This window comes from Bombina bombina, chromosome 1, assembly GCF_027579735.1.
Source record: "Bombina bombina isolate aBomBom1 chromosome 1, aBomBom1.pri, whole genome shotgun sequence".
NCBI classification, from domain to species: domain Eukaryota; kingdom Metazoa; phylum Chordata; class Amphibia; order Anura; family Bombinatoridae; genus Bombina; species Bombina bombina.
In genome coordinates, this window is record NC_069499.1 from 1,019,758,507 (window position 1) to 1,020,046,864 (window position 288,358).

A 288,358-nucleotide genomic window follows, 5' to 3' on the forward strand; every position below is an offset into this window, starting at 1 on the left:
CGATACAGAAACAACATACAATGATAGCCTTATAGTAGTAGTAAGGACACGTATATCATTATTAAATAAACATTGTTAGATATAAAGAAATAAGAAAAGTCAAAAATAAACATGAAGCACAACAATGTATAACAGGAAATAGGCTTCTCAAAGCTCTATTTTCTGAATATAATAGCTTAATTGGCTGACTAGTTGAGTGGCCACTTATTGGCCATTTAGGACAGGAAACTGAAAAAAGCATATAGTAGCCAGATTGGCAACTGCTTTTGGGCTTCAGAGTAATAGATAACAAATAGCGGGTGAGCAACCGCTTAGAATATAAGTTACAAGAAAGTCAACGGGCAAAAGCCGTTCGAAATTAGGTGAGGGGAGGGTGGGTCGGAGCGGAGTCTTCTAAGACGGTAGAGTAATATGGCACAGGGAGTGAGTAGAGGTCACATTATGTGCCTATAGGAGTAAGTTCTAGGAGGGGTAATTTTCTATTTGCATGACGGGGAGGGGGAAAAAACATAATCCAATCCAGATATCAAAGGCAATACAATAGGGCTTGTTCTCTAAAGTTGATGAATATCAAGAGCTGGATATACAATAGTATTACCACAACCATTTGATAGTAGTAAGATACTGAGATTAGTGCTCTTGATAACATGTAATGACTACACTATTGCACTATTGGAGGCATCTAGGAGCAAATTATGTGAGGTAAAAGTTAAGTAAAATATACATATTCTATTATCTCCCATCAAGCAATTGTCTACTACATTGAGATATGTCTTGAGCCTGTTTATGTGAATGTACACCCCAGATTGGAATAACTGGATCTTCATGTACTGATCTGAAGCTTGGTAGTAAAAGTATAAACTTTAATAGACAAGTACCCGCTAATATAGTTGTAAGAGGGAGACAACCCCATATTATGACTCCCTAAGGTCTCTGTCTCAGCAAAAGATGCCCTAGATTAGAACCCTCTAAAGTGACTGCCAATATAGCTGGATTTCAGATAAGAGTAACATGTACTTAAAGAAACAGGTAGAAACTAGTGCAGAATAAAATTAAATAAGTATAAGCAACCATAGTAACTGAAATAAGGACTATTGGGGAGGCATATTGAAGGAAATATGCAGGTAATGTATATTGTATGGGAGATAATGACTAGACCTAATGACTCATGCGAGATAAAGTGATTCTGGGTCTGTAGAGGTATATCAAGTTAGCAAGGGTAGTATGAGTATAGTTACTCTATAGGGGCTGGAACTCTGGTAGTGTTATGAGTGTTATATATAATAGAACATAAGAATGGGCTGTAACATAGTTATATATCAGACTAGAGAGGGACATTCACCCATATCCTCACTTATAGCATGTGTATGTCCAACAGTAAGCTTAGAAAAATAATTATATCTAAGTTATATTCTGCTTGTTGGTAACACATTGGAGGGTAAGGTAAAGGATTATATATAGCAGTGACCAAAATTGATAGGAGGTCCATAAATATCTCTCTGGGAGCTGTGCAGTAAAGTAGAGTAGGGCATGTTTGTATCTGTGTTTTGTTTGTAGTAGGTGTAGCTTATACATAGTCAGGGCTGGATTATATAGATGAGTGTATAATGCCTCATAAAATAAAGAAGAGAGGCAATGCAAACAGCTGGACTACAGATGAGGTACCAACATATTTAAAGAAAAAAAAAAACTGTTGAATGGAGGGACCACATGACCTATCTCAGGTCTCTTAATATGTGAATGGAGGTAAGAACAGGCAAGATATAACATATAGAAACATCTCTGACACTGAGCAGTAATGAATAGATAGGTCTGAAATAAGCTAGGGTGGGATAACCAGCCACATAGTATTGCTACTGTAGGTCGGTAATAGGATGAGTACAAATATGCAGGATTTACTATTATGAAACCATTGTGTTTATCAGTCCATATAAACCTCTATTTTTTCAACCGAGGGGGTGGCTCAGAACTAATTATTAATCTGTTGAGGGTATTTGGGTCCAATATTAGATGCTGTAGGACTGAGAAAACGCGTTCTAACCTATGTAAGATTTTTCTGTTTGCTATGACATGTTAATTATATTATGACAGGTTAATACGCTCCACAACCTAGATAATAAATATAGTGAGAAAATAGCACATATCAATTACAACACTAACCAAAAACAAAACTCAAACAGGCTATGAAAGTATTCAACTTCCATCATAGATATATTATTTATAATGCTTAGTAAACAGGTTAGTAAAAAGGAGTTTTAAGAGCCGCAAAGGGAAAAGTGAGAGTATGTTAACCAATTCCAGATTTATATCTATCTAAACAGTGTACAGTGAATACAGTCACGCAGCTTATATGAGGAGTGAGTTCAGTCTGGCTTCAAACATAAATGTTCTTATAGACGACTGAGATGTAAAGCTTGTAAAAGTAATTTTGAATCTTGTTGCCGAGTTCGGGGACCGTCTAAGGGCCACAGCATAGTGGTTGGATCAGCCCACTCCGGCTCTCCAGAGCGGCCTGAACTTTAAACTAGATTCCTTTTCGGGCTCTCGAAGATCGTTATCCATGGACTGCTGGGATCCAAGCTGCCTCGACACCTCTGTTCTGGTAATAAAAGACCAGCTTTTTAACCCATGACCGGGACAACCTGCTATACCTTCCTTGTCATAAATCAAGCCAAGGTAATGTAACTCTGGAGTGCCATGTTCCGTATGTGCCCCAGTCTATACCGAACAGGCGTCTTATAGAGGTAATCTAACGGCTGTTAGGTTCATGATACAAGGAGAGGATGTGTAAGCCTTGTCTTCTTCTCTGCCTAAACTTTTCTGAGATAGCTGTGCTTCAGGACAAGACATAGACTGCTCCATTGCCATTACATTTCTGGTCGATATCTGGGCATTTCTGGGTCCGGGTAATTTGGGCAGCCCCCTGCAGTCGCAGATCGGACCGTAGAGATAAGGTCAGCAAATTTGTTAGCCATGTCTTGTTCAAATGCATTACGTAGGTCATGTAGGGTCAAGTAGAACTCCTCCATTGTTTTTAGTGGTGTCCGAGCCGTTAAGATAGCACGTGTCTGAAATACAAGATGGCGGCTTTTACTAAGCGTCTCTCATACCCTGTATGTCGGCTGCTGGTCTCGCCTAGTCGATGTCTTTCCACATTTGGCCCCTTTCATGTGTATAAATGAGTACCTCTTCTTATGTCCTCCAGTGTGCCGTGAGCTCTGGGAGATGGAGGAAGGAGGCTATTCCCGGGCTTCGTCGGTAAGAGCTATGGTCGGGAGACCCACTGCTGTCAAGTTGAAACTGGCCTCTTATAAATTTTCAGTACGACCTGATCTATGTCCTAGGTTGTTAAATGCTGGGTGAGATGTTTTTCTTTATTTCTGCATGAGCCTTCTTATGTAGGTTTAGGAATATTAGCCTAGTATGCCACGGAGCTTTTCTCTTATGTGGCCATACTCCTTCCATATGATTTGTTTAAACAGATTTTACCTGACATTTTTCATGCAAACAAAACTATTTTAACACGGGTAATTAATTTGCTTGATTAAAAACATATTACGAAGATATGAAGATGTCCATGTCTCTACAAGGGGTAATAATTTAATAACGCAATTATAATGGGAATTTTATTTTTCTTCCGTTAAAAGGGTCTGCGTCATATATTTTTTTTACATTGAACTGTAGACTCCCAGGCAGTAATGGAGCGTACAGGGAGTTGAATCTTGTAGGTGATGGTCAGTCCATGAACTCTTCTGTGTTTTTAAACATGAGGATAGAATTGAAAATCTTGACAGCTGGTCCAAGTTTAATACATAGTATTTTTACTATATCCGTCTGCGTGAGAAGCAGGAGAGCCTCTCCATCTATCATCTGCAGGAAAAGAGCGAGGTATAGAGAAACCTTGTGTGTGGGTAGTATGATTATAACAAAGATTGATGCAGGCTGGAATGGAGGGGCTGCCTTTTTGGAGTACATCAATAACATGCAAGGTTTGGGGATGTTGTGGTAGATGGGTGTGATGCAGGAATAGTATAAAGGTGTGCATTGCAGGATTAGGACTCGTAGCGGCACAATGTGTGTAGTCAGTATAGGATCAGAATAAAAGGGCGCATTGCAGGATGAAGATGTTGTGGTAGAATTGTGTGTGACTTATTACAGGGACAGAAGGAATATATGTGCATAGCAATACCACATGCAGAGACAGGTGTGCATGGGATCACCATAGATACAGTAATGAGGTATGTAAGCAGAATGGAGATGCAGTAACAGGGTTGGGTGCTTTGCAGCTTGGCTTTCTCTGTTGAATAGACTCCCTCTCACCTCTTCTCTGAACAGCCTGGCCTGGTCCTCACATCCTGTCAATGTCTGTATAAAACTAAAAACCTGTAATAGCAGAAAGGTCAGTAGTTGCTATTTGTGGTCCTTCTGTGCAGTGAAGTGGCAAATAGATGGGAGCTGTAAGACATGGACCCTGCCCCTCCGACTGCAGGTTGACACAGAGACATACATTTAAGGGATACAAAGGATACAAAACATGTCTGTACTTCCCATCACAGGCAAAATTTTACTATTGAACTTTGAGTTTGTCCCATTGCAGGGTGACACAGTGACATAGACAATACAAAAGGAACTATGAGACACAAAGTCACCCCCCACCACCACTGTTGATATTGACATAAGGAAACTATAGGACATAGAGTTGTTCCCTCCCTCCAAAGGATGACAGAAACAGTTGAAATAACACTATGGAACATGGAACTTTCCCTTCCATCACATGATGACAAAGTGACATAGACAGAAGAGTCATGGTGACTGTCCATCCCATGCAGGAACATTGCAAAAGTCACCTCTTCTGTGCTCCACTTGGACACAGTTCTGGCACTGATTCCAGCCACCCCAGGCAGAAGACGGCAGTGTTGCTCCCAGCAGTGAGCTAGTGCACGATCCGGGTGCACAGACAGAGCAGACATAAAGAGGGATTGATGCACCGTGTCTGCAGACAGCGTGTAATAAAATAGTGAGAGGATACACAAGTGGTTATATAGAAGGACTGTCAATATGGAGCAATACAATAAGCGAAACAGAGCATAGTGGAGGGTTACATACCCTTGAAACTGTCTTGTTGGACCCTCCGGTATTTGGGAGGGCGTCCAATCCTAGAAGATGGAAGACACAGATTTGTTATATTGCAATTTATTTAAAGGGACATGAAAGTCAAAGTTAAACGTTCATGATTCAGATTGAGCAAATAATTAAAAACAAACTTTTCTATTTACTTCTATTATCAAATTCCCTTTTTTCTGTCAGTATCATTTGTTTAAACGTCTCATACGAATATACCTAGGTAGGCTCAGTAGCATGCTTGTGGTTTGAGCACAATATGGCAGAAAAATTTGTAACAATGTCATACATACAGTAAGTTGCTCAAGACATGTTAACGCTCCTGAGCCTGCCTAGGTGTTCTGTCATGGAAAGGATCTAAGTTTTAACAAAGGATACCAAGAGAAAGTAAGTAAACGTAAATTTCCGAAAAAAAGTATATTGGAAAGTTTTGTTTTTTTTTTAATTATATGATGTATCATGATAATTTAATTTTGACTTTCATGCCCATTTAACTATAATATGCTAATATCCTTACTTTAAATTTGTAGCCTCACCATTACCTGCCATGGTGTCGGGATTTTCTGCGTGGTGTAAATGGGATGGAATTCCTACTACGGGGTGGTTGTTGGTTCCGTTCAGCCAGAGGACAGCCGGACAAACAGTGGTGGGCAGTAAACCTGCCAGTAACATGCCCTGAGCCATCACATCCTGGAGTAGGGCACTTCCTGTGTGACACAATAAAGAAGCAACAACGTGAACGTGAGAAAGAAATACCATTGGGGTCAGTAAAAACATAGAAGCTCTAACACTAGTGCTTATTATGAGATGTTTGACTTTTTTTAATTCATATTGCCTTTCTCATCTTTCTGTCCAGCTGTAATATCAACTGAATACAAGACATGGCCAAAGACACACACATTTGTGTTTTACTTATAGAGGTACAGCTCTTTTTTGGGGGTTTCTCCACGTAACCAAGCTTCAACAATGAGAGAAGGTTATAATGTGATGTCTTAGATCTAGGCCCGGCTCACTACCTGGGTCTAAGAATGACATGATGCCACCCTCAACTCTATGTCCACTACAGTCTAAACTCAACCATAGTCATTAGTCTCAAATGTCAGCAGATTAAAATTTAACTTGAGATCATGCTAATATCCAGCTGATGAAACCCATTTGAAGATAATTTCCCTGTGTGGGACCCAATTGAAATGCCATCTAGGTCTCATGGTCCCACATAGTCCAGGTTATAGAGCAAGCACTGCTTAGGAATCCTGCTATTCCATTCTATTAAAAGCTCCACTATTTTAATGAGTTAATCTGCCCAAATTATAAATGCAGATAGGATGTTTTTTCCGAATTATGTAAACCAAAGTAAACTATGAGAAGAGAGATTTTTCTCATAGTTTACTTTACGTTTGTTGAGTGTCACGTTTGACTACATGGTAGAAATATGGCTAACCCATAAGAATGGTCCAAAAAGTTAAGAGAAGAGATCGTCGCCCTTCACAAACAAGGAACAGAATACAAAAAGATAGCAAATGCACTGAATGTTCCTAGAGACACTGTTGGAAGCATAGTTTGCAAATTCAAAGTTAAAGGAACAGTGGTTACACTACCTGGATGGGGCAGAAAAAGGAAGCTATAAGCGGCTGCAACCAGATTTCTGAAAAGGCAAGTTGAGGAAAACCCTTGAGTGACTGCAAAAGACCTGCAGCAAGACTTAGTGGCAACAGGCACTGATGTTTCAGTTTGCATAGTAAGGCACAGAAGGTTTTCATGGTAGAACTCCAAGACGTAGGCGACTACTGACCCAAAAGCACATGACAAGTTGGCAATATGCTCAAAATCATATAAATGAGCCACAGATGTTTTGGGATTCTGTTCTGTGGAGTGATGAAACAAAACTGGAACTTTTCAGCATGATGAATCAGCGGTATGTCTGGAGGAAGAAGAATGAAGTATACGCTGAAAAAAACACTCTGCCTAGAGTTAAGCATGGTGGTGGCTCGGTAATGCTCTGGGACTGCTTTGCATCCTCTGGCACTGGCAACCTGCAGTGTGTGGAAGGCAAGATTGATTCTTTGAAGTATAAGGAAATCCTAGGAGAAAACGTCATTCCATCTGTGAGGGAGATGAAGCTTGGGGCGTCATTGGACCTTCCAACAGGACAATGATCTCAAGCACACCTCAAATTCCACCAAGGCTTGGTTGCAGAAGAAGTCCTGGGAGATTCAACAATGGCTATCACAGTCACCTGACTTGAACCCCATAGAAAATCTCTGGTGGGATTTGAAAAATGCGGTTACAGCATGCAAAACCCAAGAATATTACTGAATTACTCATGAGGAATGGGCTAAGATTCCTCAGGGACACCGCCAGAAGCTGGTATCTGGCTATGCATCTTGTTTGCAGCAAGTCATAACAGCAAAAATGGTGCTGTACTAAGTACTACAGATGCTTGTCATGAAGGGGTTGAATAACTTTGAGATTTCAGAATTCATTTAAAGTTGCATTTTCAGTTGAATGTGCGGAAACCACTTAAAGCATTCGTTGACTTGAGTTATTTCAATGGCTTTTGTTTGATTTGTTCAGTGCAAACAGTCTGAAAGTCTGTAAATTATGACAATAAACTGAATTTGCAATAGGGGTTGAATAATATTAATTACAACTGTATAAACACGTGCAATCATAAATCAACTGTTTCTTGGTTTAATTGTGATTTGAGATATATTTGTAACTTTTTATTAGAACAGAAAATGTAAAATGTAAATGGAGCATGAACGGAACGACAAGTAAGCATTTAAAGGGACATTTTACTTTAATTTAGACTCTGCTTTAATGTGTTCCAGTGATATGTTTTACATGCTGGAGTGTGTCAAATTGTTTATATGCAACCTGTTAACTCTGGTGAACTCCATGCCCAAGAGGGTTAAGGCAGTGCTGAAAAATAATGGCGGCCACACAAAATATTGACACTTTGGGCCCAATTTGAACATTTCCACCTAGGGGTGTACTCACTTTTGTTGCCAACGGTTTAGACATTAATGGCTGTGTGTTGAGTTATTTTGAGGGGACAGCAAATTTACATTGTTATACAGGCTGTACACTTACTACTTTACATTGTAGCAAAGTGTCATTTCTTTAGTGTTGTCACATGAAAAGATATAATAAAATATTTACAAAAATGTGAAGGGTGTACTCAGTTTTGTGAGATACTGAATATACTATATATATATTTATGTATAAATGTATTTATGTATTTGGGTTTTACTGTATATTTACTGTACATATTTTACATTCCAATATTCTTCACATACAGAATTTTTTTATATATTGTAAATATATATTTCAATATATATATATATATATATATATATATATATATATATATATATATATATATATATATATATATGTATAAAAAAACAAAAAGGGTACAGGACAAATGGCTACTATAAATGTGTCTTTTTCCAAAAACAATTTTATCAAACTTTAGAAAACATTAATGTTATGCTAGATTATAATTTTAATGTGGTGCAGACCCTATAAAAAAATATTCTTCAACAAACTACAAGAGGAGAACAAGGACCATCAAAAATTTCTTAAGGCCCTGTATAGATAGGGAATCAAGCACTCTTTTTTTTTAATAAAAAATAGCTAAAAAATGTAGCTAAATTAAACAATTGGAATGAATCTCTGACCAGTACAATCACTGAGAACAAAAAATAATTTATTAATAGTACAGAAAGAAGTAAATCCTAACTGTCTAAACATAGCAATAGGCCAGTTGTGCGCTGGCCTCGGGTATATGTTAGCAACACAAAGTAAAGTATGTTGAACAAACAATATAGTGCATGTGGCCAATTAAAACCCTGAAGATGTGCACATCATAATCATAATATTGGCAAAAATACAATCCAAAGACACCTAGTACACTGCTACACAAAAGCTGTACACGGTACCCAAGTCAATACAAGGGATAATTACCGGACAGGTAAATTTTTAGGGATCTAAGTAGTGATAGGTGCTTTGTAAAGATTTCAGGAACAACAATAATGGCAGTATAGCAACAATTACAAAGAATTACATACAAGTATGAAGAATAGCTATTGCAATGGTTATTAGCAATAAGATAGATAGTGAGTTACATGCAAGCATGAAGAATAACTATTGCAATGGTTATTAGCAATAAGATAGATAGTGAGTTACATGCAAGTATGAAGAATAGCTATTGCAATGGTTATTAGCAATAAGATAGATAGTGGAACATAGTAATACATCCTCCATAATGAATTGCCTCAGTACAGCAGTTACATAGAGACACAGCAGTTTACATAGAGATGCCTGCATATATTGAGATACAATTCTCACAAGAGTGTATTGCTGAAGAAAACAACCAAATCACACCAGGATGATTTTCCACATATAGCGGTATTGTCTTCAGCCAGACTTTAGCAAAATGGGATAAGTGCTGCCAAAGCTGCATGCGTGTTAGTAAAGCATAGTACTTCTTATTGCTGAAGATGTTGTGTGAAAGCAGCAAACAAGCCAAATGAGCAGTGGGAGTCAGTCCAGGCTAACCCCCCAACAGGACCTTAATGAATTATATCAGGAATCGACCTCTGATGAAGATTCTTTTCTAGCGTCAGAGATAGATTTACCTTTTAAATTATCTTCTCATTTTAAGAAAAGATCCACTTATATGCCGCAACTTTCTTTCTCTCCTGCAGTTAACTTATTTGTTAAACTGGTTGAAAGGGAGATACAGGAACTGCCACTGAGTGGCATTGTTGATGACAACTTGACCAAGAAAGAACGAAAAGCTCTGAAAGAGTTAAAAACGGCCCCCAACGTTGTGTACAAATCAGCGGATAAGGGGGGCAATGTCGTTCTATGGGATGAAACTATGTATTGCAAGGAGGTAATGAGACAATTGTCAGATAAAGATCAATATCTGAAACTTGACTTCAACCCTCTGCCTACCTTGCAATCAAAACTTTTCACAATTTTGAACGATGCCAGAAATGATGGGACAATTACTAATACAGAATTTGGTTATTTGATGGTAGACAATCCAGTTATGCCTATATTTTACTGTATACCTAAGATTCATAAGAACATTAAGAATCCGCCTGGACGTCCCATCATTTCTGGCATCGGGAGTCTGGTTGAACATGTAGGTCACTTTATTGATCATGCTCTGCGTCCTTTTTTGGTGACTTTACCGTCATTTGTTCTTGACACAACTGACTTTTTTGAAAAAAATCAATGGGATGCCAGTTGACAAAGAATCACTTTTAGTGACAATGGACGTAGAGGGACTTTATTCCAGTATCCCACATGATACTGGTATAAAAGCCTGTGAAAGTTTCCTGTCAAGCAGAGGTACAAAATTTTCCAAACATACTGAGCTCATTGTTGACCTTCTAAGATTCATTCTCAATAACAATGTTTTCATGTTTAATAACAGAATTTACAAACAATTGAGAGGAACAGCCATGGGGGCCACATGTGCCCCCACATACGCCTGTTTACATTTAGGCAAATGGGAGATGGATTCAGTTTATCAACATGATTTGTTCACTAAACATGTCAATTTCTGGCTGAGATTTGTGGACGATGTATTCCTCATTTGGGAGGGTGATCAAGTGGAATTATTGCAGTTTGTCAATAGTTTGAACCAAAATTATCTAAATATACGACTTACTATGCACTTTAGTAAATCTGAGATTGATTTTCTTGACATTAAGGTCAAAAATGTGAACAATATGTTGGTCACTGAAAATTTTAGAAAGGCTACGGCTACTAATAGCCTGTTAATGGCAAGCAGTCACCATCCCCGACACCTTACAGGAGGAATTCCTAAAGGACAATTTCTTCGGCTACGCCGCAATTGCTCGTCGAAAGAGAAATTTGAGGAACATGGAAAGCTCATGCAAGATAGGTTTCTTGAACGTGGCTATTCACGGCATAAGATTAAAAAAGCTATGATTCAAGCAAGAAAAATTGATAGAGATGATCTCCTGTTCAAGAGGACTAAACAAACAAAGTCAGTAATACGATTAACCACGACTTATAATTGTCATTGGCAAACCATTAAGTCAGTTCTTAATAAGCATTGGCCAATCCTTTTAAGTGATGGCAATATTGCTGAAGAAGTTGGGACTTATCCCAGCCTTACAGCAAAAAGAGCAAAAAATCTCAAAGATAACCTGGTCTCGAGCCAATTTAAACCCACAGAAAAAGAAGGAAATTGGCTTAAGAAGCACATCCCTAATGGCAACTTTCCTTGTGGAAAGTGTGTGACGTGTGATTTTATGAAAAGGACCAAGACATTTTCTGGCAATAGTAAAAAATCTTTTCAGATTAATTACTTCTTCAATTGCAATACGGAAGGGGTTGTGTATCTCCTGGAATGTTCTTGCCCGGCGTTTTATGTGGGCAAAACGAAACATATCTTTAAAGATTGTATAAAGGAACATAGGGACGATATAAAAGGTAAAATACAATCTAGCAGCATTGCGAGACATTATCAAGCTGTACATAACAGCAACCCAGGTTGTCTACGCTTTACAGGTATAGACAAAGGTATTGTGCATGGAAGAGGGGGGGACAATGATAAATGTCTGTTCCAAAAAGAGTGTAAGTGGATATTTACTTTGAACACTCTTTCGCCAGTTGGTCTTAATGAAAAGTTGGATATGGCTAGTTTCATCTAAAAAAGCCCCTTTCTATTATAATATTCATGTATATTAGAGTATTTGGATGTTATGAATATGAATAGCTTTCTAACATCATTACTTGCTCCCTGAGTTTCTAATTTTAGTTTCAATTTTAATTAAAGATTACTTATTTCATTCTTTTGCTTATCTTTTGTTTTTCATTTTTTCATTTTTTTTAATTTTTTTATTTTTTTTATTTGCAACTGTGAACGTCATTAACTAATTTGACTTATTATGTCTCATCAACTTTTTTGCTAGTTACTTCCTTCTTCTTTAGAATTAGTTAGGTTTGGTATGTATGTTACACATTGTTTAGCATCAAGATTAAGGTACATAATTGGTTAAAACTGGGAGGAGTCTTTGTGGATATATTCCCTCCCAGCAGGGCTAAGATCCATCCGCCCTGAGGAAGCCCCGCCTATCATTTGGCATTGTGGGTGAAACGATCAGGATCGTAGGCATTGGATCACAGACGCACATGTGACCAACCAGGAAGTAAGCACACAGTCCTACCACGCTGCAGTCTCAGCGTGCAGCATTCAACTGGCTCAGCAAACTGTTTCATGGGACTCAATTACAAGGCAGTATTTCAGGAGGCAACCGGTAACAAACAGCGGACCTCAATTGTGGACACCTCCAGAATCAGATAAGTGCATGCTTATGGTTTAACACAGGAATATAGCTGCTTTCACTTGATGGGGGGTTAGCCTGGACTGACTCCCACTGCTCATTTGGCTTGTTTGCTGCTTTCACACAACATCTTCAGCAATAAGAAGTACTATGCTTTACTAACACGCATGCAGCTTTGGCAGCACTTATCCCATTTTGCTAAAGTCTGGCTGAAGACAATACCGCTATATGTGGAAAATCATCCTGGTGTGATTTGGTTGTTTTCTTCAGCAATACACTCTTGTGAGAATTGTATCTCAATATATGCAGGCATCTCTATGTAAACTGCTGTGTCTCTATGTAACTGCTGTACCGAGGCAATTCATTATGGAGGATGTATTACTATGTTCCACTATCTATCTTATTGCTAATAACCATTGCAATAGCTATTCTTCATACTTGCATATAACTCACTATCTATCTTATTGCTAATAACATTGCAATAGCTATTCTTCATACTTGTATGTAATTCTTTGTAATTGTTGCTATACTGCCATTATTGTTGTTCCTGAAATCTTTACAAAGCACCTATCACTACTTAGATCCCTAAAAATTTACCTGTCCGGTATGTATCCCTTGTATTGACTTGGGTACCGTGTACAGCTTGGGTGTAGCAGTGTACTAGGTGTCTTTGGATTGTATTTTTGCCAATATTATGATTATGATGTGCACATCTTCAGGGTTTTAATTGGCCACATGTACTATATTGTTTGTTCAACATACTTTACTTTGTGTTGCTAACATATACCCGAGGCCAGCGCACAACTGGCCTATTGCTATGTTTAGACAGTTAGGATTTACTTCTTTCTGTACTATTAATAAATTATTTTTTGTTCTCAGTGATTGTACTGGTCAGAGATTCATTCCAATTGTTTAATTTAGCTACATTTTTTAGCTATTTTTTATAAAAAAAGAGTGCTTGATTCCCTATCTATACAGGGCCTTAAGAAATTTTTGATGGTCCTTGTTCTCCTCTTGTAGTTTGTTGAAGAATATATATATATGTATATCCTGTATATTCATTCCTATGGGTCTATTTATGAAGCAGCAGATGCTGCCTCTGACCCACTCCACTTCAGTTCCGGCTGCAGCAGAAGTTAAGAAGCAGCGGTCCTAAGACCGCTGCTCCTTAACTCGTCCGCCACCTCTGAGGTGGCGGACAGCAATCCGCCCAATCTAATACAATCGGGCTGAATCTGCAGGGGGTGGTATTGCACCAGCAGTTCACAAGAACTGCTGGTGCAATAATAAATGCAGACATCGTATGCTGTCGGCATTTATCGATGTGCGGCAGATATGATCCGCTATAGCGGATCATGTCTGTCCGCACATTAATAAATGTACCCCCTAGTCTGAGGAAGGGGAGATTATACTTGAAACGTCACCAGAATAAAGAAATACTGAAGTTTGTCTGAAACCCAGCGAGTGCGGTCTGTATACTTTCTATTCGATATATAGGTATAGATATCTATTTTACATTAACATTATCATATATATATATAGAAATATATATTTAATTTTAAAAAAAAAATTCAATGTGAAGAACATAGGAATATAAAATATGCGTAATGTGCTTCGGTTTTGCGCTTTATGTCTAACACGATGTTGCTTTAGTGCACATGAAGAATTAGTCATCCGAAAGCGTGTTCTTGAAATATTAAATATAAAATGTAAAAAAATATCAATAATAATTATACATATTATTATACATACTGTTATATACTGTATATATATATATATATATATATATATATATATATATATATATATATATATATATATATATACATACATATACATACATATACATATACTGTACATATATATATATATATATATATATATATATATATATATATATATATATATATATATATATATATAAATCCTATGGATTATTTAGAAAAAATTTTACGGTATGTATAATAATTTTTAATATTTTATATTTAATATTTCAATAAATTGCTTTAAGATTGCTAATTCCTTATGTGCGCTAACCCGACACCGCATTAGACCTAAAGCGCGAATCCTAAAGCACGTTACGCATATTTTACGTTCCTATGCACTTCACATAGTCATTTTTTTTAATTTTTATTATTAAATATATATACAGGGAGTGCAGAATTATTAGGCAAATTAGTATTTTGACCACATCATCCTCTTTATACATGTTGTCTTACTCCAAGCTGTATAGGCTCGAAAGCCTACTACCAATTAAGCATATTAAGTGATGTGCATCTCTGTAATGAGAAGGGGTGTGGTCTAATGACATCAACACCCTATATCAGGTGTGCATAATTATTAGGCAACTTCCTTTCCTTTGGCAAAATGGGTCAAAAGAAGGACTTGACAGGCTCAGAAAAAACAAAAATAGTGAGATAGCTTGCAGAGGGATGCAGCACTCTTAAAATTGCAAAGCTTCTGAAGCGTGATCATCGAACAATCAAGCGTTTCATTCAAAATAGTCAACAGGGTCGCAAGAAGCGTGTGGAAAAACCAAGGCGCAAAATAACTGCCCATGAACTGAGAAAAGTCAAGCGTGCAGCTGCCAAGATGCCACTTGCCACCAGTTTGGCCATATTTCAGAGCTGCAACATCACTGGAGTGTCCAAAAGCACAAGGTGTGCAATACTCAGAGACATGGCCAAGGTAAGAAAGGCTGAAAGACGACCACCACTGAACAAGACACACAAGCTGAAACATCAAGACTGGGCCAAGAAATATCTCAAGACTGATTTTTCTAAGGTTTTATGGACTGATGAAATGAGAGTGAGTCTTGATGGGCCAGATGGATGGGCCCGTGGCTGGATTGGTAAAGGGCAGAGAGCTTTAGTCCGACTCAGACGCCAGCAAGGTGGAGGTGGAGTACTGGTTTGGGCTGGTATAATCAAAGATGAGCTTGTGGGGCCTTTTCGGGTTGAGGATGGAGTCAAGCTCAACTCCCAGTCCTACTGCCAGTTTCTGGAAGACACCTTCTTCAAGCAGTGGTACAGGAAGAAGTCTGCATCCTTCAAGAAAAACATGATTTTCATGCAGGACAATGCTCCATCACACGCGTCCAAGTACTCCACAGCGTGGCTGGCAAGAAAGGGTATAAAAGAAGAAAATCTAATGACATGGCCTCCTTGTTCACCTGATCTGAACCCCATTGAGAACCTGTGGTCCATCATCAAATGTGAGATTTACAAGGAGGGAAAATAGTACACCTCTCTGAACAGTGTCTGGGAGGCTGTGGTTGCTGCTGCACGCAATGTTGATGGTGAACAGATCAAAACACTGACAGAATCCATGGATGGCAGGCTTTTGAGTGTCCTTGCAAAGAAAGGTGGCTATATTGGTCACTGATTTGTTTTTGTTTTGTTTTTGAATGTCAGAAATGTATATTTTTGAATGTTGAGATGTTATATTGGTTTCAATGGTAAAAATAAATAATTGAAATGGGTATATATTTGTTTTTTGTTAAGTTGCCTAATAATTATGCACAGTAATAGTCACCTGCACACACAGATATCCCCCTAAAATAGCTATAACTAAAAACAAACTAAAAACTACTTCCAAAACTATCCAGCTTTGATATTAATGAGTTTTTTGGGTTCATTGAGAACATGGTTGTTGCTAAATAATAAAATTAATCCTCAAAAATACAACTTGCCTAATAATTCTGCACTCCCTGTATATATATATATATATATATATATATATATATATATATATATATATATATATATATATAATAATGTTAATGTAAAATAGATATCTATACCAATATATCTATAGGAATAGATATACAGATATAGGTATATACAGATATATACAGGGAGTGCAGAATTATTAGGCAAATGAGTATTTTGACCACATCATCCTCTTTATGCATGTTGTCTTACTCCAAGCTCTATAGGCTCGAAAGCCTACTACCAATTAAGCATATTAGATGATGTGCATCTCTGTAATGAGAAGGGGTGTGGTCTAATGACATCAACACCCTATATCAGGTGTGCATAATTATTAGGCAACTTCCTTTCCTTTGGCAAAATGGGTCAAAAGAAGGACTTGACAGGCTCAGAAAAAGTCAAAAATAGTGAGATATCTTGCAGAGGGATGCAGTACTCTTAAAATTGCAAAGCTTCTGAAGCGTGATCATCGAACAATCAAGCGTTTCATTCAAAATAGTCAACAGGGTCGCAAGAAGCGTGTGGAAAAACCAAGGCGCAAAATAACTGCCCATGAACTGAGAAAAGTCAAGCGTGCAGCTGCCAAGATGCCACTTGCCACCAGTTTGGCCATATTTCAGAGCTGCAACATCACTGGAGTGCCCAAAAGCACAAGGTGTGCAATACTCAGAGACATGGCCAAGGTAAGAAAGGCTGAAAGACGACCACCACTGAACAAGACACACAAGCTGAAACGTCAAGACTGGGCCAAGAAATATCTCAAGACTGATTTTTCTAAGGTTTTATGGACTGATGAAATGAGAGTGAGTCTTGATGGGCCAGATGGATGGGCCCGTGGCTGGATTGGTAAAGGGCAGAGAGCTCCAGTCCGACTCAGACGCCAGCAAGGTGGAGGTGGAGTACTGGTTTGGGCTGGTATCATCAAAGATGAGCTTGTGGGGCCTTTTCGGGTTGAGGATGGAGTCAAGCTCAACTCCCAGTCCTACTGCCAGTTTCTGGAAGACACCTTTTTCAAGCAGTGGTACAGGAAGAAGTCTGCATCCTTCAAGAAAAACATGATTTTCATGCAGGACAATGCTCCATCACACACGTCCAAGTACTCCACAGCGTGGCTGGCAAGAAAGGGTATAAAAGAAGAAAATCTAATGACATGGCCTCCTTGTTCACCTGATCTGAACCCCATTGAGAACCTGTGGTCCATCATCAAATGTGAGATTTACAAGGAGGGAAAACAGTACACCTCTCTGAACAGTGTCTGGTAGGCTGTGGTTGCTGCTGCACGCAATGTTGATGGTGAACAGATCAAAACACTGACAGAATCCATGGATGGCAGGCTTTTGAGTGTCCTTGCAAAGAAAGGTGGCTATATTGGTCACTGATTTGTTTTTGTTTTGTTTTTGAATGTCAGAAATGTATATTTGTGAATGTTGAGATGTTATATTGGTTTCACTGGTAAAAATAAATAATTGAAATGGGTATATATTTGTTTTTTGTTAAGTTGCCTAATAATTATGCACAGTAATAGTCACCTGCACACACAGATATCCCCCTAAAATAGCTATAACTAAAAACAAACTAAAAACTACTTCCAAAACTATTCAGCTTTGATATTAATGAGTTTTTTGGGTTCATTGAGAACATGGTTGTTGTTCAATAATAAAATTAATCCTCAAAAATACAACTTGCCTAATAATTCTGCACTCCCTGTAGGAATATATATTTACAATAAAAATAAAACATTTCTGTGTGAAGAACATTGGAATGTGAAATATGAATAACTCCTGTCGGGTTAGCACACAATAAGTGTTAGGTTGTTTCTTCTGCGCTCTTCATTGATGTCTATGGGGAGAATAAGTTAACACGGTTAAGTCTTTTGGTTAGTGCGTGTCGGGTTCCGTTCATAGATATGTTATTACTTTCAACTTATAATATGCACACGTGCAAAAAGTTTCCTTCTAGCGAAGTTTACACTGAGTGAAAACGCTAAATAGCACACCACTTGTAATCTAGCCCTTAGTAGGTATCCCACTTAGACTAGTGGTAATGCCTAGAGCTCACATTAATGCAACCTGGGTTCAAATCTGTTTAGGAATGGATATATATGATATGTTATATTTCATTCTCATTCTTTGTAATTTTAAAGTTTTTATGTTGCTGTAAAGTTTATGGCACTGTTGGTATACGTATAATATAATACTCTCCATGTACATAGATAATGTGAAAGCAAGCTTAAAATTGCATCCTAGAAAACAATGAAAAGAATGAAACGTATCATTATTCATTGATTTGTTTCACAACAAGGAATACCCAATATGGCTACAGGCAACAGCATTCACTATTTTGGACGCTGGATTTATTAGTATGAAAGTGTAACACTAGGATTCCTTCTTATTCTTTTTATTCTTTAGTTTAATTACATTGTGTTCACCTACTCTGTTTCTTTTATCTTAGGTAAGCTATTATATTTATCTGCAGTGGGGAGAGGTCACGTATAGGGTTCATGTGAGTGTTTGAGGGTTCAGTTTTATTATTTTTGCTCAGCTAGTGTTAATATCTATAACAGTGGTACCTATGTAATATAGACACAAGTGTTATAGAAACTAATGCAGAAATTCCCTGACGTCTGGTCATGTGACATCAGTGATCACAGGGGAACTCTAAGCATACACAGGAAGCAACTGTGCTTGCATATAGCTTGCAGCCATGTCAGCAGCAGGTTGTATGCTCACTAGAAAGTATCATTTTAGCATTTCTGAAGCATTTTTGCAGTGATTATATTGCATAGAGCCCCTCTGACTGTATTTGAAATGCATTGGTACACATGTCAAATGACAATTTTATGTCTCTTTAAGATCCATCTTATAAAGACAGTAAGAACTAATAACAATAATTGTTGCTGTCATGTGCTGTCAGAAATAACACAAGATTGTTACAGTTGACAGTTCTGTCTTTTTTCTGACTCCACCTCCTGAACTTTGGAAAGATTTTCTAATGCTTTGTGTTTGCTGAGCCAGTTATTGGCATACTTTGTTGACATACTTTCTATTTTTATAAAGACAAAGGAGTTACTTAAGCTCCTTTTGTGGCAATACTGTGATTTTTCTGTGCACATTCAGTCCTTCATTTTAGGCTCACATTGGTGACTTATATATAGTTTCATATATTAAAGGGCCATTATAGTGACCAAAATGACACGCTCTCATTTGTTAGAGCATGTCATTTTATCACTATTTACCCTGCAAATCTATGTGTTTAATCACCAAAAATTGGTTAAACACATTGTTAAAGTACAGTTTGGGAGCCACAAAGAACTTCTGGTTCTGAGTGGAAACTGCTTCTGACCCATTAAGCAGCGCTAGTTGCACAGCTGGGTCATTGGACTAGGGCTGTTGACTGGGTCAGTGGCAGTTTCTAGTCATGACCAGCTATTCTCTGAGGCTCCCAATATGCCTTTGCAGGGGTTAAACACATAGATTTGCAGGGTCTGTAGTGATAAAATGACATGCTATAACAAATAAGAGTGTCATTTTTTCCACTATAATGCAGCAGACACTTTTGGAGCACACATACATCATCTGGTATTTAATTGTCATAATATAGCTAATAAAGGACGTTTACCTTGAAACATTGCCATTGTATGGCACTACTGCAAGCATATGGCAATAAGAAAGCGCCAGTTGGTCTATAGAGAGTGTATGCACCATCATTTATTGATATACAGTGGGGCAAAAAAGTATTTAGTCAGCCACCAATTGTGCAAGTTCTCCCACTTAAGAAGATGAGAGAGGCCTGTAATTTTCATCATAGGTATACAGGGAGTGCAGAATTATTAGGCAAGTTGTATTTTTGAGGATTAATTTTATTATTGAACAACAACCAGGTTCTCAATGAACCCAAAAAACTCATTAATATCAAAGCTGAATAGTTTTGGAAGTAGTTTTTAGTTTGTTTTTAGTTATAGCTATTTTAGGGGGATATCTGTGTGTGCAGGTGACTATTACTGTGCATAATTATTAGGCAACTTAACAAAAAACAAATATATACCCATTTCAATTATTTATTTTTACCAGTGAAACCAATATAACATCTCAACATTCACAAATATACATTTCTGACATTCAAAAACAAAACAAAAACAAATCAGTGACCAATATAGCCACCTTTCTTTGCAAGGACACTCAAAAGCCTGCGATCCATGGATTCTGTCAGTGTTTTGATCTGTTCACCATCAACATTGCGTGCAGCAGCAACCACAGCCTCCCAAACACTGTTCAGAGAGGTGTACTGTTTTCCCTCCTTGTAAATCTCACATTTGATGATGGACCACAGGTTCTCAATGGGGTTCAGATCAGGTGAACAAGGAGATTTTCTTCTTTTATACCCTTTCTTGCCAGCCACGCTGTGGAGTTCTTGAACGCGTGTGATGGAGCATTGTCCTGCATGAAAATCATGTTTTTCTTGAAGGATGCAGACTTCTTCCTGTACCACTGCTTGAAGAAGGTGTCTTCCAGAAACTGGCAGTAGGACTGGGAGTTGAGCTTGACTCCATCCTCAACCCGAAAAGGCCCCACAAGCTCATCTTTGATGATACCAGCCCAAACCAGTACTCCACCTCCACCTTGCTGGCGTCTGAGTCGGACTGGAGCTCTCTGCCCTTTACCAATCCAGCCACGGGCCCATCCATCTGGCCCATCAAGACTTACTCTCATTTCATCAGTCCATAAAACCTTAGAAAAATCAGTCTTGAGATATTTCTTGGCCCAGTCTTGACGTTTCAGCTTGTGTGTCTTGTTCAGTGGTGGTCGTCTTTCAGCCTTTCTTACCTTGGCCATGTCTCTGAGTATTGCACACCTTGTGCTTTTGGGCACTCCAGTGATGCTGCAGCTCTGAAATATGGCCAAACTGGTGGCAAGTGGCATCTTGGCAGCTGCACGCTTGACTTTTCTCAGTTCATGGGCAGTTATTTTGCGCCTTGGTTTTTCCACACGCTTCTTGCGACCCTGTTGACTATTTTGAATGAAACGCTTGATTGTTCGATGATCACGCTTCAGAAGCTTTGCAATTTTAAGAGTACTGCATCCCTCTGCAAGATATCTCACTATTTTTGACTTTTCTGAGCCTGTCAAGTCCTTCTTTTGACCCATTTTGCCAAAGGAAAGGAAGTTGCCTAATAATTATGCACACCTGATATAGGGTGTTGATGTCATTAGACCACACCCCTTCTCATTACAGAGATGCACATCACCTAATATGCTTAATTGGTAGTAGGCTTTTGAGCCTATACAGCTTCGAGTAAGACAACATGCATAAAGAGGATGATGTGGTCAAAATACTCATTTGCCTAATAATTCTGCACTCCCTGTACCTCAACTATGAGAGACAAAATGTGGAAACAAATCCAGACAATCACATTGCCTGATTTGGAAAGAATTTATTTGCAAATTATGGTGGAAAATAAGTATTTGGTCACCTACAAACAAGCAAGATTTCTGGCTCTCACAGACCTATATCTTCTTCTTTAAGAGGCTGCTCTGTCCTCCACTCCTTACCTGTATTAATGGCACCTGTTTGAACTTGTTATCAGTATAAAAGACACCTGTCCACAACTTCAAACAGTCACACTCCAAACTTCACTATGGTGAAGACCAAAGAGCTGTCGAAGGACACCAGAAACTAAATTGTAGACCTGCACCAGACTGGGAAGACTGAATCTGCAATAGACAAGCAGCTTGGTGTGAAGAAATCAACTGTGGTAGCAATAATTAGAAAAATGGAAGACATACAAGACCACTGATAATCTCCCTCAATCTGGGGCTCCACGCAAGATCTCACCCCATGGGGTCAAAATGATCACAAGAACGGTGAGCAAACATCCCAGAACCACACGGGGGGACCTAGTGAATGACCTGCAGAGAGCTGGGACCAACGTAACAAAGGCTACCATCAGAACACACTATGACGCCAGGGACTCAGATCCTGCAGTGTCAGATGTGTCCCCCTGCTTAAGCCAGTACATGTCTGGGCCCGTCTGGATATGCTAGAGAGCATTTGGATGATCCAGAAGCGGATTGGGAGAATGTCATATGGTCAGATGAAACCAAAGTAGAACTGTTTGGTAGAAAAACAACTCGTCGTGTTTGGAGGAGAGAGAATGCTGAGTTGCAACCAAAGAACACCATACTTACTATGAAGCATGGGGGTGGCAACATCATGCTTTGGGGCTGTTTCTCTGCAAAGGGAACAGGACGACTGATCCATGTACATGAAAGAATGAATGGGGCCATGTATCGTGAGATTTTGAGTGCAAACCTCCTTCCATCAGCAAGGGTATTGAAGATGAAATGTGGCTGGGTCTTTCAGCATGACAATGATCCCAAACACACCACCCGGGCAATGAAGGAGTGGCTTCGTAAGAAGCATTTCAAGGTCCTGGAGTGGCCTAGTCAGTCTCCAGATCTCAACCCCATAGAAAACCTTTGGAGGGAGTTGAAAGTCTGTGTTTCCCAGCGACAGCCCCAAAACATCACTGCTCTAGAGGAGATCTGCATGCAGGAATGGGCCAACATACCAGCAACAGTGTGTGACAACCTTCTGAAGACTTACAGAAAATGTTTGACCTCTGTCATTGCCAACAAAGGATATATAACAAAGTATTGAGATGAACTTTTGATATTGACCAAATACTTATTTTCCACCATAATTTGCAAATAAATTATTTCCAAATCAGACAATGTGATTATCTGTATTTGTTTCCACATTTTGTCTCTCATAGTTGAGGTATACCTATGATGAAAATTACAGGCCTCTCTCATCTTTTTAAGTGGGAGAACTTGCACAATTGCTGGCTGACTAAATACTGACTAAATACTTTGCCCCACTGTATGGCTTATTCATGGTACATTTCTATAGTTAGAGAAACCTTCATTCATAGAATTTCCTGTAGATACAACTTCAAAGTTTTGTTTATTGCAGTGCTTGATAAATTTATAACAAACTTAGGAGCCAGCCACAAAATTAAAGTAGAAGTTAATTTTTTTTCAAGAACCAGGCAAGGGTTTTTGTTTATAGATATACATGTAGAATAAGTGAAAACAAAAATACAAGAAAAAAATGCAGGTACCATGTGGTTTATTGGCTTTTGGGATTTTTCAGGATTTGGTTTAGTGTTTTAATTATTATTATTTTTTTTTTTAGATAATGAGTACATAGTGTCCTTGTGTCTACTTTGATATGTATCTGTCTCAACTAAATATTTTATGTAGATCGTACAAAATTTTGAGGGTGTAGCCCTTTTTGTATTCACAAATTTATCAGTCCTCGATTTTGAGATAAGATGACCAGGTCAGAGCAGTAGGGGCACCTGCTGGAGACCACTTGACAGTAAAACATGTGAATTGTAGCTAAAGTCACGCACCAACATAAGCTGAGTTGATAATTTCAAGGACTCACAGTTCTAACCTGTGCTGAAAGCCATATTTGCTGCTCCGTGAGTGAGACATCCCCTTGCAACTGAGGGAAACGCAGGTTTCTGGGGACATGCTGTGTATATCCTGATGCCCTGAGGAGAAGAATTCAGAATCATAAGCATTATAGATGCATTACTTCAATGATATGGCAAGCCCTATTTAGTAATTGTGCCAGTACAGGAATCTGGTTACTTGGCATGGTCACTAATAGCGTAGTGATGAACAATGCTCATATGCCAGGAAATTAGAGTGTTGCAAGTCCATAAAATGTACGGCTTTAAATGTTTAACCCTCTGAACACCTTATAACTTTACAGAGAATATTATATATATGTTTTTGTGTTCTCTATATTCACATCACAGATGTGAAATGAACTGTGCGCAATTATATTAAATTACAAGTGGTTGTAAAAATGATGGGCACTCACGTATAGGAGTCTGCAGGGGATGTCCGGTTCTCTGGCACCAGCCCACAGGATGCAGATCTGAGTGATCAGCATCCATCCAGAAATCATACAGGTGGCTCCAACCATCAAAGTGAACCTAGTAGAATTAAAGACACAACATAAACTCACTTCCCTTATGCTAAACCATGGCTGTCAGATTAGGTATTAAAACCCGCAAGTGAATCTGTTCAACTGAAATGGTTCAGACAGAACATGCAATTTTAAGATGATTTTTACATTTCCTTCAAATATCCAATTTAGGGGTTGATTCGAATCTTTCCGATTTTAATTTTTGGAAAAACGGGAACGAATGTTGATCAACAAGCACAGGAACTGATACACCAAACAATACAATGGAGCAAATGGAAAATGGCAGATTTGTGCTCTTTTTATCTTAAATCACACCCCTATCGCCTCCACAGCCAATCAGAAGCATTGACAACATGATTAACATGCAATTAGTGCTGCAGAATCTGTTGGTGCTCTACAAATAACCGATAATAATAATAATAATATGGCCCCTATCATTCAGTGATTCATTTTATTGGGGTTAATGAAATTGAGTACATGTGTGTGTTGGTTTGTTTTGTAATTTTGATACAGTAACTTTTAATTTTTTGAAAGGTATATGTTGGTTTTGATATTTTGCAACATTGGGATATTTTGTAGATTTGTTTTCTTTATGTTTTTAAATGTAAAAATTGATGATAATGATGATGATGATTGATGACATGTTCTGTATCATTTATTATTTGAAGCAATACTGTCATTATCTATGGTGTTGGCAGGGGCTACCTTGTTTTCTGGTCTGAGCATGTGCATGGCACGTGTTATGAGTGGATCAGTGGGTTTTGAGCATTTATAAAGCGCCTATTGCTTTTCCAACCTGATTTGTCTATTTTATGATCAATATTTATTCAGTAATTTGTGGTCGGATGTTGTCCATGCATGGTATGGGTACATTTTCTAATATATGCTCTTTTTCAAATTTGGAAATTCTGTCATAATTATTATTGTGATCACTCCAATGTCAAAAGAGTGTATCGAGAACTGTAAAAAAGCCAATAAGCATGATTGGAAAGATTGAAATCAACCCTTTACTTTGTTGTCTGGTATTCTTTGTTAAAAAGCATACCTTGGTAGGCTAAGGAGCAGCAATGTACTACTGGGGGCTAGCTGGTGATTTCTGGCTATGCACATATGTATTTTGTCATTGGCTTACCAGATGTGTTGAGATAAGCCCCAGTAGTTCGTTGCTGCCCTGGAGCTGAGTTTAACTATGTGTTTAACCCATATGCACCTTTATCCTGTACTCCTCCACATCCACCACAGACGCAACCCTGATAAGAGAAGGACTTCTCTTATCCACTGCTTCCAGCTTCATGTTGACCTTGAAACCATGTGGAGGGTGCTGTTTTGGTCAGAAGGTATAACAAACCACAGATAAAAGATGTTACAGAGGGAAGATGAGTGAAAAGAGAGAGAGAGAGAAATATGAGGGTCTGGTAAAGGATGAATAGTTAGTTACAAAACCTGTAAGAAGACTTTATTAATACCAAGGGACAAATAATATATTTAGTGAATTGTATGATATATGTTGTGGCATAAGAACTGAGTCAGTTGGCAGATGCCATGGTCACCATCTGAAAAGCTTGTGCTGGCACTGCTGTAGCTCCAGTTTCAGCGAGGTATCTCTCCCATGTGAAATGATCTGGGTCTGGATAATCTAAACAGAGAGGAAGGACCATTGATATATATCAGTGAGTATTCACTAAAGTTAGTATTTCATTAACAGCAATGCATGGGTTAATTGTCCTGCTTATTTTGCAAAAACCCTTATTAACTTGGCAGTATATGGATTCAAGACAGTGAAAAAAACTTTATTACTTAAATACATGCAACAAGAACAACAATAATCATAAACGTTAATTTTGTTTTTTTGAATTCATAACACTGTATGTCACTGTATCAAAGACATAAATTGCAATGGATGATAGTGAAGTGTCAACAAATCTGGTGCATGACAACGTACTATCTTCAAAGTACAAGCCAAATCAGGCTATAAAATTCTAATAATAGAACAGTCATAAAACAACATAATTGCATGTGTACAATGTAATAGAGATATAAAAGATAATATAAAAATAAATTGCAAACTGATATACCTATAAAAGCTAAATTATTTTTTTTTTACAAAATAATGGCTAAAATATTTTTAAATTAAAAAATAATCATTTTCATTAAAACACTTTAAAACCACATTAGAGTCCCTGTATTATAAAGTATTGCTTCAAATGAATGAAACCCAATGGTAGTTTGTGCAGTTGGTGGGTGAATTTCTGCCCCAATGTTCTGTGTATGGTTATATGGTGGAGCACTGTTTAACCCCCTTCTTGCTAGGGAAATAAGAAATTGTTCTACTCCTGGAGGCCAGGCAGAGTTTCCTATTGCTGGTTGTGTATATAGTGTCCCAGATGATCGAAAGTGCCACAAGGTGGCAAGATATTCAAAAGGGATTGGTCGCAATGTCGAGAAAACTGGTGAAATATTCCAAATGGCTGACCGTACTGTTAAAAGGCAGCATCACAAGAGGCATTTTACCATACAGTTCAATGGGTGGTGATGCTTCTCTGATACAGGGGAAATATTCAAAGCAGCATCTCCAGCGTAATGTACATGATGTCTTTAAAACAGTACTGCATGACAATACAATTTACATGTGTCAACAGAAATTCAACCCCGGTTCATACAATACAATAGTGAATTAAACATATGAATACTAGACCTATAGGAGCTGTGGGATTGTGGGTATTTGATATATGTATATACATTATTTAATGTATATGTATTGTATAGTATAATATTCGAAAATGTATGTAAACTGTAAACGTGATTGTACTAATCTTCTATTGTGTCCATAGGCATTTATTTTTACTTATTTTAATATTGCTATTGTGCATTCTCAATATTCATAATTACATTAAATTGAGAAGGCACATTCCTGATTGCAATATTCATATTCAATATTCACAAGATTGCGATTTTGCATTTATAATATTTGTTATTGTGCGATCATGTTTTACTAATAATTTTGCGATCGCACTGTAGCAAACGTGTTCTATATTAATAAATATATAGATCTATATTAATATATATCTATATATATATATATATATATATATATATCTCAATAAAGATCTAGCAAACATATTCTATATTAATATATAACTATAGCTATAGATATATTAATATTATAAAATATAAAAACACGAAATCGCAATCTCAATGTTGTGAAATATGAATATTGAGATTGCAAATGCACGTTCTCAATATAATGTAAATCTGAATATTAAGAATGCACAATCACACTTATAGTTTACATATAATCAGGCATACCTCAGAGATATTGAGGGTTTGGTTCCAGACCACCGCAATAAAGCGAACATAGCAATAAAGTGAGTCACACTATTTTGTTTCCCCAGTGCATATAAAAGTTATATTAACATTATACTATAGTGCATTTAATGTGAAATAACATTATGGGGCCGAATTATCAAGTTCCGAATGGAGCTTGATGGAACAGCAGTTATGAAGCAGCGGTCTAAAAACCGCTGCTCCATAACTGATCCGCTGTCTCTGAGACTGCGATCTGCAATCCGTCCGATCCTATACGATCGGGCTGATTGACACCCCCTGCTAGCGGTCGCGAATCTGCAAGGGTCGGCATTGCACAAGCTGTTCTGGTGAATGTGAAATGCGGACAGCGTATTCAGTGATAGAACAAATGAATATCCAGTCAGGCTCCTTCAGTGAATAAAAGGTAGTTCTTTATTTGAGAAACATTAAAAGACAAAAATGAAACAAACGCACAGCAGTCAAACAAACGCAGAACAGATTGCAGACTGCTAATTAAGACTGGCTGGGACTACGAACAGGGACTGTATGACGTCCCTGACGCATTTCGGGAGTTCCCCGTAATCATAGATAGCCTAGTCACACCTCCCCAGACATATATACCTAGTCCCTGCCCGACACACCTTCTTTTAAAATGCTACCATACAAAAAAGTTACATTTTCAATTTAAACAGTAAATAGTAACTCTATGTCAGATCATGTTATGAATTTCAAATATACCTTATTCTTATAGAAAGGTGAAACAAGTGTATAATACAAAATACTGTGCAAAGCAACAATTATTTTTCTCTTAGCGCATCTATATGGACTGGAGCAGGATGAAACAAAGGGGTTATATTATATGTATATATCACGGGTTTTCCACTTATTTTAGCATTCTGGTACACATATTACTTAATATGTATAGGTCAGTACATACAATGCAATACAATATTTTCCATATACAATACATGTAACGACCTGTTTGTACTCATAGTTAAAATCCAACTATAAAGTTAATTATTCAATATCAACACCACCATATACAGTATATCCATTTAATCCATTTTATCCAAATTCAAGCTCCAACATCCCAAATACTTTGGCAGTTTATAATTTATGAAGGAAAATAATGAGCTAAAACATGTTCAAAGGGATATATACATGGACGGTCTGAAATATTTACATCTCATTGTTAATTTATTTGACTTGACCATATCATTCCCAATGATTACTTAGATCAAAAACAGAGTTAAACCCTTTAGGTAAACATGTTTGCAGTTTGAAAATCCAAAAAGCCTCCCTACGATAGATAGAAGTTTGTTTTTATCTCCACCCCTTTTTGGAGTGAGTATTCTTTCTATTATTTGCCACTTATAGGAGACCACATTTTTCTCATGTACATGGATAAAATGACTGGAGAGTGCTGAGCATTCTTTCTCCTTATCAATATTAGTAAGATGTTCACGGATACGTGCAGAGGCGTAACTAGAAACCACAGGGCCCAGGTGCAGAAATCTAAGAAGGGCCCCCCCCCCCAAAAAAAAGATTACATGTCTGCAAAAGGAGGTACCCTGTGCCCACAGTCTGTGATATGGTCTGACCCCCTATTACTGTATATAGTGAGTCAGTGACACAGTCTGTAATCTGCCAGTGAGATGGCTGGCCTGACCCTACCCGCCCCAGTACTTTATAAAGTGACCACAGTAGTCTGTGACATGGTCCAGCCCCCCCGTACTGTATATAGTGGTACTGTATAGACTGACACTGTTTACCCACCGCCCCCCCATGCTGTAGTAACAAGGTCTGTAATTTGCTGGTTCCACAAACATACACACACACACACATGCATAAATACACACACAGTCACATACATACATACACACACATACATGCATAAATACACACACAGTCACATACATACATACACACATAAACACCAATGGGTAAATCAGAAACACTAACCCCTGTAGTCAGAGACACTAGTGAAGCATCATGTCACACTCAGTGCAGGCAGTGGCAGGTCAACGTTTTTATTGTAAAAAAAAAAAAAGCTGAGGGCCCAGTCGCAATTGCGACCTCTGCACCCCCTGTAGTTTCGTCCCTGGATACGTGATCTCACTGTCCTAGTGGTGAGACCCACGTATTGCATCTTACATTCAACACAAGAGACTAAATATACAATATTATTCATTGACCAATACACACCAATATGAAACACATTTAGCAGATATATGTATATAATCACAAGCCTTGCAACGGGAATTCCCACATCTATAGGTCCCATTATGTCTAAGCCAGGAACTTTGTGCTCCTGCCTTTCTTCCTTTTAATATTCTTTTATTGAGGTTATGCGGAATAGCAAGACATATATAAAACGCCATGAAACATTAAAACCATAATTTTCAATTGATTAACAGAAGATATAATATGAACATAGCAAGTGTAGTCATGTGCAACAATATGGCCTGTTAAAACCTCTGTTTTACATTGTAATATACACAAATTCTCTATTTGCTATAATATGCTCTCCTTAAGAAAGGGGGACTTAGACCCTAAACAAGCTTGAATAGGAAACTAGAGCTATGTTGATATAGAGCAATGAGATAGGTGTATGATTAAGTATATAATTATATAAGGGGATCCCTGCAGGACCCTTTTAAGACATAGGAAATAGCATATTGTAGCTTGAATGTATCAGCGGGTAAGCACCGCTTGTAATAATGTAAGATGGCTAACATATGACATCAATATTCACATTACAAATAATTGTTCTATTCCATAAGGGGGGGAATACTTCTCGTATAGAAATCTTATTTATCGACACCCAGTAGCATAAACTGTGCTAGGATTAATTGATTAACCTTATATATAGTTATAGCCAAGAACTAGATCTATGTATGGAGGACAGGGGAGTGAGGAGAGTGAACGAGGACCACTACCTAAATATCCTCTGGTAATGTTGGTGGCTAGAACATGCTAAAGAGGTAGCTGATGTTCAATTAGAGCCTGATGTACAAAGCTTGTCACATGTTCAACAATAGCTTGTTCCGAAGTATTAGGGTCTAGTCTTCAGTATACTAAATAAATATTGCATAACAATGAAGTGCATCACAAAAACTGACATAGCAATCTGTGGTCTTGACTTAGGAGATAGGTTAACCCAATAATTTGCAGGATACAATAGACCGGCATTAAATTAGAGAAAAACAAGATGAGGAGCAACGCAACACCCATGCTTTCAACAATGAGTACAAAATCCCCAGAACAATGGAAAATACATTGGTGTATGTGTGATGAGTAGGAGTCTAGAGTCCAAGAAAAGGGACAAAAACTTGGGATCCACAACACTATAAACCGCAATAAGAGTCAACCATACCAGCAGGACTAGGTGTATTGCAAGGAGTATGTTACATTTCTCCTTGTGTTAAGGCTTCAAAGTCTCACCCCACTCCCATTGGGTTAGTGGAACTTGGACCGTTCATATAGTTCTCCTTTAAATCGGTCCTGTTTACTGGCATTAAGGCCCTAGGATTCAGAGTGTTCCAATGTCCAGCCAAATGGAAACCTTGCCACCACTCTGAAGCTGGCAAAGACCTCTCAGAGATCGGGCTAAAAGACAGGACTGCCTGGATGATAGTTCCGTTCCGGCATGTAATATTTGTACTCCACAGCTCGTCTGGGGTAGCCGGCTGATCCAATGCGAGATGGCAGGGTAAGTTAAGGTCGTTCCTGATGAGCTCATCCGTGTCCCCCCACAGAGATTCCAAGGCAAAGTCCCCGTCACCTGGCCAAATATAGGAGACTGGTGGAGCTTCGGTTGGCTGATCTATGTATATGGATTATACAGCAGCTCTCCGATTTTGTGGGCTGCTTAGGGACAATGAAATTATATCTGTGCCATCACAATCGCACTCTGATGAGGAAACTTTAAGCGTAGGCACGGGTAACCCCAGGATCTCACTTCTAATAGGTATACCTCCACTGCTCTTGAGACATTCCTCTGTAAGTGGAGTGTGCTGTACTGCTGCTGCTACAGTTCGCTGGATGCCCGGCAACGTAGGAAAATCCAGGTCCGTAACTTTAGCTGAGGAATTCACACGATCTCCATGCTGCATGTGACATCAAATAATCGAAACTATGGTTCATTTGTTGTTCAAGATTACCAAGAAGGGTGCACAGTGCTCCATGGAATTCCTCCCTGCTTAGCTTAGCCATACTGAACTGTTTTACCCCTGTCCATGGGGGGGTTGTTAATGAAAGTAGTAGGCCGACTTCTAGCGTCTCTTCTGCTTAGTTCCGGTCTGGAAAATTAGGAACCCAATAATATCTATATGAATCCACTCATCATTCCTGAAACTCAGGAATGATTAATTTATGTTATATTCTGTAGGATTTGAGTGATATTCGTTAAAATATTATTGTAAATTCCAGAGCTGTCTGAAGATGCGACTGATCATGGCCGTGGCTAGACACGCCCCCCCATTCCTGCCTTTTTTAAAGGTAATTGTGTAGGTGACAAAATATTACCTAGTGATATCCCCCGTTTATAAGAAAATCTACAACCTTGCGCTATTGTTTTCTTTAGCTTATCATCTGCTCAGAGAATTGGAAGATGTTTTTTAATAATCTTGCAGATATCAGAATATTGGTTGCTATAACTTGTAACAAACGTAGTTTGTTGGGGATATCCCTTTTTCTCTCTGGGTTTATCCTTCAAAAGTCTCTCCCTTGAGCAATGTTTGGCTTGCATTCTGGCCCTTTTAATAACCCTATTAGTATATCCTCTTTCTTTCAACTGTAATGTTAATTTTTTTACATTTTTGTTTATATTGGCCCCTATTACTGCAATTTCTCTTCATTCTCCGAAATCGCAAAGGGTACATGACTAGGATGATTACTAGTTGTGTGGAGTAATGAGTTCTTAGATATTGGTTTTCTATATAGTTGGCTCTCTGTCTTGTTAGAAGCCTCTATTAGGCTCACATCCAGATAATTGAACTGTTTTTTGTCAAATTCCATAGTGAATCTTAGACCCACTTCATTACTATTCAAGTATTCAAAAAAGAAAAAAGCTTCAAAAGCTGTTCTGTTCCTGTCCAGATAAATATCAGGTCATCTATAAATCTTTTGTAGATCTTAATAGATGACCTATAGAGATTCTTATCTCCAAAGATGTGTTCGGCCTCCAACCAACCTAAAAATAGGTTGGTGTAGGAGGGGTCAAACTTGGCCCCCATGGCCGTACCACATCTCTGGAGATAAAACCCCCTTTAAAGTTGAAAAAATTATGTTCCAACAAATATCTTACTACATATAGAAAAAAATCCTGTTGTTTAATTTAAAAATTAGTATCAGAGTACAGGAAACTCGCTAAAGCTTTTGGACCAAACTTATGGGGAATTGTAGAATACAGGGAAACCACATCTATGGTTAACCAACCATAGCGTGGTTCCCAAACAATATCTTGTATTATCCTCAACAGATGCTTAGTGTCTCTTAGATAACTCCCTAATCCGTTTACTAGTGGTTGAATAATGGAGTCTACCCATTCTGATAGTTCTAAGAGAGATCCTATACCGGACACAATGGGTCTTCCTCTAATATCATCAAGGGACTTATGAACTTTAGGTAAATGGTGGAAGAGAGGTGTCTTAGGATGTTGAACATATAAAAAATCTGCCGTTTTGTGATCTATATATCCTATTTCCACCCCCTCATCCACCATTGACCTCACTTGTAGTTGATATGTTTTAGTTGGATCTTTATTCAGCCTCATATATGTATTGGTGTCATTTATTTGCTGTAAAGCTTCATTAACATATTCTTCTCTAAGGAGCACAACTGTACTTCCTCCTTTATCTGATCTCTTGATTGCCAAATTTGTTTTTTCTTTCAATGAAAGAGTAGCCTCCTTAAGGGTCCTATTTCTAGTGCCCTTTTTGGTTGTCAAACCAATACTTCATTCTGTTCTTTCTCTACAGTTTTATGAAACAACTCCATTACTGTCCCTCTACTCTGTATTGGATAGAAAGATGATTTACATGAGAAAGTCTCAGTTAGTTTATTTTCACTGTATTCTTTATTTATTACAGAAACTATAGTATCAGCATTATCTTCAGTAAGACCCACAAGATCTCTACGGCAACATAGATCTTCAAAATTAAGGTTAGAAATACTAACGCCTTCCTCTTGTTCAATAGTGCGCCTTAGAGGATCTTTATCAATGTCAAAGGGACCGGCATCATCTTCCAATGGTGCCTCTGCAAAATATAACAAATAGACTAGAAGTCTTCCTGAAATCTTTAGTAGCTTCAATATAATATTTCAAAGCTCTCACCACATCCAAAGAATGTAAGGATCTTTCCAAAGAATTCTTAGGATTAGGGCACAAGGAAGGGACAACAATTTCTCTACTAATGTTGTTAGAATTCACAACCTTAGGAAAAAAATTGAAATGAAGTCCGCAAAACCGCCTTATCCTGATGACAAATCAGAAAAGGAGATTCACAAGAAAGAGCTCAGAAACTCTTCTAGCAGAAGAGATGGTCAAAAGGAACAATACTTTCCAAGAAAAGTAGTTAAGTAGTTAAATGTCCAAGCCCTCCAAACCAAATTAAGACTCCCAAGGAGGAGAGATTGATTTAATGACAGGCTTAAATACGAACTAAAGCCTGTAAAAAACAGTGAATATCAGGAAGTTTAGCAATCTTTCTGTGAATAAAACAGAAAGAGCAGAGATTTGTCCCTTCAAGGAACCTGCAGACAAAACCTTATCCAAACAATCCTGAAGAAACTGTAAAATTCTTGCAACTCTAAAAGAATGCCAAGAGAATTTATGAGAAGAACACCATGAAATGTAAGACTTCCAAACTCGATAATAAATCTTTCAAGAGACAGATTTACGAGCTTGTAACATAGTATTAATCACTGAGTCAGAGAAACCTCTATGACTTAGCACTAAGCAATCAATTTCCATACCTTTAAATTTAATGATTTGAAAATCTGATGGAAAAAACAGACCTTGAGACAGTAGATTCGGCCTTAACAGAAGTGGCCAAGGTTGGCAGCTGGACACCCGCATACCAAAACCTGTGAGGTCATGCTGGAGCCACCAGCAACACAAACGATTGTTCCATGATGATTCTGGAGATCACTCTTGGAAGAAGAACTAGAGGCGGGAAAATATAAGCAGGTTGATAACACCAAGGAAGTGTCAGCGCACCCACTGCTTCCACCTGAAAATCCATGACCCTGGACAGGCATCTGGGAAGTCTCTTGTTTAGATGAGAGGCCATCAGATCTATCTGTAGAAGACCCCATATCTGAACAATCTGAGAAAACACATCTGGATGGAGGAACCACTCCCCAGGATGTAAAGTCTGAAGGCTGAGATAATCCGCCTCCCGATGTCTATACCTGGGATATGCACTGCAGAAATTAGACAGGAGCTGAATTCCGCCCAAGCAAGAATCCGATACTTCTTCATAGCTTGTGGACTGTGAGTCCCACCCTGCTGATTGACAAATGCCACTGTATGTGATATTGTCTTGTTTGAAAATAAATAAACAGTTCTCTCTTCAACAGAAGGCCAAAACTGAAGAGCTCTGAGAATTGGACGGAGATCTAAAATATTGATTGGTAATCTTGCCTCTTGAGATTTCCAAACTTCTTGTGCTGTCAGAGATCCCCAAACAGCTCCCCAACCTGAAAGACTTGCTTCTGTAGAGATCATAGTCCAGGTTAGCCGAACAAAGAAGCCCCTTGAACTAAACGCTGGAGATTTACCACCACGTCAATGAGTGTCAAACATTGGGATTTAAGGATATTAATTATGATATCTTTGTATAATCCCTGCACCATGGCTTCAGCAAACAAAGCTGGAGAGGTCTCATGTGAGAACGAGCAAAGGGAATTACGTCCAATGCTGCAGTCATGAGACCTAAATTTTCCATGCACATAACCACTGAAGGGAATGACTGAGACTGAAGGTGCCGACAGGCTGCAACCACTTTCAAACGTCTCTTATCTGTTAGCGACAGGGTCATGGACACTGAATCTATCTGGAAACCTAAAAAGGTGACCCTTGTCTGAGGAATCAAGAAACGTTTTTGGAAAATTGATCCTCCAACCATGTTTCCGAAGAAACAACACTAGTTGATTAGTGTGAGATTCTGCAGAACGGAAGGACTGAGCTAGTACCAAGGAAACACCGCAATACCCTGCTCTATGGTTTCCATAAAGCAGGACACCAAGAACCTTTAAAAAAGATTCTTTGAGCGGTTGCTAGTCCAAATGGAAAAGCAACAAATTGGTAACGCTTGTCTAGAAAAGAGAATCTCAGGAACTGATAATGATCTGAATGAATCGGAATATGAAGGTATACATCCTGCAATCCATTATGGACCTAAAATGTCTTTTCTGAATAAAAGGCAGAACAGTCCTTAAAGTCACCATTTGAAAATTGGTACTCTTACATAACGATTCAAAATTTTCGGATTGAGAATTGGTCTGAATGAAATTTCCTTCTTTGAGACAATAAATAGATTTGAATAAAACCCCAGACCTTGTCCCTGAAAAGGAACTGGCATGACTATCCCTGAAACTCCAGGTCTGAAGCACACTTCAGGAAAGCCAGAACTTTAACTGGATTTGCTGGGATGTGTGAGAGAAAAAAATCTTCTCACAGGAAGATTTACACAGAATCCTATTCGAAACCCCTGAGAGACAATACTTTGAAACCATTGATTTGTACCGAATTTATTCAAAACATTCTTGAAAAAAACCTTAATCTGCCCCCTACCAGCTGAGCTGGAATGAGAGTCGCACCTTCATGCGGACTTAGGGGCTGGCTTTTTGGTTTCTTAAATGGGTTGGATTTTATTTCATTTAATGAAGGTTTTCAATTGGAAACAGATTCCATAGGGAAGGATTAGGTTTTTGTTCCTTATTTGAAAAAAAGAATGAAAACGATCTAGAAGCTTTATATTTACCCTTAAGTCTCTTATTACCTTGGAAAGAAAGAGATAGCAATCTAGACTTAAAAAGTCATATCAGCATTCCAAGATTTAAGCCTCAAAACTCTTGTAGCTAAAAATAGCTAAAGACATAGATCTAACATCAATCTTGATGATATTAAAAAAATGGCATCAGAACTGATTAGTATGTTGCAGTAAGCGAACAATATTAAATAAATCAGAATCCAATTCTTGTTGCTCTAAATCTCCAACAAAAAAGTTGATGCAGCTGCAATATCAGCCAAAGAAAATGCAGGCCTGAGACGACCTGAATATAAATAAGCTTTTCTTAGATAAGATTCAAGTTTCCTATCTAAAGGAACTTAAGTACTATCTTCCATAGGAAAAGAGGTACATTCAGCAAGAGTAGAAATAGCCCCATCAACTTGAGGATCTTTTCACAAAACTCTATAGAAATTGCTGGTAAAAGGATACAATTTTTTAAACCTTGAAAAAAGGAATAAAATAAGTACCTGGCTAATTCCATTCCTTAGAAATCATAAGAGAAATAGCATCAGGAACGGAAAAAAACCTCTGGAGTAACCACAGGAGGTAAAAAAACAGAATTTACTAGTTCTAATATCAAGAGAACTAGTTTCCATGATATCCAAAATAATTAACAAACAAAGAATGAAAATACTTCATTTTAAATAAATAAGTAGATTTGTTAGTGTCAATATCTGAGGAAGATCTTCTGAATCAGAAAGATCCTCATCAAGGGCCCGATCCGATATGCAGCGTTGCCCGCAAAAGCCGGCGACGCCACATTTTGCGCTGGTTTGGTATCCTATATACGGCGTAACCTAGAAGTTAAGCTCTTATATTTCTGCCTTCGGCCATAGTTTTTTGGCCCATAGACAGGTATACCAAACCAGCGCAATTTGGTATCCAATATACAGCGCAAGGACTTACGTGGCGAAAATGGAGAAATCTTACTCCATTTTCACCTCACCACAAAATGCAGGTGTAGTAAGCCTTACGCTGTGTATTGGAGTCCCGTAACTCCCTAAACTGGCTGCAAAATAAAACCTAACACCTAACGCATGCGCAATGTCTATCTACCTGTCAACCGATATCCCCCGCCGCATCCCTAATAAAGTGTTTAACCCCTAAACCGCCGCTCCCGGACCCTGCCGCCACCTACATTAAATGTCTAACCCCCTAATGTGATCCCCCTACACCGCCGCCATCTATATTAAAATTATTACCCCCTACACCGCCGACACCTATTTTAACTATATTACCCCCTAATCTAATCCCCCTACACTGCCGCCATCTATATTAAAATTATTACCCCCTAATGTGAGCCCCCTTCACCGCCGCCACCTATTTTAACTATATTATCCCCTAATCTAATCCCCCTACACCGCCGCCACCTATAATAATTGTATTACCCCCTAAAATACTAAAATGTCCCTACCCTAAACTAAATTACAAATAGCCCTGAAAAGGGCGTTTTCCGGGGCATTGCCCCAAAGTAATCAGCTCTTTTACCAGCCCTTAAAAGGGCCTTTTGCGGGGCATTGTCACAAAGTAATCAGCTCTTTTACCTGTAATCTAATCCCCCTACACCGCCGCCACCTATATTAAATATATTAACCCCTAATCTGACCCCCCTACACCGCCGCCACCTATTTAAACTATATTACCCCCTAATATGATCCCCCTACACCGCCGCCACCTATTTAAACTATATTACCCCCTAATGTGAGCCCCCTACACCGCCGCCACCTATTTAAACTATATTACCCCCTAATATGATCCCCCTACACCGGCATCACCTATTTAAACTATATTACCCCCTAATGTGAGCACCCTACACTGCCGCCACCTATTTAAACTATATTAACCCCTAATGTGAGCCCCCTACACTGCCGCCACCTATATTATATGTACTACCCTCTAATCTGACCCCCTTACACCGCCGCCACCTATATTAAAATTATGAACCCCTAATCTAATCCCCCTATACCGCCGCCACCTATATTAAATTTATTAACCCCTAAAATACTAAAATTTCCCTACCACTAAACCTAAGTCTAACCCTACAAATAGCCCTGAAAAAGGCCTTTTGCGTGGCATTGCCCCAAAGTAACCAGCTCTATTACCAGCCCTTAAAAGGGCCTTTTGCGGGGCATTGCCCCAAAGTAATCAGCTCTTTTACCAGCCCTTAAAAGGGCCTTTTGCGGGGCATTGTAACAAAGTAATCAGCTCTTTTACCTTTAATCTAATCCCCCTACACCGCCGCCACCTATATTAAATATATTAACCCCTAATCTGACCCCCCTACACCGCCGTCACCTATATTAACTATATTAACCCAAATTATATTAGGGTTAATATAGTTAATATAGTTATTATATTATATATATTATTAATATACGGCTAGATTTAGAGTTCTGCGTTAGCCGTCAAAAGCAGCGTTAAGGGGTCCTAACGCTGGTTTTGGCCGGCCGCTGGTATTTAGAGTCAGGCAGGAAAGGGTCTAACGCTCACTTTCAAGCCACGACTTTTCCATACCGCAGATCCCCTTACGTCAATTGAGTATCCTATCTTTTCAATGGGATCTTCCTAACGCCGGTATTTAGAGTCTTGGCTGAAGTGAGCGGTAGAACTCTAATGACAAGACTCCAGCCGCAGAAAAAAGTCAATAGTTAAGAGCTTTCTGGGCTAACGCCGGTTAATAAAGCTCTTAACTATTGTGCTATAAAGTACACTAACACCCATAAACTACCTATGTACCCCTAAACCGAGGCCCCCCCCCCACATCGCCGCCACTATAGTAAATATTTTTGACCCCTAATCTGCCGACCGCACACCTCCGCCACCTAGATTATCCCTATGAACCCCTAATCTGCTGCCCCTAACATCGCCGACCCCTATATTATATTTATTAACCCCTAATCTGCCCCCCCAACGTCGCCGCTACCTTACCTACACTTATTAACCCCTAATCTGCCGACCGGACCTCGCTGCTACTCTAATAAAGTTATTAACCCCTAAACCGCCGCACCCCCGCCTCGCAAACCCTATAATAAATAGTATTAACCCCTAATCTGCCCTCCGTAACATCGCCGCCACCTAACTTCAAGTATTAAACCCCAAATCTGCCGACCGGACCTCGCTGCTACTATAATAAATGTATTAACCCCTAAAGCTAAGTCTAACCCTAACACCCCCCTAAATTAAATATAATTTTAATCTAACGAAATAAATTAAATATTATTAACTAAAGTATTCCTATTTAAATCTAAATACTTACCTGTAAAATAAACCCTAATATAGCTACAATATAACGAATAATTATATTGTAGCTATTTTAGGATTTATATTTATTTTACAGGCAACTTTGTATTTATTTAAACTAGGTACAATAGCTATTTACTATTTAATAGCTACCTAGTTAAAATAATTACAAAATTACTTGTAAAATAAATCCTAACCTAAGTTACAATTAAACCTAACACTACATTATCAATAAATAAATTAAATCAATTAACTACAAGTACCTACAATTACCTACAATTAAATAAACTAAACTAAATTACAAAAAAAACAAACACTAAATTACAAAAAATAAAAAAGATTACAAGAATTTTAAGCTAATTACACCTACTCTAAGCCCCCTAATAAAATAATAAAGCCCCACAAAATAAAAAATTTCCCTACCCTAATCTAAATTAAAAAAGTTAACAGCTCTATTACCATCCCTTAAAAGGGCTTTTTGTGGGGCATGTCCCAAAGAAAACAGTAAACAAAACACACAATACCACCCCCCAACATTACAACCCACCACCCACATACTCCTACTCTAACCCAAACCCCCCTTAAATAAACCTTACACTACCCCCTGAAGATCTCCCTACCTTGAGTCGTGTTCACCCAGCCGGGCACCGATGGACCAAAAGAGGACATCCAGAGCGGCAGAAGTCTTCATCCTATCTGGGCAGAAGAGGACATCCGGACCGGTAGACATCTTCATCCAAGCGGCATCTTCTATCTTCATCCATCCGAAGCAGAGCCATCTTCTTCCAGCCGACGCGGATCCATCCTTCTTCCACGACGCCTACTCACCGAATGAAGGTTCCTTTAAATGACGTCATCCAAGATGGCGTCCCTCGAATTCCGATTGGCTGATAGGATTCTATCAGCCAATCGGAATTAAGGTAGGAAAAATCTGATTGGCTGATTGAATCAGCCAATCAGATTCAAGTTCAATCGGATTGGCTGATCCAATCAGCCAATCAGATTGAGCTTGCATTCTATTGGCTGATCAGAACAGCCAATAGAATGCAAGCTCAATCTGAATAGCTGATTGAGATCTTCAGGGGGGTAGTGTTAGGTTTATTTAAGGGGGTTTGGGTTAGAGTAGGGGTATGTGGGTGGTGGGTTGTAATGTTGGGGGGTGGTATTGTGTTTTTTTTTTACAGGCAAAAGAGCTGTTTTCTTTGGGGCATGCCCTGCAAAAAGCCCTTTTAAGGGCTGTTAATAGAGCTGTTAACTTTTTTAATTTAGATTAGGGTAGGGAATTTTTTTATTTTGGGGGGCTTTGTTATTTTATTAGGGGGCTTAGAGTAGGTGTAATTAGCTTAAAATTCTTGTAATCTTTTTTTATTTTTTGTAATTTAGTGGTGTTTTTTTTTGTAGTTTAGTTTATTTAATTGTAGGTAATTGTAGGCACTTGTAGTTAATTGATTTAATTTATTTATTGATAGTGTAGTGTTAGGTTTAATTGTAACTTAGGTTAGGATTTATTTTACAGGTAATTTTGTAATTATTTTAACTAGGTAGCTATTAAATAGTAAATAACTATTTAATAACTATTGTACCTAGTTTAAATAAATACAAAGTTGCCTGTAAAATAAATATAAATCCTAAAATAGATACAATATAATTATTTGTTATATTGTAGCTATATTAGGGTTTATTTTACAGGTAAGTATTTAGATTTAAATAGGAATACTTTAGTTAATAATATTTAATTTATTTCGTTAGATTAAAATTATATTTAATTTAGGGGGGTGTTAGGGTTAGACTTAGCTTTAGGGGTTAATACATTTATTATAGTAGCGGCGAGGTCCGGTCGGCAGATTAGGGGTTAATATTTGAAGTTAGGTGGCGGCGATGTCAGGGAAGGCAGATTAGGGGTTAATACTATTTATTATAGGGTTTGCGAGGCGGGAGTGCGGCGGTTTAGGGGTTAATAACTTTATTAGAGTAGTGGCGAGGTCCGGTCGGCAGCTTAGGGGTTAATAAGTGTAGGTAAGGTAGAGGCGATGTTGGGGGGGCAGATTAGAGGTTAATAAATATAATATAGGGGTTGGCGATGTTAGGGGCAGCAGATTAGGGGTACATAGGTATAATGTAGGTTGCGGCGGTGTACGGAGCGGCAGATTAGGGGTTAATAATATAATGCAGGTGTCAGCGATAGCGGGGGCGGCAAATTAGGGGTTAATAAGTGTAAGGTTAGGGGTGTTTAGACTCAGGGTTCATGTTAGGGTGTTAGGTGCAGACTTAGAAAGTGTTTCCCCATAGGAAACAATGGGGCTGCGTTGGGAGCTGAACGCTGCTTTTTTGCAGGTGTTAGTTTTTTTTTCAGCCCAAACTGCCCCATTGTTTCCTATGGGGATATCGTGCACGAGCACGTTTTAGCTGCTTACTGCTACCGTAAGCAACGCTGGTATTGAGGGTTGAAGTGGCGGTACATTAGGCTCAACGCACCCTTTTTGGAGCCTAACGCAGCCCCTCAGACAACTCTAAATACCAGCGTTGTCTTAAGGGTGCATTGGGAAAAAAAGCTGCGTTAGCTACGCGGGTCTTTACCGACAAAACTCTAAATTTAGGCGATAGTTAATAATTAATATAGTTATTATATTATATATTAACTATATTAACCCTATCTAACTCTAACACCCCTAACTTAATTATTAATAAAATAAATCTAAATAATATTAATAATATTAACTAAATTATTCCTATTTAAATCTAAATACTTACCTATAAAATAAACCCTAAGATGGCTACAATATAATTAATAATTACATTGTAGCTATTTTAGGGTTTATATTTATTTTACAGGTAACTTGGTATTTATTTTAACTAGGTACAATAGTTATTAAATAATTAATAACTATTTAATAGCTACCTAGTTAAAATAATTACCAAATTACCTGTAAAATAAATCCTAACCTAAGTTACAAATACACCTACACTATCAATAAATTAATTAAATAAACTACAAATATCTAAACTAAAATACAATTAAATACACTAAACTAAATTACAAAAACAAACAAACACTAAATTACAAAAAATAAAAAAAATTACAAGAATTTTAAGCTAATTACACCTAATCTAAGCCCCCTAATAAAATAACAAAGCCCCCCAAAATAAAAAAAATTCCCTACCCTAATCTAAATTACAAAAAGTAATCCGCTCTATTACCAGCCCTTAAAAAGGCCTTTTGTGGGGCATTGCCCCAAAGTAATCAGCTCTTTTACCTGTAAAAAGAAACAACAACCCCCCCATTACAACCCACATACCCCTACTCTAACCCACCCAATCCCCCCTTTAAAAAACCTCAGTCTAACCCCCAAGTGCTCCTTACCTGTCCTGAAGACCGGCGGAGAAGGTCCTGTTCCAGGCGGAGAAGTCTTTTTCCAGGCGGCGACCTCTTCTTCTTCCAGGATCCAGCCGGCGCGGAGGAGTTGAAGACCGATGACCGCGGAGCTGAAGACCATCCATCTGGAACTGAAGACCGGCGATGCTGGAACTGAAGATCGGCGACGCTGGAACTGAAGACCGGAGCCGGAGCGTGGAGGATCCTCTTCATACGATCGCCGCCGTACACTGAATAGGAATTCAATTTACGTGATTAAAAATGGCATCCCTTGAATTCCTATTGGCTAATTTGAGCCTTCAAATTCAAATCAGCCAATCGGATGCAAGCTACTTTAATTCTATTGGCTGATTTGAATAGCCAATAGAATAAGAGCTACTGTAATTCTATTGGCTGATTAGAATAGCCACCTATTTAAACTATATTACCCCCTAATATGATCCCCCTACACCGCCGCCACCTATTTAAACTATATTAACCCCTAATGTGAGCCCCCTACACCGTCGCCACCTATTTAAACTATATTAACCCCTAATGTGAGCCCCCTACACCGCCGCCACCTATATTATATGTGCTACCCCCTAATCTGACCCCCTTACACCGCCGCCACCTATATTAAAATTATTAACCCCTAATCTAATCCCCCTATACCGTCCCCACCTATATTAAATTTATTAACCCCTAAAATACTAAAATTTCCCTACCACTAAACCTAAGTCTAACCCTACAAATAGCCCTGAAAAGGGCCTTTTGCGTGGCATTGCCCCAAAGTAACCAGCTCTATTACCAGCCCTTAAAAGGGCCTTTTGCGGGGCATTGCCCCAAAGTAATCAGCTCTTTTACCAGCCCTTAAAAGGGCCTTTTGCGGGGCATTGTCACAAAGTAATCAGCTCTTTTACCTGTAATCTAATCCCCCTACACCGCCGCCACCTATAATAAATGTATTAACCCCTAATCTAATCCCCCTACACCGCCGCCACCTATATTAAATATATTAACCCCTAATCTGACCCCCCTACACCGCCGCCACCTATATTAACTATATTAACCCTAATTATATTAGGGTTTATATAGTTAATATAGTTATTATATTATATATATTATTAATATAGTTAATAATTAATATAGTTATTATATTATATATTAACTATATTAACCCTATCTAACTCTAACACCCCTAACTTAATTATTATTAAAATAAATCTAAATAATATTAATAATATTAACTAAATTATTCCTATTTAAATCTAAATACTTACCTATAAAATAAACCCTAAGATGGCTACAATATAATTAATAATTACATTGTAGCTATTTTAGGGTTTATATTTATTTTACAGGTAACTTGGTATTTATTTTAACTAGGTACAATAGCTATTAAATAGTTAATAACTATTTAATAGCTACCTAGTTAAAATAATTACCAAATTACCTGTAAAATAAATCCTAACCTAAGCTACAAATACACCTACACTATCAATAAATTAATTAAATAAACTACAAATATCTAAACTAAAATACAATTAAATACACTAAACTAAATTACAAAACAAAACACACTAAATTACAAAAAATAAAAAAAAGATTACAAGAATTTTAAGCTAATTACACCTAATCTAAGCCCCCTAATAAAATAACAAAGCCCCCCAAAATAAAAAAAAATTCCCTACCCTAATCTAAATTAGAAAAAGTAATCAGCTCTATTACCAGCCCTTAAAAGGGCCTTTTGTGGGGCATTGCCCCAAAGTAATCAGCTCTTTTACCTGTAAAAAAAAATAACAACCCCCCCTCCATTACAACCCACCACCCACATACCCCTACTCTAACACACCCAATCCCCCCTTAAAAAAACCTAAATCTAACCCCCAAGTGCTCCTTACCTGTCCTGAAGACCGGCGGAGAAGGTCCTGTTCCAGGCGGAGAAGTCTTCTTCCAGGCGGCGACCTCTTCTTCTTCCAGGATCTAGCCGGCGCGGAGTGGAGGAGTTGAAGACCGATGACAGCGGAGCTGAAGACAGTCCATCTGGAACTGAAGATCGGCGACGCTGGAACTGAAGACCGGGGCTGGAGCATGGAGGATCCTCTTCATACGATCGCCGCCGTACACTGAATAGGAATTCAAGATACTCGATTAAAAATGGCGTCCCTTGAATTCCTATTGGCTAATTTGATTCTTCCAATTCAAATCAGCCAATCGGATGCAAGCTACTTTAATTCTATTGGCTGATTTGAATAGGCAATAGAATAAGAGCTACTGTAATTCTATTGGCTGATTAGAATAGCTGATTACTTTGGGGCAATGCCTCACAAAAGGCCCTTTCTTTCATGTAATTGGCAAGAGTCCATGAGCTAGTGACATATGGGATATACAATCCTACCAGGAGGGGCAAAGTTTCCCAAACCTCAAAATGCCTATAAATACACCCCTCACCACACCCACAATTCAGTTTTACAAACTTCGCCTCCTATGGAGGTGGTGAAGTAAGTTTGTGCTAAGATTTCTACGTTGATATGCGCTTCTCAGCATTGTTGAAGCCCGATTCCTCTCAGAGTACAGCGAATGTCAGTGGGACGTGAAGGGAGTATCACTTATTTGAATACGATGATTTCCCTAATGGGGGTCTATTTAATAGGTTCTTTGTTATCGGTCGTAGAGATTCATCTCCTACCTCCATTTTCAGATCGACGATATACTCTCAATTTACCATTACCTCTACTAATAACTGTTTTAGTACTGGTTTGGCTATCTGCTATATGTGGATGGGTGTCTTTTGGTAAGTATGTTTTCATTACTTAAGACACTCTCAGCTATGGTTTGGCACTTTATGCATTTATATAAAGTTCTAAATATATTTATTGTACTTATATTTGCCATGAGTCAGGTTCATGTATTTCCTTCTGCAGACTGTCAGTTTCATATTTGGCAATGTAAACATTTTTAAGAAATGTATTTCTTACCTGGGGTTTAGTCTTTTTTCAAATGACTACTTCTTGTAATTGCTGGTATTAGGCCCGCGGGTGCGTCAAATGCTAAACTTTATTGCGCCATCCTTGGCGCGAAAAATTTTTTTGGCGTGAAAAAGTACGTCTTTGACGCAACTTCGTGATTTCCGGCGTCATACGTGACGCCGAGACCTTTCACACGGCGGCGTCATTAGTGACGCAAGTGTGTCATTTCCGGTCATTTTTGGTGCCAAAAAAGACTTTAAGTTACGTTGTGCGTCATACTTGGCGCCAAATTTTTTTCATTATTTCAATACCCCTTGTTTGTTTGCCTCTTGCTTTTTGCTTTCAGAGGCCTATGCTATTGCATTTTTTCCCATTCCTGAAACTGTCATATAAGGAAATAGATCATTTTGCTTTATATGTTGCTTTTTTCTATTACATTGTGCAAGATGTCTGATCCTGCCTCAGAAGTTTCTGCTGGAACATTGCTGCCTGACATCGGTTCTACCAAAGCTAAGTGAATTTGTTGTAAAGTTGTAGAAATTATTCCACCGAATGTCATTTGTAATAGTTGTCATGATAAACTTTTACATGCAGATAGTGTTTCCATCAGTAATAGTACATTGCCAGTTGCAGTTCCTTCAACTTCTAATGTGCATGATATGACATCTAAATCTAGATTACTATCTCTTTCTTTCCAAGGTAATAATTTATTTGGTTCTCAGTTGGATTCTATTATTTCAACTATCACTGGGGGAAAAGGAGTTTTTTTGCCTCAGGATAAAAAACCTAAGGGTAAATCTAAGGCTTCTAACCGTTTTTGTTCCTTTCGTCAGAATAAAGAACAAAAACTCAATCCTTCTCCCAAGGAATCTGCTTCCAATTGGAAGCCTTCCTCAAATTGGAATAAATCCAAGCCATTAGGAAACCTAAATCCGCAAGAAGGTGCAGCCCTCATGCCAGCTCAGCTGGTAGGGGGCAGATTAAGGTTTTTCAAGGATTTTTGGATAAAATCTGTCTAAAATCATTGGATTCAGCGCATTGTCTCTCAAGGGTATCAAATAGGATTCAAAGTAAGACCTCCTGTGAGAAGATTTTTTTCTCTCACGCATCCCTGTAAATCCAGTAAAAGCTCAGGCTTTTCTGAAGTGTGTTTCAGATCTGGAGTCTTCAGGGGTAATCATGCCAGTTCCTCCTCAGGAACAAGGTTTGGGGTTTTATTCAAACCTATTCATTGTACCGAAGAAAGAAAATTTATTCAGACCAGTTCTGGATCTAAAAATTTTGAATCGTTATGTAAGAGTACCAACTTTCAAGATGGTGACTATAAGGACTATTCTGCCTTTTGTTCAGCGAGGACATTGCAGGATGCATACCTACATATTCCGATTCATCCAGAACACTTTCAGTTTCTGAGATTCTGTTTTCTAGACAAGCATTACCAATTTGTTGCTCTTCCATTTGTCCTAGCAACAGCTCCAAGAATCTTTTTAAAGGTTCTGGGTGCCCTACTATCTGTAATCAGAGAACAGGGTATTGCGGTGTTTCCTTATTTGGACGATATCTTGGTACTAGCTCAGTCTTTACATACTGCAGAATCTCACACAAATCAACTAGTGCTGTTTCTTTGGAAACATGGTTGGAGGATCAATTTACCAAAAAGTTTCTTGATTCCTCAGACAAGGGTCACCTTTTTAGGCTTCCAGATAGATTCAGTGTCCATGACTCTGTCTCTAACAGACAAGAGACGTTTAAAATTGGTCACAGCATGTCGGCTCCTTCAGTCTCAGTCATTTCCTTCAGTGGCTATGTGCATGGAAGTTTTAGGTCTCATGACTGCAGCATCGGACGCAATCCCCTTTGCTCGTTTTCACATGAGACCTCTACAGCTTTGTATGCTGAATCAATGGTGCAGGGATTATGCAAAGATATCACAATTAATATCCTTGAATCCCAATGTACGACACTCTCTGACATGGTGGATAGATCACCATCGTTTGGTTCAAGGGGCTTCTTTTGTTCGCCCAACCTGGACTGTGATCACAACAGATGCAAGTCTTTCAGGTTGGGGAGCTGTTTGGGGATCTCTGACAGCACAAGGGGTTTGGAAATCTCAAGAGGCGAGATTACCAATAAATATTTTAGAACTCAGTACAATTCTCAGGGCTCTTCAGTTCTGGCCTCTGCTAAAGAGAGAACCGTTCATTTGTTTTCAGACAGACAATATCACAACTGTGGCTTATGTCAATCATCAGGGTGGGACTCACAGTCCCCAAGCTATGAAAAAAGTATCTCGGATACTTGCCTGGGCCGAATCCAGCTCCTGTCTAATTTCTGCGGTGCATATCCCAGGCGTAGACAATTGGGAGGCGGATTATCTCAGCCACCAGACTTTACATCCAGGGGAGTGGTCTCTCCATCCAGATGTGTTTTCTCAGAATGTTCAGATGTGGGGGCTTCCAGAGATAGATCTCATGGCCTCTCATCAAAACAAGAAACTTCCCAGATACCTGTCCAGGTCCAGGGATGTTCAGGCGGAAGCAGTGGATGCGCTGACACTTCCTTGGTGTTATCAACCTGCTTACATCTTCCCGCCTCTAGTTCTCCTTCCAAGAGTGATCTCCAAAATCATCATGGAACAGTCTTTTGTGTTGCTGGTGGCTCCAGCATGGCCACACAGGTTTTGGTATGCGGATCTGGTTCAGATGTCCAGTTGCCCGCCTTGGCCACTTCCGTTATGGCCAGACCTACTATCTCAAGGTCCGTTTTTCCATCAGGATCTCAAATCATTAAATTTGAAGGTATGAAAATTGAACGCATAGTTCTAAGTCATAGAGGTTTCTCTGACTCAGTGATTAATACTATGTTACAAGCTTGTAAATCTGTCTCTAGAAAGATTTATTATAGAGTTTGGAAGACTTAAATTTCATGGTGTTCTTCTCATAAATTCTCCTGGCATTCTTTTAGAATTCCTAGAATTTTACAGTTCCTTCAGGATGGTTTGGATAAGGGTTTGTCTGCAAGTTCCTTGAAAGGACAAATCTCTGCTCTTTCTGTTTTATTTCACAGAAAGATTGCTATACTTCCTGATATTCACTGTTTTGTACAGGCTTTAGCTCGTATTAAGCCTGTCATTAAATCAATTTCTCCTCCTTGGAGTCTTAATTTGGTTCTGAAGGCTTTACATGCTCCTCCATTTGAGCCTATGCATTCTTTGGACATTAAACTACTTTCCTGGAAAGTGTTGTTCCTTTTGGTTATTTCTTCTGCTAGAAGAGTTTCTAAGCTATCTGCTCTTTCTTGTGAGTCTCCTTTTCTGATTTTTCATCAGGATAAGGCAGTTTTGAGGACTTCTTTTCAATTTTTACCTAAGGTTGTGAATTCTAACAACATTAGTAGAGAAATTGTTGTCCCTTCCTTGTGTCCCAATCCTAAGAATTCTTTGGAGAGATCCTTACATTCTTTGGATGTGGTAAGAGCTTTGAAATATTATGTGGAAGCTACTAAAGATTTTAGGAAGACTTCCAGTCTATTTGTTTTATTTTCTGGTCCTGGGAAAGGTCAGAAGGCTTCTGCTATTTTCTTGGCTTCTTGGTTAACATTTTTGATTCATCAAGCTTATTTGGAGTCGGGTCAGGCCCCGCCTCAGAGAATTACAGCTCATTCTTCTAGATCAGTCTCCACTTCATGGGCTTTTAAGAATTTGCTTCTTTGGAAGCAGTTTTTGGTAGAAAAGTTCTTCAGGCCGCTGTTTCAGTTTGATTCTTCTGCTTTTCGATTTAAGTTTTTTCTTTCAAAAATGAAAATAAACTTATTTTTTTGGGTTGTGGATTAATTTTTTCAGCGAAATATGGCTGTTTTTATTTTTATTCCCTCCCTCTCTTGTGACTCTTGAGTGGAAGACTCCACATCTTGGGTATTGATATCCCATATGTCACTAGCTCAATTACATGAAAGAAAACATAATTTATGTAAGAACTTACCTGATAAATTAATTTCTTTCATATTGGCAAGAGTCCATGAGGCCCACCCTTTTTATGGTGGTTATGATTTTTTGTATAAAACACAATTATTTCCAAATTTCCTTTGTTGATGCTTTCTACTCCTTTCTTTATCACCCCACTGCTTGGCTATTCGTTAAACTGAATTGTGGGTGTGGTGAGGGGTGTATTTATAGGCATTTTGAGGTTTGGGAAACTTTGCCCTTCCTGGTAGGATTGTAAATCCCATATGTCACTAGCTCATGGACTCTTGCCAATATGAAAGAAATGAATTTATCAGGTAAGTTCTTACATAAATTATGTTTTTAAGGGCTGGTAATAGAGCTGATTACTTTTTCTAATTTAGATTAGGGTAGGGAATTTTTTTTATTTTGGGGGGCTTTGTTATTTTATTAGGGGGCTTAGATTAGGTGTAATTAGCTTAAAATTCTTGTAATTTTTTTTTATTTTTTGTAATTTAGTGTTTGTTTGTTTTTGTAATTTAGTTTAGTGTATTTAATTGTATTTTAGTTTAGATATTTGTAGTTTATTTAATTAATTTATTGATAGTGTAGGTGTATTTGTAACTTAGGTTAGGATTTATTTTACAGGTAATTTTGTAATTATTTTAACTAGGTAGCTATTAAATAGTTATTAACTATTTAATAGCTATTGTACCTAGTTAAAATAAATACCAAGTTACCTGTAAAATAAATATAAACCCTAAAATAGCTACAATGTAATTATTAATTATATTGTAGCTATCTTAGGGTTTATTTTATAGGTATTTAGATTTAAATAGGAATAATTTAGTTAATATTATTAATATTATTTAGATTTATTTTAATAACAATTAAGTTAGGGGTGTTAGAGTTAGATAGGGTTAATATAGTTAATATATAATATAATAACTATATTAATTATTAACTATCGGCTAGATTTAGAGTTTTGTCGGTAACGACCCGCGTAGCTAACGCTGGCTTTTTTTTGGCCGCACCTTTTAAATACCGCTGGTATTTAGAGTTCACAGAATGGCTGGGTTTTCAGTGCGTTAGGCTCCAAAAAGGGAGCGTAGAGCATAATTTACCGCCACTGCAACTCTCGTTACCAGCGGTGCTTACGGACGCGGCCAGCTTAAAAAACGTGCTTGTGCACGATATCCCCATAGGAAACAATGGGGCAGTTTGAGCTGAAAAAAAACCTAACACCTGCAAAAAAGCAGCCTTAAGCTCCTAACGCAGCCCCATTGTTTCCTATGGGGAAACACTTCCTAAGTCTGCACCTAACACTCTAACATGTACCCCGAGTTTAAACACCCCTAACCTTACACTTATTAACCCCTAATCTGCCGCCCCCGCTATCGCTGACACCTGCATATTTTTTTAACCCCTAATCTGCCGCTCCGTACACCGCCGCAACCTACATTATACCTATGTACCCCTAATCTGCTGCCCCTAACACAGCCGACCCCTATATTATATTTATTAACCCCTAATGTGACGCCCCCAACGTCGCCTCCACCTACCTACAATTATTAACCCCTAATCTGCCGACCGGACCACACCGCTACTATAATAAATGTATTAACCCCTAAAGCTAAGTCTAACCCTAACACTAACACCCCCCTAACTTAAATATAATTTAAATCTAACGAAATAAATTAACTCTTATTAAATAAATTATTCCTATTTAAAGCTAAATACTTACCTGTAAAATAAACCCTAATATAGCTACAATATCAATTATAATTATATTGTAGCTATTTTAGGATTAATATTTATTTTACAGGCAACTTTGTAATTATTTTAACCAGGTACAATAGCTATTAAATAGTTAATAACTATTTAATAGTTACCTTTTTTATTTTTTGTAATTTAGTGTTTGTTTGTTTTTGTAATTTAGTTTAGTGTATTTAATTGTATTTTAGTTTAGATATTTGTAGTTTATTTAATTAATTTATTGATAGTGTAGGTGTATTTGTAACTTAGGTTAGGATTTATTTTACAGGTAATTTTGTAATTATTTTAACTAGGTAGCTATTAAATAGTTATTAACTATTTAATAGCTATTGTACCTAGTTAAAATAAATACCAAGTTACCTGTAAAATAAATATAAACCCTAAAATAGCTACAATGTAATTATTAATTATATTGTAGCTATCTTAGGGTTTATTTTATAGGTATTTAGATTTAAATAGGAATAATTTAGTTAATATTATTAATATTATTTAGATTTATTTTAATAACAATTAAGTTAGGGGTGTTAGAGTTAGATAGGGTTAATATAGTTAATATATAATATAATAACTATATTAATTATTAACTATCGGCTAGATTTAGAGTTTTGTCGGTAACGACCCGCGTAGCTAACGCTGGCTTTTTTTTGGCCGCACCTTTTAAATACCGCTGGTATTTAGAGTTCACAGAATGGCTGGGTTTTCAGTGCGTTAGGCTCCAAAAAGGGAGCGTAGAGCATAATTTACCGCCACTGCAACTCTCGTTACCAGCGGTGCTTACGGACGCGGCCAGCTTAAAAAACGTGCTTGTGCACGATATCCCCATAGGAAACAATGGGGCAGTTTGAGCTGAAAAAAAACCTAACACCTGCAAAAAAGCAGCCTTAAGCTCCTAACGCAGCCCCATTGTTTCCTATGGGGAAACACTTCCTAAGTCTGCACCTAACACTCTAACATGTACCCCGAGTTTAAACACCCCTAACCTTACACTTATTAACCCCTAATCTGCCGCCCCCGCTATCGCTGACACCTGCATATTTTTTTAACCCCTAATCTGCCGCTCCGTACACCGCCGCAACCTACATTATACCTATGTACCCCTAATCTGCTGCCCCTAACACAGCCGACCCCTATATTATATTTATTAACCCCTAATGTGACGCCCCCAACGTCGCCTCCACCTACCTACAATTATTAACCCCTAATCTGCCGACCGGACCACACCGCTACTATAATAAATGTATTAACCCCTAAAGCTAAGTCTAACCCTAACACTAACACCCCCCTAACTTAAATATAATTTAAATCTAACGAAATAAATTAACTCTTATTAAATAAATTATTCCTATTTAAAGCTAAATACTTACCTGTAAAATAAACCCTAATATAGCTACAATATCAATTATAATTATATTGTAGCTATTTTAGGATTAATATTTATTTTACAGGCAACTTTGTAATTATTTTAACCAGGTACAATAGCTATTAAATAGTTAATAACTATTTAATAGTTACCTAGTTAAAATAATTACAAAATTACCTGTAAAATAAATCCTAACCTAAGTTACAATTAAACCTAACACTACACTATCAATAAATACATTAAATAAACTACCTACAATTATCTACAATTAAACCTAACACTACACTATCAATACATTAATTAAATACAATACCTACAAATAAATACAATGAAATAAACTAACTAAAGTACAAAAAATAAAAAAGAACTTAGTTACAAAAAATAAAAAAATATTTACAAACATTAGAAAAATATTACAACAATTTTAAAATAATTACACCTACTGTAAGCCCCCTAATAAAATAACAAAGACCCCCAAAATAAAAAAATGCCCTACCCTATTTTAAAATTAAAATAGAAAAGCTCTTTTACCTTACCAGCCCTGAAAAGGGCCCTTTGCGGGGCATGCCCCAAAGAATTCAGCTCTTTTGCCTGTAAAAAGAAAACATACAATACCCCCCCCCCAACATTACAACCCACCAACCACATACCCCTAATCTAACCCAAACCCCCCTTAAATAAACCTAACACTAAGCTCCTGAAGATCTCCCTACCTTGCCTTCACCACGCCGGGTTCACCGATCTATCCAGAAGAGCCTCCGATGTCTTGATCCAAGCCCAAGTGGGGGGCTGAAGATGTCCATGATCCGACTGAAGTCTTCATCCAAGTGGGAGCTGAAGAGGTCCATGATCGGGCTGAAGTCTTCTATCAAGCGGCATCTTCAATCTTCTTTCTTCCGGATCCATGGTCATCCCGCCGACGCGGAACATCCATCTTCACCGACGACTTCCCGACGAATGACGGTTCCTTTAAGGGACGTCATCCAAGATGGCGTCCCTCGAATTCCGATTGGCTGATAGGATTCTATCAGCCAATCGGAATTAAGGTAGGAAAATTCTGATTGGCTGAAGGAAGCAGCCAATCAGATTCAAGTTCAATCCGATTGGCTGTTCCGATCAGCCAATAGAATGCAAGCTTAATCTGATTGGCTGATCGGATCAGCCAATCGGATTGAACTTGAATCTGATTGGCCGATTCCATCAGCCAATCAGAATTTTCCTATCTTAATTCCGATTGGCTGATAGAATCCTATCAGCCAATCGGAATTCGAGGGACGCCATCTTGGATGACGTCCCTTAAAGGAACCGTCATTCGTCGGGAAGTCGTCGGTGAAGATGAATGTTCCGCGTCGGCGGGATGACCATGGATCCGGAAGAAAGAAGATTGAAGATGCCGCTTGATAGAAGACTTCAGCCCGATCATGGACCTCTTCAGCTCCCGCTTGGATGAAGACTTCAGTCGGATCATGGACATCTTCAGCCCCCCGCTTGGGCTTGGATCAAGACATCGGAGGCTCTTCTGGATCGATCGGTGAACCCGGTGTGGTGAAGACAAGGTAGGGAGATCTTCAGGGGCTTAGTGTTAGGTTTATTTAAGGGGGGTTTGGGTTAGATTAGGGGTATGTGGGTGGTGGGTTGTAATGTTGGGGGGGGGTATTGTATGTTTTCTTTTTACAGGCAAAAGAGCTGAATTCTTTGGGGCATGCCCCGCAAAGGGCCCTTTTCAGGGCTGGTAAGGTAAAAGAGCTTTTCTATTTTAATTTTAGAATAGGGTAGGGCATTTTTTTATTTTGGGGGTCTTTGTTATTTTATTAGGGGGCTTAGAGTAGGTGTAATTAGTTTAAAATTGTTGTAATATTTTTCTAATGTTTGTAAATATTTTTTTATTTTTTGTAACTAAGTTCTTTTTTATTTTTTGTACTTTAGTTAGTTTATTTCATTGTATTTATTTGTAGGTATTGTATTTAATTAATTTATTGATAGTGTAGTGTTAGGTTTAATTGTAGATAATTGTAGGTAGTTTATTTAATTTATTTATTGATAGTGTAGTGTTAGGTTTAATTGTAACTTAGGTTAGGATTTATTTTACAGGTAATTTTGTAATTATTTTAACTAGGTAACTATTAAATAGTTATTAACTATTTAATAGCTATTGTACCTAGTTAAAATAATTACAAAGTTGCCTGTAAAATAAATATTAATCCTAAAATAGCTACAATATAATTATAATTTATATTGTAGCTATATTAGGGTTTATTTTACAGGTAAGTATTTAGCTTTAAATAGGAATAATTTATTTAATAAGAGTTCATTTATTTTGTTAGATTTAAATTATATTTAAGTTAGGGGGGTGTTAGTGTTAGGGTTAGATTTAGCTTTAGGGGTTAATACATTTATTATAGTAGCGGTGTGGTCCGGTCGGCAGATTAGGGGTTAATAATTGTAGGTAGGTGGAGGCGACGTTGGGGGCGGCAGATTAGGGGTTAATAAATATAATATAGGGGTCGGCTGTGTTAGGGGCAGCAGATTAGGGGTACATAGGTATAATGTAGGTTGCGGCGGTGTACGGAGCGGCAGATTAGGGGTTAAAAAAAATATGCAGGTGTCAGCGATAGCGGGGGCGGCAGATTAGGGGTTAATAAATATTATGTAGGTGTCGGCGATATTAAGGGCAGCAGATTAGGGGTACATAGGGATAACGTAGGTGGCGGCGGTGTGCGGTCGGCAGATTAGGGGTTAAAAAATTTTAATAGAGTGGCGGCGATGTGGGGGGGCCTCGGTTTAGGGGTACATAGGTAGTTTATGAGTGTTAGTGTACTTTAGAGCACAGTAGTTAAGAGCTTTATGAACCGGCGTTAGCCCAGAAAGCTCTTAACTCCTGGGTTTTTTTCTGCGGCTGGAGTTTTGTCGTTAGATTTCTAACGCTCACTTCAGCCACGACTCTAAATACCGGCGTTAGAAAGATCCCATTGAAAAGATAGGGTACGCAATTGACGTAAGGGGATCTGCGGTATGGAAAAGTTGCGGATGCAAAGTGAGCGTTAGACCTTTTCCTGACTGACTCTAAATACCAGCGATAGCCCAAAACTAGCGTTAGGAGCCTCTAACGCTGGTTTTGACGGCTAATGCCAAACTCTAAATCTAGCCGTATATTAATAATATATATAATATAATAACTATGTTAACTATATTAACCCTAATATAATTAGGGTTAATATAGTTAATATAGGTGGCGGCGGTGTAGGGGGGTCAGATTAGGCGTTAATATATTTAATATAGGTGGCGGCGGTGTAGGGGGATTAGATTAGGGGGTAATACATTTATTATAGGTGGCGGCGGTGTAGGGGGATTAGATTACAGGTTAAAGAGCTGATTACTTTGTGACAATGCACCGTAAAAGGCCCTCTTAAGGGCTGGTAAAAGAGCTGATTACTTTGGGGCAATGCCCCGCAAAAGGCCCTTTTAAGGGCTAGTAATAGAGCTGGTTAGTTTGGGGCAATGCCACGCAAAAGGCCCTTTTCAGGGCTATTTGTAGGGTTAGACTTAGGTTTAGTGGTAGGGAAATTTTAGTATTTTAGGGGTTAATAAATTTAATATAGGTGGCGGCGGTATAGGGGGATTAGATTAGGGGTTAATAATTTTAATATAGGTGGCGGCGGTGTAAGGGGGTCAGATTAGGGGGTAGTACATATAATATAGGTGGCGGCGGTGTAGGGGGCTCACATTAGGGGTTAATATAGTTTAAATAGGTGGCGGCGGTGTAGGGGGATCATATTACTGAGTAATATAGTTTAAATAGGTGGCGGCGGTGTAGGGGGATAATATTAGGGGGTAATATAGTTTAAATAGGTGGCGGCGGTGTAGGGGGATCATATTAGGGGGTAATATAGTTTAAATAGGTGTCGCGGTGTAGGGGGATCATATTAGGGGGTAATATAGTTTAAATAGGTGGTGGCGGTGTAGGGGGATCATATTAGGGGGTAATATAGTTAATGCAGCTGGCGGCGGTGTAGGGGGGTCAGATTAGGGGGTAAGACATATGTAGCTGGTGGCGGGGTCCGGGAGCGGCGGTTTAGGGGTTAATATATTTATTATTAGGAGTGAGAGGGGGGATTGCGGATACAGGGGTATACATGTCAGGCTATGTTTGGGAGGCGTGTTAGACAGTAATGGGTGATTTTATAACTTAGTCAGTTTTTTTATGCGGCGGCAGTTTCTAAAGTGCCGTAACTCACTGGCGACTCCAGAAATTTGTACTTACGCAGATTTCTGGACATCGCTAGTTTGTCAGACTTACGGCACTTTAGCATCTGACAGCGCCGTATATGTGATAGTCCAAGTTGCGAGCTGAAACTACGGGTGGCGCAGGTTTCCACGCTTGCGCCGAAACCTGCGCCGTATATCGGATCGCGCCACAGAAGAGGATAATTCATTATATTGTCGGTCATTTGAAATTTCATCAACCTTATGAGAAGTTTTAAAAGACCTTTATATTAATTAGAAGGCAGAATAGCAGACAAAGCCTTCTGAATAGAATCAGTAATAAATTACAGTGAGGCCCCGGTTTACGCACGACTCGGTATACGAAATTTCGGTTTACGAAATCGAAATTTGAAGAAAAATTGACTCGGTTTACGAATTTTTTTCGCAATACGAAACAAAATGCCGGTTTGCCCCCCTCGGTTTACGAATATTTTTCGCAATACGAAACCAGTGGCCCCTGTGCCCCCTGCATACTCAAGTATGATTGAATTAATGAAGTTTGGGTACCAGTGTGGAGGTGTTGGAGAGGTTTTGGAGCCATTTTGCAGCAAGTTGTTGAGCCTTTTGGAGTCATTTGCAGCAAGTTGTTAAGCCTTTTGGAGCCATTTGCAGCAAGTTGTGGAGCCTTTTGGAGACATTGGAGCCATTTGCAGCAAGTTGTTAAGCCTTTTGGAGCCTTTTGGAGCATTTTTTGGACACTTTATTTGAATTTTTTCGGACCTCCGGAACGCATTAATTGATTTTCAATGCATTCCTATGGCAAAACGTGTTTCGGTTTACGAATTTTTCGCAATACGAAACGACCCGGAGAACGAATTAAATTCGTAAACCGAGGCCTCACTGTATTTAAATTTCATAGGTATAACATGTACATTAAAAGTTGAAGGAACAACAGGAAATGTACTATTAACTAATAGACACAATATTTGCATGTAAAAAGTTTATCATGATAACTAATACAATGACATTCGGAAATGTAATGCAGTTAGCACTTAGCTTTAGTAGAACCGACATCAGGCAGCAAAGTTCCAACAGATACTTCTGAGGCAGGATCAGATTGAGACATCTTGCAAAATGTTAAATAAAAAAACAACATATAAAGCAAAATTTGTCAATTTCCTTCTATGACAGTTTCAGGAATGGGAGAAAAAATGCAAATAGCACAGCCCTCTGATATAGAAAAAGGCAAGAGGCAAAAGCAATGGGGCAAATAAATAATGAAAAAAATTTAGCGCCAAGTATGACGCACAACGTAACTGAAAAAATTTATTGGCGCCAACCATGTCCGGAAATGACACACTCGTGTCACTAACGACGCAACCGTGTGTGAACCTCTGCGTCAATTACGACGCCGGAAATGACGAACTTGCGTCAACGGACATGCCTTTCGCGCCAAAAAATTCTCGCGCCAAGAATGACGCAATAAAGTGTAGCATTTGGCGCACCCGCTAGCCTAAGTTTGAAACAAAGTAGTCAATTGAAAAAAAGACTAAACCCCAGGTAAGAAAAATATTTCTTAATATTAACTTTCCCCAAATATGAAACTGACAGTCTGCAAAAAGGAAATACATTAACCTGACTCATGGCAAATATAAGTACAATACATATATTTAGAACTTTATATAAATGCATAAAGTGCCAAACCATAGCTGAGGTGTCTTAAGTAATAAAAACATACTTACCCAAAGACACCCATCCACACATAGCAGATAGCCAAACCAGTACTTAAACAGTTATCAGTATCTGAAAAGGGAGGTAGGAGATGAATCTCTACGACCGATAACAGAGAACCTATGAAAAAGACCCCCGTTAGGAAAATCATTGCTCTCAATAGATGATACTCTCCACGTCCCTCTGACATTCGCTGTACTCTGAGAGGAATCGGGCTTCAAAATGCTGAGAAGCGTATGTCAACATAGAAATCTTAGCACAAACTTACTTCACCACCTCCATAGGAGGCAAAGTTTGTAAAACTGAATTGTAGGTGTGGTGAGGGGTTTATTTATAGGCATTTTGAGGTTTGGGAAACTTTGCCCCTCCTGGTAGGATTGTATATCCCATGCGTCACTAGCTCATGGACTCTTGCCAATTACATGAAAGAAATATATGTTGGAAAAATGGCATCGATAGACTTGCTTGACAGAGTTGCCACAAACCTTCAATTAGTAAAAAGAGCAATACCCGCAAACGCAATAAAACGAGGTATGCCTGAATATTCTAGCATTATACAATACAATCCCTGGTTCTATAGTTTTAATAGAAAGTTGTATATATATTTTTTTTTTACTTTATTAACACAGTCAATCGCAGACATGGCTAATATATAGGCGTTCCGTGGAAGTTTATTTGGGCGTTCCATGGGAGTAACCTGTATTTTAATGGGGAACAATGGCCGTGGGTTTCTAACATTCAAAGCACTGTCCTCCATCTTAGCTATCCCTTTTCAGCCATATCAGTCTTGTCAGCTTTTCAGTGGCCATATTTCCTAGTATGACAAATCTAGCAAGTGTACAGTAAAACTGAATATACATATGCATCATTTGAAGTGGTTTTCTTTCCCTTCCTCTTGCAAGCTGCCTGTCATTCTACTACTACTTTGTTGTACACATTGTGCTCCCTGATTGGTGTTTATTGTTTGCAGTTACACAGCTAGCAGCACAATTTAGCAATACTTTGCTTGTTCATTGGTTTTAATCAGCACTGCTGAATTCTGCTGCTCCTGATTGTGTAACTAGTAAAAATATACAGAGACAGCAAGAGTGCAAGGTAGGGTTGCCACCCTGCCTGTGTGTTTGTTTGTATGTATATCACTGCCTGTGTGTTTATTTCTATGCGTGTATATCCCTGTCTGTGTGTTTGTTTGTATGTGTGTATATCCCTGTCTGTGTGTGTGTTTGTATGTGTGTATATCCTTGCCTGTGCGTTTGTTTGTATGTGTGTATATCCCTGCCTGTGTGTTTGTATGTGTGTATATCCCAGCCTGTGTGTTTGTTTGTGTGTGTGTATATCCCTGCCTGTGTGTTTGTTTGTGTGTGTGTATATCCCTGTCTGTGTGTTTGTTTGTTTGTGTGTGTGTATATCCCTGCCTGTGTGTTTGTGTGTGTGTGTGTGTATATATCCCTGCCTGTGTGTTTGTTTGTATGTGTGTATATCCTTGCCTGTGTGTTTGTTTGTATGTGTATATATCCCAGCCTGTGTGTTTGTTTGTGTGTGTGTATATCCCTGCCTGTGTGTTTGTTTGTGTGTGTGTGTATATCTCTGCCTGTGTGTTTGTGTGTGTGTGTATATCCCTGTGTGTTTGTTTGTATGTGTGTATATCCCTGTCTGTGTGTTTGTGTGTGTATATCCCTGCCTGTGTGATTGTTTGTATGTGTGTATATCCTTACCTGTGTGTTTGTTTGTTTGTTTGTATGTGTATATATCCCTGCCTGTGCCTGCCTGTGTGTTTTTTGTATCTGTGTATATCCCTGCCTGTGTGTTTGTTTGTTTGTATGTGTATATATCCCTGCCTGTGTGTTTGTTTGTATGTGTGTATATCCTTGCCTGTGTGTTTGTTTGTTTGTATGTGTATATATCCCTGCCTGTGTGTTTGTTTGTATGTGTGTATATCCTTGCCTGTGTGTTTGTTTGTTTGTATGTGTATATATCCCTGCCTGTGTGTTTCTTTGTATGTGTGTATATCCTTGCCTGTGTGTTTCTTTGTATGTGTGTATATCCTTGCCTGTGTGTTTGTTTGTTTGTATGTGTGTATATGGGTCTGTGTGTGCGTCTCTGCCCCTGTTTGTGTGTGTGTATCTATTTGCATGTCTGAGACATTTCTTTCTGTCTGTCTGCCAGTGTGTATATGTTTCTCCCTCTGGTTTTGTCTGTGTCTCTGTGGGCCTGATAATAAAAACCTCACCAGCATGGTGAGCAAACACGCCTAATCTTTGGGATTTTTTTAGACCTTGTATTGTAATGTAAGAGTCTCTGTTCACATTAAGAACCCTACATAGCAACATAAACATTTCTCAAGATAAAATTTCTGTTTCTAAAAACAAATTTAAGGGCCCCACCATATCGCAAGACTTCTTAGATCATCTCACCTGTGCGTCAAGCTTTTGAATATCATTCACTGTATGTCTACGGGGCTGATATTCAAAAGCTCACCGTTTAGGAGAGATGATCTAAGACATCTCGTCAGTATGAAGAGGTTCCTAAAAAAATGTTAGAAACACATATTTTAATTTGAAAGATATTTATCTCACTATGCAGGGTTATGTATTGCCTACATTACAATATAAGGTCTAAAAGAAAATCCAAAAGATTTTCTTGCTTTCTGTCAATGCCAGCAAGCTTTTTAATATCAGGTCCTGTATCTCTGCCTTTTTGTGTACGCATCTGCGTCTGTGAGTCTCTGCCTCTGTTTGTGTGTGTGTATTTGTGTCTGTAAGGCATTTCTCTCAGTCTGTCTGAAACTGTGTTTGTGTCTCTGCCTCTGGTTTTATCTGTCTGAGGACATGATTATCTAAAGCTTTTTGCTATGGCCAGATTATCTAAGAAGTTTTGTCAGTAGTGCAATCTCCCTCAAAAAATGTTAGAAATGCAAATTATAGCTTGAGAGCTGTTTATCTTGCATCAGAAGGGTGGGGATTTGCATAAAAGGGACTATGGTACCTGTCTAACCAAGTCTGACAAGATAACCATATTTATCTTATTACTTAGGGGTCTTGATACATAGTACATTACATGATTTTGTTAGGAGAAGTGAAAAAATCAAGTCTTCATAAATACAACTTTTGAATCTCACATAATGATTGCTTCCTGTGTACACATGACTATATTTTTTTGTTCTAACGTAAGTTCATGACAAAGTAAACATACAAAAACATACAAAAAAGCAAAAAGTCACATTTACCAATACATTAATGTGTTCTTCTGTTATTATCTTCAAGTAACTCTTGAACTAAAAGTGCAAGACAAATGTCCTGATATGTATGTTCAGTTATTTCCTTTTTTTTAATAATTCTGATTCTTGATTATTCAAAAATAAATAGCCCAGGGGCTTGTCTGGGTGGCAACCCTAGCAGGTCGCAAATATCTGAGGCTGGTAACGAGATTCTGCTGATCCGCCGATTATCTGTGGAATTTAACAGCATCCCCAGTTTTCAAGTGTATATTCAATTGTATTAGAGATCAATATATATATTTGCTGTGTGCATGACCATCCAGTCCAGATCTGGACTGTTGGTGCTCTAGGCGGCGGCCCAACTGCAGAGTTCCTAACACCCCCCGGTAGCCCTGGTAGTGCACTGCAGTCTAGACATGGCTGTGGATCAGGAGGAAATGTGATCACTTATACAAGCTTCTTTGCAAGAGTTTGAACTTCAGATAACTGCTAGATGCCTTGCATCCCCCTTATGGAGACTACAGCAGCACTTTGCAAAACTTCCAAAGTTGGCAGGAAAATTGATGATGCCATTTTGATGACCCAAAGAGAACACTGAAAATACTATTCTGCCGAACAGCTGTGGAGGACCGCAGTGGCGTCACTAGGGTTGGTGTCACCCGGTGCGGTAAGTCATGGTGTCACCCCCCCCCCCAGAAAGCAGACACACACAAAAACACAGGCAAACACACATACAAACACTCAGACACACTTAAAAACATACTCAGATGCACACACAAACACTCGGAAACACACTCAGACACACACACAAAAACACTGAGACACACAAAAACTCAGACACACACATACAAAATATGTAAACTGCACTGCATTAATTAGGAAGCTCATGCCTAGAGCTGCTCCCTGGCTCAGCAGAACATCAAATGAAAGATAAACAGAGCACTCTAAAATAAATCACTGAAGAAAAGGTTTAGGTGCAAACTATGAAAATTCTGCTCTCTGACTCTGTTCCAAGTCTGTCAGTGCACAGCCCTGGGCCGCATGTCACTGAGCAGTGAGCACAGATAGGCAGGCAGGTTTAGGCTAGCAGCGCACCTTTGCAAGCCCCACGGCACACCCACAACATTCATAGTGAAATTGGGCAGGGGAGGAGCAAAGTACAAACAAGCAAAAGCAGCCGGGAAAACTATTTGTTGAAATTGCAGCACTGGCTCAAGGGGCAAAAAAATTGTTTGTCTACAACTTCCCCAGTCCCACTAATATTCACAAATACCAGCCTCTAATAAAATAATCTATGCATCTCAACATTGTATTTCTTTGAATTTCAATAAAATTTAAAAAAAAAAAATTTTTTTTTTTTTTTTTTTTTTGGTGTCACCCCCTGGAGGGTGTCACCCGGGTGCGGCCCGCCCCCCCCTAGTGACGCCACTGGGAGGACCCTCTCTACTAAGTTCTGTTCCTTACTGTGTGGATGCGGCCGGCCCTGCATTACAGGAACAACAGCTTTTTTTAACTCAGGGTAAAGCCTCAGTTAGAAAGATCATGTGGAATGATAACAGGAGCTGTGACCAGCAGATCAACATTTTATCATGTTCCAGAGATCCCCAGGAGAACGAGAGGATATCTACAGATTTTAAATTCCTCCTGGATGCTGACATCTGCCTGTTTTCCCTGCTGGACTGGAGGGCGAGAGGAATGCATATGGATAGTTCTGGTTTGTGTCTCACAGTGCAGAGGAACATATTTCTTTTAGACGTTTATGTCCTGGGCTGTTTCCTCCCTGAACTCTTTGACAGCTGTTCATGCTCCAGCGACCTCTTTGAGGCCGACACCCGGTGTTCTGTAATATTTCCCTACCTTGTTACGTTGTCCTACCTACGTAACGTGTACGGCTAGATGGAGCACTTTTATATCCGCCATGAGGCTGATGTCAAAATATTGATCGGATGGTTATATTTGGCTGTTTTGATTGCAGATCTTGCTCAAACATAAAACATTAAACATAATCAAAAATATTATGTATATTATTAGCTTGTGATTATATTACTTATATAAATGTAGTTTTTCAGGGTACAGATATGTTTAGATTACTTTTTGTTACATAGCCTGAAAAATACATTTATAAAATGAACGCTATCATCACATGCTAATACCATACATAATATTTTGTGTTTATGTTTTAATTATTTATGTTTTAGCGAGATATGCACTGAAACCAGCCAAATATAATGTGGTCGGAAAATTATACAGCATCTGATCACTATTTTAACATCAGCTTCCTTTTGAAACAAATATGGTGGATATGAAACTTCTCTATCTAGATGTAGGCTCGGCTGTACGCATTACATAGGTAGGACAACGTAACAAGGTAGGGAAATATTACAGAACACCGGACTCGTGTTGGGTAAATAGTATTTGTGCTGTTGAGAGCTTGAGGGTAATTTCTGTAACTCCTTTGTTCATGAAAATGACGATCTTGGGATCTGACATGCAATTCTTACAAATGTGCAGTTTCATGTGGATAGTGGGATGCAGAATTTAATCTTTGTAATATTGTTTGGTTAGCTGTTTAACTGATTAAAGCAGTTGTAAGGAAGCGCTTAGAAAAAGCTAAGGAATCCTGGAGGAAAAATAAAATTTGAAGTCCTAATATAGGTAAAACAAAGTGTGTTTATTTGATGTCTTGATACAGCCCCTACTAGGGCGAAAAGCGTCGACTTGTTGCTGACCACCATTTGAGGATCTCCAGTATTGCTAGCAGAGGATATCAAGAAGAGTAACCCTTAACCTGTAGGATCTTGAGACTAAGAACAGGGAAAGGTGTAATACCACAAACGGCCGTTTGTTTTCTAACGGCTAGATTTAGAGTTCTGTGGCCAAAGGGGTGCGTTAGCTACGCATGCTTTTTTTCCCACGCACCTTTTAAATACCGCTGGTATTTAGAGTTCACAGAATGACTGCGTTTTCAGTGCGTTAGGCTCCAAAAAGGGAGCGTATAGCATAATTTAACGCCACTGTAACTCTAAATTCCAGCGGTGCTTACGGACGCGGCCAGCTTAAAAAACGTGCTCGTGCACGATTCCCCCATAGAAAACAATGGGGCCATTTGAGCTGAAAAAAAACCTAACACCTGCAAAAAAGCAGCGTTCAGCTCCTAACGCAGCCCCATTGTTTTCTATGGGGAAACACTTCCTACGTCTGCACCTAACACTCTAACATGTACCCCGAGTCTAAACACCCCTAACCTTACACTTATTAACCCCTATTCTGCCGCCCCCGCTATCGCTGACACCTGCATATTTTTTTTAACCCCTAATCTGCCGCTCCGTAAACCGCCGCTACCTACATTATCCCTATGTACCCCTAATCTGCTGCCCCTAACACCGCCGACCCCTATATTATATTTATTAACCCCTAATCTGCCCCCCACAACGTCGCCTACACCTACCTACAATAATTAACCCCTAATCTGCCGACCGGAGCTCACCGCTATTCTAATAAATTTTCTAACCCCTAAAGCTAAGTCTAACCCTAACCCTGACACCCCCCTAAGTTAAATATAATTTAAATCTAACTTAATAAATTAACTATTATTAAATAACATTCCTATTTAAAGCTAAATACTTACCTGTAAAATAAACCCTAATATAGCTACAATATAAATTATAATTATATTGTAGCTATTTTAGGATTAATATTTATTTTACAGGCAACTTTGTAATTATATTAACCAGGTACAATAGCTATTAAATAGTTAATAACTATTTAATAGTTACCTAGTTAAAATAATTACAAAATTACCTAGAAAATAAATCCTAACCTAACTTACAATTAAACCTAACACTACACTATCAATAAATTAATTAAATACAATACCTACAAATAACTACAATTAAATAAACTAACTAAAGCACAAAAAATAAAAAAATATTTACAAACATTAGAAAAATATTACAATTTTAAACTAATTACACCTACTCTAAGCCCCCTAATAAAATAACAAAGACCCCCAAAATAAAAAAATGCCCTACCCTATTCTAAATTAAAAAAGCTCAAAGCTCTTTTACCTTACCAGCCCTTAAAAGGACCTTTTGTGGGGCATGCCCCAAATAATTCAGCTCTTTTGCCTGTAAAAAAAAACATACAATACCCCCCCCACATTACAACCCACCACCCACATACCCCTAATCTAACCCAAACCCCCCTTAAATAAACCTAACACTAAGCCCCTGAAGATCTCCCTACCTTGTCTTCACCTCACCGGGTTCAGCGATCGGTCCAGAAGAGGGTCCGAAGTCTTGATCCAAGCGGCGGCTGAAGAACTCCATCATCGGGCTGAAGTCGGAAGTCCATCATCGGGATGAAGTCTTCTATCAAGCGGCATCTTCAATATTCTTTCTTCTGGAGCGGAGCGGAGCCATCTTCTTCCCAACCGACGCAGATCCAACCTCTTCAAGGGACGCCTACAAGCCGAATGACGGTTCCTTTAAATGACGTCATCCAAGATGGGGTCCCTCGAATTCCGATTGGCTGATAGGATTCTATCAGCCAATCGGAATTAAGGTAGGAATATTCTGATTGGCTGATCGAATCAGCCAATCAGATTCAAGTTCAAGTTGGATCATTTAAAGGAACCTTCATTCGGACTTCGAACGTCGTTAGAAGAGGATGGATCCGCGTCGGCTGCTTCAAGATGGTCCCGCTCCACGCCGGATGGAAGAAGATAGAAGATGCCGCTTGGATGAAGATGTTTGCCGGTCCGGATCTCCTCTTCTTGCCAGATAGGATGAAGACTTCGGAGCCTCTTCTGGACCTCTTCTTGCCGGATAGGAGGAAGACTTCGGACCCTCTTCTGGACGGATTGGTGACACCCGGCGCGGTGAAGACAAGGTAGGAAGATCTTCAGGGGCTTAGTGTTAGGTTTTTAAAGGGGGTTTTGTGTTAGATTAGGGGTATGTGTGTGGCGGGTTGTAATGTTGGGGGGGGGTATTGTATGTTTTTTTACAGGCAAAAAAGCAGAATTCTTTGGGGCATGCCCCGCAAAAGGCCCTTTAAGGGCTGGTAAGGTTAAAGAGCTTGAAAAAAATTTTTTAGAATAGGGTAGGGCATTTTTTTATTTTGGGGGGCTTTGTTATATTTTTAGGGGGCTTAGAGTAGGTGTAATTAGTTTAAAATTCTTGTAATCTTTTTTTAATTTTTGTAATTTAGTGTGTTTTTTTTGTAATTTAGTGTTTGTTTGTTTTTGTAATTTAGTGTTTGTTTTTTTTGTAATTTAGTTTAGTTGATTTAATTGTAGGTAGTTTATTTAATTAATTTATTCATAGTGTAGTGTTAGGTTTAATTGTAACTTAGGTTAGGATTTATTTTATAGGTAATTTTGTAATTATTTTAAATAGGTAACTATTAAATAGTTCTTAACTATTTAATAGCTATTGTACCTGGTTAAAATAAATACAAAGTTGCCTGTAAAATAAATATTAATCCTAAAATAGCTACAATATAATTATTATTTATATTGTAGCTATATTAGGGTTTATTTTACAGGTAAGTATTTAGATTTAAATAGGAATAATTTATTTAATAAGATTTATTTTATTTCGTTAGATTAAAATTATATTTAATTTAGGGGGGTGTTAGGGTTAGGGTTAGACTTAGCTTTAGGTGTTAATACATTTATTAGAGTAGCAGCGAGGTCCGGTTGGCAGATTAGGGGTTAATACTTGAAGTTAGGTGTCGGCGATGTTAGGGAGGGCAGATTAGGGGTTAATACTTTTTATTATAGGGTTTGTGAGGCGGGAGTGAGGCGGTTTAGGGGTTAATACATTTATTATAGTGGCGGCGAGGTCCGGTCGGCAGATTAGGGGTTAATAAGTGTAGGTAAGGTAGCGGCGACGTTGGGGGGGGGGCAGATTAGGGGGTAATAAATATTATGTAGGGGTCGGCGATGTTAGGGGCAGCAGATTAGGGGCACATAGGGATAATGTAGGTTGTGGTGGTGTGCGGTCGGCAGATTAGGTGTTAAAAATTTTTATTAGAGTGGCGGCGATGTGCGGGGGGCCTCGGTTTAGGGGTGCATATGTAGTTTATGGGTGTTAGTGTACTTTAGAGCACAGTAGTTAAGAGCTTTATCAACCGGCGTTAGCCCAGAAAGCTCTTAACTCCTGGCTTTTTGCTGTGGCTGGAGTCTTGTCGTTAGATTTCTAATGCTCACTTCAGCCAAGACTCTAAATACCGGCGTTAGAAAGATCCCATTGAAAATATAGGATACGCAATTGGCGTAAGGGGATCTGCGGTATGGAAAAGTCGCGGCTGGAAAGTGAGCGTTAGACCCTTTCCTGACTGACTCTAAATACCAGCGGGCAGCCAAAACCAGCGTTAGGACCCCCTAACGCTGGTTTTGACGGCTAACGCAGAACTCTAAATCTAGGTGTTATTTTTTTCTAAGCACTCCCTTACAACTGCTTTAATCATTGTTCCTATTTTTTGGCTACCTTTTGGGAAGAGTTAGCCTGTAAGGGAGCTTAGGATTCCACACTTGGCGCCATACTTTGTTTTGTAATATAGCTGTTTAACTGAAACATGTCATTGTTATATACTCATTATTTTGTTTTACATTTCTTTTTATTTCTTTGTCTTTTTTGCACTCTCCTAACTGCTTAATGCAACTGTTTTGTGAGTGTACAATTTAGGTTCTGAATAATTTTAACATTTGATATTCTGTAATAATAGTTAAGCATTATAGTTGCACTTACTAGTAAAGTTTAACTATCTGCTGCCTCCTGGGAACCATAACTATCAGATATTAAATTTATTAGGCTGCTATTATGTGGCTAGAATATTTGTGCATATATATGTTAAAGCCCTTTTTTTGTCACCCTATATCATTATATCTTTGAGCACTTATAAGTTTAAAAAAAAAATAAAAAAAAATAATTATCAGATGTTTATATGAGTGCAATTGTACATTTAAGTGTATTTGCGTTGTGTTTAATGCAACTTTTTTTCTACTCCTACACTTTACTCAGGCTTTCAAGTCACGCTAACCCAACGCTTTTACTTGGAACTTGTAATATGTACGCTATTTCCGTTGCGTCCAAAAAGCTGATAAAAGCCAATATCGCTTGTACGCAAACTGTAGCGCTCTACTAGTAATCTAGTCCTACGTTTCATAAATTAACAATCTCACCAATGAGACAATGCTCTCATATTGCCATATTTTCCTATGATATTTGGAAGTTTTCCTCAGGTTTTAGCAAATCAACCTAATAGAATAACTTAGGGAAGCAAAGTTTTGTCTGACAGAGAGTTATCCGAATGCATGGTGTACCTAGGTAAGATGCTTTCAACAGTTATATACCTGGAAATTTTATTTTTTCTCTCTACCGGTGAATCTTGTAAAGTTACTAACCTTGAGGTGGAGTGAGAGGCTTCCCATGCTCTTGACACCAACCCACAGGATGAACATATGGACTGCTGGGGTCACACCTGGGAAGACAATTATTTGTATCACTTTTTATCTAGTTAGTATCTAGTATCTCCTGTATGTTTGTGTTAGCTCCAGTCTTGGTATTTGAGCCAACATATCCAGGGAAGGATAGGCTCTTTGCTCCTTTTTTCACACTACAGTAGGATTGTGACTGACCTTAATAATTTGACTTTTATCCTTGTTCAATCATGGAACACTTTTTTTTTATCATTTTCTTTGGTAACATATTAAATTATAATAAAGATTAAGCAAATATTCCTGATCTTAACTTTTTGATAACAACTGCATTTGTGTTGGAATGCTGTTTTTCTCAGGATCTATCAGCCTGGAAGCAGGGACCATTGTTTTCCAGCTGATGTGGCTAGACTGGCCTCCTGTAGCCTGCCACCTCTAAACCTACAGATTATATGTTATCAGTAAAACCCCAAGGCAAACTCAATACATTTTATATAATAGATACTATTCCGGTCTGGGAAAGGTGGCAGCATCCTAATTGGTTGGGTGGGAAAACCATGAAGAGGTAATATTTTCACTGCATAATCAACCTCCATGTTTTCCAGATTGGTGGACCAACTTCTACATAACAAATCCTACTAAATTAATAAGATTCCAATATAATCCAGTTAAGTGTATTCCCAATAAATATGTTGGTTTCCATATTTTAACAAAGGGATATGTGAAAGTTATATACACTGATAATCCTTGATAGATGGTATCTCATAGAACTTCATTCATACCAGTAATCATAGGTGTCACCCCAGTTGTCAAAGTGAACAAGAAAACGGTCCTCTACGACATCTGTGATGCTGGCCACACAGATCAGAGAAGGATTCATTTTGTCTACGGCTTCTAGCTTCATACCCACATGAAACAGGGAAGGCATTGATGCCTATTTAGAGAGATAGAGAATAACTGAGATCAGCACTACTTGGGAAACTCACCAATATATCAAAGTGAAATCATATAATATTTGGTGGGTATATAGACAAGTTACACTTGAAATAGTTAGTAATTTCCCAGAAACTTTTAGGATTCCTCCCCTTCCCCTTTACATAACCCATTCATACCCCATAAGTTCAGGTGTAGCCAAGTTAGGAGCTTCTTGGAAATAAAAGGGGAAAGAGAATTGTTCAAAGCAATAATTCAATTATCAGGCTGCACATGACACAGAAAGGGCCTTCATCTAATCTCACTATGATTTTTTTTTTTATTATTGATCTAGAATTATTTGTTTGACTTTACTCTCATATTCTTGTTAAATCAAGATTTCCATTGGTAGTTATGTACCAAAGTTTCCCCTAGAATGACAAAGATGGAAAGAAAAAAAAACCTTGCCTGAAAACTTTGCAACTAAACCCTGCTTGCAAACACATTTAATTAGTAAAAGTTAGTGAAGAATGCTGGGAAGATCAAGTGGCTTCTTAGCAAAGCTGTACAACAGAAGCTTCATTATATCCAGTCCACGATGATACAACAGCTTTGTGCAGAGGTTACTCTCAAAGAGTCAGACACTTTTCATAAATCTAGTGGGGACAATAACTTGACAATCTACATGTATTTGGTGCATATTTGATGGAGCCACTTAGAAGGTCAACATTCCGAACAACCATCTGAGGGTTGCTGAACCCTTGCACCTATGAGCATATCATAATGAAAGGGGTCAAACCCACATTCTTTACCTGTGCTGGAGCAGAAGCTTAAAGGGACACATTGAACCTAATTCTTTTCTTTCGTGATTCAGATATAGCATGCAATTTTAAGCAAATTTCTCATTTACTCTTATTATCAAATCCTCTTCGTTCTCTTGCTATCTTTATTTGAAAAGCAAGAATTTAAGTTTAGATGCCGGCCCATTTTTGGTGAACAACCTGGGTTGTTCTTGCTGATTGGTGGATTAATTTAACCGACCAATAAACAAGTGCTGTCCAGGGGCTAAACCAAAAAATAGCTTAGATGCCTTCTTTTTCAAATAAAGATAGTAAGAGAATGAAGAAAATTTGATAATAGGAGTAAATTAGAAAGTTGCTTAAAATTGCATCTGAATCACAAAAGAAAAAAATTTGGGTTCAGTGTCCCTTTAACTTATCCTGCTCCAAATAGGCAGAAACTGAACTAACTAAGGGCTAGATTACAAGTGATGTGCTAATGTTAGCTTGTACGCTATATAGATATATCGCGCCCACACTAACTTGTGCTCATATTACAAGTTGAAAGTAAACACAAACACGCAAGCACAATCATTTTTACACTAGTCAGGTTAGAGCGACTGAAGACCTTGCGTAAAGAAAAAGGAGTTTAAAAAAGTTGCACCAAAAATAACATAAACACATTAACACTATTTGATAAAAACTATTCACATAAATATTAACAAAAAATGTTATAAGGGTTCAAAAGTTTATAGTATGTGACAAGATGTTTGATTGGAAAGGGCTATAATATATATATATATATATATATATATATATATATATATATATATATATATACATACAACTACATGACTAAATATGTGTATTTACAGTATATATATAAATAAAGGATCATACCCCTGTCTCAACTGTGCTCAATGTAATTCCATGATCAAGGGGAAATACATAGCACAGATAAATGATAATAAAAAACGTGAAATTAAAGGCTTATATACATGCAACACTGATCATGTAGTGTATATCCTGAAATGTCCATGTGGGCGGGGCTATGTGGGAGAGACCATTAACCCCATCAAAGATAGGATAAGTGCCCATGAATCTTCCATTAGATGTAAGGATATGACACTACCCGTGTCATCCCATTTTATTAATGCTGGACATACAGTTAGCCAGTTACGATTCCAAGTAATTGACCACATACCAAAACAAAGGAGAGGGGGTAACAGAGAGTTACTGTTAAAGAAAAGAGAGGTATGGTGGATACAGCATCTAAAAACACTTAGTCCGAATGGTCTAAACAAAGACTATGATCTTCATTTGTTTTTATAAGTATTAATGTAAAGTAATCCTGTAATTTTGTATGATATGTTTTTAATAATATGTGTTGTATCATATGTGTTGTAACATAGTCTTGGGCTAGAATCACTAGATAGGAATTCTCTATCGTATAATGAAAAACTGTGATTTAGATATAAAGATTATTTACTGACCATTCTGACCTGTTAGGGGTCAAAAATCCAAAATGGCAATTTGAATGTATGTAGGTAAATCAAGTTAATTGATACACAGGTGTTATAAAAGAAGGTGATTTTTCCCATAATCCTTTGCATGACTAAGGGTCTATGTTGACTCGAAACGTCGCTGTTTTTATCTTTGTCTGAAACCTCAATAAAGTGGAATTTTGTATGAAGAAGTGCTGACGCTATCTTACTTTATCATATCCATAAATGTGGGCTGGCAGACCCCACTCAGTGGTCGTGCACTGCTATAATCTGAAAAAAGGTTGCTGAAAAAATGCTGAAAAAATAGCATTAAGAAAGGTGCTGGACTTACCTGTTAAAGTTGTGTCTATACTTTCCTGCTACAAGTTACGTGCACCTGGGAACAGAATGGAGGTAACAGATGAAGACACGGATGTTTTTTCATATTCGGACTTAGATGCTTCACGAATTACGGCTTTAGCCAGAGGTCCAAGAGACTTTTTGAAAGGAATATCGAATGCCAGCATTGTCAAAGTGTGGGAAAAGGCAAGGAAAAAGCTTTTGTCATATGAACTACATAGTGTCACCCTTGCGGAATATTTCCGTGTGAGACGAATTCCAAGGGGCTTAAGAATAAAGCTGAGACCGACAATTATGACCAACAATGATAAATATAAAAAAAGATTTGAATGTATACTCAACATTCGATATCATTGTTTGGACAGTGGAATGCCTGCAGGAAGAAATCGAGATACAAAAAAGAGTGGTATCTGAAAGTGAAAACAAAGTAAATACTCACTTCTCTGCTGATGATTTGCTAAAAACAAAGAAAGAGATAGACAAGATCCTTGACGACTACCAGAAGGAGTTAAAAGATATTAAGAGAAATAAGTTCAATTGAGACGACGAGGATTACAAAGCAAATCACGTGTACCGCTGGACCAATGAGGAAGAGGTTCATGACGTCGGAAGGAGGCGACCAGGAAGAGGACGCGGAACATGGCGAGGAAGGAGACACGCGATGGAAAAGATAACGACAGCTACAGATTCATCCTCATCGGAGGATTTTTTATACATGGGCACAGACACCGATACCGGAGGGGAGGACGGAAACACAAGAGCTGGAAACCCCGACCCCCGACAATCCAACAGGTTGAGGAACAGACGGTTCCCGAAGGGCCGCAAGAAATAAACGGGACTCTCGATGTATTACAACAAACTGCCGGGAGTGGTAACGTATATAGTATAACATCAAATGATACGATATGCAATGGCACTAATCAGTGCGAGACGCCAGTCCCGGCATAGACATTAGTCATTAATATTTCCAAATATGAACTCACTAAAGATGAACTAAGTGTCCTAAATAAAGGGTTATCCTTTTGTCCAACTGTATATGCTAATCAATTTACCATAGAGAAGGATTTATATAGTTTTTTTAGAAACTTAAGGTTGAAAGCATACTTTGGTAATATTGTAGACACTGATAAGGATAAAGTATTTAGTAATACAGTAAATGAGAGGGAGACATTTGACACCAGACCATTAGGACTGACAAACAAATCTAAGTATGTACCCAGTACTTCCAACTCTGGAGTAGAAACATATATTAAGCTAGTTCAAGAGGATATTCATAAATTGTACACAACACCTAAACATGGAATGAGTTCTAATGTCACCATAGCAGAACGTAAAGCTCTGAAAAAGTTATCTAATAATAATTTAATTGAGATCAAAAATGCAGACAAGGGTGGTGCGGTAGTAGTGCTCGATAAGGAATATTATATACAGGAAATTTTGTCCCAACTATCAGATGGTGGAATATATTTAATGTTAGACCATGATCCTTTACCTGATATTAAAAAAGAAATAGCGGCAGTAATTGACAAGGCTTTAGTAAATAAAGTTATTACTAAGAATTTAGCCACATTTCTCATAAAAATAGATCCCATTACACCTGTATTTTATACAACCCCGAAAATCCACAAAAACCTAAAGGAACCACCGGGTCGACCCATAGTGGCAAGTACGGAATCAGTTTTTGCAAATATAGCAATTTTTCTAGATAAAATTTTGAACCCAATAGCGGCAGGTCAGCAATCATTTCTAAAAGATACAGGGGACTTCCTAACTAGAATAGATGAAATAAGAGTAAGTGAAAATGATATACTATTCACACTAGATATAGTGAGTCTATACACTTCAATCCCACATGAATCAGGAGTACAATCTGTATTGGATCTTATCAAAAAAGATCAGGTATATACTAATGCTCAATGTGACTTCATAGAAGATATGCTGAATATAATATTACACCTTAACTATTTTTTGTTCCAAGACACATATTATATACAGAGGAAGGGAACCGCCATGGGCTCCAATGTGGCCCCCTCATACGCCAACATATTCGTAAGTCAATTTGAAAACAGATATGTCTACCCAAGTAATAAATATCAAAGCCACTGCAAGATATGGCTACGTTATATAGATTATATATTTGGCGTATGGGGGGACACATTGGAGACCCTTGAGAACTTTGTGGAGGAATTAAACAATTGTACAACAAGTTTGCAATTCACTATCAGTCACTCACAAGCTAAAGTAAGTTACCTTGATACTCTGGTATATAAAAAAGATGACTGTTTAGTAACAGATCTATACTGCAAACCAACAGACCGCAATACATTGCTTCATTTTGACAGCTACCATCCAGATAGGGTATTTAACGTCATCCCTAAGAGTCAGTTCCTTAGAACGATGCGTAATGTAAAAGAAAAAGATCTGCAAGAAGTAAGATTAAAGCAAATGGGAAAAAAATTCACTGATAGGGGTTACCCTCAAGCTGTCATAACCACTAATGAACAAACAGTTAAATTAAAAACTAGAGAACCCAATGACCTGATATCAAATAAGAGTAAAAATAAAAATCAGATTGATAAAAAACAACTTATCTTTTCTTCAGTATATAATCAATTTAGTAATAACATTACAAAAATTGTTAAAAAACATTGGTATATACTAAATAAAACGAATCCACATATTGAGGAATTTAGTAAACCACCAATTAATTCCTTTAAGAGGGTCAAAAACATTAGAGACCTAGTAGTAAAATCAGATGTGGGTACTAGTAAGAAAGATACTATAAATTACCTTACAACAGCTAATAAAGGATCATACCCCTGTCTCAACTGTGCTCAATGTAATTCCATGATCAAGGGGAAATACATAGCACAGATAAATGATAATAAAAAACGTGAAATTAAAGGCTTATATACATGCAACACTGATCATGTAGTGTATATCCTGAAATGTCCATGTGGGCGGGGCTATGTGGGAGAGACCATTAACCCCATCAAAGATAGGATAAGTGCCCATAAATCTTCCATTAGATGTAAGGATATGACACTACCCGTGTCATCCCATTTTATTAATGCTGGACATACAGTTAGCCAGTTACGATTCCAAGTAATTGACCACATACCAAAACAAAGGAGAGAGGGTAACAGAGAGTTACTGTTAAAGAAAAGAGAGGTATGGTGGATACAGCATCTAAAAACACTTAGTCCGAATGGTCTAAACAAAGACTATGATCTTCATTTGTTTTTATAAGTATTAATGTAAAGTAATCCTGTAATTTTGTATGATATGTTTTTAATAATATGTGTTGTATCATATGTGTTGTAACATAGTCTTGGGCTAGAATCACTAGATAGGAATTCTCTATCGTATAATGAAAAACTGTGATTTAGATATAAAGATTATTAGGGGTCAAAAATCCAAAATGGCAATTTGAATGTATGTAGGTAAATCAAGTTAATTGATACACAGGTGTTATAAAAGAAGGTGATTTTTCCCATAATCCTTTGCATGACTAAGGGTCTGTGTTGACTCGAAACGTCGCTGTTTTTAATCTTTGTCTGAAACCTCAATAAAGTGGAATTTTGTATGAAGAAGTGCTGACGCTATCTTACTTTATCATATCCATAAATGTGGGCTGGCAGACCCCACTCAGTGGTCGTGCACTGCTATAATCTGAAAAAAGGTTGCTGAAAAAATGCTGAAAAAATAGCATTAAGAAAGGTGCTGGACTTACCTGTTAAAGTTATGTATATATATTTATATATATATGTGTGTATATATGTATTTATATAGGTCTATATGTATATATATATATATATATATATATATATATATATATATATATGTATATATACACATATAAACACAGGGATATATACACCAGGGATAGGCAAGGTGTCCATACTAGCCCTTGCAGTGTCCGCCACAAACTTAGTATATCTTTTCTTTCTGATTAAATAATAGGAATAAAAAAAATATGTAGTGTCAATAAAGTTAGTGGCTTGTCAAGAAACTGCTAGTGATATTGGGTGATAAGTTATGGAATAAATAAAGCCTGAGTGAAATACTGGATGTGTATATGCATCTGTATAATAACACCCAGCTCTATACAAAGACACAGTAGTGACACTGGCACATGCGTAAAACCAGACAAGGGCTGGTTATAGGATCAGTGGTATCTGCATCAATATAATAACACCCAGCGCTATATAATGACACAGTAGTGACACTGGCACATGTGAATAGCCAGAAAAGGGCTGGTTATAGGATCAGTGGTATCTGCATAAATATAATAACACCCAGCGCTATATAATGACGCAGAAGTGACACTGGCTCATGGGTATAGCCAGAGGAGGGCTGTTTATAGAATCAGTGGTATCTGCATCAGTATAATAACACCCAGCGCTATATAACTACACAGTAGTGACACTGGCACATGGGTTTAGCCAGAGGACGGCTGGTTATAGGATCAGGGGTATCTGCATTAGTATAATAGCACCAAGCACTATACAAAGACACAGTAGTAACACTGTGGGTATAGCCAGAGGAGGGCTGATTATAGAATCAGTGGTATCTGCATCAGTATAATAACACCCAGCACTATATAATGACACAGTAGTGATACTGGCTCATGGGTATAAGCCAGACAGGTATCTGCATTAGTATAATAACACCCAGCGCTATATAATGACACAGTAGTGACACTGGCTCATGGGTATAACCAGACAAGGGCTGGTTATAGGATCAGTGGTATCTGCATCAGTATAATAACACCCAGCACTATATAATGACAAAGTAGTGACACTGGCACATGGGTATAGCCAGAGGAGAGCTGGTTATAGGATTAGTGATGTCTGCTTCAGTATAATAACACCCAGCGCAATACAATGACACAGTAGTGACACTGGCTCATGGGTACACCCAGACAAGGGCTGGTTATAGGATTAGTGGTATCTGCATCCGTATAATAACACCCAGCACTACATAATGACACAGTAGTGACACTGGCACATGGGTATAGCCAGACAAGGGCTGGTTATAGGATCAGTGGTATCTACATCAGTATAATAACACCCAGCGCTACATAATGACACAGTAGTGACACTGGCACATGGGTATAGCCAGAGGAGGGCTGGTTATAGAATCAGTGGTATCTGCATCAGTATAATAACACCCAGCACTATATAATGACACAGTAGTGACACTGGCTGATGGGTATAGCCAAAGGAGGGTTGGTTATAGGAACAGTGGTATCTGCATCAGTATAATAACACCCAGCACTATATATTGACACAGTAGTGACACTGGTACATGGGTATAGTCAGAGGAGGGCTGGTTATAGGATCAGTGGTATCTGCATCAGTATAATAACACCAAGCACTATACAAAGACACAGTAGTGACACTGGCACATGGGTATAGCCAGAGGTGAGCTGGTTATAGGATCAGTGGTATCTGCATCAGTATAATACCACCCAGCACTATATAATGATACAGTAGTGACACTGGCTCATGGGTATAGCCATAGGAGGGCTGGTTATAGGATCAGTGGTATCTGCATCAATATAATAACACCCAGCACTATATAATGACACAGTAGTGACACTGGCACATGGGTATAACTAGAGGAGGGCTGGTTATAGGATCAGTGGTATCTGCATCAGTATAATAACACCCAGCACTATATAATGACACAGTAGTGACACTGGCACATGGGTATAGCCAGAGGAGGGCTGGTTATAGGATCAGTGGTATCTGCATCAGTATAATAACACCAAGCACTATACAAAGACACAGTAGTGACACTGGCACATGGGTATAGCCAGAGGTGAGCTGGTTATAGGATCAGTGGTATCTGCATCAGTATAATACCACCCAGCACTATATAATGATAAAGTAGTGACATTGGCACATGGGTATAGCCAGAGGAGGGTTGGTTATAGGATCAGTGGTATCTGCATCAGTATAATAACATCCAGTACTATATAATGACAAAGTAGTCACACTGGCACATGGGTATAGCCAGAGGAGGGCTGGTTATAGGATCAGTGGTATCTGCATCAGTGTAATACCACCCAGCACTATATAATGATAAAGTAGTGACACTGGCTCATGGGTATAGCCATAGGAGGGCTGGTTATAGGATCAGTGGAATCTGCATCAGTATAATAACACCCAGCGCTATATAATGACACAGTAGTGACACTGGCACATGGGTATAGCCAGAGGAGGGCTGGTTATAGGTATCTCCATCAGTATAATAACACCAAACACTATAAAATAATGTTTTTAATTTCAAATGTACCTTGGTGTCCTTCACTAAGGTCTGTACTTTAGAAAATGTCCGCCACAGCCTGTGTGTGCCTATCCCTGATATACACATATATGCACCTTGCAGCTCTTTCCACTCAGTATCAATATTTAATTAAGTGTTTGAATGTGTATATACTGTAAATATTTTACATTACAATATTCTTCATGTAGGGGAAAATGTTCTAAGTATATACGCATTTATATCCACGATATCCGAAGAAAAAGTTAGTGTGAGTTGGCTTTCGTTTGCGCACAAGCCATTTACTTTCAACTTGTAAGACGCACGCTAAGCCAGGCTCATTAACGTGATGGTAAACTTTATCTAATTAAATACCATATATGTAATTTTACCATTAAAAAGGTATATGTGTCCTTTTTAAAAAAAAAAAATCTATCAGTGAAAAGGGTTAAATCTGTGCCTATAGTAATGCTTCTATTACAATGTTATTCCGGCCCACTAGGATGAACTCTTTTTTTTTTTTATGACAATTCCAATGAACATCCAATCAATGTGTGTGTCATATGACACTCTTGAAGTCCAGCCCTTTAAAAGCCCTTAAGAAGCCTATGTAGAGAGTGAGTGGGACTGCTCTCTAGGTCACACCTCAGCCAAAAGAGGAAATAACGCGGGGTTGGAGGAACGGAAGATATCAAATAGGATTAAAAATCTTTATTGTAAAGTATATATACACCTTTTTTTAAAAAAATAAATAAATAATTATGCAGTTTTGCTTGTACACTGATATATTTTTCATTGCAACATTCTTAAAGTCTGAAATTTACCATCACTTAAATTTTACTTCTGGCAGTGTTTGCGCGAGAGTGAAAACGCAAAATAGCACGCCACTTGTAATCTAGCCCTAAATTTGAAAGGGGAGGCTGTGTCCCTCAAAATTCAGAGATCAAAAACCATATAAAACATGATTTAGGGGTAAAACCCAAAACATTGTTGTTTGATTTTTGCTGTTAACCCTGCATTGGAATGTAATAAAAGAAGGATTACTTTGATTTATCACACTGTGCTGCTGTACTTAGTTTTGTGTAAAAACCATATACCCACCAGAAATACTAATGAAAATCCTAAGACCAAAATTACTTAGCTTTATAGTGTTGTAGTCTTTAGAATAATGACCTATTTCAATCAAAACCCACAGAAAAAAAAATAATGTACATCAAATTAGTAAAACAAAAAATAAACAATAATACAATAAAACTGTAAAGACAAAACAGTACTCCCTTTGGAATTAATACTTAAAGGGACATTATACACTCATTTTTTCTTTACATAAATGTTTTGTAGATGATCTATGATTTATATAGCCCATAAAGTTTTTTGTTTTTTTAAATGTATAGTTTTGCTTATTTTAAATAACATTGCTCTGTGAATACAGTCAGCTACCTTCTTCAGCTTGCTCCTGTTTGTGTAAAGGGTCTTTTCATACGCAAAAGAAGGGGGAGGGTCTTATTTGCCACTTGCAGTGGGCTTTCCAGCTACCTTTTACACAGAGCTAAACTGAGAGCTTCTAAGTAAGTTTTTAAACAGTTTTATACTGGATTTTTATATCAGTATCTGTGCATCTTATTCTTTATAGTAGTGTCTATTACATGCAGTTATATAAAAATGAGTGTATACTGTCCCTTTAACACTCTCTGTAAATATCTAGATGCAGGTTGTATTGGACATGGAAGAAGGAGGAAAAGAATAAATGTATTTTAAAATTTTAAATAATCAAAGGTGATAAAAACAAACTATACCATTTCTGAAAGCTGTTTCAGTTACAAGCTCATCATAATTACAAATAAATTTGATGTCCTAAAAGAAACCATCAAGGACTGTTTAAAACCTTTTAACACCAGATACATAGATGTGCAAAGTGCTCATCTCCAGTATAAACAGGTTAAAATGTCACTAAACTAATATTTGGAGTCATCCCCATAAGCCCTGCTTCAGGTCCTCAAGTAAAACTGCAGAGAACATAATTACTAGTTCATGGAATAAACAAATTAGTGGAATCTTATAATCTCAAAATTTACAAGGTTAAAAATATTATGGATAAAATATCGGGGGAAGCAACCATTCCTGGTTGCAATACTGAGCGCAGATTATGATTCTCAGTCTAATCTGCAAAATATCTTGGATTTCAGGTGCCATTCTACTCTAAGACTTATGGATATGGCCTGTTATCTCCGCTCAAGTTAAGCTATTTTTCACTGCTGTGGCAGTCATAGTATACAAGAGCACACTTCGAGGCCCAGGCCTCCAGCTCCCCCCCACCATGGGTCCCGGCTGTATCGCAGTACCTACTAATACTGCCATTTTACTAATTAGGCATTGTATATCACGTCAATAATTGATTTGGAGGAGACCTCTACTTGTGTGTTAAGAGAGCTAACCAATCTCCTAGAGCTGAGGAAAGACATAGTGACTGCGATTTAAAGATTATGGAGGAGTCCCCCTGCAGCTAGCAATTCTCTTGCACCAACAACAAGTGACTCACTAATTTAGAACTGCCCACTGGAATCACCTTCTCAGTTGAGTACACTTACCATGATATAGCCAGACCGAGAGGTGATGGTGCCAGGGAATTTTGAGACCATAAAGGAGCTGCTTTATGCTGCAACCTGCAGACATGATATTAGGAGTTGCCCAGGTTCCTTTCATGTAGCTTTTTTTTAGGGAGGGTCCATTTAAACTCAAGATGTCTGCTCTGAACTTACAGACTTTTCAAGCAGAGCTGCATATGTGGCCTTCAGATTCTCCCCTAGAGGGCAAAATAGAGAGTTCATTCAAGGGCACTGGCATACATGCCAATGCAGTGAAACACCTGGAACTGGAGTGGGCTAAGTTCTAAAAGTCATAGGGGGAAATGCCCTATGTATTTTTAAATATATATTCCTATATATACATACCTATACATATATACACTCACTGGCCACTTTATTAGGTACACCTGTTCAATTGCTTTGTAACACAAATTGCTAATCAGCCAATCACATGGCAGCAACTTAATGCATCTAGACTTGGTGAAGACGAGTTGCTGCTGTTCAAATCGAGCATAAGAAAGGGGATTTAAGTGACTGGTTCGAGATGATAGAAAGGCAACAGTAACTAAAATAACCACTTATTACAACCAAGGTATGCAGAATACAATTTCTGAATGCACAACACGTTGAACCTTGAAGCAGATGGGCTACAGCAGCTGAAGACCACACCGGGTGCTACTCCAGTCAGCTAAAAACATGAAACTGAGGCTACAATTCACACAGGCTCACCAATATTGGACAAAAAAAAATTGTAAAAATATTGCCTGGTCTGTTGAGTCTTGATTTCAGCTGCGACATTCAGATGGTAGGGTCAGAATTTGGCGTAAACAACATGAAAGCATGGATCCATCCTACCTTGTGGTGGTGTAATGGTGTGTGGGATATTTTCTTGGCACACTTTCTTGGCCCCTTAGTACCAATTGAGCATTGATTAAATGCCATGGCCTACCTGAGTATTGTTGCTGACCATGTCCATCCCTTTATGACTACAGTGTACATATCTTCTGATGGCTACTTCCAGCAGAATAATGCACCATGCCACAGTTACCTTTAAGTCTGGTGAAAAGACCAGGGAGGGGTAGTACTTGGTTGAAAACTAAAGGTAACTTTAAGTGTGGAGGTAGGGGCTGTTTGACATGTGATATGATATATACAAATAGGAATTTCAGGTCGTCAGTAGACAACAGTATTTATGACATTGATTTCTATGCAAATTGTAGGACAACATTTGTGGTGTATTTGTTGGAGTGTCTGATTTGCCACTGTCAGTATGTTGGGAAAACGACTAGACAGTTGGGCACTCAAGCTTGTGAACATTATAATGCTGTAAAAGAACTATAATACAGATTCTACAGTGGCAGCACACTTCAACAATATACTCTTCACAAAAGTAGGCAAGTTTTACATAAGAGCTATTGATGTTGCCAAGTTACCAGTAAGGGGAGGCAACAAATTCAAGATTTTGGATAGAAAAGAGCTTTACTGGATTTACAAGCTAAGAACTAGAGCACCAAATGGTTTAAATAGGGAATGGGACATCAGTTACTTTGTTTAACCGTTACAGGTAAAACATAACCTTATCTCATATATCCTCCACTGTTTTTATAACTAAGTGGTATGTGCTGTTCGCACTAACTGCAATAGGATTTTTTGTTAACAATTTGTCCAGCTAGATTATAGGGTCATACTAAGGAGGTATGAACTTAGACTGGATCTGTCAAGCAGTGTTTGGATATATTGTGTGGTAAAATCATCCCATCCCCTCTCTTTACTAACCCCAGCAGATCTCACATTAAAGCTTAATGGCAGAAATGTTTCTTTATTATGTTAATTGGTAAAATAGCATTATTTATTCTTTTATCTTGTGTGCATTTACATTATTCTTTAATTGTGTATACTTTGCAAAAGGAAGTATTGGCAAATGTGAGGGCATTCATTGCCCTATATAAGGATGTATTTTGTATGTAACACTTGAGTCTATGAATAAGCGCCACTACAGGGCGTGAAACCCATCAGGCTGCTTTTTCCATGTCTGCCTAGGTATTTATTGTATTAAATAAACATTTTTGTTTTAATATTTGACCCGTTTTGTGCAGCCTTGCCTCTTGTCTCACAAACCTGCGTAATACATGCGCTAACCTGCATAATTCTGGCGGTGTTTGCATGCGAGTGAAAGCGCTAAATACTACTCCACTTGTAATCTGGAGAATAGAGTTTTAATAGCATACTATATCCTAAGGGGCATATTTATCAAGCTCCGTACGCTTGATGCTCCGTGTTTCTAGCGAGCCTTCAGGCTCGCCGGAAACAGAAGTTTTGAAGCGGTCTAAAGATCGGGTTGCTTGACACCCCCTGTTAGCGGACAATTGGCCGCGAATCTGCAGGGGGCGGCATTGCACCAGCAGTTCACAAGAACTGCTGGTGCAATGATAAATGCCGAGAGTATATGCTGTCTGCATTTATCGATGTGCAGCAGACATGATCCGCTATATCGGATCATGTCCGCTCGCACAATCATAAATATGCTACCTATGTATTAATGCCATTATGATTTTTCAGCATATAGTCTACCTTCTATTGTAATATTCATTTTTGATGCTCAATCAATGGGAAAGCTCCACTTAGTATGCTCCTATTAGGATATTGCATTGGGGCAGGGATATTTTTTATAGCTTATGGGTTTTTTTCTTCCTGCTGATGACTCAATGCTATTGACTGATTTCTTTGATAGGTGACAGCTTTTGATACTATCCCGTCGCTGGGCACTGTATGCTGTTCTGAAAGGGGATATGTTCTCTGCTCTGTGAGTATTTAGCACATAGAAAACAGACCAAAAAGAATCGTAATGCCTATAACTGTCTGTATGAGACTGTTCAGCTCCTGCTGAGAGAAAGCATGGATAGAAGAGCTAAAGTGTTCATTGCCTAATTTGCCATGAGGGACCTTATCTAATGCTATATTGAAAATGTCTAAATACTCTTAAAGTTATGATATGAGGTCCAGAATTTACCAACCTGCCATTCTAACCCAAGGGGCCCAAGAGTGGCACCATTCATATTTATCTTGTTATCCTTCTGACACCTGTTGTGGTACCACTTTGTTGTGAGGTCCAAGAGTGGCCTCTAATAGTTTAACTAAAGAATCTTTTCTTTCTGTTTAAAATTGAAAATCTGAGAGGTTATTATAATAGCTGTTTATATTTATTGATCTATATTTTAACCCCTTATACGTTACGCTAGGTTTTCACTTGTGCTAACCCGACAAGCACAAATTTGTGCTCGAGCACACCCCTTTACTTTCAACTTGTAATATGAATATTGCTATAAGCAATAACTTTGGTGTGCCACTTGTAATCTAGCCCTATGTGTTTTAGTACAAAAATGCCTTCCTCTATACATATATATACGTCATGCGGTACTTTGCCTATCGTACCGCATAACATATATATAAGTCCAAGCTGCAGGAAGCTCCAACAGTCTTGGCTGTAAAGTTATAGCCGAGTGCTGGAGTTCTTGAGCTCCAGGCATCTGCCTGTATGAAGTGTGTCACTGTCTGTAAAGATCATCTGCGGTGCCAGAGGGAGGTGTGGGAGGTAAAGCGGGAGGCGAGTAGGCTGCCCAGCAGTGGAGGAGGGAGGGAGTGGGATGGGCCCTACACTGCAGAAATAAAAATGAAGGGATAGGGAGTGATGGGGAGCTACACTAAAGAAAAAATGTAGAGTGAATGGGTGAGGGGCCCTAGCTAATGATAACGGGAGAGCTTGATGGGGGGAACCACTTCACTACAGAAAAGCTAAAAAAAACAAAATATTTTATAGGTACTGGCATAAAGCTGCAAGTACTAAAGATGGCCACAATTAGTGTGTGGGGGGGTTAAGCAAGCTATTTTAGTGGTAACAGAGAAGTTGGAGGGTTGAGGAGGATCACTGCACAAATATATATATATATATATATATATATATATATATAAAATAATAATAATAAAAACACCTGAGCTGCATACTGGCTGACTGTCTGCTAGTACCTAAGATGGTAGTGACCAGTGGGGGTGAGGGAGGGAAGAGAGCTGTTTAGGAGGGATCAGGTAGGGATCAGGGGGTGGGAGGTCAGATGGGAAGGTAATTGCTATAATATCTAACATTAACCTTACAAGCTACCTGATTAACCCCTTCACTGTCTGGAATTTCAGAAGTGTGGTTTGCTGCTGCAATTAGCGGCATTCTATTTACCAAAAACCTATGGCAAAGCCATGTATGTCTGCTATTTATGAACAAAGGGGATCCCAGAGAAGCTTTTACAATCATTTGTGCTATGATTGCATAAGCGGTATGTAAATAATTTTAGTGAGAAATCCAGGGCTCGATCACATATGCAGTGTCACCAGCAAAAGCTGGTGTCACCAATTATTTAGAGAATCTAGCGATCACATATATGGCGCCGCATACAAGTGCGGCGCATATATTTTACCCGTCACCCTCTGTTTTTATTCCCATAAACTAACATAGAACTGGCATCACCAGTCGGTATCATATATTCAGCGCAAGGATTTACGCGGGGAGAATGGAGAAACTTTACTCCATTTTCACCTTGCCACACATAGGCAGGCGTAGCAAGTGAATATATAAGTACCATAACTCCCTAGAAGCCTTAACAAACACCTAACGCATGTGCAATATGTACCTCTCAACCTTCATCCCCCCACCGCAATAACTAATAAAATGTATTAACCCGGGGTCATGTCCAGGCGACGGCCATCTCTGGTCGCATTATCAGAAGCTCCCAGAGAGACGGAGATAATACGCCGATTATTTTATAACTAATATATGATCCTTCCTCAGAAAGAACAGATATAGCACCACCAGAACCTGCTGATTTGTTTGATACCAAACTTGAAACATATGTAACGCCTGGGATCTGATCCGGACCGTTGAGGACTTGGGCGGCAGCCTATTTATAAGACCTCAGCACCCCCCCCATCATATATAAGGGGTGAACAGCTACTAGTCTGTTATCGAAAATATAACTGAGCTATATGAGACATGGAAGTCAACATTCAGCTGCTTCTACAGGACCTAAGCGCTTTACTGGACGAACACTTTTCTCAGTTTTCCCAACACATAGCTGCATGTTTTGGCGCACATGAATACAATAACCACATTGGAGATGGCGACTTTTCCTTCAATACTGAGGTGACTAAGAAAGTGGTAACCAGAAATGCCTGTGTCCCAATAGAAACCACTAGCCTGATACCAACCCGTTCTTCAAGTGTGAGCACGTAAGATGTCGTTGAGAGTGCGGAGCAGAGAGGATCCATATCCAGGCATACAAAATGGCAATGGAGAAGCTTGAGTGAGATTCACATTGCACATGATACACTCACATTGGGGCATAGGGTATATAGAGTTCTGGTGGCAGACCCATTTACAGACCCAGAGTTACTCTGTATCGCAGAGAATCAATAGCCTAGTGGAGGTAGTAGTGCATTAGCCCTTCTCCCTATCAGCCGGAACAAACATCAGCTTCACTGCAGTGTGTCTGCAGTAGTATACACGCCACAAGGACTGGTGTGGGGTAGATCCACTGCAGGCGACGATATACCATATTGCATGATAGAAATGACAGTGCAATCTTGAAATATGTTCAGCGTTTTCAGAAGAGACTGATCTAACTCTGAGACTGGGTTGTGTGACTGATCATGTATAGATCTATGATGAAGACCTATTACCAGTTTGGGACTCTCTGATTCTACAGTTATCCAAATTTATATTGGCGAAGTTAGTAATACATTAGAGTAATATAGAGTTATAAGATGTTTTACCCAGATGTTGAGATGAAGTGACTTACTATGTTTTTCTTGTTTCATATTTAAGTTCTTGGTTTATTAATACCTAGATTAGCATGCAATTGTAGCTCTCTGTGGACAAATTTCAATAATAGGTCAGTCTATTTAAAAGGAAAGCCATTCTGCAATATAGGTTTGTCACTTTTCTAGACCATATAGCAAATACATTTATCACAGCACCTAAGCATTCATAGTTTCAAAGGCTATATATTTCCTGTAAAACCTAATATTTCTTGCATGTTAGTCCCATGTGTTGCAGAATATGTCTATATATAAACATATTTAGCTTACACTCAACGTTTACATTTTTATGGAGTCGTTTTGGTCCTACTATCAGCGGCCGGGATAGTGGACTTAAACCAATTTTTTTCCCCCTACGCCTACATGCTCAGCTTGATTTTAGTTGGTTTTCTACCAACAAACTTCCTTTAGGCTTGCTATAAGGGTCATCAAGGTTAAAAATGGGATACTATAAGATGTCAGTTTGTTTAAATTATGAGCTTTCTCACTCAGGTCACTTGAGCTACTTATTTATTTTAGACTTTCATGTCCAGTCCGTATCTTTTTTTTTTACCTCCAATTATCAGGCTCACCTTCCTATATCTTATCACATATATCATTCAGCTTCTTCCAAGTGCAGTTCTAGTTTAACATATTATACCAGTATCATATCAGAATTTTAACTACTCTAAGTTACCATTGGTCCAAAAGTGACCATGTATATCACTATATTCCCTCTAGAGACAATTTTAGAGTATTGGGGCCCATGAGCGGCTCAGTGTGGCATGAAAGGGACTTAAAATTTTTAAAAAGAGGTTTCAATTTTGCTTGTTTATTATTATAATTACTGTGATATTCATTATTTCATCTGAAATTAGTCAACTGTATTAGTATACACTATGTTCATTTACTTTGTCAAAATGTCTTAATCACAGTGAACATGTCATTGAATAAGCTATATAACATCTATATCTAATTTTGTGGTCTATGATAACCATAATAAAAAAAATGTATTAACCCCTAATCCACCCACAAAATAAAGTGTCTAATTACACTATTAACTCCTAATCCGCCAACCCCCACAATGCAAACTACCTATTAAAACTATTAACCCCTAATCTGCCAACCCCCCACAAAGTAAACTACCTATTAAAACTATTAACCTCTAATTTGCCAACCCCCCACCGCGCAATCTACCTAATTAACCTATTAACCCCTAATCTGCCAACCCCCTACAACGCAAAGTATCAATCTAACCATTAAGCCCCCTAACCTAACACCCCCTAAGTTAACCCCAATTAACTACAATTACATAAAATAAAAAGACTACCTTAAAAAATATCTTAAAATTACCAAAAATAAAAAATCCTATCTTTACATGAAAATAAAAAACCCTAAGTTTAAATATACATACAGGGAGTGCAGAATTATTAGGCAAATGAGTATTTTGACCACATCATCCTCTTTATGCATATTGTCTTACTCCAAGCTGTATAGGCTCGAAAGCCTACTACCAATTAAGCATATTAGGTGATGTGCATCTCTGTAATGAGAAGGGGTGTGGTCTAATGACATCAACACCCTATATCAGGTGTGAATAATTATTAGGCAACTTCCTTTCCTTTGGCAAAATGGGTCAAAAGAAGGACTTGACAGGCTCAGAAAAGTCAAAAATAGTGAGATATCTTGCAGAGGGATGCAGCGCTCTTAAAATTGCAAAGCTTCTGAAGCGTGATCATCGAACAATCAAGCGTTTCATTCAAAATAGTCAACAGCGTCGCAAGAAGCGTGTGGAAAAACCAAGGCGCAAAATAACTGCCCATGAACTGAGAAAAGTCAAGCGTGCAGCTGCCAAGATGCCACTTGCCACCAGTTTGGCCATATTTCAGAGCTGCAACATCATTGGAGTGCCCAAAAGCACAAGGTATGCAATACTCAGAGACATGGCCAAGGTAAGAAAGGCTGAAAGACGACCACCACTGAACAAGACACACAAGCTGAAACGTCAAGACTGGGCCAAGAAATATCTCAAGACTGATTTTTCTAAGGTTTTATGGACTGATGAAATGAGAGTGAGTCTTGATGGGCCAGATGGATGGGCCCATGGCTGGATTGGTAAAGGGCAGAGAGCTCCAGTCCGACTCAGACGCCAGCAAGGTGGAGGTGGAGTACTGGTTTGGGCTGGTATCATCAAAGATGAGCTTGTGGGGCCTTTTCGGGTTGAGGATGGAGTCAAGCTCAACTCCCAGTCCTACTGCCAGTTTCTGGAAGACACCTTCTTCAAGCAGTGGTACAGGAAGAAGTCTGCATCCTTCAAGAAAAACATGATTTTCATGCAGGACAATGCTCCATCACACGCGTCCAAGTACTCCACAGCGTGGCTGGCAAGAAAGGGTATAAAAGAAGAAAATCTAATGACATGGCCTCCTTGTTCACCTGATCTGAACCCCATTGAGAACCTGTGGTCCATCATCAAATGTGAGATTTACAAGGAGGGAAAACAGTACACCTCTCTGAACAGTGTCTGGGAGGCTGTGGTTGCTGCTGCATGCAATGTTGATGGTGAACAGATCAAAACACTGACAGAATCCATGGATGGCAGGCTTTTGAGTGTCCTTGCAAAGAAAGGTGGCTATATTGGTCACTGATTTGTTTTTGTTTTGTTTTTGAATGTCAGAAATGTATATTTGTGAATGTTGAGATGTTATATTGGTTTCAATAAATAATTGAAATGGGTATATATTTGTTTTTTGTTAAGTTGCCTAATAATTATGTACAGTAATAGTCACCTGCACACACAGATATCCCCCTAAAATAGCTATAACTAAAAACAAACTAAAAACTACTTCCAAAACTATTCAGCTTTGATATTAATGAGTTTTTTGGGTTCATTGAGAATATGGTTGTTGTTCAATAATAAAATTAATCCTCAAAAATACAACTTGCCTAATAATTCTGCACTCCCTGTACAAAGAAAAATAAGAATAAATTAAAATAAAAAACCTAAGATTACAAAAAATAAAAAATCTAAGATTACAGAAACAAATTCACGAAATTATCCAAAATATGTTTTTAAAACCTAATCCAATACCCCTATAAAAACAAAAAAGCCAACCCAAAATAAACAAAAAAAACCCCTAAGCTAACACTAAACTACCAATAGCCCTTAAAAGGACCTTTTGTAGGGCATTGTCCTAAGTTTAACAGCTCTTTTACTTTAAAAAAAAAAAATACTAAGTCCCCCCCTAACAGTACAACCCCCCACCCACCCAACAGTATATGTGATTCACCCGATGTGCGAGGTGAACTTACGGACGGCGTGGGTTTCAGAAGCTTCGCTGAAGCCTACATCGTATAAGTAATATCGCCGCCAAAGTTTGTGAAAAACAATTGTTTTAATATAATCGTATTTGGCGGTGAAATAGGGGCATTAAATATATTAAAATGGGCTTAGATCAATACCATGGGTTGTCGTCTTAAAACAAATATAGTTTTGACAGGTAAATAAAAAAAAAACAAGGCTCTATTTCTGTTGAAACGGAGTGATAGTAAAAATGCTAAAAATTCTCTGGTACTGGACTTCCGGTGGGCTGTGTTCCAAGATTGCCACTGATTCTTGAGGCTCTGTGCAGCTTGAAGCAAAAAGTGGCCATATATCTCGCCATCCCTACATCCCTTGGCATCTTCTGTGCCTGGGAACTCACCTGGATCAAGGTACACCACCCCTTGGTCGCCGAGAAGCAAGTTAGAACTGAAAAGGCCGTTTGGCGTTGTGGGGTGTTTTCTACCGCCACGTTGTGGAAACGCCCGTCACTAAACAATCAGGCACCGACATCGGCATTCTAACTGAAATAAGGGCCATCTCCCTGCTTAGGCTAAACCGACTCTTATCATCCTGCACAGACCTATGCGCAATGGCAAAGATTAGGGAACAACCTCTGCGACCTTACAAAACATAGCAAGCAATGCTACATTCTACTTATGGGGAATTGACTGTAGCCTTATGACTCCAGCTCCTTCACGGAGTAGACAAGCCACAGTGACATCGGAAACTAGAGCAACTTCCTCCTGTCTGAACCTGTCAGAATATGCTATAGATCCATCTCTAGACCCGAAGAAGGGCCTACTGCTACCTCCAATGCACTTATAGGCGACTACCCCGACTCCAGATACGGATCTAAGACCAAGCTTTGTAGAGAAAGCTGCCCTTAACACTCACCCTGCAGTGGAATTTCCCAGCTCACAATTTACACACATCATCATGTATGGAGCTCGGCAGGATAACCATATACACAGAATTATTGACAAGCCTGCATGACTAGTCATTGTTTCTTGAACTGTCATGATTGCCATTATTGAAACAAAGCACACAAAAAAGAATCAGCGAGACTCGAGTATGCCGAAATCATCTTATTACTGTTCCCACAAGATATATTACGGGTGGCAGCAGTATAAGGGGCCCATTTATGAAGCAGCAGTCTAAAGACCGCTGCTCCATAACTAGGGATGGGCGAATGTGTAAATTTTCGAATTTCGAATGTAGAACGAATGTTATTACCGAAATTCGAATTCTAAATCCGAATGTCGATAAGAACGAATATTCTTAAAAATTCGAAAATCGAATGTTATTTGCAGTTTTTCAGTTTTGCATAATTCGAATATTACATTTAAAGAAAGCATTAGAAATACTATTACAAACATATAAATTAGAATTTTTCGAATTCGAATATAAATTTGAATTTTTCGAATTCGAATATTGCATAATTCGAATATTACATTTAAAGAAAAAGCATTAGAAATACTATTACAATCTAAATTCGAATTTTTCGAATCCGAATACACGTATTGCATAATTCGAATATTACATTTAAAGAAAAAGCATTAGAAATACTATTACAATCTAAATTCGAATTTTTCTAATTCAAATATTGCATAATTCGAATATTACATTTAAAGAAAAAGCATTAGAAATACTATTACGATCTAAATTTGAATTTTTCGAAAAGAATATTTTCGAATGTAATCGTAAAATTCGAAACCGAACTTTCGAAAATCGAATGTTAGAATGTTATGTAAACATTCAAAATTCGATTCTAATGAACGAATGTGTTAAAATTCGTGCCGTTTTTCGAATGTTGCGAAACATTCGCCCATCCCTATCCATAACCTGTCCACCTGCTCTGAGCAGGCGGACAGACATCGCCGCAATTCAACCCGATCAAGTACGATCGTGTTGATTGACACCCCCCCCTGCTGGCGGCTCTGCAGGGGGCGGCGTATTGCTCTCCGCATTCAGCAAGGTCTGTCGGACCTGATCCGCACTGTTGGATCAGGTCCGACAGACCTTTGTTAAATAGGCCCTAAGACTCATTTGGATACAGGCTGGCTATGGCTGAACTATAATTCATCACTTATAGCATAGGAGGTTTACCACTTTTTAGCCCCCTTTTACTCTGAAAATTGAGAAAACATTTTTTATATCGCTGCATAACCCTAACAATGTTAATTTCTTTTCAGCCTAAATATTCACCAAACAGCCCTTGCATGTAATATTGTTATGTCAGCTTACTTGAATCTGGATTTTTACTAATTCTGATATCACCATTAATATGTTTGTTTTTGTTCTATTACACTACATCTATAATTGTCAACACAAGTACTATAGCTAGAGGCATGTAATTGCCCTTACTCACAAAACTGTAATTATGTTAGACAGATGTAGTCAGTTGATGTGGTATACCTTTAACTATAACCCCTCCTATTTGGTCTCCACCCTATATAAGGACTACCTGTAACACTCATTGACTGCCTGATTATTGAAGTCTTAGCTACTCTGGTGTAGCTTTCCTTATCTCAGGTCTCCTATTGCTTGTATCCTGTGCAAGGTGGTTTACTTTGTTTACTCTAGCTGCGTCTTGAATCTCTTATGCTCAAATCGTTACTTTGTCATTACCGACTTTGGATCATTCAACGGCCGGATCTACTTTTTCACCGCTACCCGGAAGTAAGCCGCATTCACACACGCTGCCTCTCCAAACACGGATCTTCCAATGCGGTAACAGAAATATCACGGTCCTCAAGGTGGTAACGTATACGAACAATGCTAAAGCCTTTAAACTTCTTATCTGCTTGTTTTTTGTTACCATACTGAATTATTGGGCATATCCTATTACCTGCAACATCCAATATGAACAAACATTGTATGTCTGTGGAATGTCTGAACTTGTAAATATTTTAGGCTGTGTGTGATTGCGTGAAGTAAGAAGAATCATTTGTTTCTACCAATTCAGATTCTGAGCTTGTCAGTATTTCTTTTTCATCTGTGGCCTCCGGTTATATATATATATCTTGAACATAAGATATATATTATATTAAATATTCCTTATATTTATTAACACTTAAGTCAGTAGTTAATATACAAATTCATCATATATTAAATGTCTCATATTGTTTAATCAGGCTACATAGAAGTTGCTTTCTGATTACTACAAAAAAGAGCAACAAGCTCTAATTTTAGAGCTAACCTTTATAACCAATGTGCAAATACTTGTTTACTTAAATACGAAGCTCAGAATACCACATAATAATCAGGCCTAAAAAACCGAATTTTGAATTAATTAAACATTATGGATCCTAATGAAATAAAAAAGGAGTTTAATAATGTTTACCTTAAACTTGATTATTTAGCAAGAGCTGTGACTGAAGTGCAGACTGAAAATGCTGCACTGAAAACTATAGTTAAAGATTTTGTTACACAAAAGCCTCATGACCCACCTGAACCTCATATTAATTATCCACAACCTTTTTCAGGGAAACGTTCTGAGTTCAGGGAATTTAAGAATGCCTGTAATTTATTATTTTCTCTTAGACCTAAGACTTATCATACTGAGCGGATTAAAGTTTGTACCACAATATCTTTCCTACAAGGTGAACCCAGGACTTGGGCTAATAGGTTTTTTGAAAACAATAACAATATCCTGGATTCATTACAAGATTTTTTTTCTGCTTTAACTAGTCTATATCAAGACTCAAATTCTCAAATAAATGCGGAAATGAGATTGAGGTCTTTAAAACAAGGTAAGAGAAATGTGGAGGATTATACCACTGAGTTTCAGATGTGGGCAGAGGACTCTCAGTGGAATGAAATCAGTTTGAAAAATCAATATCGTTTAGGTTTATCTGAAACACTCAAAGATGAACTTTCACGTCTTGAGATCCCAGATACCCTTGATGGTCTTATTAAATTAAGTACATCTTTAGATCGTCGTTTGAGAGAAAGGAGGGCAGAAAAGGCCTCTAATGATACCTCATATAGAAGACCTTACCAAGTCACAACAAGTCATGACAAAGCTCATGGCAGTGCTACCCCTATGGAGATTGGTGTACTTAGAGGACCTCTGCCACCAGAGGAAAAAATTAGAAGGAGGTTGGAAAATCTCTGTTTATATTGTGCTCAAAAAGAACATGTAGTATCTACTTGTCCTTTGTTGAAAAAACAAAAGAATGGTAAGAACAAAACCAGTGACTTTATTTACAGCATAGCTAATGATACACACATGACTTTGTCTATTTCTTTACAGTGGGACCAGAAAAATATCCAAACCAAGGCATTAATTGATTCAGGAGCATCCGGAAATTACATTGATTCCACTTATGTAAATAAAAATCGAATACCTACTATTTGTAAACAAAATCCTGTATCTATTAAGCTGATAGATGGTTCATTAATAGAACAAGGACCTATTACACATCATACTATTCCCCTGCTTGTAACATCATTGCAGGGACACACTGAATATTTATCTTTTGATCTCATAACCATACATCAGCATACTCTCATCCTAGGCTATCCTTGGTTGAAGAAACACAACCCTCACATAAATTGGGTTTCAAATAAGGTAACATTAGATTCTGCTTTTTGTTCCCAAACTTGTTATCCACATCAAACCATAGCGTCACTTGATATTGGTTTACCCTCGTGTTATCAGGATTTGGCAGATGTATTTAATTTAAAAGAGGCAGAAAACCTTCCACCTCATAGGGAGTTTGACTGTCCTATCGATATAATACCTGGTTCCAAAATCCCTCATGGTAAGATCTATCCCCTCTCTCAAGAGGAACTCCAGTATATAAGAAACTACTTAGACGAAAATTTACGTAAGGGATTTATTTCACACTCCACATCCCCTGCAGCTGCAGGTATGTTTCTAGTAAGAAACAAGGATGGTACCATAAGACCTATTATTGATTATAGAGCATTAAATAACATCACAATAAAAAACAGATACCCGTTACCTTTAATACCTGAACTTTTGGAACGTCTAACTGGTGCAACTATTTACACCAAATTAGATTTAAAGGGAGCTTATAATTTGATTAGAATTAAAGAAGGTCACGAATGGAAAACGGCATTCAGGACCAGATATGGCCTTTTCCAATATAATGTAATGCCTTTTGGTCTGAGTAATGCTCCGGCAACTTTTCAGTTTTTTATAAATGAGATCTTTCGTGACCTGATAGACGTTTGTGTCATAATATACCTTGACGACATATTAATTTATTCTAGAACACCTCAAGAGCATGAAAAACATGTACGCTGGGTATTAACTCGTTTAAAAGAACACAAACTATATGCTAAACTGGAAAAATGTTCCTTTCATGTCACAGAAATAAAATTCTTGGGTTACATCATCAGTCCCAACAAAATTCAAATGGATCCGGAGAAGGTATCAGCAATTCTAAATTGGCCTACTCCTACTTCCACAAAATCTGTACAACGATTCATTGGTTTTGCGAATTTTTATAGGAAGTTTATAAAACATTTCTCTTCAATCGTTAAACCATTAACAACACTCACTAGTGAAAAACAAAGATTTAAGTGGACCGAATCCGCTAGTCTTGCCTTTAATAAATTGAAAGAAAATTTTACTACAGCTCCCATTCTAGTTATGCCAGATTTTGATTCAGAATTTATCCTTGAAGTAGATGCATCCGACTCAGGTATCGGTGCAGTTTTATCACAACAAGATAAGAACAAGACTGAGATTCATCCTATTGCTTTCTATTCAAAAATGTTAACTAGTGCTGAGAAAAACTATAGCATAGGAGATAAAGAACTTCTAGCTATAAAACGTGCTCTAGATCATTGGAGACATTTATTAGAAGGTTCTAAGCTACCTTTTAAGATTTATACTGACCATAAAAATCTTGAATTTCTAAAAACAAGTAAGACCTTGTCTGCAAGACAAGCAAGATGGTCTATATTTTTTGATCGTTTCGATTTTCTCTTAACCTACAGACCAGGACATTTAAATACCAAAGCCGATGCCCTCTCTAGATTACATGAACAAGAAACTCATAATCAAATTTACCAAATCATTCCAAAAGAAAAAATTATAGGTTTATTAACACCTTTAGAAGAGGAGATCTTAAAAGAATTAAAACATGAACCACCACATGGAATAGACTGTCAAAAAGATTCCAAGACGGGTCTTTTCTATCATAATTCTAAACTATATATCCCCAAACAAATTAGATCTTCTATTCTTAAACAAACCCATGACGGGACACTAGCAGGCCATCCAGGTATTTCTAAAACTATAGACCTAACCAGGAGAAATTATTGGTGGCCACTCATGGATACCTATATTACAAACTATGTAAAACATTGTGATACCTGTGCCAGAAACAAGTTAACACACAAAAGACCATCAGGTCTTTTATCTCCTCTGCCTATTCCTGACAAACCCTGGAGTACCATATCAATGGACTTTATTGTCGAGTTACCTGAATCCCACCATTACAATACTATTTTAGTTGTCATTGATCATTTAACAAGACTGGCTCATTACATTCCCCTAAAAGGTCTCCCTACAGCTTTCACTACAGCTCATGTTTTCCTAGACAACATAGTTCGCTTACATGGACTGCCCAAAGTTATAATAACTGATCGTGGTACACAGTTTACCTCTAATTTTTGGAGATCCCTATGTAAGTTAATCAAAATTGATTCTAGATACTCGACTGCTTTTCACCCTCAGACAAATGGCCTTACAGAACGACTCAACCAAACCCTTGAGCAATATCTTCGTTGTTATATATCTCATCTGCAGGATGACTGGTCATCCTATTTACCTTTGGCTGAATTCTGTTATAACAATACTACTTCTACATCTACTAAACTATCCCCATTCTTCGTTACTTATGGATATCATCCTACTACTATTTCATTGTCCTCTCAACAAGTGAACTCTCCCTCAGCATTGGATTTCGCAACTACCCTACAAGAAAGACTTAACATCCTGAAAAAACATCTTTCAGAAGCTAAAGATTATCAAAAAAGGTTATATGATACCCATCACACTGCTAGCCCGGCTTATCAGATTGGAGATTTGGTACTACTCTCGACAAAGAATCTCAAACTGTCAGTTCCTAGCAAAAAGTTAGCAAATCAATATTTGGGTCCTTTTAAGATTTCTAAAATAATCAACCTCAATGCTGTGAGATTTGAGCTTCCCCAGGATTTTAAGATTCACCCCTCTTTTCATGTCTCTCTGTTAAAGCCATATCTTCCTCCACCTCAGTCTCTCTCCTTGTCTCGACCACCTCCAATACTCGTTGATGATCGAGAGGAGTATGAAGTTGAAGCTGTATTGGATTCTAGGATCCATAGGAAGAGGTTAGAGTATCTTGTGAAATGGAAAGGTTATGGTTCGGAGGATAACTCTTGGCAGCTTCATTCTGATCTTCGCACTCCCCGTCTTCTACGAAATTTTCATCGCCGCTATCCTGAGAAACCTAGTTTGGAAACCCCTGGGGTGCTTCCTTGAAGGGGGGGAGATGTGGTATACCTTTAACTATAACCCCTCCTATTTGGTCTCCACCCTATATAAGGACTACCTGTAACACTCATTGACTGCCTGATTATTGAAGTCTTAGCTACTCTGGTGTAGCTTTCCTTATCTCAGGTCTCCTATTGCTTGTATCCTGTGCAAGGTGGTTTACTTTGTTTACTCTAGCTGCGTCTTGAATCTCTTATGCTCAAATCGTTACTTTGTCATTACCGACTTTGGATCATTCAACGGCCGGATCTACTTTTTCACCGCTACCCGGAAGTAAGCCGCATTCACACACGCTGCCTCTCCAAACACGGATCTTCCAATGCGGTAACAGAAATATCACGGTCCTCAAGGTGGTAACGTATACGAACAATGCTAAAGCCTTTAAACTTCTTATCTGCTTGTTTTTTGTTACCATACTGAATTATTGGGCATATCCTATTACCTGCAACATCCAATATGAACAAACATTGTATGTCTGTGGAATGTCTGAACTTGTAAATATTTTAGGCTGTGTGTGATTGCGTGAAGTAAGAAGAATCATTTGTTTCTACCAATTCAGATTCTGAGCTTGTCAGTATTTCTTTTTCATCTGTGGCCTCCGGTTATATATATATATCTTGAACATAAGATATATATTATATTAAATATTCCTTATATTTATTAACACTTAAGTCAGTAGTTAATATACAAATTCATCATATATTAAATGTCTCATATTGTTTAATCAGGCTACATAGAAGTTGTTTTCTGATTACTACAAAAAAGAGCAACAAGCTCTAATTTTAGAGCTAACCTTTATAACCAATGTGCAAATACTTGTTTACTTAAATACGAAGCTCAGAATACCACAGTTGATCTATATATATCCCCTCATGTTAGGATTTCTAAGTGTTTGTTGTTGAGTTCTTGTCCCGCCTATCTTCCCTATCCTTTTAAAGATTGGGCTAGCGAAATGCTCAAATGGCATTATGGCATCAAGTTAGTCAGGTAGTCCTACCTGGAAAATGTATGGCAGGATGGGTAATGCTTATACTGTATTCTTAGTCTAGTTTAGTTGAGTTTTTATTTTTGTTTTCCTTTTAAGTTAGTTTGTTAAAAGCATTATAATTCTTGACACTACTATTAAATACCATGGTGGTTCTACTGTTAACCTTGTTGGGGGGGGGGGGGGGAGTAAATGCATCATACAGAAGTTAAACCTGATGTTTACTTCTCCAGCATTTAGGTCACCATGTAAACTCATGTCATAAATGAAATAGCCTCTTAATCCACAGGCATGTTTATTTACATACCCAATACATCATAAGGTGTTTCCCAATGCACAAATCTCTTTCTTATATCGCTGAAGCTTCATAATTTATTGTTTACTGCTAAAATCAATGCTATATTGTATAATAACTAGACTGATCCAGGAGACAGGAAAGATTAGTTTCATACGCACCCTACCTACCAATACTGGGCCCGCACATACTTTTAACACCCGCAAAGAATTATATTCTAACAGACGTAGTCATTTCCTTTTGCCTACTTTATTTTACTGTTGGAACCCTACAATACCCACAGTAAACTAAAACTATTATTATCATCTTTTTGGGAGACACAATCCTACTGTACCCTACGGCCACTTCTGTGTGCTTGGCTTTGCGCCCTTTTTGCTGTATTCTTATAACCATCTAGGACACTAGTTCCACCATTCTAAATACAGAGTGAATCATAAAACCTATAAGATCCACTACACCTTTTCCAATATCTCCTGTTCCAATATTGTGCACAACTGGGAATACAAAAGCAACGCAATAATCATTTTGCCACCATGCATTTATCCCCATTTAATTTAGTTTTTATAGGTGTGTAGTTTATTTATAATTATAATAATAAAACCCCAATTGTGAGTACAAAAATCATATAGAGCAATTGTTATTTTCTTTTGTAAAAAGCTCTGAGTTGACTAAACATAATTGTACTTTCAACTGTTTGAAATATCTCTACTGATGTACTGTACCTCTTTGTTCTGATAATTTACTTTAACCACCCTGCGAGGTGGAATGATATCCACATTGTGTAACTGTACTTATTGTTGGAAATAAATAAAAGTTTAAAAAAAAAAATTCTCTGGTACTTTGAGAGGTTCTTCTCTGCAATTCCTGGTAGCGAAGGGGTTTAAAAAAACAACTATTTAACACAGAGCAATAAAGGAGATTAAACACTCATGCACCCCCTTCAAATTATGGATGCCACCATTTTGGAACCTAGGTTACACTGCAGGTATCTGAAGGAGAGTTGCTGCTCATGTGCAAACACATCAGCCCTGAAATTATGTTAAAGGTATATTTCAACATGGGCGGCACCTATGACTAGAGAGAGGCATAGCTTCAGTACTATGCTTATAAAAATTATTTAGTGTTAAATGGTTCTTTAAAGATATCCAGGCCATCTAGCTCTTCAAATTATGGGTGACAGCGCAATACTGGGTTGACAGATGGTTCTTACTGTACCATCTCTGTCTCTTCCTCCTCCTAAGCACAGACACACATTTCAGCCCATTTGTTTAATGCAAGAAATGCCATATTCATCCAATTAAAGTAATTGTTGAATGTTTGCAGGACATTCTGATATTAATACTTGCAAACTAATGATTCCTCTGAATACTATTTTAGTTCTTCTCCCTCCAGGGCGGCCATACAACCTTTAGTATGCTGACATTTACCTAAAACTGCAACAGTGATTGTTTTATTCACAAACTCGTTTGCATCTGTCTGTAACTGGCCACAGTAGAGGAGACCAGAAACATGAATTCCTCTAATCTTTTCAATAGGTATATCTCTAAACTGCTTTAGATATAAAAAAAACCTGTGTAAATTGTGCTAACAAAATTATGTTGTTAAATTAATTTAAAACATTTGTTTTGCTGATATAGGCTATGGGTCCATTTATCAATGTGCTGGTATACAAGGTTCGTAACTTTCAGCGGGAAGGGAGCAGACAAATGTTTATTATTACTCAAGCAACTACTTGTGCAGCACTGCCCCCCTGTACTCGTGTGACAATTAGTGTAAGAGCAGGGCTTGTCAGTCATCCTGGATGGGCTTTTCAAGGAGATTTAACTCTGCCACCTTAGGTTGTGAGGCCATTGCTTCTTAACTTGTCATTAGCAAGTTCATACGAGCAAGCCTGCCCCGCAAGGGCTCCTAAGCAACCTCTGCTGCTTAAAAATGTAATCGTAATTGTTGAATGTTCTCTTTAATTTACTTATCTGCTGTGTTTTGTTATATTGCATGCCAGACATTTACAGACTAAGGACAGGGAATGTGGCAGTGACAGTAAGTGATATTATTAAACAGGGTTGTGGGAGAACACATTGAATAACTCTGCCATAAAATATTAGACTTTGCTCAATGTCTTAATTGGCGGTCCATTCCTTATTAGGTAATAATATGAATAAGATCCACAAATAATATTACAATAAACATCATCCAATAAGCTTTGCCAACAATAATATTGTAAATGCTAATTAACCTCTTAAGGACATATGACGGAATTTTTCCGTCATAAAACAATTGAGCAAACTGAAAGCTGTGTCCTTAAAGGGTTAACAGATTGTAAATAATATTACCTGAAAATACATCAGTAATAAATAAGTCTCCTTTTTTTAGTCCATATAACTAAAAACACTCATCTGTTAAACTATCTGCTTTACAGTTTTAAAACAACAAAGGCACGGTAGCCGCTGGCGCTTTCCATTGACCACAAAGGATACAATATTTTGTAAACATGGTGGATACATCACATTGGTAAGTATGGAAATAGCAGAAAGGCTGTTGTTGCATATGTTATATGTAGATATAAACACAATCTGAAAGATTGGAATTGAGCACAAGTTTTGTTAGGCGAACTTTCTCTGTTTTATTGCATTGCATTTTATGAAATTGCCCTAGATTTAAAGGACAGTATACACCAATTTTCATATAACTGCATGTAATAGACACTACTATAAAGAATAATATGCACAGATACTGAAAAATCCAGTATAAAACCGTGTAAAAACTAACTTAGAAGCTTCCAGTTTAGCTCTGTTTAAAAGATTACTGGAACACCCACTGCAAATGGGAAATAGCAGATACTCCCCCCTTCCCCCTTATATGAAAAGACCTAGGAGCAAGCTGCAGTAGGTATACGTCGGTATTCTCCTAAAACTTTGGGGCTTGGTTAGGAGTCTGAAAATCAGAGCAATGTTATTTAAAAATAAGCAAAACTATCCATTTAAAAAAAAACAAAAAACTGTATGGACTATATAAATGGATCATCTACAAAACATTTATGCAAAGAAAAATCTAGTGTATAATGTCCCTTTAAAGATGGTTTTTAATAAGAACTTTAAATGTCCTCTTTTTGTAGAGCAAAATCCCTGACACTGAAATCCCTAACAAGAAGTGTTCAAAAGGAAATGGACAGAGAAACAGCTCATCAGAAACAACAGTTAAGAGGCAGCGGTCTAAAGACCGCTGCTCCATAACCTGTCAGCCGGCTCTGAGCAGGCGGACAGACATCGTCGCAATTCAACCCGATCGAATACGATCGGGTTGATTGACACCCCCTACTGGCAGCCGGTTTGCCGTGAGTCTGCAGGGGGCGGCGTTGCACCAGTAGCTCACAAGAGCTGCTGGTGCAATGCTGAATACGGTGAGCGTTTTGCTCTCCGCATTCAGTAAGGTCTGTTGAACCGCACTGTCGGATCAGGTCCGACAGACATTTGATAAATAGGCCTCAGAGTCTGGTTTAACTGCTTTGTCTTGTTTCCTTCTTTTCATTTCCTATTTGTATTATCTCGCCTGATTTGGGAAGTACTACATAAATATGAAATTACTTACATCCTTAGATTTTACTTATGAGTTAAGAATATAAAGGATCATAATTATCTGGAGTATAATAAAGTAAACTTGTTTAGTTGATATTGACAATACATTACTAGGTAATACTTTATGGAATATGCATGTTATACATTTACAATCTGCCTATATATGCTTACTATATGGCAGCAGCTTTGCAACAATGTTATACAAATTGAGAGCACTATTTTCTGTCACGTACTGCTCCAGACGTGCACCCTACCTATCTAGATATCTCTTCAACAAAGAATAACATGAGAATGAAGCAAATTTGAAATTAGAAACATTTCTAAAATTAAGTTGCATATCTCTTTAAATGTTTTACATAGACAGTCTGAATTTGAATAAAGTTAATGTCTACAATGAAATATGTTCTATAATAACCATCATCAACTGGCTAGGGAAAAGAAAGTCTAGGTAACAAATCTTTTTTACTCTATGGTAAATTAGCTTAAGTCCAGTCCAGAGCCTTAAATGGACACTAAACTCAATTTTTTCTTCTTTCATAATTCAGATAGAGCATGCAATTTTAAGCAACTTTCCGATTTACTCCTATTATCATTTTTTATTTGTTCTCTTGCTATCTTTATTTGAAAAGCAAGAATGTAAGCTTAGGAGCCAGCCCATTTTTGATTCAGCCCCTGGGTTGCTCTTGCTAATTGGTGCTCAAATGTAGCCACCAAGAAGCAAGCGCTATCCAGGGTTCTGAACCTAAAATGGTCTGGCTCCTTAGCTTAGATTCCTTACTTATCTAGCGCTGTCTAACTGTGAAAAACTGTCAAGGTGGCCTTAAACGGAGTAGAAATCAGTTTATGAGCCTACCTAGTTTTAGCTTTCAACAAAGAATACCAAGAGAACAAAACAAATTTGATGTTAAAAATAAATTGGAAAATTTTTAAAATTGCATAACCTTTCTGAATCATGACAGTTTCATTTTGACTAGACTTTTAATGTTCTAAGGTTAAAGTGTGTCAGGTAAAAGGTGAGTGACTTTGTCAAATATATATATATATAAATATATATATATATATATATATATATATACACATTATCAGATTCATATTTAATTTATATGAATCCACTTTGATACAAATTGTCATGACTGTAGTCACTTCAGACCATTTGTAAATGACCTGAATAAATGACCCAATATTTTAGGCCTATTTATTATGGTGCGAGCGGACATGATACGAGACCTGATACGATGTAGCGTATCATGTCCGCTGCACATCAATAAATGCCGACAGCATACGCTGTCAGCATTTATCATTGCGCCATCATATCTTGTGAACTGCTGGTGCAATGCCGCCCCCTGAAGATTTGCGGCCAATTCCGCTAGCAGGGGGTGTCAATCAACCCAATCGTACACTGACACTGAACCCAAATGTTTTCTTTTGTGATTCAGATAGAGCATGCAATTTTAAGCAACTTTCCAATTCACTCCTAGAGGCCTATTTTTCCAGCCATCAATCACAAATAAGCCAGAATTCTGCAGCGTAATTGTGGCGAGCTTGATTCGACCTATTTATCAAAGCCTATAAAGCCAAGTTGAAATTTGTGACGTAACATACGATCCGCCGGTCTCAATCCAACACAGATTGATGCTTACGTCATTACAGATGTTCCGAATACAAATTCGGCACTATCTGACACCTTTTGCCATTTATCAAATTTCTAACAGGTACGCTCGCCACTATTCTGGCCCAGCGTACCTCGTTTTCAATCCGCCACCCTGGAGGCCGCGGATGCCATAGGGAGTCTGAAAGCAGCAAAATCTTATGTTCGATGCTGCCAGATATCCCATTGTTTTCTATGGTAGAAAACAAATTACGTTTACACCTAACACTCTAACATATGCCCCGAGTCTAAACACCCCTAATCTGCCGCCCCGACATCGCCGCAAACTAAATAAAATGTATTAACCCCTATTCCGCCACTCCCGCCACTGCCGCCACTAAATAAAAGTATTAACCCCTATCCCGCCGCAACTAAATAAAAGTATTTACCCCTATCCCGCCGCTCCCTGACCCCACCGCAACTAAATAAATGTATTAACCCCTATCCCGCCGCTCCCGGACCCCGCCGCAACTGTAATAAAATGATTAACTCCTAAACCCCTGGCCTCCCACATCACTACCATTAACTAAACCTATTAACCCCTAAACTGCCAGCCCCCCACATCGCCATAAACTAAATTATGCTATTAACCCCTAAACCTAACAACCCGCTAACTGTAAATTAAAATTACCTCATCCCTATCTTATAATAAATTTAAACTTACCTTTAAAATTAAAATAAACTATATTAAACTACTAATTAACCTACTCTAACTATTATACTAAAATTGCATTAAACTATATTAAACTATTAATTAACCTACCCTATTATACAAAAATACATTAAACTACCAATTAAATTAACTATATTACATATTTAAAAACCTAACCCTACCCAAATTATTTAAATCTATAATTAAAAATTACTAAATTGCAAAAAATAAAAAACACTAAGTTACAAAAAAACAAACCACAGTATCAAAAATAAAAAACAATTACACCTAATCTACACCTAATCTAATAGCCCTATCATAATAAAAAAGCCCCCCCCCCAAAATAAAAAAACCCTAGTCTACAATAAACTACCAATGGCCCTTAAAAGGGCCTTTTGCGGGGCATTGCCCCAAAGAAATCAGCTCTTTTACCTGTAAAAAAAAAAAATACAAACACCCCCAACAGTAAAACCCACCACTCACACACAACCAACACCCCCAAATAAAACCCTATCTAAAAAACCTAAGCTCCCGATTGCCCTGAAAAGGGCATTTGTATCGGCATTGCCCTTAAAAGGGCATTTATCTCTTTTACTGCCCAAAGTCCCTAACCTTAAAATAAAACCCACCAAATAAACCCTTAAAAAAACACTAACCCCCCGACGATCCGCTTATAGTTTTCGAAGACCGGACATCTATCCTCTTTCAAGCAGCAGAAGTCCATCTTCAAGACATCCAGCGCGGAGCATCCTCTTCTTACGATGATCCAATCAGCCAATAGGATTGAGCTCGCATTCTATTGGCTGATTGATATAGCCAATAGAATGCGAGCTCAATCCTATTGGCTGATTGCAACAGCCAATAGGATTTTTTCCCCTTAAATTCCTATTGGCTGATAGAATTCTATCAGCCAATCGGAATGTAAGGGACGCCATCTTGGATGACGTATCTTAAAGAGAAACTTCATTCTACATTGACCATCTTAAGAAGAGGATGCTCCGTACCGGATGTCTTGAAAATGAAGCCGCTCCGCGCCGGATGGATGAAGATAGAAGATGCCGTCTGGATGAAGACTTCTGCCCGCTTGGATGAAGACTTCAACCCGCTTGGATGAAGACTTCTGCCGGCTTCGATGAGGACTTCTGCTGCCTGGATGAGGATGGATGTCCGGTCTTTGAAAACTGTAAGTGGATCGTGGTTAGTTTTAGGTTTATTTAAGGGTTTATTGGGTGGGTTTTATTTTTAGGTTAGGGACTTTGGCCAGTAAAAGAGCTAAATGCCCTTTTAAGGGCAATACCCATACAAATGCCCTTTTCATGGCAATGGGGAGCTTAGGTTTTTTAGATAGGGTTTTTATTTGGGGGGTTGGTTGGTTGGTTGGGTGGTGGGTTTTACTGTTGGGGGGGTGTTTGTATTTTTTTTTTACAGGTAAAAGAGCTGATTTCTTTGGGGAAATGCCCCGCAAAAGGCCCATTGGTAGTTTATTGTAGGCTAAGGGTTTTTATTATATTTTTGGGGGTCTTTTTTATTTTGATAGGGCTATTAGATTAGGTGTAATTGTTTTTTTATTTTTGATACTGTGTTTTTTTTTGTAACTTAGGCCTAGATTTAGAGTTTGGCGTTAGCCGTCAAAACCAGCGTTAGAGGCTCCTAACGCTGGTTTTGGGCTACCGCTGGTATTTAGAGTCGTGTAGGTAAGGGTCTAACGCTCACTTTCCAGCTGCGACTTTTCCATACCGCAGATTCCCTTACGCCATTTGCGTATCCTATCTTTTCAATTGGATCTTTCTAACGCTGGTATTTAGAGTCATGGCTGAAGTGAGCGTTAGAAATCTAACGACAAAACTCCATCCGCAGAAAAAAGCCAGGAGTTAAGAGCTTTCTGGGCTAACGATGGTTCATAAAGCTCTTAACTACTGTGCCCTAAAGTACACTAACACCCATAAACTACCTATGTACCCCTAAACCGAGGCCCCCCCACATCGCTGCCACTCTATTAAAAACTTTTAACCCCTAATCTGCCGATCACACACCGCCGCCACCTACGTTATCCCTATGTTCCCCTAATCTGCTGCCCCTAACACCGCCGACCCCTATATTATATTTATTAAACCCTAATCTGCCGCCCCCAACGTCGCCTCCACCTACCTACAATTATTAGCCCCTAATCTGCCGACCGGACCTCACCGCCACTATAATAAATGTATTAACCACTAATCCGCCTCACTAACCCTATAATAAATAGTATTAACCCCTAATCTGCCCTCCCTAACATCGCCAACACCTAACTTCAAGTATTAACCCCTAATCTGCCGACCGGACCTCACCGCTACTCTAATAAATTTTTTAACCCCTAAAGCTAATTCTAAGCCTAACACTAACACCCCCCAAGTTAAATATAATTTAAATCTAACAAAATAAATTAACTCTTATTAAATAAATTATTCCTATTTAAAGCTAAATACTTACCTGTAAAATAAACCCGATCAGCCAATAGAATGCAAGCTCAATCTGATTGGCTGATTGGATCAGCCAATCGGATTGAACTTGAATCTGATTGGCTGATTCCATCAGCCAATCAGAATTTTCCTACCTTAATTCCGATTGGCTGATAGAATCCTATCAGCCAATCGGAATTCGAGGGACGCCATCTTGGATGACGTCCCTTAAAGGAACCTTCATTCGTCGTCTAGTCGTCGGAAGAAGAGGATGGATCCGCGCTGGAGGTCTTCAAGATGGAGCGGCTCGTCATCGGATGGAAGAACATAGAAGATGCGGCTTGGATGAAGATGTTTGCCGGTCCGGATCTACTCTTCTGCCCGAAGATGGAATTCTTCAGCCACCGCTTGGATCAAGACTTCAGCCGGAGGATGGACGTCACTCTTCAGCCCCCGCTTGGGCTTGGATCAAGACTTCGGAGGCTCTTCTGGACCGATCAGGACCCGGTGTGGTGAAGACAAGGTAGGGAGATCTTCAGGGGCTTAGTGTTAGGTTTATTGAAGGGGGGTTTGGGTTAGATAAGGGGTATGTGGGTGGTGGGTTGTAATGTTGGGGGGGTATTGTATGTTTTTTTTTACAGGCAAAAGAGCTGAATTCTTTGGGGTATGCCCCGCAAAAGGCCCTTTTAAGGGCTGGTAAGGTAAAAGAGCTTTTCTATTTTAATTTTAGAATAGGGTAGGGCATTTTTTTATTTTGGGGGGCTTTGTTATTTTATTAGGGGGCTTAGAGTAGGTGTAATTAGCTTAAAATTGTTGTAATATTTTCATTATGTTTGTAAATATTTTTTTATTTTTTGTAACTTAGCTTTTTTTATTTTTTGTAATTTAGTTAGTTTATTTAATTGTATTTATTTGTAGGTATTTTATTTAATTTATTTATTGATAGTGTAGTGTTAGGTTTAATTGTAGATAATTGTAGGTATTTTATTTAATTAATTTATTGCTAGTGTAGTGTTAGGTTTAATTGTAACTTAGGTTAGGATTTATTTTACAGGTAATTTTGTAATTATTTTAAATAGGTAGCTATTAAATAGTTCTTAACTATTTAATAGCTATTGTACCTGGTTAAAATAAATAGAAAGTTGCCTGTAAAATAAATATAAACCCTAAAATAGCTACAATATAATTATAATTTATATTGTAGCTATATTAGGGTTTATTTTACAGGTAAGTATTTAGCTTTAAATAGGAATAATTTATTTAATAAGAGTTAATTTATTTCGTTAGATTTAAATTATATTTAACTTAGGGGGGTGTTAGGGTTAGAGTTAGCTTTAGGGGTTAATAAATTTAATAGAGTAGCGGTGAGGTCCGGTCGGCAGATTAGGGGTTAATACTTGAAGTTAGGTGTCAGCGATGTTAGGGAGGGCAGATTAGGGGTTCATACTATTTATTATAGGGTTAGTGAGGCGGATTAGGGGTTAATACATTTATTATAGTAGCGGTGAGGTCCGGTCGGCAGATTAGGGGTTAATTATTGTAGGTAGGTGGAGGCAACGTTGCGGGTGGCAGATTAGGGGTTAATAAATATAATATAGGGGTCGGCGGTGTTAGGGACAGCAGATTAGGGGTACATAGGGATAACGTAGGTTGCGGCGGTGTACGGAGCGGCAGATTAGGAGTTAAAAAAAATATGCAGGTGTCAGCGATAGCGGGGGCGGCAGATTAGGGGTTAATAAGTGTAAGGTTAGGGGTGTTTAGACTCGGGTACATGTTAGGGTGTTAGGTGCAGACTTAGGAAGTGTTTCTCCATAGGAAACAATGGGGCTGCGTTTTTTGCAGGTGTTAGGTTTTTTTTCAGCTCAAACAGCCCCATTGTTTCCTATGGGGGAATCGTGCACGAGCGCGTTTTTGAAGCTGGCCGCGTCCGTAAGCACCGCTGGTATTGAGAGTTTCAGTGGCGGTAAATTATGCTCTACGCTCCCTTTTTGGAGCCTAACGCAGCCATTCTGTGAACTCTAAATACCAGCGGTATATAAAAGGTGTGGGGAAAAAAAAGCATGCGTTAGCTACGCAGGTCGTTACCGACAAAACTCTAAATCTAGGCGTATGTGTTTTTTATTTTTTGTAACTTAGTGTTTTTTTATTTTTTGTGACTTAATGTTTTTTTATTTTTTTGTAACAGTAATTTTTAATTGTAGATTTAAATAATTTGAGTAGGGTTATGTTTTTAAATATGTAATATAGTTAATTTAAAGTAGTTTAAAGAGACAGTCAAGGCCAAAATAAACTTTCATGATTCAGATAGAGCATGTAATTTTAAACAATTTTCCAATTTACTTATATCACCAATTTTGCTTTGTTCTCTTGGTATTCTTAGTTGAAAGCTTAACCTAGAAGGTTCATATGCTAATTTCTTAGACCTTGAAGGCCACCTCTTTTCAGAATGCATTTTACCAGTTTTTCACCGCTAGAGGGTGTTAGTTCATGTATTTCATATAGATAACACTGTGCTCGTGCACGTGAAGTTATCTGGGAGCAGGCACTGATTGGCTAAACTGCAAGTCTGTCAAAAGAACTGAAAAAAGGGGCAGTTTGCAGAGGCTTAGATACAAGATAATCACAGAGGTTAAAAGTATATTAATATAACTGTGTTGGTTATGCAAAACTGGGGAATGGGTAATAAAGGGATTATCTATCTTTTAAAACAATAAAAATTCTGGTGTAGACTGTCCCTTTAATGTAATTTTAGTATAATAGTTAGGGTAAGTTAATTAATAGCTTAATATAATTTAATGTAATTGTAGGATAATAGTTTAATATAGTTTACTTTAATTTTAAAGATAAGTTTAAATTTATTATAGAAACATAGAAACATAGATATTGACGGCAGATAAGAGCCATAGGCCCAGCAAGTCTGCCCGACCTTACCTAACAGTATAAACTTATCTAGTTCGTAGGATAGCCCTATGCTTGTCCCATGCATTTTTAAAGTCCCCCACAGTGTTTGTTGCTACTACCTCTTGAGGAAGTTTATTCCATAAATCAATCACTCTTTCTGTAAAGAAGTGCTTCCTCAAATTACTTCTGAATCTACTACCCTTTAGCTTGAGCTCATGACCCCTTGTTCTTGAATTTTCCATTTTATGTAAAATACCCACAGCCTCAGTTTTACTAAACCCTTTAATGTACTTGAAAGTTGCTATCATATCACCTCTTTCCCTTCTCTCCTCTAAGCTATACATATTTAGGTCATTGAGCCTATCCTGGTAAGTTTTATTTTTTAGACCATGTACCATTTTGGTAGCCCTCCTTTGCACAGATTCAAGTTTGTTAATATCCTTCTGAAGATATGGTCTCCAGAACTGCACACAATACTCAAGATGAGGCCTAACTAATGATCTATAAAGTGGCATAAGAACCTTACTATTTCTGCTGCAAATACCTCTACCAATACATCCAAGCATTCTGCTAGCCTTACTCGCTGCATTACTACATTGTTTACTAAGTTTTAAATCATCTGAAATAATAATTCCCAAGTCCTGTTCCTCGTCTGTAACAGTCAGTAAAGTGTCATTGAGTCTGTAATTAACATTTGGATTTTTCTTCCCTAAATGCATTATTTTACACTTTGCTGTGTTAAACTTTAGACCCCAGTCATTTGTCCAATCCTCCAATTGTTGTATATCACTTCTCATTTTGTCTACCCCCCCTGGAACATCCACTCTGTTGCAAATTTTTGTATCATCTGCAAAGAGACATACTTTCCCCTGTAGCCCTTTGCTGATATCGCAGATAAATATGTTAAACAAAACAGGCCCCAGAACTGACCCCTGAGGAACACCACTAGTAACAGCCCCCTCTGCTGAATGAACTCCATTTACTAAGACACTTTGTTTTCTGTCCTTAAGCCAGCATTCCACCCAGTTCACAATTTTTGAATCTAGACCAAGGAGATATAGTTTGTGAATAAGTTTATTGTGTGGGACGGTGTCAAATGCTTTGCTGAAATCTAGATATGCTACATCAACTGCTCCTCCCTTGTCTAATACTTTTGTTACATAATCAAAGAAGTCAATTAGATTAGTCTGACATGATCTCCCTGAAGTAAAACCATGCTGATTTTGGTCTTCTAAATTGTTTGTCTTTATGTAAGTCATAATTCTTTCTTTTAAGAGGCTTTCCATTAATTTCCCTACTACTGAAGTTAAACTAACTGGCCTGTAGTTGCCAGATTCTTCTCTACTGCCCTTTTTATGAAGGGGTATTACATTTGCTATTCTCCAATCATCTGGGACAGCTCCTGTTAATAGTGACTGATTAAACAGATCAGTTAATGGGACAGTTAGCACTGATCGAAGTTCTTTTAAAACCCTTGGATGAATATTATCAGGACCCACTGCCTTTGTAACATTTATTTTTGATAATGCTAACAAAACCTCATCCTCTGTAAAAAGATTACTGTTAAGCTTGTTTCTATTTTGCGTTGCATCCCTTAATGTAGACATTGTATCTTCACAATCTTTAGTGAAAACAGAACAGAAGTAATCATTGAGACAGTCTGCAATCTGCTTATCTCCTTCTATTATTCTACCATCAACTGATTTCAATTTTACTATTCCTACCTTATTTTTTCTTCTTTCACTGATATATCTAAAGAATGTTTTGTCCCCATGTTTTACTGACTGTGCTATCTTCTCTTCTGCATGAGCTTTAACCTTCCTAATTAACTGCTTAGTCTTTTTTTGTTGGAGTCTCCATATTTTCATATCATCATCTGCTTGTGTGTGTCTGTAATTTTTATAAGCTATCTTTTTTGTCTTTACAGCATGTGCTACTTCTTTGGAAAACCAAATTGGTTTCCGCTTTCTTTTACTTTTACAGACATGTCTAATACAGTGTGCGGTTGCATCTAAAATGGCACCTTTCACAAATTCCCACTGTTCTTGAACCCCTGTAATAAGAGTTTTCCCCTTTAAATAGTTCTTTAGGTATTCTCCCATTAATGAAAAATCTGCCGTCCTAAAGTCTAAAACTTTTGTTTTAGTCTGGGTGGACAGTTCCTGAACATGAATACTAAACCAAACAGATTGATGATCACTGGATCCTAAGTTCTCACCTACAGACACATCTGAAACTGTATCACTGTTTGTAAGTATTAGATCTAATATAGCTTCCTTACGAGTTGGTTCCTTGACTAATTGTTCAAGTGATTCCCCTAGCAGAGATTCAAGAATATACCTGCTTCTAGCCGATCTAGCAGAAGGAATCTTCCAGTCTATATCTGGCAAATTAAAGTCCCCCAGTACTATAACCTTACCCTTCATGGTCATTTTGGTTATTTCATCTAATAACAGATTGTCCAGTTTTTCATCCTGCAATGGAGGCCTATATACAACCCCTATTCTAAAAACATTTTTATCTCCAATTTCCAAAGTCACCCAAATACTTTCCACCTCATCATTTGTTCCTACAATTTCAGTAACCTTTATATTTTCATTTACATACAAAGCAACTCCTCCACCTTTCTTTCCTACTCTGTTCTTTTTAAATAACCTGTATCCAGGTATGACTATGTCCCAGTCATGCAAATCATTGTACCATGTTTCTGTTATAGCTACTAAATCCAAGTTGTCCCTAGTCATTATTGAAATGAGTTCAGGTAATTTATTTCCTAAGCTGCGAGCATTTGTGCTCATGGCACGAAGAATTTTTCTACTAGAATTTCTAGAATTGTTACTTGGACTAACAGTTTTGGCATGCTGTGGGGGGCAGGTGGATATATTAATGCTACCCCCCTTTATTAGTTTAAATGATTTCTAATAAAGTATTTAAACTCCTCTCCCAGATACTCTGTTCCTTTAGCATCCAAATGCAAGCCATCTCTCTATAAGATAGGGATGAGTTAATATTTAATGTATAATTAGCGGGTTGTTAGGTTTAGGGGTTAATAGCTTAATTTAGTTTATGGCGATATGGGGGGATGGCAGTTTAGGGGTTAATAGGTTTAGTAAGTGGTAGTGATGTGGGAGGCCAGGGGTTTAGGGGTTTATACGTTTATTTAGTTGCGGTGGGGTCCGGGAGCGGCGGGATAGGGGTTAATACATTTATTTAGTTGCGGTGGGGTCCGGGAGCGGCGGGATAAGGGTTAATACATTTATTTAGTTGCGGCGGGGTCCAGAAATGGCGGGATAGGGGTTAAACATTTTAGTATAGTGGTGGTGTTTAGTGACAGGATATAAATAAAGTTGGGAAAAAGCCGAATAGCAGTGAGATCGATGACTGCTAGTTAACAACAATCCGCTGCTCATCGCCCCGTACTTGGTGCACTGCTTTTTGCCGGCTTTTTTGATAAATATGGAGATCGTATTCAGGTCCACAGCCGCGATTTTAGGTGAGCGTATTGGTGCCGGCGAATGCAGCATAGTTGACAGCTTGATAAATAGGCCTCCTATTATCAAATTTTCTTCATTTTCTTGGTATCTTTATTTCAAAAGCAAGAATGTAAGTTTAGAAGCGGGCCTATTTTTTGTGAACAACCTGGGTTGTTCTTGCTGATTGGTGGATAAATTCACCCACCAATAAACAAGTGCTGTCCAGAGTACTGAACCAAAAATTGTCTTTCTCCTTGGCTTAGATGCCTTCTTTTTCAAATAAAGATAGCAAGAGAACAAAGAAAAATTGATAATAGGAGTAAATTAGAAAGTTGCTTAAAATTGCATGCTCTATCTGAATCACGAAAGAAAATGTTTAGGTGTCATGTCCCTTTAATTATGAAACAATCAAGTTACCAGATGCAAATAAGTGAATGGCCTATGAATGATTTAAGAATGGAGGAGGAGCTATGTTAGAGTCATAATCTCCACACAGTGGAAGTGAAGAGACTCTTCTTGCTGACTTACTAACTTTGTGGTTTGCTAGCCTTTGCTGCTTGCTGTCTTGTTGCATTCCTTTTTCGCTGCCTTTGTGCTTACAGAGACGCTAGTGTGTGACACAGTCTTTGTAAGACAAATCCCTGCTGGAACCCTCTTTTTGGAAAAGAGAAATATTGGGCTCACTTCATTTCCTAAATTGTAGATACCTCCTTATATGACTTTGAGAGAACTCTGAAGCTGGAACTCTCAAATATGCTAAATGGTAACGTATAAATAGGTACTACAGCTTAAGCTTTTTTATAGCAATAGTATAGCTGAAGCTGTGATTTAAAAGGTACTTAATATTTATAACTTTATATTGCATAGACCAGGATATTCTAGATAATAGTTATACTAGCATTAAGTGAATTTACTATTGAAAGGAAAGAATTTTGTATTTAAGGTTCATAAGTAAATTTTTAGTTACTGTGATATACATTATTATATACCCTGTTCCAAATTATTATGCCAATGATATCTTTCTCATTTACCTAAATAATTGATGTAAACAACAGTCAGCATAATTCTCATGTTATCAACTATTAAGAGTACAATTCAAATTTTATTGAACAAACCTCCTAATGATAACAGTATTATTTTTTCAAAATAAAAAATTTACAATGCACTGTACCAAATTATTACGCACACTAAGTTTCAAAACACTTTATAGGTTGTAAAGAACTGAAAATTGTCATTTGTTGTGTTTGCAGCATATTTACTGAAATCAAAAGTTATTTCAATCAAACTTTGAACAACATTTTAACTTTTTAAACATTTTAACAGGTCACGTTACATTTTATCATAGGACCCCTTATTTGATAGCAGCTTCACAAGTCTTGCATCCATTGAACTTGTGAGTTTTTGGACAGTTTCTGCTTGAATTTGTTTGCAAGATGTCAAAATAGCCTCCCAGAGCTGCTGTTTGGAAGTAAACTGCCTCCCACCCTAATAGATTTTTTGCTTGAGGATGCTCCAAAGGTTCTCAATAGGATTTAGGTCAGGGGAGGATGGAGGCCACACCATGACTTTCTCTCCTTTTATCCCCATAGCAGCCATTGATGCTGAGGTATTCTTTGCAGCATGAGATGGTACATTGTCATGCATGAAGATGATTTTATTACTGAAAGCATAGTTCTTCCTTCTGTACCAGGGAAGGAAGTGGTCAGTCAGGAACTCCACATACTTTGCAGAGGTTATCTTTACACCTTCGGGAACCTAAAGGGGCTGACCAGCTCTCTTCCCATGATTCCGGCCCAAAACCTGACTCCACCACCACCTTGCTGACGTTGCAGCCTTGTTGGAACAGGGTGGCCGTCCACCAACCATCCACTACTCCATCCATCTGGACCATCCAGGGTTGCACGGCACTCATCAGTGAACAAGACTCTTTGAAAATTAGTCTTCATGTATTTTTCTGCCCAATGCAGCCATTTCTGCTTGTGAGCATTGGTTAGTGGTGGCCAAATGGAAGGTTTATGCACAGTTGCAAGACTCTGGAGGACTCTACACCTTGATATCCGTGGGACTCCAGAGGCACCAGAAGCTTCAAATATCTGTTTGCTGCTATGTAATGGTATTTTAGCAGCTGCTCTCTTGATCCGATGCATGGATCTGGCAGAAATCTTCCTCAATGTGCCTTTATCTGCATGAACCCATCTGTGCTCTGAATCAGCCACAAATCTCTTAATAGTGCAATGATCACGCTTAAGTTTTCGTGAAATGTCTAATGTTTTCATACCTCGTCCAAGGCATTGAACTATTTCACTCTTTTTGGCAGCAGAGACATAATTTTTCTTCCCAATATTGCTTGAAAATGGTGCTCTGCTTAATAATGTGGAACACCCTCCTTTAGTAGTTTTTCCTTTAATTGGGCTCACCTGGCAATCTAATTATCACAGGTGTCTGAGATTGTTTTCAGTAATCAAACGAGCCCTGAGACACAATGCCATCGATGAGTTAAACGGAAAAAAAAAATGTAATCTTTGTGACACTGAAATAGAATTTGCATAATAATTTGGAACAGGGTGTATATTGTTGCTGTATTGATTAATCTATTAGTTTGCTTAGAGAGTATAAATCTCTCTGGTTAATTAAATGAAGTTATATAAAATTATTGAGGGCTAAATAGTTGAATTATATTATCCTGGAAATTCTATTAGATTTATTTAGGTTTGGTAAGGTTTTATTGTGATATTCAAATAAATTTACCATCCAAACATTGCTAAATAAGCCATATGTTGAATTGATTGATGCTACTGGCTAATTATAAATTGTTCTAGTAAAATTTTAATTGTGATATTTGATATTTAATCTCATTTTGAGCAATAATAATATTATTGTGGCCATATCCAGGATTACCAACGATTTAATTGAATATTAATTAATCTAAATATTTCTATAGCTGCTTCATATTTTAATATTATAATCATCAAACAATATATATCTGTCCATGAGTGATATCCTGTTACTGGATAAATATAGTCACTGTGTTTATAAAAAAAATTACTTGATCAGAATTTAGGGAACTATTTTTTTTAATTTTTGTATTATTTTTTATTTTATTGAGGTTTTTAGCAAAAATTACATTACAAATATAATTTGCCACAATTCAATATAAACAGGTACAAGAACAATTTTTGTACCATAATGAGAAAATATACAAATCAGTTACAAATAAACCAAATGAGGAAAAATTACAAATTTGTCTAACATTTCCTTTTACAAAAGTATATGAGCCTCCCATTGTATCAATAGGCTACTCTTGAGTCTAAGGGGCCTATCTATCAAGCTCCGAATGGAGCTTGATGCCCCGTGTTTCTGGCGAGCCTGCAGGCTCACCAGAAACAGCAATTATGAAGCAGCGGTCACAAAGACCACTGCTCCATAACCTGTCCGCCTGCTCAGAGCAGGAAATCAACCCGATTGAGTACGATCGTGTTAATTGACACCTCCCTGCTGGCGGCTGATTGGCCGCGAGTCTGTAGGGGGTGGCGTTGCACCAGCAGCTCTTGTGAGCTGCTGGTGCAATGCCGAATACGGAGAGCATATTGCTCTCCGTATTCAGCGAGGTCTGGCGGACCTGATCCGCACTGGCGGATCAGGTCCGCCAGACTTTGTTAAATATAGGCCTATGTGTGGGGATTAAGATCAATGAAGTTAGGCTAAGCTAATATATAGCCGTTATTTGGTGAGAATATAGTTGCCAAGTATAGCAATATAGGTACAACAATACAAACATATTCATATAATGACAAATAACCAAGGAATGATAGACAAGTACAACTGAAACCTCCTTTTATATATTTATAGAAACCTCCTATGCTATTGGTAGGCCACTCTTGGACCCACACAAAGTAACTAGTATCGATGGAGGTAACCTAGAATGATATATTGTTTTATAAACCTCCCAAGTAGTATATGGGCTACTCTGGAACCTATGCAATATATCTTGAGTTGCTGGAGGTGGAAGAACTAGAGTGATATACGGTCACTTTTGGACCATGGCACATAATTTATAATCTGTTATCAAAGTGAAAATAACAATAGAGGAACATTCCACTAGAACACAATGTGCAAATAACTGGTGAAAACATCTGATTATTGCTAGTGGTTGCTATATTATGCTTTAACTTTTACATAGTATTCCTCTCAAGAAAAATAGAAACATAACATTGTTTTTTAAACTTAGGTAAACTATTGGTAAGAATATAATATATTAGAGCCACCAAATGTATGGTTAGTGTATAAACAAGGAAACTGTGGAGAGTAGCTTAAAACTATAGCAGCCATTAATAACTTTCATCTGTCAGGCTCGAACAATCCTATTAATAATAGATAAAAACTAACTTAATAAGCTTTGAAAATCTCTTTGAAAGACACTATAGATTCAATTTGAAGCATAAGAAACAAACAGGGAACCTTATATATAATAGGGGAAAGTGAGTAAGTCATGCTGAATTTAAGGACTCTTATGTTAACTAGGTGGAGGTAAACTATAAGTGTGCATGAAATAATATGAAAAGTGTTTCCCGAATGATAGCTAGGATGAGAACTGATAAAGCTAAGCATAATGGGCCCAAATGTCTCGGCCGCTGACAAAAGGGCCACATGTAGATGAGGAGGTATCATTGAGTAATGGGTAGTTACATTGACACTACTCCCTGATATAGGTAGATAGACCTTAGGGTATATGAGGTAACATTAGAGCTTACTATGTTTAGTACCCATTGTAGTGAATTATGGATATATAGAAATTTATCCTGTGTCAGGTAGGGGACTCTCATGTATGAAAACAACTTCAGAAGAAAGAAAATAAACAGAAAAACCTGTACAAGATGGGGGGGATGCCGGGGCTCATTTACATTAGGTAAATAAATTATGGATACTGGAAAATGTGGGTATTCAATAAGTATTCTATAGTGGAGTTATTTATTAACATAAATACTAATTATTTAGAGAAATCTAACCCACACCTACTTTCCACTCATGAGAGAAGCAATGACAGGAATATGAAGCCATGCACAAGAGTCTCACTTATGTGTGGTAAGTTTGTTTTGTCTGAGAGCGTCCCACCTCTATCTCCCAAATCAGATGGGCCAGAGATTGCTGTCCCCTGGAACAGGGTCCCTGAAAGGGCAAAAACGCCAATACCCAGATCCTGCCAAGTACCAGTCTCCTTAACCTTTAGCAAGGGGTTGAAAGTAGCTGCCATGTCCACAATATCGCCCAGAAACGACACAAGAGGATAAGCATTCAATCCACTAATCAAAACATCCTCTCTGTGCTCTCCATTATATATTACGGTAGTTGCGATCTCTGATTCGATTAGCTGTTTTCTGGAGTTGCGCTGGGCCTCAAATTCCTCTATTGAAGACAACGCGACCTGACTGGATATAATTCTCTCCTCTGAGATGTATTGCTGGAATTCACCGACAACTGTCTGATAGGTAGGAGTTTTTGCGGGAGTCTCCCGATCAGAAGGTAAGTGGTAGGCTATTTTAACAAAAGGAGGTACAAGACCACCAAAAAATGTACACATGAGCAACACTCAAAATCCCTTGTTGTGAATTAGAATTGACTGAGCAGCAAGTGGCAGACGTACCAGGGAAAAATATATTAAAAATTAACTTTTTTTGGGGCATTAAAATAATGGAAAGACAAAACATTTAAAACCACAGGAAATAATTATAACAAATCAGGATTAAACGGCAGAAATAGTAATACCAGAATATATCGTAATTGGAGGTGCAGGGTCTCCTCTAGTGAGATAAAAACTTTATAATACTAACTCGTCTTCTAGCAAAGACCTAGGATGTAATGTTAATCCATAGTCTGTAGACGGACAGTTAATTCTATAATCTCGATATTGTATCAGTGGTAGGTATTTAGATGCTCAACTAAAAAAACGCGGCTTACAGATCAGGGAGCTACAAGCCTCTCTTAGAGAGTTCCACTCTTCTGTAAACACTTCTTGGAGCTCAGTAAAATGGGTAATGAGCCTTGCCTCTACTTCATTGAGCAATAGTATAGCTGCTGCTTCCATTTTAGCAACGATGATCTGAATATGCAATGCTCCGCTGATTACATAGGCCAGAAGGTTGTTCAATGTTAGGTCTTGCTCCACAGTTTCTTTAATAAGAATGGCAGTTATATCTCACTGAGTAGTAACTTGGTTTCCCGGGGGGGTATTTATGCGGCAGCCTACCCTCCACAGCTTGTAAGCCACACCAGAGAGAATGGGTAAATGAAAGTGCAATGAAGAAAATTAGTCATTTAAAATGGCAGCTGCCTCTTCTTAAAGTAAGCAGAAGATTCCTCCAGACCCCTTAGGGTAACTTCATATGTTGACGTAAGGTGCAGGGATCTGATTTAAACTAAGACGACTCATCCGTTAAAGTATAATGGAGTTAGTCTCTGAGATGGTGTGGTCACTCACCATGCAGTGTTACCGAAGAGCATAGGCTAAAAATGTGTTCCCCAAAGCCACTGTCTTGACTTGTCAGTGTTCCAGGGAGTATCATAGGACATACCCAATTTAAACCTAAATATATAAATTAATCCCCAGTATTAGACTTTTGATTCAGGAGCTCTGAAAGGACACGTCCTGCCGCTTCAGCTATTGGCTCCGCCACCAGGGAACTATTTTAACTTGGGATTAAATATTAATATTTAATAATAATTTTATTGTCATTAATTTCTAGATACCTCAATAGTATTATTTTGGAATACACTACAGAGATTTTATAACATTTCACTGGAGTGTACTGATAAGATACTACTATATTAATTAGAGATATTGCGGACGATAATTTTGTTATTGTTATTAATATTCATAAGCCATAAATTGTACTAATATTATTGCAATACACCGCTGAGATAATTCCATTAATCATATTATATAATACATTGGTGGCAACTGCTGAGATCAATATAAATAATATAGTAACATAAAATATAACAAGTCAAACTTGTAATATTTTTCTCACATAACATTTTTTGATCTTAAAAGGGACACTGAACCCAATTATTTTCTTTCATGATTCAGACAGAGCATGCATTTTTAAGCAACTTTCTAATTTACTCCTAATATCAATTTTTCTTCGTTCTCTTGCTTTCTTTATTTGAAAAATATGGCATCTAAGCTAAGGAGCCAGATAATTTTTGGTTCAGTACCATGGACACCATTGGTGCTGTCCAATCAGCAAGGACAGCCCAGGTTGTGAACCAAAAATGGGCCGGCTTCTAAAGTTACATTCTTGCTTTTCAAATAAAGAGAGCAAGAGAATGAAGAAAATTGATAATAGGAGTAAATTAGAAAGTTCCTTGCATGCTCTATCTGAATCATGAAAGAAAAAAATTGGGTTCAGTGTCCCTTTAAGATTTCATTTCCCTTTAGTGAGAATTTCTGAAATTGACTTGTGGATCTGAAGCAGTAGGAGGGGAACATCATAATTTATCTGGATTCTGATGAACAGCTTTGTAAGTTCAATATATGAAAATACATATCTGTATATGCTTTCATTAATCATGTGTGTATATTAAATAACAGTGACCCACTGTTCTGGGGGTTGCAAACAGATGCTTTGGGGCAACAGGAGCCTTAGTCTGCCTTAAGTAGTTTGTCCAAATGAATTCTTCTTCTTTGTACCCTGTAAGCACATAAGAAAGTTGACAGATAGGAAAGACTTTCCTGTATATATTTAGATTGCGGGGGGGGGGGGGGGAGGGTGAAATTGGAAAGATAATAATAATAAGAGTATAAAAAAAAGAAATAAGAGAGTACAAAATAAATTAAGATGAAAATCAAATGGTGATTTACAAAAGAGTACGATAGAAGAAGAGATGATAAAAAAAGGTAAATATAATATACACATGTCTATATATCCTTTGTTAAATAATTAAGTTTCTTATTACCTTTGGGAGGCTGTAATTTGTGTCCAGTCCTCTCACACCAGCCAGCAGGGTGAATATCAGGACAATCTGCATTCACCCAAAAATCATGGCATTCGGAATACCCATCAAAATGCAGCCTTATCCGAAAACCACACACCTAGGAGTAGAAAGTAGAAACTAGAAAGTGGGTGTGACAGATTACATTAGCTTAAAGGGACACAATCAAAATTAAACTTTCATTATTCAGATAGAGTATGCCATTTTAAACAACTTTCCAATTCACTTCTATTAACAAAATGTGCACAGTCTTTTTATATTTAAACTTTTTGAGTCACCAGCTCCTATTGAGCATGTGCAAGAATAAGTGTGTATGCGTTTGTGAATGGCTGATGGCTGTCACATGGTACGTGTATGCATTTGTGAATGGCTGCTGGCTGTCACATGGTACAGGGGGAGTGGAAAAAGTCATAACTTTTAAAATTGTCAGAAAGAAAATCTACTACTCATTTGAAGTTCAGACTAAGTGCTATTGTATTGTCTTGTTATTTTGCATTTGTTGATTATGCAAATCTACTGTGTTGACTGGTCCTTTAATCTGTATCTCTCTGGTTTAGCCTGTGCCACTGCCATCTTGTGGTAAGACAGACATAACTGCAGAAACCTTAATTACCTTAGCTTCTATATTATAATGCAACCAATTGTTTGATGAAAATGGCAGATTCTTGGTTCACAGCTCTCTTCAATATGTCTTATACTAATCCCCATTTGGAATAAACAGGCTCTGTATTATTTAGCACCCTTCTGTTTGTGACACTAATTACATTGCAGTGGGATGGACAACATGTCTTGTAATGAGAGCCTATTACAGGACTTTTACCCATCTAAACCCTAGAGATTGACATAAAAAACATTTATAAGAAATCACTTTCAACCTAGAAAGGCATACCCATCATTTGTTTAAATTACCATTTGTTTATCATGTGGTCTGCAAAAATTATATTTGTTAGAGAGCTCTCAAACTTTGCTTCTCTCTTGGCCAAAAAGAAATAAATACACCTGTTGAAGTTACAGAAGAGATAATCTAAAGATATCATGTGGTCTATGTGAACATCACAATTTCTTAAAAGGATACTGAAACCACATTTTTTCTTTCATGATTCAGATAGAGCATGCAGTTTTAAGCAACTTTCTAATGTACTCCTATTATCATTTTGTCTTCGGTCTCTTATCATCTTTATTTGAAAAGCAGGAATGTAAGCTTAAGAGTAGGGATGGGCGAATGTGCAAATTTTCGAATTTCGAATGAAGAACGAATGTTATTACCGAAATTCGAATTCTAAATTCGAATGTCGATAAGAACGAATATTCTTAAAAATGCGAAAATCGAATGTTATTTACAGTTTTCGAATGTCACTTTCGAATTCGAATGTTTATAATTATATCGAATGTCTACATTCGAAATTCGAATTTTTCGAATTCGAATATAAATTCAAATTTTTCGAATTCGAATATAAATTCAAATTTTTCGAATTCGAATATTGTATAATTCGAATATTACATTTAAAAGCATTAGAAATACTATTACAATCTAAATTCGAATTTTTCGAATTCGAATATTGCATAATTCGAATATTACATTTAAAGAAAAAGCATTAGAAATACTATTACAATCTAAATTCGAATTTTTCGAATTCGAATACACGTATTGCATAATTCGAATATTACATTTAAAGAAAAAGCATTAGAAATACTATTACAATCTAAATTCGAATTTTTCGAATTCGAATACACGTATTGCATAATTCGAATATTACATTTAAAGAAAAAGCATTAGAAATACTATTACAATCTAAATTCGAATTTTTCGAATTCGAATATTGCATAATTCGAATATTACATTTAAAGAAAAAGCATTAGAAATACTATTACAATCTAAATTCGAATTTTTCGAATTCGAATATTTTCGAATGTAATCGTAAAATTCGAAACCGAACATTCGAAAATCGAATGTTAGAATGTTATGTAAACATTCAAAATTCGATTCGAACGAACGTGTTAAAATTTGTGCCGTTTTTCGAATGTTGCGAAACATTCGCCCATCCCTACTTAAGAGCCAGCCCATTTTTGTTTCAGCACCTGGGTATCACTTTATGATTGGTGGCTAAATGTAGCCACCAATCATCTAGTGTTACCCAGGGTTTTGAACCAAAAATAGGCCGGCTTGTAAGCTTACATTCCTGCTTTTTCAAATAAAGATACCAAGATAATGAAGAAAAATTGTTAATAGGAGTAAATTAGAAAGTTGCTTAAAATTGCATGCTCTATCTGAGTCATGAAATAAAAATATTGTATTCAGTATTCCTTTAAACAAGAGTATTTAAAATGGACAGTCCTTAATTAGAAAGAGAAGATCTTTCCAATGTGTGCTAAAATAGTACTTTAGATACCACATAATTGATAAAAAAAATGCTGAATACCTACTTCCCAGTCACTAAATTTAAACACAAAAATGCTTAGGAAAGAAAAGAGTGCCACCTTTTCCTCAGACAAATAAATCAATACACACTTGAGACCTTTTTTATAAGGACCACAATCTATTGTTTCGATCAACAAACCATATGATCCTCATACCAGGGGCTCCATTTATGAAGCAATGGATGCTACTTCGGAGGCCTGAAACGGAAGTTAAGAAGCAGCGATCATAAGAAAGCTGCTCCTTAACCCGTCATCATCCCGATCCGATCGGGATGACTTACAGCCCCTGCTAGAGGCCAGTGAGTAGGGTGCGGCATTGCACAAGCATTTCAATAGAAATGCTTGTGCAATGATAAATGCCAATAGCGTATGCTGTCTGCATTTAGCGATGTCAAGCGGACATGATTCGCTATAAATCTACCCCAAGGTGTTTAATTAAAAAACCTATTTTAGAGCTAGAGTTTAAATGTATATTTTTATGGTTGAGACATTTTTAGTTTTTGTGACCATCCATGGAGCTTACATGAGTGGTAGACTACCTTATGCTTACATGAGTGGTAGACTACCTTATGCTTACATGAGTGGTAGACTACCTTATGCTTACATGAGTGGTAGACTACCTTATGCTTACATGAGTGGTAGACTACCTTATGCTTACATGAGTGGTAGACTACCTTATGCTTACATGAGTGGTAGACTACCTTATGCTTACATGAGTGGTAGACTACCTTATGCTTACATGAGTGGTATGGTTGAGAGGATAGAATGGTAGAAGGAAAAGTGTTATATTTTGAGCTAGTCTTAGTTCTTTAAGTATGGGTGGGATGGATGAGATACATTGACCATCAAGCTGATGAATGCCTAAGGAATTTCAGCATACAAAATCATAACTCTGCTGTGGGATGTGCATATTCCTTTAAATAGATTCCCGTTTAACTTATAAACGTAACCATTTCCCTTATAATAAATGCAGGGATTCCAATTCTCTACTAAACTGATGCCCTCAGTATAGACTTAATTGATAAGTATGAGAATATCTTCATTTTCTAAAAACTGCAGTAAGAGTCCTGGAACAGCATTGTTGCTCTGTTTGCAGCATACTAGACGGAAATAATCCTCAATAAACTAATGGCAACGTGACACATCAACACAAATGTATACATTGTTTACAAAAACTCAAGAACAATTCAATTGTTTCATTTTTGGCTATGTTATATATAGTATGTGCATATTAAAGTGAATGTAAATTTTGATGCTAAAGTGCCCAGTTTTTAAAAATTCGATTAAAAACAGGGGCACTTTAATTCATCAAAATTTACATTTCACTTGTTGTTAAAAAATACTTACCTTTTAAACTTGACAGCTGCTCCAGCTTCTCCCGGTCGTCGCAAAGCCATTTCTGACATAAAAAATTATGGATGGGTCATCCTCCAATCACGGCTCCCCCACCCTCCCCCCGGGGGAATCAGTGTCTGATTCGAAGCCGTGATTGGAGGAAGTCGGATTCCTCATTTTAGAAAAGGTAAGTATTTTTTCACAACACAAGTGAAATGCAAATTTTGATGAATTAAAGTGCCCCTGTTTTTAATCGAATTTTTAAAAACGGGGCACTTTAGCATCAAAATTTACATTCACATTAAGCTGTGATTAAATCCATTCACTATGAAAATGGCTATTTAAGACATTCCTGGGTGAAAAGAAGTTGTATTATGGCCCAATGTTAAAGGGGCACTAAACTCTAAACATTTATTTCATGCATATAAACAAAATGTTTTTTCATTAAAAAAGGTTAAATCTGTTTATTTTATTTTTGAAGATAGCAGCAAGTGGGAGTGTTTAAGTAGAAGTGGGCCTTACGGCTCATTGGCTGGCAAGGAGAACTCCCACTGCTTTCTTGGTGGCCAGAGGCATCCTCACAAACATAAAAACAAAATTGTCCTTTTTTTTTTTCTCAGTACAGAAACATTAGACAAGAATATACTTTGTGCCTCTGCTACCTTCTGATCTTACCTCAGAAACTGTCAGTATAAAATACATTGAAGGATGATGAGGATCTGTCCCTTCAAGCTTCATTCCTACTTTAAACAAGTTCTTATGATGTGTCCCCAACTGCCACTGTAGGTTAGAGATACATTTCAAATGAACAATTTACAGTAAATAGTGGCAACATTTCTGCTACAGTTCATACACAGAGTAGGCAGAAACAGAATTAAAGCGACATTAAATTCAAAATTACACTTTTATATTTCAAATCGTAAGCAAGTATGCAGTGTTAAAGGGACAGTCAACACTTCCGTTAACATTATTTGAGATAAAAATATAAGAACCGAAGATCCGCCTGCACTATACCCCTTCTGCCATGCCGCCTTGCTTCTGTAGTAATCACTTTCGCTAACTTGTCTAATACCGGGTAAATATGGTAGCTGGACTCCCCCCACCGTTACGTAGCTGCCTTCTTCTTCAAATGATCATCAAATTAGAATCCAGTCCTCGGACAGAAATTGCACGTGCTTGCAATTTCTGTCCGAGGACTGGATTCTGATTTGATCATCATTTGAAGAAGAAGGCAGCTACGTAACCGTGGGGGGAGTCCGGCTGCCATATTTACCCGGTTTTAGACAAGTTAGCGAAAGTGATTACTACAGAAGCAAGGCGGCATGGCAGAAGGGGTATAGTGCAGGCGGATCTTCGGTTCTTATATTTCTATCCCAAATAATGTTAACAGAAATGTTGACTGTCCCTTTAAGATATTTTTTTTTATCAAATGTTCTTTGTTCTCTTGGAATCATTTGTTGAAAATTATACATAGGTGAGTTTAGGATCAACTAGCAGGTGATTGGTGGTTACACACATATAACTCTTCTCATTATCTCAACAGATGAGTTCAGCTGCTCTGGAGTTGACTTTAACCATGTGTTAACCATTTTGCAGATATTAAACACATTCTTAAATGCAAACACGTTAATACATTAGAGCATTTTCTTTTTTTACTTTTATGTTCCTGTAACCTTTAACCATTTATACTCACTTCTCTAAACAGATTAAGTGGAGCAGCCATACATTTCTGTTCTTCTATATGTGAAGTCCAAGTCCAGGAATCTACTAGCTCATCACCTGAAACTTATCAAAACGGCAAAACTTAAAGGGACCATATTTAAGGTAAATAAATAGTACAGTAGTAAAAAGGAAATGGACACCGTTTTTTCTTAATCTTTCAAAAAGGCTATTCCCACTGCTTATTTATGAAAACTGCCATTTTCCTGACAATTGAACTGCTGTGTTTTGGTGGGAATGTGTAAGGCCCTGAAATGGGAAACTACAGTAAAGTTAACAATAGATATCACAAGAGAGGGGGAAAAAGAGAGCGGAGAGAGAGCAAAAGAGAGGGGGAGAGAGAGGGAGGAGAGAGAGAGAGGGGGAAGAGAGAGAGAGAGGGGGGGGGAGGGAGAGAGAGGGGGGGGAGGGAGAGAGGGGGGGGAGGGAGAGAGAGGGGGGAGGTAGAAAGAGGGGGGAGAGAGAGAGGGGGGGAGAGAGAGAGGGGGGAGAGAGAGAGAGCAAAAAAGAGGGATGGAGAGAGAGAGAGAGAGAGAGAGAGAGAGAGAGAGAGAGAGAGAAAAAAAGAGAGGGATGGAGAGAGAGAGCAAAAGAGAGGGGAGAGAGAGAGCAAAAGAGAGGGGGAGAGCACAAAAGAGAGGGGGGAGAGAGCGCAAAAGAGAGGGGGAGAGAGAGAGCGCAAAAGAGAGGGGGAGAGAGAGAGAGCGCAAAAGAGAGGGGGGAGAGAGCTCAAAAGAGAGGGGGAGAGAGCGCAAAAGAGAGGGGGCGAGAGAGAGAGCAAAAGAGAAGGGGAGGGAGAGAGCGCAAGGGGTGGGACCGCTGTACTGCAAAAAATGGCCCGTGTGAACGGGCTTTAGGACTAGTTAAATATAATGAAATAATTATCTACTATACATATAAAATACGTTTTAAACTTTATTAAAACATTTTTTTACATGAAGTTTAGTATGTTTTATTCAGTTTTCTGCACGGCCAGATTAGAGTTCTTTTTCATAAAATAGTTTCACTGTAGCCAATGAGGTACTTAAGCAACACAGTGAGTGTTGTAAAGGGGTATTGGCAGTTGCTAAGCAATCCCAAACCTTGTGACTTATTTTGGCATATACTGTACCATGGAAAAATGGACCTACAGGTTTCCATGTCAATATACTCCTGGAATTGGTGTTATGTCAGCAGGAGTCCATCTTGTCTCTCCCATTACACATTTGCTGTCATGTGAAGGAACTAATCACTAATGTCGATATGTCTCACAGAAAGTAATTGTCTTCTGTATGGTTGGCAGGAAAAAGTTTATTAATACTCTCTGCTTCTGACAGGAGATGAGGTTAATCACTACTTTATATGTCTCTGGCAGAAAATAGGTAAATCACAGTTGTGTGCAATATATATATGTTGTATTATTAATATGTTTAATTCATTATTGTAGTGTAAGAACAGGGGTTGAGATTCTGTTGACACATGTCAACTCTATTGTTATACAGTACTGTTTTGAGGTATTATTTACATTACACCTTCGATGTAGGTGACAATGATACTTTGAATATATTGCCGGTATCAGAGCAGCATAGCCACCTACTCGGTGATGCTGTCTTTAAACAGTACATTTGAATATTCTGCCAGCTTTCTCTAAATTGCAACAGTACGTGAATATCTCACCGCCTCGTGGCACTTTCGATCATCAGGGCCTATGTCTGGTAAAAAGTGCTTAATCACTACTCCATATTTGTCTGGCAGTTAGAATTTTTCACTGTTATCTGTGACTAACAGAGGATTTAATCACTACTGTATGGCAGGAAGTGTGTAATCATTGCTCTCTATGGGCAAGATTACAAGTCGCGGGGCAAATCATTTGTGAAAACTCAGCGTGCGTGATTGTATTTGGGGTTGTGCAGCTATTACAAGTTAATAAATAACTTATTTTGTGCGCGCAGTAAGCCGCGTAATGCAAACTGCGAAATTGCGTGCACGTTCACGTATTCCCATAGAAGTCAATGGAGAAGACAAATAGAAAAAAACACAAAAACCCTAATCTGTTGTGCAAAGCCCATGACGTATTCTCCTCGAAAAGTGTACATGAAAATTTGAATATTTCATATTGCGAACGAAATGTTTTCACAAAGGAATATGTTCTATTTAATTCTAAATAAATATTTCTCTATATATGTGATTTTTGAACTTATATATCTATTTATTTCGAGATATGTATATAAATATATATATGTCTAGATATCTCGAGATCTATATGTGAAAATCGCTTCGAAAATACATCTGAGATTTTGTTTAATGTGCATAAGATTTTAATGTGAAATATTTTCATTATCTCCATAGTTAAAGGGACACTGAACCCAAATTTTTTCTTTTGTGATTCAGATAGAGCATGACGTTTTAAGCAACTTTCTAATTTACTGCTATTTTCAAATTTTCTTCATTCTCTTGGTATCTTTATTTGAAATGCAAGAATGTAAGTTTAGATGCCGGCCCATTTTTGGTGAACAACCTGGGTTGTCCTTGCTGATTGGTGGATAAATTCATCCACCAATAAAAAAGTGCTGTCCAGAGTTCTGAACAAAAAAGCTTAGATACCTTATTTTTTAAATAAAGATAGCAAGAGAACAAAGAAAAATAGATAATAGGAGTAAATTAGAAAGTCGCTTAAAATTGCATGCTCTATCTGAATCCAGAAAGAAAAAATTTGGGTTCAGTATCCCTTTAAACATATCTCTATACATATAAATCCATGTTTCTCTATGTATGTGTATGTATGTCAATGTAAAATCCCTCTGTCTGTTTTTTTTTCCTCAAACCCAAAATCTTGTATCTTTGAGCCCTTATAACTTTTGTGTGCAATATTTGTTAAATAATTTTTAATAGACAGTGTTAATATTAGTGTAACTGTACTTTGTAATGCATTTTTTAAGTGTTTTGTGAAACTTTTTTGTTGCGCAAAACTGTTAACTACATGTCTTTGAGTGCGGCAAGGATTGGTGCGTAAAAGGCGAATAACATTCAGTATACAGGCCCAGCACTTGTACCCAAGCAAGTAGATGCAAGCTGTAGGGACCCTGCAATAGTCCCCAGTATAGTCCAAAAATAGCAGAAAACAGCAGCACCTTCTTCTGCTATGAGACATCATAGCAGAAAAAAGATACAACGTTTCAGTCACAAACTGACCTTAATCATGTTCTAGACAATATCATCTCTGTACACACTTTATACAGAAAAGATGTTAAGGGTATAAAGTGTGTACAGAGATGATATTGTCTAGAACATGATTAAGGTCAGTTTGTGACCGAAACGTTGTATCTTTTTTCTGCTATGATGTCCCATCAATAAAGAAATCTTTTCTGCATTAAGAAGGTGCTGCTGTTTTCTGCTATTTTTGGCGTAAAAGGCGAATGCCTGCGCACAATTGCGATTTTTCAAGACTTTTAATACCTGCACAATGGAAATTGATTGCGAATAGACCACATTGTGCACGGAAAACTCACAACACGCTACTTGTAATCTTGCCCTATGTTTGTTAGAGAGGGTTTATCACATAACTGTCTGTATCTAGCAGGAATTTGTTTATTTATGTGTGTCTTGAAGAAACATATTAACAACAATTATAAGGAATATATACTGTATGAAGCCGATTTGATATGAAATGGTTGAAGAGGAAGGAATAATTTTCACAAGACAAGGCAGTGCTAAACCTATTTGAGAGGTTGGTCACAATCCTTTAGAAAGCTTATTTAATTATTTATTTACATCATAGAATTTATTGGCATTTAAAAAAAAAAAAAAAAATCACAAGAAGCTGATTTTGATCAGCCACTTAATCACACAAAGGGCTAGATTACAAGTGGTGCGCTATTTGGCGCTCCCACTTGAGCGTTAACTTTGCTTGATAACTTTTCGCATATGTTGGGTTGTACTCGTATTACAAGTTGAAAATAAAAAGTTTGTGTGCAAGCAAAAACCGACGCATGCTAACTTCCGGCGATATTGCGATCCACGTTAACATATTCTCCCCATAGAAGTCAAAGGAGAGCACAGAAAAAAAAAACTAACACCTATCGCTCACGCCCTATCCTGGCAAGAGTTTTTATTATTTACATTATACATTCCAATGTTCTTTACTTACAGAACAATGTTATTTTTATTGTAAGTATAAATTTATATATATATATATACCTGTATATCTATTTCTGTAGATATATATTTTACATTAACATTATCACATATATATAGAAATATAAATTTAATAATAACAATATCATTGTTTTCTATTTGAAGAACAAAGAGATGTAAAATATACATTAAAAGATTAGTGTTTTGCACTTTAGGTGTAACACAGTGGCGGGTTAGCGCACATGAGGAATTGCTAATCTCAAAGCGCGTTTTTTTAAATATTACACCTAAATATTAAAAATAATAATTCTTATTAAAAATTATTATAAATACTGTTAAAAATTAATAAAAATATGTATGTATGTATGTATCTATATATATATATATATATATATATATATATATATATATATTCTACAGATTATTTAGAATTGTTTACAGTATCTTTAATCACACTAAACCGACATGCGTAAAATACATTTGGGCTCTTGCGATCGTGTTTACAACTTGTAATAAATGCACTATTTCTGATGTGCACAAAAAGCCGCAAATATATATTGCTTGTGTGCAACAGCTAGCACTCCACACAAACATTTCTTGAAAGAGAGAGGATCACTGAGAAAAAGCATTAGTCTAAAGGATGGAAATCTAAAGTGCTAAAGGAATTTACCCTGGATGTCTCTCTGGTTCCACTCCTCCATCTCTTGATGGCCCACACTGGATTCTTCATGGTCTCCTGTTATCTTCTGTTCTCTCTTCTCCTGAGCAAAAACACTTTTCAGATGCACGTCTAGAGTATTGTCAACAGATCTTAATCATCAATGCATCTTGCAAAACTTATCCCCCGGAACCACCCCATACAATTACATTACACCATAAATACATCAACCCTGTACTTGGTAACATAGCAGGATTTACCAGTGATGTACCCTGCAACACTGGATCCATCATCAGTGTATCTTACTATGCCTCATTTACAAGCACTCTATCCTTATGCATTTAAAGCACTGATACCTGCATTAATTGCTATACCAGCATTAGAGCCTAAATTTTCCCATCCTGCATATCATAAATAGCCTATATCCATAATGCGCTTTGCAATGTGTGTCCACAATGACGCTCCCAACCTTTTGACATCACTAAACTCTTCACCCATGGCACTTAATGTAAGGTTGTGCTGAGCACCATATTAAACCACATTGCCCTCTGTAACATTTCTCACTACAACTTGTCATACTACATCCAGAAGATTACATTAACATTATGCTCTGAAGCAAAAAAGAACAAGTAACAAGGGATGCTGTTTGCACCTGAATAGTGCTGATCTTACCGTTAATTCGCCTTCTGACTCCTCTAGACTTTGATACTCTTTGGGCCTGCGTTTCTTGACAGGTTTTAGGGTTTCACTGTGTGTCCAAAATTCTGGTGAAGTCTCCAGGACCAGTGACCTGCCATGGACACCCCAGAAACCAGGGAGAGGGTGACACTGACCCACTCCCTTTTGATCCCCATCCCAGTGACACCTGACTCAGCCTCACCTCTCTCTGTAGTGGCAGATCTCTTTGCAAGTTTCACACATTTGCCCCACTCTGTGCCTGCAGCCACAAGTGTCACAGAGACACATGGACGGGTCAGAAGAGGCATTGTCCATCCCCTCTGGATCTGCCAAGAGACACATATGCCATGAGCCCAATTTTACCCTGGTATCTCTCAAACACACAGCTAACACTTATATCTCACTGCCACGCAGCTGAATGTGCACAGAACCCCAATACACACAACTAGCACGCACCAATTTTGGTTTCAAACACTGCTGTTAGCCGTGAAGGCTGGGAAGTGCTAGGTACACACTAACTGCTGTAAACCTCAAAGAGGCCAGTTGTCCTGAACGTAAAAAGAAGTGCCATTTTCAAATTTCCAATGTGTTACCCAGAACAAAGACAATGGTAAAAGCAACAATTTATAGAGATGTTAAAATCTTACATTTATACAAATTGCAATAATATCACATTATATTTTAATATTACAATATGAGTTTACAAGATAGAATTTTAAAAACAAAACTTTTTTGAATAGGTGGTTTATAATGTGAGAAAAAAAGGTGTTTTCTATGATATCTAATTAGAGAATACATGTGTTCTTCTCAAGATATTTATTTTAATTAATTAAAGGGAAATTAAACACTAAACAAATGCTAGATAGAATGATGCATTAAAAGAAAAGATCAGTCTGAGAATAACATGAAGATGTATTTTTTAGTTCCATTAGCTATTTTAATATTGACAAAATAAGTGTCTATAAAGCAATGGGTAATCCCATGTTGTAGCTTAAAGGGACATAATACTCATATGCTAAATCACTTGAAACTGATGCAGTATAACTGTAAAAAGCTGACAGGAAAATATCACCTGAGTATCTCTATGTAAAAAAAGAAGATATTTACCTCACAATCTCCTCAGCTCAGCAGAGTAAGTTCTGTGTAAAAAGTTATACTCAGCTGCTCCCAGCTGCAGGTAAACAAATTTAAAAAAATGAAGAAATGAACAGCAGCCAATCAGCATCAGCAGTGCTGAGGTCATGAACTCTTACTGTGATCTCATGAGATTTGACTTAACTCTCATGAGATTTCATAGTAAGCTTCCTTTACCTGATTGGTGAAATAATATGAGAGTGCACGATGCTAGTCCCTTCAGATGTCCCAGGACAAACACACTAAAATGCTGCTTAGAAATCCTTTACAATGGGAGGTGGCTACTGAGGAACTTTTGAGGTAAAATATCTTTCTTTTTTACATAGAGATGTTCAGGAGATATTTTCTAATCAGCTTTTTACAGCTATGCTGCATCACTTTCAAGTGTTTAAACATTTGGGTATTATGGCCCTTTAAGTTTCTTTCTCTGCTGTAGCCAAATAAGGACAGTTATAAATAGGTCACTAGAGAGTGCAGCCAATGACTAAGTGGAATACAACAGTGTTCTGCACTTCCATTTCTAGCAAGAACTGAAAAGCTCACAATTTCTGAATGGAATTACAGGAAAAGAGGACAAAATAAATAATTAAAAAGTGTATTGCAGAGTTATATATATATATATATATATATATATATATATATATATATATAGTAGGTAATTGATTCAAAGCACTCTCTGGACTTCAGATAATAAAGGCAACATTTATTATGATAGTGACGTTTCGGGACCAAACCTGTCCCTTCCTCTGACAGTCAAACAATGCAAAAATCCAACTTAAATAGGCCATTCAGACCCTCCCCTGTATTGCTACCAATCACAGGTAAGCGTGTGCAAAAGTGAAGACCACACCAAAATAAGGTGTGGACAAGTGATAGTGTATTATGTGTATTTATAAAGGTGTAAAACATATATAAAGCTAAAAAATCATCATTAGTGTAATCCTCATATATCCAAGTGAGCTTTGATCATGATAATTAAATTACAAAAACTTATTAGTGTAAACTAACATAATGCATGTTAAGGATTCACCCCTCCTTCAGAGTGCTCAAAATGGACTCTACCACTATTCAGTGGATCCTCCCCTATTCATTGATAGGTTTTAATCCACAGTCACAATACTATTATATAATATGACTACCAAGATCATCAAAACATTAAACCAAGCTATTTCCTATTGCTGTAACTTCACAGCACCTTATAGATGGGGTGTTAATAATCATTAACACTAAAAGATTTATATAAACCATGCGATGAAATCGCAACTCAATGCTGCTATCACCATAACAAATATTGACACACCCCTCCTGTTCTCATAGGTCAAGCATACACACCCCTTCTCTACTTCCTTATGTGTTGGAAAATAGATTAACGAAAGCTAGCAGATCCTTACTAGATTTAGTGGCCAAAAACATTAGGAGCGCTTCTGTCATTAGGTGTTACTTAACCGCATATAATTATAGCACATTACACATACCTTACACTATGGTTACACATATTATAACGATGATCGCTCAGTATGACTATAACGCATGTTACATTAGCACTTAGGATTTGGATCCAGGTTAATAGCCTAGGCGATTGATTAATGGAGTGTTTGGTTGTTTTTATTTATTTACATTCCAGCTTATGCTTGTGATGAAAAGCGGTGGTTACGGTTGACCTATGAGAAATGGAGGGGTGTGGTTACAGATATCAGGATGACAGTTCCCCTCAGCTGTGAGTTTAGCGCACGGCTTATACTATTATAAATATATAATGTGGTTGTGAAACACCCTATGGGAGATGTGCTTCCAATGTATCAGTTACTAATTTAGTGAAAATACGTTTATTTTCTAAATCGTATGGAAATGGTGAGATGGTATGTACTTCTGACCTATGAGAGCAGGAGGGGTGTGTTCACAGATGATATGATGACGATAACCCTTAGCTGCGATCTGATCGCACAGTGTATGCTGCTATAATTATATGCGGTTAAGTAACACCTAATGACAGAAGCGCTCCTAATGTTTTTGGCCACTAAATCTAGTAAGGATCTGCTAGCTTTCGTTAATCTATTTTCCAACACATAAGGAAGTAGAGAAGGGGTGTGTATGCTTGACCTATGAGAACAGGAGGGGTGTGTCAATATTTGTTATGGTGATAGCAGCATTGAGTTGCGATTTCATCGCATGGTTTATATAAATCTTTTAGTGTTAATGATTATTAACACCCCATCTATAAGGTGCTGTGAAGTTACAGCAATAGGAAATAGCTTGGTTTAATGTTTTGATGATCTTGGTAGTCATATTATATAATAGTATTGTGACTGTGGATTAAAACCTATCAATGAATAGGGGAGGATCCACTGAATAGTGGTAGAGTCCATTTTGAGCACTCTGAAGGAGGGGTGAATCCTTAACATGCATTATGTTAGTTTACACTAATAAGTTTTTGTAATTTAATTATCATGATCAAAGCTCACTTGGGTATATGAGGATTACACTAATGATGATTTTTTAGCTTTATATATGTTTTACACCTTTATAAATACACATAATACACTATCACTTGTCCACACCTTATTTTGGTGTGGTATTCACTTTTGCACTCGCTTACCTGTGATTGGTAGCAATACAGGGGAGGGTCTGAATGGCCTATTTAAGTTTGATTTTTGCATTGTTTGACTGTCAGAGGAAGGGACAGGTTTGGTCCCGAAACGTCACTATCATAATAAATGTTTCCTTTATTATCTGAAGTCCAGAGAGTGCTTTGAATCAATTACCTACTACATACTCCTGAGAGCACCCTGGCAGTTGTGGAGAGTTGGTGAGAGTGCAGATACTGCATAACTTTGCTATATTTTATATATATATATATATATATATATATATATATATATATATATATATATATATACTGTATATAAATATATATAAAGTTTATCACTTTATATTACCATCTAAAAGTGTAAAAAATGTCCCTCTAAGTATAGTCTGCTCTTAATGACAATATTCCTGGCAAACTTTTCTAATAACAAAAAAACATTACAATGTGCCATATTTACTTACTATACAACACAATCCCATGGGTAATGATGGTTCTTTATTTATTTTTAAAGATCTATAAAGTTTTATTCTGTTATCTAAAAGCTGCTTTTGATATAGGAAGCCATAATTCCTAGTGGTTTCTAAGGCATCTATAAATCACTTACGACTAGATTACGAGTCTTGCGTTATGAGTGAAAAAGCAGCGTTATGGATTATAACGCTGCTTTTTCACTCCCGCTGGTATTACGAGTCTTGCAGGTTTAGGGGCACTGCACACTTTTTTGGCAGTACCGCAAATTAACTTGCGCAATTTACGTAAAGTCTTTTTTCAATGGGACTTCCATAGCGCCGGTATTACAAGCTTTTTCTGGGAGGCCAAAAAGTGAGCGGTACAGCCTATCCCGCAAGATTCATAATGCAATCTAAAGTCAGTAGTTATGAGTTTTACGCTACAAAGCTGTAGCATAAAACTCATAACTAAAGTGTTAAAAAGTACACTAACACCCATAAACTACCTATTAACCCCTAAACCGAGGCCCTCCCGCATAGCAAACACTAAAATAAAATTATTAACCCCTAATCTGCTCCGGACATCGCAGCCACTATAATAAACATATTAACCCCTAAACCGCCGCACTCCCGCCTTGCATACACTTGTTAAATATTATTAACCCCTAATCTGCTGCCCCTAACATCGCCGCCACCTACCTAAATTTATTAACCCCTAATCTGCCGCCCCCAATGTCGCCACAACACTATACTAAATTTATTAACCCCTAAACCTAAGTCTAACCCTAACTTAAATATAATTAAAATAAATCTAAATAAAAATTTCTATCATTACCTAAATTATTCCTATTTAAAACTAAATACTTACCTGTAAAATAAACCCTAAGCTAGCTACAATATAACTAATAGTTACATTGTAGCTAGTTTAGGGTTTATTTTTATTTTACAGGCAAGTTTGTATTCATTTTAACTAGGTAGAATAGTTAGTAAATAGTTATTAACTATTTACTAACTACCTAGTTAAAATAAATACAAATTTACCTGTAAAATAAAATCTAACCTGTCTTACACTAACACCTAACATTACACTACACTTAAATAAAGTAAATTAATTAATACAATTACCTAAATTACAAAAACAAACACTAAATTACACAAAATAAAAAAAGAAATTATCAGATATTTAAAGGGACAGTTTACTCAAAACATTTCTCCCCTTTAATTTGTTCCCAATGATCCACTTTACCTGCTGGAGTGTATTAAATTGTTTACAAGTATTTCCATTAACCTCATATTGGAATTTGAATTAGTTTATTTAGCCTGTGGTATTCCCACCCATCCTGAAAGTTTTTGGTTTCGAGTCCAAGCTCTGTTAACACAGCCAGTAGAAGAAATTACACTCCCAGTGGGTTATAGAAGAGATAAGGTCAGCTAATTCATATACACAAATAAGCAAAAATATACACAAATATACACAAATAAGCCTTAAAAAGCCAATCTCATACATTTTATACTAATCAGCTGGTAAAAAAATAATTGGAAACACATTGAGGAAAAAACAATTTTATAGTATACTGTCCCTTTAAACTAATTACACCTAATCTAATAGCCCATACAAAATAAAAAAAGCCCCCCCAAAATAAAAATAAACCCTAGCCTAAACTAAACTACCAATAGCCCTTAAAAGGGCCTTTTGCGGGGCATTGCCCCAAAGAAATCATCTCTTTTACCTGTAAAAACCCCAACAGTAAAACCCACCACTCACACAACCAACCCCCACCAAATAAAATCCTAACTAAAATAACCTACGCTCCCCATTGCCCTGAAAAGGGCATTTGTATGGGCACTTACAGTTTTGAAGACCGGACATACATCCTCAACGAAGTCGGGAGAAGTCTTCATCCAAACGGCAAGAAGTCCTCAATGAAGCCGGCAGAAGTCTTCATGCAGACGGCATCTTCTATCTTCATCCATCCGGCGTGGAGCGGCTCCATCTTCAAGACATCCGGCGCGGAGCTTCCTCTTCTTCCGACGACTAACGATGAATGAAGGTTCCTTTAAATGATGTCATCCAAGATGGCGTCCCTTGAATTCTGATTGGCTGATAGAATTCTATCAGCCAATTGTAATTAAAGTTGAAAAAATCCTATTGGCTGATCCAATATGAGCATGTAAAACCAGCTCACCGCGGCTTTCAGCAGCGCTGGTATTGGAGTGCGGTATGGAGCTCAATTTTGCTTTACGCTCACTTCTTGCCTGTTAACGCTGGGTTTATGAAAACCTGTAATACCAGCGCTGTAGGTAAGTGAGCGGTGACAATAACGTGCAAGTTAGCACCGCACCGCTCTTACCGCAAAACTCGTAATCTAAACTAAAAGATAAAAACAAACAGGAGGTGCTTCATGGTGCAGATAAAACAACACAAGTTCCCCAAAGGATGTCGCCAAAACAGGAATGCACTCACTCAGCATTAAAAAATAAATAAAATTAATCATAGCAATAAGGGTAGGAAATAGTAAAAAGCTTTAATATTTATTGTAGCTTTTTAATTTTTCCAACCCGTTTTACTATGATGTAATCCCCGGCTTTGTCCCCTGTTACTTTTGCTATTAAAGGAACAATCTAGTCAAAATAAAACTTTCATGATTCAGATAGGGCATGCAATTATATACAACTTTCCAAATCAATTTTATCATCAAATTTGCTTTGTTCTCTTGATATTCTTAGTTGAAAACTAAACCTAGGTAGGGTCATACGCCAATTTCTAAGCCCTTGAAGGCTGCCTCTTATCTCAAGGCATTTAACAGTTTTTCACAGCTAGAGGGCATTAGTTCATGCCTTATAGATAACATTGTGCTCACACCCGTGGAGTTATTTATGAGAGGGCATTGACTGGCTAAAATGCAAGTCTGTCAAAAGAACTGAAATAAGGGGGCAGTCTGCAGGGGATTAGATACACGGTAATCACAGAGGTAAAAAGTATATTAAAAGGAAAGTCTACAATATAATTTTTGTTTTAAAAGATCGACAATCCCGTTATTACCCATTCCCCAGTTTTGCACAACCAACACAGTTATATTAATATACTTTTTACCTCTGTGATTACCTTGTATCTAAGCATCTTCTGACAGCCCCCTGATCTCATGACTTTGTATTTATTATCTATTGACTTGCATTTAGTACTGTGCTTGCTAACTCTTAAAGGGACAGTATACACTCATTTTCATATAACTGCATGTAATAGACACTACTATAAAGAATAAGATGAACAGATACTGATTTCAAAATCCAGTATAAAACTGTTTAAAAATCTTACTTAGAAGCGGTCAGTTTAGCTCTGTTGAAAAGGTAAGTGGAAAGCCCACTGCAAGTGGGGAATAAGACACTCCCCCCTCCCCCTTCTTTTGCATGTGAAAAGACCCTTTACAGAAACAGGAGCAAGCTGGAGAAGGTAGCTGACAGTATTCTCATAAAACTTTAGGGCTTGGTTAGGAGTCTGAAAATCAGAGCAATGTTATTTAAAAATAAGCAAAACTATACATTTAAAAAAAACAAAAAACTTTATGGGCTATATAAATAGATAATCTACAAAACATTTATGCAAAGAAAAAATAAGTGTATAATGTCCCTTTAAATAAGTCCCTGGGTGTGGACACATTATTATCTATATGGCCCACATGAACTAGCAGTCTCCTGTTGTGAAAAGCAAATACAAAAGCATGTGATTCAGAGGCTGTCAGTAGAACCTTTGAAACAGGCAGAAATTTAGAGGTTTAAATGTTATAAAGTATATTAATCTAACAATGTTGGTTGTGCAAAGCTGGGGAATGGGTAATAAAGGGATTATCTATCTTTTTAAACCATAAAAATTCTGGAGTAGGCTGTCCCTTTAAGCATTACTACTTTGTATTACTTTGTATCTATACCATATTTGGCTAGTGTGCCTAGTATCACAGGACCAAGAAGACATAGACCCGCTGCTGAGTTCCACTGAAACACTTGTTAGCATTTGTTTGTGTGGCCGAATTTTACTAGCCAGTGTCTAAACCGGTGGTGCATTGCTATTTGCGTTTGGGAATGTCATATTGAGGTTTTACACATCAGAGCTGCTCCATTTACAGTGGTAAATTTTGAACCAGGGTGAGGTAGACTGTACTCCAGGTCGCTGTCTGGGTTGATCCACACTGATCCTGCTTTGCCAAGGAATAGTTCAGCTACGTTTAGTGCTTTACACTGAGTGAGTGCATTTCTGTTTTAGGGACATCCTTTGGGGAACTTGTGTTGTTTTATCTACACCATGAAGCACCTGCTGTTTGTTTTTATCTTTTAGGTCTCTCATGGATTGCCTAATCTTGTTGAGGAGAGCTGCTTGTGTATGGTGGACTGCTTGTTCATTGCTCCCGGTGAGTTTTTGTTTAATTTGTGTACAATATATTTTGATAGTGCACCCCCTTATTGTTAGCTTATAGCTAATTGTTGTATAATATTAGTTTTTAAACTGGAGCATAACTCCTTTATGCCAGCTTAAAAGTGTAAATACTTGCTGTAAAAATCAAATCAGATGATCTTTGATGCAATCACTTGATTTCAAGGCCAGGATCGAATCATGGGGGACTAGGCTAGGCATGCCCCCCAGTCCAATTCTTGATTGCGTAAAAGGGGGAATCTGCAGGACACCATATAAGGTAGGAAGTTCCATGCCATCCTAACGGTGTTAAACCCATTGCTGTTAGGATGGCATAGAACATCCTATTATTATTATTATTATTATTATTATTGGTTATTTGTAGAGCGCCAACAGATTCTGCAGAACTATAAACATAGGCGGTATACAAGGTAACATTTATAGGGATAAATGGGTAGAGGGCCCTGCCGAGAGTCACACTGTTGCAGTCAGCTCCTATGAAGGTGATCTGCAAACAGTTGGACTCTTAGGGGCATATTTATCAATGTGCGAGCGGACATGATACAAAGTAACATATCATGTCCGCCACACATAGATAAATGCAGACATCATATGCTGTCGGCATTTATCATTGCACCAGCAGTTCTTGTTTACTGTTTTTGCAATGCTGCCCCCCTGCAGATTCGCTAGCAGGGGGTGTCAATCTACCCCAATCGTATTCTATTGGGTTGATTTCTGTCTGTGGCCTCAGAGCAGACGGACACGTTATGGAGCAGCGGTCTTGATAAATATGCCCCTTAGGCTTACATGCTAAGGGGCTTCATGGTGGATAGTAATGGAAGAGAGGAACTGGTATTAGGAAAGGTTAGTGTAGGTTGTGTGCATCCCTGAACAGTAGAGTTTTTAGGGTGTGCTTGAAGCTTTCAAAACTAGGGGAGAGTCTTTTGGAGTGAGGCAGAGAGTTCCACAAGATGGGAGCCAGTCTGGAGAAGTCCTGTAAACGGGAGTGTGATGAGGTAACAAGAGAGGAGTGGAGCAGAGCGAAGGGGATGGGAGGGAGAGTATCTGGAGACAAGGTCTGAGATATAGGGGGGAGCAGTGCAGTTGAGCACTTTGTATGTCAGAATGTCAGAGTCAGAATTTTGTGTTTAATCCTGGAGGCAAGAGGAAGCTAGTGAAGGGATTGTCAGAGAAGTGCAGCAGATGAAGAGCGGCATGTAAGGAAGATGAGCCTGGCAGAGGCATTCATTATGGATTGTAAAGGAGCTAGGCGGCAGCTAGGGAGACAAGAGACGGAGTTGCAGTTATTGAGGCGGCCAGGCGGGAAAGGATGAGAGTTGTGTCTTGTGTAAGGAAATGTCTAATTTTAGAGATGTTTTTAAAGTGGAAGCAGCAGGATTTAGCCAGGGACTGAATGTGAGGAGTGAAACAAAGATCTGAGTCAAATGTGGACATCGGGCATGCGGGGTAGGGGTAATGATGGAGTTGTCGACAGTTATAGAGAGATGGGGGGTGGAGATTTTAGAAGAAGGAGGGAAAATAAGGAGCTCAGTTTTGGAGAGATTTAGCTTAAGGTAGTGAGAGGACATCCAGGAAGAAATGTGAGAATGACAGTTTAGCAAGGAAGGAGATCGGTCTGGTGCAGAGAGGTAGATTTGGGTGTTGCTGGCATACAAATGATATTGAAACCCGTGGGACTTTATTAAGGAACCTAATGATGATGTGTAGATTGAGAAGAGAAGGGGACTGAGGACAGAGCCTTGCGGGTCCCCAACAGAAAGTGGTGATGGGGCAGAGGAACCCCAGAGAAGGCTACACTAAAGGTACAGTTAGACAGGTAGGAAGAGAACTTAATGGCGTCTAGGGGATAAAAAATGGTGTTGAAACATTTCTACAATCTAGACTGCTAATTCATTAAAGTTCACTAATTTATCAATTGTTTAGTGAATCAGCTGTTAAAATAACACATGAATCAGTGAGAATATGAAACTGTTGTTAGTATTGCTATCCAAACTGAGGTCTTTTTTATATATAAAAACTAGGGTTGGGTTTTATGGATAGACTAGTAATCTGCCTGGGAGCAAAGGTAAAGTGTCCCTCAAACAAACAGGGAAATATAGAAAGGGTTGTATAAACAAAAATATCTGTTATATACACGCCAAGACAGAATGTAATCTTTCATATGACACATATATTGATGTTGTATTTCTATTTGTATTACTACCATTAGAGTTGTATAGTTTGATGTAAATTGTCATGTTATATTCATATGCCGTACTTTGAAAGTAAAAAGCCTGGTAGTAGGTGGAAATAGGTTACAGACCTAATATGTACTCATGTAAACAGAACTGTAAGTAGCAGTTGAAGGGAAAAAGAGATACGAGGCACAGGCCACCACAAAACTAGCAGTGGGCCATAAAACCCTGTCATGTACAACACAATGGAAAAGCATGACTGTAGTGACTCTGATTTCTGAAAAGAGAGAAAAAGTTAAATGTTTCCATCCTACAGACCCTTTCTAGGTGACACGTCATACAAATATTTCAATCATATTTGTAGATTATCTCCATTGTAATAACATTGTCAAAATGTACATTGTATGTATTATGTTAAATCAGTCTTACTTAAAGGGCCATAATACCCAAATGTTTAAACACTTGAAAGTGATGCAGCATAGCTGTAAAAAGCTGATTAGAAAATATCACCTGAACATCTCTATGTAAAAAAGAAAGATATTTTACCTCAAAAGTTCCTCAGTAGCCACCTCCCATTGTAAAGGATTTCTAAGCAGCATTTTAGTGTGTCTGTCCTGGGACATCTGAAGGGACTAGCATCGTGCACTCTCATATTATTTCACCAATCAGGTAAAGGAAGCTTACTATGAAATCTCATGAGAGTTAAGTCAAATCTCATGAGATCACAGTAAGAGTTCATGACCTCAGCACTGCTGATGCTGATTGGCTGCTGTTCATTTCTTCATTTTTTTTAATTTTTTTACCTGCAGCTGGGAGCAGCTGAGTATAACTTTTTACACAGAACTTACTCTGCTGAGCTGAGGAGATTGTGAGGTAAAATATCTTCCTTTTTTACATAGAGATGCTCAGGTGATATTTTCCTGTCAGCTTTTTACAGTTATACTGCATCAGTTTCAAGTGATTTAGCATATGAGTATTATGTCCCTTTAAATATGTTTGCTATGCAATGCTTTTAATCTTGATAAACAAAGGCACTATGAACAAATTAGAGCAAACTGAAAAATTGACTTTATTTGTTCAGGAAGTTAAAAAAAATAAATCCTAAAGAGGGTAAAAGTCTTCAGAAGTTCAAATTTACATGAACTAACTATTTGTCAGACATTAAGTATTGATTATCTGCTGTTCTGAAGGGATTTTCCATTAACAAAAAATTATGTGCAACTTGCTTAATGAATATGTGATGAAACAAAATAATTTTTTGTGATGAATGTTTCGTTCAATACAAATTTATTGTAATTTAAAAAAACAAAACAAAAAACAAACAAACCACAAGCTTCACTCTTTAAGAAAAACAAAATTTATGCTTACCTGATAAATGTATTTCTCTCCTGGCATGAAGAATCCACGAATCCATTCCAATTACTAGTGGGAATTCAACTCCTGGCCAGCAGGAGGAAGCAAAGAAAACCCCAGCAGAGCTGTGAAGTGTCACTCCCATTACCCATAATCCCCAGTCATTCGGCCAAAGGAAAATGGAAATAGAAGATGACACAAGGGTATAGAGGTGCCTGAGGTTTATACACAAAAACTGCTGTCTAAAATCAAACTACGGGCAGGTCGTGGACTCTCCATGCCAGGATAGAAAGAAATTTATCAGGTAAGCATATTTTTTTTTTCTTTCCAATGACATGGAGAGACCACAAATCCTTTTAAATTACTAGTGGGAACCAATATTCAAGCTAGAGCACACACACAATGGAAGGAAGGGAGAACAAGACTGGCAGGCCTAAACAGAAGGCACCACCACTTGAAGAACTTTTCTCCCAAAGGAAGCCCCAGCCAAGGCAAAAGTATCAAATTTGGAAAATGTGGAAAAAGTATGCAAAGAGGACCAAGTGGCTGCCTTGCAGATTTGCTCCACAGAGGCTTCATTTTTGCAAGCTCAGGAAGAAGAGACAGTCCTAGTGGAATGAGCCGTAATTCTCTCAGGAGGCTGCTGTCCAGCTGTCTCATATGCTAACTTCTCAACCAAAGTGAAAGAGTAGTAGAAGTGGCATTCTGACCCTTACGTTTACCTGAGAAAATGACGAACAGGGCACTAGATTGCCGAAAATCTTTAGTAGCTTGTAGATAAAAGTTTAGAGCATGCACAACATCCAGGTTATGCAACAGGCGTTCCTTCTGAGAAGAAGGATTCGGACATAAGGAAGGGACAACAATTTCCTGATTGATGCTGCGATCCTATACTACTTTGGGAAGAAATCCCAACTTAGTACGAAGGACCGCTTTATCAGCATGAAAAATTACATAAGGGGTATCACACTGCAGAGGCGAAAGCTCAGAAACTCTGTGAGCAGACGAAATTGCAAAGAGAAACAAAACTTTCCAGGATAACAACTTAATATCAACTGGAGCCTGCTGAAAAACTTTAAGAACAAGGTTAAGACTCCAAGTAGGAGCAACAGGTTTAAACACAGGCCTGATTCTGACCATGGCCTGAACAAAAGATTAAACATCTGGCAGATCTGCCAGACGTTTGTGCAAAAGAAAAGGCAGTGCAGAAATCTGACCCTTCAGAGTACTGATTGACAAACCTTTCTTCAGGCGATCCTGAAGAAAAGAAAGAATGCAAGGAATTTTCACCCGACTCCAAGAGAAACCCTTCGATTCGCACCAATAAAGGTATTTACACCATACCTTATGGAAAATCTTACGGTAATAGGTTTAGGAGCCTGAAGCATAGTATTTATGACCTTCTCAGAAAAACCACGCCAAGCCAAGACTAGGCTTTCAATCTCCAAGAACTCAGCTTCAGAGAATCTAGATTTGGATGGAGGAAGGGACCCTGAAGTAGAAGGTCCTTTCTCAGAGGCTACCTCCAAGGGGGAAGAGATGACATCTTTACCAGATCCGCAAAAAAGATCCTGCGAGGCCAGGCAGGAGCTATTAGAATCACTGACACCCTCTCCTGTTTGATATGAGCAATGACTCAAGGAAGGAGAGCAAATGGAGAGAACAGATACGCAAGACCAAAGTTCCACGGGACCGCCAGAGCGTCGATCAGAACTGGTTGTAGGTCCCTTGATCTTTACCCGTACCTTGAAAGCTTGCCATTTAGACATGACGCCATCAGGTCTAATGAAAGGATGAGTTACAAGATATGTAACAGCAAAAAGAAAGTGCTTACCCCTACAATATTGTCACAAAATGGATAAGGTACATAATGCAAACACAAAAATAATTAACCATTCATACTAAGTCTATATTGGTTCACTATTCAATCAGAATGATTTAAAAACACTTAAACTCTCCTGAAAAAATAATTAAAAATATATAGCGTATATGTGTGAGTAATACCTTAGTAATTAAACAGTCTTAGTGTAAAACATTGTATAAGGTACAGAGTACCTAACAGAATCAGCCAGTAAATACATAGATTTTTGACTAAGAGAATATTTAACAATGCTACCATCCTATATCCGTGATACAATGGAAGTACTACAAGTACTACGTGACCTCCAAGTAACAAATACAACAAGGCTAGTGACAATGGATGTTGAATTGTTGTATACAAGTATTCATTATGAAGATGGTCTAAAAGCAATCAGTTATTTTTTATCCACAAATGCCGATAACAACTAACAACACAATGCCTTTATTCTACAAATGTTACATTTTGTATTAACACACAACGTATTCACGTTCAAGGATCGATATTACCTCCAAGTTTAAGGAACAGCGATGGGCACAGCTTGTGTGCCCACATATGCGAATCTGTTCCTTGCATTTTGGGAATCTTTCATTGTTTTTACAGGGAAAATGGATCGATATACACAACAAATACCCATGTGGGTTAGATATATCGATGATGTGTTATTCCTCTGGGAAGGCACAAAAGGTGAATTGGACAAATGCATACAAATACTCAACATTAATGATACAAACATCAAATTGACATATCAAGCAGATTTAAGATCAGTTAATTTCCTAGATCTTACCATTAGAAAAGCTGAAGATGGTAGCATTGATACACAAATGTACCGAAAAGAAACATCAACAAATACTTTACTGCATCACAGCAGTGCACATCCTCCAAGTACACTTAAAGGGACAGTAAACCTAAAAAATAATAGTATTTTATTATGTTAGTGCAGAATTATATAACATTATTTTAGTGTTATCATTATAAACCCTTTTATTACCTTTGAATTTTTTTTAAATATGTCCGTTTTTCAGACCCGCTCTCTGTACTCTGCTGAGCGGGTCTGTTTTTTTTACACAGCACATCGGGCCAGCTGTATAGTCGCAGCCCAAAATGACTCTACCCTGGCGCCAATAATAGGCCACAAAATAACCACAGGATATAAAAGATCTAGAAATCTAAAAGATCAATTGGTTCAAAGCCATTGCATCCATATTCCAAAGAAAACACCAAAAGACTCAGGAATGTACCCCTGTGGCTCCTGTTCAGCATGTACATACGTAACCATAATTAAACAAATTACAGACAAAACAGGGAACGTTCATAAATTAGAACAACACTATACATGCAGATCTACAGGAGTGATCTATATCCCTCGCTGTTCATGCAAAAAAGTCTATGTAGGCATGACAACCCTTGAAGCAAGGCTAAGAATTCTGGAGCATACTAACAACATCAAAAATGCCACAAAAGACTTATCAAAAGGCAAAGCCATAACATCAGTAGCACAACATTTTCTAAAAACTCACAAAAGTTCAACCACTGACTTGAAATATGCTGTCCTACAGAAAACCTCACTGGGCATAAGAGAGGCACATTTAGAAGAGGCACTTCTAAGTTCTAAGGACAGAATGTAGATGGATATATTTATTAGATTCCCTACAACCTAAAGAACTTAATTAATATAAAAATGATTTTGTATATGTATAATACAAATACATATCATCTGCTATTTATTCAAAACTCTGAACATTGAATCTAACTATAGTATAACGATAGTAACACATTTTTCATTTATATAGCAATAATCAATTCAAGATTTTTTCCTTCCCCTCATCCACGTTCTTCCACTCGGCTCTTTTTTCCTTCCTTTTCTAATCATTTGTTATAATGTATTGTCACCCCCTACTATCATTTTCATGTAATATTATGCACGGAACCCTTGTAAATTGAGGAATAAAATAAGCATAAACCACACTTACATTTCTCACTTAAGTATTTTTCACATCACATTATATTGACCCTTTACATTAAAGGGACAGTCTACAATAGAATTGTTATTGTTTTAAAAGATAGATAATCCCTTTATAACCCATTCCCCAGTTTTGCATAACGAACACAGTTATAGTAATGTACTTTTTACCTCTGTGATTACCTTGTATCTAAGAACCTTCTTCCAGCCCCCTGATCACATGACTGTTACTGTTTATTGTCTATTGTCTTGCATTTAGCATTGTAATGTGCTAAATCTTAAATAACCCCCTGTGCCTGAACACAGTTTTATCTATATGGCCCACGTGTACTTTCTGTCTCTGTGTTGAAAAGGAATTTAAAAAGCATGTGATAAGAGGCCGACCTCAAGAGCTTAGAAATTAGCATATGAGTCTGCCTAGGTTTAGTTTCAAATAAGAATACCAAGAGAAAAAAGCTAATTTGATGATAAAAGTAAATTGGAAAGTTGATTAAAATTACAAGTCCTATCTGAATAATGAAAGTTTAATTTTGACTAGACTGTCCCTTTAACTTGGATTATTTTCTCATCCAACATTTTTAATTATTGAAGCACAGGGTATATTTTAATCCCTAATATGCATAATCCAATACATTTCAAATAATTTATTGTTTACCAATATATTCCGACCCAATAATAGTTCAATGAAACTTATTACCTTTTCAAACATGGATAAGATCAAATCGATATTTATTAGGTAATATCCATGAAGTGATAAAATAAACGTTATATATGGGGGGCGGAGCCTGGCTGCAGCTAAGATGGCTGTGTAACTCCAGTGCTCTGCAAAGAAGGGCTCTTAAATCACTGACCTGGAGGTGTTATGCTGAGCCAAATCATACCACTACATGATCAAAAGTAGCCTCCATACCAGAGGCATCGATTGATCATTAGATATCACCTTTTACCTATTTATTTGTGACAATAAGAAATTCTTCAGAGAACGTGGGGCGACATGCAACTTCTTTACCCCATCTCAACTGCCTGAGACGCATCTGACCGGCGTCTGTTAAACAAACTACAACGGAACAACCCTCCTGATCTCTACACACCGGACACAACTACCCGGTCCCTGAGGACAGATTAACGAGATCGCTATTCAGTGTGACCGGAAGCTCCCTTAACGGAGCTCTCAGAGAGACGGCGGCCATTCCAGCAGCGCTGCTTCTGCAGCAAAGGTAAAGATTTTCCTCCTCAATTAATTGCTAACCCGCAAGCGATGATCCACCCTAATACCCGGTCACTGCAGTGGAGCTAACAGACCGTCAAAAACAGGGGCTGCCACACACTCATAGTAAAACAACAACGGCACCACACTGCCCGCCATAGTTGCGGCCTGAGTCATCTAGAGGAAAGAGCCGGCCCTATAGTATAAAGGGGAGATTCCTGCACAGGGGCTGCCATTAGATTTGGCAATAAGAGAGTTCACAATAAACAGTCTACATAAGACCTATTACACAAACCAGATAGCTTTGTATATGATAGGTGCCCCTCTGCTCCCACGCTTTAAACCACAAGAAAGGAATAAAGAATCAATAGAGCTCAGGAAGTATTCCCAATTTCTCCTAGAGTGTTTACACAGGCAATATATAAAGTGTATATAGGACCCACCTGTAACGAAGAAAACCTGCTTCTTTTCTGACAGAAACTGCTGACAAAGAGATGTACCCTCCAGCTGTCTGATTATAGGCTTCTATAACTGTTCAAAACATATAACTAATAAATAACAAAAAGCAGGGTGTTCTCAAGCTACAGTAGTAAGAAATGTGAGGCTGATGAACTCTGACATAGTGTTATTTCTTACCCCGCGCTCATATACCTCTGTTGCACACAGTGCACATACAAAACCTAATTGGCACACAAGATACCCAAAAAGGTGCTGAACGTAGACTGCTGGAAAACACACCAACACTCTCCATTATCTCTTATTTTCAAAGAGCTAGATATTCCCTGCTTCTAAAGAGGCTATACTGCTTCACATTACCAGCATTACAATGATGGCGGCTAAAAGACATACCAAATCTGAGAAAGCCTTGAAACACACATCAACTAAATCTCACACTGTATCATCCTTTTTTGCTCCGGAGCACCCAACATCTCCCATTCTCTCTCAAAATAAGCATTCTTCTACGCCAAGCCAGGAAGATCCTGGGGCGGAATCCTCACCTAAAATACCCGATAGCACCTGTCACTCACCTGAAGATACACCATCCTTTTGCAAGGACCTGGGTATAGATCAACCCTTGACAGAACCTCCTGACCAACCCCCTGCTCAAGCGTTACCCAAAAGGATAAAATCAAATTCGACGCGATGGCACACTAAAATGCCATGCAAAGCATCTGATCCAAAGCAAGGAAAGGGTCACAAAGATACATCTCCTCAGAAACCACCTTTCCATCCTGACTCTGATGAAGATTAACGTTGATCCCTACTCTGGCAAAGGTCACTCACATTTGTGGTTGACCTATATGGACATTCCTATTAACCGAATGGAGCTAGGAAGGTGAGAGATACACAGTCAGGTAATACTAAAGACACTTGTGACATTGATATGGAATTTTCTATCCTCCCTTTTCCCCCCTTAACTTTTTGGTGATTATTCATAGTATTAAGCCACCCCAGGTCACCCTCATACATCCAGCCACCACTTCCCAGGTTTTGACAGACGTCCCTCCAGTCCCAACGTGGTGACGTGCTGGAATAATGATAATATAATATTAAGAGTCCCGCTCTTTTATAATGTCCCCCCCAAAGGACTTGTACTCTAATTTATGTCTATTATTAGACTTAGAGACGTGTTTGTATTGTTTATCTTGTTGATGTTTTTTTGTTAATGTTTTCAGAATATGTTCTTAATATTTATCGTAATGTTTCTTCAATAAGTTATGAAGACTATGGTAAAGTGTGTACTCTCTGTACAAAAGTGGCCTGCCAACATCTCCAACGCAGCATTAACCTAATATATATTACACTCGTTTCCTTACACATTTACATACACCAGACTTATGGCTCACAGAAATAACAAGGAACCACACCCTTTACTGATTCTATCCCAAAATGCAAAAGGGTTGAACTCTCCATGCAAACGCTCCAAGGCACTTTCAGATTTAGCAAAGAGAGGGGCAGATATTATTTATCTCCAGGAGACGCATTTTAAAAAAAGAGCTACCCAAAATATCTAGGTCGTACATACACTCAACACTACCACAACACAGGCCCTACCAAAAAATGTGGCGTAAGCATTTTGCTTAAAAAATCACTACCCTTTACACTTCTAAATAAGATATCTGACACGGAAGGCAGACTTCTGGGTTTGATAGGTCTTCTATATGGTCAACCTATAACCCTAGTTACCATATATGCACCAAATACCACTCCCAAACCATTCTTTGTCAAATTATTCACCAAACTACTAGATTCCTCTAAGGGGCCAATATACTTGGGAGGAGACTTTAATTTCCCACTTCAACCACAACTAGACTGCACAAACCCCCTCACCAGAGGCAATACTAAATTTCTTACATATATCTGGAAGAATCTTAAAGTACACAACTTACACGATACATGGCGATACCTTCACCCAGAAACTAGGGATTACACGTTTTATTCCTACCCGAACAAGTCCTATAGCCGGATTGACTATATCTTTACTAACCAATCTGGCTAATCCCAAATCACTAAATGCTTAATCACACCCACTCCATGGTCAGATCACTCTGCAGTTCAATTACACATTAATTGGCCAGAACGTACCACAAATCATTACCATTGGATGCTAGATGACGCCCTGCTGGGTGATGCAGATAATGTTATACAACTAAATAAAACCTTGGAGGAATACTTTCTTTTTAATGTTCCTTCAACACCAAACCAGTTTTCAGTTTGGGAGGAACATAAATGCTTCCTTAGGGGTGAATTTATTAAAATGAAATCCAAGATTAATCAGATGAAGCAACAAAAATACAAAGACCTCACTGCTAAACTCGCACACTTCACCCTACAGCACAAGCTCTCTCCAACAAATCCTTCTATCTTAGACGAGATAACAGCTATACGGAAGGCATTAGACGATTATTTAAAGATAGAATATCATACTCTGAAACAGAAAACAAGTAGCTTGTTTCATTTCGAGGGGAACAGAGCAGGTAAATACCTAGCGAGATCACTTAGAAAGAGAAAACTTAAATCACACATTTCTGAAATATACACACCAGATAAACCCCCTCAGAAAACTACCCCAGATATTTTAAAGGTATTTCACACCTACTATTCAACTCTATACAACATACACCCCGAGACCCCAGCAGATCAACTTTCAGCAGCCACCCACAAATTCCTCCAAGAATGACAGCTCCCATCTATAGACGACACACAGTTAAAGGATATCACCTCATACATCACCCCGCAGGAAATCACACATGCAATTCAAGATTTAAAACCAGGGAAAAGCCCAGGCCCTGATGGGCTTTCAGCTAAATATTACCAGACGTTCAGAGACACTATAGTACCCCATTTGACGAAATTATTTAACTCCATCATAGACGGAGCGCAATTCCCCTCTTCCATGCTAGAGGCACATGTGGTGGTGCTGCCCAAACCCGGCAAACCTGCTACAACACCCTCTAATTTTCGACCCATATCACTGTTAAATCTAGACATTAGGGGCGTGTCCGAATGGCGTACCTAATCAGTCGCATTTACTGTTAGCTCTGTAAGATCCCTCTTTAATCCGCCGATTTAGAGTCTTTAACAGCAGATTTTGAAACAAGCTACTGTTGCCTGATATAGGGTGACTGTGACCTAACTCTCCTTTGCTGTATTCATGAAAACAGAGACACAGTTCGGAAGTCTAATTCCTGAGGCGGCGGCCTACATACAGGTTGTAACCCCCCCCGGCTCCTCCGGGTTACCAGCGCTGGCAGTGGGAGACTGCCTTGCTGATCTTTTAAGCAACAACACATGTATTACAAGGCTTACAACATGAATGATCTTGATGCCACAAGCCACCGGGTATCGGACTATCCTAAAATGGCGGCTGCCTGGGAAATGGAACTGGAGCAAGACCTTAACCTGCGCTTCGCTAAGCTGGATAGCCTACTTGACAGGATATGCCACAACTCCCTTCACCAAGTCGACTCAGAAAATACCGACCACAGAATCTCACATGCTGATACACCGGACACGTTCTCCACAGCGCCCGGAACTAAAAATGGCGACCAGAAGGGAACAATATCAGAGATGAGACCTTTACTGCTTACCGCCCTGCCAAAGCAACGGGAGGACCGAGTAATTGCCAACACCCCTCGAGAGACTGCTCTCCTTACCTATAGCAGAGGGGAAGCATTGGCTAGCTCTCAGATGGGGCCGATGGACACTAAAGTAGCTGGAAGCAAATCGCATACCACATGGTTGCCAGATCAGTCCACGTGGCTTATACCTGCTTACGTGGAATCAAATGGGTCTAGACTTGGAGTGAGGAAAGACTCAAACGGAGACCCTGAGCTGCATCATAGCGGCACCCTTTCATCACCGGAACCAGCAGGGCTGCTTGTAAGACCGGGGGGTGATGGAGGTGCATCGGCTGTTGCCCCGCGACTTTACATACAGAGTGGGCCAGGTGAGGGGAGAGGCTCTGAAATGGAGACAGCCACTAATACTTGGGGACTGAATTACCATCGAGTGCAATCACTGCTAACACTATACGAACATGAGATCGTTACCCCAAATAACATTATGGATGGCATACCAGCCGAAACCAGGGACATAAAACAACCTGATGACAGACTGATAACAACCGGACTATCTCTATGCTTATTTGGGAGACATCGTACCAACTACATGAATGAACGGCATGTCCCTTGTTATGTGGCGATGTCTGTATGGACACACTGGTGTTTTGATACCGGCTGAGAACCATGCTGTGCAGAACCGTCAGTGTGTTTAGTTACATAAGGTAGTAGCACTGCGTATAAGTTTAGTTCAAAAGTCCTGTTGACTGTTTGTTGCTCCATGTTTTAGCGCTATCATATTGCGAGGGTACTGTGTTGGGGGATGATTATACTTGCACATTTATGTAATATGTGGGTACCGCCAGCAGAGATCTTTATTGTAATTTAGGGAAACACAACTTGATCTTAACTTCATCGCCCCCCGGCATAGGGGGTGCCTGAGCAGTATGAGGAGCGGACCAACCTTGATGCATAATTGGATGCGTTGCTGGCGACCAGGTTGTCATATGCCTTAGCATCAAACCACTTACATCTAGGGTACCAGATTATAAACCTGCTCTCTATCTCAGGCACAAGCCTCTTGTAGTTACCCCCATGATAATTTTCTATGAGACTCTGTTAGATACACCTCCAGTTAAGTTTATATGCCATCAGCAGCCAACCACCCCCACTACTAATACACTCTATTGATACCCTCCCTGTTGATATAAATAGGCAATTGTAGTGTTATTATTTAGCCAGTTTTTGTGTATGTTTTGCTTGCACTCACTGATCCCTATATGTTTCCTATATATTGTATAAATGGACCCAAGAGCGGTGCAAGATATGTCTAAATGGGATAAAAAAGAGGAAAATCAGCTAAAGAATACCAGAATGTTTTCCATACCGCTGAATGCATAATTCATGTTTTTATTTACTTATCTTATTTATATCTGTATTTTTTCTATATCCTGGTGCTTCAAACCACTGTAATATGTAACTCCTCAATTGCAGTTTTATTATTTAGCTAGTTTTTATGTATGTTATGTTTGTACTTACTGATCCCTACATGTTTCCTGTATACTGTACATATGGACCCAAGAGTGGTCCATAATATGCCTAAAAGGGACCAAAAAGAGGAAAATCACCTACAGAACACCAGAATGTTTTCCATACCGCTGTATGCATAATTCTTGTTCTTATTTACTTATTTTCTTATATCTGTATTGTTTATATATCCTGGTGCTTCAAACCACTGTAATATGCAACTCCTCAATAAAAATGTTTTATAAAAAAAAAAAAAATCTAGACATTAAACTGTATGCTAAAATTCTGGCCACTCGACTGAATAAAGTTCTCCCAGATCTCATACATACTAACCAAGTAGGTTTTACCCCACGTAGGGAAGCCCGTGACAATACCATCAAGATAATAAATATTATAGAATATGCTAAAACTCACCATATCCCATCTATAGTTCTTTCACTTGATGCCGAAAAGGTGTTTGATAGTCTCAGTTGGCCTTTTCTAACTCAGACCCTAAGAAAATTTGGATTCAACAATCAATTTATTCATATGATCTTTGCCCTATATAACAACCCTAGGGCAAAAATAAAACTGAATGACTCACTATCCAACCCTTTTCACATAAATAACGGCACCAGGCAGCGGTGCACACTCTCCCCAACTCTATTTATTATGGCAATGGAGGTTCTGGCGGCCCATATTAGGATGGAGCCCCAGGTCTCCGGTATTACCATAGGACAAAAAGAATATAAAGTTTCCTTATACGCGGATGACGTTATACTCACCCTTACGAACCTTCCTACATCTATTCCTTCCCTAATGTTTCTGTTTCGGAGATATGGAATGTTGTCCAACTTCGGCATTAATAACACAAAATCGGAATTTATTAACTTAGACTTACCCCCTGAAGACTTACATATATTACACTGGCACAAGTTTAAACACCAGCCTAAAGCATTGAAATATTTGGGGATTTTAATTACACCATACCTACAGGAGATAATTACCTTAAACTTGGACCCTCTAAGAAACCACATCAAAGCTACTTTATCCTCATGGTCCAATAAACCAATCTCTTGGTTAGGAAGAGTAAACGCCATTAAAATGGTAATACTCCCCAAAATTTTGTATATTCTACAGGCGATACCCACCCCCATCTCCGACTCCCATTATCCACTCCTTACAAAAGCTCATTAACTCATATATCTGAGGCCATAAGCGCCCTAGGATTGCTACGCAAACTCTGTACCGCTCCAAATTGGAGGGGGGTCTGGGAGTCCCCAACATACTTATGTACCGCTACGCTACTTTCATGACCAGAATAGTTGATTGGTGTAAACACGCCAGACATAAGGAATGGGTGGTCTTGGAACATACGTTTGCAGGGGAGAGTCAATTGGGGGGTAGATGCTGGCTCCCAGTGAAACGTGAAGAAGGTGCATTGGAATTCCCCATCGCAGTGAGAGAGACGTTTAATGTCTGGGGGAAAATCCTAAAAAAATATAAGTCCATCTCCACACCTTATTCTCCCTTAACTCCTATCATAGGTAACCCTACAATCTCGTCTCACTTTATCCCCCACCACACCGACATGACTAATCTAACTCAAGTGATACCGTACTACTCCCTTTTACAGGATAGTAAGTAAAAACCTAGAGAGGAAGTGTCTGAGATACTCCCATACCACCAACTCGTACATTACTATACAACACACACAGAGAAACATAACCTGTCTCCCCATCCTACACAATAAGCTGGGAGAAAGAGCTTGCTGAACAGTAGCCACCCAAAACATGGAAAATAATATATACCCACATGAGCTCCTCCGCCTCCTCCATGAATATAGCGGAAATGAACATAAAACTCCTCTACAGATGGCACTACACCCCCGACAGATTAGGAAGGCTATTCCCACACACTAATTCCAACTGTTGGAGGGGATGTACACAAGGGGGCACCTTCACCCACCTATGGTGGTCATGCCCGATTGCGCAGGCATACTGGGCAGATATCAGAAAGGAAATACAAATAGTTATAGGGACCTCTCTGCCATTTACGCCTTGGACTCTCCTATTCAATTTTCTTCCGCAGATAACTTGTACGTTGAGACTGAAGCTTGCCACAATAATGATCAATACAGCTAAACGGTATATCCCATATTACTGGAAGCAACCCACCCTACCATCTATACAATTCTGGCGAGATAGAGTGTCCACTGCCTTAGCATTGGAGCAGTACCACTATATCAAACTGCGTAAAATAGATGATCTCCTTTCCATTCGCCTGCTCTGGGAGGAATACCTCCTCTCCCAAAAACCCTCCACCACTTTACACGCATACCATTAAGTTTCAACACACATAGTCCACCTTAAAACCCTCCGAGACTTAACGTTTGCCAGAACTCATGTCTATCAAATTACATATTGCCTTCTTTTGTATCCTACACACAAGCCTTTGCTTAATGCCTTTCATAGTCTTACAATAATAATAATAATTATAATTACAATGATGGTTATATTCTGAATTTGTTTTTTGTTTGTATTGTTGAATGTTATATTGAAGAAATGTCAAGTTGCATAAGGGAACTAGAACACTCCCCCAAATGGAGGAGAAGGATTGTATTTCATCAAGAACACTTTTAACATCTCCACAATGAAACTTGTGTTTAATGGAATAAGCTGTATAAGAATTGAGTCTATATTTGCTTCTCTGTACTATGCTTAAACTGTCTAAATATTGTATGCTGCATCTTGACACAATAAAGTTTTTTTTAAAAGAAAAAAATAAAAAAAATAAAAAAAATAAACGTTATATATTTTTATTTTATTTTTTCCAAGTTATCAGTATAGCTGAAAATTCATTTCAGTTGGCTAATTGCAGAAGTATCAAAACAAGAAATGCTTAAAACAGTTACTTTATTAACATATGTCCTTAAAGGGATAGTAAACTCAAAAAATGTTTGTTTGTTTTTTAAAACGTCATTAAGTATTATAAATATTTACAATAAGTACCAATTAAAAGTTTCCTGTTCTTTTCTTGGTATTTCTAATACAAATTCCATATTTCGCCAAACCCAGTTTTTCCTCATTATGCATACCCTATAAAGATGTTCTACCTAGGTAGAAACATCATGGTGGCCCGCATGCGCATTTACTATATTTTCTGAGTAACGCAGGTGCATTTTGGTTCCCCTCAGTTTATTCTTCTGTGGCACGTCATCAAAAAGCAGGGTGGACATCTGTATTGTGATGTAGACATGCACCAGAGCTCTCTCAGCGCTAAAGATTCACTGCTGGCTGAAGGTGATTGTTCTAACTTCTATCAAAATAAGAAGTCCGATGTTTTGGAACATAAATTATCACAGCCTCCATGCTAGCCCAGCTTCCCCCAGCCCTACCGTCAGCCGTCAAACACCACAGAGATTTACAGACCTAGCCGGCTCCCCTCAGCATTACTCTCAGCCATCAAACCGACAAAAGTGACTTCGGACTTCATATAGAAAAAACGACTTTCTTGTAACAAAAAAGTCATAAGAAAGACTTTTTTTTTTTTTTTTTTAAATGAAGTCCGGAGTCACTTTTGTTGGTTTGATGGCTGAGAGTAATGCTGAGGTGAGCCGGCTAGCTCCGTGAATCTCCGTGGTGTTTGATGGCTGACGGTGGGGCTGGGGGAAGCTGGGCTAGCATGGAGGCTGTGATAATTTATGTTCCAAAACATTGGACTACTTATTTTGATAGATAGGCCCCATTGAGTCTCTTGTTAGATGATCTAGAACTATCCTCTGAGAGAGATCCGAGTGGTCTCTGTTCCATTGTCTGAGCATGCTTAACTGTAGAGGTCTCAGATGGAAATGAGCAAAAGGGCTACTGATGGACGGATAGAGGACTGAAGAGAATGACAAGAATCTAGAAATTTGGATTTCTGACTTCCGTCAGAAAAATCTTAATGGACAGAGAATCTATGATCATTCCCAAAAAGCATACCCTGGTGTCTGGCACTCTTTTCCATATTTATCTTCTATCTGTGCATACGAAGTATAGACAACAGAGTGTCTGTATGAGATTTTGCTAAATGAAAAGATGGCACCTGAACCAAGATATCGTCCAGGTAAGGCGCCACTGCTATCCCCTGAGATCTGACCACCGCCAAAAGCTCCCCCAGAACCTTTGTAAAGATCCGAGGAGCCGTGGCAAGGCCGAAGGGAAGAGCAACAAATTGGAAGTGTTTGTCTAGAAAGGCAAACCTCAGGAATTGTGAATAGGGACATGAAAATACGCATCCTTCAGGTCTATGGTAGACATAAACTGACCTTCCTAAATCAAAGGTAGAATGGAGCGTATAGTCTCCATCTTGAACGATGGAACCTTGAGAAATTTGTTGAGACATTTGAGGTCTAATATGGGATGAAAGGTTCCCTCCTTTTTGGGAACCACAAAGAGGTTTGAATAGAAAACTTGAGCCTGTTCCTCTACTGGAACTGGGACAATCACTCCCAGAAAAGATAGGTCCTTTACGCAGATTAAGAAGGCTTCTCTCTTTACCAGGATTGCTGATAACCGAGACAGGATAAATCTGTCCCTGGGGGACAGGACTTGAACCCTATTCTGTATCCCTGAGAAACTATTTCCACGGCTCAATGATCTGGGACATTGCGGATCCAAGACTGAAGAAAGAAAGAAAGCCTGCCCCCTACCTGATCCAGGTCTGAATCGGGGGCGACCCCTTAATGCTGACTTAGAATCAGAGGAAAGCTTCTTAGACTGTTTGCTCTTGTTCCAAGGTTGGTTTGACCTCAGTGAAGTCCTGGGTTGCTCCAGCTTGGAAGAAGAGGAGGAAGACTTTTGTCACTTGGATGTAACGTCCCCAGACCAAGAGGCCTATTTATCATAGGTCTTTCGGACCTGATCCGACAGTGCGGATAAGGTCCCCAAGACCTTGCTGAATGCGGAGAGCAATATGCTCTCCGTATTCAGCATTGCACCAGCAGCTCACAAAAGCTTCTGGTGCAATGCCGCCCCCTGCAGACTCGCGGCCGCCAGCAGGGGGTGTCAATCAAACCGATCGTACTTGTTCGGGTTGAATTCCGGTGATTCTTGTCCGCCTCATCAGAGCAGGTGGACAGGGTTATGGAGCAGCAGTCTTTAGACCGCTGCTATATAACTGCTGTTTCTGGCGAGCCTGCAGGGCATCAAGCTCCATTTGGAGCTTGATAGATGGGCCCCATCGTCTTTAGCAAGAGAACAACTTGCATGCTAGCATCACAGATAAAAGTATTAGCCAGCTTTAGAGCCTTGATCCTATCATGGATCTCCTCTATTGTAGTCTCCTCAGAAATAAGGTCAGACAAGGAATCGCACCAATAAGAAGCAGCTCCCACGACCGAAGCAATACTTGCAACAGGTTGCCATTGTAACCCCTGATGAATATACATCTTTCTTAAATAAGCTTCCAGCTTTTTAACCATAGGGTCCTTGAAAGAGGAGCTATACTCAATAGGGATAGTTGTTCTCTTAGCTAGAGTAGATAAAGAACCCTCTACCTTGGGCAGGGTGCGCCACAAGTCAGCAACAGGAAACATCTTCTTAAAAACAGGTGATGGAGAAAAAGGAATCCCCGGTTTCTCCCATTCCTGAGTTATGATTTCCGACATACGGTCAGGGACTGGAAATACCTCTACAGAAGAGGGTATGACATCAAAAACTCTGTTAAGTTTGTTTGATTTCTTAGGATTCGTAGTGACAGTAGAGTTAGAATCCTCCAATACAGCTAAGACCTTCAAAAGCAAACCGAGGTGCTCTAGTTTAAATCTAAAATTAACCTCCTCTGGATCTGCTGTACTAGCCACCACAGTCTCAGAGTAAGATGTTTCGCCCTCAGAGGTTACAGAGGAATGATCTTCCTCAGATAACTGAGAAAGGCTAACTAACACAGTCTTGGTGGAGTCAGATATGTTCTTAGATTTGCTCTTCCTTTTACCACCATTAGGGAAAGCTGCTAGGGCTGCAGAAGTTATTTGGGCAGTAAAATACTGGTAAATCTACACCCCCAGGAATTTGTTGAGAGGAACCGCAAGGCACTGCATGTGAAATGGCTAAAGCTTGGGATGTTTAAGGAGACAGTGTGGAACAAAGCTGCACTGGAGGTACAACTTGCACCTCCAAACAAAATAAACACTTATCAAAATGAACCCCCAAATTTGATTCAGTGTCCATAATGGAACAAATATTCCCAATAGTATTAACAATAATCTCAGATATCAAAGATATGGACTGTACCTTTAAACAAAGTAACTTTGAAAATAAATAAAAACTTTGGACTGTACCTTTAAACAAAAAAACAGTAACTCAAACCCTTCAGATTATAACATGAAATGACAGAATACGACTTTGAAATATACTGGCACCTCTATACCTCAGCCCTGCTGAGGACCTACCACTCTGGTGACCAGCTGAGATGTCCCAATAGCTGTAGAATATATCACAGACTCTGTAGATAATTACCAGCCCTGATCCACCCTTTCCGGATCCGGATCAAGTTTAGCCACACCACAATACGCTCTGCTCTACACTCGGCTGATTCAGGAAAATCCGTAGTAGCGGACCGCAATATACACAAAATATTTATTAACTGCGTCACTGGTTGTTAAAAAATGCGCAAATATGCGGCATTGAGCCATTAATACATATATTTTGGTGCAATCTCACCAAATCATGCCCCATAAATGATCATAGTGGTGAATAAAGATAAGAGATTACTTGATTAACCCCTTGCCAGACGTTTGTGCCTTATTCCTAGCTTCCTCATGAAAGTATAACCCCTCTCATAACCAGCCTCATAATCATAGTAACTTGATATCAAAGTTACTATCCCCTAGCAATGCAGTGCCCTAACAGAACTGCCCTTAATATTACTCCAACATAGGGAGATACTTTTAAACCCCTAAGTGCTGACCCTCAATACCTAGAAGGCAAGAGCACTTACCAGCTGTAGGGCAGACGCAGCTTCTTATGTGCGTCAGATTCACTAACCTCTGTCAAGAACCTGTAGAAAAAGAAAAACAGAATAACTAACCCTGGTATTCTATAAAGGGGTAGCATAGATGTTAGAAATAAAGCAAGGATCGCCTTGCTATGTTCTAACTGCTAGAAGCCACCATTACTCTTACTAAAGAGAATTACATGGACACATCATAGCCCCAATTCTTGTTTGCAGGGAAAAGTACCCATTAGAGGATAAAATATCTTCAGACACCATCTTCGCACATCCTCCCGATGATAGAGGCAAAGAATGACTGGGGATTATGGGTAATAGGAGTGACACTTAACAGCTCTGCTGGGGTTTTCTTTGCCTCCTCCTGCTGGCCAGGAGTTGAATTCCCACTAGTAATTAGAATGGATTTGTGGACTCTCGATGACAAAAGTTGCGTTATTTCACCCTCCATAGCACTGCCATTACAAGTTTCTGAAGTCTCCTTGTGCATGCGATATGGTGGCGATGAGCTCCATACCGCACAAAATCCAAGGGCTGCTTTGACGTGCTCGTGCATGCTTTTCCCATAGACATCAATGGGGGGAGAGTGTTAGAAAAAAACTAACACCTGAAGCGTGGAATGACAATCGCCATAACACAACCACATTGATGTCTATGGGGAAAAAAGTTACGTTTAAACCTAACACCCTAACATAAACCCCTAGTCTAAACACCCCTAATCTGCTACCCCCATCACGCCGACACCTAAATAAAGTTATTAAACCCTAATCTGCCGCTCCCGACATCGCCGCCACTAAAAAAAAGTTATTAACCCCTATTCCGCCGCTCCCCAACATCGCCACCACTATAATAAAGTTATTAACCCCTATTCTCCCGCACCCCAACATTGCCGATACTATAATAAAGCTAAAAAACCCTATTCTGCCGCTCCCCAACACCGCCGCCACTAAATAAAGTTATTAACCTCTAAACCTCTGACCTCTGGCTAATTTAAACTTAAAACAGAAAGCTAGCTACATAAGCGAAGGTTTATTAGCACAGATCGCTGAACCTAAGGTGATTAAATATCTTTCTCCCCAATACCACTGTGTCCATGGCCTGGATGACAGGTCTGAAAGCTATAATGTCACAGCTAAATGTTTATTATCTATCTCTATAGTTAATAAATCAGCAAAGCACCTGTTTTTAGTTTTAAATAACCCCCATAATCAAATATATATTGGCAACGATCTCTTACATAGCTACGCCATACAAATAGATTTGATTAACCTTTGCCTCTGGAGCAATTTAAAGGGGGACCCTGAAGTATTTCAGGATGAAAATGCAGCCCTGAAATCAAACCAGCAATTACCATATGCTGTGAATATGCAGGTGTCTAACGATGTTGTAATCCCTGCTGGGGTTGATAAATTCCTCTTATCCTTACAGGTAAAAAGAGGTCACAAATTAAAAACTTCTGAAACACTAATATGTATATATAGCCTTACAGCAAAGTAAGGGGGCGCTAGTGATAATATAGATAGTGATATTAATCTATATACTCTTTAAAAAATGCAAATTGGTAATTGTGTATACAATACAGATAAAAAAATAAAACAAAATAAAAGAAAAAATGAAATAAAATCCTCTCAAATGAGGGAAGTCCAAATATAATTACAAAATCAAGGCAAAAATGAGTCCTTTTCAAAACCAAGTGGAAAAAGCCCTGTAGTGGCTGCCTCCTCCTCGCCGACTGGTCCGGGTATAACTATGAGGAATAGAAGAAAATAGAGGGGCGCCTCATGTGTAGGATCAACAAATATAAAAATCAGTAATAACAGTAGTAGAGCCAAATGGGTACTCACACACTTCACAAGCACACCAATGTGCTGGTAGTAGCAGGCTGCAGATTCAAATAGGTGTGGCAGCTCACCTCTCAGGTAGTACTGTGATGCTGGAGATGGAAAAGGAGACACCGAAAAAAAGCACTACATGTGCAGACTGTTAAAAATATAACAAACAATATTTTCAGTGGTACAGATGGTTACTCACATACTCCATGAGCACACTTATGTGCTGGTAGAAACAAGCTGCAAATTTTAGGCAGGTGTAGCAGCTCACCCCAGATCAGATTTCTTAATGCTGTAATCAAATGGCTCCAATAGGTAACACAAAGTCCCAAAAAGGTAGAGAGACTCTTATGTATCAGCAGGGCAGTAGGTAGGTAAAGATATCCACTCCAAGGCGTATTTCCAGTAAAATACAAATATTTATTAAAAACAAAAGTTAAAAAACACAACAGAACAATTGCTGTGTTAGGTGGATAAAAAAGGGGTTGACAGTGACCCCAATAATGCAACGCGTTTCTCGGTTTTGCACCGTTTCATCAGGCATAAAATTGTACCACTGAAAATATTGTGTGTTATATTTTTAACAGTCTGCACATGTAGTGCTTTTTTTCTGTGTCTCATTTTCCATCTCCAGCATCACAGTACTACCTGAGAGGTGAGCTGCCACACCTATTTGAATCTGCAGCCTGCTACTACCAACACATTGGTGTGCTTTTGAAGTGTGAAACACTAATATGCATCCCCCATAGAATGCAAAATCTGGGTATAACAATGACCCATACTCCTATGGTAAATAATGGAACTATTCCAATACATGTTATTGTGCATAACATGACCCCACAGGATATCACCTTGCCCAAGGGAACTACTATAGGATATGCTCTAGAATCCAGTTATTATACTTTTGGATTACAGAATAATGTAATTGGGCTAATACCTGAAGGATACTTAACTGAAGAACAGTTAATAGAACAATCCTTTGCATCTATGCCAGAGGGATTGTTTACAATTCAGTCTATTTATCCTTTCAGCTCAGAGGAAGGCATCTGTAAAATTGAAGAAGCCTCCCTAGTATTTGATCAGCCAATCAAGCAGCAAGAATACCTGAATACCCAGAATTTTGGGGGGCAATGTAAATCATAATCAAGGGGATCTCACCTCTAGGTTGGAAGAAGCCTATGAGATAGGACAGCCTGAAACCTTTCCAGGATTTCAGCAAATAGTCGAAGAGCAAATCTCTTAAGCTAATGGCTGTTCCAGTGATGATGAACGCCGACAGCTACGAGATCTCCTGATGGAGTACAAGGATATTTTTGCTAGGGATTCTTATGACTGTGGGACTACAGACTTGCACATTGCAAGAACCCAAACAGATCCCAGTGCACCACCTGTCTTTGTTTAACAGTACAGCCTTCCTTTAGCCTCATATGATTCTCTTGCAAAAATCATAAGGAACTTGTAAGAAAGGGGTATCATCAGACAGATGCATAGCTCTTATAACAATCCTATTCTAGGTGTTCTTAAGCCCAATAGACAATTGTGTTTGTGTGCTGACTTAAGACAGCTAAACAAATGAATGTACATGTCTGGCTGGCCTGTGCCATACAATAACCAGTGCCTAGCGCAGATGCAGGGATCCAAATATTTGTTGCCATTGATTGTACACAGGGATATTGGACCATTAAGGTACATGAGGAGAACTGGTATAAGCTTGCATTCTCATTCCAAAAGGCTCTCATTTGGATACATAAATTCAGGACATGAACTTGCTGTATTCATGCATAAAGCTATGCCTGATGCCCTGGAAAGGGGGACCTTATCTTATGTTGAGGATGTTTTAATCAAAAGCACAGACTTTGAGAAACACATCACAGAACTTATACATGTCCTCAGCCAACTTAAAAGGGCAGGTGTCAAATTATTCCTACAAAAAGCTCAATGGTGCCACACTTGTGTAAACTTCTTGGGACATGAAGTTACTTCTCAAGGGTTGAATCCTCAGAAGAAAAATGTGGAAGCTATAATAAATTCTAAGAACCCAAATAACTTAAAAGAATTGAGATCATTCCTGGGTATGACAAATTATTCTCGCAAATTTATTGATAATTATGCAGAATTAGCTAAACCACTGCTACTTCTTCTAAAGAAGGATGTGGAATGGCACTGGAATGAGGCTCAAGAGACAGCCATCAGAGAACTGAAGAGGAAACACACTCAAGCACCTTGCTTAGCATACCCTGAAGGGGGTAAACCTTTCTACTTAGAAACAGATTACACAGATATAAGCATGAGTGCTGTTTTGTACCAAAAGCATGATAATCTAAGTAAAGTCATTGCTTATACGAGCAAAACTTTATCCCCAGTAGAAATAAAATTTAGTTATTACGAAAATGCCCTCTCTTTACAATATCTCCGCAGCTATATACAGGGCGAGAAAATTATTGTAGAAACAGCCCACCAGCCTTTGCTATATCTGCAAAGTGATAGAATAAGAGATGGGAATCTGTCTAATAGCCGCATAACAGCTTGGACTCTTTCCTTAAAAGGCTGGCCTTTAGAAATTCGCTATAAGCAAAACAAAAAAGAATCCAGTCACACAGGGGCTTGCTGAGCTCAATGACTGTACTGCTAAGGATCATGGGGAAGAGTTATTAGAAGATGATTTCCTGGATGAACAATTGCTTTCCCCATATAAAATATACAATAAGGACAATTGTCAAACCTTACCTTGGGTATATGTTGATGGTTGTTCTTACCATGCTACTATTGATAATGAACACAGATTAGTCACCGGCATTGATATAACTTGGTTAAATAGATTCCCAAATATTTCTGTCTGTTTCATCATTGGACCAAGATCCAGTCAAGTTGCATAACTCACTTGCTGTTCTAAAAACCATTGAAATGGCTATTGAACAAGGTATTCATGAATTTGTGATCATTACCGACTCAAATTATGCCCGTGACAGTTTTGTTGAATACCTGCCAACTTGGAAAAGAAGTGGCATGCAGAAAACTAACAACAAACCAGTCAAACATGGCAAGTTTTTCTGCGAGATTGATAATCTAGTGGTGTCCAATGTTTAACCATACACTGGAAAAAGACCAAGGGTCATTCCAGGATTCTAGGTCCTGACAAGGAAGGTAATGATTTTGCGGATTCATTAGCCAAACAAGGAGCCATAACTGGAGAACGCCTTAATATCGACCACTTAATGGGTACAATTCAGGTAGAAGTCATTACCAGAAACCAGGCTAAACAACAAAATAAGCCTAACCTGGTACAATGGAGTCAGGATTCTCCTAGTGAGGACCTGATCACTAGTAAAAAATAAGACCCCATAGAAGATCCTGAAAGCAACCCCATCTAAAAAAAGGATGATATTGGCAAGGAATATCTTAGCATCTTAAAGGATTACTTACTGTTATAATTTTTAAGCTAAACAACTAACATATTAAAGTTAATAAACATTAATTAAAACCTACTGACCTATATTTTCTCCAAAACGAAGTTTCATAACGTTCTAAAAGTTATATCTTTTATTCGCCGATGATGTCACGTTATCCTGCCCACTATTTTCAGCAGTGCGTGTTCAAAATACTTAAACCAATAACTTTGTGTTTAAAGCGCCATTTTGAAACCTAGGTATTGTAAGCGGATTGGTACAGAGCAAAGGATACCCACGGAGTGGGTTTGGAAAACAATTAAATTTGCAGACAAGATTTCTGATATACGGTAGAGATATGTTAATGAAATGCTATTGATAAAAAGCGCATTTGGGGTAGTTAGTTAGTAACAGGCATAGAAAATATTTACTTACAGTGGCCCTTTAATGAAGTCCAGATCACAATTCAAGTTACAGGATGGTTTGTTAATTAGAACCTCCAAAACTGGCATCCACCAATGGGTGGTACCTACAAAGTTCAGAGGGCTCATGCTTCAACATGCCCATGATGCTCCCACATCTGGTCATCGTGGTGCCAAATTAACGTATGAAATATTGTGTGACTACGCCTTTTGGCCACATATGTTGAAGGATGTTCAAACCTATTGTCAAGGTTGTTTAATCTGTCCACAGTTCCAACCCACTGCACCAACGCATAGAGCGTCATTGCAGAAAAGGTAGATGGTGATGCCCTGGTCAGATATCCAAACTGATTTTATCGGTCCAGTAACTAGGTCAACAAGAGGTAACAAATATATGTTGACAGTAACATGCCTATTCACTAAATGGGTAGAGTGCCTCAGTGCACCTAACAATAGTGCTGAAACATGCGCAGCATTGCTCATCAACCACATGTTTTCCAGATTTGGTTTGCACCAAAGAATCGAATCCGATTGGGGAACCCACTTCACTAGCAAAGTGATGACTAAAATGTGGAAAATACTAGGGGTCAAAAGAAAGCTCCATATTGCATATAGAGCTGCCTCAAGTAGTGGTGTAGAGCGTTACAACCAGTCCATTGTGAAAATCCTTGAAAGGTTTGTGAGTGAAACAGGTAAAGACTGGGATGTAAAATTACCTCTAGTCCTAATGGCATTAAGAGCAACTCCAAGTAGTGCTACTAAGATGTCACATTTTGAATTGATGACTGGTAGAAGAATGGTTCTACCTCAACATCTATTATACCGTACATCAGACCAGAACTTGATAAATGCTGCCAATACACATCAATATGTGGAGAACTTAAGAAAGTACCTGCAATGTGCCTTTGCATTTGCTCAAAGGAACATAGAAAAGTCTACAACTGCCGCTAAAACCTATTATGATCTCAAGACGTCCAAAAGGAATATGAAATAAATTATAAAGTTTATCTTTATAACTTTAGAAGAGATCAGGTTAAGTAGAAGAAATTCCTTCCATCATATAAGGGTCCTTTTGTCATTACTGACAAAATATCTCTAGATGCCTATAAAATAAGGATCCCTAAAAATGATACTTTTATGGATAAATGGGTCCATATTAATCAGTTGCGAGCGTACCATCCTAGATCCCAACTACAAGTCACAGAGGGAGAATGAAGTGTCATATCCCCAAATGCACTAAAGAAGTATTGTAGTTTAAAGATGCCTAACTAACGAGCATGAGGACTCAAAAATAACAGACTCTCTTCATAATAAGGTTGTCTATGATGGATACCATCAATACACTCACCAAATACCACTGACTTTAACCCAATCAAATACATGTGTCCTACATCTATTTAAAGTTGGAAGGGGGGGGGGGTTATGTCAGGATATCTGTGAGTGTTAGTTATATATATATATATATATATATATATATATATATATATATATATTATATTATATTATATGTATATTTAGCTACACATAGATATATAATAAGACTAATAATTCATTTTATATATAAAACTGTTTGTTTCAGCCTGATTACTATAAGTCACAGTTCTTTGTCAGATGGGCTGGGCTGGGTAACTACAACCCCCCCCCCTTCCTTTTCTTGTAGTCAAGGACGCATTGCAACCCTCTGTCCCAACTCATCAAAGGATTTGTTTTCAAAGTAATCTTAGCATATACATTTGCTCAATTAGTGAAGGTTGTTCATTACAAAGAGATTTTCTGTCTATAATAACCTCTTTGAAGCTTAAAGGGACAGTTCACCCAAAAACTTTCTCCCCTTTAAATTATTCCCAATGATCCTTTTTACCTGCTAGAGTGTATTAAATTGGTTGCAAGTAGCTGCTTTACTCATATTTCAGCATTTGAAATAGCTGATTTAGCTTGTGGTTTCCCAACCTATACTGAAAGTTTTGATACTGGCGTATACGCTATTGACAAGCCTAAGTAAACACAGTCAGCAGAAGAGATTACACTTTCAGTGGAATGCAGGATAGTTAAGTAATAAAATGATAATTTTCCATTGTTCTCTCTAAGTATTGAGCTTTGGTTTTCTAGACAAATATAAGATAAGGAAGCAAGTCTGTGCACATAAAAGTGATAACATAATGAGATCTGATATTACCTGAAGCTCAACCCATTGTAATAGGCTGTGGTTTCAAAGCACAAAACCTGCTACTTCAGATACACAAATAAACCCGAAAATGCAATTTCTCAAATATTTTATACCCTGCAGTTGGTATAACAAGACATTTAAAATACATTAATGGAAAAACAATTTTACAGTGTACTGTCCCTTTAAGTATATGCATAAAAAACAGGTTTTTCATGAGGGGGAACCACTTTACATACAAGAGTAAGAGTTGATTACCCCACGCTGAGTTGAATCCACGAATTCCAGATGTATAGTTTTCAAATATTTAATATGTGCCTCAGACTGTCCAAATAAAAGGTACAAATAAATTAATATGAAATTGTCTGTTTGTATAATATTAAATATGAATATTTGCTGAATTTAATAAGTAGCTATATAATTGATCTAAAATGTTTAACTGTGTTAGACTAACAACATTGTTTCTTTCATTTCAGACCGAGGAGAAAACAGTAAATTGTCCCAGAAATGATATGTAAATTGTGTTTTTCATGCACTCAAAATAACACTATCAAGAGATGTACAAAGATGTGGACTATATTTATATTGAAAAGGAATGAGACTCCAATAGGCATATTTTAACATATAATTGATAATATACTCGTGTTTGATCTCAAATTGTAAATTTTCAATTATATTAAATGGGCTATATATGTTGACCAGATAAGTTTATTAATACTGAAAATTAAAGTATATTTAATAAACATTTTAAAGGTTAGATACTAGACTGCAGTGGTATTGATGGTGAGACTGCATTTCTGGTTGTCTGCTGCCATCTAGTGGTTTATGCAAGAATTGCAACCAAATGGAATTATAGTATCAAATAACCATATGTTCCAAGTAAGCCAATAAGAGATGTTCAGCTCCAGAAGGGCCTATCACAGACTGCACCATGGAGCGTATCCAAAAAGTTCACTAATGATTAGAATAAAAAGGGGTGGGGTGTATCACATGATATAACCTTATGCAAGGGAATAGAAATGGTCTTGGTCTTTGCATGCTAAAATTTTGACTGATAACCTTGTTGTCCTGTTGGAAACACAGTCTTTATAAGCAAAAATGTCCTTTTCTCTCTTCATATGAGGTGAAACCGGATCTATCTGAATAAGCTAAAACATTTAATTGGCTTATTTGGCTTATGTGGTAAAGTATGGCAGTGATTATAATTTAATATTTTAAAGCAAATACATTCATTGTTGCTACAGTTAGATTGCAGCTGTTACATAAAGAGCATATTTTTGTATTTTAAGTTTAGATCAATAGTCCTGTGTAGTTTTAACTAGTCACATTAATGCTAAATACTCTTATTTACTAGATAAAGGTCTTTTGTATTTCATATCTCTAAGTCAGGTTTATTATTGTGGAATCTCATATAAATTGGTTATGGTATTTAAATCTCTGATTGTGGTAAATTAATCAGAGTAAGTTTGTAATACATATTGGGCATTGAATTAGAGTTATTGGCTAATTATAGAAGATTCTGGTATTTTATTGCAATATTTTTCATTGTAAGTAAGGTCCATTTTAGAGATATATGTTTTATTTACTTTGTAAAGAATATTATAACAGCATAAGCATGTATAGTTGATTCATAATCTATTCTAGTTTCTATATAAATATATTTCAATGAGTTTATAAATTTAACTAATATCAAGAATTTAGGAATAAATATTAATTTCAATTGTTTTGTATATACATTTTAATTGGAGGTTATTTTAAAGAATAATAATAAATAAATTGTATTATAACCCTGGTATATACTGACAGTCCAATCCGAGTTCAAAGCCAGGTATCAGTCCAATCTTTCAAGGTAACAAAAGGAAGTCAGAGAAGACAAAGTCAGTGTCCAATCCGAGTTCAAAGCCAAATATCTTGATAATCACAAAAGCTCAAATAAAGGTAAAAGGAAACTACACTCAAGCAAAGAGAGTATGGCAGTTCTGATATTTAAGGCCAAAAGTGACGCAAGCGAAGCGACACAACAACGCCAGAAGTGGCGCCAAGAAAGCACATAGAACAGTACGTATTTGGCGCCAGTGTCTGAATAACTCTCAGACACGGCATTCTGCTGCCGGTACACTACTTGAAGAGGATTTGAGAGGGAATATCTTAGGTTAATAACCCAGGACTTCAGCATAGCGAAGAATGCCAGTGGATGTTTAGAGCGAGTTTGGCTAGAGGCAGCAGATCAGACCAGTTTGATTGTTGGAGATTCACAAAGGCAAGAATGTAAGCCTCCATGTCCTGATTAATCCTCTCGGTCTGTCCATTTGTTTGAGGATGGTGTCAGGGTGTTTTCCCTGTTTAGTTTGCCATGTGCTGCTGTCACTGGCAGCCATTTTACTCACCTCTATTGCTGACTGTGGTGCATACTGTGTGATGCTGCTCATTTCCTTTTATGGCCAGACTGGTGTACATCATCCGTGTGAGACAGGATGCAGTCTCAGAGTTGTGATGTCATCACTTATTATTTAAAGGGCCTCTGTTCAGAATGCTTTGCCCTTGCGTTGTCTCAAACCTGTTTGTAAGAGCTCCTGTGTATTACCTGGCTGTCTGACATCCCTCCTGGTTCCTGATCCCTGGCTTGTTCCTGACTCTGCTGTTCTCCTTGTTCCTGATTCCAGCTCGTCTGACTACTCACTTTGGCTCCTGACTCGGCTCGTCTGACTACAATTTTGGACCAAATTTATCCAAAACTTTCTTGAAAAAAACCTTAATCTGCCCCCTACCAGCTGAGCTAGAATGAGAGTCGCACCTTCATGCGGACTTAGGGGCTGGCTTTTGGTTTCTTAAATGGGTTGGATTTATTCCATTTAATGAAGGTTTCCAATTGGAAACAGATTCCATAGGGAAGGATTAGGTTTCTGTTCCTTATTTGACAAAAAGAACGAAAACGATTTAGAAGCTTTATATTTACCCTTAGGTCTCTTATTACCTTGGAAAGAAAGAGATAGCAATCTAGACTTAAAAAGTCATATCAGCATTCCAAGATTTAAGCCTCAAAACTCTTGTAGCTAAAAATAGCTAAAGACATAGATCTAACATCAATCTTGATGATATAAAAAAATGGCATCAGAACTGATTAGTATGTTGCAGTAAGCGAGCAATACTAGATAAATCAGAATCCAATTCTTGTTGCGCTAAATCTTCAACAAACAAGTTGATGCAGCTGCAACATCAGCCAAAGAAAATTGCAGGCCTGAGACGACCTGAATATAAATAAGCTTTCCTTAGATAAGATACAAGTTTCCTATCTAAAGGAACTTAAAGTGACACTGAACCCAAATTTTTTCTTTCATGATTCAGACAGAGCATTAAATTTTAAGCAACTTTCTAAATTAATCCTATTATCACATTTTCTTTATTCTCTTGGTATCTTTATTTGAAATGCAAGAATGTAAGTTTAGATGCCGGCCCATTTTGGTGAACAACCTGGGTTGTCCTTGCTGATTGGTAGAAAAATTTATCCACCAATAAAAAAAGTGCTGTCCAGAGTACTGAACCAAGAAAAAAAGCTTAGATGCCTTCTTTTTTAAATAAAGATAGAAAGAGAACGAAGAAAAATTGATAATAGGAGTAAATTAGTAAGTTGCTTAAAATTGCATGCTCTATCTGAATCACGAAAGAAAATATTTGGGTTCAGTGTCCCTTTACGTACTATCTTCCATAGGAATAGAGGTATGTTCAGCAAGAGTAGAAATAGCCCCATCAACTTTGAGGATTTTTTCCCAAAACTCTATAGAAATTGTTGGTAAAAGGATACAATTTTTTAAACCTTGAAGAAGGAATAAAAGAAGCACCCAGCTAATTCTATTCCTTAGAAATCATAACAGAAATAGCATGAGGAACAGGAAAAAACCTCTGGAGTAACCACAGGAGGTTTAAAAACAGAATTCACTAGTTCTAATATCAAGAAGACTAGTTTCCATGATATCCAAAATAATTAACACTTCTTTAACAAACACACATAACACACGGCTACCACAAACATACAGTAAGTGAGTAGTTTATCTCAAGAACAGTATCACACACATACACACTCACTTCTAATCTAGCCTATATTAAAAGTGGAACAATCATTTTTTATTGCTTGTGAGCACTAACATCTGGGGGTTGGATATTGTGACAGCAGTGGCTCCCTTTCCCCATAGACTTCTATGGGGCACGCTAAAAAAGCCTTTCATTGTTATCGCTCGCACTCTAACACAAAAGTGCGCTAGACCAACTGCGCTAAAGCTAAATTTGTGTTAGAAATACTTCAAATACAAATCTTCTTTACTTAGAAGAAAAAGTAAAGTTCTAATATCAAAAAGACTAGTTTCCATGATATCCAAAATAATTAACACTTCTTTAACAAAGAACGAAAATACTTCATTTTAAATAAATAAGTAGATTTGTTAGTGTCAATATCTGAGGAAAGATCTTCTGAATCAGATAGATCCTCATCAGAAGAGGATAATTAATTATATTGTCGGTCATTTGAAATTTCATCAACCTTATGAGGAGTTTTAAAAGACCTTTATATTAATTAGAAGGCAGAATAGCAGACAAGGCCTTCTGAACAGAATCAGTAATAAATTCTTTAAATTTCATAGGTATAACATGTACATTAAAAGTTAAAGGAACAACAACAGGAAATGTACTATTTACTGATGGACACAATATCTGCATGTAAAAGTTTATCATGATAACCAATATAATGACATTCGGAAATATAATGCACTTAGCTTTAGTAGAACCGACATCAGGCAGCAAAGTTCCAACAGATACTTCTGAGACAGGATCAGACTGAGACATCTTGCAAAATGTAAAATAAAAAACAACATATAAAGCAAAATGTGTCAATTTCTTTATATGACAGTTTCAGGAATGGGAAAAAAATGCAAACAGCATAGCCCTCTGACATAGAAAAAGGCAAGAGGCAAATAGCAATGGGGTATTAAATTAATGAAAAAATTTGGCGGCAAGTATGACACACAACGTAACTGAACATTTTTTGGAGCCAACAATATCCGGAAATGACACACTTGCGTCACTAACGACGCAACCGTTTTTAAGGCTTAGGCATAAACTACGACGCCGGAAATGACGAACTTGCATCAACGGATGTACTTTTCTCGTGCCAAAAATGTCGCAATAAAGTCCAGCATTTGGCACACCCGCGGGCCTAGTACTGCCCACAATTTGAAGTGGTCAATTGAAATAGAGACTAAACCCCAGGTAAGAAAAATATTTCTTAATATCTTTATTTTCCCTAAATATGAAACTGACAGTCTGCACAAGGAAATACATGAACCTGACTCATGGCAAATATAAGTACAATACATATATTTAGAACTTTATATAAATGCATAAAGTGCCAGACCATAGCTGGGGTGTCTTAAGTAATAAAAAACATACTTACCAAAAAAGACACCCATCCACATATAGCAGATAGCCAAACCAGTACTGAAACAGTTATCAGTAGAGGTAATGGTATATGAGAGTATATCGTCGATCTGAAAAGGGAGGTAGGAGATGAATCTCTACGACCGATAACAGAGAACCTATGAAATAGACCCCGTTTGGAAAATCATTGAATTCAATAGGTGATACTCCCTTCACGTCCCTCTGACATTCGCTGTACTCTGAGAGGAATCGGGCTTCAAAATGCTGAGAAGCGCATATCAACGTAGAAATCTTATCACAAACTTGCTTCACCACCTACATAGGAGGCAAAGTTTGTAAAACTGAATTGTGGATGTGGTGAGGGGTGTATTTATAGGCATTTGAGGTTTGGGAAACTTTGCCCCTCCTGGTAGGATTGTATATCCCATTCGTCACTAGCTCATGGACTCTTGCCAATTACATGAAATAAATAGGATTTTCTTTCTAAGGTGGTTTCATCTGAACATATCAATCAGGAAATTATTGTTCCTTCTTTGTGTCCTGGTCATTCTGATTCTAAAGAGAGACTTATCCATAATCTTGAGGTAGCCAGAGCATTTTACCTTCAGGCTACTATGGACTTTAGACAATCATCTAGCCTGTTTGTTCACTGTTCTGGTCCTCGAAAGGGTCAGAAGGCTACTGCTGTAGCTTTGACTTCATGGCTCAAACAGATAATTCACAAAGCTTACTTGGTGGGGGGAAAGTATCTGCCAAAACATATCACAGTTTATTCAACTAGCCTTTGAAGCTTTGTAACAGATTTGCAAAGTTGCAACATGGTCTTCTCTACATACTTTTTCCAAATTTTCCAAATTTTACTGTTTTGATGTGTTTGATTTCTCAAAAAAGTCCTACAGGCAGCAGTGTCTGTTAAATAAAATGTGCCGTTTTTTTGTCCCACCCGTTCTTTAATGTGGACACACAGCTTGAGTATTCAATCCCACACGTTATGGCACTGTGGACTCTTATAATCTAATGAAAGAAAACAAAATTCATGTTTACCTGATCTTTTCTTTTCTGTCCGGATAATGAGAGTCAACAAGCCCCCACCCTGATATTTTTTCTCTGTGGTGGCATTTTATTATTTGTACCTCTAATTACACTGCTTTTCTTTCCTACCTGTCTCCTTTTCTCTCTGCTCCGTTATATGTTAAACTGAGTGGGGTGATGAGGTGGGTGAGGTTAAAACTCTTGTTTTGGGGTTCTTTGACTCTACCTAGTGGCAGAAATTCTATCTCACACGTTATGGCGCTATGGACTCTCATCATCCTGAAAGAAGTAAGCATAAATTTTGCTTTGTGCATAATTTTTAAATTTAGTTTGTCACCAAATGTGAATATGATACTTTATCTACTAGAAGTTTAACAGAATAATAACTTGCACATGTCTCTGTTTCTATGTTTTTACCATCATTTACTAAAACATAAATACCTTGTACTGTTTTATTTTTTAAAGAATTTTTGAGTTCTATTCTGTTTTTATTCCATTTAGCTATTACCACACACACTGTTAACAATGGGGGTTTCTGTCACACATACAGTCATCCGAAACACAGTCAATGGTAAATTAAATGTATTTGTCACACATTTAGCTAGTATACACTATGGGGGGTAGTTATCAACGCGTTTACTTTACCTGCCTTCGCCGGCCCAATACGCCCGCCTACGCCCGCCTAAGCTTGCCTACCATTGCAGCCGCGGACCTTCAAAATTTCGCCTAAGTTATCAATAAAGCTGTCAAAAAGCCGCGCACCAAGTACGGAGCGATGAGCAGCGGACTGTGATAGTTATCACTCATCCGATCTCGCTGCTCTTCGGCTTTTTTACAGCTTTATTGCTAGCCTGTCACTAAGCACCCACACTAACTACACTGTTCTACCCCTATACCGGCGCCCCCGGAGCCCCCCGCAACTCAATAAAGTTATTAACCCCTAAACTGCCGCTCCTAGACCCCGCCGCAACTCTTATAAATGTATTACCCCTAAACTGCTGCTCCTGGACCCCGCCGCCACCTACATTATACCTAGTAACCCCTATCCTGCTCCCCCTATATAACCGCCACCTATAATACATTTATTAACCCCTATCCTGACGATCCCGGACCTCGCCGCAACTAAATAAATAGTTTAACCCCTAAACCGCTGCTCCCGGACCCCGCCGCAACCTATATTAAACTTATTAACACCTAATCTGCCCCCCTACACTGTCACCACCTATAATAAGTTTATTAACCCCTATCCTGCCCCCCCCATACCGCCGCAACCTATAATAAATTTATTAACCCCTATCCTGCCCCCCCTACACCGCCGCCACTGTAATAAAATTATTAACCCCTAAACCTAAGTCTAACACTAACACCCCCCTAACTTAAATATTAATTAAATAAATCTAAATAATATTTCTCTTATTAAATAAATTAATCCTATTTAAAAATAAATACTTACCTTTAAAATAAACCCTAATATAGCTACAATATAAATAATAATTATATTGTAGCTATCTTAGGATTTATTTTTATTTTACAGGCATCTTTCAATTTATTTTAACTAGGTACAATAGCTATTAAATAGTTATTAACTATTTAATAGCTACCTAGCTAAAATAAAGAGAAATTGACCTGTAAAATAAAAACTAACCTAAGTTACAATTACACCTAACACTACACTATACTTAAATAAATTAATCCTATTTAAAACTAAATACTTACCTGTAAAATAAACCCTAAAAAAGCTACAATGTAATTAATAATTACATTGTAGCTATTTTAGGATTTATATTTATTTTACAGATAACTTTGTATTTATTTTAGCTACTTAGAATAGTTATTAAATAGTTATTAACTATTTAATAACTACCTAGCTAAAAGAAATACAAAATTACCTGTAAAATAAATCCTAACCTAAGTTACAATTAAACCTAGCACTACACTATCATTAAATTAATTAAATAAATTAGTTACAAATAACTACAATTAAGTTAAATTAAATAAACTAACTAAAGTACAAAAAATAAAAAAAGCTAAGTTACAAACATTTAAAAAATATTACAACAATTTTAAGCTACTTACACCTAATCTAAGCCCTTTAATAAAATAACAAAGCCCCCCAAAATAAAAAAATGCCCTACCCTATTCTAAATTAAAAAGTTCAAAGCTCTTTTACCTTATCAGCCGGGGCATGCCCTAAAGAATTCTGCTCTTTTGCCTGTAAAATAAAAATACAACCCCCCCAACATTAAAAGCCACCACCCACATACCCCTAATCTAACCCAAACCCCCCTTAAAAAAACCTAACACTACCCCCTGAAGATCATCCTACCTTGAGTCGTCTTCAGCCAGCCGACAATCGATGGAACCGAAGAGGAGATCTGGAGCGGCAGAAGTTATCATCCAGACGGTGCTGAATAAGTCTTCCATCCGATGAAGTCATCATCCAGGCGGCGCTGAAGAAGTCTTCCATCCGATAGAAGTCTTCATCCAGGCGGCATCTTCAATCTTCATCCAAACCGGAGCAGAGCGGAGCCATCTTCAGACGAGCCGACGCGGAGCCATCCTCTTCTTCCCGACGACTAACGACGAATGGATATTCCTTTAAGGGACGTCATCCAAGATGGCGTCCCTTCAATTCCGATTGGCTGATAGGATTCTATCAGCCAATCGGAATTATGGTAGGAAAAATCTGATTGGCTGATTGAATCAGCCAATCAGATTGAAGTTCAATCCGATTGGCTGATCCAATCAGCCAATCAGATTGAGCTCACATTCTATTGGCTGTTCCAATCAGCCAATAGAATGCGAGCTCAATCTGATTGGCGGATTCAATCAGCCAATCAGATTTTTCCTACCTTAATTCTGATTGGCTGATAGAATCCTATCAGCCAATCGGAATTGAAGGGACGCCATCTTGGATGAGTCCCTTAAAGGAATATCCATTCGTCGTTAGTCGTCGGGAAGAAGAGAATGGCTCCGCGTTGGCTTGTCTGAAGGTGGCTCCGTTCCGCTCCGGATGGATGAAGATTGAAGATGCCACCTGGATGAAGACTTCTATCGGATGGAAGACTTCTTCAGCGCCGCCTGGATGATGACTTCATCGGTTGGAAGACTTATTCAGTGCCGCCTGGATGATGACTTCTGCCGCTCCGGATCTCCTCTTCGGTTCCATTGATGGTCGGCTGGCTGAAGACGACTCAAGGTAGGATGATCTTCAGGGGGGTAGTGTTAGGTTTTTTTAAGGGGGGTTTGGGTTAGATTAGGGGTATGTGGGTGGTGGGTTTTAATGTTGGGGGGGTTGTATTTTTATTTTACAGGCAAAAGAGCAGAATTCTTTAGGGCATGCCCCGCAAAAGGCCCTTTTAAGGGCTGGTAAGGTAAAAGAGCTTTGAATTTTTTAATTTAGAATAGGGTAGGGCATTTTTTTATTTTGGGGGGCTTTGTTATTTTATTAGGGGGCTTAGATTAGGTGTAAGTAGCTTAAAATTGTTGTAATATTTTTTAAATGTTTGTAACTTATTTTTTTTATTTTTTGTAACTTAGTTTTTTTTTATTTTTTGTACTTTAGTTAGTTTATTTAATTGTATTTAATTGTAGTTATTTGTAGCTAATTTATTTAATTAATTTAATGATAGTGTAGTGTTAGGTTTAATTGTAACTTAGGTTAGGATTTATTTTACAGGTAATGTTGTATTTCTTTTAGCTAGGTAGTTATTAAATAGTTAATAAATATTTAATAACTATTCTAACTAGCTAAAATAAATACAAAGTTACCTGTAAAATAAATATAAATCCTAAAATAGCTACAATGTAATTATTAATTACATTGTAGCTATCTTAGGGTTTATTTTACAGGTAAGTATTTAGTTTTAAATAGAAATAATTTATTAAAGTATAGTGTAGTGTTAGGTGTAATTGTAACTTAGGTTAGTTTTTATTTTACAGGTAAATTTCTCTTTATTTTAGCTAGGTAGCTATTAAATAGTTAATAACTATTTAATAGCTATTGTACCTAGTTAAAATAAATTGAAAGTTACCTGTAAAATAAAAATAAATCCTAAGATAGCTACAATATAATTATTATTTATATTGTAGCTATATTAGGGTTTATTTTAAAGGTAAGTATTTAGTTTTAAATAGGATTAATTTATTTAATAAGAGAAATATTATTTAGATTTATTTAATTAATATTTAAGTTAGGGGGGTGTTAGGGTTAGGGTTAGACTTACAGTGGCGGCGGTGTAGGGGGGGCAGGATAGGGGTTAATAAACTTATTATAGGTGACGACGGTGTAGGGGGGCAGATTAGAGGTTAATAAGTTTAATATAGGTTGCGGCGGGGTCCGGGAGCAGCGGTTTAGGGGTTAAACTATTTATTTAGTTGTGGCGAGGTCCGGGATCAGCAGGATAGGGGTTAATAACTTTATTATAGGTGGCGACGGTATAGGGGGGCAGGATAGGGGTTAATAGGTATCATGTAGGTGGCGGCGGGGTCTGGGAGCGGCGGTTTAGGGGTTAATACATATATTATAGTTGCGGCGGGGACTGGGAGCAGCGGTTTTGGAGTTAACATATTTATTATAGCTTGCGGTGGGCTCCGGGAGCAGCAGTTTAGGGGTTAATAAGTTTATTAGAGTGGCGGTGGGCTCCGGGAGCGGCAGTTTAGGTGGTAATAACTTTATTTAGTTGCGGCGGTGTAGGGGGGACAGATTAGGGGTGTTTAGACTCGGGGTACATGTTAGGGTGCTAGGTGTAGACAGCTCCCATAGAAATCAATGGGATGTCTGGCAGCAGCGAACATGAACTTTCGCTATGGTCAGACTCCCATTGATTTGAAAATCAGGTACGCTGGGCCGGAAAAGTGCCGAGCGTACCTGCTAGTTTTTTGATAACTAGCAAAAGTAGTCAGATTGTGCCGCACTTGTGTGCGGAACATCTGGAGTGACGTAAGAATCGATCTGTGTCTGACTGAGTCCGGCGGATCGAAGCTTACGTCACAAAATTCTACTTTTGCCGGTATCTAGGGCTTGATAACTAAGGCGAATCAGCCTCGCCACAAATACGCTGCAGAATTCCAGCGTATTTGAGGTTGACGGCTTGATAACTAGGCCCCTATATGACACACAAACAATTATACATAACACACTGCTACCACAAACATACAGTAAGTAAGTAGTTTATCTCAAGAACAGTATCACACACATACACACTCACTTCTAATCTAGTCTATATTACAAGTGGAATAATTTTTTTATTGCTTGTGAGCACTAACATCTGGGGGTTGGATATTGTGACAGCAGTGGCTCCCTTTCCCCATAGACTTCTATGGGGCACGCTAAAAAAGCCTTTCATTGTTATCGCTGGCATTCTAGCTAAATTTGTGTTAGAAATACTTCAAATACAAATCTTCTTTACTGAGAAGAAAATTTTCTTCTTATATATATATATATATATACATGGAGTGCAGAATTATTAGGCAAGTTGTATTTTTGAGGATTAATTTTATTGTTGAACAACAACCATGTTCTCAATGAACCCAAAAAACTCATTAATATCAAAGCTGAATATTTTTGGAAGTAGTTTTTAGTGTGTTTTTAGTTTTAGCTATTTTAGGGGGATATATGTGTGTGCAGGTGACTATTACTGTGCATAATTATTAGGCAACTTAACAAAAAACAAATATATACCCATTTCAATTATTTATTTTTACCAGTGAAACCAATATAACATCTCAACATTCACAAATATACATTTTCTGACATTCAAAAACAAAACAAAAACAAATCAGTGACCAATATAGCCACCTTTCTTTGCAAGGACACTCAAAAGCCTGCCATACATGGATTCTGTCAGTGTTTTGATTTGTTCACCATCAACATTGCGTGCAGCAGCAACCACAGCCTCCCAGACACTGTTCAGAGAGGTGTACTGTTTTCCCTCCTTGTAAATCTCACATTTGATGATGGACCACAGGTTCTCAATGGGGTTCAGATCAGGTGAACAAGGAGGCCATGTCATTAGATTTTCTTATTTTATACCCTTTCTTGCCAGCCACGCTGTGGAGTACTTGGACGCGTGTGATGGAGCATTGTCCTGCATGAAAATCATGTTTTTCTTGAAGGATGCAGACTTCTTTCTGTACCACTGCTTGAAGAAGGTGTCTTCCAGAAACTGGCAGTAGGACTGGGAGTTGAGCTTGACTCCATCCTCAACCCGAAAAGGCCCCACAAGCTCATCTTTGATGATACCAGCCCAAACCAGTACTCCACCTCCACCTTGCTGGCATCTGAGTCGGACTGGAGCTCTCTGCCCTTTACCAATCCAGCCACGGGCCCATCCATCTGGCCCATCAAGACTCACTCTCATTTCATCAGTCCATAAAACCTTAGAAAAATCAGTCTTGAGATATTTCTTGGCCCAGTCTTGACGTTTCAGCTTGTGTGTCTTGTTCAGTGGTGGTCATCTTTCAGCCTTTCTTACCTTGGCCATATCTCTGAGTATTGCACACCTTGTGCTTTTGGGCACTCCAGTGATGTTGCAGCTCTGAAATATGGCCAAACTGGTGGCAAGTGGCATCTTGGCAGCTGCACGCTTGACTTTTCTCAGTTCATGGGCAGTTATTTTGCGCCTTGGTTTTTCCACACGCTTCTTGCGACCCTGTTGACTATTTTGAATGAAACGCTTGATTGTTCGATGATCACGCTTCAGAAGCTTTGCAATTTTAAGAGTGCTACATCCCTCTGCAAGATATCTCACTATTTTTGACTTTTCTGAGCCTGTCAAGTCCTTCTTTTGACCCATTTTGCCAAAGGAAAGGAAGTTGCCTAATAATTATGAACACCTGATATAGGGTGTTGTTGTCATTAGACCACACCCCTTCTCATTACAGAGATGCACATCACCTAATATGCTTAATTGGTAGTAGGCTTTCGAGCCTATACAGCTTGGAGTAAGACAACATGCATAAAGAGGATGATGTGGTCAAAATACTCATTTGCCTAATAATTCTGCACTCCCTGTATGTGTGTGTTTGTGTGTTTTTACCCCACTGGGAGTGTAATTTCTTCTGCTGGCTGTGTTTACACAGCTTGGTATTAAGGCCAATAACCTTCAGGATAGGTGAGGATACCACAGGCTAAATCAACAATTTTAAATTCCAATATAAGGGTAATGGAAATACCAGTAGGTCAAGTGGATCATTTGGAACAAATTAAAGGGGAGAAATATTTTGAGTAAACTGTCCCTTTAAGTCTAGAACTTTTGTTTTACTATTGTTGCACAGTAACCTTTGGCTGAATATTAAACCATACAGACTGATGATCACTAGTGCCTCACCCACAGACACTTTATATATAGGCATGTATACACATGTAAACATACACACATACAAATATTTAATTATTTATTTTTTTATTGCACTTTCCATAGCGCTGCCATTACGCGTAACTGAAAAACCTCCTTATGCTGTGCGTTATGGTGCGTTAAGCTCCATACCGCACAAAAGCCAAGGGCTGAGTTTACATGCTTGTGCACGCTTTCCCCCATAGACATCAATAGGGAGAGAGTGTTAGAAAAAAACTAACACCTGTGATCGCGAAATAGCAAATCGCTGTAAAGCAACCCCATTGATATCTATGGGGGAAAGAATGTTACATTTAAACCTAACATCCTAACATAAACCCCTAGTCTAAATACCCCTAATCCATCTCTCTCCAACATCGCCGACACTAATATAAGTTAATAACCCCTAATCCGCCGCTACACGACCCCCCACATTGTAACTAACAAGCAAAACCTATTAACCCCTAAACCGCCACCCCCCACATTGCAAAACCCACGTCGCTAACACTAATAAAAGTTAATAACCCCTATTCCGCCGCTCCCTGACATCGCCAACACTAATAAAAGTTATCAACCCCTAATCCACCGATCACCGACATTGCTGACACTAATAAAAGTTATTAATCCCTAATCTGCCACTCCCCAACATCGCCAATGCTAAATAAAGTTATTAACCCCTAATCTGCCGCTCCCTGACATCGCCGGCCCTCCACATTTTAACTAATAAATGAAACCTATTAACCCCTAAACCGCCGCCCCCCCCACATCGCAAAACACTAAATTAAACTATTAACCCCTAAACCTAATACCCCCCTAACTTTAAATTAAAAGTTACAATATAACTATCTTAAAAGAAATAGAAATTTACTTGTGAAATAAAAAAAAACTAAGATTAAACTATAAAATAAACTAACATTACTATTCTAATAAAATAAAAAAACTACCAATTAAAATTCCTAAATTACATGATTAAAAAATACACTACGAAAAAATTAAAAACCTAAATTACAAATTTTAAAAATCCTACTACGAAAAATGTAAAAACTCTAAGATTACAAAAAATAATAAACACGAAAATACGAAAAATAAAAACCTCTAAGATAAAAAATCTAATCTAATAGCCCTATAAAAATAAAAAAGCCCCCCCAAATAAAAACACCCCCTAACCTACAATAAACTACCAATAGCCCTTAAAAGAGCCTTTTGTAGGGCATTGACCTAAGTTAAACAGCACTTTTACATACACAAAATTACAAAGTCCTCCCAACAGTAAAACCCACCACCCAACCAACCCCCAAAATAAAAAAACTAAGTCTAAAAAAAAACTAAGCTACCCATTGCCCCTAAAGGGGCATTTTGTATGGGAATTGCCCTTAAAAGGGCATTCAGCTATTTTACTGCCCTTGAAAGGGCATGCAGCTCTTTTACACTGCCCAAACCCTAATCTTAAAAAAAAAACACCCCCCCAAAAAACAAAAACTAACACTAACCCCAAAATATCCCTTCTTTGGTGCTATATTCTATTGGGACTACAAGGAGTCCTAAACTTCAGTGGAATCCTGCTATGTGTCCTCATACTCGATAGTCAATTACTGCTGTTCAAGGATATTTAGGAAAAAAAGCTTCCATTTGAAAGGAAAAGCTCAAAGGAGAAGCTGATTGGCCAGGAGCTACACACCTCTCCACACACCCCTGCTGACGTCACACGCCATACCCATAAGCAAGTTAGACCCGAGAGGAAGCAGCGATTCATGAGAGTTGATCTCCACACTTGAGTTGTGGTTCACACGCTGCGTCTATATCTCTAAGGGGTCTCAGCAACTGGGAAGCTGGTTAGGGAGAGCTGAATCCGGCAGAAGGGTGAGTTCCTGCCCCCTACTCCGCTACATTGGATGCCAGGACTGCGCTTGGATATGGGTGTTGTGGTTGATTGAATAGTGTATAGCCACTAACGGTATTTGTTGATATTGCTGGCTTTACCTCTGCTTGTCCCCACGTGAACATTATTGCAGCCCTTTTCCAATATATGTTGCAACGAGTTTTCTAATATCCACTTTGAGTATATGAGACTTCTATACTGGGAATACCCTTTATGTTTGTTTCCCAAAATATCAACTCTTGGTTCCTGAAGTCCGGACATCCATCTCCATCCAGGCGGCGAGAAGTCTTCATCTAGGCGGCGACATCTTCATCTATTGCGGGGACGTCTTCTAAATTCATCCCGGCAGCACAGAGCGGAGCTATCCAGGACCGGCGATGACATCCTGCGCGGAGTGTCCTCTTCATACGATCACCACCGTACACTGAAGTTGAATGCAAGATACCCGTTTAAAAATGGCGTACCTTGCATTCCTATTGGCTAATTTGATTCTTCAAATTCAAATCAGCCAATAGGATGAGAGCTACTGAAATACTATTGGCTGTTCAAAACAGCCAATAGGATGGGAGCTACTGAAATACTATTGGCTGTTCAAGTCATCATCGCCGCCGGGATGAAGATAGAAGACGCCCCCGCGATGGATCAAGATGTCGCCGTCTGGATGAAGACTTCTCAATGCCTGGATGAAGACTTCTCACCGCCTGGATGGAGAGGGATGTCTGGACTTCAGGAACCGTGAGTAGATATTCTGGGGTTAGTGTTAGTTTTTTTTTTAATTTCTTGGGGTGTTTTTCTTTTATTTCTTGGGGTGGTTTTTTTTTATTTCTTGGGGTGTTTTTTTTTTTTTAAAGATTAGGGTTTGGGCAGTGTAAAAGAACTGAATGACCTTTTAAGGGCAATGTCCATACAAATGCCCCTTTAGGGGCAATGGGTAGCTTAGGTTTTTTTTAGACTTAGGTTTTTTATTTTGGGGGGTTGGTTGGGTGATGATTTTTACTGTTGAGGGGACTTTGTAATATTTTGTATGTAAAAGAGCTGTTTAACTTAGGACAATGCCCTACAAACGGCCCTTTTAATGGCTATTGGTAGTTTATTGTAGGTTAGGGGGTGTTTTTATTTTGGGGGACTTTTTTATTTTTATAGGGCTATTAGATTAGGTGTAATTGTTTTTATTTTTGATCATTTCTTTTATTATTTTTTGTAATCTTAGAGTTTTTTTATTTTTCGTAATATTAGTGTTAATTATTTTTTGTAATGTTACATTTTTGTAATTAGGTTTTTTTAAATTTGTAATTTAGGTTTTTTATTTTTTCGTAGTGTTAGGTTTTTTTAAATTTGTAATTTATGTTTTTAAATTGGTATTTTTTTATTTTATTAGAATAGTAATGTTAGGTTAATTTAAAGTTTAATGTTAGGCTTTTTTTATTTCACAGGTAAGTTTTTATTTATTTAAAGAAAGTTATATTGTACCTTTTAATTTAAACTTAGGGGGTGCTAGGTTTAGGGTTTAATAGTTTAATTTAGTGTTTTGTGATGTGGGGGTCCAGTGATTTAGGGGTTTATTATTTTCGTTTATATTCGTTTATTATTTGCTGTAATTTTAGAGGTTTAGTTTATTAGTTGCAATGTGGGGGCCTGGCGGTTTAGGGGTTAATAGCTTTATTTATTGTTGGCGATGTTGGGAAGCGGCGGATTAGGGGTTAATAGGTTTAGTTTATTAGTTACGATGTGGGGGCGGCGGTTTAGGGGTTAATAGGTTTATATAGTGTTGGCAATGTGGGGGGCCGGCGGTTTAGGGGTTAATAGGTTTATTTTAGTGTCAGTGATGTAGGTGGGTGGCAGATTAGGGGTTAATAGGTTTAAGATAGTGTTTGCGATGCGGGAGGGTGACGGTTTAGGGGTTAATAGGTAGTTTATTGGTGTTATTGAACTTTGTAACATTTTAATTATAAGTTTTGTGAAACATTTTTGTTTTGCAAAATCCATAACTACTGGTCTCAGATTGCAGAATGGATTGTGTCAGTTTAAGCTGTAACGCAAGCATTTTAGCCATACCGCACAAACTGTAATACGGCGCTAAGGAAAATCTCTCACTCCAACGTCATTTTTTTCAGTGTGGAATGAAAGTTTACAGGCTAAAATGCTTGCAGTATAGAAACACTGCCGCAACTCGTAATATGCGTTACCGGTCATTCCGGAGCAATGGCCAAATTTTCAGCGGTAATAGCCCACGCGCACCATAACGCAGAACTCGTAATCTAGGGCACTGTAAATAATGTTGTCCCTTTGCTTTTCTCATAGTTACTGAGAAGAATATATTAATCAATAATCAATGAGTACCGGCACACTTTTAAGCCCTTCCCAGTCAAACAACTTGTAATATACCATATCCATTTTTTATTAAAAAGGTTTATATATGAGTGTAATACTTTAATATTTTTACATGTGTTTTGTGTAACTTTTATTTTATCCCTAAAACTTTACCTTCATTCTCAGGTCATGCTAATTATTCTAGTGCTAACTTTTCAACTTGAAATACGTAAATTATTCTAGTGCTAAACCTTCTCTGGTAAATCTGTTTTACCCTGGACTTGTAATCAATTTGCGTGCTAATATTAGTGCGGTCCAGCAATATTGATACCTCAGCCCGCTATAATTAGCGCTCCACTTGTAATCTGGGCCATTATTAAAGGGACACTGAACCAAAATGTTTTTTTTTTTTTTGTAATTCAGATAGAGCATGCAATTTTAAGCAACTTTCTAATTTGCTCCTATTATCAAATGTTCTTCATTCTCTTGGTATCTTTATTTGAAAAGCAAGAATGTTTAGATGCTGGCCCATTTTTGGGGAACAACCTGGGTTGTTCTTGCTGATTGGTGCATAAATTCACCTACCAATAAACAAGTGCTGCCCAGGGTCTGAGCCAAAAATTGGCTGGCTCCTTAGCTTAGATGCCTTCTTTTTCAAATAAAGATAGCAAGAGAACGGAGAAAAATTGATCATAGTAGTAAATAAGAAAGTTGCTTAACCCCTTAAGGATCAAGGACGTATAGGGTAGTCCTACGAAAAATGTCAGTTAGTGAACAAGGACGTACCCTGTACGTCCTCAGGGGTTTCAAGTGGTGGAAGGGATCCTGATTGCTTACAACCGCTTTCAAGGGATTGCAGTGATGCCTCGATATTGAGGCATCACTGTAATCCCTTTTTGTAGACACTGATGCAGAGAGAGACACTCTGTGGCCCTCCCTGCATCGGGCATTAATGGTGCTTATCGTTGGTGGGAGCAGCAGGAGGGTGGCAGGTGGGCGGCCCATCGATATATTGGCATCCTGTTCCGGTGTAGGACATTATAATTATTATTATTCTTTATTTATAAAGCGCCAACAGATTCCGCATGGCTACCCATGGGTACAAGGATAACAGTACAATGGAGAAACAATACGATAAAAGACAACATTTTACAGATAAATACAGGGGGAATTGACGGCCCTATTCCCGTGGGAACTTACAATCTAGATGGGTAGGAGGATGGGAACAGGAGGTGGGGACTGCAAAGGTGAGAATGATATTAGTGAGGAGATAGAGGGCAACTGTTAGTTAAGTGAAGTTAGTTTGTTAATAAGTCAGGTGATAAGCTTCCCTGAACGGAAAGGTCTTTATGGAATGTTTAAAGGAGGAGAGGTTAGGGGCAAGTCTGATAGCTCAAGGAAGTGCGTTTCAGAGGGTTGGTGCCGCACGAGAGAAGTCCTGTAGTCTAGCATGAGAGGAGGTGATGGTAGAGGACGCAAGTAGCAGGTTATTGTTGGATCTTAGGGGGCAGGCAGGAGTATATTTGTTGATGAGTGAGGACAGGTAGGGTGGGGCAGCATTGGTGAGGGCTTTGTAGGTCAGGGTGAGAATTTTGAATTTAACTCTGTTGTGAATGGGGAGCCAGTGAAGGGACTCACAGAGTTGCAGCAGAAACAGAGCATCAAGAGAGGTGGATTAGCCTGGCAGATGCATTTAGGATGGATTGAAGGGGAGAGAGGCGGGAGAGAGGGAGGCCAGTTAGTAAGTTGATACAGTAGTCAAGTCGGGAAATTACCAGGGAGTGGATTAGCTGTTTAGTAGTTTCAGCACTCAGAAACTGACACATTTTGGAGATATTGCATAGGTGGTTGCGGCAGGATGAAGAGAACAATTGGATGTGGGGAATGAAGGACAGATTTGAGTCAAGTGTGACTCTGAGGCAGCGGACTTGGGGTGATGGGGAGATAGTGGTGCCACCAACAGTGATAGAAAAAATAGAAACTGGAGTAAAGGTAGAGGGGGGAATTAGAAGTAGTTCGGTCTTGGACATGTTTATTTTTAGGTGGTGAAAGGCCATCCAGGAGGAAATGCTGGATAAGCATTCGCTGATGTGAGAATTGACAGAAGGAGAGAGTGCAGGGGTGGAAAGGTAGATCTGGGTACCATCAGCATAGAGGTGATAGCTGAAGCCATAGCTGTTGATAAGTTTACCCAGTGAAGAAGTGTAAATAGAGAAGAGTAGAGGACCCAGGACAGAGCCTTGAGGTTCTCTAACAGACAGAGGGAAAATAGAGAGGGAGTCCCCAGCAAAAGAGACGGAGAAGGATCTGATAGAGAGATAAGAGTGAATCCAGGAGAGGGCAGTGGCACAGAGACCAAGAGAGCTGAGAGTCCGTAGGAGAAGGGGATGGTCAACAGTGTCAAAGGCAGCAGAGAGGTCAAGTAAGATGAGTATAGAGTAGCAGCCTTTGTTTTTAGCAGAAAGGAGATCGTTAGTAACCTTGGTGAGGGCAGTCTCAGTTGAGTGTTGGGGACGGAAGCCAGATTGCAGGGGGTCGAGCAATGAGTTGGAGGACAGGAAGTGGGTTAGGCGATTGAAAACTAGTTTTTCAAGGAATTTTGAAGCTAGCGGGAGCAGTGATATGGGGTGGTAGTTTGCAGGGGAGTTAGGGTCAAGGGAGGGTTGTTTGAAGATGGGGGTGACCTTTGTGGGCAAAATTTCTTCGGTCATTTTTTTTCCAAGAAGGCCATTGTGGGGACATCTGTAATGTTAGGCAAGGGATCTGGGAGGGGGAGGGAGGGAGGAAGGTAGGCTATTGAGGGGGGCAGCTACACTACAGAAATATCTTATTGTATAAAAAAAAAAATACACACATTTTTTGGGGGCAAACTGGGTACTGGTAAAAAACTGCCAGTACCCAGGATGGCGGTAAATAGGTAGAGGGGGTGGGTTTAGAGAGCTGTAGGGGTGGGATCAAGGAGGTTGGGGGCTAAGATTGGATCCAACACTGCAGAATCAATTGAAGAAGAAAAAAAAATTAAAATTCTTTTTATTTTAGTACTGGCAGACAGAAAATTGTTATGTGGGGGAGGGAAGAGAGCTGTTTGAGGGGGGGTCAGGGAGGGTTCAGGGTGTGGGATGTGTCAGGTGGGAGGCTGATCTCTACACTAAAGCTAAAATTAACCCTACAAGCTACCTAAATTAACTCCTTCACTGCTGGGCATAATACAATTGTGGTGCTAAGTGGCATCTAGCGTTCTTCTAATTACCAAAAAGCAACGTCAAAGCCATATGTGTTTGCTATTTCTGAACAAAGGGGATCATAGAGAACCATTTACAATCATTTGTCCCATAATATCACAAGCTGTTTAAATAATTTCAGTGAGAAACCCAAAATTGTGAAAAAATTTACGATTTTTTTTATTTGATCGCATTTGGAGGTGAAATGGTGGCATGAAATATACCAAAATCGGCCTAGATCAATACTTTGGGTTGTCTACTACACTACACTAAAGCTAAAATTAACCCTAAAAGCTCCCTAATTAACCCCTTCACTGCTGGGCATAATACACGTGTGGTGCGCAGCAGCATTTAGCGGCCTTATAATTACCATATAAGTAAAAGTGAACTTTTTTTTTTTATTTGATTGCATTTGGAGGTGAAATGGTGGCATGAAATATACCAAAATGGGCCTAGATCAATACATGGAGGCCTATTTATGAAATGTCTGTCGGACCTGATCCGACAGTGCGGATCAGGTCCGACAAACATCGCTGAATGCGGAGAGCAATATGCTCTCCGTATTCAGCTTTCACCAGCAGCTCTTGTGAGCTGCTGGTGCAACGACGTCCCCTGCAGACTCGCGGTCAATCGGCCGCCAGCAGGGGGGTGTCAATCAACCCAATCATACTCGATCGGGTTGAATTGTGACGATTCCTGTCCGCCTCATCAGAGCAGGCGGACAGGGTTATGGAGCAGCGGTCTTTAGACCGCTGCTTCATAACTGGTATTTCTGGCGAGCATGCAGGCTTGCCAGAAACATGGGCCCTCAAGCTCCGTACAGAGCTTGATAGAAAGGCCCCTTTGGGTTGTCTATTAAAAAAAATATATACATGTCAAGGGCTATTCAGGGATTCCTGACAGATATCAGTGTTCCAATGTAACTATCGCTAATTTAAAAAATAAATGGTTTTGAAATAGCAAAGTGCTACTTGTACTTATTGCCCTATAACTTACAAAAAAGCAAAGAACATGTAAATATTGGGTATTTCTAAACTCAGGACAAAATTTAGAAACTATTTAGCATGGGTGTTTTTTGGTGGTTGTAGATGTGTAACAGATTTTGGGGGTCAAATTTAGAAAAAAAGTGTTTTTTTCCATTTTTTCCTCATATTTTATAAAAAATGTTATAGTAAATTATAATATATGATGAAAATAAAGTCCATTTAATGGCGAGAAATATATAATATGAGTGGGTACAGTAAATGAGTAAGAGGAAAATTACAGCTAAACACAAACACCGCAAAAATATAAAAATAGCCCTGGTCCCAAACGGTCAGAAAATGGAAAAGTGCTGTGGTCCTTAAGGGGTTAAAATGGCATGCTCTATCTAAATCACGAAAGAAAAAAATTTGGGTTCAGTGTCCCTTTAATAACATGACTACTTGTGACATATAAAGTGTAATAAATAAAAGCTCCTGTCACACACATTGTCACACGTGACATACAGCTCCCTGTCTCACACAAACATATTAGTTTACACCCAGTCTTCAGCAACATAAAGCAAACTTTCATATAATGCCATATCATTTCCAGGGTCACCTTGGGAGAGGATCTGATTATTTGTCTTGTCCTGCTCTGGGTTTTCAGCTGTGGGTCTGGGATGTTCTTCTTTTTGATCCATTGGTCTGACAGAGCACACAGAGTCAGAAGGTATCTGTACAGCATCACACCCATGAAGACAATTAGAGATTATATAGAACATTACATCTCTTCAGATGGCAAAACAGAATGTCACACCAGCACACGTGTCTGAACCTGCAGGCCCTCAGGAAATAGTAGAGGACATCACATATACACAATTACTTCAGCAGATAAACTACAGATAAATGTTCTGACAACTTAGATAAAACTGAGAGGGCTAACACCTTATACCAGCACAAGTGTCTGAACTTGCAGAACCTCAATAAATGGTTGCGCACATCAGATATAAACATTTACTTTAGCAGATGGACACATATGCATTGAGGAACGTAATGCAGCTAAAGGAAACATATTCACCTTTTGCAAACTAATCTCCTCAACATAAAATCTACCATTAATTTAACAAGAAAATAAGAAACTCTCTAGGCTATATTCACTAAGGCTGTAGTTCCCAAATCTGCTCTCAGAATGAAGCCAGCAAAGCTTCAATAGAACCAGCTGTGCTATGCTTTTCAATAATCTTATTTCCTGAAAGAGTTTTCTGAAGATAGTTTTGGGAACCACTGCACTAAGGTCTTCCGATCAACTTTTCCATTTCTAATGTTATATTACAGTGCTTAGTAATTACAATATACCTTAAGCATCAGGCTTTTCTTTGGCTTATAAAATAATGTTGTCAAACATTGATTAGATAAAAATCTATGTGGTTGTTTGTTCCTTCAAAAACTTGATATCATTGGTAAAACAAGGAATTGGTGATTACTATAACATGATATTATTAGTTATTATAAATGACAATTTAACAGTAAAATATTTGAGTCATGTTCCTATCCACTTTTGACATAATACATCATATGATATATTTTTCCAAATTTATTAAATTTAAATGTTAGATATTAATATTACAAAGTTATTGTGGAGAATAAGTTAGTAGCATCTATTATGGGTTTGTATACAAAAAGAGAGAAGCGCTCAACCTGTGAACGAACAATAGCATAATAGCTTGTTCTATAGCTTCTTTTTGCTCTTTTGCTTTTTGTCCAGCCCCGAAATACCAGGTAATACCTCTCTGAAAGAGAGAAATGGCAAAACCCCAGGCGTACGTTTTGGTCTAGTGTGGGCCTCGTCAGTGAGGTGCAGCCATATCCCTCTAGGCACACTGAGCAACGGGTCCACGTCTGGCTTTCTGCATCACCCTTATGGAGACTTCCTTCAGGGTCATAATTTGCATATACAAAAAGAGATAAGCGCTCAACCTGTGAACGAACAATAGCATAATAGCTTGTTCTATGGCTAGTTACCACCCAAGAAGCAGCCTCTTTTTGCTTAACATGTGCCTTTTACAGAGAAGAACTGTGATAATTTTGTCTCACCAAACTTCAGAGAAAAAATAAAAAATAAATCTTATGAGAGATACTTATTAAGTCTCTTTTATATAAGCAATGATTCATTAATATTGTCAAAAAAAAAAGAAAAATTGAGAAAAAATCCTTTATATTCAGGATAAGAAACGAAGTGATAGAGTTCAACACTAGATAAAGTAATGGTAATATATCTTTCCTTAAGTTTCACGCACTCACACAAACACTCTAAAATATATATACAAAGTTCCAGCACACACGCAATATTGACCAGCAAGGAGGAGGTTAATTCAGTGTAATGCACCTCAGGTAAGTAAAAACACTTAGCGTTATTTTTGGGAACCTTATGATTTGTATACAATACGATACCCAAACCAGCGTGGTGACATGACCAGATTTTCCCAGGAGCGATGGTGTAGCGTAGAGAGCGGTAATAACAGCAGAGTAAGTGCTAAACCGGAGATTAGTAGAGAGCGGCGTTCCGGTAGCAGCTTGTGTGAGTGCGGCTTCAGCCGCGTGTGATAGAGTTCCGGTAGCGTAGGGATACGATTAGAAGTATCAGTCCAAAAGAATCAGGAAAGAAGTGCAGCAAACTTTGAGATACAAACAGCCTTCAAAAAATAAAATACTTATGACCTGAAAGGGAAAAGTAAACTGCTTGGAAAGAGCAGTAGCACAGGATGAGAGAATCCACTTTAATTTTCAGGCACTGAGTAATGGAAAAGCACTTCCTTAAATAGGAGGAAGTGCTGATAGTCAGAAAGTCTTAAAGGGATATCACAAGAACATTCCTGTAGCATATAAGTCTGATCCTGACTTAACAGTGCAGTCCAGCCCCAAAATACCAGGCAATGCCTCTCTGAACAAGAGAAACGGCAAAACCCCAGACGTACGTTTCGGCCTATTGTGGGCCTCGTCAGTGAGGTGCAGCCATATCCCTCTAGGCACACTGAGCAACGGGTCCACGTCTGGATTCCCGCATCACCCTTAGGGAGACTACCTTCAAGGTCATAATTTGAAAGGCACATGTTGAGCAAAAAGAGGCTGCTCCAAGGGTGGTAACTAGCCATAGAACAAGCTATTATGCTATTGTTCGTTCTCGGTTGAGCCTTTCGCTCTTTTTGTATATGCAGGTACATTTTATAGGTCTATGTGATGGTACCTATGTAGGGTGCTGTCTTTTTTTCCACTCATACATGAAAGTATTTATGTAAAATATCACACTGGATACATTTAAAAGGACTTTCTAGCTTAACATTATTATATCTTTTTCTACGTCCCTTGTGGGTATTGTGTAACTGAATACAGGCATGTTAAGATCTCTCTTTTGGCCAATCCTATAGGTTGATATATTCCTAAGTATATTTTGCATATAAGAAAGAAAAAGTCTGAGTAGTGCAGCTGAGAATTAGCAACATATTTTCTATGGGAAGATATCCACAAGACCTAACGTTCTATATTATATTATTCTCGCATCATTAAAACTGTCTGCCCTTACAATACCAAGCAAAACACTCTCTTAGTTTTAGATAGTTTGGACATTATACTTTTCTGGCATTACTATTGATTGTTTTGTGCATTTTGTATGCCTGCTGGTCAAACAGAAAGCTAACTGTTCATTTTGCATTTAATCTTTGTCAATAATCATAAAAATTAAAAAATTAAAAAAGCAGCCAAATAGCAGCAGCTCCTGTTATAGCCAATAACTAAATAATTTGACTGTATCCCGTTAATGTTGGCACAGTATTCCTCTGTATATTTTAGAGCTGTTTAATAAAAAATAAACTTTTGTACTGACATCATATGTATAACATAATTTATAAATAAATGCACATTTGCAATTCTCCTCAAATTATATATACAGAATATTTAGCTTACCTTCATACGATCTCCTGAGCCCTTTACTGGTGAGTTTAGTGCAGTCATCTCAGGTTTTATAACTCTGTCTTCTGGCTTTTCTAATTGGATACTCTGTAAGAGTTGGTAGGTGGCTGGAGGTAGTTTCACAGCTGTGTATCAAGAAATAAATATGTAGTGGGCGGAGTGAACAGGTTAAACAGACCAGAACCAATTTAAACAAAAGTCACTCTAGAGGAGAGCGATGGAAAAGCCCTGCTCCTGAAATCATTTAGGGGCATAGATTTTTTTAATTTAAAGGGACATGGAATTCTAAATTAAAGGGACAGTCTACTCCCCAGTTTTGTATAACCAACACTATTATGTAAATATACTGTTTACCTCTGTGATTACCTTATATCTAAGTCTCTGCAGACTGCCCCCTTATCTCAGTTCTTTTGACAGACTTGCATTTTAGCCAATCAGTACTGATTCATACATAACTCCACAGTAGTGAGCACAATGTTGTCTATATGACACACATGAAAAAGCAATTTCTAACTGAAAACTATCAAATTGCACTGAGATAAGAGGCGGCCTTCAAAATCTTAGAAATCGGGGTTAATCAGGGTTAATCAGTTTATAAACTAGGTTAAGCTTTTAACAAAGAATACCAAGAGAACAAAGCAAATTTGATTATAAAAGTAATTTGGAAAGTTGTTTAAAAGTGCATGCCCTATCTGAATCATGAAAGTTTAATTTTGACTTTACTGCCCCTTAAAATTCCGACAGAACACTTTAATTAACTTAATTTACTAAACATACCTCTTTTTCTTACTATCCAGAATTGAACATAGGCTTCTTTGTATGGGGAAATACTGAAGCAAACTCAGGAGTGTGCATATTTTCTCAATAGCAGCATGCGTAGCAATGTTAAACGAGCAACCTGTAGATGAAGGCTGCAGCAGGCAACTTGCACAGCTCTGCCTTCCCTTATTTCTATTTGCATTGTTGGATATCTCCTATCCAAAGATATTTCTTCTTTAATAACCATTTTGGTGCTGAGAAATTTTCATACCCCTGTTCTAGAGTTGTTTTTAGTTGTTTGGCCCTCATTGGAGCCCATTTAACAAGCTCCGTAGGGAGCTTATGGGCCCGTGTTTCTGGCGAGTCTTCAGACTCGCCAGAAACAGCAGTTATGAAACAGCGGTCACAAAGACCGCTGCTCCATAACCCTGTCCAGACATCGCCGGAAATCAACCCGATCAAGTACGATCGGGTTGATTGACACCTCCCTGCAGGCGGCCGATTGGCTGCGAGTCTGCAGGGGGCGGCGTTGCACCAGCAGCTCTTGTGAGCTGCTGGTGCAATGCTGAATACGGAGAGCGTATTGCTCTCCGTATTCAGCGAGGTCTGGCAGACCAGGTCCGCCAGACTATGTTAAATAGAGGCCATTGAATTTACACATAAATTTAAACTTTTTTTAGGTCAGGTACCCACACAAAGTATACATCATTGTTTTCAGCAGACCAAGCACTTTTAGCCTGCAGAAATATCATAATATAGAAAAACACCACCATATTAAGGGGCCTAGTTATCAAGCCGTCAACCTCAAATACGCTGGAATTCCGCAGCGTATTTGTGGCGAGGCTGATTCGCCTTAGTTATCAAAGGCTCGAGACCGGCAAAAGTAGAATTTTGTGACGTAAACTTCGATCCGCCGGACTCCGTCCGACACAGATCGATTTTTACGTCACTCCAGATGTTCCGCACACAAGTGCGGCACATTCTCACTACTTTTGCTAGTTATCAAAAAACTAGCAGGTACGCTCGGCACTTTTACGGCCCAGCGCACCTGGTTTTCAATCCGCCACCCCTGGAGGCGGCGGATCCCATAGGAATCAATGGGAGTCTGACCATAGCGAAAGTACAAGTTCGCTGCTGCCCGACATCCCATTGATTCCTATGGGAGCTGTCTACACCTAACATCCTAACATGTACCCCGAGTCTAAACACCACTAATCTGTCCCCCCTACACCGCCGCAACTAAATAAAGTTATTACCCCCTAAACCGCCGCTCCCGGAGCCCACCGCAAGCTACTCTATACATATTAACCCCTAAACCGCCGCTCCCAGAGCCCACCGCAACTATAATAAATGTATTAACCCCTAAACCGCCGCTCCCTGAACCCGCCGCAACCTATATTAAATGTATTAACCCCTATCCTGCCCCCCCTACACCGTCGCCACCTATAATAAATGTATTAACCCCTAATCTGCCCCCCCTACACCGTAGCCACCTATAATAAATTTATTAACCCCTATACTGCCCCCCACTACACCGCCGCCACTGTAATAAAATTATTAACCCCTAAACCTAAGTCTAACCCTAACGCCCCCCTAACTTAAATATTAATTAAATAAATCTAAATAAATTAACTCTTATTAACTAAATGAATCCTATTTAAAACTAAATACTTACCTTTAAAATAAACCCTAATATAGCTACAATATAAATAATAATTATATTCTAGCTATCTTAGGATTTATTTTTATTTTACAGGTACCTTTCAATTTATTTTAACCAGGTACAATAGCTATTAAATAGTTATTAACTATTTAATAGCTTACATAGCTAAAATAAAGAGAAATGTACCTGTAAAATAAATCCTAACCTAAGTTACAATTACACCTAACACTACACTATACTTTAATAAATTATTCCTATTTAAAAATAAATACTTACCTGTAAAATAAACCCTAAGATAGCTACAATATAATTAATAATTATATTATAGCTATCTTAGGATTTATATTTATTTTACAGGTAACTTTGTATTTATTTTAGCTAGTTAGAAGAGTTATTAAATAGTTATTAACTATTTAATAACTACCTAGATAAAAGAAATACAAAATTACCTGTAAAATAAATCCTAACTTAAGTTACAATTAAACCTAATACTACACTATCATTAAATTAATTAAATGAACTACCTACAAATAACTACAATTAAATACAATTACATAAACTAACTAAAGTACAAAAAATAAAAAAAGCTAAGTTACAAAAAATAAAAAAATAAGTTACAAACATGTTAAAAATATGACAACAATTTTAAGCTACTTACACCTAATCTAAGCCCCCTAATAAAATAACAAACCCCCCCAAAATAAAAAAATTCCCTACCCTATTCTAAATTAAATAAAGTTCAAAGCTCGTTTACCTTACCAGCCCTTAAAAGGGCCTTTTGTGGGGGCATGCCCCAAAGAAAACAGCTCTTTTGCCTGTAAAAGAAAATACAACCCCCCCAACATTAAAACCCACCACCCACATACCCCTAATCTAACCCAAACCCCCCTTACAAAAACCTAACACTAATCCCCTGAAGATCATCCTACCTTTAGTTGTCTTCACTCAGCCGAGCCACCGATGGAACTGAAGAGGACATCCGGAGCGGAAGAAGTTTATCCTCCAAGCGGCGCTGAAGAAATCTTCCATCCGATGAAGTCATCATCCAGGCGGCGCTGAAGAAAAGTCTTCGATCCGGCCGATGTCATCTTCAAAGAGGCGCTGAAGAGGTCTTCTATCCGGGCAAAGTCATCTTCCAAGCCGGGTCTTGAATCTTCCTTCCGCCGACGCGGAACCTCCTTCTTCACCGACGGACTACGACGAATGACGGCTCCTTTAAGGGACGTCATCCAAGATGGCGTCCCCTCAATTCCGATTGGCTGATAGGATTCTATCAGCCAATCGGAATTAAGGTAGGAAAATTCTGATTGGCTGATGGAATCAGCCAATCAGATTCAAGTTCAATCCGATTGGCTGATCCAATCAGCCAATCAGATTGAGCTTGCATTCTATTGGCTGATCGGAACAGCCAATAGAATGCGAGCTCAATCTGATTGGCTGATTCCATCAGCCAATCAGATTTTTCCTACCTTAATTCCGATTGGCTGATAGAATCCTATCAGCCAATCGGAATTGAGGGGACGCCATCTTGGATGACGTCCCTTAAAGGAGCCTTCATTCGTCGTAGTCCGTCGGTGAAGAAGGAGGTTCCGCATCGGCGGAAGGAAGATTCAAGACCCGGCTTGGAAGATGACATCGCCCGGATAGAAGACCTCTTCAGCGCCTCTTTGAAGATGACATCGGCCGGATCGAAGACTTTTCTTCAGCGCCGCCTGGATGATGACTTCATCGGATGGAAGATTTCTTCAGCGCCGCTTGGAGGATTAACTTCTTCTGCTCCGGATGTCCACTTCGGTTCCATCGGTGGCTCGGCTGAGTGAAGACGACTAAAGGTAGGATGATCTTCAGGGGATTAGTGTTAGGCATGCCCACACAAATGGCCCTTTTAAGGGCTGGTAAGGTAAAAGAGCTTTGAACTTTATTTAATTTAGAATAGGGTAGGGCATTTTTTTATTTTGGGGGGGTTTGTTATTTTATTAGGGGGCTTAGATTAGGTGTAAGTAGCTTAAAATTGTTGTCATATTTTTAACATGTTTGTAACTTATTTTTTTATTTTTTGTAACTTAGCTTTTTTTATTTTTTGTACTTTAGTTAGTTTATGTAATTGTATTTAATTTTAGTTATTTGTAGGTAGTTTATTTAATTAATTTAATGATAGTGTAGCATTAGGTTTAATTGTAACTTAAGTTAGGATTTATTTTACAGGTAATTTTGTATTTCTTTTAGCTAGGTAGTTATTAAATAGTTAATAACTATTTAATAACTCTTCTAACTAGCTAAAATAAATACAAAGTTACCTGTAAAATAAATATAAATCCTAAGATAGATACAATGTAATTATTAATTATATTGTAGCTATCTTAGGGTTTATTTTACAGGTAAGTATTTATTTTTAAATAGGAATAATTTATTAAAGTATAGTGTAGTGTTAGGTGTAATTGTAACTTAGGTTAGGATTTATTTTACAGGTACATTTCTCTTTATTTTAGCTATGTAAGCTATTAAATAGTTAATAACTATTTAATAGCTATTGTACCTGGTTAAAATAAATTGAAAGGTACCTGTAAAATAAAAATAAATCCTAAGATAGCTAGACTATAATTATTATTTATATTGTAGCTATATTAGGGTTTATTTTAAAGGTAAGTATTTAGTTTTAAATAGGATTCATTTAGTTAATAAGAGTTAATTTATTTAGATTTATTTAATTAATATTTAAGTTAGGGGGCGTTAGGGTTAGACTTAGGTTTAGGGGTTAATAATTTTATTACAGTGGCGGCGGTGTAGTGGGGGGCAGATTAGGGGTTAATAAATTTATTATAGGTGGCGACGGTGTAGGGGGGGCAGATTAGGGGTTATTAAATTTATTATAGGTGGCGACGGTGTAGGGGGGGCAGGATAGGGGTTACTAGGTATACTGTAGGTGGCAGCGGTGTCCGGGAGCGGCGGTTTAGGGGTTAATACATTTATAAGAGTTGCGGCAGGGTCTAGGAGCGGCAGTTTAGGGGTTAATACATTTATAAGAGTTGCGGCAGGGTCTAGGAGCGGCGGTTTAGGGGTTAGTAACTTTATTGAGTTGAGGGAGGCTCCGGGGGCGCCGGTATAGGGGGTAGAACAGTGTAGTTTAGTGTGAGTGCTTAGTGACAGGCTAGCAATAAAGCTGGGAAAAAGCCGAAGGGCAGCGAGATCGGATGAGTGATAACTGTCACAGTCTGCTGCTCATCGCCCCGCGGCTTTTTGACAGCTTTATTTGATAACTTAGGCGTATTTTTTCAGGTCCGCGGCGGCGATGTGAGGCGAGCTTAGGCGGGCGTATTGGGCCGGCGAAGGCAGGAAAGTTGACACGATGATAACTACCCCCCTAAATGTATAAACAAAATAATACATTTTTGTATACATTTTGTATGATGTACATAGTAAATAGCAGCACAGGAGTCAGCATTTCCTAAATAATTCAAACACACATTTTATTTCCCCACATTTAGCATCAGTTCAACTTCCCAAGACACCAACATTTAGGGCCAGATTACAAGTGGAACGCTAAATATAGCTTTCATGAAAGCGATATTTGCGTCCACTGTGTAATACCAGCACACACTAATGATTTTGAGGGCATTTGGGGCACTTTTAGAAAATTAACCAGAGATATGATTTCTGGTTAATTTTCTGAGCGCTAATTGCTACAGAAAACTCGCAGTAGCAATGACCAGCAAATTTGCCCTTTACGGGCGTGCTATAATTTAGCACGTCACATGTACTCTGGCCCATATTGTTTTATTAAAATTAACAAAAAGGGGGCGTGTCCGGGCTCAGGCTGAAGATGGCCGCAAAACTGGGAGCTCTGGCTAACTAAATTACATTCCACCATGTAATGACTATATTTTGATGCCATCTAGCATAGATCTGTGAATTTTCTGAATAAGCATAGCTTGCTGGCACAGGTGATACTTATATCTTGCAATTCCAGGGTCTCCCAGACCGGATCGCTGAAGTTGAGTTTTCGGCGGCCTCCACGGAGGGAATCTCTCAGCACCCCCCCCCCGGGGAACCGGGTACAAGGAGGTATCTTTCTAATCTCCATTCTCCTTTACATCACCTACACAGCTGAACATGGAGGAATTACTTGAGGCTGTACAAGTCTGGATGTCTTATTTTGACCACATAGTACAAGCTAGATGTGATCGCCTTCAGTCACACATGGCCCTCATTTGCGCCAAGATGGACCTGCTTGGAAAGGGGAGAGGGGCACACACGGAGCTCTACAGACCAGAGGGAGACATATTAAAAGCCATAGACCCGCACATCGCTACAAATACACAGGGGTGTGTGCAGTCAGGGGCTTGCGAGATCCCCCCGCCTACCTTGGTCTCTAACCGGGGAGATGCGGACGGCTCTCTGGGACGGGGCCGAGGTGGGGTGCGAGCTGGGCGGGTGGTTGGAGAAACTCTGTGCGCTGGAACCCAGCAATTAACATCGGGACTCTTCTGCTTGCCTGACACAGGACTACTAATGCCGACAGAAGGAGTCTGTGGGATTTTGGGGCCCTTGCCCGCTGTCCCGTGGACACTTGAAGGAGCCGCCTTTTGGCGGAGCATACAGAGTCCAGGTATTTATCTGCAGCATGCCTCCCGGACCGGCATAGGGTAACGGACATAAGTGCATTTGCGGGGTGTGGGAGATCTTGGCCCTGATCATTGTACCTACTTAAGATCACTTAGTTGGGCATTATTTTATTAGATCCCACTCGCTCCCCCAACACTACAATATCAGTGAGTGCGGGTAAAAATCTGTTCCATCTGAATAGTGAACACCATGGCTTCGGAACTCTTTCTATCACCGATGCAAGATTGGAATAAGCTCAGGACATTTGGGTGCTCCGTGCCTGGACTGTTGGGGGTGCTACTGTTATAAGATTGTTTGACGCTTAATTTAAACCAGACCAACGTTTAGACATTCTGTTAGCAATGTTCTGTTTTTTTATTTTTTTTATTTATCTAATGGCTTGTTCAGCTACGTATATATATGTATATATACATATAGAAGCAGCTATGGTCACATGTAGACAGTTAAGAGTACTGCAGGGTTTATTGGTGGGACGCCACATAATTCACCCTAAGTGTGTGTGAGGGAGGCTGCCCATTTGGCAATGGTATTTATTTATGCAGACGTTTATTGTTTTGCTATACTATAGTCTGTCACTGCAACTGGAGTAGTATACAGCACTCCTCTGATATGTTGGGTACTATGGGGGCCCTATGGCTATTACCTCCAGCATAATGGGATGCTACATAATTCCATCTAAGTGTATGAGATTAGAGCTGCCCATCTGGCAGTGTTACTCATATAGGCAGACATTTACTGTAGTGCTATAATATACTCCTCATGTTTATAAGCATATTACTGCACATAGTATAAATAGATATTAGTAGGGCCGTCTAAATATCTTGCCCCCAGGAGCCTTAAAGCAAGTTGTTCAAGTGGGTACCCCTTATTGTAAACATAGACTCCAGCTACTGCCTGAAGTTATATTTCCTCTAGCTGTGCTCTGGAGCATAGCACTTGTATCCTAGCTGCAGGGGGAGAGCTGAACAGTTTATATAACAGGCCATCTATCCTATAGGTTAATTATAAACACATAGATTTGCTCTGCCGGCGGCCGAGATGGGGCGAGCCGTTAAGACAACCTATATTTTCCCAGGAGGTAAAGAAAACTACATTTCTGAGTATGCTTTCTCCCCCTCTACGGATGTAGATTATTACTGATATAATATGCACATGGAACTCAATAAATGTCCCCAGAGAAACTATATACATGTTAAAGCGCTGGGTCCTAGAGGGCCCTTGAAGATATAACCCCCTCATAATTACCTGCACTTATTTTCAATACCCGTGGTCCATGAGGCCCCATTAACTTTTCTAATGAGGTATGTTCCATTCATATTTTTGAATACTTTAGGGAGGTTCTGGGTAAAGTGTATAGGACTTATATTATTAAATTTTTATGTTAAACTGTTTTATGCTTTGATGTGAATTTTATGGACACTTAAGGGCCTACCTCTTCTTCTCTGGAATCTTTGTATGAAAGTTAGGCCTTATTATTATTATTATTGTCATCATCTGCTGATTTATTTTCTGTTGTCCACACTAAATTGTATGTATTATAAGTTTTGTTGAATATACTAAGGACAAGCACAAGCCTGCATATGTTACGAATGGATCATTGGAATTAGGCTTATAATTAGCTGGTTGCTTTAATCTGTGTTATTTGTCCTACTGAAAATGCATTTAGGTAAAATGAGGTAATATACATGGCTAGAAAATGTACCTTTAGATTAGGATATACTTAGATTCTACAGATGTGAAGACATGCTTGTTTAATTCATCATGTAAATCCTGATGTATGTCAAATGGGCATGTTGCCATGATGTTTCTTTTTGAAATCGTATTTTTGTTTGCCATATTACATCAATAAAAATTATTTGAAAAAAAAATAAAAAAATTAACAAAAATCCGACCACTATCCACCATCTTCAGGTGCCAGGAGTGAAAACCATACAAACGCGTTTCGGCCTTTAACCAGATCTTTCTCAATGTTTAAAATGTATAATTTTTAACATTGAGAAAGGCCTGGCACCTGATGCCGACGTATGCAGTTAGTGGCCAGTAAACAGGGGGGTATTTGGTAGTGGTGTATGATAACCAGGGTTTCCCTGTTTTAGTTGAGTAATAAAGGTTATATTTTAGCCTAATAACCCCCCCTTTGTTAGAGGAGGATTGCAATAAGCCCCACTCATTTTTCCATTTTCTCAGAGGGTTATTGGTGTAGTATCTTTTGTATGGGTAGCACCGGACCTGCTTAATTAGGTCTTTATTCCTCTATTCACTGTTCACAGTGCCAGTGCTTACTGTTTTATGTTAATGACATCCTTTAAAAGAACAGCCTCTCCTTTTTGAAAAGAAGGGTCACTTGCCCTATTGTATTTCTTATTTTGGAGTGCTAGGGTCCCTTTTAAAGCCCAGAGCACTGTAAAAGACACAAAGTAGACAGATAATCACCTGTTTTCTAAAGGGGCATGAGACCCTTAATTTGAAAATAGGCTATTCTCTCTTTTATGTGAGGGGTATTGTGTGTATGTGTGGTGTATGCTGTCTTTAGAGGATAGGGGCTCCTATGGAGCCCTTGCCTCCCTCTACAGTAAATACATTTGTAGGTGATTGCCAGTTTTATGCCTATTAATCATAGGGATATTATGCTCACAATAGAAAGAGGGGGTTATCTTCTAAACTGTGGTCTCATACCCCCCTCTGAGGGTTTTTTTTGGGGGGAAGGGGGCTCTAAAAGTGCCCCTTCTTCCTCCTGAGAAACTGTACGCGTATACACAGTATACAACATAAGTGAGTACATCCCAGTGCAATATCACTTAAATGTCAACTTATTCAAAATTGTATAACCTAACAGTAACTGCATTACGTCTAAGTTTTACAGTAGGGTATTTGCTCTTATGTAAAATTAAAAACTAACAGTTTAAATTTACTATATTAAAAATACCGGCCCCAAAGCAGGAAATCAATGCAACAAAAGTCAGTGTACCTTTCATTACTGACATTCAAATCTATTATTTTTGTCAATACTTTGCATGTCCACCCTTATTTTTGATGACAGATTCAATCCTCCTTGGCATGGAGGAAACCAGTGTCATACAAATTTCTGGAGAGATGTTCTGCCCTTCTTCAGAGATAATTTTTTTCAGCTGCTGTTTTTTGGAGGGGTTGTGTTGCTCTACCATTCTCTTTAAAATACCCCAATGGTGTTCTTCTGGATTCAACTCAGGTGACATACTTGGCCAGGTGAATAATTTGATATTTAAGTGATATTGCCCAGGGGTGTACTCACTTCTGTTGTATACTGTACTTGAGGCAAAACTAAAATGAGAGAGAAGTGGGATCCTCATTCATATCAGAGGTCTCATACTCCTAATTAAATCAAAGGCAGGATATTGGGGCTCTTGTTACACTCACAGGAAATGTGAATGGTGATGTGACATCTAAGATATATCGTAAGCCAATTTCGGGGAAAACAGTATTACACTCCAAAAGTTGTCATCCAAAACATGTCCCTTATGTTATTGATAAGGGACAGTTTATCATAGTTCATCAAAACTTATAGGTGACAGAGTTTTTGAAAGTGAGGCTGCTTTACTTGAATCTAGACTTAAACAGAAGGGATACCCTAAACACCTTGTAACAAGGGCTAAAATATAGGTAAAGGCAGTGAATATGCAGGCTTTACTGCAAAATACCAAACATCAACAGGTAGCTAGGAATTTTAAGGGAATTACGTTTTTGTAACAGACTAAAGTGCTCAATATCCCGAATTTGCAAAATAATTAAAAAACATTTTCTATTACTCTAAGCTGACAATAAACTGTTGGAAGTGGTGGATAATGGTTTGAGATGTTCGTATAGGCGTTGTAAGGCAATTAGTAATCTAGTATCCCCATCACAAGTGAATTCCACTACACAAAACAACTCCTGGTTGTATCAAAAAGAAATGTATAGATGTGGACACTCTAAATGTAAACCTTGCGATTATGCTAAAATAGCAAAATCATTTACTTCCTACGTGACAAACCAAACATTCAATATTGATAGTTGCTTGAATTGTACTACTTAATTTGTGATATTAGTTGTGAACAGTGTAAAATTCAATATATAGGACTTCTAGAGATATAAATTCACAAATCAGAGAACATTTCTCAACTATAAGCTCTGGAAAACTATCTATTCCCCTGGTGCAACATTTTGCAACACGCCATGATAGGTTGTTAAATTCCTTTACATGGTGTGCTATAGAAAAAGTAAACGTACCAAAAAAAGGAGAAAATCGTTATAAAATGTTGTGCAAAAGAGAGATGTATTGGATCTTTAAATTAAATACTAGAGTTCCATATGGACTCAATTCGGATTATGATTTGATCAATTATTTGGAATGAATTTAGTGCGTTCATAGATAAAAGGACTTAAGTATTTATATCACTTTAAATCTAAATTATTCCAAATATGAGTGAGGGAAACTATTCTATAAAAGAGTGGACTTAGTAATTATCACTGTGAGATAGTGCACAAGACTTTAAAACAGGCAATAGGTATGTTACTTTAAGACAGGTGAAAGATGTGTTTGATTTTAGTCTTTTATCCAATAGGGTAAGAGTATACACTATTTATATGCATATGGTGCAGTGGAACTTTAGGCTATGACTGCAGCTTATTGCCGAAACACATAAGCCAGTTTTCCACTCCACCACCTTTACCTTACATATGACTTTGCATATGTATTGTTTGTGAGCTTCGGTTGTGAACTTTTAATGGATATAATAAACGATTGGATTTTATTATGGATTGAGAGCTTCTTCCTTTTGTGAATACAATATTTGCTTCCAGGAAAGCATCTCAATCTGCTGTATACCCCCTATGCTGTTTGACACACAGAACATTGCAATTCACAACTTCAATGGGTGACGTTAATTAGGTCTTTATTCCTCTCTTCACTGTTCACAGTGCCAGTGCTATAAGCTCTGGAAAACTATCTATTCCCCTTTCGCCGGTGGAGCACTCTGTGAGCTGAGTCTCACGAAGAGTAAGGATCCGGCAGTGAGTTGAGCGAAACACGTTATGAAGCAGAATATGGTGTTGCTCCTCACGAAGATATCCAAATGTACTTCTTGATATAGCGTATGGGCTCAAGTACCGCTATGCTGACAAGCTAACAAATTTGTGTTAAGTTGGTGATAAATTTGTGTCAAACCTACTATTGATGTGTGGAGGGGACTGAGTTAAAGGGACCTATAGGAGCCGGCCCATTTTTGGTTGAGAACCTAGGTTATGCTTGCTTATTGGTGGGTAAATGTAAGCCTCCAATAAGCACGCGCTATCCATGGTGCTGAAGCTAAAATGGACTGGCTGCTAAGATTTACATTCCTGCTTTTAAAATAAAGATAGCAAGAGAACGAAGAAAAATTGATAATAGGAGTAAATTAGAAAGTTGCTTAAAATTTCATGTTCTATCTGAATCATGGAAGGAAAAAAAATTGGGTTCAGTGTCCCTTTAAAGGGACATAAAACAAGTTGGGATAGAGACAAAATATAATACTATGTACTTTCATTACTTTACCTGCAAATTTATACTGCAGTACCTCGCCATTAACCCTTTCTTTAAAGTTTCCAAATTATACGGCTCTAACTCCCCCCACACAATTCCTTCTATGGCTGTATCTATATCTACCTTTGCTTTTGGTAGAATGCAGATGTAGACACTCATTATCTGCTGGAGCATGCCTAGAAGCAAATAAGCTGCTGTGAAATACAATGCCTGTGTTTCTGATGCTAAACACAGATAAGAGGGTGGTGGATCAGACTACTCCAAACAGCATAGCTATGTAACTAATTTTGCATATTTTTGAAATTTAAAAAAAAAAATGCCAGCAATTTTTAAACAATTTTATTATGCAAACTATTTTTACTTAATTAGCCCTTTTAGGATATGCACAGATCTCAAAATGTTTTATGGCAATTTAATCTCACAGATTCTAGAAGGGCAGTTAATCACCATTTGTATGGCAATCACCTGTATCTTGCAAGGGCAAACTCCTCTCTTTTAAAATGAGGGGTCGCTTGTTCCTGTAGGTGGCCTGGGGCTGAGATGTGGACTCTTAAAGCCTTACCCCTGCCCAGGCTCACTGACAGAGAAATCTCTGCATTATCAGGCATTATTCTGCCCCCTGTGATGTCACCACTACCCCATTTTGTGACATCACTGGCTGTTCCGACAAGAACTCCAGTCTCCTTCCTCGGCTGCAGAGTTGGGGGGGGGGGGTCTCCACAATACATGGGGGAAGTGAGACCCCTGAGGATGACTACACATTGTGGTTATCATTTCATAGCAGCGGATGTACATGATGACAGCTGGCCATTATGTGCATCCAAAAGGTTAAACAATGTTTTTATCTATAACCATTTACAGGTTGTTCGTATGTCATTGCTGCCACATAGTGCTCAAGACATGAGCATGCACCTGTACAGATTAATTCTAGTTTACAGTGATACGTTTGTTTTCTGTATCATAATATGTTGTTTTGTACATATTCAGATTCTTTGTTGCTTGAGTGATGTTACCTGGAGGAGAGATGGTAGCCGTCACTACTGGACTCTCATTGGACACTTTACACAAGAGGACATCAGTGGCAGCTAATTTCATATCCATAAGGTTAACCTGTCCCCTGCAAAACAGAAGGTTTGGGGGAGGAGGAGAAAAAGAAAGGAAAAAAAGGAAGATGGGAGAGAAGAGAAAAGGTACAAAAAAGAGACTAAAGGACTAGAGAAATAAAGATATGAAGCAGTAGATGCTAGGAAGAGGAAATGGACAGGAAAGTACAGTATAGGGATATGGGACAGTGAATGGACACACATGGACAAACACAGCTAAATAAACAGAAATTAGGTTTGTATAAGGGAGAGAAGCAATGTAAAACAAAGATAATGTGAAGAATCTAATAAAATAAGGGACTGTTGGAACAAGTATTTGATAAATACAGTAGAAAGAGAGAAGAGATTAAATAGGGAATAAGGAGAGAAAACATGTACAGAGAACTGACAGGTTCCCTAGGGTAATGTGAGACAATGTGAAATGAAAAAAAAAAGAGAAATGAGAAAGCTAAAAGAAAATAGGATAATATATCATATATTTTAAGGACTAGGGCTGGGGAGGGATTATTAAAAAAGAAAGGTGATTACAATATGCAGCATCCAGATAATAGATTTCCCTGTTATTCTGTTGGACATATTACATGTATTTGTAATCACCAACCCTCCCCCAACTATGCAGAGATCAGCACAGCAATATATTCATCCTTTTGTCACACCGCTTAGAGGGTACAGCTGTATTAATTAATAACAAGCAGAGGATGTAAGAAAGGACAAATAATTGCGAGCTAAAAGCAGCTTATCAGAAAGGCCTTTGTCGCTTTCTAAGGCTCTCTTGAAGCAAATAGGTTTATTAATTTGTAACGCCTCTTACCCGGTGTAGTATAGGTGCGATTCAAGCTGTAATCTGCAGGGTTTTTATGCGATTGCGCTTCACTATTGTGCGTATGGATCAGAGGGAAATAAGCAGAGAGAAAAGCATTTACAGTACACAGAGCCTGCCAAAGGGGGAGTCAAGGGAGGAGGAGAAGAGGGGAGGGGGAGATGAGGAAGTGACTTTCATGCTTATAGAATGAAATGAAAGGTGCCTGTGGATGAATTTAAATGGAGTCTCCCATAAAAATAACATTCTAGACAATTCTTTACCTTAACCAGTGAAAAATGAAACATCAATTTTAATTAGTTGCCTTAATATTAATTCTCTAGATAAGGGATTGACAAATCCTGAGCGCTAAAGTGCCTACTTTTTAAATTATTTTACATATATTTTTATTAAAGCGTCCCCATCGGCCTTTTATAGTAGTGTGAGGCTGGCTCCTTTACATTGTTGCATTTTTACTAAATTAGTTCATTCCTGATTATTCTTCATTTATATACACATATTCTGTAAAGCTGGGGCTGACATATTTTGATAGCTAGATAGCTAGATAGATATAGATATATTTATGTATTTGAATGCAAGGTATCACCCTTTAGTGCACATCTATAATATTAACATCAGTTAAAGGAAAAGTAAACTAAAATTTACTTCTATTATCAAATGATCAGTTTTTTGTTTTCTTTGTATGCTTTGCAAAAATGTTGACATATATTGCTCAAGACACTTGCACATTGCTGAGCCTAACTAAGCACACTCTTCAACAAAGGATACTAACGGCTAGATTACGAGTCTTGCATTAGTCTTAAAAAGCAGCGTTGAGAGGTCCCAACGCTGCTTTTTAACGCCCGCTGGTATTACGAGTCTGGCAGGTACAGGTGTACCGCTCACTTTTCTTCCGCGACTCGAGCATACCGCAAATCCCCTTACGTCAATTGCGTATCCTATCTTTTTAATGGGATTTGCCTAACGCCGGTATTACGAGTCTTGGAAGAAGTGAGCGGTAGACCCTCTCCTGTCAAGACTCCTACCGCATTTAAAAGTCAGTAGTTAAGAGTTTTATGGGCTAACGCCGTAACATAAAACTCTTAACTAAAGTGATAAAAAGTACACTAACACCCATCAACTACCTATTAACCCCTAAACCGAGCCCCCCCCCATCGCAAACACTTAAATAAAGTTTTTAACCCCTAATCTGCCGACCGGACATCACCGCCACTGTAATAAATATATTAACCCCTAAACCGCCGCACTCCCGCCTTGCAAACACTAGTTAAATTTTATTAACCCCTAATCTGCCGTCCTTAACATTGCAGACACCTATCTACATTTATTAACCCCTAATCTGCCCCCCCCAACGTCGCTGCTACTATATTAAATGTATTAATCCCTAAACCTAAGTCTAACCCTAAGTCTAACCCCCCTAACTTAAATATAATTTAAATAAAGCAAAATAAAATTACTACAATTAAATAAATGAATCATATTTATAACTAAATACTTACATATAAAATAAACCCTAAGATAGCTACAATATAACTAATAGTTACATTGTAGCTAGCTTAGGGTTTATATTTATTTTACAGGCAACTTTGTATTTATTTTAACTAGGTACAATAGTTATTAAATAGTTATTAACTATTTAATAACTACCTAGTTAAAATAAGTACACATTTACCTGTAAAATACTGTAAATCCTAACCTAAATTACAATTACACCTAACACTACACTATCATTAAATTAATTACATAAACTAACTACAATTAACTACAATTAAATTAAATAAACTAAAGTACGAAAAACAACAAACTAAATTACAGAAAATAAAAAAATAATTACAATTTTTTTAAACTAATTACACCTAATCTAATATCCCTAATAAAATAAAAAAGCTCCCCAAAATAATAAAATTCCCTACCCTATACTAAATTACAAATAGCCCTTAAAAGGGCCTTTTGTGGGGCATTGCCCCAAAGTAATCAGCTCTTTTACCTGTTAAAAAAAATACAATACCCCCCCAACATTAAAACCCACCACCCACACACCCAACCCTACTCTAAAACCCACCCAATCGCCCCTTAAAAAAACCTAACACTACCCCATTGAAGATCACCCTACCTTGAGACGTCTTCACCCAGCCGGGCACAAGTGGACCTCCAGAGGGGCAGAAGCCTTCATCCGATCCGGGCAGAAGAGGTCCTGCAAGCGGCAGAAGTCTTCATCCAGACAGCATCTTCTATCTTCATCCATCCGGAGCGGAGCGGGTCCATCTTCAATCCTCTCTTTTGTGCTCTCCCCCCTCTCTTTTGCGCTCTCTCCCCCCTCTCTTTTGCGCTCTCTCCCCCTTCTCTTTTGCGCTCTCTCCCCCCTCTCTTTTGCGCTCTCTCCCCCTTTCTTTTGCGCTCTCTCCCCCTCTCTTTTGCTGTCTCTCTCCCCATCTCTCTTTTGCTGTCTCTCTCCCCATCTCTCTTTTGCTGTCTCTCTCCCCATCTCTCTTTTGTTGTCTCTCTCCCCATCTCTCTTTTGTTGTCTCTCCCCATCTCTCTTTTGTTGTCTCTCTCTCTCCCTCTCTTTTGCGCTCTCTCCCCTTCTCTTTTGCACACTCTCCCCCTCTCTTTTACACACTCTCCCCCTCTCTTTTGCGCTCTCTCCCCCCTCTATTTTGTTGTCTCTCTCCCCCTCTCTCTTTTGTTGTCTCTCTCCCCCCTCTCTCTTTTGTTGTCTCTCAATCCCTCTCTCTTTTTGCTGTCTCTCTCCCCCCTCTCTCTTTTGCTGTCTCTCTCCCCCTCTCTCTTTTGCTGTCTCTCTCCCCCCTCTCTTTTGCTCTCTCTCTCCCCCTCTCTTTTGCGCTTTCTTCCCCCTCTCTTTTGCGCACTCTCCCCCTCTCTTTTGTGCACTCTCCCCCCTCTCTTTTGCGCACTCTTCCCTCTCTCTTTTGCGCACTCTCCCCCTCTCTTTTGCTGTCTCTCTCCCCATCTCTCTTTTGTTGTCTCTCTCCCCATCTCTCTTTTGCTCTCTCTCTCCCCCCTCTCTTTTTCTCTCTCTCTCCCCCCTCTCTTTTGCACTCTCTCCCCCCTCTCTTTTGCGCACTCTCCCCCTCTCTTTTGCGCACTCTCCCCATCTCTTTTGCGCACTCTCCCCCCTCTCTTTTGCGCACTCTCCCCCTCTCTTTTGTGCACTCTCCCCCCTCTCTTTTGCTGTCTCTCTCCCCATCTCTCTTTTGCTGTCTCTCTCCCCATCTCTCTTTTGTTGTCTCTCTCCCCATCTCTCTTTTGCTGTCTCTCTCCCCCCTCTCTTTTGCTCTCTCTCTCCCCCTCTCTTTTGCGCTCTCTCCCCCCTCTCTTTTGCGCACTCTCCCCCCTCTCTTTTGCGCACTCTTCCCCCTCTCTTTTGTGCACTCTCCCCCTCTCTTTTGCTGTCTCTCTCCCCCCTCTCTTTTGCTCTCTCTCTCCCCCTCTCTTTTGTGCTCTCTCCCCCCTCTCTTTTGCGCACTCTCCCCCCTCTCTTTTGCGCACTCTTCCCCCTCCTCTTTTGCGCACTCTCCCCCCTCTCTTTGGCTGTCCCTCTCCCCATCTCTCTTTTGCTGTCTCTCTCCCCATCTCTCTTTTGCTGTCTCTCTCCCCATCTCTCTTTTGCTGTCTCTCTCCCCATTTCTCTTTTGCTGTCTCTCTCCCCCCTCTCTTTTGCTTGCTCTCTCCCCCCTCTCTTTTGCGCTCTCTCCCCCCTCTCTTTTGCACTCTCTCCCCCCTCTCTTTTGTGCACTCTCCCCCTCTCTTTTGCGCACTCTCTCCCCTCTCTTTTGTTGTCTCTCTCCCCCTCTCTCTTTTGTTGTCTCTCTCCCCCTCTCTCTTTTGTTGTCTCTCTCCCCCTCTCTCTTTTGCTGTCTCTCTCCCCCCTCTTTCTTTTGCTGTCTCTCTCCCCCTCTCTCTTTTGCTGTTTCTCTGTCCCTCTCTCTATCCCCCCTCTTCTGCTCCCTCTATCACAATCTTTAGAGCTCTCTGTCTCGGGCCGGCATCTGCTGTCTCGCCCGGCCCCATCCGCGTCACGCCCGACCCCGTCCGTGCCACGCACGGCCCTGTCCGCACCACGCCCGGCCATGCCCACTCGGCACCCGCCCGGCCACGCCCACTCCACACACCAGGTCAGTTGGAAGGCCAAGTGTGTTTGTCCTTGCGTGCAGTCTCTACTGCGCATGACAGCTTCGGACAAACACACTTGCGGCTAGATTTGGAGTTTTGTCGGTAACGACCCGAAAAACTAACGCCGGCTTTTTTCTGGCCGCACCATAAAAATAACTCTGGTATTGAGAGTCCACAGAATGGCTGCGTTAGGCTCCAAAAAAGCAGCGTAGAGCATTTTTAACGCAGCTTCAACTCTCGATACCAGAGTTGCTTACGCAAGCGGCCAGCTTCAAAAACGTGCTCGTGCACGATTCTCCCATAGGAAACAATGGGGCTGTTTGAGCTGAAAAAAAACCTAACACCTGCAAAAAAGCCGCGTTCAGCTCCTAACGCAGCCCCATTGTTTGCTATGGGGAAACACTTCCTACGTCTGCACCTAACACTTTAACATGTACCCCGAGTCTAAACACCCCTAACCTTACACTTATTAACCCCTAATCTGCCGCCCCCGCTATCGCTGACCCCTGCATATTATTATTAACCCCTAATCTGCCGCTCCGTAAACCGCCGCTACTTACATTATCCTTATGTACCCCTAATCTGCTGCCCTAACATCGCCGACCCCTATATTATATTTATTAACCCCTAATCTGCCCCCCACAACGTCGCCTCCACCTGCCTACACTTATTAACCCCTAATCTGCCGACCGGACCTGAGCGCTGCTATAATAAAGTTATTAACCCCTAATCCGCCTCACTAACCCTATAATAAATAGTATTAACCCCTAATCTGCCCTCCCTAACATCGCCGACACCTAACTTCAATTATTAACCCCTAATCTGCCGACCGGAGCTCACCGCTATTCTAATAAATGTATTAACCCCTAAAGCTAACACCCCCCTAAGTTAAATATAATTTAAATCTAACAAAATTAATTAACTCTTATTAAATAAATTATTCCTATTTAAAGCTAAATACTTACCTGTAAAATAAATCCTAATATAGCTACAATATAAATTATAATTATATTATAGCTATTTTAGGATTTATATTTATTTTACAGGTAACTTTGTATTTATTTTAACCAGGTACAATAGCTATTAAATAGTTAAGAACTATTTAATAGCTAAAAAAGTTAAAATAATTACAAAATTACCTGTAAAATAAATCCTAACCTAAGTTACAATTAAACCTAACACTACACTATCAATAAATTAATTAAATAAACTACCTACAATTACCTACAATTAACCTAACACTACACTATCAATAAATTAATTAAATACAATTCCTACAAATAAATACAATTAAATAAACTAGCTAAAGTACAAAAAATAAAAAAGAACTAAGTTACAAAAAATAAAAAAATATTTACAAACATAAGAAAAACATTACAACAATTTTAAACTAATTACACCTACTCTAAGCCCCCTAATAAAATAACAAAGCCCCCCAAAATAAAAAAATGCCCTGCCCTATTCTAAATTACTAAAGTTCAAAGCTCTTTTACCTTACCAGCCCTGAACAGGGCCCTTTGCGGGGCATGCCCCAAGAAATACAATACCCAAGCTCCCCAACATTACAACCCACCAACCACATACCCCTCATCTAACCCAAACCCCCCTTAAATAAACCTAACACTAAGCCCCTGAAGATCATCCTACCTTGTCTTCACCTCACCGGGGCGGGTATCACACCGATCCGTCCAGAAGAGCTCCTCCGATGTCCTGATCCAAGCCCAAGCGGGGGGCTGAAGAGGTCCATGATCCGGCTGAAGTCTTCATCCAAGCGGGGCAGAAGAGGTCTTCCATCCGATTGAAGTCTTCATCCAAGCGGCATCCTTCCGGAGCGAAGCGGCAGCATCCTGAAGACCTCCACCGCGGAACATCCATCCTGACCGACGACTGAACGACGAATGACGGTTCCTTTAAATGACGTCATCCAAGATGGCGTCCCTCGAATTCCGATTGGCTGATAGGATTCTATCAGCCAATCGGAATTAAGGTAGGAATATTCTGATTGGCTGATGGAATCAGCCAATCAGAATCAAGTTCAATCCGATTGGCTGATCCAATCAGTCAATCAGATTGAGCTCGCATTCTATTGGCTGTTCCGCAAAGGGCCCTGTTAAGGGCTGGTAAGGTAAAAGAGCTTTGAACTTTAGTAATTTAGAATAGGGTAGGGCATTTTTTTATTTTGGGGGGCTTTGTTATTTTATTAGGGGGCTTAGAGTAGGTGTAATTAGTTTAAAATTGTTGTAATATTTTTCTTATGTTTGTAAATATTTTTTTATTTTTTGTAACTTAGTTCTTTTTTATTTTTTGTACTTTAGCTAGTTTATTTAATTGTATTTATTTGTAGGAATTGTATTTAATTAATTTATTGATAGTGTAGTGTTAGGTTAATTGTAGGTAATTGTAGGTAGTTTATTTAATTAATTTATTGATAGTGTAGTGTTAGGTTTAATTGTAACTTAGGTTAGGATTTATTTTACAGGTAATTTTGTAATTATTTTAACTTTTTAGCTATTAAATGGTTCTTAACTATTTAATAGCTATTGTACCTGGTTAAAATAAATACAAAGTTACCTGTAAAATAAATATAAATCCTAAAATAGCTATAATATAATTATAATTTATATTGTAGCTATATTAGGATTTATTTTACAGGTAAGTATTTAGCTTTAAATAGGAATAATTTATTTAATAAGAGTTAATTAATTTCGTTAGATTTAAATTATATTTAACTTAGGGGGGTGTTAGTGTTAGGGTTAGACTTAGCTTTAGGGGTTAATACATTTATTAGAATAGCGGTGAGCTCCGGTCGGCAGATTAGGGGTTAATAATTGAAGTTAGGTGTCGGCGATGTTAGGGAGGGCAGATTAGGGGTTAATACTATTTATTATAGGGTTAGTGAGGCGGATAAGGGGCTAATAACTTTATTATAGTAGCGGTGCGGTCCGCTCGGCAGATTAGGGGTTAATAAGTGTAGGCAGGTGGAGGCGACGTTGAGGGGGGCAGATTAGGGGTTAATAAATATAATATAGGGGTCGGCGGTGTTAGGGGCAGCAGATTAGGGGTACATAAGGATAACGTAAGTAGCGGCGCTTTGCGGTTGGCAGATTAGGGGTTAATAAGTGTAGGCAGGTGGAGGCGACATTGAGGGGGGCAGATTAGGGGTTAATAAATATAATACAGGGGTTGGCGGTGTTAGGGGCAGCAGATTAGGGGTACATAAGGATAACGTAGGTGGCGGTCGGCAGATTAGGGGTTAAAAAAAATTATTCGAGTGTCGGCGATGTGGGGGGACCTCGGTTTAGGGGTGCATAGGTAGTTTATGGGTGTTAGTGTACTTTAGAGCACAGTAGTTAAGAGCTTTATAAACCGGCGTTAGCCCAGAAAGCTCTTAACTACTGACTTTTTTCCTGCGGCTGGAGTTTTGTCGTTAGATGTCTAACGCTCACTTCAGAAACGACTCTAAATACCGGAGTTAGAAAGATCCCATTGAAAAGATAGGATACGCAATTTACGTAAGGGGATCTGCGGTATGGAAAAGTTGCGGATGAAAAGTGAGCGTTAGACCCTATTTTGAGTGACTCCAAATACCGGCGGTAGCCTAAAACCAGCGTTAGGAGCCTCTAACGCTGGTTTTCACGGCTAACGCCAAACTCCAAATCTAGGTCTTGGCCTTTTATTATATAGGATATATATATATATATATATTATTTTTTAATCTACAGTGTGTGTGTAATATATATATATATATATATATATACTGTATATCTATCTATATCTATTTTACATAACTGGTCCATGAACCCCCACTTTGAATGACCCACGAGCCGCCACTAGGAAAAGTGGAACCAAAATTGGTGTGTTGGGAACTAGTGGCTAGTTGGGGTTAGTGGCTAAAATGCAAGAGAGCCTTTGGTAGGGTAGAACAGCAAAGTGAAGAACATTTTAAAAACATATTTGTATGTTTAATATCCATAGCTTTCAATACAGCCCCCATGTATTAGGAAATTGGCCATCACTGCTATAGGTCATTGCCATGCTTGTAGCAAGTTATTTTCCCTTGGAATGTTACCCTTTATTTTAACCTATAATTTCTCTACATCATTTTACTTTCTCACCTGTCCCATTATAAATATATTCATCCCATGCAAATTCTTCCTCCTCTCTTGTTACGCCTAACCATCTGAAAACAAAATGTAACTCTCTACATTAACTGCCCAGTCATATGGGTAATCCCACAGGGTTTCAATTGTTCTGGAAATAACCTATCCCCATTTTACCTGTCAGGCTACTTGCAATTAGGGATGGGCGAATGTGCTGAAAGTGTCATTCATTTGGTAGAATGAATAGTCCTGTGGAAATTCGTTTCGGAAAATTAAATGTTGATAAGAATGAAAATTCATTAAAATTCAGTAATCGAATGTTACTTTTGTTTTTGAATGTTCATAATGAAATGGAATAACCACATTTAAAATTTCTAATGTAACATTCGATTTAACAAATACAATTCAGAAGTTCAATAGTTTATGTGGTAGGGACTTTAGTAAATTGATACATAATAGATACAAATATATCAATTTGAATGTTTCGAATTCAAATATTTCATTTAAAGAGAGCATTAAAAATACTATTAAAAATATATGGATTCAAATTTTTCGAATTCGAATATTACATTTAAGCATTAGAAATACTATTACATAAAAAGAATATTTGAATGTTGTGCAAACATTTGAAATTTGAAACCAACAAACAAATGTGTTAAAATTCCGATTATCCTAGCTTAGTGAAGGAATAATCTAGATTTTATTAAAGACACAGAGACAAATATTTGCATTACTTCCTTTTACTACTCATGTGCAGCTTTAAAAGTACAATAAAACACATAAACAGTTAAAATAAAACAGAGAAAAGAGAGTCTATATAACTAGCCAATGAGAATGCTAGGTTAGAGACAATAGAGAAAATGGACCAATCAGATGATCCATATTGGCCATAAACAGACCAATGTGCACCCCATCTTCCTCTTTCTTGTTTGATGCTCATAACCAGGAAACTCTTGAAAAAACTTAACAGTCCAAACAGTCCAAGGAATAAACATAGTAGAAAACAAAACCACAGGATTTGAAGAATCTTTATGGAATTTTGACTCGAGGGTTGAGGAGAGGAGTGTGAAGATTTGAAGATCCATTTGTTCCTCCACGAGGAAATAGGAGACTTGATTGTAGGAGCAAATCCGGATTTAACTAGTGACATTTGAGAAGTTGGTAACTAAAATAAAATATATATAATAAACATTAGTATAATAATAAATAACAGTATGGATAAGATAGAAGAGAGGTGGGAAATATTTGTCTCTGTGTCTTTAATAAAATCTAGATTATTCCTTCACTAAGCTAGGATAATCGGAATTTTATTACAAGACCAGAGACTTCATATTTGCATGTTTAAAGCAATTATTGAAAAAGAGTGAGAGATGCATGTTGGATGGGTTTAAAGTAGAAATGTTTGAAAGTAGAGTTGGAGGACCAGTCCGCAGCCCTTAAAATTTCTTGCAATGGGGCAGACTTTAGAAGGGCTTTAGAAGCGGCCGATCCTCTAACTGAATGAGCAGTGAAGGAAAGGTCAATTCCAGCTTCGGACATGACCCATTTAATCCATCTAGCAATAGAGGTAGTAGTGACAGGAGCGTGAGGAGGGACAAAAAATAATAAGAGTTGGTTGTTAGTAGAATCTCTGAAAGATACAGTTTTAGATTCATAAGATTTTAGACAAGAAACAACACAGAGAGAGGGTTCAGAAGGAAAATAGGGATAGAAGATAGAAGAGGATAAGGTCTTAGTTCTACGAGAAATGAGGAAAGTGACACCTTCAGGAGCAAAGGATTTTGAATTGAAATCTAGAGTCCAGACATCAGAAACCCAGCGAAAAGAGATAAGGCAAAGAAGGGTAGCGATTGTTTTAATGAGAGAAGGTGATTAGAAGGCCAAGATTTAAAAAGAGAGAAAATTAAATCTACATCCCAAAAGAAATTATGTTTTGGGGTAGGAGGTCTTTTTAATCTAATAGCTTTGAGAAGACGACATACTAAAGGATGTTTCCCGATAGGAAGATTATTAATGAAATCATGTCTAGCAGAAATAGCAGATCTGGAGAGATTGATAGTCCTGTATGCAAGTCCTAGATCGAAGAGGTGAGAAAGGAAATTTAGGATTTGAGCTAGAGGTGTTGAAAGGGATCCAGACTCCTAAGCATGCACCAGCCAGACCATCTGGACCATGCGGAAAGATAAGATTTGTGGGTTCCAGGAGCCCATGAATCTCGCATGAGGGAATCCGAAAGTTCGAGGAGATTTCTGAGTTCCCCGTAATCGACCAGGCTATTAGTCTGAGAGATTGATTGAGGATGAGAGAATGAGGGTTGTCCTCTGGATCCATAAGAAGATCTGGAAGAAATGGGAGGAGAATTGGGGGTCTGAAGGACATCTCTAGAATAGAAGGATACCAAGCTTGAGTTGGCCACAGGGGAGTTATGAGGGTTAGAGACAGGAGGTTCCTGCAAACCACAGAAATCGTCCGAGCTATCAGAGAAAAAGGGGGAAAAGCATAAGCTCCTTGTTTCGGCCATAATGCTTCGGGATCTGGACGCCAACTGAAATAGAGAGGTAGTTGACGGTTGAGATGAGAAGCGAAGATGTCTAAAGAGAAAGGACCCAGAAGGGTTTGGATGGAAAGGAAAATGTTCCTGTGGATCTTCCAATCGCTGGAATCCTTGAGGAAACGAGAACCCCAATCTGCAGCTGAATTCGAAAGACCTGGAATATATTCTGCCTTGATAGAGATATTCTTGTCTAAACAAAGATGAATAAAATCCTTGGTAATATTGGACAGATTTCTGGATTTTGTGCCACCTAATCGATTGAGATATCTCACAGCTGAAATGTTGTCCATCCAAAGAAGGATAGAAGCAGGGGCTAGAGATTTTACAAAACTTTTTACTGCAAAGGACCCGGCTAAAAGTTCCAAACAATTTATATGAAGGCCTTTTTCTTCTGCGGACCATTTCCCTCCGGTAATGGATGGGCCGCAGCGGGCACCCCAGCCCGAAAGGCTGGCATCGGATTCTATGATTATATCTGGGGATTTCCCAAAAATAGCTCTCCCATTCCAAGCTTCCATTTGGGAAAGCCACCATGAAAGCTCCTCTTTGGCTTCCAAGGATAATGGAATGAGGTGAGAATAAGAGAAACCTTTCTGAAGGTAGGAAATCTTTAATCTTTGGAGCTCGCGATAATGAAGGGGGGCCGGAAAGATAGCCTGAATAGAGGATGAAAGTAACCCAACAATCGTGGCTATCTGTCTGACCGAGACAAATTGTTTGTTCAGAGTTTTGGAAATTTCTTTCTTGATGTTCTTTATGTTTGAGAGAGGTAAGCTTAAAGTAGCTTTCACTGTATCTATAAGAAAACCAAGAAAAAATAGAGATTTGGAAGGGAGAAGGATTGATTTTTCTTTGTTTACAAGAAAACCTAAATTTTCTAATAGGTTTATTGTCATGGTTAATTGGGAATGAAGAGAAATAAGATCTTGATTCATAAGAAGAATATCGTCCAGATAGATGATCAGATGAATTCCTCTGAGTCTCAGAAAAGATACTACTGGCTTGAGAAGTTTTGTAAAGATCCATGGAGCGGATGAAAGTCCGAAAGGGAGACAAGTGAAACTCCAAATCCTCCCTTCCCAAGAGAAAGTCAGATATTTCCAGTGTTCTGGAGCTATAGTTACTGTGAGATAAGCATCCGAAAGGTCTAACCTGACAAGCCAATCGTTGTCTAAAAGACAGTCCCTTAGAAGATGAATCGCTTCTAGTTTGAAGTGATTGTAAACTACATAAGCATTGAGAGTTCTTAGGTTTATGACAGGCCTGAACTGACCGTTTTTCTTCTTTACTAGAAAAATGTTGCTGAAGAAGGCTAAATGAGGATCTGGATTTAGGGAGATAGCTTCTTTTTGAAGAAGGTTCTCTATCTCTTTTTGGACTAAAAGTTTGTCTTTTTGTGAAAAATGAATGGGGTTTGGAAAAGAAAATTGGATAGGAGGAGATAAGAAATCTATTTGAACCCCTTGAACTGTGTTTAAGATCCAAGGATCTGAGGATATGAGATTCCAATTGTGAGCAAAGAAGGCTATTCTTCCCCAAACTTTTAGTGGGAAAGAATGAGGAGGAGGAAAAAGAGGAAATTTTACCTGTAGAAGGGCGAGATCGGGTTCTGAAACGTTGACCTCTTTGTTGCCAGGGTCTGGAACGTTGTAGGAAAAAGTTGTAATTTGTAGAGGCTTCATTGTTGAATCTGGAGGGTTGGTATTGCGAGGAGTAATTTTGTTGAAATTGAGGTCTTGAAAATTGAGAGGAACAGCCGGGAAAGCGACCTCTACCTTTCCCGGCCCTGTCAGAGAAATTTTGTGTGTACATCATCTTCCTCATAGAGGTTTTTACTTTATTGAGGGTGGAAAATGTGTTTGCGTTAAGGTTCAAATCTTTTAGAAAAGCATCTCCGAAAAGAAGACCTTCTTTATCGGAGTGTAATTCGTTGACCGCAAAGTAACAGATCTTTGGGTCAATTTTTCTTAGGATATTTTTTCTGCGTTCAATAATAATAGCAGAATTAGAGTTACCAACAAAGGAGAGGATACGTTGAACCCACTCTCTTACAAGAGAAGGGTCCATAGGGGATTCTTTTAAATCAGCCTCTTCCGATAGTTCGAAGAGTTTTGTAATCGGGCCAATGGTATCAAGGAGTTTATCCTGGCAATTTTTCCAGGCTTTATCTAAGCCTTTTTTTAATCTTATACCCCGGGTAGCCGATAAATTTGAGAATTTTGGGGTCTATATCTGGGGTAATATTACAATTTTTTGGGAGAAGGGGTCTGGGGCATTCGGCCCTCATATTGTTTCTAGCCTTTTTCTTTAGGGACTTTTTGAGTTGGAAATCTACAAAGGATGCAATTTCCATGGGGGGAAACCACTCGGAGGACCGAGGGAGGTGTAAAGTGTCCGCGTTAAAGAGGGGGTTACCAAGGGCATCAGTAAAATTAAAATCATCTTCGTCAAGATGTTTGGATTTTTTAGTATGCTTTTTAAACTTTTTGGATTTAGGCTCAGAATCGGAGGAAGAGTCTGATTCAAAATGATCAAATGAGGAATTATCTGAATCCTCAGACAGATTGTCTGAATTATATGAGGTGGAAGAATCTGAAGCCTTTTCTTTGGAAAGTATTTTGGATTTTTTCATTGAAACTCCCTTTTTATTCCCCTTAGGAGTAAGGGGTCTTTTAGCGGATGTTTTACTTCCTTTGCCGCAAGGAAGGTTAGCTTCAGCAAGAGTATGTTTAGATTTACTGATGAGTTTTTTGCTTACTTTAAAAGTGCTAGAAGGAGCTTTCCTTTTTATTGCTTTCTTTGCAGAGGCTTTAGTCATGAGAGAAGTCATATGAGACATTAATTTACCTAGGGAGTTATCTATCATTTTTTGTACAGATTGCTCTGTTAAGGGATTGGGAGAAGAAATGTCAAGAGACATATTAAAATATTTATAGAAAAATGATTTGATAAAAATTAAAATAATCAAATACTTTTTTGAACCTTTATGCAACACTATGTGAATAATACTGTTAATATGATAGAAGCAAAAAACTTGGCAATTTTTTATTAAATAAGTGAGAAAACACAACAAATTAAACAGTAAATAATTTTTTCTCTGACAGAAAAAATCCAAGAGTAATATATAGAGGACCACCGGAGGGCAGTGTTATCCTAAAATGAAAGAAAATGGAAACTGATTAGCTACAATAACTGAAGGAGAGGAGAGACAAAATCGAAAGTAACAGAATTACTTCTCCGGTGAGGCAGAGGCGTCGACAGCTCTGAGGAGAATAAGAAAAAAGGGCGGGCTGTGATATCATGAAGCGCACGCCGACAAGATGGCGCTGAACTTCGTGAGAGGAGAGCAGAGAGTAACAGGTAAGAAGAAAACGTCAGGGGAAACGTCAGGGAAAAAATTTGACAATATAAAGAAATATGGCAAAGGGGAATAACCGGACTTAGTGTAAATGGAAAATAAATGAGCAGGAGAAAAGCGAGTAGGGGAAAAACAAGCAAGACAGAAAAAATCTGTCAGGGGAAAAAGAGAAATAAAAAATGTGAAAAAATGGATTAAAAAGGAAAATTTAAGAGTAAACACAATGTAGGCAAAAAACGGAGGTATATGAATAGGAAATACAGGAAAAAATACACAATATATTAGAAATAAACAATTATACTTAGGAACAAATATTAGGCACACTTATCTTGTTGCATGAGCAGCAAAAGAAAGAGGAAGATGGGGTGCACATTGGTCTGTTTATGGCCAATATGGATCATCTGATTGGTCCATTTTCAATATTGTCTCTAACCTAGCATTCTCATTGGCTAGCTATATAGACTCTCTTTTCTCTGTTTTATTTTAACTGTTTATGTGTTTTATTGTACTTTTAAAGCTGCACATGAGTAGTAAAAGGAAGTAATGCAAATATGAAGTCTCTGGTCTTGTAATAAAATTTGTTTCAATTTTTGAATGTTGCAAAACATTCGCCCATCCCTACTTGCAATTACACCCATATATTTTCATTTTATAGTTCTACCACCATGTGTAAGGTATCATTAGATGTGCACGTATGCATTAGACGTACAAAGACAAAAACATATATTTTAGACAAATCATTTGTCACAAAAAAAAAATCTTTTGTTTCCTCTGTTATTTGTTAAGGGGTGGTTTGGAATTAGGTTTTAAATGTTCATCGGGTGTTTTACATGGGGAACAAAAAAAAAAACGTACCCCGTACTGAATGAGAAAAAACTTATATACTTATTGTCTGACTCAAAAAACAATCTACTGACAAGGACATTGGAAAAATCGTTATTAAATAGTGTAAATTTGAACTTTTGAATACTTTCCTGCCTAAATAGTGTACGTTGGATTTTGTGTTAAGATTTGCCATCCTTTAAAGAAATTGTTTTACTGCACAAACAAGCCTAATACATAGTTGTTGCAACCTTTTGTTAGTTTTTTAATTTACAGGGTCACTAGTTTGTGGAAAAAATTGCCATTTTTTACATTTCCCCAAAAACAAATGCACGTGTAGTAAGTAATATTACTGGTGCAACTCATTCACATATTACTCTGTTTAAAATGCCCCATCATTTACTTTTACCTTGTTACTATCTTCTACTCCACCAAATAGTCATCCCAGTGATTTACAAACACATCCCCCCCTTCTCTCTATAACTTTGAAAGATTGCATAGCCTTGGTAGTTCAGAAATTATTAACTTGGAGTTTCTAGTTTTAAACCATCTCCCTAAAGTTTTTTTATGATACTCTCCTGACAAACTGCCCTATTATTTAGAAACTGTTTTGGGCAGTTAAATTATGCGAAAGTCCACAAAAGGTTGAAAGGCTTTTGGGGTGTAATCAAGGGAGGGAAGAGCAGCTGCAAGTGAGTGTACAAATAGTTGAGGATTGTTTGCAAGGGTGCCTGGTAGGGTTGCCACCTCGGCCAGGTTTTCCTGGACACTTATGAGTTATACATGCTGCAGGGTGTGCAGAGAGGAACATTAATAGTGCTCAGTGTCACTATTTTTTTGCTGTCCAGGGTTGAAACGTATGTTCCTACCTACATTTCCTGCAAAATGTATAACTCATAAGTGTCCAGGAAAACATGGCTGAGGTGGCATCCCTAGTGCCTGGGGTTGCGTGTTTAATGGTGGAAGAGACCCAGGTGGGGGTTGGGCAAGAGGTTAAAGAGACCCTTGTATGAAAGCATCTAAAGGTATGTGCAAAAAGGATGGGAACGTGCTTTTTTGTTCATACTTAAAATTTCTCTCTACAACTTGGTAGAAGTGTTAAGCTTTAAACGTTTCTACTGATCTGCAAGGAGAGTCATGGGGTTCCCAATGACCTAATAAGTTAAATCACTAATGTCACCTGCAAAACCTAAGGCTCTATGATACCAAGCAGTGAGAAACCTGCTCCATAAAAGTGCAAATCTACAATGTAATCCCACAGTTGAGTGTTAAATGGGGACCTTCACACATGAAAGTGCCTTCCCACACCACATGACTCCAGTGTACTTGGTGTTTGGTATTTAGTTGTAAAGGGGAAGAGGATGTTATTTTAATATCATACATTGTTTTTCTAAAGCAGTAATTTAAGGAAATAAAAAAAAAAAAAAACCTGAAGACTGTAGTCTCATCCCTTCACTAAAACCCTTTTTAAGTTATTCTACTAAAACTGAAGGGGTCATAGTAGTATGAAACATCTGTGGTGGTGTAATACAATTCAGAATTATTGGAGAGCCATTATCAGAGAAATATAAGCTATATTAGATATTCAATTCCCCCTAGAGCCTTTAATATGGCTCTTAAATAAACCCCCTAAAATCAAAACCAAACATTACCTAAAACTATTCTATATTATGACAAATAGTGACAAATATCTCTTAGCTAGAAACTGGAAAAGTAAAGAAGCCCCATCTCTGATAATGTGGAAACACAGGGTTTCAGAATTTCTAGAACTAGAAAAATACTATTATATTAAAAGCGCCAGAACGGACATATATGCAGAAATAATGAATATGTGGGAACAATATCTCAAAAAATTAAACCACACATAAAAAAGGTTAAATACAGATCCGTTTAATGAACATCAATCAATACAACATTAAACCAAATCATACAGATTTGAATCTTAACTCTCAATTGCAGGCGAGTCATCTTTTATATTCAATGTATCAATATGTTTTAGTCAATTTCAAGCATTTTCATTCTTCTTCTTTTCTTCTCCATATTTCACCTTCTTAACAGACTATAGCAGTATAAATATGACACAATAAAGTGAAATGTTAACTTAAAATAGGGTTTTTCTTTCTTTATCTTCCTTTCCTGTAAGTTTTAATTGTAAAACATTTACCGATCATTATATGTTGATAACGGGAAGCTGCGTCTTCCACATTGTACTTTGACATTAATTGAATAAAGTTGGTTTAAAAAAAAAAAAAAAGTAGTATGTAACTTCTTGATTCTGCTTGTCATAAGCCACTGTTAATATTTTGTTAATCCATTTGAATATTTATAATAATTTAGAAATTACTCCATTAAAGGGTCATAAAAAACAAAATTTATGCTTTCCTGATAAATTATTTTCTTTCCTGGCATGGCGAGTCCACAAATCCATTCTAATTACTATTGGGAATTCAATTCCTGGCCACCAGGAGGAGGCAAAGAAAACCCCAGCAAAGGTTTAATTATCCCTCCCACTTCCAAAAAAACTCCAGTCATTTAGCCAAAGGAATATGGAAAGAGAAGAGGACACAAAGGGTATAGAGGTGCCTGAAGTCCAGAAGAAACAAAAATAATAAGCTATCTTGAATTTAGACAAGGGTGGGTTGTGGACTCTCCATGCCAGGAAAGAAAATAATTTATCAGGTATGCATCAATTTTGTTTTCTTTCCAATAGCATGGAGAGTCCACAAATCCATTCTAATTACTAGTTGGAACCAATACTCAAGCTAGAGGACACAGAATGGAAAGGGAAACAAGACAGGCGGGCCTAAACTTAAGGCACCACCTCCTGAAAAATCTGACTCCCAAAAAAGCCTCAGCTGAGGCAAAAACATTGAATGTCCAAAAATTTGGAACATGTAAATAACGGGGACCAAGAGGCCGCCTTGCAAGCTGGCTCCCCCAAAGCCTCACTATTAAATGGCCCAAGAAGAAGAAACAGCCCAAGTTGAATGAGCCGCAATCCTCTCACGAAACTGTTGCACAGCTGACTAATAAGTCAACCGAATGACACTCCTCAACCTAAAGGAAATAGAAGTTGACGTGACCATCTGGCCCCTACGTCTGCCAGCAAATACTACAAAAAAGACAGAAGATTGACGAAAATCCTTAGCAGCTTGGAGATAGGATCTGAGTTTAGAGCACTCACTACATCCAAGTTGAGCAACAGACGTTCTTTCTGAGAAGGATTGGGGCACAAAGAAGGGCGACAATTTCCTAATTGATTTTGAGGTCCGAAAATACCTTAGGAAGCAATCCCAAAGTTGTACAAAGAACCGCCTTATCCACATGTGAACATGAGATAAGGCTAAATACACTGTAGAGTTGATAGTTCAGAGACTCTACAAGCAGAAGGAATGCTAAAAAACTGTCCGAGATGACAAAATAATATAAAAAACACCTAGGTTCAAACAGAACCAGAACAAGGAGAAGCCTCCTAGGCAGAGCAACAGGATTGAACGCAGGTCTGAGCTGACCAAAGCCTGTACAAAGGACTGAGCATCTGTAAGTCAGTGAAACGCTCGAGAAACAGAACAGAAAGAGCAGAAATCTGACCTTATAGGGAACTGACTGACAAACCCTACTCCAGACCCTCCTTGAGAAGAGACAAAATACAAGTACACTCTCTTATAACACCAAGAAAACCCCCAATATTTGCAACAGAAATATATGTTCACCAAAACTTATGGTAAATTTTAGGCAAGGAACTGGCTTATGCACCTGGATAAGGTTGTCCATAAGCCTTATCAGAAAAACCTTGTCTAGACAAGACTAGACTAGACTATCAAAATCCATGCAATAAGCTTCAGAGAAACTAGAATTGGATGTAGAAAAAGACCCTAAAGAAGAAGGTTCATCCGTAGCGGAATTCCACATGGGGAGAGGACAACATCTTCGCCAGGTCTGCAAGACCAAAGATTGCAAGGCCACGCTGGAGCAATTTAGAATCACCTAAACCCCCTCCTACCTGATACGGACTATTACCAGAGGAAGAAGAGCAAACAAAGGAACCGGAAAAAAACAAACCGAAATCCCATGAAACGCTAGAGCATCCCCCAGAACTGCTTGTGGATCCCTAGATCTGGATCCATATCTGGGAAGCTTGGCATTTAGGCGAGACGCCATCTGGTCCAACTCCGGAACCCCCCACCTGAGAGATTTTTATGACCACTCCCCTGGAGAAAAATCTACCTGCTCAGGTACTCTGCTTCCTAAACGTACACACCTGGTAGGAGAATATTAGGAAATACGAAGAACCGAACCCCCTTTTTCATCACTAAGGAACTCCTTGTTCCTCCCGCGGGAAGAAATAAGCCACTGAAGAGACGTTGTCCACTTGGAATCTGATAACCCGGACTGATTCAGATGATTCCAATTATAAATAATTTAGGAGGACAGACTCCATCCAAAATCAGGATCCCACTTAAAGGACCATAAAGAGCTCCACCGCCAAAAGGCTGACATACAAAGACACAATTTCTCAAAATGGTCTTAAAAGAGACATATGGTCCTGACAGAGCCATCAGGATAGAAATGGTCTCTAGACAGGATGATGAGGACTATCCCCTGAGAGGAGTCTGACAATACTTTATAGATCTCAGATGAAGAATAGCAAAAAGGAAAAAAAGTCCATGGAACTACCATGAGACCTGGCTATTACTAATGAAAAGGTGACACCAGAACCAAGATATCGCCCAAGCATGGCACCACTGCAATTCTTAGAGACCTGGCCACTGCTTTAACACTTCCCCTAATTAGTAGCACAAATAACCTGTGCACTAAAAGAGCCGTAGAACCATAGAAAAAACACGGGGAGCCATGGCCAGACTGAAAGGAAGATCTTCAGAAGCACATGCCAAATGAGGGAGCATGAGCTCACCTGGGTTCAAACCCACAAACTCTGTATCAGGAGCGGTGGAGCTAAACACTAAACACATCTCCCTTGCAGACTACAGTCAGAAGGACGGAACTGTAGAAATTTCAGATCTAAAAGTTCCCCCTCATGGATCAATCACATATATGATTAAACCACCAAGACTACATGTAGAAACAATTCTTGGAAGCAAAATGCAAGCTACTGAATAAAAAAGGAAGAAGAAATAGAACAAGATGCGTCCTATGCACAATACCTTCTCGTATGAGAAATATAATGGAATCCTATCTAATGTCCTAAACACTAAGAAATTGATTATGATACATGAAACAAAACATGTCCCACACATTAGAAAAAAATCACCTCCATATGAGAGAGATTAACATAAGCCCCTATACATAAAATAGGACAATATTGAGCCCATACATATAAAATAGTGCAGCGCAGCGTCTGAGGGTCACTTAGATAACTAACGGATTAGGAGTTTTGAGTTATGAGTGGCTCGGTGCTAACTTGCAAGTTATTTCCACCGCTCACCTCCCTATAGCACTGCTATTAAAGGTTTGCAAAAACTCAGCGTTAGCAGGCAATATGGCAGCTTTGAGCAAAATTGAGCTCCATACCGCACCCAAATACCAGCGCTGCTTTGAGCTAGTTTTACGTACTCGTGCACGATTTCCCCATAGACATCAATGGGGAGAGCCAGCTAAAAAAAAAACCTAACACCTGCAATAAAGGAGCGTAAAGCTCTGTAATGCTGCCCCATTGATTCCTATGGTGAAAAAAAGTTTTGTTTACACCTAACATAAACCCTGAGTCTAAACACCCCTAATCTGCCGCCCCGACATCGCCGACAACTACATTACACTTATTAACCCCTAATCTGCGGCCCCCGACATCGCCGACACTTACCTTCACTTATTAACCCCTAATCTGCCTCCCCCAACGTCGCCGCCACCTACATTACAGTTGGTAACCCCTAATCTGCCGTCCCTGACATCGCCGCCACCTACCTACACTTATTAACCCCTAATCTGCCGCCCCCATCGTCACCGCCACTATACTAAAGTTATTAACCCCTAAACCTAACCCTAAGTCTAACCCTAACACCACTAACTTTAACATAATTAAAATAAATAAAAATAAAAATTACTATTAATACCTAAATAATTCCTATTTAAAAATAAATACCTACATACCTGTAAAATAAACCCTAAGCTAGCTACAATTGAACTAATAGTTACATTGTAGCTATCTTAGGTTTTATTTTTATTTAACAGCTAGGTTTGTATTTATTTTAACTAGGTAGACTAGTTAGTAAATAGTTATTAACCTAGTTAAAATAAATACAAATTTACCTGTAAAAAAAAAACCTAACCTGTCTTACATGAACACCTAACATTACGCTACAATTAAATCAATTACATTAATTAAATACAATTAACTAAATTACAAAAAATAATAAACACTAAATTACACAAAATAAAAAAGAAATTATCAAATATTTAAACTAATTACACCTAATCTAATAGCTCAAAATAAAAAAGCCCCCCCAAAATAAAAAAAACATAGCTAAACTAAACTGCCAGGAGCTCTTAAAAGGGCCTTTTGCGGGGCATTGCCCCAAAGAAATCTGCTCTTTTACCTGTAAAAAAAATACAAACAACCCCCCAACAGTAAAACCCACCACCCACACAACCAAACCCCCCAAATAAAATCCTATCTAAAAAACCTAAGCTCCCCATTGCCATGAAAAGGGCATTTTGATGGGCATTGCCCTTAAAAGGGCATTTAGCTCTTTTTCAGCCCAAACCCTAAGCTAAAAATAAAACCCACCCAATAAACTCTTAAAAAAACCTAACACTAACCCCCGAAGATCCACTTACAGTTTTTGAAGACCAGACATCCATCCTCAACGAAGCCAGGAGAAGTCTTCATCCAAGCGGCAAGAAGTCCTCAACGAAGCCAGGAGAAGTCTTCATCCAAGCGGCAAGAAGTGGTCCTCCAGGCAGGCAGAAGTCTTCATCCAGACGGCATCTTCTATCTTCATACTTCAGACGCGGAGCGGCTCCATCTTCAAGACATCCGGCGCGGAGCATCCTCTTCTTTCAACGGCTACTGAAGAATGAAGGTTCCTTTAAGGGACGTCATCCAAGATGGCGTCCCTTGAATTCTGATTGGCTGATAGAATTGTATCAGCCAATCAGAATTAAAGTTAAAAAAATCCTATTGGCTGATGCAATCAGCCAATAGGATTGAGCATCAATCCTATTGGCTGATCCAATCAGCCAATAGGATTGAGCTCACATTCTATTGGCTGTTCCCATCAGTTTAGGCTAGGGTTTTTTTTATTTTGGGGGGACTTTTTTATTTTGATAGGGCTATTAGATTAGATGTAATTAGTTTAAATATTTGATAATTTCTTTTTTATTTTGTGTAATTTAGTGTTTATTTGTTTTGTAATTTAGTTAATTGTATAAATTGTATTTAATTAATTGAATTGATTTAATTGTAGTGTAAGGTTAGGTGTTAGTGTAAGACAGGTTAGGTTTTATTTTACAGGTAACTGTATTTATTTTAACTAGGTAGCTCGTAAATAGTTAATAGTTAAATAAATACAAACTTACCTCTGAAATAAAAATAAAACCTAAGATAGATACAATGTAACTATTAGTTATATTGTAGCTAGGTTAGGTTTTATTTTATAGGTAAGTATTTAGTTTTAAATAGGAATTATTTAGGTATTAATTGTAATTTTTATTTACATTTATTTTAATTATGATAAAGTTAGTGGGTGTTAGGGTTAGGGTTAGACTTAGGGTTAGATTTAGGGGTTAATAACTTTAGTATAGTGGCGGCGATTTTGGGGGCAGCAGATTAGGGGTTAATAACAGTAATGTTGGTTGCGGCGATGTTAGGGACAGCAGATTAGGGGTTAATAATATTTAACTAGTGTTTGCGATGTGGGAGTGCGGCGGTTTAGGGGTTAATATGTTTATTATAGTGGTGGCAATGTCCGGAGAGGCAGATTAAGGGTTAATAATTTTATTTTAGTGTTTGCGATGCGGGAGGGCCTCGGTTTAGGTGTTAATAGGTAGTTTATGGGTGTTAGTTTACTTTTTAGCACGTTAGTTATGAGTTTTATGTTACGGCTTTGTAACATAAAAGCCATAACTGCTGACTTTTAGTTTATGCTACGGATCTTGACGGTATAGGCTGTACCGCTCACTTTTTGGCAGGACAGGCAAACTCGTAATACCGGCGCTATGGAAGTCCCATTGAAAAATGACTTTTTGAAAGCTGCGCTAGTTACGTTGCGTTATGGCCAAAAAAGTGTGCGGTACAGATATACCTGCAAGACTCGTAATACCAGCGGTAGTGAAAAAGCATCGTTATGAGGCTTTTTCACTTATAACGCAAAACTCGGAATCTAGCCGTAAGTATTTAGCATGATACAAAAATATGTTGCCACCATCAGTGCGGTAATCTCCTACTATGAAAGAGATTGTAATATATTCTGTATACACATAAAATATAAAATTATGAATTAATCAAATTAGTGATCCCATAATCACAAAATAAATATGTATATTACATAATACAAATACAGGTTGTAAAACTCCTCAGTATAAGAGAGATTGTTGTTGCACCTTCATACATTCAAATATATAAGCGTGATTAATCTAATATATACATTTATCATGCATTTACATTGAACTGCCACCAGATGGCGGCAAATACCAGGGAAACACAGTATTTTCAGGGGGAAAAATGAAAGTGCAGATTCAAATTGCTGTATTGTGAACAAAGAAAACTCAGCTCTCATTCCTCTTTGTGGTATTATACACAAAGGCTGATAGAAAATAAATTAGGGGGCAAAAAGACACTAAGCACCCTTCTATTCTCAGTTCACACATTATATGAAACACTGTAACACTATATGAAACACAGAGCTGAATTAAATGAGGCTCAGATAAAGCTTGCAAAGAAATCTTCATTAAGGAGCCGATCTAAACGGCGTGCTAACCTCACATCTCGTGGCTGGAAATTGTACTGTATATAGGAAAAATCTGGCCATACACTGCAGTCTCCTCTGAGTCCTTCAAACACCAGAGACCCCTTACACCTTGCCCACACCACAAAAAAAATAAATGGCAGTATAGAGTAGGGCATATAATAAAAGAAAGGACGTGCATAACTACCACAGCAAACAGGGTTACTCTGGATGAGATGAGAGAGAGCACACGCCATCATCAGCATTGAACTCGGAGCATAGGTCATCTCTCTCCACAGCGCACTGACTGAGCTGCACATAGTCCCCTCATAAGGATAATAATAAAAAGGAGGACGCAATGATAATCTAAATAAATCATACAAAAAGTGCCTACGTACAAGTTGTATTGCCCTTCACACAAATAAAGGCATACATGTCAGGCTGACAGACCTAGCCTGGAAAGGAACCTGTACTTCTGCATAAAAACACACAGAGAAAATAAACCTGTTAGGTCAAGTTCGCTACAGCATCTCTTGGACTAACAAGCCTGCGGGATTCTTTGGGTTTACATCACTGTACTGAAATTACCACTACCTGACCGTGTCAACAGATTAATGCTGATTCACTGCAATGCATCTTTTCCAGACAAATTTCTAAGGGTTAATCCTGTTGTATTGAAAGTATCACTATCTGCCTCATTTTAAAAGGGTTGTTGTTCCAAGAAAAAATGAATCACTACCTGCTCAAAGGAGCATTTGCTCTTCATATCCAGAAACCCAGCCGCTGACCGGGAGAAACGCGTAGGGGTAGAATCTTCACGGCATCCAGCTTACAATTGGCTCCTGACCGATACACGACCGAGATCTCAGTGTGTTTTCCGGAGACCCTGGGTATTTACCAATCGTTTGGAAGGACTTAACAACTGTTCCTATTGTGGTTATCCAGGAGTGTTACCATCACTTGTATCTGGATGCTTGCTTTTAACTTAAATTAAGTAAGTACAACAATGTGTGTTGCGTGTCTATTTAATAAATTTCACTTGAGTCATGCTTTGTGTGCGCTTTTCTTTTGATTTCTCTCTATATACTCATACACCGAGCCAAGAAAAGGATCACCTGGCTGAAAAAAGGCAGCACCAAAGGAGGCACTACTTCTGCTGGGGGACAAGTCTGGATCCAGAACTGCTCCGGACACCGGAGAGATTTTCTATTGGATTAAGAATCAAGGTACTCTGTATACTCCCCTAATAGGGTTATTTTTCATATACCAGATTTAAAGGAATTACCTTTGTTGAACTGAACTCTGTACTGCGCTGGACACTAATTCCATTTGTGTTAAAAATAGCGCAGGGATTGCATATGAGCGGAGCGACATAAGGGCTGGGCTCCTGGCTGGAAGGGCAAGGGGGAAGGGAGAGGGGGGGGAAGGAGTTAGGTTAGAAAATAGGGAAGTAGAAGATAAGAAGGAGAGGAGGGACTGAAAAGCAGGAGATAGGAAAGGGGGGTTGGAAAAGGTACATATAGGGGGAACAACAGGAAGTGGCTTTAGTACTAACCTTTTTTGTTTCAGGAGCTGCTGGTAGCTGATGCAGAAGAAGTTGCTGAAGATGACGGCCAGAAGCAGGAGAATTCCCGGCAGAAAGAATATTTCTTTGTTGGCGGTGAAATCGGGATCTGGCACGTAGGCAGGGCTTGCGAGGGGCGGAGGGGATCCTGTATCATACCCAGTCTAAGTCGTGATTCGGTGGTCTAGCTAATGGCTGGTATATGCTGCAGGTTCGCTCCTCCCCTTCTGCTCTGCCACAGTGGGGGTTTGTGGTTCCCCCCCCCCCTGACACGTGGGATCCAAGTTCAGGTTATGCAAATGCTGACGCATTTTTGAGTGTTATGTTGATTAAGGGTATGTTATTACCCAGGGTATGTTATTACCCAGGGTATGTTATTACCCAGTGAGAAATTTTGAATTTAAATTAAATTATTAATTGTGACCTTTCCATATTTAGCCAAACTCCTGTGTTGCGTCATTATTTCAGGTTGCCAGAATGGCAGAGGTGGTAATAGATGGGGGTGTTCAAAAAGGTGTGTCATTTGGGTGGAAAGTATATGGAAGCTAAATGGAGCCTCTAAGACCTTAAAAATAGTGCAGGGGTTGCATATGAGCGGAGCGACATAAGGGCTGGGCTCCTGGCTGGAGGGGGAAGGGAGAGGGGGGGGGGAAGGAGTTAGGTTAGAAAATAGGGAAGTATAAGATAAGAAGGAGAGGAGGGACTGAAAAGCAGGAGATAGGAAAGGGGGGTTGGAAAAGGTACATATAGGGGGAGCAACAGGAAGTGGCTTTAGTACTAACCTTTTTTGTTTCCCTCCCACCCTCCCCAGATTCAAGAGAGCAGTAAAGACAACTACGCGGAAAGGTCACAACCGGAGATATCGAGAGAAATTGGCATGGTTAGGGGCACGATGTCAGCTACTTAGTTGGATCACAGTAAGACCGCCTGTGCCCCCTAATAAAGGGAATTGAGAGAGCTGCAGCTGGAGGCTAGCGGGTGACTCGAGCGGTCTAAGCTAGCCGAAAGCGTTAAGATAAGCAAGCAGCCATATAAGAGAAAAGTTGATAGGTTGTTGCGGTGAAATCGGGATCTGGCACGTAGGTAGGGCTTGCGAGGGGTGGAGGGGATCCTGTAGCATACCCAGTCTAAGTCGTGATTCGGTGGTCTAGCTAATGGCTGGTATATGCTGCAGGTTCGCTCCTCCCCTTCTGCTCTGCCACAGGGGGGGTTTGTGGTCCCCCCCCGACACGTGGGATCCAAGTTCAGGTTATGCAAATGCTGACGCATTTTTGAGTGTTATGTTGATTAAGGGTATGTTATTACCCAGGGTATGTTATTACCCAGGGTATGTTATTACCCAGGGTATGTTATTACCCAGGGTATGTTATTACCCAGTGAGAAATTTTGAATTTAAATTAAATTATTAAATGTGACCTTTCCATATTTAGCCAAACTCCTGTGTTGCGTCATTATTTCAGGTTGCCAGAATGGCAGAGGTGGTAATAGATGGGGGTGTTCAAAAAGGTGTGTCATTTGGGTGGAAAGTATATGGAAGCTAAATGGAGCCTCTAAGACCTTATACATTTTGGAGATATTTCATTCACACAGACAGCACAAATATCATCTGTTGTTTCTGTTGTACATTTATCATGTTATTTATGTTTAGAATGTTAATGGGCAAGAGGGAATTATATATGAAAGGGCAGAACTCTAAAGGAGACAGAGGGGGGAAGTGAAAGGGCGCCCAGATCTACTATTCTGGGTAATTCCTCTTTGATACAAATGTTGGTTCTGAAAAGTATGTTGTTGCATTTACCAAAACATTTTTTGTTTTGTACAGTGTCTAATTTTTGTGTCCTGAAAAAGCCCAAAACATACTCTAAGACTAAAGAATCTGATATACATTTGATCCATTCTTGTGTTGTTGGAGTAACATATTTCTTCCAAGATCAAGCAATCAAGGCTTAAGCTGATTATATATATATATATATATATATATATATATATATGTGTATATATATATATGTGTGTATATATATATATATGTATATATATATATATATATATATATATATATATATATATATATATATATATATATATATTAAATACAATTATGAATTAAGGATACTTTAGTTGCTTAAGTCCTAGAGTTTCTGGGTTTCCATCATAAATCGCTAACTGAAGATTTTAATATTTGAGAGTCTATTAAAACCCACAACTTGGTTAGGCTGTTTCTTTGCCAGTCTAGAATACAGACTGCACTGGTTCAATTTGCGCCATTTCAGAATAACACACTTTTTTTCAGTCATGTGACTGCTATTGAAAAGCACTGAGAAGCAGTGCATTGATTAAAATAAGGGCAGGCCAGTAGGTGGAGCTGTCCGCTTGTGTTGCAGCAAAGATATGCAAGCCAAGCAGGCTGAAATTAATCAGTGTAACCAGACATGAGCTATTGAGCAGCTTTCAAAGGAAAAAGATCTAGCAGCCACTTCCCTTTTATCTTTCTCCTCAGCTGCTTGAAGGTCAGGGTGCCTATAAATCAGTCCAGACGGGAATGCATAGAATAGCTGCAGATATTATCTAACATGCTAACAATACAGAGAACTGTTTGCAGAAAAATGCAAGTAAAAACATGTTTTTGTTCATTAAACTTAGTTTGATGATACATCCTGAGTTGTGTGATTATTTTATTAGGTTTCTAATGCTGTTTAGTAAATCTTTTTGTTCATTAAACTTAGTTTGATGATACATCCTGTGTTGTGTGATTATTTTATTAGGTTTCTAATGCTGTTTAGTAAATCTTTTTGTTCATTAAACTTAGTTTGATAATATATTCTGTGTTGTGTTATTATTGTATTAGGTTTATAATGCTGTTTAGCATTTAAAGTCTTAATTTCAAAGCTTTAAAAATAATGTATTAGGTATAACTTATGTCAAGTTTGAGAGAGGCCTGGAACCTAACTCCCTCACTTCCCATTGACTTACATTATAAACTGGGTTTCAATTTACAACGGTTTCTATTTACAACCATTCCTTCTGGAACCTAACCCCGACGTAAACTGAGGGTTACCTGTACTCTGTAAGTCAGAAGCGAGATAGTATGATTCAGAGTTTGGCAGTCCTAAACCTCTTATTCAAAGTGATTAAAACATTGTTGCTTTATTAATACAGGATTCTACGGATCCCCATACAAAGGAGATTAACAAGCTTTGGGTGTTTTTAATAACCAGGCATGGACATGAAACTGCTTGTATAATATACAAGAGTCTAGAAAGGGTCTAGAAAGGATCATCATTTTTAAAGGTTTGGATTCTCCCCCACCAGGAGAAAGACTTATTGTCATGGTCGCAAAAACCTTTCTATGTATTTGTTAATGCTATTTTAAAGTTCAGATCAAATAACTGGTGAGGATTAGGAGAGAGTCAGACTCCTAAATACTTTAGCACAAGTCAGCTGTTTGTATGGGCAAACTGATTTCAGGAAGGAAAATTCATTGGGCGTAAACTCTATGTTTAATATTTCTAATTTGAGATCATTAAACAGAAAAATTATAAGATTTATTGAACAAGTCAAATACTTTGATTGCTTTGGGAATAGAAGTGAAAGGTAAAACTCAATGATAGTATATAATCTGCATAAGGCAATACTTTGTACTCATTTCCTAATGATATACCAGATATTTTAGGGTTCTGCTGAATGCAGGCTACCAGGACTTCCATACTGCGAAGGAACAAAAGTGGGGACAGGGGATATCCCTGTCTCGTGCCATTATTAAAGGAACAGTCTAAACTAAAATTGTTATTGTTTAAAAAAATAGATAATTCCTTTACTACCCATTGCCCAGCTTTGCACAACCAACATTGTTATTTTAATATACTATATAACATTTAAACCTCTAAATGTCTGCCTGTTCCTAAGCCACTAAAGACAGCCTCTTATCACATGCTTTTTTCTTAGCTTTTCACAACAGGAGACTGCTAGTTTATGTGGCCCATATAGATAACATTGTGCTCACGCACAGGGGAGTTATTTAAGAGTAAGCACAACACAGCACTAATTGGCTAAAATGCAAGTCAATAAATAAAATGTCATGTGATCAGGGGGCTGTCAGAAGATGTTTAGATACAAGGTAATCACAGAGGTAAAAAGTATATTAAAGGGATAGTAAACACCAAAAATGTTATTGTTTAAAAATGAAAAAAAAATGTATGCTTGCCTGATAAATTCTTTTCTTTCCTGGCATGGAGAGTCTACAAATCCATTTGATTACTAGTGGAAATTCAACTCCTGGCCACCAGGAGGAGGAGGAAAAGAACACCCCAGCAAAGCTGTTAAGTATTATCCCACTTCCCATAAACCCCTCGTCATTCAGCCGAAGGAATATGGAAAGAGAAGAGGACACAAAGGGTATAGAGGTGCCTGAAGTTTAAGAAATTACAAAAGACGTCTAAAAGTAAAATAAGGGCGGGTCGTGGACTCTCTATGCCAGGAAAGAAAATAATTTATCAAGTAAGCATAAATTTTGTTTTCTTTCCAATGGCATCGAGAGTCCACAAATCCATTCAATTACTAGTGGGAACCAATACCCAAGCTAGTGGACACAGAATGCGAGGGAGGGACAGGTGCACCTAAACAGAAGGCACCATCGCTTGAAAAACTTTCCTCCCAAAAGAAGCCTCAGCTGAGGCAAACACATCAAATTTGTTTGGAAAAAATATGCAACAAGGACCAAGTGACTGCCTTGTAGATGTGATCCACAGAAGCCTCATCTTTAAATGCCCAGGAAGAAGAGACAGCCCTAGTGGAATCCTCTCAGGAGGCTGTTGTCCAGCTGTCTCATATGCCAACCGAAAAACACTTTTCAACCAAAAAGAAAGAGTAGAAGTGACCTTCTGGCCCTTTCATTTACCAGATAATACAACGAAAAGGGCATTAGGTTGTCGAAAATCTCTAGTTGCTTGCAGATAAAACTTCAGAGTATGAACAACATCCAGGTTATGCCACAGACTTTCCATATGAGAAGGTCCGAAACCACCTAAATAAATAATAAATCCCAATTTGGTACAAAGGATCGCCTTACCTGCAAGAAAAATATGGTAAGGGGGGTCACACTGCAGAGCCAAAAACTCAGAGCAGAAGAAATAGCCTGCTGCAGAACCCTAAGGACAAGAATAAGAATCCATGGAGGAGCAACATACTCAAGCACGGGCCTAAAACTGACTAAGGCCTGAATAAAAGAGTGAACATCTGGTAAGTCGCCCAGACGTATATATGCTAAAGAATCAGAAGGGCCGATATCTGGCCCTTCAGAGTACTGACTGACAAGCCCTTCTCCAGTCCCTCCTGAAGAACGGATAACCCTCCCGTGACTCCAAGAGAAACCCTTAGATTCACACCAAAAGTATGTATGGCATACTTTATGGTAAATCTTTCGAGATACCGGCTGACGAGCCTTAATTATTATCAATCACCTCATGAAAAACCACGTCCAGACAAGACTAGGCATTCAATCTCCAAGCAGTCAGCTTCAGAGAGTCTAGAATAGGCTAAAGGAAAGGACCCTGAAGTAGAAGGTCCTTCCACAGAGTCAATTTCCAGAGGGAAAAGGACGACATCTTACCAGATCCGCAAACCAAATTTTGCAGAGCCAAGCTGGAGCAATTAGTATCACCTGAAGCCTGCTCCTGTTTGATATGGAATATCATCCGAGGAAGGAGGGCAAACCCTTAGATTAGAGTAAGACAGGCAGCAAGAAGATTTGATTTTCTGACCTCCGTCAAGAAAATCTTAATGGAGATCGAGTCTATGATCATCCCTAAAAAAATATACCCTGGTATTTGGCACCAAGGAACTTTTTTCCAGATTTACCTTCCACCCCTGAGAGCAGAGATTCAACAACAGAGAATCCGTATAGGATCTTGCTAAATAAAAAGATGGTGCCCAAGATATCGTCCAGGAATGGACTCACCGCAAATTTCTTGAGATCTGGCCACTGGCCACTGCCAGAAGAGCCCCTAGAACAAATTGGAAGTGTCTTTCCAAAAAGGCAAGCCACAGGAATTTGCAATGTACCCTAGATAGGAACATGAAGATAAACGTCCTTCAGGTCGATGATAGTCATGAACTGACCATCCTGAACTAAAAGGAGAATAGCACAGATAGACTCCATTTTGTAAAATGGAACCTTGCGAAATTAGTTGAGACACCTAAGGTCTAAAATGGGACGAAAAGTTCCCTCTTTCTTTTGGAAACCCGATTAGGTTGGAATAAAATCCTTGACCTTGTTCCGCCAGAGGAACTGAGGCAATCACTCCTAGAGAAGTGTACCCTCTATCTGGTTAGCCTATAATCTTGACAGGAGAAATCTGCCTCAGGGTAGACAAGATTTGAATCCTATCCTGTATCCCTGGGAGACTACTTCCATTGCCCAAAGAACTGGGACATCGCAAATCCAAGTCTGCTGAAAGAAGGAAAGTCTGTTCCTCACTTGATCCATGACTGGATCTGGGGCGGACCCTTCATGTTGATTTATTCTCAGAGGTAGGCTTCTTGGATTGCTTACCCTATTCCAAGGATGGAGACACCTCCCTGAGGTCTTGGCTTGTTTAAACTCTCAATCTTCTGTGTGCAAGGCAGGCAAGATAACCACGCTCTACAACCCAGTGGCTGAAACTGCCAAAGCTTGAGACATCTGAGGAGAGAGATGAAACGTGTCATGGACAACATTATTCTGAAAGACAGATGGCTGAGAGGATCTCATTATCCTATATTTCTCAAAATGAGAGAATAAAAATAGAATTCATATATAAGATATGAAAACAACCAATAATTTACAATTTACAATACATATCACAAAAAATAATAAATTCCTATCATGAGAGAGTTAAAAAAATATATACATAAGAAACCTAATCTGCAGCCATAAAAAATAAGGATCAGCCTATACAGATATTACGGGTCCCATACCGAGCTCTAGAAATGAACATGAGAGCTGAAAACCTTCTTACTGCATATAGAAGCAGTTGAAAAGGCCATTAGACACCACAAGGTGGCGTACCACATCAATAAATTTGAAGCATACAAAAATCTTTTTGTTTGTTATTCTTTTAAGGGCCTGCCAAAGAACAAAAAGGCAGATACATCCTCATATATGAAAGAAAACTTTCCTTTTGTCAGTAAGTAGATGCAAACTACTGATAGAAATTAATTATTCCCACATGGTACTTTACCAAACAATGTACACAAAAGAGGGATAATATTCAAAGGTCACTATATTAGCCTAATGATAATCTGAGGAAATACATTTGAAATAAAAATACCCTTAGTCGATGGCGGCAGCCACCAGGGAATCCTCAGATTCTATCAGGCAGAGAAAAAAAACTTTTATTTGGTAGTGCTCTTTTCTCACCATTACGTCAAAACGTGCTTGTGACCCCAAAGGTGGAGTGATACCTTAACGGTACAGGGTTGCGTTTGGTTATCGGTTAAGCTTCTGCCCTCCATCCGTACCCATCCGGGTGTGTGGTTGATTTTGAATGGTGATAATCTTTGTATTGTCTCTCAGATCCCTTTTAGTTATGGTGTTCACTTTGCATTTGTGACGTTTTTAGATTTTTAATAAATAATCTTTTATACTGTTGCGGTGTGAGATACTGTTTGCCTACCAGTATAAAGTAGGTGTGTGCATCAGATAGAGCTTGTATTAGCTCCACCAAATGTGAGTAACCATTTGTCCTTCTTTCACAAGTGCTTCCAGTTGGTTTACAGAGTTACACTATTTTGTGTTTTTTTCTCATTCTATTTGAGGACGTTTTTGAAGATCTCAGTCCCAGGAGATTCCTCTAGGAACGGATATATCCTTCCATTATTGAATTAACTTTTTAGTTTAATCCACTTTTTTCACATTTATGTTATTTTGTTTCACTTTGTGGAATTATTTGTACATTTATTTTTTTACTATATTAGCCTAATTATAATCTAAGGAAATACATTTTAAATAAAAATACCCTTAGTCGATGGTGGCAGGCACCAGGAAATCCTCAGATTCTATCAGGCAGAGAAAAAAAAAAAACTTTTATTTGGCAGTGCTCTGCTATGCGTAGTTTAAGGGGTTAACTTAAAGCATGTTGCCAACCCCTTTAAATAAATTGGGAGTGTAGACAATTTAATGGAAATATATCATTGCGCCACAGGGAATATCTAAGCTGAGGTCCTTAAACATAATTTCTACACAAGCACCAACAAACAATCCTGGCCTGCAGCAGGAATCTTTTAACCCACTCGCTGACGACTAATGTGCCAATCAGTAGGATTAGACACAAGGGCGCTCTTAGATAAATCAAATAATCCCAGGTAGGGAATCTCGCCCAATCTACAGTGGAGCGGAGCGCGGACTCTTCCCTTAGAGTATACATATAGAGAACTTGGAGCTCCGTGACCGAGATTGCCTGTCACGCTGCAGCTCCAGCTAAGCAAGGGATTTGTAGAGAGTGCCTATAAATATTCCTGGCGCCATTCTGTTCTGCCTAAGACTTTATACTTAACACAACAACACAGCCCCCAAAGAATGCCCATGGCAAGAGTACTGGTGGCGTGTAGTGAGAATATTTACCCGCACTGCACCACAAAAATAAGAAATAAAAATGGCTCTGCCAATGATCGGCGAAACACACAACAGGGGCCTCTGCTCTAACATATTATCAGTATATACCAGGGTTATAACACAATTTATTAATTATTATTCTTTAAAATAATTCCCAATTAAAATGTATATACGAAACAATTGGCGCTCTATGCGTTGGCGCAGTGGTTTGGAACTGTGGACAGATTAAACAACCTTGACAGTAGGTTGGAACATCCTTCAACATGTGTGGTCAAAAGGCATAGTCACGCAATATTTCATACGTTAATTTGGCGCCACAATGACCAGATGTGGGAGCATCATAGGAATGTTGAAGCATTAGACCTCTGAACCTTGTAGGTACCACCCATTGCTGGATGCCAATTTTGGAGGTTCTAATTAACAAACCAAATCCTGTAACTTGAATTGTGATTCGGATTTCATTAAGATTCTAAGATCTTCATTGCCAATACTGTCCTCTTTTGAGATGGGGTTGCTTTCGGGATCTGCTATGTGTTTATAGAAGATGCCTACAATGGGGTCTTCTTTTTGACTAGTGATCAGGTCCTCACTAGGAGAAAGCTGACTCCATTGTACCAGGTTAGCCTCACTAGGGGAATCCTGACTCCATTGTACCAGGTTAGGCTCACTTTGTTGTTTAGCCTGGTTTCTGGTAATGGCTTCTACCTGGACTGCACCCATTAAGTGGTCGATATTAATGATTTCTCTAATTATGGCTCCTTGTTTGGCTAATGAATCCGCAAGATCATTGCCTTCCTTATTAGGACCTATAACCCTGGAATGACCCTTGGTCTTTTTCCGGTATATGGTTAACCCATTGGATACCACTAGATTATCAATCTCGCAGAACAACTTGCCATGTTTGACTGGTATGTTGTTAGTTTTCTGCATGCCATTTCTTTTCCAAGTTGGCAGGTATTCAACAAAACTGTCACACACGTAATTTGAGTAAGTAATGATCACAAATTTATGAATATCGTGTTCAATAGCCATCTCAATGGTTTTTAGAATAGCAGTTAGTTCTGCAACTTGACTGGATCTACCTACAGAAATATTTGGGAATCCATTGGCCCAAGTTATACTGATGCGGGCGACTAATCTGCGCTCATTATCAATAATGGCATGGTTAGAACAACCATCAACATATACCCAAGGTAATATTTGAAAATGGTCCTCATTGTATATTTTATACGGAGAAAGCAATTGTTCCTCCAGGAAATCATCTTCTAATAACTCTTCCCCATGATCCTTAGCAGTACAGTCGTGGAGCTCAGCAAACCCCTGTGCGACTGGATTCTTTTTGTTTTGTTTGTAGCGAATTTCTAAAGGCCAGCTTTGTAAGGAAAGAGTCCAAGCTGTTATGTGGCTATTAGACAAATTTCCATCTCTTATTCTCTCACTTTGCAGATATAGCAAAGGCTGGTGAGCCGTTTCTACAATAATTTTCTCGCCCTGTATTTAGCTGCGGAAATTTTGTAGAGCCCATACAGTAGATAAAAGGGCTTTTTCGCAATCACTAAATTTTATTTCTACTGGGGATAAAGTTTTACTTGCATAAGCAATGACTTTACATAAATTATCATGCTTTTGGTACAAAACAGCACTCATGCTTATATCTGTGTAACCTGTTTCTAAGTAGAAAGGTTTACCACTTTCAGGGTACGCTAAGCTTCATGTGTCCACAGGGGCATGATATCACTGACCAGCTTTATTTAAATAAAGTGCCTACATAGCAATCTATTATTGAGTTTAGCACTGCCAAACTCTTGAGAGTATTAGACATGAATTATTGATTATAACCAGGCTACCACAACTGCAGCATGTGCGTTGGGTAACTATTTATTGTGTACTCAACAAGCTAGCTGAGCACTAAGTGAACACGTACAGGGAGTGCAGAATTATTAGGCAAGTTGTATTTTTGAGGATTAATTTTATTATTGAACAACAACCATGTTCTCAATGAACCCAAAAAACTAATTAATATCAAAGCTGAATAGTTTTGGAAGTAGTTTTTAGTTTGTTTTTAGTTATAGCTATTTTAGGGGGATATCTGTGTGTGCAGGTGACTATTACTGTGCATAATTATTAGGCAACTTAACAAAAAACAAATATATACCCATTTCAATTATTTATTTTTACCAGTGAAACCAATATAACATCTCAACATTCACAAATATACATTTCTGACATTCAAAAACAAAACAAAACAAATCAGTGACCAATATAGCCACCTTTCTTTGCAAGGACACTCAAAAGCCTGCCATCCATGGATTCTGTCAGTGTTCTGATCTGTTCACCATCAACATTGCGTGCAGCAGCAACCACAGCCTCCCAGACACTGTTCAGAGAGGTGTACTGTTTTCCCTCCTTGTAAATCTCACATTTGATGATGGACCACAGGTTCTCAATGGGGTTCAGATCAGGTGAACAAGGAGGCCATGTCATTAGATTTTCTTCTTTTATACCCTTTCTTGCCATCCACGCTGTGGAGTACTTGGACGCATGTGATGGAGCATTGTCCTGCATGAAAATCATGTTTTTCTTGAAGGATGCAGACTTCTTCCTGTACCACTGCTTGAAGAAGGTGTCTTCCAGAAACTGGCAGTAGGACTGGGAGTTGAGCTTGACTCCATCCTCAACCCGAAAAGGCCCCACAAGCTCATCTTTGATGATACCAGCCCAAACCAGTACTCCACCTCCACCTTGCTGGCGTCTGAGTCGGACTGGAGCTCTCTGCCCTTTATCAATCCAGCCACGGGCCCATCCATCTGGCCCATCAAGACTCACTCTCATTTCATCAGTCCATAAAACCTTAGAAAAATCAGTCTTGAGATATTTCTTGGCCCAGTCTTGACGTTTCAGCTTGTGTGTCTTGTTCAGTGGTGGCCGTCTTTCAGCCTTTCTTACCTTGGCCATGTATCTGAGTATTGCACACCTTGTGCTTTTGGGCACTCCAGTGATGTTGCAGCTCAGAAATATGGCCAAACTGGTGGCAAGTGGCACCTTGGCAGCTGCACGCTTGACTTTTCTCAGTTCATGGGCAGTTATTTTGCGCCTTGGTTTTTCCACACGCTTCTTGCGACCCTGTTGACTATTTTGAATGAAACGCGTGATTGTTCGATGATCACGCTTCAGAAGCTTTGCAATTTTAAGAGTGCTGCATCCCTCTGCAAGATATCTCACTATTTTTGACTTTTCTGAGCCTGTCAAGTCCTTCTTTTGACCCATTTTGCCAAAGGAAAGGAAGTTGCCTAATAATTATGCACACCTGATATAGGGTGTTGATGTCATTAGACCACACCCCTTCTCATTACAGAGATGCACATCACCTAATATGCTTAATTGGTAGTAGGCTTTCGAGCCTATACAGCTTGGAGTAAGACAACATGCATAAAGAGGATGATGTGGTCAAAATACTCATTTGCCTAATAATTCTGCACTCCCTGTATAGCTGTCCTAGAAATATAAGATGGTAGTAATTATATCTCCATCATTCCCCCTCTACTGCCAACACAAGATTTATAGATCAATACTGCAAGTAGCATTTAACTGAGCCACTAGTAGTGTGCTTACACAGTTACAATCATAAACAAGTAACTTTGAGATGGAAAAGTGGCAGTAACAAGCCTACCGCATATTTGTTACCTAGTGCTCAAGATGTATCCAAACATATTTTGTTTTTAACTTCCAATGTAGGAAATATGTATAACATTATAACAACACCATAACTAGTGCAAGACATTCTAGTTACACCTTGGCAACCCAATTACAACTATACAGAGCTGGCATTCGTTATACCAAGCAATATAATTGCACTAACTTATATTAGAAACCAAGTGAATTGCTAATAATTATAATAAAGCTCCATTTTTAGTGAGAAACATTTGAGTAGTACAATCCTACTTTAATATGTAATATTTATCCCATATGAGGGGTTCCACGGATCAAGGAGCATTTGTCACGGGCTAATTATGCATAGGTTTCTCAAACACACGTATAAGCATAACACAAACACAATCCAACTTAATTCACATATCTAAGCGTTGTAGGTACAAGCGAAGGGCTATTGTAGGAAATAACAGTGTATATTCAGTACATTCACAATTTATTTATGTGAATGTACAATTTGCAATGGAGCAACACTGTTTCCCAAGCATCACATTATTTTAGTATATTCTGCATCACACTAATAGCAGACCCTAGTGTGACCTGATCACTTGAAATCAAAATTCCCAGGGTACAAGTTTATATAAATTCCTACTGGCAGGTGGTGAGTATTAATATTATATATACAAGGTGGTACTATACTTATAATTGTAGTCACCACACAATTTACAACTAGGAATATATCCCACATTGTGGTTTTTAACCATGTGTGTGTTTTTGTTCATAATTTTAAGTATAATAAATAAAAGTTATATTTTAATTTAAAACCGGATTATCTCACCATTTAGTCTGGGCACAGAGTGCTGGGACTGCACCCTTGCAGTGGAACTCTCTTGCTCCACAACTTTTTCAGTAAATTGACCAGTGCAAAGCACCACCCCTCTTTAACATATTGATACACAGCTCAGTATTTCTAATCAAAAAAATACTTTGTAACAACATAACTATAGTGGTGATTGCCTAATATAGTGCCATTGTTTTATGGTGTCGTTTGTACGCTAAGAAAGGTGCTTGAGTGAGTTTTCTCTTCAGCTCCTTGATGGCTGTCTCTTGAGTCTCACTCCAGGGCCATTTCACATCATTCTTTAGAAGAAGTAGCAGTGGTTTAGCTAATTCTGCAAAATTATCAATAAATTTGCGGGAATAATTCGTCATACCCAGGAATTATCTCAATTCCTTTAAGTTAGTTGAGTTCTTAGAAGCTTATACTGGTCCTCCTCATGTACCTTTATGGTCCAATATCCCTGTGCACAATCAATGGCAGTGAATATTTTGGATCCCTACATCTGTGCTAGGCACTGGTCAATATATGGCACAGGCTAGCCAGAATCTACACTTGCCCTGGATCATACACTGTCACCTGGAAATGAATGGGTTATTTGATGGGATATCACAGAGAACAGGAATCAGACCACGCAGCAATCAGTCTAACATCTGTTCTGTTTATTAGATGAACAACACTTTTTATAGGCAGTGGTTACAGCATTGAGGGTTAACATGGTGACGTTTTCATAACTACATCATCTTACATATTATTTCTGCAAGAACAAAGAAGCTCATTTAAAATATAATTGGTAGAAAATGAGTGTTAGGGAGTCAGTTCTACAGAAATACCTAACTTCATATAACAGTAAATCTGAGCCTCATAGCCCAGCACAAATCAAGGCCGTTTGAAATCTTGTAGAGATAACAGTGCATCCAAGCACATAGTCAGGATCATTCCAAGGGCAATTCTAGCTATGCAAGTCTCACTAACATCAGCATATTTCTTACTACATAATAAACTCTTCTTAGACAAGATGGATGCCTAAGACAAAATGGCAACTAAGAACAAGATGGCGTCAGTAAGGCTAACATATCCTAACATACCACCCTTTTATTCTAACAGAATAACATAAAATAGAAAAGCACAGGAAATTAGTAAATCCTTTAACAACAATATAAGCCTAATACTTCGGTATAACATGAATCTATGTGAGAATACTGTAGAGAAATGTATTCACATTTACTGCTATAATTTTATAGGCCAATAGGGCACAATTTGTCACTGCACATAGGTGTGGCCCCTCCAATACTCTCTGTCTACCTCCCAGCATCCTCAAACTACTTGTCTATCTGCACAAAGACCCAACCAGCCCCCTATCTACCCCCAAACAACGCTGCATCTTTATTTCTCCACCTGCATTGCTAGCACCCCCCAATATTTCTGACAGTTTCTTGCTCTGTACATTATCCACAGTGAAGCATGACATGGGAAAAGCACAAGTGTCTCTGGGTGGCCTCTGATCACTTTAAGAATAGTCCTTGTCCTCTTAGAGCTCCACCTTCCTCAGACACTCTGCTTCAATACCATAGTAAGGAGACTAGGCCGCTGCAGAGCGTGATGCTAGGAGGAGAGACCGTTGCTGCCCAGCTGATAGGGTAAGATCAACACAGCCCCGTGAGGTGCAATTCCAGTGCGGCTGAGCATAAGCCACAAAAATTCATCAATAATAGAAAAAGTGCAGCACTCGTGGGACACTTACGGCTAGATTTAGAGTTTTGTCGGTAACGACCCGCGTAGTTAACGCTGGCTTTTTTTCTCCTGGACCTTTTAAATACCGCTGGTATTTAGAGTTCACAGAAGGGCTGCGTTAGGCTCCAAAAAGGGAGCGTATAGCATATTTACCGCCACTGCAACTCTCAATACCAGCGGTGCTTACGGATGCGGCCAGCTTCAAAAACGTGCTCGTGCACGATTCCCCCATAGGAAACAACGGGGCTGTTTGAGCTGAAAAAAAACCTAACACCTGCAAAAAAGCAGCGTTCAGCTCCTAACGCAGCCCCATTGTTTCCTATGGGGAAACACTTCCTATGTCTGCACCTAACACTCTAACATGTACCCCGAGTCTAAACACCCCTAACCTTACACTTATTAACCCCTAATCTGCCGACCCCGCTATCGCTGACCCCTGCATATTATTATTAACCCCTAATCTGCCGCTCCGTACACCGCCGCAACCTACATTATACCTATGTACCCCTAATCTGCTGCCCCTAACACCACCAACCCCTATATTATATTTATTAACCCCTAATCTGCCGCGCCCAACGTTGCCTCCACCTACCTACAATAATTAACCCCTAATCTGCCGACCGAACCTCACCGCTACTATAATAAATGTATTAACCCCTAAAGCTAAGTCTAACCCTAACACTAACACCCCCCTAAATTAAATATAATTTAAATCTAACGAAATAAATTAACTTTTATTAAATAAATTAATCCTATTTAAAGCTAAATACTTACCTGTAAAATAAACCCTAATATAGCTACAATATAAATTATAATTATATTGTAGCTATTTTAGGATTTATATTTATTTTACAGGCAACTTTGTATTTATTTTAACCAGATACAATAGCTTTTAAATAGTTAATAACTATTTAATAGCTACCTAGTTAAAATAATTACAAAATTACCTGTAAAATAAATCCTAACCTAAGTTACAACTAAACCTAACACTACACTATCAATAAATTAATTAAATAAAATACCTACAATAACCTACAATTAAACCTAACACTACACTATCAATAAATTAATTAAATACAATACCTACAAATAAATACAATTAAATAAACTAACTAAAGTACAAAAAATAAAAAAGAACTAAGTTACAAAAAATAAAAAAATATTTACAAACATTAGAAAAATATTACAACAATTTTAAACTAATTACACCTACTCTAAGCCCCCTAATAAAATAACAAAGCCCCCCAAAATAAAAAAATGCCCTACCCTATTCTAAAATTAAAATAGAAAAGCTCTTTTACCTTACCAGCCCTGAAAAGGGCCTTTTGCGGGGCATGCCCCAAAGAATTCAGCTCTTTTGCCTGTAAAAAAAAAACATACAATACCCCCCCAAACATTACAACCCACCACCCACATACCCCTAATCTAACCCAAACCCCCCTTAAATAAACCTAACACTAAGCCCCTGAAGATCTCCCTACCTTGTCTTCACCTCACCGGGTTCACTGATCGGTCCAGAAGAGCCTCCGAAGTCTTCATCCAAGCCTAAGCGGGGGGCTGAAGATGTCCATGATCCGGCTGAAGTCTTGATCCAAGCGGGAGCTGAAGAGGTCCATGATCCGACTGAAGTCTTCATCCAAGCGGGAGCTGAAGAGGTCCATGATCTGGCTGAAGTCTTCTATCAAGCGGCATCTTCAATCTTCTTTCTTCCGGATCCATGTTCATCCCGCCGACGCGGAACATCCATCTTCACTGACGACTTCCCGGCGAATGACGGTTCCTTTAAGGGACGTCATCCAAGATGGCGTCCCTCAAATTCTGATTGGCTGATAGGATTCTATCAGCCAATCGGAATTAAGGTAGGAAAATTCTGATTGGCTGATGGAATTAGCCAATCAGATTCAAGTTCAATCCGATTGGCTGATCCAATCAGCCAATCAGATTGAGCTCGCATTCTATTGGCTGTTCCGATCAGCCAATAGAATGCAAGCTCAATCTGATTGGCTGATTCCATCAATCAATCAGAATTTTCCTACCTTAATTCCGATTGGCTGATAGAATCCTATCAGCCAATCGGAATTCGAGGGACGCCATCTTGGATGACGTCCCTTAAAGGAACCGTCATTCGTCAGGAAGTCGTCGGTGAAGATGGATGTTCCGCGTCGGCGGGATGAACATGGATCCGGAAGAAAGAAGATTGAAGATGCCGCTTGATAGAAGACTTCAGCCGGATCATGGACCTCTTCAGCTCCCGCTTGGATGAAGACTTCAGTCAGATCATGGACCTCTTCAGCTCCCGCTTGGATGAAGACTTCAGCCGGATCATGGACCTCTTCAGCTCCCGCTTGGATCAAGACTTCAGCCGGATCATGGACATCTTCAGCCCCCCGCTTGGGCTTGGATCAAGACATCAGAGGCTGGACCAATCGCTGATACCCGGTGTGGTGAAGATAAGGTAGGAAGATCTTCAGGGGCTTAGTTTTAGGTTTATTTAAGGGGGGTTTGGGTTAGATTAGGGGTATGTGGGTGGTGGGTTGTAATGTTGGGGGGGGTATTATATGTTTTTTTTTTACAGGCAAAAGAGCTGAATTCTTTGGGGCATGCCCAGCAAAAGGCCCTTTTCAGGGCTGGTAAGGTAAAAGAGCTTTTCTATTTTAATTTTAGAATAGGGTAGGGCATTTTTTTATTTTGGGGGTCTTTGTTATTTTATTAGGGGGCTTAGAGTAGGTGTAATTAGTTTAAAATTGTTGTAATATTTTTCTAATGTTTGTAAATATTTTTTTATTTTTTGTAACTTAGTTCTTTTTTATTTTTTGTACTTTAGTTAGTTTATTTAATTGTATTTATTTGTAGGTATTGTATTTAATTAATTTATTGATAGTGTAGTGTTAGGTTTAATTGTAGGTAATTGTAGGTATTTTATTTAATTAATTTATTGATAGTGTAGTGTTAGGTTTAATTATAACTTAGGTTAGGATTTATTTTACAGGTAATTTTGTAATTATTTTAACTAGGTAACTATTAAATAGTTATTAACTATTTAATAGCTATTGTACCTGGTTAAAATAAATACAAAGTTGCCTGTAAAATAAATATTAATCCTAAAATAGCTACAATATAATTATAATTTATATTGTAGCTATATTAGGGTTTATTTTACAGGTAAGTATTTAGCTTTAAATAGGATTAATTTATTTAATAAGAGTAAATTTATTTCGTTAGATTTAAATTATATTTAATTTAGGGGGGTGTTAGGGTTCAGGTTAGACTTAGCTTTAGGGGTTAATAAATGTATTAGAGTAGCGGTGAGGTCCGGTCGGCAGATTAGGGGTTAATACTTGAAGTTAGGTGTCGGCGATGTTAGGGAGGGCAGATTAGGGGTTAATACTATTTATTATAGGGTTATTGAGGTGGGAGTGAGGCGGATTAGGGGTTAATACATTTATTATAGTAGCGGTGAGGTCCGGTCGGCAGATTAGGGGTTAATAATTGTAGGTAGGTGGAGGCGACGTTGGGGGCAGCAGATTAGGGGTTAATAAATATAATATAGGGGTCGGCGGTGTTAGGGGCAGCAGATTAGAGGTTCATAGGGATAACGTAGGTTGTGGCGGTGTACGGAGCGGCAGATTATGGGTTAAAAAAATTTAATAGAGTGGCGGCGATGTGGGGGGACCTCTGTTTAGGGGTACATAGGTAGTTTATGGGTGTTAGTGTACATTAGAGCACAGTAGTTAAGAGCTTTATAAACCGGCGTTAGGCCATAAAGCTCTTAACTCCTGACTTTTTTCTGCGGCTGGAGTTTTGTCGTTAGATTTCTAACGCTCACTTCAGCCAAGACTCTAAATACCGGCGTTAGGAAGATCCCATTGAAAAGATAGGATACGCAAATGGCGTAGGGGGATCTGAGGTATGGAAAAGTCGTGGCTGGAAAGTGAGCGTTAGACCCTTTCCTGACTGACTCTAAATACCAGCGGTAGCCCAAAACCAGCGTTAGGAGCCTCTAACGCTGGTTTTGACGGCTAACGCCAAACTCTAAATCTAGCCGTTAGTGTTTAAAAGCATCTAATTTTATTCCATATGTTAAAAGATAGAGGTGAGGATCAGGGAATTAACCCCTTACGCGTTTCGTACTCCAACTGAGCACTTAATCATAGGGATGACTGTTGGGACCGGACATGGTCTATTTAAAGGCACAGTGTCCAATCACACAGTCTATTGGTAGAAGTTAAAATACAATAAATATAAAAACATGTTATCCTAGAACATTTAAGTCTAACAATATGGATACAAGTGTTTGCAAAATATAGGAGTCAATATCATAATATGTATATGCATGTCTCAACTATAAGATATTACCAAATCATAGAAATATAGGTCAGGACTATGCAAATACATAGCAAAAACATGTTAGGAAATGGGCATTAATGTAAACATAGACTATTTGCAAAGATATCTTAGATATTATACAAAACATATATACTGACCTAGTACGTTTGCCAAATGTAACTGCTAAAACTATTAGCATTATGTTTAATGAACAAAAAGATCATACAATATAATACATTAAGCTGAACATAGTCAGTGATAATGGTAAAAGTATATATCCTTTGTTGATGAATGATTCTGTCAGAGTATTTTATAGAGACTGTAATGTAATAAAGACAAATGACATAGAGTTAACCTGTGAATAAACTCATATACCACTCCTTGTTAAGGCCATCAGGGGTGACAGTTTTTAGTTTATATATCCAAAACATCTCTTGTTTAAGTAACAATTTGTTTCTGTCACCCCCTCTGGTGGGTAAATTGATTTTATCAATAACTTTAACCGTCATATTGAATTTATTGGTCATGTGCATACTAAAATGGTGACGTGCAACAGCTGAATTTTTATTATAGGTTTTAGTGTCATAAATGTGTTCTCTCATGCGAGATCTTAATTCTCTACTCGTCTGACCTGTATATTGCATATGGCATAAATTGCACTCCAAGAGATATACAACATAGTGACTCCTACAGTTAGCATAAAAACCAACATTAAAATTCTCTTGGGTGACAGTACTCGAAAAAGTTGCACCTCTGCCTATAATATCACAGGTAGAACATGGGCCAGTGCCACATCTAAAGGTACCTTTCTTGTGTAACCAGGAATGGAATGATGCACTAACCACTTGTTCCCTAACACTGATGGACATTGCCAACAGAAGCAAAACCCTTAAGAGGGATAAGTTAAAAGATAAAATCAACAACATAAAATCTGATTTAAAAAGCATGAAGGATAACGATAAGGACAAGTATAAGGGCTATAAGAAAAATCTGAAACTTAAAGTGAACAAATTGGATGCTGAACTAGCACAAATGAAAGGCACCAAGTTCTCTAGGGATTGGGATGACTATGTTAATAATAGAGTTTATAATTGGTCAAGATTCCAGAGGGGCCCAAGAAGGCGTTTTGGAAGGAATTTTTCAAATAAGAATACAAATAAGAAAAAAGATAGATCAAAAGGGTCTGATCAAAAGGAGAAGGATAAAGAAGCAGTTCCAAAATCTATTCTTACAAATAAAAAAGACAGGAAAGTGGCATTTTCATCCACTGACACTTCGGATCATGAGTCTAATTACTCTGAAGGGAGCTGTGCTTCTGCAGCTTTGTCTACCACCTCTCTTTCTTCCTCTTTTTCTTCCTCTTCTTCATCTTCTTCCTCCCTTTCTTCTATATCTTCCAATGTAGCTCTTTCCATACAGGCATCGGATGGTGACATCTATCAAGAAGAAGGGGCAACCCGCCCAAAAGTCAGAGCTGTCCCTTTAGGGGACGAACGCGAAGAGCAGGCAGACGGCAGAAGAAAATCAATAAGAAAATCAAAAAGTCACAAGAAACGCTGACTGTATTAAATCTTTCTGATTATCCTCTAATGGAAGGACAAAAAAGTGTATTAAGTAAAGGATTGGGGTTTGCCCCATCCCATAAATTTTCAGCATTTAAAACCATTATTGATGTAAATAGGTTTGTGCGGAAACTTACGCTAAAAAGTTTCTTTAAAGGTGACAGATGCATAGAACACCATGATAGTCCTTCCTTAGATGAATTATTCAGTAATGAAACCTTACAACAGTCAGATACACAAGTTACTCACTTAAATTTTCAGGACTTAACAAGCCTGAATACACTAAGGGATTTAGAAACTTCTAATGCAGGCCCTGATGAATATAATATTGCAACACCGAAACAAAAAACTTCTGACTTTTACCCAGTTCCCTTTAGGGGAAAATCTTTAAACATGTTTCAAAAACAGGTAGAAAGGGACATCCTAGAGTTAGAACGCAAATGTAAAACATCACACGTTAAACCAAATCTCACTAAGGAAGAGTTTGAAGCATTAAAAAGTCTACAAGCCAATGAAAATATCACTATAAGAGCAAGTGATAAAGGAGGCAATGTAGTAATATTGAATAAGAAAGACTACATAACTGAGGCAAAAAGACAGTTGAATGACACCAGCACTTATAGAAAACTAACAAGAAATCCAACATGTGAGTTTAGAAAGAAATTATTGAAACTATTAGATCAAGTTGTTTCACTGGGCATATTGACTAGAAAGGAAATTAACATACTAGTTCCAAATCATCTGTCAATACCAATCTTCCATTATCTGCCAAAGACCCACAAAAATCTTATCTCCCCTCCAGGACGTCCTATCATCTCCGTAGTTATTTAAGAGATTCCACACATTTGATCAAAAATTTACAGAGAATTTCTTTTGCAACATAACTTTTGCATGTTTGATAGTGAATTCTATATTCAAATTTGCGGCACCGCAATGGGTGCAAAATTTGCACCATCCTTCGCCAACCTATACGTAGGTTGGTGGGAGAATAATATTATCTTCAGTGATGCAAATCCGTATATGGAGTCCACTGTCATATATATGCGATATATAGATGATTTGCTATTTATAGTGGATGATTCTGTTAATGAGATAGAATTTATTGAATTTTTGAATGATAACTTAAATTTAAAGTTTATTGGTGAAAGCAACTGTAATACCATTAATTTTCTTGACCTTACTTTAACAGGTATGAATGATACAGGCAGTATAGTAACTGATACATTTCGAAAACCAACTGCAGGTAACTATTTTACATGCGAGATCTTGTCACCCACCACACTTACTTAGGTCTATACCTAAGGCTCAATTTTTGAGAATTAGTAGAAACACGAAATCAGATGACCGTTTCAAAAAACAGACAGCAGAATTGAAAGAAAGGCTCACTGAAAGGGGTTATAATGAGAAGCTCCTAGATAACAGTATTCAACAGGTCAGTGGTAACACACAGCAAAGTCTATTGTCGAAATCTAAGAAAGACAATAGGGATTTTTCAGATTCCACTGTGGTATTTTCAACAGAATTTTCCAACCAATTCAATCAGGTCTGTGGTATTTTAAAGAAAAATTTACACATCTTACAGCAAGATGAGATATTATGTGAAAATTTCGGTCCCAACAGTCATCCCTATGATTAAGTGCTCAGTTGGAGTACGAAACGCGTAAGGGGTTAATTCCCTGATCCTCACCTCTATCTTGTAACATATGGAATAAAATTTGATGCTTTTAAACACTAACGGCTAGATTTGGAGTTTGGCGGTAAAAGGGCTGTTAACGCTCCGCGGGTTTTTTTCTGGCCGCACCATAAATTTAACTCTGGTATCGAGAGTTCAAACAAATGCTGCGTTAGGCTCCAAAAAAGGAGCGTAGAGCATTTTTACAGCAAATACAACTCTCGATACCAGAGTTGCTTACAGACGCGGCCGGCCTCAAAAACGTGCTCGTGCACGATTCTCCCATAGGAAACAATGGGGCTGTTTGAGCTGAAAAAAAACCTAACACCTGCAAAAAAGCAGCGTTCAGCTCCTAACGCAGCCCCATTGTTTGCTATGGGGGAACACTTCCTACGTCTGCACCTAACACTCTAACATGTACCCCGAGTCTAAACACCCCTAGCCTTACACTTATTAACCCCTAATCTGCCGCCCCCGCTATCGCTGACCCCTGCATTACACTTTTAACCCCTAATCTGCCGCTCCGTAAACCGCCGCCACCTACGTTATCCCTATGTACCCCTAATCTGCTGCCCTAACATCGCCGACCCCTATGTTATATTTATTAACCCCTAATCTGCCCCCCACAACGTCGCCGACACCTACCTACACTTATTAACCCCTAATCTGCCGACCGGAGCTCACCGCTATTCTAATAAATGGATTAACCCCTAAAGCTAAGTCTAACCCTAACACTAACACCCCCCTAAGTTAAATATAATTTTTATCTAACGAAATAAATTAACTCTTATTAAATAAATTAATCCTATTTAAAGCTAAATACTTACCTGTAAAATAAATCCTAATATAGCTACAATATAAATTATAATTATATTATAGCTATTTTAGGATTAATATTTATTTTACAGGTAACTTTGTATTTATTTTAACCAGGTACAATAGCTATTAAATAGTTAAGAACTATTTAATAGTTACCTAGTTAAAATAATTACAAATTTACCTGTAAAATAAATCCTAACCTAAGATATAATTAAACCTAACACTACCCTATCAATAAAATAATTAAATAAACTACCTACAATTACCTACAATTAACCTAACACTACACTATCAATAAATTAATTAAACACAATTGCTACAAATAAATACAATTAAATAAACTATCTAAAGTACAAAAAATAAAAAAGAACTAAGTTACAGAAAATAAAAAAATATTTACAAACATAAGAAAAATATTACAACAATTTTAAACTAATTACACCTACTCTAAGCCCCCTAATAAAATAACAAAGACCCCCAAAATAAAAAATTCCCTACCCTATTCTAAATTTAAAAAGTTACAAGCTCTTTTACCTTACCAGCCCTGAACAGGGCCCTTTGCGGGGCATGCCCCAAGAAGTTCAGCTCTTTTGCCTGTAAAAGAAAACATACAATACCCCCCCCCCCCAACATTACAACCCACCACCCACATACCCCTAATCTAACCCAAACCCCCCTTAAATAAACCTAACACTAAGCCCCTGATGATCTTCCTACCTTGTCTTCACCATGCCAGGTTCACCGATCCGTCCTGGCTCCAAGATCTTCATCCAACCCAAGCGGGGGCTAGACATCCACTGAAGAAGTCCAGAAGAGGGTCCAAAGTCTTCCTCCTATCCGGCAAGAAGAGGACATCCGGACCGGCAAACATCTTCTCCAAGCGGCATCTTCTATGTTCTTCCATCCGATGACGACCGGCTCCATCTTGAAGACCTCCAGCGCGGATCCATCCTCTTCTTCCGACGACTAGACGACGAATGACGGTTCCTTTAAGGGACGTCATCCAAGATGGCGTCCCTCGAATTCCGATTGGCTGATAGGATTCTATCAGCCAATCGGAATTAAGGTAGGAATTTTCTGATTGGCTGATGGAATCAGCCAATCAGAATCAAGTTCAATCCGATTGGCTGATCCAATCAGCCAATCAGATTGAGCTCGCATTGTATTGGCTGATCGGAACAGCCAATAGAATGCGAGCTCAATCTGATTGGCTGATTGGATCAGCCAATCGGATTGAACTTGATTCTGATTGGCTGATTCCATCAGCCAATCAGAAAATTCCTACCTTAATTCCGATTGGCTGATAGAATCCTATCAGCCAATCGGAATTCGAGGGACGCCATCTTGGATGACGTCCCTTAAAGGAACCGTCATTCGTCGTCTAGTCGTCGGAAGAAGAGGATGGATCCGCGCTGGAGGTCTTCAAGATGGAGCCGGTCGTCATCGGATGGAAGAACATAGAAGATGCCGCTTGGAGAAGATGTTTGCCGGTCCGGATGTCCTCTTCTTGCCGGATAGGAGGAAGACTTTGGACCCTCTTCTGGACTTCTTCAGTGGATGTCTAGCCCCCGCTTGGGTTGGATGAAGATCTTGGAGCCAGGACGGATCGGTGAACCTGGCATGGTGAAGACAAGGTAGGAAGATCATCAGGGGCTTAGTGTTAGGTTTATTTAAGGGGGGTTTGGGTTAGATTAGGGGTATGTGGGTGGTGGGTTGTAATGTTGGGGGGGGGGGTATTGTATGTTTTCTTTTACAGGCAAAAGAGCTGAACTTCTTGGGGCATGCCCCGCAAAGGGCCCTGTTCAGGGCTGGTAAGGTAAAAGAGCTTGTAACTTTTTAAATTTAGAATAGGGTAGGGAATTTTTTATTTTGGGGGTCTTTGTTATTTTATTAGGGGGCTTAGAGTAGGTGTAATTAGTTTAAAATTGTTGTAATATTTTTCTTATGTTTGTAAATATTTTTTTATTTTCTGTAACTTAGTTCTTTTTTATTTTTTGTACTTTAGATAGTTTATTTAATTGTATTTATTTGTAGCAATTGTGTTTAATTAATTTATTGATAGTGTAGTGTTAGGTTAATTGTAGGTAATTGTAGGTAGTTTATTTAATTATTTTATTGATAGGGTAGTGTTAGGTTTAATTATATCTTAGGTTAGGATTTATTTTACAGGTAAATTTGTAATTATTTTAACTAGGTAACTATTAAATAGTTCTTAACTATTTAATAGCTATTGTACCTGGTTAAAATAAATACAAAGTTACCTGTAAAATAAATATTAATCCTAAAATAGCTATAATATAAATGTAATTTATATTGTAGCTATATTAGGATTTATTTTACAGGTAAGTATTTAGCTTTAAATAGGATTAATTTATTTAATAAGAGTTAATTTATTTCGTTAGATAAAAATTATATTTAACTTAGGGGGGTGTTAGTGTTAGGGTTAGACTTAGCTTTAGGGGTTAATCCATTTATTAGAATAGCGGTGAGCTCCGGTCGGCAGATTAGGGGTTAATAATTGAAGGTAGGTGTCGGCGATGTTAGGGAGGGCAGATTAGGGGTTAATACTATTTATGATAGGGTTAGTGAGGCGGATTAGGGGTTAATAACTTTATTATAGTAGCGCTCAGGTCCGCTCGGCAGATTAGGGGTTAATAAGTGTAGGTAGGTGTCGGCGACGTTGTGGGGGGCAGATTAGGGGTTAATAAATATAACATAGGGGTCGGCGATGTTAGGGGCAGAAGATTAGGGGTACATAGGGATAACGTAGGTGGCGGCGATTTGCGGTCGGAAGATTAGGGGTTAATTATTTTAAGTAGCTTGCGGCGACGTTGTGTGGGGCAAGTTAGGGGTTAATAAATATAATATAGGGGTCGGCGGGGTTAGGGGCAGCAGATTAGGGGTACATAAGTATAACGTAGGTGGCGGTCGGCAGATTAGGGGTTAAAAATTTTAATCGAGTGGCGGCGATGTGGGGGGACCTCGGTTTAGGGGTACATAGGTAGTTTATGGGTGTTAGTGTACTTTAGGGTACAGTAGTTAAGAGCTTTATAAACCGGCGTTAGCCAGAAAGCTCTTAACTCCTGCTTTTTTCAGGCGGCTGGAATCTTGTCGTTAGAGCTCTAACGCTCACTTCAGAAACGACTCTAAATACCAGCGTTAGAAAGATCCCATTGAAAAGATAGGCTACGCCAATGGCGTAGGGGGATCTGCGGTATGGAAAAGTCGCGGCTGAAAAGTGAGCGTTAGACCCTTTAATCACTGACTCCAAATACCAGCGGGCGCCCAAAACCAGCGTTAGGAGCCTCTAACGCTGGTTTTGACGGCTACCGCCGAACTCTAAATCTAGGCCTAAGTGTCCCACGAGTGCTGCACTTTTTCTATTTTTGTTCAATACCATAGTCCATTTGCATTAGGGGTGCTTATCCAGTGTTCTTCTGCAGGTAGATGCTGGAAGTCCAATGGTTTGTTCATGGGGTAGACAAGGAAAGCCAGTGGATCCTCTTAGCAAGCAGACACTCGAGTCAGAAGGAGTCTAAGAAGGAAACAAAACAGCACAAGATGAGCACACACCATGATACAATCACAATTATGTCCAAATAAAATTTATTTCACCTTTTTGTAAGCATCACAATTCCTTTAATAGCTTAACTTATCCTATGTAATTTAAAACCAGGAAAACATTGTGAATATATAATACAAACTAAATACATTGAAACTTTTACAGAGAATAACTCACAGTTTCGCTATACAATTTAAATGATACTTCATTAATACTAAGCAAGTAAAAACTGCTAGACTTCATCAAGAGGCTGAATGGCTATGCTAAGTAACTTATGCTAAGGCCTGCCCTGCAACCAAAATGAAAAGTAAAACAGTCAATAAAAATATTTTCTTTCAAATTAATTTCTTCCCACTTTCTCTTTGAACTACTAAAAATAAAATAAACTAGTGTTCCTTTATTCTGCAAAGCTACTATATGTAATGTTTATAATTCTCCAACTATGATCTTAATAGTCAGCAGTCTCATCTGATATAAACACTACTAGTTTACTAATTATTTTATGCAACCTAAATTCTCTCGCACTCCTGTATGAGGAAAGAATACAATCATAACATTATTAAAACTACAAAATCTTTTAAAGGTAAACACATCCTTATGGTAAGATAATTCCTTTCATTGACAAACATTTACAAAACTCAAATTGCAGATACCATACCAATTAATAAAAGGGAAACATACTTTTGCTTTCATAACACAGCTTCAATAAGAGCCATTGTAGGTAGAAAATATACCATCAATATAACTATAATTATGCTACTCCCTAAACAAATATTTCTCTGTATAATTAATATAAATTTCTAGCTGATACGTGTCCTCACTGTGTTCCACAAGGGTGAAGGGTCTAAAATATTCTGAGATATTGCAGCATTTTCTTTAAACTATAAAGGTGCAAACATATTCTCTATACTCAGTGGGCCATTCAATAGGTTACAATACTTCAAGGTTTAGAGTTAACCTTATCTTGAGGGTTACTTTGTTTAAGTACATAAACTAAAATGTGTACTAATACAAATAAGACATACTTTTCTGCAGACAAAGCTATATGACTTCCTATAACTAATATGATCAATAAAAATAACACAATTACAAGAGAATACAAAACAAGCAATATAAGTAAACAAGTTAAAACAATATTCCCCTAATTTAACTGTGGATGACTCTGTAACAGCGTAACAGGCCCTCAATTCCAACAGGCAACACGGCACAGTCCAGAGAAGGATAGTCTTTATGTTCTGAAGACAAACATCATAGGAAACAGTCATAGATTACACAGAGTCCAGTTCTGGGGCTGGTACCAGCATGCAAAGCAAAGAATGGATCCAAAGATAGTTCAGCAACTTTTACTGCAGTATGGTGGTTTAAACAAACTTGACAAAAGGTCTTTTATCTTCTTTTTTTCTTTTCTTCACCTAGACACCAGGGATTTCTTTATTTAAAAGGTTTACTTGCAATCAATCTTCAATTTTTTGGAGAGTGCACTATGGAATTTTATCTGTACAGATTTTACCTAAATATAAAAAACTCAAAAATAATTTATTTAGTGTTTTTACTCTCTGGATACAGCTTCATGATCTCATCCTGCAAATACAAATATTGTGTTAAGAACAAAATAGAAAAATAAAAACATTTTAGGTTAATTTTTTTTACTTAAAACAATCACCAAAATCACATAAGGATACTCAGCAATACTCATCAATAGTTTCCCCTTTGTTCGCATGAAACACTCTTTGTGTCACGCAAACACAATATAACAGCAAACTAAAATACAATTCATGCACTCTTGTAGTATATTTTATTAGGGGGCTTAGATTAGGTGTAATTAGTTTAAAATTCTTGTAATATTTTTTTATTTTCTGTAATTTAGTGAGGTTTTTTTGTAATTTAGTTTAGTTTATTTAATTGTATTTAATTGTAGGTATTGGTAGTTAATTTATTTAATTAATTTAATGATAGTGTAGTGTTAGGTTTAATTGTAACTTAAGTTAGGCTTTATTTTACAGGTAATTTTGTAATTATTTTAACTAGGTAGCTATTAAATAGTTAATAACTATTTAATAGCTATTGTACCTAGTTAAAATAAATACAAAGTTGCCTGTAAAATAAATATAAATCCTAAAATAGCTACAATATAATTATTCGTTATATTATAGCTATATTAGGGTTTATTTTACAGGAAAGTATTTAGTTTTAAATAGGAATACTTTAGTTAATAACAGTTAATTTATTTCATTAGATTAAAATTATATTTAATTTAGGGGGGTGTTAGGGTTAGACTTAGCTTTAGGGGTTAATACATTTATTATAGTAGCGGCGAGGTCCGGTCGGCAGATTAGGGGTTAATACTTGAAGTTAGGTGGTGGCGACGTTGGGGGGGGCAGATTAGGGGTTAATAAATATTATATAGGTGTCGGCGATGTTGGGGGCAGCAGATTAGGGGTTCATAGGGATAATGTAGGTAGCGGCGGTGTCCGGAGCGGCAGATTAGGGGTTAATTGTGTAATGCAGGTGTCAGCAATAGCGGGGGTGGCAGATTAGGGGTTAATAAGTGTAAGGTTAGGGGTGTTTAGACTCGGGGTACATGTTAGGGTGTTAGGTGCAGACTTAGAGATTGTTTCCCCATAGGAAACAATGGGGCTGCGTTGAAGCTTAACGCTGCTTTTTTGCAGGTGTTAGGTTTTTTTTCAGCCCAAACTGCCCCATTGTTTCCTATGGGGAAATCGTGCACGAGCACATTTTGCCAGCTTACTGCTACCGTAAGCAACGCTGGTATTGAGAGTTGAAGTGGCGGTAAATTCGGCTCAACGCTCCCTTTTTGGAGCCTAACACAGCCCCTCAGACAACTCTAAATACCAGCGTTGTTTGGAAGCAGCGGTAGGAAAAAAAGCTGCGTTAGCTAAGCGGGTCTTTACTGACAAAACTTTAAATCTAGCTGAATATATTTTATGTGCCTTTAACAGGTGGGAAAACACCAAATCTCTCTCCATTCTTTATTAGCATAAAACAAATATCACTTAAAACTAAAAAATTATATTAATAACACATATAATTAAGAAAATATATAGGACTTTAACATCAAGTTACAACAATAACACTTCAAAATACCTCATTATAACGTCCGATTTCTTAGCTAAGAAACTAGCCTGAATAATTACCATTCAGAAAGAAAAAAATGCACCAAGGTAATTTTTACAGCGATACACACACACACAAGCTCATATCAACTTGCATACCATAAATTCACTCCCAACATTTATTCTAAATCAATTTCAACATACATCAAACTTTTAGTGACACAGAAAACACATTAATGTTTTCTTTCTTTCAGGCATAACATACCAAAGACATTTAGGAATACAATAAGATTAACTTTCCACCAAATTTAAAATGTATCTGAAAATGTCCGAATTTGCAAGGAATGGCCATTTTACCAACAGATTGAGACATAAACAAATTTTAAACAGGATAATACATCCTCACATCTTTTGGTTTAGAGTAGATCTTTTACACTTCATACAAGACACAGTGAGAACCGACAGACCAACACTCATTACACATAGAATACACAGAATCTACGTTTTGTTACTGCAAACACACATACAACAAAAGAAATGTTTTTACGAACTGAGCTTCTGTAACAGTTTTTTTTCTGTTCTCTGAATATGTGATCTGGTGTGTGCGCTCGGTGACCCCCCTTCTATGCCCACAACATTCTTTACACAGAAGAACATATTTTCGCTGCGTTTACAGAGCACTCCTTTCTGGAGTGGATGTCTCTCTGTCTGAAATGCTTTTGTCCTGAAAAGAAACTGTTAAACCTTTTTTTGTAGCTACTAAAGATGCAACAACAGTGTCTTCCACCTGCTCTGTCTCCCTTCTTCGTGCCCCATTTAATGGGAGTTTCACCTTTACCTGGATTAGGGTTTGTAATACGTAAGGTATTCTTACCAGCACTAGATGGTACATGCTGAACAGATTTATACTTAATATTACATTTCTGAATCTCAGCATTACTATCACATTTTGTACTATGAGCAGCCCCATTTCCACAACACAATAATAGCAGCAGCAGTGATAAAATGCACAATTACTTAATATTTTCTAAGCACAGCACAGCACAGTTATATGGCAGTATCAGCATAAGCAATCAAGCAGAAGCAGCACCAAATACCAATTCAACTCCAGTGACAGGTAACTCAAACTCTATTATAGGAATATATAGGGAAAACTTCAACACAGATGAGACTCTAACTCACTGTAACACAGTGCTGCCACTCCGCCCGGGGGACTTAAACCGCCCGTCAAGGGCACGCTAACTTTTGCGCCGTCGCGCTCTAGCAGGACTGTAACCTGTCTAGAGGGGTTAATGCCAAGCAAGACTCAAACTTGCCACTTATAAATGCCGGCAGGACTGGAACCTCCGCAAAAACCTGTGCCTTCACCGCAGGAACCCCTTAACCCTTTATAAAAGGATTTTAACCCTTTATATATACATATATCACTAACACCTTTTTTTTTTTAAATAATAAAAATGTAGGTTCAGATTCACAGAGGGAAAAGTAGAGTAAAAATCTACTTACCCAGTGTGAATCCCATGAGCTGACACCAGAATTGTTAGGTGTTATTTTCAGGGGGGGAGAGTGTCAGTCAGCACTTGCCCTGGATCATACACTGTCACCTGGAAATGAATGGGTTATTTGATGGGATATCACAGAGAACAGGAATCAGACCACGCAGCAATCAGTCTAACATCTGTTCTGTTTATTAGAAGATGAACAACACTTTTTATAGGCAGTGGTTACAGCATAGAGGATTAACATGGTGACGTGTTCATAACTACATCATCTTAAATATTATTTCTGCAAGAACAAAGAAGCTCATTTAAAATATAATTGGTAAAAAAGGAGTGTTAGGGAGTCAGTTCTACAGAAATACCTAACTTCATATAACAGTAAATCTGAGCCTCATAGCCCAGCACAAATCAAGGCCGTTTGACATCTTGTAGGGATAACAATGCATCCAAGCACATTGTCAGGGTCATTCCCAGGGCTATTCTAGCTATGCAAGTCTCACTAACATCAGCATATTTCTTAAACTCTTCTTAGACAAGATGGATGCCTAAGACAAAATGGCAACTAAGAACAAGATGGCGTCGGTAAGGCTAACATATCCTAACAATAGGATTGTTATAAGAGCTATGCACCTGCCTGATAATACCTCTTTCTTCCAAGTTCCTTATGATCCCTGCAAGAGAATCATATGAGGCTAAAGTAAGTCTGTATTGTTTAACAAAGACAGGCGGTGCATTGGGATCTGTTTGGATTCTTGCAATGTGCAAGTCTGTAGTCCCACAGTAATAAGAATCCCTAGTAAAAATATCCTTGTACTCCATCAGGAGTTTGTGTAGCTGTCGGCGTTCATCATCACTGTAACAGCCATTAGCTAAGGAAATTTACTCTTCGACTATTTACTGGAATCCTTGAAAGATTTCAGGCTGTCCTATCTCATAGGCTTCTTCCAACCTAGAGGTGAGATCCCTTGATTATAACTTACATTGCCCCCATGTCTCTGTGTATTGGGTTATTCTTGCTCTTTGATTGGCTGATCAAATACTAGAGAGGCTTCTTCAATTTTACAGATGCCTTCCTCTGAGCTGAAGGGAAAAATAGACTGAATTGTAAATAGTTCCTCTGGCATAGATGCAAAGGATTGTTCTATTAATTGTTCTTCAGTTAAGTATCCTTCAGGTATTAGTCCAATTACAAAAAGTGTAATAACTTGATTCTAGCACATATCCTATGATAGTTCCCTTGGATAAGGTGATATCCTGTGGGGACATGTTATGCACAATAACATGTATTGGAATAGTTCCAATATTTACCATAGGAGTATGGGTTATTGTTATACCCAGATTTTGCATTCTATGGGAGATGCAAATTAGTGTTTCAGAAGTTTTTAATTTCTGACCTCTTTTTACCTTTAAGGATAAGAGGAATCTATCAGCCTCAGCAGGGATTACAATACCATTAGACACCTGCATATTCACAGCGTATGGCAATTGCTGGTTTGATTTCAGGGCTGCATTTTTATCCTGAAATACTTCAGGGTCCCCCTTTAACTTGCTCCATAGGCAAATGTTAATCAAATCTATTTGTATGGCATATCTATGTAAGAGATCATTGCCAATGTATATTTGATTATGGGGAGTATTTAAAACTAAAAACAGGTGCTTCACTGATTTATTACCTATGGATATAGATAATAAACACCTAGCTGTGATGTTATAGCTTTCACACTTGTCATCCAGACACAGTGGTCTTGGGGAGAAAGATATTTAATCATATTAGGTTCAGCGATCTGCACTAATAAACCTTTGCTTATGTAGCTAGCTTCCTGTTTTAAGTTTAATTTTGCATACTTGGTTTTCCCAAGGTCATGCACTTGCATAGGGATAAATAGATCATCCTTAACTTTCGCAATTTCTGAGAGGAATTGCAAATGATCTCCCCCTTTAGGAGATTTAGGGTCCCCCTTGTGGAGGTATATGGTTAATACATCGCCGTCTAAGGAAATATTTGCTATCTTTCCAGACGAAATTTTAAAAGTATTACCATCAGAGCCACTTAAAGGACTCTGATCATCTATTTGTAGAATAGTGATTTCAGGTATAGAGTCATTCCTGAAATTAATCTCTACAGCATCTGGCTTCTCTTCCACCACGTGACAGTTATGTCGGGTGTGAGATATACCGGACCGCTCATAATTAAAAGGCCTTTTTACTTGTGACCAAATTACATTATTTATGCAATCAATTATGGTGCTTAATAGCTTCAGGAGATCACTACCAATGATTAAACGATCAGTTGGCAGATCCACTATAATGACAGGGTGTCTTATTACCCTGTTCCCCAGCCTTAGTTTTAACCATGCCGTACCGTAGACTTTGAGAGAGTCACCCTGAACACCGATTAGTGAACCATTAAATTCTTTTATTTTAGGTTTGCGGGGTGTTAGCTCATTTAGCTGTGTGTAGTACCTGTTGGATAAAATAGTTGCCTAAGATCCAGTATCAATTAATCCCATGATAGGGTTTGCAACTGAATCCTGGAGTTCAGCACATACATGATGGATATATATTATATATTATGTTATATGGGTAATTTGAAATTCACATATTAAGCATATTGAGGGTAGCCTTAAAACTTGTATCAAATGTTTATAATGCAGCACACAGTATTCCATAGCAGCATTCCACAAGTTTCTTTTGTATAAATTGTAACATATGGTTCTAATATAAGATCCTCTCTACATATGCTTATATGGGCATATTCTGTTCCTATACCTTATTTCCTGTGGGCCCCTTATGCAGATGTGAAGCTAACTACATTTTTTATATATTTCCTGTGGCCTCTTGCATGACGTATCATTTACTATATAACCTTTGTTCATATTGTGAATAAATGGAATCTTGTGAAAAACACTCAGTTGCATGTGTGTGTGATTTTTCACTGGTCACCCCAGGGCCCTGAAGAGAACGTATGCTGCACCCTTATCAGCCAGAGCTAAGAAATAAACAAAATTACCATACAAGCTGGTGTCAGAAGTGGGATGGAACAAAGGATCTCGTAAGGTAAGGTGAACAAAGTCTTTATTCTTACCTTTTTCTCTTACCACGGAATCCTTAAAAGTTCCACCCACATGGGAAAAGTTGGGAAATATATGTGAATCTTTGGTAGATTCTAACTATTGTCTTTGGTAGACTAAAAGAGGAATAGTAGATTTCTTAGGTAGAAATCAGGTTAAATATATATATGAATCTTTGGTAGATTCTAATGATTAAGTCTTTGGTAGATTAAAAAGGAAATAATAGATTTCTTTGGTAGAAATCAGGTTATATAAAGTCTGGCTGAAGGGTTAAACCACACATTCTCTTGCTGCTTGCTTTTGAAATATGCTGTATGGCTAACATTGCTTTAAAGTTATAAGATAAATACTGCATTGTTTATATGAATTCTTATGCTGCTTGCTTTTAAAATATGCTGTATGGCAAAATACTGTTTATTGTATAAAGTGTTAAGGAAGTAAAATACTGCTTATTGTATAAAGTATTAAGAAAGTAAACTGTTGCTAATATGTATTGCTGTTTCTGAATGTTAGTAAAACGCTACATTTTTTCTGGTGAATGGTGACCTTTGACCTAGAGATAATTAAAGCCAGAGACTACTGAAAGAAACAGCATAGTGATACTTTTTTTTCTATCTCTTGTTGTAAACTTAAGCATTTAAGCACAATAACTGGTAAGGGATTACAGCCATTCTAGTTAATGTGTTTTTTTGCAAAAAGATTCAATAATTAATTGCTCAAAGGTAAAGGTATTGCATTTTTTATTTTTATTATTTTTTATTATTTATTTATTTATTTTTTTGTATTGTATTATATTTGGTTGTAAAGTTTTAAAGGATAAGTTAGGATTTGAGAATGGGCAAATCCCAGTCTAAACAATTTCCATCACCTAGGCCAGGAGAAACATGTAAAGATTATGTAGGAAGGGTGTCGCCCGATGGATTTATGTATATTGTTCCTTGGGTTCAGAATATGGCAGACTGGACAGAAGCTATGAGAAGCTCTGATCCATTCCCCAGAGAGGGGGATAATGATAAATCTCATATGAATATGGTAAAAGGGTTGTGTCTAGGTGATGAAGAGGCATTTCCATGGTATAAGGGTGACCGAGGGTGGGATATGAATTATATGAAAAAGGGTGGGGAAAATTGGCTGACTGTTGCTCCATACTGGCAATATATTGATATAGATGGGAATAAAAAGAAGGGTAAAAGTGGGAAGCAAAGACAGACAGCATATTCACCCCCCCTGCCCCATATAATGCCCCTCACCTACCTTTGCCATCATATAACAGACTATATCCTAGCCTCCCATCCCCTAGTGACATCGATCTAAAGACCATTGCTATTGCCTCTGCTCAGGTACCCCAGGAATGGACCTTGCCAGGACCTTCTGTAACTCCCCGATACCAGGTCACTAATCCCCCAATTATGCCCAAACCCCCAATTAAGGTTGAACCAGTAACACCTTCCTACCCCCCTACAATAACCCCACAATATAGAAGAGGGAATGAAAAAGTAGAAGGGGATGAGGCAGCTGAACCAGAAGCTAGTATGCCATTTCTTACTGTGGGAGACCAATTAATTATTAAACCTTTGTCCCCGGGTGAATTAAGGGAAATTACCAAGGGAGCCCCAAACCCCCGTCAACATCCATCAGCTTGTATTATGTATTTAAAAAGAATGTTACAAGGACAAAACATGACACAGACAGACATAAGAATTATCATTGATGCACTTCTGGATTATGACCCTGAATCAGGTTAGGAGTGGGGTAATGTAAAGAGTATTAGTAAATTGAGTCATGATCCAACAATTAACTATGCCCTAAACACACTTGAGGGACTTGACGAAATGTGGACAGAATTAAGTATAGAAATGCATAGAATATGGAAGGATAAACAAAGTATGCCAATTGCACTAGCGTGCAAACAGAATACAAAGGAAACAGTAGTAGAATTTGTTAAGCGTTTTTATAAATGCTGGAAGGAAGAGGCTGGAATGGAATCAGGAGATGCAATGGGCTCTCTTAAGTTCCAGAATTGCATTAGTAATATGCAACCTCAGCTTTCTTTTTTGGTGAAACAACTTGTCTCTGATTGGCCGGAGTTGACTCCAGCAGAATTCTTGAAAATAATTCATGAAAAAGAAGGGGCAGGTTGTTTTGACATCAGGAAATTAGAGGGAAAAAACGCTGCTTTTTATCAAAAGCAGAGTTTACAACATTGTGATCCATTCCAGGCCAGGGAAAAGGATAATACAGGGAGTAATAGAATGTATGTGAGAGGTAGAGGGAGAGCTAGAGGAAGAGCTAGAGGGAATTATACTTCAAACAGAACACATTGTTTTAACTGTGGGGAACAGGGACATTGGAAAAATGAATGCCCAAAACCCCCTAATAATTCTGGCCCCCTTACAATCCCCGACAGTATAACAGACAGCCTTACATAGCTCCTGCACCCATGGAGGCACCCAAACACAACATACAATGGCCATAGGGGTGCCAAGAAGGTAGCACTCCAATTTTTCCAGTGGTGTCAAAAAGTTATCATGAGCAACCATACTTAGTCCTAGAAGTGGAGGGAGAACCCCTACCATTTCTAGTAGACACAGGAGCTACATGCTCTGCCTTATGCTCAGATATGTATGATGGCCTTACTGGAAAATCTGAACCTTCTTTAGGGATTAATGGAGTGCTGACTCGCATCACACCGCCACTTGAAGTTATGGTTTTACACCCATTTCGTATTCTAACTGGGTGTCCCCTTAACCTTTTGGGTCATGATCTTATGGGTCCCCTTGGAGTGAAAGTAGGTGTCACTAGACAGGGTGGGTTAGACGTGAGTCTAGGGTCCACTAACCTGTGTTTTTATAACGACATATTGACAGATGTCCTATCCTCTGTATGGGCATCTTCAAAACTTGACGTTGGTTTAGTTCAGTGTACCCCATATAAAGCCAGATTAAAACCTAATACTACTTCAGTGTTTATTAAACAATATCCATTGTCTAGAGAAAAGAATGAAGGTATAAGACCCCTGATAGAGGAATTCCTTAAACAAGGAATCCTCCGTCCAGTAGTTTCTCCCTATAATACCCCCATAAATCCGATCCCAAAGAAAGACAATGAATATATGTTAGTACAAGACCTAAGGGCAATTAATGAAATAGTAATCCCAATTGCCCCAATAGTCCCAGATGTTACAACTTTACTCACAGCCATTCCACATGACGCCTGTATATTTACAGTCATTGATTTAGCTAATGCATTCTTTTCAGTCCGATTGGACCCTGAGACACAGCTACTTATGGCTTTTTATTATGATGGGCGTCAGCTTACCTGGACACGTCTCCCTCAAGGCTATGTGGCCTCACCTGCGGTTTACTCTCTGGTGCTCCAACGTATCTTACAGTCATAGACACCCAGCCAAGGTTCCGTCCTCCTTCAGTATGTTGATGACCTACTGTTGTGTAGTCCTAACCAGGAGGCAAATACAGTAGATACAATAAGTCTGTTAAAACACCTTGCTGCTGAAGGTCATAAAATAGCAAAACATAAGCTACAAGTAGGAGTGACAAAAGTGGATTACCTTGGTTTTGTGCTTTCCCAAGGCCACCGGTCCATTAGTCCCAAACGAATCCAAGCGATTCAACAGATCCCAAAGCCAGTTACTAGAAAGGACATGCTCACCTTTCTAGGTATGATTAATTATTGCAGACAATGGATTCCTGAGTGTTCCCATCATGATTCCATTCTAAGGCAAACCACAAAAGGGGATAGCCCTGAACATATACAATGGACCACAGACATGACTAAATCCTACATAGCTCTGAAGACTAGCATTATTAGTGCCCCTGCTTTAGGACTACCTGATTATTGTAAACCATTTCACTTGTATGCGAGGGACAATTGTAAAACCATGGCTGCTGTCTGTGCCCAAGAGCATGGTGGAGGCAATATGCATCCCGTAGCTTTCTTTTCCAAAGTAGTTCCAATACTGGTACAAGGGATGCCGGCGTGTCTCTGAGCATTGGCAGCTTGCGCCATGGCTGTAGAGATGGTTGAAACAATCACATTAGGCCATCCAATAGTACTACACACTAGTCACCAAGTTTTACATCTTGTAAAAAATTTCACTACCCAACACATGACTTCTCAAAGACTTTCTGGTTATGAATGTATATTACTGAATAATACAAATTTGAATATTAAATATAGTAGTGTATCCTCAGGGCCAGCTAAAATACTTAGTGCCTTACTTACAGGCTCACCAGACTTTCCAACAGACCATGATTGTATAGAGGTAATACACCACATTACCACACCAAGACCTGACTTGATGGATAAACCTTTTGACCATGCTGATAATGTGTTTGTTGATGGTTCTTGTTCCCAACCTAGTGACGGTATTTATAGGACAGGCTATGCCGTTGTGCAACTACCAGACATTGTTCTAGATGCAGGCCCCATTCCTTATCCTTCTGCACAAGCTGCAGAATTAATAGCACTCACAAAAGCATGTAAATTGTTTGAAAATAAGTCTGTTAACATTTACACTGACTCTCGCTATGCTTTTGGGGTTGTGCACGATTTTGGTATGATATGGAAACAACGTGGTTTTGTTTCAGCAGATGGCAAGACCATCTCTCATACAGACCTGATTAATGACCTTTTAGAGGCCATACAACTCCCAAAGGACATAGCGATCATACATTGCCGTGCACATACACACAAGTCTGACCCTATTTCTTTGGGTAATTTGCTTGCAGATAAAATTGCTAAAGAGGCTGCTTATGTTTCTCATACACCCGGATCCACCATCCGTATGTATGCTGTTTTAGCCCCACCTTCATGTCCTACAGACCATATGCTTCTTGAACTCCAGGGACATGCCACTCCTAGTGACATATCTGGACTACTAATGGGTTAACTTTAGATCAGAATGGTTTGTTTTCTAAAGAGGGGAAGCTGGGCATACCGGTAAGCAGTGCACCACTCTTTATAGCACAAGCCCATGGTATTGGACACCTAGGTATAAAACCAACAACTAACTTGTTGAAGCAATCTTTCTACATTAGAGGTATAGGTGATCATTGTAAGGCATATATTAATAGATGTGTATATTGCTTACAGACCAAGGCAACCATCCCCAATAAAGCCCAGCATGACCACTTACCCCCACCTACAGCCCCATTCACACATCTACAAATTGATTTTACACATATTCCAAAAACTGGCACTAAACAATTATATCTGGTTGTAATAGTTGACCAATTTTCTAAGTGGCCAGAAGCCTTTGTTACCCAGAGGGAAGATGCAAAAACAGTCGCTAAAATTTTAGCCACTGAAATAATTCCCAGATTTGGTTGTCCGCTTCAGATTAATTCTGATAACGGTCCAGCATTCATTAGTAAAATCACACATGAGTTAGTAGAATGGTTACAGATTAATTGGAACTTTCACATTCCCTACCATCCTGAAAGCTCAGGGATTGTAGAAAGAATGAATCGCAATATCAAGGAAAAACTTTTAAAGGCAACAGCAGGTACATGGGTTAAAAGGCAAAACTATTTACCTGCGATTTTAGCAGAAATCAGAATGACCCCAAATCGGACAACCAGGTTGTCTCCATTTGAGGTCCTAATGGGTAGACCATTCCCGACTCCATGGGTAAAAGGCCCGCTTATCATTAAAAATGGTGATTTAGATTGTATTAAGGAACAATATGTAAAACAATTGATTGATAAATTGAATGGCATCTATGGTGATGTGTCTTCTCGTTTACCTCTTCCCTCACAGGAACCAACCCATCCTTTCAAGCCTGGAGATCTTGTCTGCATCCGCCAGCTGAATAAAGCAAAGAAAGGAGGTTTCCCGTTCAGCAAGCCAGTCACTGTGATTGCTGTAACCAGGACTGCCGTACTGACTGACGACAAGGACATCTGGATACACGCTTCACGAGTGAAACTCTGTCCAAAAAGAGGAGAAGCGGGTGACAAGCTATCGGTCACCCCTCACAAAGGAGAAGTGGGTGATAAGGTATCGATCACTCCTCACAAAGACCAGGATGACAATCTCAATCATGGATCCAAGACATTCCTGCAAGATCTTCCTTTTCCTAATGGGGATATTGATCTTTGTGTATATCCCAATAGTATTAATAACGGCATGTTATTACTCGCCTGAAGATGCTAAACACTTTACACCTATTTGTTTACTATTATTAACATTGTTTAACTGTTACATGTCCTGTACTTTACGAAAGAAAATATCAGGTATGATACAAGATGCAGAAAAAGTTCAACTGCAAAATTTAATTAGAGGTAGACCCAGATAGTTTATGTTGTAGGAACATTACAGGTTATGTGATCACGATGTGATCAAAGAGGGGAATGATGGATATATATTATATATTATGTTATATGGGTAATTTGAAATTCACATATTAAGCATATTGAGGGTAGCCTTAAAACTTGTATATAATGTTTATAATGCAGCACACGGTATTCCATAGCAGCATTCCACAAGTTTCTTTTGTATAAATTGTAACATATGGTTCTAATATAAGATCCTCTCTACATATGCTTATATGGGCATATTCTGTTCCTATACCTTATTTCCTGTGGGCCCCTTATTCAGATGTGAAGCTAACTACGTTTTTTATATATTTTCTGTGGCCTCTTGCATGACGTATCATTTACTATATAACCTTTGTTCATATTGTGAATAAACGGAATCTTGTGAAAAACACTCAGTTGCATGTGTGTGTGATTTCTCACTGGTCACCCCAGGGCCCTGAAGAGAACGTATGCTGCACCCTTATCAGCCAGAGCTAAGAAACAAACAAAATTACCCTACAATACATAATATCTTCCTGCAGTTTCTACCATTTCACACAAAAAATTAGCATGATTACATATCTGTGGGCTTCGCCACGAGTTACCTGGATTCGTCATGTTACCTGATGCAGGAGAAGTTTTATTCTCACCAGTCTCTTCCTCTATAATAGGGCTGACAGGGTTCCTGTGTACTGCATCTGTGGGAATAAGGTTATGAGACAACTGCAAATGAAAATGTTTGTTAGAGCTTCCAGGTTGAGGTGGCTTGTCATCACAGCTAATCCGTCAATTTCTGAGCTGTAGGGAGATAACATGATTAGTACCATTATTGACATTTATTATTCCATTTGGTATATCTCTCCTCCCTCTCTCAGGTAATACTGCAGTATTTATGACTGTGCATGTGGCCCACTGCTGGCTGCTGGCTGTACCCCTAAAAAAGGATTATTAGGGTTCTGAGCCGTCAAAGATTGGCTCATATTAGTAAATAGTGTACATAATTGACTTACTTGCATACTGAGTTGACCCACTTGAATGGACAAGCCATTTTTACCCATGGACCGATTTTTTGATATCCCAGGGTATTGATTCCTGGATCCTTGGGATCCCTCAGAATCATAGCAATTGTTTCTATTTTGACGTGGTTGTCTTTGGGGTTCAACTTGTTCAGCATTAATGTCTTGGGGAGCACTATTTACTTGGGGTGTCTTATTACCCTGAGAGTATTTTCGCCACTTTTGGTATTTATTTTTACGGGGATACCGATTACCTTGTGGGTTTTCATCTCTTTGAGGATAACTATTTGTTTGGGTATGCCCCGCATTTTGAGTATATTCTCTCTGCACCTCTGCCCGTGATGGGGGAGGGGCGGAGTTAAAACTTTGTGGGGAAGGCCTGTTTTCTCGGGCCACTTCCACATAAGTTTTCTTGTTAGACTCCAAATTGAGGGGGCTAGGTGACACCCTAGTTTCTGCCACAATTTTGGGGCTGAGCCTTGGTTCCATTGTAACCCCCTGTTCACTGGACTGCTGAATAGAGTATAACTTTGTACTCCCTTTGATCAGCCAGTCCAATGAGCAGTTCTCATCAAAATCTCTAGCTAAGTTAAGTTTGATGTGTGTGGGCAATGCTTCGTAAAATAAATTCACAAACTCTGAGCTTTCAAATATGGGGTAATCTTCGGTCATACTGTACGCACTTTTTAGTACAGAAAGGAATTCTATAGGGCTTTGATTGGCACTACATTTTAAACCGTATACATCTATTTTCTCAGCAGTTTTAGTGCGATGTTGCCCAAATTATTTTTTGCACTGAATTTTTGTTTCACTCCAGGAATGAATATTCATATCCTTTAGTGAAGTAAATAATTTGTGATGTTTACCCTCAAATACCCAGGGCAGAAATTAAATTTTTGATTGCTCACTAGTAACATTCATTATGGATAAAGCATTTTCAAGTGGTTCCGTTTTTGGAAAATTTAGGTACTGCATCCTTTAAGAAAGTAATTATTTTAGGGGTGTCATATACCTTATTAGACGTATCTTGGGCTTTCCTAGGGACCTTATTTTTGGGACTGGAGTGCCCCCTATCCACCCTATATTTACTGTGGAGAGACCCCCTATGTACATTAGTACTACGTGGGCTATTTGGGTACCTGGCTCTGCCCTCTGACTCACTACTAGAGCTTTCCCCCTCATCTGAAGTATAGCAGTTCCCTGAATTTATAACCTGAGGGATTTAAAATTATCTGCATTATCCTCATTGCTAATTAGAGGGGTTTTCATTATGATGATACAGCCTTTTTAAACCACTTAAAGAAACACTAAACCCAAAATTTTTCTTTCTTCATTCGGATAGAGAATACAATTTTAAGCAATATTCCAATTTACTTCTATTATCTAATTTGCTTAATTTTTTGGATATCCTTTGTTGAAGAAATAGCAATGCGCATGGCTGAGCCAATCACACGAGGCATTTGTGTGCAGCTACCAATCAGCAGCTACTGAACATATGTAGATATGCTTTTCAGCATAGGATATTAGGAGAATGAAGCAAATTAGATAATAGAAGTAAATTAGAAAGCTGTTTGAAATTACATGCTCTTTCTAAATCATGAAAGAAAAAGTTTGGATTTCATGACCCTTTAACTCTCTTTGGCTTTCTGCGAGTTGTTTATTCAAATCTTCTATTTGAGCTATTAAACTCAACTGGTTATATTTTTGTAAGGTGGCCACGTTTTGGGCAATCTCATCAATTTTATCCTGGACTCGTTCTGCCTCTTCCTCATCTAACCTTAAGGAATAATTTTCATCCCTCAGTTGCTCCAATTGTGAGTTTTGTACTTCAATCTTATTGTACATTTCATCGTTCACATAGAGGAGCAGACCCCAAGTTTTGAAAATTATTTGTTTCCTCGGCTTTTAAAGTTGGCCAAATTTCAACAGCCCTTGAAATATTTTGCTTTCGCCACACCATATATTATTTGCAATATTTTTGGCCTTAGTCTTAAGCATCTTAATGTAAGCGTCTAATTCTCCCTTAATACTTAATCTATTTTTAAGGTGAGTAATGGCTTCTGTTTTAAGCGTTTCTGCCTGACTAACGGGCGATTTTGGGGAACATATTTCAATACTATGTATAGATTCATTTGATTCACTTCTAGTAACAGACATTATTATTTTGGCTTAGTATTTGGTTAAATTAAAACGCTAATTCAATTTTTATTGAGTAAAAAAAAATTAATCTTAAAATTACATTTTTTTTTTCTCGAGATAATAATTTCTATTTACTACAAAATATGTTATATCAATATGATAAATATAATAATCTTCTGCAGCGCGTCCAAATAATATGTCAGTATATACCAGGGTTATAATACAATGTATTAATTATTATTCTTTAAAATAATTCCCAATTAAAATGTATATACAAAACAATTGAAATTAATATTTATTAGTTAAAATTTATAACATATTGAAATATACTAAGTAGAGACTAGCCTTTAATCAATTATGCACGCTTATTCCGTTACAATATTCTATACAGCGGATCATAAAAAATATACCTTTAAAATTAACCTTACTCACACTGAGGACTATTTATCATAGGTCTTGCGGACCTGATCCGACAGTGCGGATCAGCTCCGCAAGACCTCGCTGAATGCGGAGAGCAATACGCTCTCCGTATTCAGCATTGCACCAGCAGCTCACAAGAGCTGCTGGTGCAATGCCGCCCCCTGCAGACTCATGGCCAATCAAGCAGGGAGGTGTCAATCAATCCGATCGTACTCAATCGGGTTGAATTCCGGCGATTCCTGTCCGCCTTATCAGAGCAAGCGGACAGGGTTATGGAGCAGCGGTCTTTAGACCGCTGCTAAATAACTGCTGTTTCTGGCCTGAAACACAGGGGAGTCAAGCTCCATTCGGAGCTTGATAGATAGGCCCCATTAAATCGCATTAAATATCACAATAAAATATCAGAGTATGGACTGTTACCTTAACAATGCTTAGTTAGACAATATTACAAACTACTTTAACATCCAATTGATATGCCAATTTATCTGAAATAACCTCTTATTTAACTGCAATAGGTCAAATTCTAATATATATATATATATATATATATATATATATATATATATAGCAATAACTGGAATTAATTTATGATATTAAAATACAAATTCTATTTAAACATTAATATGTGATGCCAGAATACTTACTACAATCTAACTAAAGCTTTAGAATATCTTTGATTTGAAATATTAAATATACAGTTGCTTATACTTTACAAAGTTCACCAGTTTGAGAATTCAGTTAATATCCAAATATGTCTATCATATGTTATTAGGAGAATTATGCACATTTGTGAGATAATTAATCTTGATAGTCTCTTATCCACAAAGAGTGTCCCAACGTATTTGTCTTACAGAAAACTGTGTTCGCACACTGGTCTCTATAAGCAAAAATGGCAACAAGCAGGATTGCAAACAGTCACCAAGATTTTTTTTTTAGCCAAGATCCTTTCTCTGTGTGCAGAGAGTTTTTATCTGATTTCAAAACTCCTCCCCATCTCTTAATCATTCGATGGATTTGGATACGCTCTTTTCTCTGATTAGCTACTGGGAGATGCCATTTTAACAGCCAAATGTCTTTTGGTTGTAATTCTGGATTTAGACCATCGGGAGCAGCAGACAAGACAGTTTAATTTTCAACACTGCTATACAGTAAATACAGTTCTTATATATATTTTTATCCAATATACTATATTTTCTAGTATTAATGTTCCATATACAGTCCGTTTAATATCATTTTATTCTGAGTATTTCAAGATTAAGCATGAATATATTCCACTTATAATATCTTAAATATGCGTTTAAAAGTTGCATTTTTATGAGGGGCTAGTAGTATCAATCAATGAAATATATGTTTATCTGACTTATTCTGTATATCAGTTCATTTGATATACTGGTACATATTTTATTTCCTAGTCACTTCTTATATCATAGATATACAGTACATGAGTATTATAGTTATTTATTAATACATGTCTCAACAGTGTCTAAGACATAGGCCTCTATTTATCAAAGCATCAAATATGTTGCATTCGCAGGCGTCAATACGCTCGCCAAACTTCGACAAACATCGCAGCCGCGAATCTCAATACGCTCTCCAAATGTATCAAAAAAGTCTTCGAAAACAGGTGCATCAAGTATGGCGCGATGAGCATCGGATTGAGCAGCGTGCTTTTGATAACTTAGAGTATTCGACGTTGCGCATTTCCTTGCTTATCTAAATTCCTGCTTATGTAAATTTTAAACATGTATATTCTAGATTAATTTATTAACGATCTTGTTTAAAATCTCTTCATACCATCTGTACATCTCTTTGTTAATATATATTTCTATATATCTATATCTATACATAGATATAGATATATATATATATATATATATATATATATAAAATATTTGGTTTTGTAGGTGTATGCACTCTCATCATCTGTCTTCAACTGCCAGGGTGCTATATAGATATATTAAGTAGTATCAAAGCTGGAATAAGCACTCACTGGACTTCAGCCATCTGTATGACAAAGATTTTTATTTGTGACGTTTCGGGACACCAAACAGTCCCTTCCTCTGACAAACAACAATCAAAAAATGGCAAACTTATAAAGGTAAGTGAAACCCTCCCCTGTCTTGTGAACCAATCAGTGCAATCGGTGTATGAGGACAGGAGAATCCAGTCTCCTGATAGGATCATAATTCAGGTAAGTATAACATGATAGGCTGAAAACTGTGTAATTCCATATTCCATGTGTGCAGTAAAAGTGAATATACAAAGTGTTTAAAATGTGTGAGAAGAAGAACAACGTCCTAGGTCCACAAAGACAACTATCAACTGGCAATATACTTGGATATAAACAAAAATGCAGTGGGAATCCGAATAGTGAAAATATATACAAATCTAAATTGACCAATTATGTGTGTGCACACAAATCTCATTTCCTTACCACCAATCAAAACGGCCATACGAACACATCTCACTAGTACAGCCTCCCTGACAAGTACGCATAGAAATAATAATGGTCAAACCAACTGCTGTATCATACGAATAACTATCACACAAATCCAACGCTATATAGAATGGTATATACAAACATCACATGATCAGATCGTATCTAAACTCTGATCTAAATCTAAATTAACTCTGAGAGTTCAAATGGCCAAAAGCTGCCTAGGCAATCATCTATCGTCAAAAACTGATGTATAAAGAACCAATGTGACAAACCGTGTGATTTAAAGGGAAGAGTTTTGGGTGATTCAAGTAAAAACCGAGTGGAAAAATAACTTAAGTGGAAAGATAAACAATATGAAATAATCAAAACAACTCGTCATCCAATGGGGTAGTCCCATTATGCCACACACCACTGGACTACCAATCAATTCCCTCCCATAGTGATAGCTCAGACTCCTATTGCCCGCCCCTACTTCTGATAGGCTGAATAACGGCATCAAACAACCAATAGGAACGCCGTAAACATGGCACATTGTAAAGGCCAGGGATAATCGGTGATAGTCAAACAGCAGTTGCATCATCCAATAGGCTAGTGGTAATGAGCCACACACCCCTATTCTACCAATAAGATCAGAAGATGTCATGACACCGGATCATAATCTCCTCCCCTCTGTCGGGTAGCACTACCCTGCCAATGAGCCCACTGAAAAAGACGACACTGTCAAAATACACCGATTGCACTGATTGGTTCACAAGACAGGGGAGGGTTTCACTTACCTTTATAAGTTTGCCATTTTTTGATTGTTGTTTGTCAGAGGAAGGGACTGTTTGGTGTCCCGAAACGTCACAAATAAAAATCTTTGTCATACAGATGGCTGAAATCCAGTGAGTGCTTATTCCAACTTTGATACTACTTATATACATATATATACATATATATACATATATATATATATATATATATATATATATATATATATATATATATAGATTCACCAAAGTTTCAAAAATATGCGCACATAGAGTCCCATTTACAAAGTTCAAAAAGCCAGTTCAATAATGATGAAAATAAGCACAGTACCTTGCACCTGCTGTAAGATCATCTCCCGGAGTGTGAGAGATGTATGGCGGTATGGGAGACCTGCAGCTGCAGCGCCCAGAGCGTGTCCGTTGAGCTCCAAAAGAAGATAGAAATCCAAGGTGGGTGGGCGCCAATAGCGCAAAAAAGTACTTCTTAATGTTAGTATAAAAACTTGATGTTTATTTGTAACAGGGTAAAAACATGACAGCAATAGCAGCTGTAAGAAGCACTAAAAACACAATGCCAGCGTTCAGACCTCACGCAGACATGTTTCGTGCATGACTAGCACTTGATCACTGCATGTGTGTGGTCTGTTCGCGCTACAATTTAAAGCTTGCTTGTTAAAGAGACAGTACAATTTTATTATATGGACATTGTGTTCACTCTCACTTAGTTCTTCAATAAACATTTGTTAAAAAACAGATTTTATTTAAACTCTATCTCCTCATTATGTATTTATTATTTATATAAGATTTCACATTCAGTAATATTATCCCCAATGTGCTAAAAAAAATTGATAAATAGCACTTGTCATTTTAGAGGAATAAATCTTTGTGGAATATACCTTATTCAACGGAGTTAAACAATTATAGATGTTATGAGTATTTATGTTGCATTACATTTTTTTTCACTTTATGTTCTCTCAGGATCATTTGTTGAAATACAATTCTGACTTGATCTTTATATTTTCATATTAGATTTTATTTTTAGAATAAAATTATTTATTGTTATTAATTATTATTCCTATTGTGTCACTGAAAGATATTTGTTGAAGAGCATGTCTTCATCCAATTGTGACTTAGTCTTGCATTTTGATCTTCTGGTCAAATATTTATAGTACAATTTTTATATAATTGTCAGTTTCTTAAATAGAATAAATTTGTATATGCAACAACATCACAGACAAAGACAGATGGGTAACTATAATATTATTATATTTAGAATTTTGCCAGAAATTCTGTGATAAAGATTTGTTTTGTTTATTTAGGATTTAAAATAGATTAAGATTATAAGGTTCCAAATCTACTACACTAGGTAAAGCTAATTTTATAGTTGTTGAGAAATAGTATTTACATAAGTTTTATTACTTCAAGTTGATGTTTATGTAACAAAGAGATCCAAATCTCTTCTAATATTTAGACCTGAAGGAGTACATGTATTTAATGTGAATATCCAGAATACTTCACGTTTATTTAACTTATTCTCCCTGTCCCCTCCTCGTTTCCATATAGGGACATGATCTATACCCTGAATTTTAAGAAGTGAGGCATCAGAGTTGTGATACGTTTTGAAGTGCCTGGATACCGGCGTATCCGTGTCATCATCCTCTATGGCACGGGTGTCAAACACAAGGCCCGCGGGCCGAATCCGGCCCACCAGACCTCGTCATGTGGCCCGTGTAGCCGCCGACAGCCTTCACATACATATTTAACTTATGGAAAACTTCTGGCTGGTAGGAAGTGACTGAGTGAGAACAAGACACTGACCACCTGCTCCCTCATCACTTCCTCCCAGCTTCCCTATGTATCTGCACTCGTGGGAAAAGGGCTAGCAGCAGAGACCAGTGAGGCAGCAGCAGGCACATGTTTTTTTTTAAATAATATGTCAGCAGGACAATTCTAAGTAAACAGCCGTTCTGAGGCTCTGTCTCTGCAGATTGTCTTATTCTGCTCTCAACTTTTCCCCAGGTAATAAATCAAATCTTTATCTCGGGAGTCTGCTCCTACACTTGTACTGTCTGTGACTGATTTGTAGTCTGCACAGATTTTATTAACCTTATCCCTGCCTGTTATGCTTGCATGCATGGGAAAACATATTCACACTGCATTATCATTAGTTTATTGCCCATCTAAATCAGAGCAGTAATAAAGTTTTTGTGTGTGTGTAAATGTGTGAATGTATGTTTGTGTGTGTAAGTATGTGTGTGTAAGTATGTGTATGTGTGTTTGTGTGTAAATGTGTGTTTGTGTGTAAATGTGTGTTTGTGTGTAAATGTGTGAATGTATGTTTGTGTGTGTAAATGTGTGAATGTATGTTTGTGTGTGTAAATATGTGAATGTATGTTTGTGTGTGTATCTGTGAATTTATGTCTGTGTGTGTATCTGTGAATTTATGTCTGTGTGTGTAAATATGTGTGTTTGTGTGTGAAAATGTGTGTAAATGTGTGTGTGTGTGTGTGTGTGTGTGTGTGTGTGTGTGTGTGTGTGTGTGTGAAAATGTGTGTAAATGTGTGTGTGTGTGTGTGTTAATGTGACAGTGTGAATGTATGTTTTTTGTGTGTGTGTAAATGTGTGAATGTATGTTTCTGTGTGTGTGCGTACATATGTGTGTGAATGTGAAAAAGTTGTGAACTTTAATAACATTAGAAATAATTGTTCCTTCCTTGTGTCCTAATCTTAAAAAAGTCACATTATACCATGACCAAAAATTATTGTGGCTGAAAAACAGCCTAAAAACAAAGGGGGTGGGGGGGTTGGGGGGGGGCAGCAGGCCCTTTGAGGGTGACCAAACTGCTGATGCGGCCCCCGATGAATTTGAGTTTGACACCCCTGCTCTATGGATCTTAGGTGTTGTAGGAATCTATCTTTCAGGCTACGTTTTGTTTTTCCAACATATTCTAAATTACATTGTTCACATCTAAGCAGATAAACTACATGCGTAGTTGCGCAATTAATGTATATTTGATATTATATTCTTGTTGTGTGACATTCGAGATAAATTTGTCACCTTCAATTACATGATTGCAAGTCTTGCATATATTCCTTCTGCATTTGAAAAAGCCCTTTCTCTCTTTTAACCAACACTTATTCTGTTTGTTTGGTAAATTTGATGGAGATAAAAAATTTGATAAAGTTTTACCTCTTCTTGATATTAGATTTATACCCTCACTAGTGATTTGTTTCAAGATAGGGTCAGAATGTAAAATTGGAATTGTTTCTCTTATGATTTTACTGATCTCTTTGAAGTCTGTACTATATGTAGTAATAAACTTTGGTATATCTTGTTGTATTTTATTAACGCCCTTAGTCTTATATGTCAGTAAATCCTTCCTAGTTGTAAGTTGTACACTTTCTTGTGCTTTATTTAGTACATTTTCATTATAGCCTCTCTGCTTTAATCTTTCAGTTATAATTTGACATTGTTTGTTATAATCTTTGTCATTAGAGCAGTTTCTTCTTGCCCTTATATATTCCCCCTTTGGAATGCCTCTTAGGACATGTCTGGGGTGACAGGAATTGTATTGTAGTATCGTGTTACCTGCAGTAGGCTTCCTGTATAGTGTGGTACGGATTTTATTTTCT

General features: G+C 38.3%; 1 protein-coding gene and 1 long non-coding RNA gene across 2 annotated transcripts; one reads left to right on the forward strand and one right to left on the reverse strand.

Moving 5' to 3' along the window:
* Positions 1–3,735: 3,735 nt before the first annotated feature.
* Positions 3,736–197,318, reverse strand: L3MBTL1 (L3MBTL histone methyl-lysine binding protein 1). Its single transcript, XM_053715834.1, has 20 exons — positions 197,308–197,318; positions 193,967–194,081; positions 133,874–133,996; positions 133,665–133,795; positions 133,005–133,092; positions 128,196–128,287; positions 127,178–127,282; positions 122,714–122,849; positions 122,357–122,448; positions 70,504–70,655; positions 69,689–69,765; positions 25,717–25,802; positions 25,377–25,487; positions 24,059–24,173; positions 23,624–23,723; positions 5,664–5,828; positions 5,107–5,156; positions 4,848–4,993; positions 4,321–4,383; positions 3,736–3,870 (listed from the first exon to the last, which is right to left on the reverse strand). Exons 1-20 carry the CDS (start codon positions 197,311–197,313, stop codon positions 3,736–3,738), a joined length of 2,088 nt encoding a protein of 695 aa, XP_053571809.1. The 5' UTR covers positions 197,314–197,318.
* On the forward strand, positions 102,485–171,936 carry LOC128661618 (uncharacterized). Its single transcript, XR_008402617.1, has 4 exons — positions 102,485–102,584; positions 128,208–128,326; positions 142,171–142,243; positions 171,656–171,936. It is a non-coding gene; the product is annotated as an uncharacterized LOC128661618 (long non-coding RNA).
* Positions 197,319–288,358: the final 91,040 nt, after the last annotated feature.

What these genes read in the sequence shown, in the direction of transcription:
- L3MBTL1 (XM_053715834.1), bottom strand. An exon ending in AGTCAGAAGGCGAATTAACG is followed by an intron (nt 133,093 to 133,664) that starts GTAAGATCAGCA and finishes TTTGCTCAGGAG; the next exon opens with AAGAGAGAACAGAAGATAAC. An exon ending in CAAATTACAGCCTCCCAAAG is followed by an intron (nt 122,449 to 122,713) that starts GTAATAAGAAAC and finishes ATGTGCTTACAG; the next exon opens with GGTACAAAGAAGAAGAATTC.